At 43.9% G+C, this 247147-nt stretch overlaps 3 protein-coding genes across 12 annotated transcripts; 1 reads left to right on the forward strand and 2 right to left on the reverse strand.

The window, feature by feature from the left end:
- Nucleotides 1-22579: 22579 nt before the first annotated feature.
- Nucleotides 22580-34580, reverse strand: BNIP3L (BCL2 interacting protein 3 like). Of its 2 annotated transcripts, XM_069035341.1 has the most exons (7): nt 34405-34580; nt 29700-29886; nt 29127-29199; nt 27761-27864; nt 26818-26967; nt 25551-25640; nt 22580-22791 (listed from the first exon to the last, which is right to left on the reverse strand). In XM_069035341.1, the coding sequence occupies exons 1-6, from the start codon at nt 34490-34492 to the stop codon at nt 25592-25594; spliced, it is 651 nt and encodes a 216-aa protein (XP_068891442.1). In that variant the 5' UTR covers nt 34493-34580; the 3' UTR covers nt 22580-22791; nt 25551-25591. The 2 variants fall into 2 exon arrangements, with proteins under 2 accessions (XP_068891442.1, XP_068891441.1); XM_069035340.1 differs by lacking the exon at nt 22580-22791 and having other exon boundaries at nt 22834-25640.
- A 5264-nt stretch (nt 34581-39844) lies between these two features.
- Nucleotides 39845-81954, reverse strand: PPP2R2A (protein phosphatase 2 regulatory subunit Balpha). 4 transcript variants are annotated; one of them, XM_069035255.1, is made up of 11 exons: nt 81847-81950; nt 78076-78139; nt 73342-73416; nt 47822-47919; nt 44763-44928; nt 44177-44289; nt 43795-43972; nt 42999-43163; nt 42298-42467; nt 41698-41789; nt 39845-40836 (listed from the first exon to the last, which is right to left on the reverse strand). In XM_069035255.1, exons 1-11 carry the CDS (start codon nt 81874-81876, stop codon nt 40557-40559), a joined length of 1431 nt encoding a protein of 476 aa, XP_068891356.1. In that variant the 5' UTR covers nt 81877-81950; the 3' UTR covers nt 39845-40556. The 4 variants fall into 4 exon arrangements, with proteins under 4 accessions (XP_068891356.1, XP_068891357.1, XP_068891358.1 ...); XM_069035256.1 differs by lacking the exon at nt 78076-78139 and having other exon boundaries at nt 81847-81954; XM_069035257.1 differs by lacking the exons at nt 78076-78139; nt 81847-81950 and adding an exon at nt 75876-75951.
- An 11384-nt stretch (nt 81955-93338) lies between these two features.
- Nucleotides 93339-232066, forward strand: EBF2 (EBF transcription factor 2). Of its 6 annotated transcripts, XM_069035386.1 has the most exons (18): nt 93339-93518; nt 93614-93677; nt 107885-108330; nt 110591-110747; nt 111739-111802; nt 112063-112118; nt 112488-112561; nt 118451-118519; nt 199960-200041; nt 210608-210725; nt 212484-212614; nt 213492-213618; nt 218459-218547; nt 220641-220706; nt 220799-220976; nt 222327-222512; nt 223935-224102; nt 229954-232066. In XM_069035386.1, exons 3-18 carry the CDS (start codon nt 108200-108202, stop codon nt 229983-229985), a joined length of 1728 nt encoding a protein of 575 aa, XP_068891487.1. In that variant the 5' UTR covers nt 93339-93518; nt 93614-93677; nt 107885-108199; the 3' UTR covers nt 229986-232066. The 6 variants fall into 6 exon arrangements, with proteins under 6 accessions (XP_068891487.1, XP_068891485.1, XP_068891488.1 ...); XM_069035384.1 differs by lacking the exon at nt 93614-93677 and having other exon boundaries at nt 107843-108330; XM_069035387.1 differs by lacking the exon at nt 93614-93677.
- Nucleotides 232067-247147: the final 15081 nt, after the last annotated feature.

A 247147-nucleotide genomic window follows, 5' to 3' on the forward strand; every position in this document is an offset into this window, starting at 1 on the left:
CTTCTAAAATGTTGAGTCTCTCAGCTTGACAAACAAGGCCAAGAATGGAGGCAAAAAGCACTGAGAATACAGAAGTTGTAAAAAGGTATAACAGGGGTATAAAAGAAAAGGCAGAAATCTTCATGGCACCAATTCTGGGATTCTCTGATTCCACTTCTCATGAATGAAATGTCTAATGCTGCTTTATTCCATTTCATTCTCACAGTTACTTCCAAGGCTGAACAATCAAACTTGATTTGAATTAAAAACAAGGCAATATAAGCTCGATGTTGCTTTATTTGCCTTCCATCCTTAGGTGAGATAATTGCTGCAAATCCAGGATTTTCTTCATTATTTAACAATTAAAACCCAGACAGAAAGTACAGCAGTATATTCCACCATTAAATTGCCATTATTAAACTAAATGACAGCAACTACTTCCAAATCTGGGGCTCTTCCTATTGCAAATAATTGATTATTAATACTTCCAGAGGGTGCAAGATTTACCATGCAAGGCAGGATCCCAGTGAAATTTGGGTATTTGCAGAAGCAGAACTCCACTGAGTCAATTCTCCAGTGAAAATGAGCAAAGAAAGCCTGGCACAAGCCACTGTGCCAATTTAAGGGATGGCTTAGAGACATCCAGCCTGGATCTTTAAAGTCCTTTCCAACCCAAACCACTCTGATTCTCAAAGAGAGGCTGAACAAAGCTGGAATATAAATCAACAACATTTTAGGGATGCTGAGAGCAAGGATCTGTTTTAGGCTGTGCTGAACTCTGCAACCAGCACTGCTTACAAAAGCATGCAGCCCTTAAAAACATCAACTTGTTGCATGTGCCACTGCAACAATCTTAATTTCCCTGCCTGGCCAGAAGCTGGGAGAGCTGCCTTCCCTCTTTCTGGGTGTTGCCTTACCCATTGCTGCTCCCTGCATCCCACCCTGGCATTTGAATTTTCTAAGGCACAGGCACAGGATCAAGAGGTGGCACTGAATAACTGCTATTTCCAGAATATTCCTTGAGTATTAAGAATCCAACCAAATCCTAAAATGCTTCATTGGGTTGGAAATTGTTCTGGCAGAGCACAAAAACTGGAAGACCCAGTTGTCACAGAGAAATCATTAACCAACTTCCCTTTGGAGTATGATAATTGCTGGGGTGGCTGACAGCTTTTCTTGGCAGTGAGCACTCAAAGACGAGACACATAATTTCAGGAACATTAAAGACCAGCAGAAAGTATTTTGATAAATGAATAAAGTCAATTAAAATGCTGAGACAAAGATAATTTTTCTTCTATGTCCTTTTTATTTCTGTTTATCCTATGCCTCACTTTTCTTTCGGTTTTGTCCTCAGCGACCTCAGCTAACATAAAGTAGCCCTGGCAAATTTCTGCCACTCAGATTTTGTTGCCAGTGGGTTTTAGTCCATGCAAACACCCTGCCCACAGCCAATAGTACAAATATTGAGTCAATTACCAGAGGATTTTCCAAAGGCCCAAATGGAAATGAGGCCCACAATTCCCAGTGACTTCCAGAGGGAATGGACACCCTCACTGCAATCAAAATCTCTCCTCACTAATTCAGCGTGTGAAAGGCACCAGCCTGCCCTGAAATCAGATTTTTCTCAGCTATTCCCAGGATGATAATGGACAGAAGCAACAGGAATCTCTCCGAAGTGTTGAGTATTTAAGACAGAATTTCCAAAATTGTTGATTTCCTTGAGATCCATAAGTGTCCTGTGACATTTGGAAGCCTCACCACAGCTGAATTACAGCTGATGACTGAGATATGCTTCTTCCAGACAGTGTCATTAAGAGAACTCATCATCTAACCACAAAAAGGCAGCATTAAATATTAACATTTCCGCTGAACACCTCTCTCAGAATATGACAGCTCCTGGCTCACCACCACTGACATCCGTGTGGAGCTGAGACTGGGCAGGAAATAGCCCTTGATTTGAGGACAAGAAGTTATCTAAAATTTTGCCAGCCTTGCCCCAAAAGGACCCAAAATGAATAATGGCAACCTTTACTATTGGAACATGGCTTAAAATCTGACCTTCCAAGGCTGGGAGTGCTGGCCAAAAAGCAAAATGAGTGAATATCAGTTTATGTCCTGTCACTGGGATCTCCTGGCTGCTCCCCACCTCCCCAGATAAGATCTTCCCATTGCAGACATGCCAGAGCCATGATCCATGTGACTGCACACACCTTCCAAGGGCTACGTTAATAAATAATGATGACAAAAATAATAGCAAGGGTCATAAAGCAGAGCTCGGTCTGTGAGTGATTCACCCACTTGACTTTGAGTGCTGCAGCTCCCTGGGTCCCTCTGAGTCAGGGCACAACAGCACTAAAAATAAAAGTCGGCTGTAAATTCAACATGAGAAGGAGCCCAGGCTCATGAAAAACAATTTCTGCTTGGATTAACATACAGCAACTGCATCAAGGGTGAAGCCCAGCTTCACCTTCCCTTTCAGCTGCTCTAGAATTGCTCTCTCCTGTCCCTGCTCTTCCCTGGCAATTCTTACAGCACTTCCCATTCAGTGAAACTGCCTCCCCTTTTACTGGAATGGAAATACTTAAATACCATATAATGATATCCTGGGACATCACCTGCCAGGTGACACTAACAGTACAGGATGCTGGGCTCAGGGAAGGCTTCCTTGGGCACTGGAGCCAGTGTTGAGCACCCAGAGGCAGCGACAGAATCCACACTTGGATCAGAGCTGAGAATATCCATCACACATTCACACAGGCACATCCCCCCAGCACAGAAATCCTTCCCCTCTCCCTTGTCAAGAGATTCACTGTGGATATCTGAGCTCTGCAAGTTGAAAGAAAAGAGGGAGAGGGCCCATCCAGGCCCCAGGGAGGAAGGGATGCTGGATGAAAACGCCCAGGTGAGTTCAGAAGGTGTTGCTTGTGCTGATGGTTCTGTTTATCAGCTCCACTGGCTGGAATCTCTGCCAGTTCATAGCACAAAAGCATCTTACCCTTAAGCTGCATTAAGCAGCTTCACCTCATGTTTGGGGATGGCTTTAGAGCCTATTTTAAACACAGGGCACCTGTCTGCACAGGTAGGCTCTGAAAAACAGCTCTGAATGCAACTGCTGGTCATGTTTACATGCATACAATCACTGACCTCGTGAACCCAAGGAGAGGGAAAATGTCTTGAGTCCACTGATAGAGGTAAACAGACTATGCTGCTTTATTCTGCAATAAAAATGCCAACCAGAGACACTAATAGAGAAGACGTAACTGCTACCCTGGAAATCCAGTGGACACTATGGCTAAGCTGGGCCATAGTGTCAGGTTGGTACCATTTCCAACTGGAAAAAATGGGAAAATGGGAAATAACCACACAAAACAGATTTCCAAGCAGTGCAACACTTTCAAGTGAAACAGAAAGAACTAAAGCTTCATATATGCTTCACATTATTATTGCAGCAGGCCATGAGCTGTATAATACTATAAACATACACAGAGGCAGCAGCATTTTCCAAAGGTCTCAAGCAAGATTTTCTTGATGATCAGTGTTCCCAGGGAGCTGGGATTTGGTTCAATATCAGAAAGAAGAACAGGGAGGACAAACAATTAAACAAAAACTTCATGCGGAAAATTTCAAAGCAAAAATCAAACCAAGTCATTAAACTCCATGAAAGGAAAACTTCCCTTTTCTCTTTTGTTTTCATGAAGGTTCCTCTCCTCTCCTCTCCTCTCCTCTCCTCTCCTCTCCTCTCCTCTCCTCTCCTCTCCTCTCCTCTCCTCTCCTCTCCTCTCCTCTCCTCTCCTCTCCTCTCCTCTCCTCTCCTCTCCTCTCCTCTCCTCTCCTCTCCTCTCCTCTCCTCTCCTCTCCTCTCCTCTCCTCTCCTCTCCTCTCCTCTCCTCTCCTCTCCTCTCCTCTCCTCTCCTCTCCTCTCCTCTCCTCTCCTCTCCTCTCCTCTCCTCTCCTCTCCTCTCCTCTCCTCTCCTCTCCTCTCCTCTCCTCTGTGATTTCTGGGAGAGCCAGTGCTAACTGGAAGGACATGTGGTGTCAGTGAATTTTAATATAAAGCTAAGAAGAAGCTTCAAGCTTCAGTCTCAAGCAGCGATGTGCCCTGGGCTGTCTCTGCACTGCTCAGGTTCTTCATTTTGCTGACACAGCTTGAAAACCCAAGCAGGCCACGCTGCCCAGCAGGAGACCCCAGGCCCCTCTGAAGAGCCTTCAGCCCAGCACTCGCACATGGCCCTGAAAACCATTTGTCATTTCTGAAAATTTCATCTCATTACATTTTAAACAGTCCCACAGACAAAGACAGCATTATTGGCCTCACTGTACACATGGGAAATGAGGCATAGAAATTCAAATTCAACTCCAACCACAGCAACAGCCTGGGACAGGCAAGACACTTGGCCAGGCTCTTGTTGTGTGCAGCCAGCCCTGTTTGGGGATCCTCCTCTGCCACTGCTCTGCCCTCACAGTTTCCAGCCCCCCTTCCAGGCAGGAATAGCATCAGTAGTAAGAAAAGGGACTGAACAGAGTAACAGCCCTGAAGCCCCAGATCTCTTTGTGCTGCTCTGCAGAACCCAGTAAGTCTGGGGCATTGCAGTTGCTGCTGCCATGAACCAATGTCCTCATGTTGCACTTATTAAATAAATCTAATCTTATTAAACTGCATTACAAGCTTTTATTTCATAAATCTGTGTGCCTTACAGATCACCCAGAGAGTTAACTCCTGCCTGGGCTCTGCTTTTCCACTCCATAGCCTTGCAGAAGGCACTCCTGACCTCCCCATGATCCCATTGCTCGCAAGCTTGGAGCACTTGGAATGGGCCACAGGGAGGATGGGAGCACCCAGGATGCTGCTTTAGCATCCCATAAACTTGGTACCAGTGTTTCAAAAAGAGTACGAGTTATATTCCCTTCAATATTTGCTTTATACATGGAAGTATTTGTTTAAAATCACCCAAAAAACCCTGTTGGAAGGAAAGCACAGGGTATCACTAACTCTTGGAGGGGAGCAGTAGCAGGAGGTGCAGAATTTCTGTTACATTCTGTGCAAAACAAGCTTTCCTGCCCTGGTGTGCTGGGATTTTGTTTTAAAGATCTGAGATCAACATGAAACAATTTTTTAAATAAAATTGAGTGAATCAAAATGTAAAATTTCAGGTTTCCATCCCATAGGGAGCATCTCCTCTGGAGGCCAAGCAGGTTGAGTTGTATTTTTGTAGGATCAAAGGAAATGCTTGCAGAGAAAGTTCTGACTTCAAAATGAGGAGCTGCAGTTTAAGAATCACTTAATTACCTGTAAAGATAACTTTAACAATTTTTTTATAATTATTTGGATAACTTGAGTAAATGGATACTTCGATTTTTAAAATTCATTAATTCTTTAGTGGTTAGAAAATGAGATGTGGGGATTAAAGACAAAAAGACACAATAACAAAATGAAATTACTTAAGATGTCTACTGCATTAGGTACTAATTAATCAGCATCTCAAAAATCATGTTTGAGAAATATTAGTGTTAAGGCAAGGAGTTACTTGCTAATAAGGACATGTACACAACTCAGCACCAACGGAATTACCTGAAACATCATCAACATCAGAAAATTCATGAAAGTCCAGTCACTTTGGAGGAGTAGGATTTTAAAGCACATCATTTTCAGTGTACCTCTCTCTTTCCACTCAAGGCAGGACACATTCCCTGAGCCTAAAATATATTCCTACTCTCTAGCTTTAATAAACAGCAGCAGAAGCCAGCTAAAGGCAAATATTGAAGAATGTTTCACCAGCACCTGGGGGGAATAAATGATCAGGTCTGGTAGAAAAGATGCTCTGACTGAGGATAAAGTGCAGGGTGCTGGGAGGAAACAGTCACCACTATCTCCAGGAATAATTAAGTTGGGAAGCTGGGTTTGATTCCTTATGAGAACACTGGAATGTGGTCACTGTGGTCACTGGAAACCTGTCCCCTCCTTGGAGATGATTCAGTCTCTCTCACCTGTGACTTTGTCTCCCATCACAGTTCTTTTGGGAGTCCCTGTGTGTGTGCAGCCTTTAGCACTGGGCCATTTTCAAGCTTATTTGAGTCCTGTCCTAAACAAAGACCATTAATGTGACAGCAGCGGCAAATTCCTGAGCTCCTTCCCCACTTCTGGGGGAGTCTCTCCTCCTTTAACCTGAACAAGCCTCGTCCCTTCGGTGGGACGCTGTGTTAAATGGCACTGGTAACATCGGCCCTCTGCTCCCACCGGCTACAGGACACAGCCACCCCTGCTCTCGGATGTTTTCCATGGCAGCAGCAGCTCCCAGAGGGAGAGCAGTGCTGGCAGAAGGAAAAGAGCTGCATTGTGTCTGGAGAGGGGACGCCTGGACCGTGATAAAGGAGCACAAAGTCAGCCTTCAGAGCACCGGCAGCTGCTGAACCCACCGGCTCTCGTTCATCCTGCAAAAACACCACTGTAAGCTGCTACCTCCCCAGAATGCCCACCAGCATTCCCTCCTGAGAAAATCCAACTGTACAAAGCTTCCAAAATCCCCGTCTTTGTGTGCCATGGACATACGGCTCTTTGTGGAGCGCGCAGAGACAAAGGAAGAAAGCACAAGCTCACAAAGGAACCACCGGCTAAAAAGCGCCGTGCACTCAGGGGTTAAAAAGGAAAGCGAGCCGTGAGGATGTTTGGAACAGCAGGGCATCAGCTGGAGCCTGCACGGAGGCTTTCCCACTGCCATTCATAACAAAATCAGGAGGCAGAAAGTTACTATAGCAATGGCAGCAGAATGCAGCTCTCCAGAGGGCAGAGAGCTCCTGCAGACATCGGGGGTCCTCGCCCTGCAGGGCTCCCATCAGCTCCACTGCACCAACATCCCCTCCTCGCCGTGGAATTCTCGCTGGAGATCACTGAATTTTAGCTTAAACCACACTGAAACGAGGCCCAGCCGAAGACAAAGCACAACCATCCACCCCCTCACTCTCCAGGTGCTGAAGCAGCCAAAAAGTCACCCCTGGCTGCACAATAAAAAGATTGGGCTCACTTTATATGACAAAAAGCACTGGGCATTAAAACCATCTGTGGGCGCATACCCCTCCCCTAATGCCTTTTTCCAGGCAGTTTTTCAGCTGTGGATTTGTCCACTTGCAGCAGGTTAAAGCTGTGCTGGTGGTGGGCTGTGATCCCACTGGCCAGCAGTGTGGCAAGGGTGTGACAAGGGATTCTCAGGTGTCCAGGACCAGCTCCAAGCCTGGCCATGAGGTTCCTGCAGAGCTGGACTCAGTCCCTGACTCAGCTCCTGTGCCTGGGTTTGACACAACTTCAGCAGCACCTGGACGGGGCTGGTGTGAAATCGATTCGGTGCTGTTGGTTCGGCTCCAGGGGTCACAGTTTCCATATGTGCTGGGGCAGAACTGAGCCCATCTCCCAGCAGGTCCGATTGTCCCCACAGAAATACGGGAAAGCCCTGGGGAATGCTGGTCCGGAAGGACTGACTGGGACAGAGAGCAGCCCCCTGCAATTGTAAGGAACCTCAAAGCTAAGGTCTGGTTCAGATACATCCATACAAAGATCCTCTCCCGATCCCACAGATCATTCCCTAAAAGCCTAAAATCACAACTTCAGTATTGACCAGGAGAGATGCTGAAGGGATATCCAGTAAAAAGAAAGACATGATCAGCCAAAGAACATCACAGTGTGAATGTAAATTAAAGCAGCCACAATACCTGTTCACCCCCTGGGGCTTTTAACAGATGATGGGAGCACAAAAGTGGCCCAAAACACTCCCTGTGTCTCCCTCCCATTTATCCGCATGTCAAATTGAGCGATTAAAATCAGACCCAGAGGAATTTCCCCCTTCAGTGAAGGCTCTGGGCTACATTTCCCCCCATCTATGAATAAACAGTTGCTGTCTGAGTTCTACCACAGATTCACAGTGTAAAAACGGAGCAGACTTTTGCCAAAAAATCTTGCAATCTCTATTTTTGTTTCTGGATTAGCAGAACCAGCCTCTTTCACCACTTGAGAGGCAATGACCCCACCAGCAGTGACCATCCATCCCCACCTGCTCCTGCTTCCACACAGCACCACTGACCCCCTGCCTGATGCTTTTGTCTGCCTCGCATATCTCACCTTGTCTTCCCTAATTTTTAATGCTGACCATTCTGCACACGAAAGGGGGGGCTGCAGCAAGCACTGATTTCAAAAGGGACCTCGTTGCCTTGGTTACCCATTGCCAAGCCTCTCCTGAAATCTGCCTTTGCCTTGGATTTGTCCTGTTTTCCGTGTTACTGAGGGATTCCCTCTCTCAGATAGCTGGACTTAAATGAATCAATTAAATAAATAAAAAACCTAAGGGAAACGCCCTCGGATGTGCATAATTTGTGAATTCTTGTACAAATCCCAGTGAGAAACAACAAAACCAGTGGCAGAGGATGCACTGCTGTATTGGTTTGGCCACAAAGTAGGTTTCAGAGCACTCTAGGCTCAGCCTGTGTCCCAAGGAGCTGGAGCTGACACAACTCTGCTGTCCATTGGTGGTGAGACAGAACTGAAACTGGGGCATCACTGGTGCCGCCTGTGCCCAAAGCTCTCAGCTGCCCCTGCCCCAAAGCCCAAATCTCCACAGTCCAAAGAAGGCAAGGGAGGAAATAAATCCCTTTGTGCCCATTTTACAGAGGGGGAACAGCAGGATTTTCAGGATTGTCAGATTTGAGGGTTACAAGCAGGTCCCTGGCAAGGGTTGGGGGGTTTGGCACAGGGACTCACGCCAGGGTGGGTTCAGGGTGCTGAACACTCATCAACACAGCACAGACCAAAACTGTACACGGAGATTCACCAGGGGCTGCTTTGGATAAACTGGCACATTGAGAAAAACTTGGATGTGTCAGTGGGTAAATCCAAAGAAGAAAACAAAGCCAAACCCAACAAAAGCAGCGCTCACAGTTTTTGTTCACTATACTCCTGTTCCTAGAAATTAGCTATTTTCTGTAGCCATAGTTAAAAATAACACCTGATTAATATTTTCAGCACTGTCTGGGAGAACTGAATCAGAGCCCACTAAAATGTTAATACTTACTGAGAAAGGTCACTGCATTCTTCTGCATAGAGAGCAAGTTAGATTTGGTTAATCCCATTTTTGGAAAGTACAGGCAGCATTTTCAGCACTGTAAACCAAAGAGTTATTCCTATCTATGTTTATGATATTTCTAATTGTCACATCAAGTGAAAATTATTTAAGAATGTGAAATAAATAAGATATCCTGCAGTGCTCCTGCTCCACCTGTGTTGAGTTGCACAGGCCACCTCTAAGTCTTTCAGTGTTGAGTCTTAATTGGATCTTCCAGACAGAAACAATCCACTCCTCACATGGGAATGCCAGAAAGGAGAAAGAAAAAGGACAAGGAATTTTAATTGCACTGTAATCCTTCCTTCTTGCAAACACCACATTGCAGGGACCTAACAGACTAGAACCAAAAGCAAAATTCACTGGGAACCTCTAAAAAGAAAACACATTAAAATCCATCCATAGATGGATCTCCAGGCAGTTGGCCATGCTGTTGTTTAATGCAGGAAGTAATATAAATTAAATCATTTGTCACTCCTAACTGAAAGAAAGAAAGGGAACCAGCCAATTTGTCAGCAGATTTTGCCTTCATCATAATTGCTGTATCCATCTTTCCCACCTCTCCATGCCCCACCACAGGCCCTGCTCCAAGCTGTCAGCAGTTCTCACACTCAGCTTTGTCGCTGGGAAAATGTTTCATTCTATAGTTCATATATCTTGATGAGAGGCCTATAAATAGACACCATTTTCTACCCTTGTTTCTGGGCTGTATCCATCACCCTGAACAGCAAAATTACCTTTCAGCACTGCATTAAGTCAATGGTTCTCTACTGCAGAGCATGGATGTCGATGGGGGAAGAGCCCACTGAGCCACCCTGCACACTAAAATAACCTGCAGTCCATCAGTTCCATCAGGAGCAGTCCCAATCCCTACAAAAGGTTGACAACAGGCTGCCAACCCCAATTCCTGACAATCCAGACAAAGATTTGCCAAGAGGATTTGAGATCCAGCTCCCATTTGGTCTGTGCTGCACCAGGCAGGGCTCTGCTGGGCACTGAGTTGGGAGGATGGGGATTGGGGTGGCTTTCTGAGGGAGTTACTGGCCTCTGGCATTATCCACTGCCCAGACCCTGTCAGAACCTCCAGCCCAAATTCAGTTTGGCAGCACTTTATTCCTGGCCTGGGCTATGGACTTGTGTCCATTTGCATCATGGAATTACAGAATTTTTTGGGTTGGAAAGGACATTGAAAATCATCCAGTGCCCCTACAGAGACACCTCCCACTATCCCAGGTTGCTCCAAGCCCCTGGCCTTGGGCACTTCCAGGGATCCAAGAGCAGCCACAGCTCCTCTGGGAATTCCATCCCAGCCCTCCACCACCCTCACAGGGAAGAATTCCTTCCCAATATCCCAATATCTAACCCTTCCCTCTGGCAGTGGGAAGCCATTCCCCCTTGTCCTGTCACTCCAGGCCCTTGGAAAGTCTCTCTCCATCTTTCTTTTAGGTTCCTTCAAGTACTGGAGGGCCCCAATTAGTTCATCTCAAACCTTCTCTTCTCCAGGCTGGACAATCCCAGCTCTCCCAGCCTTTCCTCCCAGCAGAGCTGCTCCATCCCTCTGCTCATCCTGGAGCCTCCTCTGGACTCTCTCCAACACCTGCTCCTTCACGGGGCTGTGGGGAGGCCTCCCAACTCTTCCTGCAGCTTTAAAGCAAACTGTACAAGCATCTTTTATTTGTAACCACCACGATGTCAAAGCCCCAATAATTCCCGAGGCAGGGTCCTGACAGCCCTTCTGCAGGGCAGCCAGGCCTAGGTGGAGCAGTTTAGCTGTGCTGCCTCTCCAGGTTGCAGGATGGGATGCCTTGGGACTTCAAAGGGGTTTTGTGTGGACCTGAGGGTGTTTTGCAGCCCTTGTGAAAATCAAATTGCATGTGCTCCTTGTGCTTGTCCCTGAATGCCCCAGTTAATGAGTTTTTAGTGCACTGAACCCTACTTAATACATTGCCTAATAAAATGAGAGTAATTAATCAATTACCCAAAAGGGCCCAGCTTTTGATCGTTCTTACACACTTATCACAGCAGCCAGGGTCCTTCCCCCACCCTCCTCAGCGTCACAAACCTCCCCTTTTTGATGATGTCCTGGACACAATGAGGGGCCTCTCTGGTGGGGTAATGTGGCTGCTGGCCACGCTTTGCCCCTGCTGTGTGGACAAACACTCGTCCCTTGCCAAGCTGCTCTCAAGTCTCCAGCCAGGACCATGCTGGAGAATGCAGTCACTGCAGAATCACAGACTTGTTTGGGTGGGAAGGGACCTTAAAGCCATCCAGTGCCACCCCCTGCCAGGGGCAGGGACACCTTCCACTGTCCCAGGTTGTTCCAAGCCCCGTCCAGCCTGGCCTTGGACACTTCCAGGGATCCAGGGGCAGCAACAGCTTCTCTGGGCACCCTGTGCCAGGCACCCCCCCCCCCATCATTATTCATCTACACTGAGGACAGGTCTTCACCAAAACTGAGCCCTGCTGAGCTCTCTGTGCTACCACCAGTTTGATATTCACACTGTCATTGCAACTGTTTGTATTCTCCATGGGAAGTGCAAACCCACTGCAGTGGGGGTGACAGTCCCCAAGTCCCCACGGTCAGGCTGAGCCTGCTCCAAACACATCCCCTAAAACATCATTTGCTCCAATTCATGGAACTGCCATTGCTGACAGAGCTCCAGGAGTGTCTGCTGTTCCTGCTTGGCTCTTTCCTCAGACTGTCTCCTGCTGTTGTGCCGGCCTTGACAGATGCTAAGTCTCTCCTATTTTAGTCCAGTGAAGCTTCCAACCTTCTTTTATGTTCCCTCTTTAACTTAGGCTGCCCCTCTGTGATGGCAGCACAGCAGCAAAACCCTTGGAAGTCATCCCGAAAGAGGAACTACTGCAAACTGCCACACTTTGCTATTTACTCCTCACAGCTGAGGGAAAAAAGTGTGTTCCCTTATCTTAGAACTAAAAAAAGAACTAATGCTCCTGCAGGAGCCTATCTGTGAGGAAAAAAGGATTTCTTCCACCTTAGTGACAAATGTTGTTTCAGTTCTAGTGGGGAAAAAAAAGGAGGAATCCTAAGAAACCTCTGAAATCATCTTGCCAAGGCTTCTATACTCCTCACAACATTATTTCCAAAACGCTTTGGGGGTTGATGCTCTCTACTGAACTATGGCCCTGCAACCTTAAACCTTAGGAGGAAGGAAGGGAGTGAGCCTTGGATAAAGCAAAGGAATAGAAGGGACTTAAATATCAGACTTCCACTGAAAGAAACCTCACTGTAATTTAGGCAAAGATCATCACAGAACTCCAGACCATTCCATTTCATTCAGCTATGCCTGGATAAACCTGAATACATCAGGGTCAGGCCCTGCCAGAACAATTCATCCAGACTCTGAGTCATTCTGCAGTGCCCTCCTTCCCCTCGCTCACAGACACAGAGCAGAGGCTCTGAGCTGGACCAGTCCTGTCAACTCAGTCCCAGCAGGAGATGGGGAGGCTCTGAAACCTTCAGGTCTTGACAATTCCGTTGGATTCTGAACAAAATAATCCATCACCCCTGAATTAACACCTAAGCACAGATAAACCCAAGAGGAGCCCAGCCCCAGACGCAAGTCTGGTCAGGGAGCAGCGAGCCGGTGCAAACAGCTCCACATTCCAGACGGGGTGGATCCCCCTGACGTTTGGAAATACCGGGTCTGACAGCCCGGCTGCAGCGCTGCAGGGCTGCGCCTTCCTACCAGCCTGCTTGTTTTCCTTGGGATTTCTGGCCCAGCAAACCCAGGCAGCTGATCCTAGAAATAACAGCTGGGAGCAGCCCAACACTCACCACCACCACTGTCAGGAAGGGCTCTTCTGAAGATCCTGATGTTAAAGGGAGGGGGCACAATAGAAACCCACTGGCCAGATGCCCATGTTGACGGGAAAGACCCTGAAGTGTTTACAGCAAGGGTTTCAGAAGTGCTTAGCAATTAAGAATCCCAACTTGAGACGTCTTACAGAGGCCCAGACTCTTGGTGTGCCTGCCTCCAGCTGGCTGTGCATCCAACTTCCTGACATAGGGGAACAGAGAGATGTTCCATGGCAAGGAAATAGAGGTGTGATCCAGGGAAGGAAGAAAGTTTTGCTTTTGTATTTTTCTTTATTTCCTCATCCTCCTATTGGAGGCGTGGAGCAGCTCTGCTGTGAGGAAAGGTTGAGAGAATTGGGATTGTCCAGCCTGTAGAAGAGAAGCTTCAGGGTGACCTAATTGTGGCCTTCCAGTACCTGAAGGGGCTGACAGGAAAGATGGAGAGAGACAATTTACAAGGGATGGAGTGCCAGGACAAGGGGGAATGGCTTCAAACTGACAGAGGGCAGGGTTAGATGGGACACTGGGAAGGAATTCTTCCCTGTGAGGGTAGGGAGGCCCTGGCACTGGTTCCCCAGAGAAGCTGTGGCTGCCCCTGGATCCCTGGAAGTGCCCAAGGCCAGGTTGGACGGGGCTTGGAGCAGCCTGGGACAGTGGGAGGTGTCCCTGCCCATGGCAGGGGTGGCACTGGATGGGCTTTAAGGTCCCTTCCAACCCAAACCATTATATGATTTTTCAGACAGAGACCCTGAAAGAGGGAGGAAGAAGCCACTAAAGAGAGAGCTCAGCTGCAGGAGCTTTAAAGCCCTGAGAGACCCTCAGGTGGGGGGGAGAGCCTGGATTGCTCTGCTGAGACAGAAAGCAGAGAAGCACAAGTGCTAGCACTGCTCTGCTACACTCAAAGAGTTCACCTTCCTCTGCAAACCCAGGGGCATAACAGATTCTAATCTATCAGAATATATCTGCAATTTTCCCTACAAATTCCTGGAAAATTAGCTTTCTGAAGCAGAGCTATTTTAGCAGTCAGCCAGTGAAAGAACAGCCCACGGCAAGCTCAGGGCATTAATTGACTCTGAGGAGCTACGAGATGTTGCTGAGGCTGGAGCTGTGTGAAAGCACCTAGGAAAGCACAGGCACAAAAAGCTGCTCTTTGGTTAAATCCAGGGGACTCCACATCCCTCTTGGAACAAAGCTTGGAGTGGAAGAGGTGGGAGGATAAATACAGCCACAACCTAGAGAAGGCAACAGCGATTCCTTTGGCAAGACAAACACTTGGGGTGATTGAAAATCAAAGGGAGGCAGAGGCAACACAGGTCAGAATATTTAAGAATGTACCAGCACCCTGCAAGAGACTAAAGGTCAGCACAGACAGCTGGGACAAACTTGATATTCAATTTATGTATAAACTGCCTTATAAAAGTCTGTGTTATCCCACCATGCAGTGTTTATAGAGGAAAAATACAGCTAGAAAAAACCAAGACCTAATGAGTAACACACAAGGCTGTCCAGCTGCTGTGATTAAATGCTTTGCAGAAGCATCTTTAGGCCAAATCCTATTCCTTATTTCCCTGTCTGAGCCTAATGCTACAAATATGTATCACACCTTCTTCTTTGCTCCAATGACCATTCAAAGAGATACAGGTTTTACTCATTTTATGCTCCTTCATCTTGAGCCAAATCTCCTTGTTCTTATCCTCAAAGTGAAGCACAATATAGTCTATGCTTTGAGGGACATTTTCTTTTATCTCAAAGTATCCCCCATCTCAGGAGAAGTAAAAAGACACCACCACAATTGCAGACTTCCCTTGAAACATTCCAAATATGAACAGTAAAATATCTCCACAGCTGTGAAAAAATAGTGTCAGTTTTACCCCAGTTACAGGTCATTTTTTTAAAAAAAAAGCTTTTAAAAATGATAAATTGCCACTAGTCACAAGACAAATGTTGTCTTTTCTTCATGTTACCCAGAATCAACACACACATATGATGAAAAAATCAGTGTCCATTGACTAAATTTTTTTTAAAAATCAAGCCAGGATGAGACAAAAGTGTGGTTTTCCAGGGAAGTTTCTGCTTTATCAGGAAGGGCTGCAGCAGCCACTGGTTAATCAAGCTGCTGAAAGGTTAATTATCTGTCAGAACACACATGGGGTGGGGGAAAATCCCTGTGAGCAGTTGCTAGGGAGTGGAGGTTCCAGGAACAAAAGGCAAATGGGTGCTTGGGGTAGGGAATCTTCATCCCTGGATTAGGGCTGGCTGGGGATGCACGGCAGGGCCAGGCACCTGCAAGGCCACAATCCTGAGCATGTGCAGAGCCACGACTGCACTCGATGGTCCCTGTGGGTCCTTCCAGCTCAGGATATTCCATGGGTCTGTGATGATCTGCAGGCAGAGCTGGACTGAGAGCTCCCTGTGCCAGACCCACCAAATGCCGCTCCGGGCTGGGAGCGCGGAGCACAAACAAGACACAGGAGGAACAACAGCTGCCAGCTCAGCCTCCATGGCTCAGCCCCTCCCTGTGACTGCTCTGTCCCTCACCCCAGTGCCTGCACCGTTGGGAGTTCACCCTGGCCCTGCACCAGGCTTCGTGCCACGAACTCTGTGCATGGCCATGGCAACCCCAGAGGTCACTGGGGATGGAGCAGAGCTCAGTGCGTGCTTCAGCGGGCTCTGACTGAGGTCCAGAGAGCTGGCCCGGGCAGCCTCAGGTCCCACAAAGGACAGCCTGTGCACAGGGAACCTGAGCCATGTCCCTTATCAGTCCAGCTGCTGATATTTCACACACACCTCCTGCAGAAAGAAGCCTTTGCTTGGTGCTGCTGAAATTGCAACTCCCAGTGAAGGGTGAGGAGTAGCACAAACTGGGACTCTAATCCATCCTGTCCAGAAGCCTCAGCCTCTCTTCCTCATGCTTTAAACCAGTCCTCTTCTGACAGATGCTGGTGCTGGAAAGCATCCACTGCTGCTTCAGGACCCTTGGAGGAGCCTGGTGTGTGACCCAGCTCGAGGACATTGTCACAGGGAGCCCTCTGACAGCAGTGATGTCACAGCCTCCAGAGAGCAGCCAACACACGTGAAAGTTCAGCTCTCCTGCACGAGGCAACTCATTCCTCCAAAAGCTGGTGTGCCAGGCTGTAACAAATCCAGGCAGAGCTGGGAAAAGCAAATATATTTAGGCAGATTTTAACAGCTTGACTGAAAACCCATAGAAACTCTCTTCAGGAAAAGGGAAAAGCAGCTGCTGGTTGAATATAATGGAAGCTCTGAGGAAGAAAGCAGCCCAGTACATGTGAACATTAATCAAGCCCCATTTCTCTTCAAGTCAAAACACGAAGGTATTTACTGGTGTGTTGGAGAAAAGCCTTCAGGGGGTTTAAATTATCCTGTCCAACCCATATTCTAGTGGCTCTGCCTGACCTCCAGAGATCATCACTGGGTTTCTGGCTCACTGCCTTGCTGCATGTGATAAAAGCATTTGGGGCTTACCAGCGAGGTTTTCATCGCTCTCCATGGGAGGCCTGGGAAGGCCATGGGATTGTGCCTGGAGAACAATGTACATTTCCTTGCTGATAAGAATGTCGGGGGACAGATTTTATAACAGGCTCTGTGTGTGCACTGAGAGAGAAAGGATCAGAACACGGCAGCATCGCTCATCCCGCCTGCAATCATTCACACCCTGTGCACAGGGATGTCCAAGGCTCCAGCTCTCCTGAGCAGCAGAATTTGGCACAATCCCAGTTTGGTTCACACCAATAAGTTGATATCACGCACCCACTGCTCTCCAGTGAGGCTCCACAAGATCAACTCACTGCAGAAACAAGGCAATGGATTTTCAGATCCTGACCCTCATGGCACAGCTCATGCAGGATTCCTCCTGCCTGATCCCACTGAACAAACACAGCGTTGTACTAGAGACAAATGTGAACTATTCAAGCTGCATTTCATCAAAAACAGAGATTAAAAATATGCCCACTGACTCAGCATGCTGACACATCCAGTTCAGCAATTTAAGACTAAAGACCATCACCTCATTATCTCCCTAAGATATGGCCCAGAAAACCAGCCCATCAAAAATCACGGAGCTCCACACAAGTTTGAGTCTCATAGGAATATTCTTCTATAGGAATATAAATTCAGTAATTGCTTCATGGGTTATTAAATCTGGTTTTATAAGCTAAGACAGACATAGCATATAATCCAAAACTAATCACACGAGAACAGGTCAGGGAGCACACATTAGCATGCAATTGGCTGACACTAAAATTATCTACACTGGCTGAGAATTTGGAAAAAATATTCTTGGTATTTGGGATCATTACATGAAAGGATTATAGAAATCCTTTGCTTTTAACTGACGTCATTAACACCTTTCTACAGCACATTAACATTTCCCTTTTACAGAAGAGGACTGAGTCACAAAGACTTTCCTACAGCCAGTATTAAGTCAGTGGCATAAAGGCATCTGCTGCTTCAAGTACTAAGCCTGGAAAACAAATCCACAAGTCCTATTTCTAGCCCAATTAAAAAATAAAATCCCAAACACTTGGAGAAGCTCAAATTCTGTAGAAGGGGTGAAGAGCGAAATAAACTGGTAAGAAAAAGGTGCAAAGGGTGAAGTTGTGCAGCCTGTGTGATTCTGGCTGGCAGGGGCTGTGCCAGTCATACAAATTATGCAAATGCCATGCTCAGCTAGGCGTGTACAGCAGCAACAACATACAGGTGCTTTGGGGCAAAAGACACATGTTCCCATATTTGGAGCATTCAGCATTGCAAATCCAAGTCAGAGAGTTCTGAAAGACATGGGCTGGGAGGAGATATTTTCTGTTGTGCCTTTTCTCCTTCTTTTCTTACATTTATCCCATTATCTATTCCTAAATGCTCCCGACGGACTCAATCCTTCCCGTGCAGCTGCATCTCCCTCCCTCATGCATTCAGCAGCGTGAGGATTTCCGGCAGCTCTCCGCCTGCTCCTCACAAACCCCTAACTCTCGTGCACAAGCGCTGAAATGTATTTCTCCCCCCCTAATTTCACATTAACTTCGCTCCGACTGCACTGCTGGGAGGAGCACGGGGGATTTATCAGCGCCTCTCGCAGCAGGGGATGGAAGGCAGCACCTTCAGCATCATTCTTTTCTCTCTTTTACTCTCTCAGACGGTTCTGCCGGCAAAGAAAAGCCCCCAAAGAGAGCCTGGTGTGGAGGCTGCCAGGGTGACATCACGGATGGTGCCACCGCAGGAGCAGCCAATTGGGGAGAGCTCTCCCGCTGCCGTCCCTCTCACCTAGCACAGGAGCCTATAGGAGAATGCTCCACGCGGGGAAAACTCGCTCCTGGATTGTCGGTGCTTATCTTGCCACTCCTCCTCTCTCTCCCCTTCCCACTGCAGCGGCAGTGCACGTACACACACAGAGCACAGCCGAGGCAAAACAACCCTGCACAGCCAAAAGCCGCTGTCTGAGTATCAGACTTCTGGCAGGGATTCACATCAGAGCTTCCTGCTGCTGCTGGAGAGTCGGATTTTTGTTCAGGGATTTCAGTGGGAGGAAGAAGCTTCCTCCTCCTAGTCACTGATGGTTTTAACTAGTTGTTATGACAGTGCAGCCAACCGGCTTTGGGTTTCTATCCCAAATGCAGTGAAAGCAAATCAGCTCCAGGCAGAGACCCCAACCAGGCCTGCAACGCTGTGAAAAGGCAGCAGAGAATTTAAAGCTGGGGCTCAACAGCCTCGAGCTGCGCACGGGGAGGCTCAGGGTGGACATCAGCGGGAATTTCCTCCTGGAAAGGGTGGTCAGGCCTTGGAAGGGGCTGCCCAGGCAGGTTTGGAGTGCCCATCCCTGGAGGTGACCAAGGAAGGCTTGGACGTGGCACTCAGAGCTCAAGGGCACGGCTTGGACTTGATGCTCTTGGAGGGCTTTTCCAACCTCAGTGATTCTGGGATTCTGTGTTCTGCCTTTCCCTGGACACCCGTGAATTTAACTAGACAAGACCTAATTTTTAGCACACAGAAGCAAAGCCCAGCATCAGACTGGGGCAAACTGCAGAGCTTGCAAGTGCACCCTGTTTACACCAGAGATCCTCGCTGCAGCTGCTGTCTAGGAGGAAATGGACACACAAAGCTGTTTGCGAGCTGAAGCTATTAAAGTAATTTGTAGGAGCCCCAGAGATTTCTTCTACCTGTCAGACAGTGCTCTTAAAGCAGCAGCTGTAATTGCTGCTTCTCACTCTGAAATGAAATGACAATTGGCACATTAGGGGAGCAAGTCTGGGGCGTCTCCTGCTAGTGGTACACCCTTTTCATGTGAGAGGAGAGCAGCCAGGCTCTCTGGGAGAATCCTACAGGAGACTATTGTACTCTAGGCACACAGCTTTTAAACCCAACTAACTCACAGCACCTAAAATTCTTGTGAGTATAAAGAGATTTTTGTGTCCCATTCTTAGCAAAAAATATCTGAACACTGCTCCAGCTCTGGCCAGCCCTCACACACTACAAGGCTTTAATTCTGACTTTGCAAAGACGAAGCTGAAAAATCCACCTCTGTGTATCCATCTCTTACTGACTCTGACACGAACTTTGTTCCCATCTTATCAGTATTTATAAAAGTATCTGTATTTTTACAAAGAATCCTGTAACTGGAGCTGGCTCGGTAAGGCCAGGAGCAGGAACGCTCTGTGCTTGCCAGGTCTGGGCAGCACAGACAGACCCTGCTCAGCCCAGCAGGGCAGAGTCTGCAGCTCCTTCTGACCTCCCATCTGTAGGAAACTGAGCTGAGAGAGCAATTCTGTCTTATCCAGCACCGCTGGGAGTAAACACTGGTCACAAAGCATCCTCCAGGCCTTCAGGAGGAATTCTCAGACAGTAAAGTCCAGAATGGCTCCAAATTTGGAGCTGAATCCTGATTTAGTATGCACCAGCCTCTTACCTATGAACATGACAGACCACTTAACAGAATCCTGGAATGGTTTAGGTTGGAAGGGACCTTAAAGACCAGCCCATTCCACCCCCTGCCATGGACACCTTCCACTAGCCCAGGCTGCTCCAAGCCCCGTCCAGCCTGGCCTTGGACACTCACAGGGATGGGGCAGGCACAGCTTCTTTGGGCACCCTGTGCCAGGGCCTCCCCACCCTCACAGGGAACAATTTCCTCTGTACATCTCACATAAATTTCCCCTCTTTCAGTTTGGACCCATTGCTCCTTGTCCTGGCACTGCAGTTCCTGATGAAAATGTAAACTTCCTTTGCATGCTCCTTCCTTGGAAGTGAAAGCAAAGCAGTGGCCCTGAACACCCCTGTCCTGGGCCGTGCCAGCTCCAATTACACACGTCAAACACTAAGTAACAGTGTGCAAGACCTAGAGCTCTCCCAGCACCCACACTGCTACCTGAAGGAGCCAGGAAATACACACAAAACAGGGCAATATTTTGTCTCAGTCCCCAGAACTTGCCATGACAGAGCTGGGGACTCAAAGAGGCTCAAGGCGTTTCAGCAGAATGGAGAAGCAGTGTAAAAACACGAGGAAATGAAGGAGCACTTCCCAGAGCCTGGGAGAGCACAGGAATGCAGCAGAGCAGGATGAGAACTCAGGCATCCCAGCAATGAACTTCACGGTGAGTAATGGGAATAATGCAAAAGCAGAAGAGGATTTCAACCAGCAGTGAGGTGCAGAGGAGGCTCCCACAGAGGATGCTCCCAAAAAGCTCCTCCCAGCATCTGAGGGACGAGGACCCTGCCTGCTCCTGCCCACAGAATGAGCTGGAAGAACCAGGGGTGCAATTTGTGTCTGAAATTCCACCATGCACTGCTCACATCTTGTTTGGTCATAAGCTCATGCAGCACTGTTGAAGTAAATGAGGAATTATTATTTTTTATAAGGAAAAGAGGAGCAATGAGTATGTTTCACTCAAAACTTTGCACATAAAGTTTTTTTCTGTTGATAAATGACAGTCTCCCAGCCTGTATTTAGATGCAGGTTACATGGCAGAAGTAAAAGGTTGTGAGAAGATTGGTCTTACAACAGAGATTTTCATTAAAACACTTAATTAGAAGACATGGGAAAATGCACCTGAGAGTCAGAGGCTCCTTGATCTACCATAGAAAGGCATTCCAGGATCCAGGGGCTGAAACTGAAACTCTAAAATAAGGTGGAAGTTAAAGGCTGGAACAGTTCAAGGTGTAGGTCCAGCACAACTCCACACACTGACAGCTTTGCAAGGATGTGTCCTTTTGTGACCTAAATTATATACCTTAATCCACTGCAACAACTTCAACAGCTGTAGCACTTTTCTCTTTTTTTATAAATACCAGAATAAGGCATTTTCTGACCTTAAAATTCACTGATTTGTCTTCAGACAACAAACAGCAAGTTACACAAACTGCACCACCAAAATATATGTCTCTAAACAAACTTCCCAGTCTTATCAGAAAGTGTCAGGAAACAGTTTAAAATAGAAAAATGCCTGTTTCCATACTCTCAATTCTTTGGCAGCAGCTCAGAACATTAAGTCGTGTTTACTTTCCTTCCTGGAAAATCACCCCTCGATCTCCCCCTAATGTCAGCACGGCCTGGCTGAGTCAGCCCAGCTCACACACAAAGGGCACAAAGAGGGTCCTAACGAAGTGAAAATTAATTCAGCTTTCTCTTTTTCATGGGGATGCTGTATCCAGCACGAGGGTTTTCAGGAGTACCTCAAGATTTTTGCTTTGTTTTGAAAGTACTGGTTGAACTACAGGGCATAGCTCAGGAATCCTGGTGGTTTATTTTGCTTTTCAAGGCCCGAAACACAAAGGAGACTTCATAAATTGCCAAGCACAAGGCAAAGACCCTCCAAACACTCGCAGGGAATCAGGGCTTCACTTTCAGATGGAATTTTTACAGGTACGTACAGACACAAATGTGTAAATAATGTTTTTATAGCAAACTGTTCCATTAAACGATTCAAATTCTACGTTTTTCATATGTGTACAGTGAAGCCTGAAACGAGTGTGAGGAGGACTCAACATCCCACCAGTGAACTCAACCACGGAGCACCTGGAGATTCCCTCAAGTCAAGGCAGAATGGAACTTTCCCAGAATCTGAAATTCTTGGACAAGAATGAAAAGAAACTTGAAGACAGTCCTCAACTCCATCAAAATGTGATTTACACCAGAATAATCCCAGTGCAAAGAAAGTGCTGCCTTATGCAAGATGATCTTGCATTTATTCTTGCATTACAACTAAAAAAGTTTTGAAGCAATTCAAAAGTTCAGGCCCAAGTCTCACTGTGAGTCTCAGAGGGAGAAACTTTTTGAAAGTAGGATTTATAATTTTCTCTTATTCCTTTGGGAAAAAAAATATCCCATTTACACAAGGTTCTGGATTTACAGATTAAAAATATAGAAAACAATAACTAAAATGGGTGGTACCAGTAATCAGAATGGTGCCATTCCCACCTAGAATGAACAAGTCTCCTCATCATAAATAGAAATAATCCGTGCTCTTGAACCAAGAACATGGAGGCAGATTAACAATTAGGGTTTATGCCCCTTACTCTTTAATCTGCAAATTAAACAGAATTAGGAAACAGAAGAGAAATACAAGGAATACAATAGAGTTGACCAATTATACAAAATCTCAGCAATTCTACTTTACATTTCATATACCACCACATTATTTTGCTTTCAGACTTTTCCTGGACAAGGTGCTGGAGAGGGTACACAAGGCCAACTAGGGGAAATATTTTTATTAAGTACTTCAGGAAATGAAGCGGATGATCCCAGGTCACTAAAAACAAAAACAAAACAAAAAACAAACCCAAGCAATCTTTCAAAAAAATTACTCCAGTCTATAAACAGCAGCTTCAATGTTCATGTCACCCAGAACAAAACAGTTCCATAAAACATCTTAAAAAGCAGTCCTGTAAAAAAGAAGAAAGACAAAAGAAAGGCGCAGCATGAAGTCATTTCAGACAACCAGTTTTGTGAGAGCTTTAATGGCACAAAATGTTTATAAGCTACAACTTATACATGTAAACTGTATATAATGTTACAAAGTGCTAACTAATTTATGAAGAATGCATAATCACTTTGGCTCAGTTAACTCCAATAGTTCAACAAATGTCAATTAAAAAATTTGAATTTCTAACAATCTTCAGCTTTCACTTTTGAAAACAGTAAGTAAATATGCATTTGCTGCAGTTAGGTCAGCCTGCTGCATCTTTAATGTGCGAGTTTATGCATTTTTTTCTTGATCCTATTTACAAATAGGCTAGGCCAGTTTTCACTGAATGTAAGAAAAATGAAGCCTACTTTTTTTTTTTTTTTTTTCCAAAACTGTAAACAGGTATAAAGCTTTTTAAACAACATTTATCTTAACAAAACTCCAACTCTCAATAGTTGAAACCCCTTTTGGAATGATGCAACACTGTGTTCCTGTTCATTGTAAAACTGGAGGTTGCAGACTTTCCTCCAAAGCTTAGAGTAGGGTCTCAATAAATACTGCATTGTATCCCAGCCAGTGTTACAGTGACCACGGGGCATTCCTCAGCTCTGGGTTTCACAGGTTTTACTCCAAGTATCATTAGTGGTGTTGATACTCCAGCCACAAGCTTGCACTGTTATTTATCAGATACTCTGAAGAATTACCTTTTAATTTAGAAAGGGGTAATTTATTGGGTTTTTCTTGTTAAAAAGTACTCCCTACTTAGTAAAAATCTCTTTTTCCATTACTCCAATTTCATACAAAACAAGGTGCTGTGTTAGAAGTGAAAGTGGTCCAGCCTTTGTCCCGCTCCCTCGGATTTTAGGGCTGTAAAATGAAGTATTTGATGCTCTCTAAAACCCCCTCCACCACGTTCCTCTGCCCACCCCCACCTCTGGGTGAAACCCAATATCCACACCCAAAACAAACCCGCACTTGTGGCAGCTCAAGTGCCACTAAGTGTTCACAACTAAAAGAACAAAAAGCAGATTACTCAAGAGGATTTGTTGTTCGCCCTGAAAGCATTCTCTGACAGCATTCAGAAGTAGAGAATGAAAATAAATACAGTTTAGCAGTGGGTTCATACTTAACTTTTTCACTTCCTGGGAGCTAACTGAATTTTTTTAAACCCAAATCTCAGCTGGGATTTAGCTTCTATGCATCAACTGGTTCAAGCAATCACTGCTCTATCAAATAATTAACTTTATAAAGTCTGATGCAAGCAAACAATTATAGGTAGCTGTTCTCTCCAGATGGCTGACTAGATTTGCTTATTTTCTACAAGTCAGCCTACTAAAGTTTTTATTTAAATGAGATTTTTGCTAGTCTTAAAATTAGCATTGGTTCCCTAAATACTTAGTATTAAAGTCTATATCATATTTTTTTTAATATATTCATATATATATAAAAAAAGAGTATTCTATCCTTCAGAGTTCATGCTACATGTTCTGAAATCCAATAAAATCTATTTAAGGACACGACTGTCCTGATGCTTTGTAACAATTTGGTACTAAAGCTTCACATTTTGAAAAGAAGTGTCACTGAAGGAGGACAAGGTTTAATGCTCCCTAAGATAAAAGTTCAACATCAGTGAGGAATCTACCCTAACATGAGACATCACGAGTGACTTTCAGGTTCCAAGTATCCCCGAAAAGGAGATTGTACAGTAAACAATGAGAGAGAGGAATATTGAAAATTCATTTGCAGAAGACATTTCAGAGCTTTTACAACTTCTGAACCTTTCTGCACCTGCAAGATTGTCCCCCTTAAGGATGAGTCAAACGCTTTTCCTGCTGAAACTGCCGGATCCTCGGGGCTTTAAATGGTTCCACAACAAACAGAATAATTTCCTTTTACACAGAGCCTACCTACACCTACAGCTGTTGGGTTTTTCCTTAACTTAGAACTACTTTGAAAAGGAAAACTTCACACTGAAAATTTTCCCTTAAGAAAACAGGTAAGGAAAAGAAAAAAGCTTCTTCACATGCAAACAATGCAATTTTTCTAATATTTCCTAGGTATCAGACAGGTTTTCCTACAAGGAATAAGGAGCTGACTTCATAGAAAAGACAAGATTACAACAATTACCTAATATTAAAATATGCTGATGGATTAAGTTATCCTACTTTAAAATTTATGCAGTCTTTGCCTCCTGCAAATCAAATGGTGTTTGTTAGCCAATACAAGGGACTGAGTAAATTCCCCCCAAAAGCTGATTTAAACTGGGTCTTTATTGCCAGTGATTTCTTAGTTTATTCCACAACCAGCTTCTTTTTTACAAAAGAAAAACTCTTTTCCACTCCAATCACTGATTTCCTTCCAAAGAGACTGTTTTGTCACCACCATGCAGTCAACACTTAGACCATGCACAACTGCAATTGAAGTCAGGTTGCACTAAGGAGGCAACAGCATCACTGATAAAATTAAACTTGCTGGTGGCATTTTGCATTGAGAGAAGCCCTTGCAACATAGAGACAGTTGTAAACTCCATCCAGCAACTCTGACGTGTCTTGCAGGCCAAGAGGCAGGGGAATGGGAGAGAGGGAAAGAATGTGGATAGCCAAACAACCTCAACAGAGTTCCAACACAATACTGAATTCCAGAGTTAGCAAAAACCTGGATATGGAAGGAAAGGGTGAAGTCAGGGTCATGCTTAAAATGGTCTCAAGTCAAATGTACTAAATGAGACAGTAACACCTTCACAGGTCACGTGGGGTCCAGGTTTTGCACTCCATGGTTCAATAAGTGCTGGCTGAAGGTGTGGTCAGGCGCTTCCCAATGTAGATGCTGAAATAAAAAGTGTAAGGATATTGTATTGCACAAGAATACTCCCTGCTTTGCAAGAGTTCCCACACACCAAACTGCTCTAATCCCTCTCTCAAGCCTGAGATCCATCCACAGACTTCACTTCTCTTCTATAAAATTACTTCCAGGTAGGTTTTGAGTGAGCCTGGAAGGATCAGTGCTCTCAGTGCTCTCCCAGACTGGATTTTTTTCTCCAGTCCCAGGCTCATCTGAAAACCCCAATCCAAAAGCTTTTGTTTTTTGAGTACCTGACACAGCAACACTCCCAGATAACTGGGGTAAAACAAATCAAGTGCTGCCTATAAAGAGGGGGGTGAGCTTTTAAAACTCTGAGCATTGAGGATCTGTGCAAACACTGACCACAAGCAAGATTTAAATCACTGTAGAAATGCACAATTTTGCTGTAGTACAAATATCTCACAGTACATCCTCACATATTCTATCCTAATTTATTTGCTAGTGTACAGGAATTTAAAGAGACACTTGAACTACATCCCCAGAAACAAACACAAAGTTAAATAAAAACATGTTTTGAGTCCATGCCTTTGCCCCATCCCAGAAGAACATAAGATGGACAAACAGAATGTAAGGATTTAGGCAAAGTGAGAGATTATGTGGGATTATGCAGGCAATGAAAACACTGCTGAGCAGAGAAACAGCTGATCTTGCAGGACACATCCAGTATTTCATTTCTCTTTCTCTAAGTACTCAAACCTTGATTTTCAGTAACATCACAATGGAGCACTAAACTGGAAATTACAGAGTTTGTGCCACACACACAACCTCGACATCATTATTTGTACAGTGTGGTTTCATAATGGGCAGTAAAAGTCGTTTTTTACCTATTCTAATTTTCCCCTTTATAACCTGAAGCATTTAAATAGCAGGCACATAATCAAATTGCACATGTCACAATTGCAAAGGTTATTTGCAAACTCATCCATGCATTTTCAATATAACTTGATTTATTCTAGAAATAAAGCACATTAAAGGCTGCAAAGTTTTAATTGTGGCAAAGTTTTCCTGCTTTTGTAAAAGTGCACCAAGTTTGAGTGAGGGGCAAAAATTGTTATTCTAGAAAAAGCCCTTTTCAGCAGTTCCTGACATTCAAGCAAAGTGGAAAAGCAAAAGTTGAAGGGAGAATTAGGTTAATACTTACCCTAGTCCCAGAGCCAAAACATGAGATATGAACAGAGATGGAATGAAAACCTTAAGAAATTCTGCAGAGAAAATGCCACCTTTTTTCATTGCTCCACTTTTTCTCATACTTAGAGACACTGAACGCTTAGGATGTCTGAAATGGAATTCCCTGGAAGAAGAGGGGGAGGGGGGGGGAAAAATTCAACAAGACTTTTTTGTTTCTTTCCCTTTTTTTCTTTTTTTCTTTGCACACAAATGCACAGATCTCTGTAGAACATTTTTTTTTTTTTTTAAGTACAAAGAGCTAGAGATCAAAGCCCGAGATTCCTTACACAGAGTAAGGAATCAAAGAGAATAAGAGGAGGGATTGTGGAGAGACCACTTACACAGACAGTATAGACACAAAGGGAGCAGGAGCTGCAGAGAGAGGTAGGTCCGAGAGAGGGAATTTCAGGATGTGATTTGTTAGCAAGAGGCCTCATTTTTTGTTCCAAACACAGATACAGAAGTCTGCCAGATTTAGACAGCATCCTCTATTTTAATAAAAATGCTTTGCATTCAAGGATCTCAAGGTTTCCCCTTCTGTGGATGAACATTACATATTTTACATAGAAAGAAAAAAAGGGACAGAGAATTTAGGAGACTTGCTCAACACTCTTCCACTCAATAAGCCAAGACTAAATCCCATGGATCCCAGCTCCAAGTACCCAGCTCTCCCAATAACAATAATTTTGTCAACAAACCTTGCAATCAGCTTGCTGTGACTTTATATTACCTCCAAGTCATCCTGCTGCTATTTGGATTTTCATACTTCATTGTTTTGACCTTTTTTATCCTCCCCACAGAGAAATCAATCTCTTCCTAAGATGAACTTATTTCGATTGTGAGACTGCGACCATCCTTTCCTTCATCTATTCATTAAAATATATTAATATTCATTAAAAACCCAGAGTTGAACTCACTTGGGAGGAATGTTTTCAGGCCTACTTGACCAGTCTGACACCCAGTCTGCACTTCTCTTCAAAACTTCCAATTCTTTCTCTCCTTCTACTGCTTCTTCTTCGGACTGAAACACACAGGGGACAAGCCTTGTAACACTCAATTAGCTCCTCCTCAGGGTGTTAAATTCAGAGTGACAACCACAGTGGTGACATGATAAGCACCAAATGGTGGCACCTGATAAACAAGCAAGTGTTCTTGGACTGCTGATTATTTCAAAGAGATTTGATTTTTGCCAGCAGAAGTCAGGAAACCACTAATTCTATTACTATTTCCACATCATTGCAAGCTGTTTGGTTTTTTTTTAACTAACAAAAACAAAGGAATATTTTAATCCTAAATGTAATAAGCCAGAATTGTGCAAAAAATATTTACAAATGGAAAAAAACATTAGGTTGATGGCATTCCATTTAAAGCCCACAGAACGTGACTAAAAGCATGGGAAGTCAAATAAAAAGGTTTCAAAACCAGTATTTTGACTTTTTAAAGGTGTTATTAGTCATTTAAAATTTGTATTACTTGCAACTAGTAGCTTCTACTGGGTGAATCCCAGATGCAGGAGGCAAAGGCAAGCATTCACTCTAACTGTATATAAAGATTTAACTTTACATCAATAGATTCAAATGTTACCATATAGGAAATGAAATAAATTAGGAAGAGTAGAGAACACCACTGCCTTTAACTCCTACTTAGTCTTAAAACAATCTCCTGAGTGACTCTTAATAAAATAAGATAAACCACTTACAACATTAAGTGGGAACCACAGCAAATGAAATAGCACAGTCACAAGTGAGATGCAGAGCTCACCAACACCTTCATTCACACCCTTCTGGCTCTCAGGGCAGAACTGCAACAGTCCCAGGTCTTTGACAAAATTAAATGCAAGGTTTCATTCTTGCAGGAATGTTCCATTTATACTGCTGAAGACAGCAAATTCTATGAAATCATCAAACTAAGAGTTCAGCATTAGTCTCCCTCTCAGTTTGTGCTATGGAGATTACTCACTGTCATGTGAGTGAGTGTCTGCACAGCAATCACTGAACACCCTGAAATCTTGTGCAGAAATATCAACACTTCAAACCCAGCTTTGACACCCAGTGCCAGCAGGGTTACACAGTAACACGACTGCTAGGAAAGAGGCATTTCTCAGAGGTACAGATGGAGACTCCTTTTTCCCCTCACTCCAAAATTATTAATCTCTATGTTAAATTTCAATTAATACAGAATTTAAGTATTTTGACATCACAAAGAGTTTGTTCTACCCCTCAAGCCTAGATCAAATATCCACAACTTACAAGTGTATATTTTAAAAGTTAAGGAAGAAAGTACCTGAGAACTACTGTCTTTACTTGTGTGCATTTCCACATCAAAAGTTATCTGACCATCATCTTGAGGTGACGGGCTAAAGAAAAATTGATTTAGTTATGTCATTTTGTCAAGTAAAGAATCATCAGTGTAGATAAATCTCAGCTGAATCATTTCCTCATGCATTTCTGGGCATTATTCAGCTGAGTTACAGACTGCACCACCCTTCAGATCCCAAATACCAGCATTAGAAAGTCTTCCCAACCCCCCCATCTTTTCAACTTTTTTTCATTTATAATCCTACCCTTCTCGACAGGGCTGACAGTTGCTCCCTAAAGCAAAGAAAGCACTGCCCAAAAGTTCAGCTGCTACAGAAAAGATGCAATCCCTTTGTTCTTGCAGGGAACCCTGCCAGTATTGTGAATTACATGTGTTTTTGTATCATTACAAGTGGAAACATCACACAGTTACCACAAGCCAGCGACTATTCCAAACACTGGAGCACAAGAGACTTTTTTCCCTGAGAGAAAAAACTTTACCCATCCACAGGACAAAAAGGGCAATAAATTGCAGGCAGAGCAGCCAACACTCCTTTACCTGTCACAGTGGGAACTACCTCTTGAACTGCTCTGTCCTGACTCGTGCTGGGCATCCAGGAGGATTTTTTCCATGTCTCCATTGTGGATGGAGGAGGAGGATGGGACGTGCTCCAGGCCCCCGTTCTTGCCACTGCCGTTGTCGTTGCTGTTGCCGTTGCCGTTCATCTGCAGCTCCACCCAGGAACCTGTGGGGCAGCCACACGTCACCCCATGGACACCGAACACACCTTCAATTTATCAACTGCACCCAGAGGGAAACACCAGCATGCTGGCTTCAGATAACACACCCTGACCTGAGAGCGCTCATAAACACGGGACAGAGACAACAGTGACAGGGTTCTTCTTCTTTCATCAACACCAACACCCCTAAAAGCTGCGTTGTTGCTCCCTAACTCTGGATCTGGTCAATAAAATGTCCCTTTTCTCCCCAGCTATTAATACTCTCATCAGCCACGTCTCTCTCTGCAGTTTGGAGCTTCCATGAACTATGGATCACTCCATTACATGTCACCCTGTTCTACATTCCTTTCTCAAAGAGAACTTTCATCCCTGTGCCCCCTACTAAAAAACTCCCCCCTGTGCAGCTTTATATTCCCCTTTCCTCTACTTCCAAAGGCCTTGGATCAATCCCTGATTTTTCTATACATCAGGAAGGCTGCCATTCTCAGACCCCATTCAGCTTGCTTTGCCCTGGCACAAACATCTCCCATAAAGCTCAGATTTACTGGTTTTTCCCCCCATTTTTTGGTAGTTTTACCTATGGGACATTCATGTGTGCACTAAGATTCAACAGAGAGCAAGAGTGTACCATGGATGACAAGAGCAGCTGCTAAAAAAAGTTCACACACTCTGTAGTAAAGGTGAGAATTTTTATTTTTAAATGTATTTCACTTATATTTCATGTGCATATTAACTAAATGTGACAGTGTATGTACTGATACGTTCTTTAGTGATATGTTTCAATTGGAAACAAACAGGTTTTAGAAATACATGTCACCACTACTCCTGTGTAATTTAATTTATTCCACCTGAAGGCAGGAGCTTTCAGGGTTTTTTTTTGTATTTGGTTGACTAAAGTCTGAACATCTTCCCCAGTGAGGTAAAAATATCCAAGAAAGAAAAGCAAGCCTGAAGCTACAAATACAACATCTGAAACTACTTTTTGAGCATTATTTGTACAAGTTCTACACTTTAACACTGATTTTTGATTTCTGAAATGCACCTGGGAGTGCCTGCACTTATTTTTTGTAGCATGGTTTTGTCTCTGTGTCGCTCTATCAGTGACACAGGAAGGGATGTTTAATAAAGAGCCTGTTTCCAACTTGATTTGGTGAAGAATTCACCTTTAGTGTCGATTATTCACGATGCCAGTGATGCCCACGGAAGCATAATGCCCTGCTGGTTGCCAGCCTGGCTTCCCCAGGCTGGATTCACAAACAAAGGAATTTTGGGTATGCACAGGCACCAGCTCAGCACTGCACATTAGGCTTTTCAGATAACCAAGTGTTAACTGGGAAGAGGCAGCTTTGCTCAGTCAGCATCAGACAGAGGCTGTGTTATTCCAGATTGGTGATGACTGCTGGTGTCTGAATTCCTAAACAAAACAGCCAGACTCTATGAGCTTCGTCAGGAAGATTGTTCTGCCTTGTAGCAGCAAGAGGCCACACCTGCAGAAAAGCAGGTGGCAAATGCAGTTAGCAGGTGGTCAAAAGTTAGTTAGGTAAAAAAACTTTATATTCCCCAACAACCACTTTTGGCCATTGGAAAATCAGGATCTGCAAAGCCATTTATGATTAAAAAAACCAGCAGAGGGCAAAGGTGTGGGGTGATGTGTTCCTCTGACACCAGAACACCCAGAGGATGGTGATCAGATCTCCTTACTCTGACACATGGCTCTAAATCCACTGCCACAAATAAAATTTACCTTGGGCTGGCAAACTCTGTGTTTATCTTAAACACACCGTGGCTGTAGTAGGAAGAAACCCCAAATTCGACTGTGAGTAAAGAGTCCCTGTGAGCTGAGCAGGAGTTGACATGAGGAGCAGCACGTTCCCACTTGACCTCACCGAGAATGACTCAAAACACATTCAAGGCAGCACAATCTGCCATCAAGCTCCAACACGCTCCCTGCTCCCACTGGCACTCACAACCGGTTTTGGACAGAGAACATGACTGTGTTCAAAGACTGATTAGAGGGACAGAAATCTCTGTTTCTTTAAAGGGATGGACAGGAATGTATTGAAGAATAAAGTGCCCAAATAACAGAGAGTGGGGTTTGCCCCAAGCTTTTTTGAGAACTAAGGAAGTTACATGAATCACCTGCCTGAGAACTTGTAATTTTTGCCTTATTTCTACTTGACAGTAAAACAGAAAACGTGGCAGAATGAAGAGTGGTAGTAGAATTAAGAGTAATAGAATTAAGAAATGTGGCAGCATCTCCTCCCTTCACAAATCATGTAACACACACTCTTTGGAGAAAAAACAAACCAAACAACTGTCCATATAAACTGTATTTTTCTCCAAAATTGTTTGAATTTTGGCTTTGCTCTATGGATAATTATGTCACTATGAATTTATATACACTGACTTTAATTCTATGTTTTTCCATAACTTGGTGGACTGTTTAAACAACAGGAGCTAAACATGTTGGGGAAGACAGGTCTCATTTTTTTTATTCCCTCTGATTTCAGCTGGGTGCATGAAGTGGAGATATCAAAGGCAGTATATAAATCAAATACCTCTACACATTTCATAGATATAAAAATACTCCAAAGTAGTAGCTCACAAGTAGTCTGAGGCATGATCAACCTGAATAAACTAATAAATAAATCACTTTTACAATGAAGTACAACATTAACAAAACAAAAAGAAGAGGGAAAGGAAAAGAAAGCCAACCAGATTCCCACAATGGTAATTATTAAGCAGATTTTCCATGACAGAGCTAGATGGGTTCTTGCCTAAGGTGGGATTTCTTTTTGTCAATATGTAACAGAACTTTATAATAATTAAAATACAGGAATGTATATGTGTAGAATTCCCAAAGCAAGCCAGTTGGGTTTTTTATCTCTACGAACCCAACAGAGCACAAGTTACCAGTTTCACTCCCAGCTCTTCTGCCCTCCAAGTGCTAAAGGATCTTTGAATAAAAGGCCCTAAACATGCACAAATGACACACAGAACACCGTGAATATGTGTCTGAGCTCATTAGCCTGAAAAGTTCACTGAAAAGCTGAGAGAATGGCAGAAAATGCACCTCTCCCACCAAAGCATTGTGCAGGGACTGAACATCTGAAAGCAGCACTAAGCCTTGGTGGAGCTGATTGGGTGCATTTGTTTTGTTCCCAGAGCAGAGAGTGTCAAACATTTCCTCTACTGCCTTGTGCTCAGCTCCTCCAGCACTGAGCTGGGTGAGCCTCTACGTGCTGACCCAGCAGCAAGATCTCCGTGGGCAGATCCAGCCCCGGTTCACAGAGCTCTCAGCTCTTGTCGCTCCTATCTCCCAGCAGATTAATGAGTCCCACAGTTACCACACCACCAGAAACTAAAAATAAAATATACAGGCATCAAATATGGCCATTTCTAAAGTAAGCATCGAGTCAGGCACGGGGCATGTCGCAACTTTGACAGCCTAATTGTTATTTAAGTATAACAAGCCTGAATAATTTGCCAAAATTATTGACTCAGGTAACATTGTTTAAGGCACCACGGTTATCACACAATGTAGTGTTACCACAACACAATAGCAGCACTGTGAAATGGGCACAGTTTATTCTTCCTTTCATACAATTCCCATTGAGTTATGGAAAACCAACCAGCGAGTTGGTTTCGTGGTCATTTAAACTTCATCGTAAACCACGGAGGTTACAGTTAGTCATTAATGCAATTTATTCACCTCTTCTATCCTTAAAATTTAGAGATGAAAAGACACGCTGAAGGAACTGTTTATAACGAAGGGAAAGCATTTGCCAAGTAAGTACCAGAGCCTACATGATGTGCCTTACTAGTGTTATCCCAGGAACAAAAGGATGCAGCAAAGCAGCTGACAGAGATGCCGGATATAGAGGGAAATAGCTCACGTCAGTGCTATTGACTCAGCCACTGAATAAACTCATTCCCACAGCCACGCTCCTCCCCCTACCCCGCTGTATCCCCATCGTCGCTGTTCGGGTAAACTCCGTGTAACCACGCAACGAGCTTGGCCCGTTCCTCGGGGGACTCGATCGCCCCCAGCCCACTGCGAGGGACGGCGGCTCGGGTCCCGCCGGGCGCAGCACTCCCGCAGCACTCGGAGCCCGTTTTATCTACCCGGGCAGTGCCGCGCGGCCCCTCGGCTCTCCCGGCCGCGCTCCCGCTGCCCGGGGCCGTGGGATCTACCCGGGGCTGTGGGATCTACCCGAGGCTGTGGGATCCGCCCGGGGCCGTGGGATCCCCCCGGGGCCGCGGGATCCGCCCGGGGCTGTGGGATCCGCCCGGGGCCGCGGGATCGGCCCGGTGCGGGACAGCCGCGCCCAGGCCCCGCGCTGCCCCCGTGCCCCCTGCGGCGGCCGCCGGGCCATTTATACCCGCTCGGCCGCCGCCCATTGGCCCCCGGCGGCTCGCGCGGCGCGTCCTCCGCCAATGGCGGCCCGAGGGGGTCGCGGCCCTCACGGCCCCTCAGGGCCCCCCGCGCCATTCCCCGCCCGCGCCCCAGCGGCCGCACTCACTGTTGAGGCCGGGCTCGCCGTGCGTGCCGTCCGCCGGCGGGTTGTTGTTGTTGTTGTGGTGCTGCGGCGGCTCCTGAGGGCTGGACATGGCGGCGGCGGCACCGCGGCTGAGGCGACTGAGGAGCCGCTGGGGCAACAACAACAAACCCGGTCTCCGGTCCGGGCCCGGCCGCCCCGCCCCGTCCCCCCGCGCTGCGCAGGCGCGGCGCGCGCCGCTCCCGCCCTCCGCCTCCATGGCGCGACCCCCGCCCGCGCACGTCCCGCGCGTGCGCAGGGGGGGCGCTGAGGGAGCCGCTGAGGGAGCCGTGGCGGCGCGGGGGGGACGGGGGCGTGGGGACGGGAAATGAGAGCGTCAGCCCGGCTGGGAAAGCCCTGCGGGACCACCGAGGCCGACCGGTGACCGATGCCCACCTTGTCCCCAGCCCAGAGCTCTGAGGGCCACGTCCAGCCCTTCCTTGGGCAACTCCAGGTATGGGCACTCCAAACCTCCCTGGGCAATTCCAAGGCCTGGCCACCCTTTCCATGAGGAAATTCCTGCTGCTGTCCACCCTGAGCCTCCCCTGGCCCAGCCTGAGGCCGTTCCCTCTCCTCCTGTCCCTGTTCCCTGGGAGCAGAGCCCGACCCCCCCCGGCTGCCCCCTCCTGTCAGGGACTTGTGCAGAGCCACAAGGTCCCCCCTGAGCCCCTTTTCATCTTGTTAACTTCATTCTGTTTTGACATCACTTCAACTTTACGGTTTATTTGGAGGCCTAGACTCTTCTTGGTGGAATTTTGTAACTTCAGTCCCGTCTCTCTCAAACGTATATCTGTAAAGGAGTCTTTTACACCACAAAGTCCTCCCATCAACAGCCAGGAGAGTATAAATTGTAGCTTTTTCGTTACTGTACTCACTGTAGGAGTTCAGTAACAGCAACACCATCAGAGTGAAGCCACGCAGACACAACTCCAGTAGTGATCTTTGTTCTCTCCCCATTACAAATGCGAAGAAATCACTTTATTTCTGTGTCAGAACTGTTTTAAGCTAGAGAAAAAGCTTGTATGCACAAGTGTCACAATCATCCCATACTAGAATGCCTGTTTTAAATATTTTTTTGTCTTCGATTAATCTACACTAGTGTTGGGCGTTCTAAATCCACATTTTGTAACCCCAACACTTCCCAATTTGACTGCAGACCCTGCATGACTGCTCCAAATATATCATCCTGTGGAAAATCTGGATGTCTCTGGGAGAGTACTGGGAGAGAATTAGCTACATTAGTAGTAAAAAGAAAGCGGTATTTTAATTAATTTGATAAAACATCTGTTTACATGTGGAGGGGCCACAGAAACATTCGAGATTGGAGTCAGAACAATGAGCTACTTAGGATTTTGAATAGAAAGCCTGCTCGGGTAACCCAATCCCACTTTGCAACCCTCAAATCACAGGCTGACATGGGCATTTGTCACCACCCTCATTCAGGAAGCATTTGCCACAACACTTGTGGCATGAATATTTATCAGTCAAGTGGGACTATTAAAATTTCTGAGTCAGAAATAAATTGATCAAGATTATAGACTGAGTCAATGCAGAGCCAGAAATAGCATTCACAAGGCCTGACTTTGAGCCCTGTGCTTGAACCACTACTACAGGTTCCTTGAAGCATTTGAGTGATGTAGTTAATGTTTGTAATTTGAATCCTGGGATGGAAAATGCTGTGACAATGGCAGGGTTGGAGGGACACAAAACCACATGTTAATAGAAGAGAAAAAAATGGTCATAAATTTCTGGGAATTGTTTTTGTACTGGAGTGCAATACAAAGGTTTTTCTTCTAGGAAAAAGAAAAAAAACAAACCAAAAACCTTTAAGTCAATTGAAATCAAACAAGTAACAAGACCTGTGCCAAGACAATCCCACTGGTTTATCTCATGATTTCAAGGTGTTCTAAATGTTTGAAACAAGTAAAGAAGGAAAGCTGTGGGTGCCCCTGGATTCCTGGAAGTGTCCAAGGCCAGGCTGGATGCGGCTTGGAGCAGCCTGGGATTGTGGAAGGTGTCCCTGCCCATGGCAGGGGGTGGCACTGGATGGGATTTATGGTCCCTTCTAACCCAAAACATTTTGCGATTCTAAAGTCTAAAACATGCCATGATTACTTTTGTTTTCTTTGTTTAGTGTTTCTGTTCCCCAAAGCTGGAGAAGAGCCCTTTCCTGAGCTGGACACAGCCAGCATCCCCCCAGCACGAGGGCTCTTTGCCCTGCACACCTCGGCTGAACTCTTTGTACTGCAATCATCCACCCTGGAAACACTTTTATAGTGTTTCATATTTAGCAACAACTGATCACTGTTGATTCCGGAGGTGACTTCGAGGGACAGTGACCACACCTCGCCGTGACCCCTCGCGGTTCCGAAGCCTCCACCTCTTTCCAGTAATGTTTTGCCTCCTAGTGGAGAGCCCCGGCTCAGAAAAGCATTATTAAAACCAGCCAGGGCTGTTTTCCTGTTTGCAAAGGTTGAGGCTGTTAAAATTGGAGGGTAAAATTCACTGTGTAGAGAAATTGAATTCACAGGTTTTATTCTCTCAGCTGTGAAACAAACACTGGTTTTATTCCACCGCTCATCTTTAGAAGCCCAAACCATTCCAGGCCAGGTTAAATAGGATGTTTGCTGAGGGCAAACAAACAGCTCCAGACACCCACAGTCATTACACAGCAGCCTCACTCCCAGCACACCTCGATCCAAGACACCAGTCCTTCCCTTTGCAACAGCCAATTCCATGGGAAAGGGCAAAAGGAGACACCTTTTATTCAATAAAAGGAGTGTTTGACGTGAGCCAGGATGTTTTACACCTCTACAGCCCGAGGGGAAGAACAGAAGAGCAGCACACAGGAAATTGCTTCCCAGCTCTGCTGTGCCTAACAAGATGACAATAAAAATCTCTATTAAAATACTGGTATTCCATCATCCACAGCCCCTCTCCAGGAGGGGAAAAACCACAGGTTTCTGCTTGTCAGCACTACCTGAACTTTTCCCAATCAGGCTGATGATAAAAGGAGCTGTAGTTAAGCAATAAATGCTCCTGTCCTGCCTGAACAGAGCAGTAAGGGAGCAGGTGCTGCTGCATATCCAGCGTGCTTTCAGCCACATCCTAGCAGGGAAGTGACAAAGGACTTGAGGCACAGGGCTCTTGTGGACCTTGGCATTGTGTCAGCTGGACAAACAGCTCACCCTGAGCAGTAACTGGTGACAGGAGTGACACTGCAGTTGTCACATTGCAGATACAAACCACCTAAGTGGTGGCTGGTGGCATTTCAGTACCATCAGTGGCTTCAGGACAAGAGCGCAGGGAAGAGAATGCCTTTCCTGTGTTTAGTCTGGCATTCAGGGACTGGAAACTGCGGATTTGCACTGGTTTTACTGGGTACTGAGGAGGCTGCGGGACTGAGCAGCTGAAGGCAGGGAGCAGCACTGTCCTGCCTGGGACAGGATCGGGGACCCCGTCCCCCAGGCACAGGGAAGAGACCACTCATTCAAAAATACCTGCAAATGCAGAAAAGGGGAGGGGCAGGAAAGAGCATAAAAAGCATCCTGACAAAGTGTATTCTCTGCATACTTTTATTAATAAAATATACGATTTACAGCATGTATCAGTGGACAGTGTGCTTAGAGAATTCTGTAATGGATAGCGTGACAGCACAGGCAGGAGCTGGGTTTGGTGAGGACAAGTTAAACCTCAGATGACAGCTCAAGGATCACCATTACCAACAAACCCAAAGCCTTGCCCAAGGCAAGCTTTAACCCATCCCAGCAGGCCCAGCTGTGGTCCCAGAGGAAGCTGTACTGGAGTATTGCTCTAGGTGACTGCACCCCATCACTCTGTGCCGTCTTCACGTGCTCAGCACCTTCAGTGCATCCCTGGGGCTCGGGGTGGCACAGGAACAGCAGCCTCAATGCCAGGGCCCTCATCTTCCTAATCCAGGATCGTTAAACCTACACCTTCACAAAACATGATTTTACCAGCTCCACAGCAAAAGCATCTCATCACCTCTGTGCCCTCATGATAAGATAAAGAATAAACCTTGGCCCTGGAAACAGCTGTACACGTGATTAATGTTACTCAACGAGTTGTTTCCTGAACTGTGGGCAAGTCTGGTTGCTGGAGTAAAATTAGTCACATGCTACTAAGTAGGAGTAGGGCCCACTCGTTTATTCACCCACTGGAAAACAGCTGCTGTCCCTAGGGCAGTTCATTTGTTTTACAAGGCTAACAGGTGAAAAAAAAAAAAGGTAAAATCCTTACAAAGGCTCATGGTCAGGCATGCATGGTACAAGACAAATACTGTATTGAAGAGAACCAGATTAATAAATACTAGAATTTTTACATTTTCAAACCACTGCACAAGGACTTAAAAGAAATTAAAGAGTGATTGCAATAGTAGTCTTGTTAACAACCTCTAACCCAGCCAAAATTTTACAGCAAAAACAGTATCTCAGTTGATCGAATCATAACGTCATGTTAATAACTACCTCTAAGCCACAGAAATAATTAAATCTAGGTAACTCAAAAGTGAAAATTCTCCCAGTCAAGGTAAGTTCACTATGACTTCAAACTTCACTGAACATTTCCGTGAAGGAAGAGCAAAACCTAAATGCACATTTAGCTGAAGTATCTGGAAGTAAAAACTCATGAGCCTTATAAAGCATCAATATCTAGTTCATCTTTGGATAAGCCTTATGTGCTGAAGAGTTGAAATCTCTCACATCACTATGAACACTTATTTCATGCAGCTTCTGTACTCTACGTGTTTGGCCCCTTGCACCTGTGAACATTTCTGTCAGTGCAGGAACTCCGCAAAGCCAAAAGCCAGAAGAAAACACTTGCATGGTTAAAACCACATTTCCAGTTGTTAGCAATAAATACAGAAAATAGAGCAGCAGAATGCAGTGCAGTCATTAGCTATGGAACCATGGTGCTGCTACTACAGAACACCACACAAGAGCTCAGACAACTTCTCACAAAGCCACAGGGGACTTGGTGCTCTAAACAAGGCATTAAAGGTATTTTATCCTAAAACAAGGCATTGAAGAAACCAGAACAAAACTAAACATTAAGACATCAGTCCCATAAAATGGAATTTAAAACCTGAAGATTCTATTCCTGTTCTGATTAAAGCAACAGGTTAAAAAGAGGAGCATTCAAGGACATGGGAATGGGAAGTGACTGCTCAGATCAAAACCTGACAGCAGTTGTGGTGCCGAGATGGAAGTGGTCACACACTGGCTGGTGCTCAGGTTACTCAGGAGTGAATGCAGGTACCTGTGAAATCCCTCCCTCTCTTCATTCCCATGAAAAATAATTAATACTGGTTAAAATCATTACAAAAAACATCATTTTATTTTCATGCATCTAAGGTAAAACACAGAGTATTTGTATAAAGAGGTAGATTAAAAAAAAAGAAAACAGATTCTCCATTCTTTGTCACTTTTATTCAGTAGTTTGTTTTTTTCCTTATTTTCTCTTTTTTTTTGGTGCCAGACATGGCAAGGAGTGATTACAGTCAACTGTTTATTAAAACATTTGTTGCAACACAGACCCCCTTTACCACTGACCCCAAACGGACCCATTTTATGTGCTTTATTTTCTTTTTTTTTTTTTTTCCATACACCACCACCAAGGCAAGGTGGAGGGGGACGAGGGGGCAAGGGGGAGTCCAGGAGGCCAGAAGGAGGAGGAATGCTACAAGCCACAGCAAGAATGAGCTGTATTGAATAAAAAAAGGGGGCCACGAATGATACAGTAATGAGGTTACACAATTAAATCCCATAGCATGATTGAAGGCTTTCCCTGTGTCTGACGTCATCACAATGGAAGGCATAAAAAGTGGAGTAAACCGATGTTGAGACAGTCCAGTCTAGTCCATTAGGCAAGATGGTGCAAGTAGTCATTTAAATTAAAAAGTGCCCTATCCTCACCTAAATGGCTAGCAGGCATGGAGACAACAGAGCCACAGAGCCTTCTCCATGGAGCTATAAAAGTGTGTTGTCATATGGCACATTTTTAAACACTGGAAAGGGGTGCCATAATGGACCTCTCACTCGCTTTCGTTACAGGTACAAATGCTAGATTCAACTATTTCAACTATGCAGGAAGTGACTCTTCAGTTAGGAATGCCAACCCTAATTCATCTTGTCTTGAAATATATACAAGTTGTTTGTGGTAGCTACGGCGATGATGTTCTCCTTGGGGTGCCAGGCTGTGTGCAGGATCTTCTTGTTGAAGTCTAAGCTGTCAACACTGATCTCGTCCTTCTTCCTCTTGCCACTGGCACACACCTTGCGGGGCTTCAGCACCGTGCGGGGTTTGTTGTTCTCCCGGGATGCCTCCAAGGTGATGTCTCGCTTCGTGTTTCTGTCAAACATCCTGAAGAAGTTGTTGTAAGATCCTGTCATGACAATGCTGCACAGAGGGGGAAGGAAGAAAGAGGTCAGTTGGGAATTCCTTCTCCTCTTCACGAGGCGGAGGGTCCCGACTCGGATCACACAAATGGAAAGGAGGTGGCCTCACCCACACCTGCTACAGCTGAAGGGAAGCAGGGACTGCAATGTTTTATAGTTTTAAAACCCTCCAAAAATACCCTTTTTCCTTCCCTGGGTCCTTTGAGCTATTTTGTTATCCAAGAACCTTGAATGTCATTATTTAATTTGCTTTTCACACACACATACACACAGAAGAGATCCAACAAACCCCAAACACATTGGATTTTTAGCCATGTGATTTTAGTGACACACAAATGGTGTGAACTTAGGTACTGAGCAGCACATCTAGTTTGTGAAAATCCCTTAGAGCTCCTAGTTCTGCATCAGCTGTTCAGAATCTGCATCAGCAGTAAGAAAAATACATTTACAAGTTTCTCTGTCCTTCCATTGCCTCAAAAAATATTTGAGCAGACAGACGCCAAATTAAAAACAAAATAAAAAAAGCACCATGTCTGACAGTACTGACAGGGAACCAATGAGCTGCTTTAGATGCAGCAAATAAGCAGTTAATGACACGATTAGCACAGAAGCAAGAGCTGTCCTAAGTGGTGTTATTGGCAGGTCACTACCATGGCAAATCACTGTAAAAAGGAACATTCCTGGAAGGTTTTCCCATGGGTTCCCCAACAGGTCTGGTGCAGATTCTTACAGAGCTAACAATGTACATGGTAAAGTCTACTGAAGCACTACAGTGTTGTCCCAAACAAGATATATGAGGTCCACTGCCCATTTTAAGAATAATTTGGAAAGATCTGAAGTGCACAGGGAGAATTCCACTTGCCTGTCTGATCCATTCCAACAGCATTCGAACTTGTCAAAAATGCAATCGTTCTCATACAGCGAGCAGAGTTTACTTCTGAGGTATTCATGCACCTGGAAAAGAGGGATAGAGAAACTGAGTGAGCACTGGACTCCCACACCTGTATAACAGCCTTCCCAGGCTGTTCCAAAAGCAAGGAAGTACCTGAGACTGCTCAAAAGAGCTCTTTCTTATAAAGAAAACAGCAATTTTCAGTGGCAGCTAAAAACATTTTATGAAAAGGATATGTTTCACCTTCCATTTTCTTCAGGAAATAACAGAGAACATAAAAACAGCTGAAGACTTGTCATGACTCTCACGACTGGAGATCACCTCTCCACCTCCCACATTCCCACTGGATAAGAGGGAGGCTTTTTCAGCCCCAAACACAGATTTGGATTCTGCCACCACCCTGCAAATACCAAAATCCTTCAGCAGGAGTATGGAATCCCCAAACCTCAGGGATACTCTGCCTGAATCTACACACAAAACTGTAACTGCCACGTCAAGACCATCAGTAAGACTCAGCCTCTGTCCAGGTTTTGTAACTTCCAGCCCACATGATTCATTTTCACCCAATACCTGGTATGTTTCCACAGGTCTATTTTCCATATTTAAATCCCAGATCTTCACTGACAGATAATCTCTAGTCATCATATACCGACCACTATGGCTAAATTTGACATCAGATATGGAAGAGATGATTTCAGAGAAAAATGATCTGTTGCTAGGATCTTCTGGTTCTTCAAACACTGCAGGAAAATAAGACAGGCATTTCAAGAGGGAAGTTTGTGTCCCTTTGACACAAGATACAACTGAATTACTTTAACATTTTCTCAATAAACTTTCCAACTTTGGGCTACTCTATGTGTTATATAAAATAACTTTCAAGGAGAAACACTTGTAATATAGTTGCCATACTCTTATTGTTGTAGCAAGCCAAGGTCAGCTTCTTAATAAATGTATTATTTGCTAATATGTGAAGTCTTGATTCACACATGCAAGATTTCCAGCATCAAGTACAGACCAAATGGCCTTTAACCACCTGAAGTTTGCAGAAAGCCATTCCTGGTGTCTAAACAGAAGCTGCTACTCATTTTCTTCACTATTTTTACTTCAAGAAACCATAACTATAATTTTAAGATTCATTTAGATTTTAGGCTTTAGATCTGTTCAATATACTACAGGAATCCTACACAAATCCACACATACAATTCAGTGTTTGATACAATCGAACAGCAAATGTCCTCTGGCACAGGGAGGCACTGAAGTGCAGCACTCACACTTTGAGTGTCTGTCACAGAGGGCTGATGCCCTCATGTCACACAAGCGAATGGTGCCTTTACTGCTGCTGTAGACAAATGTGCTGCAGCTGTTGGGGTGGAACTCTGCAGCTGTGATCACCTCTGTCAGCTCCTCCATGTTGGCAGGCTTGATATCTACAATATCTGCAGCAGCTCGTTAAGGAACTGCCTCCAGTGAAACCCAGGGGATTTTTCAGTTCTAGGTGCTTTCAGAAATGCTGCTTCTGGCTTGTGGGACCAGGCACAACGCAGGTAAGAGTTAAAATCAAGCCACACAATTTGTCTACAATGCAAGGTGGTAACATCACGTTCCATATCGATTTCAAGATAATTCTTACAGCTGCAAAAACCTGCGTCAGATTTGCTCCACTCCAGCAGTAATTAATTCTATCCTACAAATGATCTCCCAAGTTTTTCACATAGAACTTTATTTTGCTTAAATTCTAATTATACTGCTACATTATAAAATGTTATTTTATATTAAAAATATAATTTTTAATTAGCTATGGCTGCTCCATCCCTGAAAGTGTCCAAGGCCAGGTTGGAGCAACCTGGGATAGTGGAAGATGTCCTGCCCACATGGATGAACTTTTATGTCCCTTCCAACCCAAACCATTCCTTCTCCAGAAGTAAAAGCTCTTACAATTACTAGGGAGGAATAATCAGGATTAACAGAGATAAATTCTCTGTATATATACTAAACACTTCCCCTGAAAGGAAATAAAATCCAACCGTTTTCCTTTTCCCATCCCACAGAACACTGGCAAAAGGATACTAAAACTTCTGTCTGTGATTTCTAGGTGCCACAGGTTGATCCGCAGGTCGTCTGCAGACAGGTACGTTTCGTAGTCACTATTGATGGAGATGGAATTGATGTGATACGTGTGGGCATTGGCAAATATCCTTCGTGGGCTGGCTTCCACCATGAGGTCCATGGGCCTGAACACTGGCACCTACACAGCACACACAGCAGGGTGAGAGCGAGATCCAAACCTAACTCAGACATCAGTACTTCAACATGCTGAGCTGGGTGAAGTATCTTCAAAGTCAGTACTTCTGCCAAGTGGCATCACAGAAGAGATAATGATGTGATGGGGCAGTTCCTCCCTGAGCCGTGGGCTGGGAGAGGAGAAATGAGCTGATTGTGAGCTACTCACCCGTAGTGTTGTAACTGTAGTAGGATCCCTATACCGTCCATCCTCCTCCTTTAAATTATAACCCTCAGGTCTTTTGTCCCTTTCACTGATTTTCCATAACTTTATTGTTTTATCTGCAACGAAAACAGCCCCAGTTTAAAATAAGAGCTGTGGAGAGACACCAGTCATCACTGCTGATGCCTTCAAACAAGACAAGGCCACCCACGTGCACCAAAAAAGACAAAAATGTTGCTTGGGGAAAACAAGACAAGATAAAAAGCATTAAAAAAACCTCCTCCACAGTTTGTTCTTTTTATAAGAGTTATAGCAAGTTTCAGTTAGGACAGGAATTGCTATGAATGATTGATGTAAGCTCTGACACAGGAACTCACACATGTGAAGGTCTCTGGGCTATACAGCAACTCAATCCCAAGTACACTACCCTGTGCTGGGGACACCTGTGCCCAGGGAAGCCACCAGAGGCACATCCCCAGATCCCTGCAGTTAAACCCTGCTTGATTCCAGCTTTTTGGAGAGGATTAGACCAAATCCTAATAGCAAACCTACATAATAACATGTTATGGGGCAAAATAAAGTCATAACTTACCATTTGTAGACAATAAAAACTGAGCAGCATTTTTCTGGGGTAACCACCTAATTTTGTTGATCTTCTCTTCAATTTCTAAACTTTTCAAGTAGTCAAACTCTGGTTCATGGCTTTGAAAGGTACTGTAAACATTGTATTCTCCCCTGCTGTGAGACTGGGTTTTGTTCTAAAAAGAGAATTAAATGATCAAGACATGTATACAATGTACACTGGGGTACAACCTGCTTGATTTTCATGAGCCTGTCAACCAAATGAGATGAGCATCATCTCTTTTGCAAGAAATTTATTGAAGTTTCTACTATTTTGGCTAAGAAAACATCAGAGAAGAAACAGTTTATGCAGCAGCTTAAGTTTGCAGAAACTCCCCTCAGAACGTGAATAACATCTCTAGCAAGTTTTCACATTAGTGCTGAGCAGCTGAACAAACTAGTATTTTGCCTAAATATTAAAAAAAAATAAAAAACATCTTCTTTCACCTTTAATTTTTCTACCTTTGCTGTTTAAAGGGAATATTCCTTCCCCTACTACACAGACACACATATGGCAAATCTATTCTGTGAGTACGTTCAGCTTTCCAGGCACACTATGGAAATCCCACATGGCACCTCTAAATTTATACCAGCAGCTCCACTATTCTGGTTTATAAACTCCAAGCTCCCTAAGAGCTTCTGAACTGCTTAAGCAGCTTTTTCTTCCTCATTCTAGAAGGGAAAAAAGCTCATCACCTCTGCTGAATACAGCTCTGGCATTAGAGTCATCCCTGCAGTTACCTGCCCAGGTGGAAATGTTTGCAAAACTGAAAAACTTGCACATTTCCTCCTTCCAAAAGCTGTGTCTTAGGCACCAAAATATTCCACTGCATGGACTGAACCTTGAATTTCATCCACTGGGTGAAGAAAGATGGATCCATTCCTGATGTAGTGCTCCCCACATTTACCTGAAGTGGTTTCAAGCTGAATTTTGTGATTTATTCCTGTCCCACCCACTCCAAAGATTGCACCATCAGATGCCTTTGCTGTGATATGCTCCTGGCTGGGGACTTTGCTCCTTCCTTCTCTGGTGTCTCATGTCCATGGGCTCATTTCACCCCTCAGTACCTCACCAAAACACACCTGATACAACCCTTGATGGCCCACATTTGTCACATTCCTTGCATCATTTTCTCGTGCTTCATACCCTGGGAGCTGGCAGGAATTCTTACACTTTAAAACAAGCTTGGCAGGGGGGGTGGAGGAAGGGAGAAAAATGTTTAGAAATCACATTTGGCACCAGAATTCTGTACCACACCTCTCCCTCACACCGCTTTTCCCACCCTGGAGAACGGAAGGGACTTTGTTCTAAGCCTCAGTCATAACTAACAAGTGAAGCTGGGTCACTGCATGGAACAGCTTGGAAGGGAAATCTATTGTGCTGTAGGAAATGCCTTCGGAAATTCAGGGAACTTTCCTTCAATCCCAGACTTACCATAATGACAGAGGCTTAAATATTCTGTGTGTATATTCTAGTAAAACTCTACAGGACCAGAATAATATATAAACCCAGTAATATGTGAAATCCATCCTTGGGATAAAATCAAAATTTAAACTCTCAGTCTCATGGTGCTCAAAGGAAAAAGAAAATTCCAAACAAGGAGAGGTGCTGGCCCAAGTGCCTAATGTTAAATTCCAATTTAGGTAACTGCACTGTGCCTACGCAAATTCCTCCTCAGTTTCTGGGAGCTGCAGAATTCACTTCCTGCCTGGCACTGAGCTGATGTCACTGGCTGCCACATTCCAGCCCGGAGGTGGCAGCAGTTTGGCAGTGGGTGAAGCCCCACAGGTTTACACAGCTCTTCACACAGCCCTTGTCAGCGTTTCTCTTCCTGCAGGCGTGGTCTGCAAAGCACTCCAGTGCAGTGTGGCAGAAGGAGGCACAGAAATCCAAATAAAACACTTGTATTTTATACACTTTCACATATAAAACCTGCTCTAGACAGTTGTTTGTTGGAACAACTAACTACCAGTGCATCAGGGAATTAAGCCCCTAAACACAAATCATTCCCTAAACACAGAGAAGCCAAAAAATGCCAAAAATTCTTTGGAATTTCATCTGACAACCCAGGTGGTTCTTCCTACCCCTGGATCCCAGCTCCTAAGGATGTGAGCTGTGGGTTATGCACCAAAAACCAAGGAGACATTTAAACACAGCTCACCTGAGAGCAGGCAAGGGACTGCTGCAGCTTTAAGCTACATTAGAGGATTCTTAAAAGGATCAAGTTACAACTCAAGAATTAAAAAATAATAAAGAAATAAAAAGAAAACAATAAAAAGCCACAAAATACCTCACGAGCTGGTGCCAGACAGCCCCACTAGATGTCCCCACTGACCAAGGGGAGCTGCTGGCACAGGGACGTGCCTCCCTCACAGACCAGCCCCCAGCTCTGGGAACCAGGAATTCCCGAGCTTTGGGAGTTTTACAATGGAAATGGAAGGAAAGACTAGAAAACTAAAAGTGACATTTCTAGGCAGTGAGGTGATATCTCCCTGAAATACATTCTAGCCACAGCCTCACTGTGAGCCTAACTGCAGCTCAGTTGCCCACGCTGACATAGGGGTAGGGTAGAGCCTAAAGACTGAAAAACAAGGAGAAAAGGAACCTCTGCTACAAGAATTCTGTGGTTTTACCTAATTGATACCAGAGTGGAAAAGGACATCTGAGGTCACAGTCACACACTTGCTTAAGGGCAACTTTTAATATCCCCAGCTACAGTGAAATCTGAAATCATCATCACAGCCAGGAAGAGTCACTGTAAAAGAACCAACTTCAGCTCCCTCAAGGGTCTTTCATGTCCCACCCCTTTTTGATTTTCACTTTCAACATTCTTTAGACCACAGCTAAAGAGAGTTTAAAATAATTTCTACTGGTGTCACAAAGTTCTCATTAAATTCAGTTTTGTAATCACTTATCACACACGCATGCACTTTGTGTAAAGGGTTCTATAAAAACATGCTCCTTGTCTTTTAAAGGGGAATGAATAGGAACAGAGAGAACATGTAATAGTGTAATTATGCAGCACTCACCTCCTGCTCCTGCTGAAAGATGACAACTCTCCCTCCCTTGTCTCCTGTTGCTAACAACTCTCCAGAATGGTTAAATTCTACTGTAGAAATTATATCCGCTGCAGAACAACAAAAATAAACCCCACAGATTAGTCATTCTTCTAAATACCGTGGCCAAGAAAGCCATGATAAACTCCTCCCCCCCCCAAAAAACCCACAAAAAAATCCCAAAACAAGAAAAAAAACCTCCAAAACAAAACAACCAAACAAAAAACCAAACATACTTTAGTTAAAGGACATCTGTAAAATGCAAGTAGAAGTTTCTTCCAAAAAATAACAGTAATTTTTTAAGCTATACATTTGAGAAGCAGTTATAGATCACCGTGCCAGAGCTACAAGCTCAGTGTTGTGCATTACTTTGTTCTTACAGGTTTAATATCATCAACTTCTTAGAACTGATTTTTCTACTCTGACTCTACTTTAGATAGTACAGATTGTACCTTCACAGAGAAACTGTGTACCTTTATTTTCTCAATTTTTCCTAATGGATGATTTAGACACAATCATTATCCATATGACCTTCTTTTTCTAAGGACTCAGGACATACTTGACAACTTAAAGGCAAAAGGTATCAGGGAGAAAAGTTCAGACATCAGTGTCTAAGGAATGCAAGGAATAAACAGCTGCAGAAAATTAGGCAAAAACCTCAACAGCCTCCAAAAAACCTGAGTATCTATTCAGGATGAGGAATGTTTACCTTATCACAAGTGTTTTTACAGGGAGTGCTAAAATTAAATTGACACACTGACAAGAATAGTAATCCCTAGTATCAAACTGAGCTGGTCATACAGCAGAAAGGACAAATTACAATTTAAGCTCAAGCCCACCCATTCACATTTCCAAAGGTACAAATGCTCCTTGGACTCCCAAATAGTTGAACATCAGAAGCCAAACCATTCCTGGAACACCAAACTGCAACACAACTCTATAAATCTAATTTTCTGCAGAAGAAACTACCTCAGAGTTTTACATCAAAAGTCTTGAAGCCATTTCACTTACATGCTGTAGATAAACAGTATTTTCTCTGGGATGGTTTCCTTATTCTCCATTGCATTCATAACATTTTAGAGTTAAGAAAAGATCAATACCTGCTTGATTTAGAGCTAAACACCAGCTCCACTGAGTTTTGTATTATACAGCACAAACTGCCCTAGAGATCCCCCCACCAGCCTCCCTGCCATGCTCACCCAGCACTGCTCAAACTGGCTGGAATGCCTCAAAACAGAGTTAAGGACAGAAATACAACCTCAGCCTGTACCTCACTGAACCAGGATCCAGATCCCACAGAGAAAAACTTTAATTCCAGTGCACATCATTGTTAACCCCCACAAGGCAGCAGTTACTTCAGCCAGTCATTCTTGTACTTGTGAACAAGATTAGGTGATTTATCTCACATCTGTAAGGCTTAAGAGGAAAACCACTGAGCTGCAGATATGGTATTTAATAGGTACCTCTCCCAGGTGAACGGGGCATAGAGATAACAAACAATTCATCAAAGTGCAGAAAGAGGGAAGCGCAAACCAAGCAGTCGAATTTTGACTTTTCCACACAATACAAAGCACATTGTCGTACTCCTCCAATAGGAAAACACCTTAAAAAGTCATCAATTAATTGAAGAAAAACACACTAACATCTCTCAGCAGTGAGAAGTACACAGAATACTTACTATTGTGAAAAACACAGACTTAACACTACAAGCTCTGATGGTCTTGAAACTGTAAGACAGTACAGTAAATGATCAGCAGATCCAATGTGTCCATATACGTGGAAAGAGAAGAGCAAAGAAAAAATTGCCTTAGAAATCTCAGACATTGATCTAAGAACAGATGGATAAATTCACCAAAGTACTTATTTGGTGAAAGTCACTGGAAATTTTACAACAGGCAGCAACGACAGCCAGAAAAACCTTTCATTAAGGATAAAAATCTCTATTTTCCTAGGTCTGGTGATGATATATGTTGTATTTACTAATAATACAAATCTCATATATAGCAGAAAGACAACCACTTTTTTGTGACATCCTTGCTTTCTGCATTTATTTTTATTTTCAGGAGAATCCAAGCTTTCCTCCAGCGATCTCCAAGCTGATACAGATCCTGCTTTATCACAGACTCAAGTGCACAAACAAACTTTCAGCACCCACATCCCACACCTCCAAGGAATCCAGCAGGCTCAGGCAGCAGTTACAAGGTACAGAAAACTCTCTAGTGCCTGACACCGTGCAGACCATTCCAAGTACTTGGATCAGTTTTAAATTAAAACCAAATAACCGCTGTGTTCATTAGCAGCAATTGCAACGGAAAGATACTAATTTGTTTTAAAAACTCAAGATACACCAATAAATCCAATGTGCCTTGCACAGTGTAGTCTTGGATTGTTCCCTTTCCACGGGCAAAACAAAATATGCTAAAAATGTGGCAGAAAAAAAGTGATTTTTGCTTAACTAATCCCAAACCAGGGCCGAGATGCAGATATTACAAAGAAATCTGTACTGGAGAGAAAGCAAGCAGTTGTACATTCAAACCCAGTAACTCCCTGTTTGGAATTCCCTATTCCCACACCTTGGTCAAAGGAAGAGCCAGACATCAGGGCACTGGTGCTGACCTGAGTGGATTTAAAGGTGTTGGAGAACTGACAGGGGAAGCAATTCATCCTCCCCAGTGCCCAGATTCGCTTGTGGATTCTCATCTGTGTTAACACCCTGAACATGCCAGAAACATGTATCCATCTTACCCTTCTTTATTCCAATAGTAACTGTAATTCCCTGATGATTTCAGCCCTTCAGCACAGCAGAGCACCCCCAGCCTGTGCTGTTTTCCCCCCTGTCCCTAGGTGAGAGCCTGCAAACACAGAGCTGCTCCCGCTGGCCACATGCTGGGAAATGATCGCTTCCCAGCACCAGGAGCACTCCAGGGTGATATTTAGAGGAGAAGCAGGTGTGTAGTGCCCTAGTGCCACCACACCCATGGCTGCTGGAAATAGGATGCATTTCAGTGCCCTCTTCTTCCTGCACAGTGTCAGAGAGAAATAACCACTGACCCCTTATCTGATACCCAAACCCCTCCTAGGCCATAGCGTTATCTGCTTTCACACAGTACCCTGGAGATCAGATTTGTGTTCTCCTCCCCTCAAGCACTTCAGGACATCTCTGGCACCAAGATATAGGGTGACATTGCCAGTGCTGAGGGTTTCAAACACTACAGGGCAGCATCAATCACATGAGATGAAGACATGATTATGACAAAGAAAAATCAGGACAGCAAGGTACACCTTCATTCCTGCAGGGCACCTGCAATACCTGTACCAAGTGAACCAGGTTTCTGCTTCTTGCATAACTTGGGACAAAGAATTCAGAGGTTATTACATCATTTACAAGTATATCTCTGCATAGATCCATACACCTGTCCTTTAGTTCCACAAAATATCCCTTCACAGACACTTATTGCTGTAGAAACACTTCTGAGACTGCTAAACGCTTTCAAATAATGGTTTTTAGTGACCTGAAAGCAAAGGGGTGGCAGGGTGGGAATCACCTACACAGCCTGAAATCCATTTGTGAGTGAAAATGTTCTGCAGCAGGTTGAGCAAAGCACTATGGAAACACAAAGCTGCTGCACAGTTGTATCCCTGCCTCAGAGAAATAAAACTCTACAGCCAAACCAAGCCACTGATCCCAAAAATCACAAACTAAAGAGAGGTTTTGGTCCCTGACCCATCAGCACATGGAGACACAGCAGAGTCTGCTTTCCCCAGAGCCATCCAAAGCTCCCTATAGCTCTCCCAGATCCAGCATCTACAATCTGGCCAAGCTTTCCTTTCCTTCTGCACATCATCTTTATTTTCACAACCCCCTTTGGGTTTTTTAAGCTTCAATGAGACATCTTCACTTTTCAAGTGCTCCAACAGAAATCAAATCCACCAGCAAGGTCTGGACACTTAACTGGATTCAAGCAGGACTCAATTCTTCCATTGTAGACATGGAGACAGGGACCTGAGGAGCCAAAGGAATCTAAACAAAGTGTCTGCCTTTGGCAGGGAATAGGAAAAGGGTAAAACACATCTCAGAGCTTCAGGTAAGGTTCTGAGGCCACTGGGTCAATGCACTGGAAAGAGAACCTGTTCAAATGAAAAAAGAGGAAGGAAGGAATCCCAACAGATCTCAAATGCCTTTCCCCTGTTAAAAGCAGTGTGTGGAACAAGAAAAACTCAGTGACAAATACTTAAAAACACTTTCACACTTTGGGGGCCTTTCACAGGTTGCAGTGAACGCAGAACCACATGTGCACTGTAAACATCAAGTTTTCTGCAGCTTTAGAGAAAGTATTGTGGTGGAGTTTTACCACTGTCCAAATGACTATGGAAAAAGGGAATAAACCAGCTTCATCAATCCAAACCAGCAAAAGTAAACTGTAGTACAATGACTTCATTCCAGAAGCCCCACTGCAAACCTGAAAAGCAATTCTGTATTAAATTTGTTTCCAATAATAGAAAAAAAGGGATGTTATTAGTAGAGAAGAGGCTATCTATTTTAATGTTCCATGAACTTTATATAAACTCTGATTAGAAAACATGCTTGGTAGGCAAAACATGTCACCTACTCTGCAGCAGCAAGTCAATCATGGCAGGAACAAAGGGAGTCTTTATTTCACCAGACCCAAAAGGTTTCTGTGCAAGTTTCTGGAATCACGTTGATCTGCTGCCTAAGCAGAGAGCAAGTAAATCAGAGTGTTTACACAAGTGGAGCAATCTCCTGATGCTTCCAAGGACTGAACAAAGAATTGTAGCATTTAAAAAGCATTATAAAATTATTTAGAAAGCACTGTTTATACGCTTTCCCAGTGGCTCAAAACACAGTTTCTGGAATTTTCCAAAGGAGCAACTCAAACAAATCTTGTCCATAAAGCAGAGCAAATTATTTACAGGTTGGCACTTCTGTCCTGGGGAGTGAAAACAGAATTCACTGACCTAATGTGGAGACCACTTCCTCAGTTTATCAGCCTGGAAAACCTATTTTCATCAAACTAAACATCAATCAGTCATTCCAAGGATACTTCAGAAACTGTCTTAAAAGGGAAACATTAAGAAACCAACTTTGAGGATTCGTATTAAAATCCAAGGAAGCTCAAACAGCCTCAAACTGAGGAAGCAGCAGAGGAATGGACATCATGAGAGATAAAGACAGTGAAATATTTGAATTTGATGCACAATTGCTGAGTGTACCTGAGCCATTCTTCCTAGAGAGAGAAAGAGTATCTGTCCAGGAGCACCTTCAGACCTTAAGTGTCTGGAAATCACGTGTGGGTTGCTTGGTCGTTTCCAATCCAGGGTGAGGCAAAACCTCCCTGCTTCAAACAACTGAACAGATGCAACTTCCAGAAACTCCACCTCAAGTCACAGCTAATGACAGAAAATTGTGGCTTTTGACAGGACTTTCTTGTTTCCAGTAATGGTTTTGTTTTGGAGTTATGTATCTCATTGTTGGGGAAAAAAAAACAAACAATGAAAGACACTGGATAGAAAACAAAAGCTCTTCCAAGGCTTCAAATACTTTAAGCAGCTCCACAATGCACTGAGACTGAGTCAGCCCACCAACACCCCATGGTCAGTGATTTGGATTTACTACATTTATCCAGAGTCCTGAAATATTGTGTATTTATCTCTGAAGGTAGACAGTGAGGTGTTAATCCCAAAGTGAACAGGAAGGCTGTTTAAGTAAAATTAAGGCAGGGTGACCACACATGTCTGTCTGAAGTGGAGAGCTCCCAACACGGGGTACCACAACTCCGCACCCCAGGACAAGAGTAAAAGAGCAAAATGCCATTCACTGTTTAGTGCTGGTGGTATAAAAGAAAACACCCTCTGCATTCCAGCCTCATCCCTAATTTATGTCTGTGGAGAGGGGGAAGGAAACACAAGGATTCTATGCTCCAAAGTTACCATGACCAGTTTTGCTATTGACTTCATTTCCCTCTTCTTCATTCACTTGCAGGAGTGATTCCCTGCATTCATTCTGTCTCCCTGAAGTGACTAGGCAACAAATCCAAAGGCAGCTGGGAGAAGGCATTCCTACTGTTCAATTTACTGCTTGAGACTCTTTCCAGAAGCCCTTTAAATAGATCTCTTCTCTACTAGAGAGGGCATTAAAAATATATTAATTCCTTAAAATATGAGGACGGGAAGAAATGCACGTAGAAATAAGAGAAACCAGAAAGGGGTTATTGCCCTTGTGGCAAAAATCCTCCCTCTGTGCTGTGCATCTCTGCCAGAGCCAGCTGGTTCCTTGTTCTCTCCCAAGTACCAGCCCTGGAATTCTGCAGCACACAAAGCTGCCCTCCTTCCCAGGGAGGGGAATTTGTCTCATGTCCAACTCGCTTCTCAGTGCCGCTGGCCCTGCCGGGGCAGACACAACACGGGAGCCCAGGATGCAGCTCCAGCAGACAGTAACTAGGCTGGGTCTGCTGGCTTGTGCAAACCTAGGAGCTGTACACAGAGGAAGAAGATTTACAGAGTGTTTCCTGGCCTGCATGTTCACTCCAAGTGAGTGAACTCACTTGAACAGCCCTGGGAGGCTGAAAATGAAGAACACGACCATGATGAAGTCATCATTTCCCTGCTGATGCTAAAAGCATTTAGTGCTTTTTGGGGGAGATGCACTTCAGGGCTGAGACTCTCCCAGTCCTATTTACATCCCTACCTATGTGTAACAAACACAAGACACCACTGTCCAAACAGGGAATACACATAGTACCTCACAGCATAAACTACTCACCTAAGTAAAACAATCAAATATAAGCCTCGTCAAGCAGGCCTAAACCACTGTAACTTCACTCTAATTTCCTAGATTCCTCTATATTCCCTTTTCTTTTATTCACCCTTTCTTCTCCCACTTTGCCAATCTTTGAGAAAAGATACACTAGGTAAGTTCTAGTTCAACAGTGAGTTCACCTTTGGATTACAAAGTCATTATTATTACTACTACACATTTAATTTTTAACTTTTTATTTAGCTCCCTAAAATTAAAGTTTGATACCCCTTGATTAAGCTTTTCCTGTCACTTCTAAGTCACATTAGCATGCCCCATGCCTGCCCTGCTCACTGCGGGCTCCTGGGTAAGCAGGGCTCTGCTCTTGCATGGCAAAGCACAGCTCAGAGTGTGCCACATCCTCCTGAGATCACTCTTTGTGCTGTCAAATCCATGTACCAGCAATGACAGCAAGAACACTCTGTTAATCACCAGTCTTCAGAAGCAGGAGTTGGAATTAAGTCACCTTTTTATAATGAAAGGAGGAACTGGAGGCAAGGGAAAGAACCAATACTCCAAGACTCCATAGGATTTACGTGCATTAGGATGGCTTAGAACTTACAGCTGCATTTGTAACACTTAGATAGCCCAGAGATAATGCAACGCAATACTCAAGTACAAAACAGTGTTATTTAGGTGATTTCATAAATTCATGCAAGTAAGTTTTGTTAAGCCTTGTGACTTCCTAGAAAACACAACAGCAAATTTCCAGCCCCTCCCACTGCAGGACCAGTGGCACCAGCCCTAATCTTGTTGCCATTAGTTTTATGTAAGGCCAGTAATGCTCCTAAATAGCTTTACTGGGCTCAGTGCTCACAGCAGAACAACCCCAAATCCATCTGTCCCACCCACCAGAAGCTGCTCCTCCCTGCAAAGCCAGAGTGAGAGCATGACATGGGAACTGCAGAGAACAGGATTATCACAGAAGTGACTCTCAAAAGCTTCTTTCTACAAGTTGGGATAGGAACAAAGACGTAGATTAAGTGTTTTACAGCTTTACAATAGTAAAGCAGGGAACAGAATCACCATCTGCTAATCTCTATCTGGAACAGCAGCTTCTTATGCATCCAGAAATCTTTATGTGATCTCAAATTAACCGTGGCATCAAAGTAACTTCCTCATTTAAACAGAATTCATAGAAAGCATAATCTATGGTCAACATTACAATCCAGGTTGGAGAGGCAGCAGCACACTGAACATTTTAACTCCTGTGTTTGGCAAACAACTCCTGTGCCTCACTGGGCAACTGCTTCAACATCTCCACTCAGGGCACGTTTCCAGCACCAAATTTACCATTATTTTCCCGCACAGTCCATTTTTGGACCAAGGCAAGAGACTGACAAAGAAATGTGCAAAACCAGCAACTCTCAGAAGTAGCAGAAACCACTACAGGGAACACTTATAATCATCTTCAACAGACACTGCCACCACCTCAAACGTCTGTGAACAATTGCAACACATTTCATTTCTCTTAAACAGTTCGTATTTTGCTAAGCTAACAAGAGTTCACTGAGACTGAGCTGAAGGCATCAGACGAGGAAATTTGCTGTGGGGGAAAGCAAGGAACACACTCAGGAGCAACCACATCTCCAGCTAGCCCAGCTGGATTTGCACAGGCCATCGAGCCCACACCCAAAATGCCATTTAACTGCATTTCTGTGTGCAGAGTCTCCACGAGCTTCCACTTACAACAAGGCCAGAATCTGGCTTTGCTGGACCAGAAAGGAAACTGATTTAATGTTCAGATCACTGGCTTCCTGTCTCCATTTATAGTAGGAAACTCAAGTCTCCAGTACACAGGACTCCAAGACACCTGTGATGGCAGGGAAAAACAGAGATGACAAACAGCAGCAAGTCAAAGCACTCTGAACACAGATGTGTCAGACACTGATGTGTCCCTGCTTCCTACCACTGAAAATGACATAAAATTGCTCTGAAATTTTACCTCTGTGGAAAGAAACCATTCACACTGAAAAGTAATACTGAGTTTTGGGAAGGAACTTCCCAAAACTGATTACACCTTAAATTGATTTAAAATTGTGATCCACTGTATCATGACCACTGTAACCATTGGGCTGTAGGTTTTATTTCTGCTCACTGAGTCTGGCACTGCACTCTGACACTCCTTTCATGCCAACTTCACTGCAAACCTACAGAAGAAAGAAACCCTAAAGGATTAGGATTTGTTAGCAGGAAACAGTCCTCAACTGGCCCCTTGAAACCATTTCATCTGATGAGAGAATTAAATAGTTCTGGGGTTTTTTAACCCCAAATAAGTTTTTAGTAGGAAGTATTTCAAAAATTACTGTGAAAAATCCTCTCCTGTTAAAGGCTGAACAACAGCAGATGTAAGAATGTTCTCTTTATACAAACAAATGCAAAGCTGTTTGGTTTCTGGATAGAAACCATTAACCCTCATCACCCTGATTAATTACTTCCTATTTTTAAACTTTAAGAGATGACTGCAGTTCCTTTCAGAACACACGAACAGGAGACCAAAAGGCAAACTCCCTCCTTCCACCAAGCAAAAGAGTATAAACTGAATCAATTTAGTTCAAAAGATGCTGCAAACCAGAGTTCCCAGTACTTGCCTTGCCCTTAAGCTGGACATGATCTAGTCAGGGGAACAGAGGAAGGCACAGGCACTCTGATAACATACAGAGAAGCAGGAAAATAAATACATTTACAACAGACCAGACAAATAAACACCCCAAAAAACTCTTGCTGACTGGGCTGCCCACACCCAGGCACCGCATATTTAATAGGTAAAGGTTAACTTGGCTCCAGCAGTAGTTGATGTGAAAAATGTAACACCCTGGAATCAGCAAAACAGGAGTTGTGGGCCTCTCTGCAGCTCCCAAGTCCTTTGGGAGCTGCCTCCATCTCTGAGGGTGCATCTTACATGTACACCCAAGGCAATCTACCCTACAGTCCATCCCATCCTGGAATTGAGGGGGTGTGAAGCTTCTTCCAGAGCTCCACAACTCTGGGAGATTGCTGCTGTCTCAGTAACTCCATGTGAACGCTACTGCAAAGTGGTGACCTTACCAGCTCAAGGCAGAGCCATTTTTCAGCTCAACACGAGCTACATCAGCCTGAAAATACTTCAAACTCCATAATAAGGGATTATTTAATACCTGACAAGAATTCCCTGGAGGCTCTAAAGACATCCTCTGCCTGGAAACCACAAACAGCAGTTACAGCACTCTGTGAAAGGCAGCTCAACCTCGAGGTGGGCTGAGGCACCACTCCATTATTTCAATTTGTCCTGATAGTTTCTAGTCTTTGCAAGAGGCCTCCATGCTTTCATCTGAGGAATAAATGTGATCAGGAAAGCAACAACTAAGTCAATTCCCCCTTTTAAATCTTCATTACACAGGTGTAGAGTTTTTCCCCCAAAGAATACCCTAAATAACGTATTCAAACGGGATTCCACCTTATATCATTAGCACTGCAAACATATTTAGGAAGATAACAGAGATACACACATAGGGAACAATTTGCTGGGGACAAAGAGCAAGTGATGAGCATTCAGTTCACATCTCTTAATAGACATGCTTCCCAAACTCAAGTATTCCTTCAAATACGACAGGAAGTGCCTATTTGCTTTTCCTATTCACACTAATTCAGGTCTATTGTTGGCTGAAACAAAGGTCTTTCAACCTGCATCAACTGTTCCCAGGACATTTGACACCAGTTTATTAATATCATAAACAGGAGAGGCCTGAGTGGCAGAAAGCCAGCCCCGCTCCTGGTGCCCAGATGAAGTCGCCTCAGAAAGGAGGGTGAGTGTCTCACAGGTTGTACAACTACAACATTTATCCAGAATCAGGAATGCACAGTTAAAGGTCACAGCTTCTCCTTGAGCCTCTTCTTTGCAGCTACCGCAGTATTACAGAATAATAACGAATTTTTTTCTTTTAAAAGGGCTCAATCTGTCCACAAGCTTTCCTCCTTCCAAGCAGAATTGTTCTGCTTTTAAACAAAAAAGTAATCAACAGTAAAGCCAGCATTTCAGCATTTTTAAATGCCAGGCACCTGTTTGATGGAAAAAGCTTCCATGGGGTTCAGTTTTGTAACATCACAAAATTCAGCTGCTGAGAGCTTCCAGCCCCTGAAGCTTAAATCTATTTTCAGGTGGGGAAGAGGAAAAGAAGAGTGGCCCTCCTACTGAGGATGTGTCACACTCAGTGTTGCATCAATCCCATTTCAATTACAGTAAAAACTCCTCTTCACTCACAGTTTAGGATTACCAAAAAAAGACGAGGAACAGTAGTTATCCAGAGGTTGGGTAACACCATGATTGGAGGCTATGCACCCTTAGCACTCCATGAGGAAGGATGAGTTTGATGTGAAATAGGAAAAAAAATAACAGAAACACAAAATATATAAAATATAAAACCTAAGCAACATTGTGTTAAAAACCTAAATACATTATAATTCTTAATCTACTTTGTTTCAATGCATCATCTGCCACAAAAATCCATCTGACATCCTGGGTACCTGGCCTAGGTTTGCTTGTGCCCTGCTGCCATCACAGGCCACATCAATTACACTTAGACTGGAGAAACTGTGTCCCTGTTTCGACACAAGGCAGCCCAGAATCTCAGGTTTCCATCAAGTGCCACAGAATTTTGGCAGCCAGCAAAGTTTTTAACAGCCCACAAGAGTCATAGAACCAATCCTTCCTTAAATGCACTGAAACAAATGAGCATACACATAATCTTTGGTGCTGCAGCAATAAAACTCTACCTAAAAGCAAATTTCATTTATCCCCAAGTGAAATCTTTGCTAAAAGATAAGAATCTGAAATCTATGGTTTGTTTGAAGGGGGACTGGCAGCATTAGGGTCCTCTGCTTCTACAGTTTCGAGTACAGGTAAAACATTAGGTATTACTACAACATAGAGATATTAGGCTAAATTACACACTAAGCTCTAAGAAAGAGCTTCCTTTCCTTGGAATTTTCCTGTTTCAACCACATATTGTCCTGTTAAAGCAGCTGCACTAAGTGCTACACACAATCCATACCAATTCTAGTTCTTTCAGAAACACTTTCAGCCACCAAAACCTACACTGATTTCTGAGACAAAGATGAGAGAATGGTTTTATATTTGTATTATGTAGAATTTAGTTTGGGAGTTACTCATCATTTCTGTCCTTTGTACAATTGCATACAGATCATACACATCTAATTATAAGGGAACAAAATTAACTCCAGCAGGAACCAACTTCATGCCCTTAATTGCTTCATCTGAGACCCCCTCAGGTGCCTGAACGTTCTGTCACTACCACTCACAAAACTGGGACTTCTTGAGCAATAGGAGGAGAATTGAAACAAAAAACCTTATAAATAACAGATTGGATTATTTCTCCTCTAACACAGCATTCTCCTGGTTTTAATACTCTGGCACATGACTTGTTCCAACATCTTTTCTGCCTGCACAGCTTTAATTTACAACCTATCATTAATAAAGCCACAGCAAAACTGCGTATCTAATTTCCAAGACGGTAACAACTCAATTTTAGTACTGCTGAAGACAAAAATTCATGTTTACTGATTTTCCAGAATAAACTTCATGCTGAAACAGAGAAATTAAATGTCTATTTCTGACATTTGTGAGCTGTAGAAAACATCCCTACTGACCTGGAGATAAAGCACATCCTATGAATCTATAAAGATTGAGGAGACCCCAGCTCCATCTCAAGCCACCACTCCCTGGAAAACCTGTATCCTCAGAGCTCAGTCACAGTTCATCCTCTCAAGGCTCCTCAGGGTTTATCCATAATGCTCACACAAGGGCTCCATAATTCTCCTAAGACATGCTTTGAAATATAAGTTACACAGAGTATAAGGATTCCCCAAAATGCATTAAAAGTATTTGACTGAGTTTTATTGAAGCTTTAAAGCTTTATTTCTTCTCCCTGTGATAAATATGTTGGCGATGTATCTGTTTTACAAACCCAGGCTAATTACCCCTTGGTAGCAGAAGTGCTTTGCTAGAGTGCAGAGCTGCTTTATTTATACTTCCATTTTCTTAGGGAGTTGCTCTCAATGTGCCTACAAGGAATGAAAAAGAATATTCATGAAATAAAAAAAATATGAACAAGCTCAGAAATACCATCTAGGCCTTCAAAAGAAAAGGGGGTCAGCAGTTAAGCTGTTCTTCCAAGCTACAAAGATGGAGAGGGACTATTTACAAGGGCCTTGGAGGGACAGGACAAGAGGGAATGGGTTCAAACTGAGAAAGAGTAGGTGGAGATGGGATATTGGGAAGAAATTCCTCCCTGTGAGGGTGGTGAGGGATTGAATTCCCAGAGAAGCTGTGTCTGTCCCAGTCCTGCAAGTGTCCAAGCACAGGTCAGACAGGGCTTGGAGCAGCCTGGCACAGTGGGAAGTGTCCCTGCCCACAGCAGGGGGTGGCACTGCAGGGGCTTTAAGGTCCCTTCCACCCCAAACCATTGCAGGATTCTGTGAGGCCAGGTTATCCCCAGTTATCAGTACAGAGTCTCAGAGCTCTGTCAGAGCTGATTTCCATTCCACCCCACACCCACAGTGCAGGTGCTCCTTCACCAGAGGTGACTTCAGACATACCCAGGGCTCTGGGTGGTGAAGCCCTCCGAGATCCTTCTGTGACTGCTCAGTGGCCACAGCTGAAGGTTTTTAATAAACATCCAAGAGGAGCAGTAGGTACAGCTGAGAGATTTGCATTGAGAGAACGTCCTAACAAGCTCCTGTGGGGCTGGTTCTCAGTGATCCCATCCTTGCTCTGTCTGACAGCTGATAAACACATCTGCCATCATAACCAGCGGCTGAGGACACTCCAGAGTCTCCACTCAAGAGCAGGGATTTCTCAAATGCCAAAGTTATTTTTGTGCTCTTTGATTGCTTTTAAAAGGGGACTACATCTTTTAAAAAAAAAAAAAAAAGTTTATGAGCAATAGGACCAGCAGAAAATCAGCCCTGTGACCCAGGCAAAACACAGAAGTATTTAGTCACCTCTTTTCTAATTCACAGAATGTTTACAAGTTTCTTCTCAAGACAACAAGTTACTCAAGACAGCTTAGACCAATTAGAACTGAATATTCTATAAAATATTACTGTGTTACTTATTCAAGAGGGTGTTTACTTACACAGCACTGAAAAATACAGCCCATTTCATAGTGCATGTAGTAATTCACATAACAAACATCCAATCAGTAAAAATTCTGGATTGCCTGTTCATGGAAAGAATAAATAATTTTAATTTCAAGTTGTATTTACTTGAACCATAACCTAGTCCTTACCTACTAGCTTTTCTTTAAAAAAAAGCAGAAAGAAAATCTACTTGCTTCTGCTTATATTTATTAATTTTTATTATCCTTTTTTCCTATGCTCAACACAGGTGATTCAAGAGTCCTTGGAACTAATTTGATTGGTAATTATTTATTTTTTAATTCTTGCTGACAGCCCGCACATAACCCTATAGAAAACTCCTCACATCCACCACAATATCTACCCTGAAGTACACACTAATAACAGGCTAAACAGTCCCTCAGCAGACCTTACTTCAGATCTTTTCAGGGTTTGTTTGTGTTCCCAAGTAGTACAGAGCTATTTATGGAAAAATCTCTGCTGGAATCACAGCCAGAATTTCAATAGGCTGCACGGCACAGTGCAGCCAGGGGTTGCTGTTCTGTTTGCAAATAACAATATATTTGGAAATAACATACTGGGCCATTGTTCTACACGTAGAGAAAAGAAGCCTTCAGGCAATGCCTTTCTTGTCACTGAGAAAGCTGCAGACAGAGCTCTGCAATAGCTTCATTTTCTCTTTTTGCTGAAGCCAATCCAAAACACACACTGCAGATTAAAATTTAGTAGTAGTATTATTACAGAAAAATGTAATACTTTGGCAATGCCTTTCAAAATTAGAACTCTGTGACTTGGTGTGCATTCCTGTTGTAGACATAAAAAAAAACAACTCCTCAAAACTATCCTGTGGTTTCAGACTCTTCTCACACATTCTTTGACCAAAGGATTTATTACAGGTGCAAAGCTCAGGCCAAACATTTGGAGGCTTTTAATCTTGATGTGTAGAATGTAGGAGGCTGTTGTGTTCAGACAATGCATGAAGTGCCTCCTTCTAAGCAAGCAAAATGGAATGAGAAATTCCTCTTGCCTACCAGAAAGGCAGGCAGGGAGGGCTGCTCTCCAGCTGGATTTCAGGCAGCCTGCCGGAGAGCACAGGGCCTGTGAAGGTCACAGGTACAACTGAAGTTTCCAGCAGAGATAAATACACAGCTCTATGAAGTGACTGGAGAATCAAAATTTCCAATTACTTCCCTCACTCTGGTCACTCACTCAGCTATCAGTTCCTTCTGACACCTAATGCATCTTTAGTGGCACTCTGAACCTTAAAGAACAGTCCTCCTTTGCTCAGTTGCCTTCCCCCCCCACCACTTGGCAAGTGTTTTCCTGTGTTTCTATTCTGGCCCAAGCATACATGCCTCAGCTTCTTTAAAAAAAATTATTAAACAGAAGCCAATGCTAATTTCTGGCCTGGACTTTGAGATTCCTAACACATGGAATCTTGACAACTCCAAGGCATATTTATAACACATCTTACAATTATATATATAGTCTACTAATCTGAGCAAAATACCAGTCTTTATTTTTAAGTGTTTGTTTTAAATATGTCTATTTATAGATCAGGACCTTTTCCCCAGGTTTTGGAAGAGTTGCATAACAGATACATATAATTTGTTTATGTACGTTGTACATACATTTTATATATAAAAAGGTAGGGAGTATTTTGGTAGTGTTACTGTCCTGCAAGGATATCAAATATCATTACAAAAAACTATCAAAGGCTTTGGAACTTCATTTTAGGAAACACCACCTAGGTCTCACAAGCAGGGAAAATAATGCAGGGAAGGGTTAAAATGACTCCAGAGAAAACAACTGCAGATGATTACTTTCAGTTATCTCCATTTCTTAGTCTTCCATCAGTCTCCCCACCATACCCTGGGATAATTACATTTAAGTTTAAACTTTTAAAGTTGGAAAAAAAGTTAAAGAGTAGTAAGAGCTCTGTAAGAAAATGGACCTCAGACCAAAGACCCTCGTTGGAACAAACATGAATTGGAAGGTGCCAAACAACTTCCAGTTGAATGCAACATAAAAACCCTGGAAAAATAATTTCAGTGTATACATAAACAAGTTTATAGGCACAAAGAGAAGCTTTTCTTGACAACTCCAGAAGGACAGTGAGCAGCAGGAAGGAAATGCAGCACACAACCCTGCCATGGCCTTTTTCTAACACAGACGTGCTCTTAACCAGAGCGGAGCACCTTGCACCAGCACTGCACCAGCACTGCACCAGCACAGAGGCGTGACCTGGTTGCACAGTTGTTGATGCCAATTCAGAAGCAGCAGAATGATGAACATCTTCCAGAAACAGGCAGATGTTTGGTATTCCCAGGCTTGGGATGAGCTTCCCCAGATCACACCAAGCAAAAGCACCCCCAAGCTCCAGGGAGCCAACAACCTCATGTGTAGAATATCCAAGTGATTTTGTTTTGTTTCAAATGCTCTTTGTCTTCCTCCTGCCCTTTCCTCTGAGGCATCTCAATACTGTGAGACACAAATGAGCTGGGTTAAGCACAGCATGTGTCCTGCTGCAGGAACACAACCCTGCTGCCAGCTCCTGCTGCTTTCCAGAGCAGGTTACCACTTCCAGAAGGGTCTGGAATAAGATAAAAGACCCTGGATACTTCTTTAACACACACAAAAAAAGGAGTGTAAGATTTAGCTTAAAACAAACAAACAAACAAAACTAAATCAAATCAGTGACATGAAGCTGTGAGAAGAACTGACCGAGAAAAGGAAGAAGGATTATACAGAAAGTTTTAAACTTTTGGGCAAAAAGCCATTCCTGCCAGTTCCACATTCCAGTACAACAGTTTATGAATGTTTCACTATTACCTCTATAAACAGCGACATTTTCTCACTGCTGGGCTATATAATGAACACTGTAGGCTTCAACTTCAACTGCTGTTTATTCATATTCATCTATGAGAAGAAGTGTCCTCAAATACAAATCTCAGTGCACTGAAAGTAGTTTTCATGTGAAAGGCAGACCATGAACACGCAGGTATCAACTGTAAACATGAAAATGCTGAGAAAGACTGAATTGTTCACAATTCCGTAGTTTCCCATGTTGCCTTAGAACCATTATCAACTCCCCAAGAAAAGCAATCCATCCTTTCACCTCTCATCCCATTCCTGTAGAACCACCACAAACTTTGCTAAGAGTTAGACAAATTAAATCTGGAGAAGCTGATGAGGAATAAAATTAATCCAAAATGAACCGAAGACATGTAATTTTCATTTGGGTCGGTTTCCCCAAGTGACTACCCTGGAGCTCAGCTCAAAGCAGTGACTGGCAGAGGCACCAGGAAGGACCATTTCTCTCAGGAGCAGCAACTACTTGAGTGACAATATAAGTACAAGCAGGCTGGGATGTAATTTGAATTCTAATTCCTCTTCCCACACCAAGGTCACACTTCAAAATAAGTGAAATTGGGTAATTATTAAAAAACAAACCAAGTTTTTCATTATTATCGCCAATATTCCTATATATTATTCCCTACAAAATGCACCAAGAGCAGCACCAGAAAAGTCAGGGGTTTGTTATGCAATGCTACTGGAAAATAGTCCAGGAATTCTCAAATAAGTGTCTTTGAGAGTCATTATATTTTTATGAAAGCCAAAGCTGAAGCTTTATTTCTGTATGTAGTTCTTGTCCACTGAACCAATTCACTTCTAAGTTATGTGAAAATAAAGCAAGACCTTCAGACTATATTTATAAGCACTATACACAAACATAGTTCATGACTTTTAAATCATCATTTAACAGCATAAAGGCCAGCTAAAATCACTGCTTTTAAGGATCAAAGAATGGTCACTGAAACACTTTTTACAGTCATCAGAAAAAAAAGGGAAAATACAGTTACTGGCATTAAACAAACAAGAATATACTAGAAATTACTCAGTATTTTAAATAAGCAACTACAATATGAAGTCTCAATTACCTTAACTGTTCCTGAATACATGCAATTATCTTTTCTCAGGTTCTCAAAACCAGAGAGCCAACTGTGTGTGTTTGGAGATCACATTATTCCCAGAGCATTAATTTAAGAACTGCAATTGAAAATGCAAAGGGAAACACTTCCACACAAAATGCATTCTATATACTTGGGAAAATCAATCTTTCTTACAATACAACTCCTTTAAACCCTCTTTTTCCTGACCCTAAAATTTTCTTCCAAAATTAGATGCAAGCAGAACTGCCTCAGGGGCTTCACATGTGACCTAAATATGCTGGCTCTCTTCATGGTGCTATCACTTGTGGATCGCTGAGAGGAAAATATATTTTGATAAAGAATGGCTGACCAAATTAATAGCTTCTCCTCCAGTGCCTAACAAAAGAGTGGTAAGTTAGAAGAGGGAAAGGAGAAGCTTCCAGCCATTTCTGTTTATCTCACTGAATTACAGTCGTGCAGAGAAGCCTCAAATAATTGTTTTCAGTAATATCAGCTCACAGTAGCAGAACCTGATGGTGGTACTTCATTTTAAAGGCAAATTAACAACCCAAAACCTTCCAGTCACTAAAGACCCAGACAAGAGCACCCTCACGGAACACTGCCTGCTGCCCAGAGCAGTGTCCCACAGCAGGCCTGAGCGGGAAGCCACAAAGTGAACACCACTATTTTCAATTAAGGAAATCCTGCTATATAAAATTATTAATAAGTGCACACACAGAAGGTATCAATACTTCACCTCTTAAGACTCCTTTTTATGCTTTCCCCATTTCCAAAGGCATAGAAGAAGGCAATGGCCTATCTATTTCCAGTTTACTGACACACTGACCCTACAAAAGCAGCATCTGGACCATACAAAAGCAGGTGTATGTTGCAAGAGCATAACTGAGCTGTGGCAATATAACAAAACTATAATTTCATGTGTTCCACTCAAGTTTAAAGCCTGGAAAACTGTCCTGGCATTCTTATTTTGACTGTAAGAACTACCACTGCTTCTTGAAAGATTACTCCAAAATGGTTTGGGATCAATAAATACCTCCTGTATTTATCTGTTTTCATTTTCATTGGAACAGGGTAACTGTTGCCTCTGTTCACATTAACAACCTAAACATCAACCTAAGCCAAGGCTTTTTACTCCTTTCAATCATTTCTCTGAAAGCGCAAACCTCAGTTTTATATGATTACTGAACACTAACTTGTTCAGCTAAACTTTTCACTCCATACTAAAAATACTGTAGACACAGTTATGGTGCTGCATACTACAGAGCATTGAAAACAAGGAAAAAGGCCTGAAAAATACCCTTAAGGAAGTTATTAAAACATCTTACATAATGCAATTATTGTGGGAGCACAGTGCTTCCTACAGATGAAAGGACAAACTGGAGCCTTAACTCGGTACCATCAGTAATTGATGTTTTTGCTGCAAGAGGCACACACAGAGCAGATTTAATTGCACACACACTTTAACAGCAGCTAAAACAAAGGTGGCCTAATTCTACAGCACTTAATGTGAGACAATACATCAGTTTAGGTGAAGAAAAACCCCGAAGAAGGGATCCATTTTTCAAATCATATTAAGACTGATAAGACATGATAAGAGAAGATTACCATTTGTCAGATTATCTTTTTAAAGTGCTTTATAGTAAAGCAATCAGTAATAATCCACCTCCCATTTAAGTGGTATTATTTCCTACAACAACTTCAAAGAAACTGAACTGCAGATATGAACAAGCTGGTTTTACTAACAGACCTCAGAACAACACTGAATAAATCTCATTTCCACAGACTGCTCGTGTGGACACAGCAGAAAACCCACTCCCATGGGTACCATAAAAAAAATCCATCACAAAATAATTCTGATACTGTAACAGGGATTTTATTGCAGGCCTGCAGATAGCACATGTTCAAAGTATGGATCTTGAACAGCAAAGGTTTAAAGTCCTTTTTAGCAGCTGATTTTACCCTTCATGGTAGCACAGCACTCAGATCAATCAGGGTCTTGTGTTGCCTGTACATAAAGTCCTACAAAGAAACCAATCCTCTTCCAGAGCTCCTGTTGTTCCTCTGAGCCACTCGATCACTCTCCACACTCTGCTGGCATAAGCACATGCAGAGCTCTGAGAATCACATCAAGGTTCAATTCAGCTGAAAAATAATCCAGTGAAAAAACACAATTTTACCAATTTTTCAGCTGGATCAGCTTCCCCAACGAGTTCACTGTGCACCTAGGTGAACACTCGTGCCAGCAGAATGGGAAGGAGTGCCTCTTTAAGCAGAAATGCTGCCAAACATGTAGCTGTGGCCTAAATAGGCAAGTCAGGGAGAACAGAAAGAAGGGGGAAAAGAAAAGCAGACAGTACAGCTTGGAACACCCAGCTCTTAACTCTTCCTTCAGCTCTGCATCCACTGGGAGTTTTAGTCTTCATTTTAAATCTTCCAAAATACATTCCGTGAAGCTACAGCTACCACAGAACCCCATTCCTAGGGTAGAAATAGCCAAACCAGATGCATTTAGGCAGCACCTTTAAAATTAAAAGCTAAAAAGTTTCACAAAGCTGATCCAGAGTTGTAACCCACCAGGATTGCTGCTGACAGCCCAACTTGTATTGGTGTGTGCTGTGGAGTCTGATGGCTTGATCACTCTAGCACTGCATTTCCAACACCAAAGCCTTTTTACAACTAATTTTTAATTTAAGACAGAGATTCCAAGAACAGCAAAGCCTCACAGAAGGGACAGAACAATCCCTGACCGACAAGCTGAAGTGCCCCAGCTTCCAAACCCATGCAAGAAAGAGGACTGAATTACTTCTGGGGAGCTGAACAGCCACTGCCTATTTATCTGTCTGCTAAATGCTCTTTGTTTTGGGGGACTGCACACTTTAAATGCACACTCTAGTCCATCCAGAGCAGCAGTTCCTAGAACACAGTAGCCTATTTCTCTAGACAGTCAGTCATTCTCTGAACAGCTGAAGAGCTCAAATACAGAAGCAGACTCAGGAATACAGAACAGGACTATAACCTTGGGTCTTTTTTTTCCCCATCTACAGCATATTTCAAACTACCTCTTAAAAACAAACCTATTACTAGGCCTTGTTCCTTGTAAATGACTTTACCTCATGAGCATAGAGAGCATAACCACAGCCCTCAAAAGCCCAAATTAGCTTCCCTCCCACAACTATACCCCAATCTTTCCTCAGCAATATTATTGCAACCTCACTGTCACTTTTTCTCTGAGAGATTTTCTCCCCTCCCATTCTATCAATCCTCATTAAAAAAAAAAAAGCCCAGATTGTAATAAACTGCTTTTTTATAGCCCTCCTTATTCCTGTCTTCACTTCTCTTTACTCAGAAATAACACTTTTCATGCATTCAAGACAAACTACCATTGCTGAAGCAACATCAGTCCTCATTGCTGCTCTGCAATTGTGAAATCTTTCAAAAATAAGTATCAAACTACACTTGACAGACATAACACACCTAGAACCAAACACAGAAAGCATTCCTGAACAAGGGAAACACCCAATTTTGTTCCGATCTTTTACCACACACAAGCTGGGGACAGAATTTTATCTGTTCATCATTTTCAACCTAAAACAGACACAGCCATGTTTGGCTCTAAGAGGAGACATGAAGCAAATCACAGATAATTCACAAAGCATCACAGAATGGTTAAGCATTAAAATGAAGTCAGTAATTAGCACCCACAGCTGATATTCAGGTGCTTTTTTGAGGTGCTTCTTTCAATTTGGGCATGAAACAGTTAAGCAACATGTCCAAGATGAGCAGTAATCACTCAGGGTTAAAGCTTAGGACTTAAGTTCCTGGCTCCCAGCCTTGGACCTGGACTATCAGACTTTTACATATCTTTCAATTACACCTGAAAGAACATTGAGATAGAGCAGCTTGACTATTCTCCTTCTGCTGAGCAATTAAAACAAATTTGACTTAATTTGTTCTGAAGTACAAATTCACTCCATTAAGCAAGTGTGTAGTTTTCAGAGGCAGTTTAAACTCACAATTCTTAGTTGCTCCCAACTGCAGTTGCTACTGTGCCACATTTTGAAGAACAGCAAAAGTAAAACCAACAAAACTGATGCTGAAAATCTTTGTAATCCTTTTCTATAATCATTCCCATAAAGGAAACTTCCACTAAGAAAACATTGGGGTATTTCTGGACAATTAAGTCTCACTTGCACTGAAACCATGATGGCACAGAAGAAAGAAATCTGTGCATTACAGACACTTTTGATAACCTGATCACCGAACTTATCACAAACAAGCACTCTCTGTTCTCCACCCCAGAAGTCCTGTCTAACCCTCCCTCTCCAGAGCACACAGAACAAGTTGAACACAGATATGTTGTAAGACTGGGCTCCAGCAAGACAAATATGAAACTAAGAAGGGAGGAAAACTATTTCAGAAACAGAGGAAGCACAAACTACAACAACCTTTGTCCTCATACAATGGGGACTGCTAAATCACTAGAAGGAAAGCTTCTACCATCAGTTAAAATTAAGGACCTGAGTTATAATGAAGCTGACACCGAGATTTCAATTCATAACCTGATTTCTGTGCTTAACTGTGATCTGACATGGCCAGGCCACAGTTTATAAGCAAGGATAAATTCCATACATACCAAGGGAAGAGAGGCTACTTCTGCTCCTCACATTCATATTCTTAGTAGAAAAGCTTGGCCACAGCAGTGACTCAGGCAAGCCCCAGATACAAGTTTAGTGCCATCTTTCCCCAAGCTTTAGTGACAACTTCCCGTGTCACATCCCTCCATTACACAGTGCTTGGAAAGCCAGAAAATCTGTGTATCAGAGTTCATCTTTCAGCCACCAAATATCAATTTTGTAACAACCAGCTAGCCTGGCCCAAGTATCTAAAGAACTATAGGTTACCATGTGATGGGAAGTCTGGAGGTCAGGTCTGACCTTAAATATACTGGAAGCTACATAATAGCATTCTTGACAGGCTTTTAAAAGTTGCTTCAACTGTTACTGTAATAAAAGTGTACTGTCCAAAATGTTATTCTCCACTGGCCTGTTTTATAGACAACACTGCAGGGAAACCACTGGGTTTGTATCCCACTGATTAATGCAATTAAATGATGTAATTTTCCTGGTTATCACTGCTTTAGCTTAGTTTAAGACAGCTTTCCAATGTAAATATTGCAACACTGGGTTACCAACAGGAAGAAATTAGAAAGTGAAACTCCCATTTTTTTCAGGTTTCTTTTCTTCATTTTTAGTGAAGTTTCAGCATTCCACAACAAACTGGTATTTAGAATTTGAGCTCTGCAGCCAGATCTCCACTGCCTTGTACTCCTGTACACAAATTGGTACTGTGCTCACCACAGGCATGACTGGAGTCCAGACCTGTTCTCTGGCAGACCACAGTGGTTAAAGAGTCATTGAAGCTTCAGACAGGAAGATTTCCTTGAGCTTTCACCATGGGCCTGCCCCAAGAAAGCATATGGAAAGGCAGGAAATAAAAAAAGTCCTCAGACTGCACTTGGACCCACTGTCAATTTGTTGTTGGGTATTCCAAAAGACCAGAAGCTGCTGCTCCAGTTGGTGCAAGAACCACACAAGGCTCCATGTCATTAAAGTGAACCTTCAAGCCAGAAATACTGCTAAGAAATGGAAAAATGCAACCACCTTGATACATAACCCTTCCAAGAGAGTCACAGCGAGACATTATGATGCATAACAAGAAATCAATATATACAACTGCTTTTACCAACTTCCAGTATGGATTGTGGGAGCCAAATACATGGGAAGAGAAGAGAATTTCAGCACAACAAACTAATTACAACCAAGTATAAATAATATCAGTAACACTTGGGACCTCTCTCTAGACACATCACAACATCTTGCAGTATATTACACTTTGTATCTCAAGACTCATCCTAAGTCAGGTATAGCTAACAAAGAAACAGAATTTCTCTTCACTCTTTGGGTCACAGAGGCTACATTGTCCATAAAACAAAAAATTGACATTCTTACAATGTTTTGGAAACCCACCTGCCTGGCTAGCTAAAATGGAAGCCAGTGAATTCCCTCAAAAGCTTCCCTGAACTCCACCCCAGGATTCCAGCAGTGCTTGATGCAGCTCCCAGCCTGGCAGGAGGCACAAGGCCAGCAAGGCACCTTTCGTAACACCAAGTGCAACACTTAAAACAGCTCAGTCTCTCCTTCCTTCCTATTTCCTCACTTCTGCATTTCCAGATCCCTGTAAAGGCTACTTTTCTATACCTATATAGAAGTTCATTGCTACTACAAGCATTATCAACATGTCTATTTTAATTAAGAATTATTTGCAACCACCACAACTTCACCACAACCACAACTTCTTCAATACTTTTACTTAATTAAGGATTTAGTTTAATAGTAAATAAAACAAAGGTTACAGAATTTTATATCTGTCAGGGAAAAAGTTATACCACATTTTACAGCACTTTAGAGTTGTTCAAGCTTTAAAACCTACTTCCTGAAGAATTTAAAATCAAACTCAAAATTGTTACAGCTTTCTCATTTCAAAAAAACATATTTCAACTTGCAAACAACAGAAGCCTTACACAGTGCATCGTCTGCCACATGCTGCAGCTAATAAATAAAAACAACTCAGTTATGTTTGTACTGATCTTTTCTTTTGGCCTTTGGAAGCTAATCTGAACCACATGTCAAGCAGGGAAATAATGGGAACTGTAGTTACTGCTTTTCTAAATATAACATTAATCTCACTTGTAAGTCAGAGCATTCAAGATATGCAAAAAAAGAAAAAACTCCAGGAATTACATAAGTGACACGGCCAACTGCTGGCAAAAGAAAACTTTTAACTCACGATCTTAAAGGGTGCTTTGTGCAAACAGGACTTTATGGCCAAAGAAATTCAGAAGTCAGGGGACTTTTCCTCAAGAACAATCATGGAAGAGATTCTGCTCTCCAGCACAGAGAAAAGCACCATTCCTCCAACAATCCCAAATCCAAGGAAAAAAAAAAACAGTACAGTTTTTGCAGTGACAGTCAGAGGCAGCCATCTTAGTGTAACATGACACTTGTCACTGTCAGCTTGGAAAAGTTTTAGACAATTTCCAGGATTATTTCAAACCCAAACCCACTCTTTACATACTAAGTGAGCATGCACAAATATTCAGATTTCTTCCTCCTCTTGTTAATAGGAGCTGGAAAGATTGGGACAACTACTTTATCTAGTACTTAAATCTTCAAAGAGTACAAATATTAATTAATTCTCACAACACCTCCTCGTGGAATGCAAGTATCACATTCCCCATTTTGCAGATTAAGAAAAAATAGAAATCAAAAGCCGAGTGGCAGAAAAATCTTAATCTTAGAAAACAATTCCAGCAAAAACAGTTAAAAAGCCTGAACTTTTTTATGAGAGTGCTGAATGGTACTTTCAAATCACAGTTTAAACCTGAAACTAGATATGGCAATGCACATGAGATGTCCATTTGCTTTGCTCAACTTGCACACAGCAGCACTGGGGTATTTCACTGATTGCATCCACATCTCCCTGCCTAAGGAATGGTTAAAAAGTCAGAAAACAGTAAAAAATACCACTCTTACCTTCTGCTACATCATCATCTACAGCGCCTTTCACCTGAGAAAAACACCACTGAATGTCATTTCCTCCACCAGCTCCTAAAAAAATGAAAACAATTCAGTAAAAACGAGCCCCCCCAGAGCAGCAGCGCAAGCACACAATGGTTCCAGATTGCACATTTCAGAGCCTGTGCACGCCCACTTCCTCAGCAGTGCTGAGGCACAATCACACACCACCCTCCCCACCTTTTTCCTTTGGATATTGTTTTTGTCGACCTTCAATGCAGCGTTTGTCAAAAACAGGGAAGCACAAGCAGTGTAAAAGCTTCTCTCACCCAAAACTCGCTGGACTAAGCACCATTAACTACGAATTTAAAATTCAAGTGCACAAGCGGCCGTGTTTCACATGAAGCTTTTTCCTACTTGAGCAGTCAGAACCCTCCCAACATACAAGCAACTTAAATATAAACTATCAGAGCTGTGCATTTTTAGAAAATTTCAATTTCCTATCCAACACAAACCAAGCACACAATTCATTTCCTCCTTTCACAAACCCACTGCGCCTTAGTCAAGGCTAAAGAAAAAGAGTTTTACCACAATTTTAGAGTCACTTCGCAGAAGTAATGAAAGCGATTATCAGCCTGAAAAGAAAAGCAGCAAATCCGAGCAGAAAAGCAAACAAGCAATCGGAGGGGAACAAGTTCTACTACCATAGAAAACGGATCGGAGAGAAAACTTCAGGAACATTACTGCCTCGGCGGAAGGCAGTGATTCATTTGAACCCTGCCACCAAAAAACACACCAAAAATCACCACCCATTTCTTTTGCATTTCATTCTGAGCAAATCACTGCAGCGCTGAGGACATACAGGAAGAGACAGAAATGGGCTTGCCTCGGTTGGTTGGGGTTTGTTTTTTTTTTCTTTCCTCTCTTTTTTTTCCAAAAGCCACTGTCAAAATGGAACTTTTCCTCCACACAACTCAAACCGACTGAGCAACAGATGGCATTTACACATTAATCCCAAGCCCTGGTAGGGCTTTGGGGATAACAAAGAATACAGAAGAGACTCTTCCCAAGTTAAGGAGGGGGGGGACGGGACTCAAAGAGAAGGAAATCAGAAGCCTGAAAATAATCTTTCCAGAAAAGACGAAGCACCTCAGAATGAGAAGTCCTGGAATACAGTACAGTTCGCATTTTTTTGCTTGCTTTAGATTCTTCCCTGAAGGATTACAGACATCCAAGCTGCAGAACCTGAGAAGGTGAAGGCAAGCAACAGCACCCATTTACGCAGAAGATGGCAAAATGCTTCACCCCCACCATTTCCCAAAAATCCTACAGCCCATTTTCTGTACTCTCTTCAACCTCTTCATTTGTCTTTCAGCAGCTAGCACCATGGAAGCACTTAAAGCAGACAACTTGGAGAGAATCACTGCTCCTGCTACTTCGAGCTAAAATCCTCTTTTTCATACAATTTACTTGAAACAAGTTGGCACTTTTTCCCCCCCACGACTAAAATGGCAAGAGGAGGGTGGAGCATGTGCATATGGTGTAGGGGGGAAAGGCAAAGCACAAGCCTCACAAAGCCTCCCATGCTTTGCTCCTCCACATGCAAAGCACTGAAAAGACAATTCATGTGCAGAGGAGGGGGGATGAATAAATTTCCAAATGAAGAAATCGCAAGGAAAAGTAAGAGGGAAGAGATCCCTTCTGCACACACACTCTCTCAGCCTACCAAGAGCACTTCGGGATGCGAAATGGGGAGCAAGCAGTGGAAGGAATGGGAAAGAAAACACAGCGAGACTTGTGCTGTCTAATTACACCCTGTGCCAAATTTTACTGGCATTTGCAGATGCTCAGAGGCTGCTCCCTACTGAAGGGTGCGACTGCACTCTGGACACCGCCTGCACCTGGAACCTCTCGCCAGGGCTCCTGAGAAATAACCACAACCACCGACCCCAAGGCCTCAACGGGGAAACTCTTCACCAGAGCGTGTAGTGACAGGACTAGGGGGAATGGCTTCGAACGGAAAGACTAGGTTGAGCTCGGATATTGGGAAGGAATTCTTCCCCGTGAGGGTGGGCAGGCCCTGGCACAGGGTGCCCAGAGAAGCTGTGGCTGCCCCTGGATCCCTGGAAGTGTCCAAGGCCAGGTCGGACAGGGCTTGGAGCAACCTGGGATAGCAGAAGGTGTCCCTGCCCATGGCAGGGAGTGGAGCTGGATAGGTTTTAAGGTCCCTTCCCACCCAAATCATTCCATGATTCTACGAAAAGGCAGCAGACCCACCCTGCCTGCAAGCTCCTCAACTCCAAAACACACCACTTCCCCCTCCACCTTGCTTCTTCCATGGCTTTTTTTTTTTTTTTTTCCCCCCCGAGAAGGGAGGGAAGGAGGGGTGGGTGGGAGCAAAGCACGAATTCCCACAAGGGAGGATAAAAAAAACCAGCCCACAACCGGCAAGGCGCAAGCGAGGCGGCATAGGAGAGGCGGCCGGGAGCCAGGGAGGCAGCGGGGAGAGCCCCCCGAGCCATGCCGGGGCAGGGGGGGCAGGCTGCCCTTACCTGCCATGTTGTGCTGGCGATAGCGGCCGCGGCGGGTCGGGCGGAACGGGCGGCGCGGGCGGGGCGGGCGGCGCGGGGCGGGCGGCGGCGGCGGGCGGCGATGGCGGCGGATGGAGGCGGCGGCGGCGGCGCGGCCGCGGCGGGGCTGGGGCGGCCCCGCTCCGGCCCCCCCGGCGGTGAGCGTCCAAAATGGCGCCGGCAGAGCTGGGGGTGACGTCAGCGCGGGGCGGGAGCGAGCCACCCTGAGGAGGGCGGGCGGGCGGCGCCGCCATGTCTCTGCTCGGCCGCTGCCCGCCCTCATGGCGGGGCTGCTGCCCCTCCGTCCGGCATCGATCGGCCGCCCTCGGCCCAGCCCTGCCCGCTCTCCTGGCGGGGCTGCTGCCCCTTAGCCCGGCATCGACCGTCCCCATGGCGGGACCTCGTCCCGCATGGCGGGGCTACCAAGCGTCACTCAGCTTGGCCCCTGCCCGCCCTTATGGCGGGGATGCCACCCCCTCAGCCCGGCATCGATCGGCCGCCCTCAGCCCAGCCCTGCCCGTCCTTATGGCGGGGATGCCGCCCCCTCAGCCCAGCCCTGCCCGTCCTTATGGCGGGGATGCCACCCCTTAGGCCGGCATCGATCGGCCGCCCTCAGCCCGGCCCTGCCCGTCCTTATGGCGGGGATGCCGCCCCCTCAGCCCGGCATCGATCGGCCGCCCTCAGCCCAGCCCTGCCCGCCCTTATGGCGGGGATGCCGCCCCCTCAGCCCAGCCCTGCCCGCCCTTATGGCGGGGCTGCCGCCCCTCAGCCCGGCATCGACCGCCCCCATGGCGGGGCCGCCGACCCTCACTCAGCTCGGCCCCTGCCCGCCGTCATGGAGGGGGTGCCTCCCTTCAGCCCGGCATCGATCGGCCGCCTTCGTGGAGGGGCTCCGTGCCTCATGGCGGGGCTGCCGCCCCTCAGCTGGGCTCCTGCCCGCTCTCAGCCCTTCCACGCTCCGCTGTCTGTTACCCGCTGCCCGCCGTGCTCCCCTGCAGGAAGAGCTTCCTTCATTGACCCCTCTCCCCGCAGGCTCGCCCTCCATGGAATTGAATATCCCGAGTTGGAAGGGACCCACCAGGATCCTCGATCCAGCTCCTGGCCCTACACAGACACCCCCAAAATCCCACCCTGGGCATCCCTGGCAGCGCTGTCCAAACGCTCCTGGAGCTCTGGCAGCCTTAGGGCCGTGCCCATTCCCTGGGGAGCCTGGGCAGTGCCCAGCACCCTTGGGGGAAGAACCTTTCCGTGATAATCCCTTCATGTCTCTCAGAACATCTCCCCCTCACTTGTCCTTTGGTTTTGGGGTTTTTTTCTACCCCGCTTCCCTTTGCTCCCTTCTGCCATTTCCCCGTGCAGCAGCCACACATAACCTGTTTGCTTGCGCATTTTCCACCCCCTTGGATGCTTTCCACAACGTCCAGGGCTCCGTCTCTGATTTCACTCCGTTCTCATTGCTATTCCCTGCATACACCAGCCATGCTCCTGAGCCATTTTTAGCCTCCATCCACCTTTCACACTGACAGCCAGCAAGATCCACAAAGAAAGGCTTCCAGCCGAGCCCAGCTTGGCTCAGCTCCCGCTGGCTCGGGGAGGATGGAGGCTCCTTTTTAGCTCGCTGGGTCCCAGTTACAGTCTCAGCTGTAGTTAACTACAGGACTGCGATAATTGATTCAGTACAATCTATTTAAGATCTTGTGAAAGTCATCAGTTTCCCTTCGCAGATGTTTGTGCAAACATTTTCTTCTCGGGCTGGGTAGATCTTGCTAATCCAGATTTCACTCTGAGATTCATGAGCTCATCCTGCAAACCCAGCACTGCCACAAACTTGAAATGTGACTTGGAACAAGTCTCCAAAACCATCCCATACACCGAGTTTTGCATTTCCAGCTCTAAACACCTAAGAGGCTGCTTTTAGAAACGAAAAGACCGTTGAATGCTGGTCAAGTCCAGCACAAAACAAAGCTGTGGGAACCGAACGCCACTAATGAACACAAACACACAGCCAGGCTCCCACCAGAAACCCACAACTGGCCCAAATTACAGGTTATTTTGAAATTCAGATTTATCTCTACATCCCTGATAAAAAATTGCGCAGGCAACTAAATCAGTCTTGGAAAGAACAATAACATTTGAAAGAGCACTCCACGTATATGGGATGTTCTAAAGAATTGCAACTCACCCAAGCCTGGAAATCTCTGGAACCAAGTGTTTTGTTTAGGCCGTTTTGAGAGCCACCCAAAAACCTAAAAACAAAAACCACTGCAAGTTTGGAGACAATCACAAGAAACTCCCCAATCCCAAACACCCCGGTCCACATTTCCCAGAGCTCAAGAGCAAATTTGCTCAGTTCTACAAATTTCTGGCCATGTTTACTTGATACCAAATTCAGCATGAAAGCTGGCATTCCTCTCTTTTCAGAATTCCTTAAACACACTTTTTTCAACCTAAGCAGAATTGTCCTGCAACTGTTTAGCAGGAAAATTTGCAAACCTAGTCCAATTAATCCATTGCCTTCTGTATAATTACTGCAGAATTTGTCCTCATAGTAGAATAAGCATTGGTTCAAGAACTTCTGTTGCTAAAAAAATTTACATAAGGCAAAGGGACCTACAATTAGCTCTGTAATACAAATTAATGAAACCTTAGTACATACCTTATAATTAAAATAAAATCCCTCTTAGAAAAGATTTAATATCGTGGTGCCAGGAAGATGGATAGTAACTCCAACATTTCAGGTTTTTCTTGTGAACTGAGCTACAGAAAATAGTGGAGCCTAATAAATAAATAACATTAAATCACAGCCAGGGTAATGTGAGACATCTTGGGAACCACAACCTTTGCCTGGGTGTTCACTTGTTTGATAATTCAGAGTGTTCACACTATGAATGGTTGGTACAAATTAGGCAGAGTGTGTTCCATAGCCCTGATTCAAAGTTTGTGAGCACATACTTGGATTTCACTGGAGCTTGAGCATTTGTTGAGTTGTTCTGGGGAGATTGTAACTGTATTATGTCAAATTTATACACAGCCACCAACAGCACAAAGCTTTAATGAGCATTTATCTACTCTGATCATGCTTTAATGACTAATTCTTACTCTACTCACAAACTCCTTCAGCTGAAACTGAAGAACACCTCTGGGAAGTGAGACTTACAGGAACAAGGACTCACAAAACAGCTTTTCAGGATCTATTTGCTGTGATATTTGTCAGAGAACTACATAAAGAGTGGTCAGTTCACAGCAACCTAGACCAGGGGCAGTGGAAGTTAGAACAACCTAAAAATCAAAGTGTAACACATGACCAGCAACAAAAAAAAATACATACATTAATGTCAAATGACTGATCAAACAACTGAGGCTCCAAAGAAGAGCACTATCAGCGACTCATTTTGTATCTCCTTTAGTTTCCCAGTAATTTGACCTGTTAGACAAGGCTATAATGAATTACAATAATTCAGTTTAGAAATAAAGGGAGCAATTATCAGCAGAATTATCACTGGAATTTAGTAATAGCTGAGCCATCTGAGGCCATGCACAGGTTAACATCAGGGCAGTGTAATTCCCTACTCTCTGTCCTTCATTCTGTTCAAGTGTCTCACTGAGAGGTTTCCATTGTGTTTTTGCAGAGCATTTCAGAGAGTAACAGCCTTAACTCGTAGAAAATGTTTGCTAATGTTCACCCCCTGTTTCCCCACTCTTCATTTCACATACACAGCCATTATCAAACCAGTGCTGAGTCACATATTGGTGCTGCTGCAGGAAAACTGAACAAAAGGTCAGGCAGACCCTGGTTCTGCAACGAGTCTTAGGGAAAATTACCTGCGGGACAAGTCCCAACCCATCCACCCTCTTCACCTCTTACACCAACCTCGCTCAGGCAGCTGGGTCCCTACTGCTGTTTCTGGTGCCAGCTGCCAGCCCAGGGCGTCTCCTATGGGCACACAGAATTTAATTTGCTTTTTCTGGCTTTACTTGACCCGAATTCACCTTAACCATGCTTTACCTACAAAGCTCAACTACCAGTGGCCAGAATTTTTCAGCTAAAACCAAGGTGTAAACAAAGGTTTAAGCATTTCCAGTTCCTGCCACACTGTGTCATAAGCCTAACCACTATGAAGATATTTATTATGCTCTATATTATTGAGGCACTTCCAAAGTCACTGGGTTTTATTTTTGGACAGGGAAATGTTGAAATTAAAGTTTCTTGCATGGCTGAGCATCTGTACTGTTGGGGAAATCATGGAATGTTTTGGGACAGAAGGGACCTCAAAGACCATCTACTTTCATCCTCTGGGCATAAAATATCTCTGATCAGTCACTGGGGAGTTTAGTTTATCAATGATAAAAAGCAAAAGAGGATAATATATATCTTTCAGTTCACTTTACAGCTGCCAGGAATTTTTTAGGGATCAAATTCCCAGAAAACCCAACCTAACAACCATCCAATGGTTCTGGAATTGAGTGCCCCAAACTACTACTCCTCATTAAGCAAACTTCTGCCACAGAAACTCACTAATTTTGGTAACAAGCAGTTAGTGTCATCCCAAAACTGTAAAGTTCATTGGATTAAAGCCCTGCTATTACAAGAGGAACCCTCAGCATTTTTTTTCCCCATAAATTATTAAGACTTTTATTCTTAACTTTAGCCTGATACAAGCAAACAGAGGAGCTAATTAGGCTTGGGAAAAAAACTCATATGCTCATTAAAGTAGTAGTTTGCAAGAGGTTTAAAATCAGTTTCAAATTTGATCTGTTTAGAGCAAGGCTAAGACACTGTTACTGAAACTACAATTTGCAAGACATTATTTTAATTGATTATTTAAGCACATTTTATAGAGGATTCGTGCACCTGAATTTTATTTTAAAGCAAGTTTAGGCTTATGACACAGTGTGGCAGGAACTGGAAATGCTTAAACCTTTCTTTATACCTTGGTTTTAGCTGAAAAATACAGGGAAATATAAAGGGAAAACAAAGCTTCTGGAAAAGAAGGGAAAAGATGTTAGAGGTAGTCAGAAAGCACCTGTCTGGAGGGAAAAAAGAAGCATTTTTCAACTTGGAGGGCTTGTTTGTGAGGGCAGGAGTGTCCCAGTATTTTGGGATTAAAAATTAAGACAAGAGGGGTAAATGGAGATTTATAGAAAAATTTCTTTCTTATTATTTATGTCTTTTACGATAGGTTTGGGGTTTTTTTGAAACAAACTGTAGTTAGTTCTATGGAAGGATGAGCCCAACCAAAAAATAAGAGAACTCTTATGGGATGTTAATAATCCTGTGAAACTAAGACTGGAGCCATAGGAGAAGATAAGAAGTTCACAAGGCAGAGGTTTAACCCTCCCTGAAAAGAAGTAGCTACAATTAAATGTTTGGTTCAGGATAACCTGGCACTTTTGAGTCTTCCAACTCAGGATAATTTGGACATAACTTGGAACTTGGAAAGCTACAAACAGTAGGAAAACAACAACAACAACGAAACAAAATGAGAACAGCCATCCCAAACTATGCACCATGAAGACAATGCAAGGCCCTCACAAAGTGGTTTTATTCTAACAAAATTGATTAAACACTGAACTACATTGCCAGAAAATACCTGCAGCACATCCACTATGAGGCACTTTTTAAGAGCAGATTCCCCTCCTGGGAACAGGCTAAGTACAGCTGCTCCCTGCCTAAGGGTAAGGGATGCTTTAGTCCTTTCCAGCCCCAATTTCACCACCCTCCAGAGAAACAGATTCTTCAGTTGGAAACACTGGTTCTTTGTACCAGTGACAAAATCAAGTTCCACCAAAACCACTAAATCCATATTCAGAGAATACTTTTAAAGCTGTTAAATTCTCCTTTTCCTATTCAGTCTTTAGGAAAGGGATAATTAACACTTCTTGACTCTTTGAGTACGTTTAGATCAATGAAAGGAACATAACAGAAACACCAACAATGAGAACAAGAAGTTACCTTGGGGGAAAACCCCACCCCTTGATGCATGATGCATCTCTCAGGTGCACAGGTAACTCCGAGGCGAGAGGAGACTCAGTCGTCCCCACCACCTTTAGGAGGCACTTTGCAGGAAGGGGAGGAGCCAGGATACACAACTCCAAAGGGCCTTGAGGAGTTTTCATTTGGGGTTGGGTTAGTTTTGCTTTTTAAGCCTTCTAACTCTCATGGCCTGTACACAGAAAGGTTTTTTTTATTGGGTGAAGGATTGCAGGGTTATTGAGGGAAAAGAAGTATTAGTTTTACCTTGCTAATAAACCTGCCTAGGTGATCTAAAGAAGTCAAAGAAAAGTCTCAGAGACTTTTATGAAACATTTTTGCTTAACAAAAGCAGAAAGCTGAAAAGCAAGCACATTAAAAACACTGCTGTCCATGGGATTTCCCTGTTATTTTTAACTGTGGGCTTTAACATCTTCTATTTTAGGTTCTAAGGCAAAGTGCTTTTATGCATTAATTAACAAACTGTTACTCCTCAGTAGGAGCTGGAAGAACTACACCTGTGCAGGTGTATTTCAAAAGGCAGATGTAAATACAAGTCTTAGCTTAGGCCCTGTAGTTATCTTGTGTGTATCACTGCAGCTGTTGTTACTAAAACACACCTAAAAAGCCAACTGATCTAAAAGGAGCAGGATCAGCTCCTTAGAATCATGTTTTTGCACTTTGAAGAAGCCTGTAATTTAAAGTGGCATCTTGCAGTAAAGAGTTAATTGGTAGCTCTGAGTGGTGCTAACAGGGAGTATGAACTTATCACATCAAGGATCCCACTTTGCCAGGAGAAAAGCTCCTTAAAAACTGTGGATTGTAGGGAGTGATGATCAAATACATAATTTGGACTAAAATGCCACTTTAGGCTTCGAGCTGAGGCATTCTTGCTCTTGATCCCAGGCTCTAGACAAGTTCAATCAGCTTGGTGTAACCAAATTCTCATGGTATTTAAAGGGTGTGAATGACTGATGTCCCAAGCCCTGGAATCATAGAAAGACATGAGAAATTTTCAGATTATATTTTTCCAAGAGCTTTTAGCTCTTGATTCCATGAAACATGAAAATGTAACTTCAAAAAAACCCAACCAAGCAACCAACCAACAGCAAAAAAATACACCAACAAACAAACAAATAATCCCAAGGCTATTATCTCTTTAAAACTCTGTTAATTGTTACTTATTCTGAGTAGTAACACTATCACTCTAGTGTTGCTCAAGTCATGTGTGCAAAAACTGACATGTGCATGATTAGTCATTCATTAACTTACTCCTCGGTTTAGAAGTTCATTTACCTTTTGGTTTCATATTTCATTAACAAGAGCACCATATTTTGAGGTTGTTTTAAAAGTGTTTCAAACTTAATTAAGCAAACAAGTATTTAAATCAAAATTCAAGTATTTGCGGCCAAAACATTTGTTCTGAAACATTTTTTGCTTGCTTTGCTTTGTCCCACAGTTTCTCTGGAACCAGGTTTGCAAGGACCTGAAGGTAATGCCAGGAATGGACTGAGAAGGGAAGGAAGGGAGGCTGAAATAGCAGAATGAATTGTTCCATTCACATGGCTTTTCTGCTTGGGAATAAGTTCACATTGTAAACAGGAGAGAGGTGTGGTTTGCAGATTGGACAGGAAATCCTTAGTTCTAATCCTTGCTGTGTTGTTGATTCCCTTGGAGACCTTGAGCAAATGCGTTCTGTCCCTGGATTTTTAATTGGAAATAAACTGGGAATGATAGACCTTAGCCAGCTCAGAGGAGCAGCCTTTCCCATAAACATTCATAACGTGGTTAAACAGGTCATGGCTCTCGGGCTTGAAATCAGCTCATCTCCTGCTCTGAGGGTAACTCCTCACCCTGCTCTGAGGACCAGGGACCTTTGGGGCACACACTGGGCTGTGTTCCTCTCACTCACTTGTTCCCAGTGCAAAGCAGATGCTTCACCAGGGATAGAAGGAAATGCGACCTCCTGTTGTCTGGTGTGATTTGCTCTGCCAGCCTTAGTGCACTCTGGGCCTGGTGTAACCACATTCCTTACTTTTTTTCCCCTTGGATTGCACACCTGTGAGTGAGGGTGTGTTAGGAGGAGACCCCACTGAGGAATGTACCTTTAGAGGAGGGCTCTGTGTCAGACCCTCCTTAGAAGCCTCGGCTCTGGCTGTTGAGCTGTGTGGCAGTGCCCTGTCCCCTGGGACCCCACACCCCAGAGGCAGCTGCCTGGCAAGAGTTCAGCATGTCTCACGGGAAGGGTCCTGGAACCAGCAGAGGATGGTACTGGGAATCCTGCAGGAGCCCAGAGCCTGAAGGCATGACAGCCCTGCAGGGAGTCAGGGCAGAGATTCTGAAATTTTTTAGTGTAGATTCTGTGTATTAAGGTAAATGATGGTGCAAGTGATGAATCAGACCTACAGGCTTGTCATCCTGCTTTAATCAGAGAGAACTGCAGTGACAGGGTGTGCTAACAGCAGCATGAAAAGGCTGAAGTCCAGGCTCCTGGAAATTGTGTCTGCACCTCAGTTCCTCACTTTTTTTTCTCTCTCACTGCTTACAGACACAGTTTCAGAGCTCCTCAGCACACCCAGCTTGTGCTAGTCCAGAGGAATGATGGAAATGTCTCTAGAACTGACTGACAGTTTTCTTCCATCACATAATTAGAGTTCCATCACTAAAGGCTTGTCTGTTACTTACCAAACCTTGTTGGCTTTTCACTTGACTGCAAACATTTTTAATTGTCAAAACTGCTGAGCTGTTGCAGAAATTAAGACAATTTTCTCAGTGTTTCTTTGTAGCAACTGGTATTTAAAAACCCACTTCATCCTTGCCCTGAAAAGCTTTGTAAACTAGGCTAAATCTGAAAGACAACTTTGAGAGCCTGAAGAAACTTGGTTTTGATTTGCGTATCATTTGTCTTGAGCCTGATATGATATCCTGAATTTAGCCATGAAGTTTTACATGTGTAGAACTCTATTCTCTTTTATTGCTGAGCTATAAGAATTGTAGAATCAGAGATTCATAGAATAGTCTGGGTTGGAAGGGATGTTAAAGATCATCCAGTGCCACCCCCTGCTATGGGCAGGGAAAACTTCCACTATTCCAAGTTGCTCCAAGCCATGTCCAACCTGGCCTTGGACACTTCCAGGACTGGGGCAGCTATAGCTGCTCTGGGCAACATTTGCCAGGTCCTCACCACCTTCACAGGAACAGTTTCTTCTCAGTATCCCACCTAACCCTGCCCTCTGGCAGTGGGAAGCCATTCCCCCTTCTCCTGTAACTCCAGGCCTTTGTAAATAGTCTCTCTCCATCTTTTCTGTTGGCTCCTTCAGGTACTGGAAGGTGCGATTAGATCACCCTGAAGCTTCTCTTCCCCAGGCTGGACAATCCCAGCTCTCCCAGCCTTTCCTCCCAGCAGAGCTGCTCCATCCCTCTGATCATCCTGGAGCCTCCTTTGGACTCTCTCCAACACCTCCACGTCCCTCCTGTGCTGGGACCCCAGGGCTGGGGCAGCTCTGCAGGTGGGGGGGTCTCATGAGAGCAGAGAATCCACCTGACGACAACATCTTCCAATGTTTGCAAGATCTGTTCTCCCCATGATTTTCCATTCCTTCTTATGTATTTTCCACACATTTCCCTACTTCACTTTCTCCCCTTCCCCTTCAAAATCCAAACCTTTGATCCTCAGAGAAGCAAAACCAGGACACAAGTTCCAGCAAGCCCAGACATTTTCTTTTCATTTTGGCTGCACTGTGCAAGTTCCTCTGCAGGGAAGGGCCAGTACATGCAGAGGGCCAAGTAATTCCCATGTAGTCTCCAAGATCAGAACTCTGATCACTGAATTATGTGCTCATGCTTCAGACAATGTCACTCTCAACTTGGCAAATGGGAAGCTAATATAAGACACCAATGAAAGACACAGTTATTTGTAATTAAGCCTGGCAATACATCACAATGTTACTGCCACAGCCAGTGCTGCCATGCAGGAGGAAAAGGTGTCCCTTTCTTCAGGGAGAACTGCAGTGCATCCATGATCTGCAGCAGATACTGCTCGAAGGAGCTGTGCGGGGAGGACTCCTGAGAAATAGGAAAAGGGCAAGCTGTTTAATGTGATACTTAACTGGCCAAACCTAGAGACTGTTTAAAAATCCCAGACAAGGGTAAGTCCTGAATTACTTTCCTTATTGACCTTCCCTCCTTTCCCTTTCTGTGCCTTTGTCTTTGCACTTCACTACCTGGAACAGAGTAAATTTGCCTTTGTGGTTCCCTGTACATATTGGCTTTGACATGCTCCTGCTTCTTGGTTTACCCATCAACAGAGAGACCTGGGTACTTCTAACCCAGGGGGAAAAGGAAAAAGCCATTTATATTTTAAACCAGAAGTTACTTCATAAAAGACTCCAAGAGGGATGGAGGAGTAGAAAAGTAAAAACTCCATTACTGATGCTTGACTATCAATTCATTCAAACTGTTCTTGGGCGAACACAAGTGTGCAGAATGCCAGAATTAGGTATCCAGGGATCTTTGAAAAGAGCCATCCCTATAAACCAGGGGGAATTTAGGGTGTGGTCACACAAGGACACAAGATCCAGCTGATAACATCTAACGAGCACTGCACTGAGCTGCAATAATTAGTCACAGAACGTCTGCCTAGCATGCCGCATGCAAAGAGAAATGAGTTCATCTGAGCCACTAGTGCAAGGTTTAATTATTAAAAAGTGGTTCAGGTTGACTCCTTTCACTTTGCTTAACAGCAGATGAGCATTTTCACGGAGCTCCAAATGTTATTCCCAGCCTTGAGCCAGACCACTGGGTAAAGCTACATTTCTGCAGTGTCATTGTTTTTATTTTATGGTTACTGAGATTAAAAGTAAACTTCTCCTATCCCCATTGCTTCAACCAACATGAGGCTTACATGGTCGTGCTCTCTATCTCTATAGATAAATTCCTATTTCTCTATTTCCACATAGGTTCTTTGACTCAATGATCAATTCCAATTAAGTTTTGTAGTAATGGATTATTGCAGTGGCTGGGCATACCCCACAATGGATGTTCCAAGAATATTCAGCTGCTCACAGCTTCAAGAAAATGCAATTGAATTTTTGCCTGCGCAGTGAGTTTGGGCCTGTTAAACTCCAGAGAATCCACACGGGAAAAGTGGTGTTAAAATTATTTATCTGTGGAAAACACCTCAATCAAAGTTGTCTTCCTTCTGGACAGCAGAGAATCCAGCTACAAGGAATATGTGTCTTAGGGACCAGACTTGCCAAGTCCTTCTGCTTCCCAAGATGCTCATTTCTGCTTTTTGTGGAGAGCCCTCTCCTCTTGGTGACATTGAATCCAAGGATGAAGAGCCCTGATGAACAAAACCACAAGGTTAGAATAAGTCAGTTTTCACATTCCATATTTCATCACAATTTCAAGAAGTGATAAGAAAGGGGGTGGCAAATGAGAGCTACTCTTTGAAAACACAGAGCTGTTCTCTAAAAATCTGAGCCATGAAAGAGTGCACATAAATATTCAGTGACAGAAAATTACCCTCTACCCATAAAGCAAAAGTATTTCTGGTTTGAGATAAACTTCATCTTTCCAAAGCTGGACCAAACTGGGAATATTTCCCAGAATCTGGAAGTTCCCTGGACTCTGCAGGGGCTCTGGAAACCAAAAAGTTGATCAGTTGTGTTCCTGGTGGTTACACAAGGGCTGCAGGAACAATGGATCAGTTACAAGCAAAATGTGAAAGTTTAGGGAGCTGCAGTGCTTCAAAGGGAACATTTGGGGCTCAGCAAAACAGTGTTTGGTTTCTCAGATTGTGTTTGAGCAGCTCTTGTCAATATTGTGAGCACAATAATAAGTTTAATCAAATACATTGACGGCAGTTATATTGTACCATACCTGGAGACAAAGCTAATCATTACATTTTATTTAAAGATAGGCTGTGATCTCCATGAAGTGGTCTAAGATAAGAAGGCAAGGTACAGTGTTTTAATCTGATTTTTTCTAGCAAGGGTTTCCCACACACAAGAGGGTCAATGTAAGTTCTTGTTCTGCTTGATTCTGCCCAAGTTCTTGAACTTAGTCTGTCACGCTGCAAACCAGTGCCCTAATTAAATTTGTTGCTGGCCATCATCAGCAAAAGCTGAGTCTCTTTCTCTGTGCTTTGCCAAGCAGCAACAAAAGGGTTTTGAAAGGCCTTAGTTTTCACTACACTGTAGAAAAAAAAGTACGCTTCAAAGCTTGGAAATCTTCCCTTGCCAGCATAAAAATAAAATGTAAAACTTACAAAATCCTCTCTGCCTGCTCTTACCCAACACTATGGAGACAGGCAGATTCTTTAGGGATCCTCAGCAGAATGATGAGACAACATAGTAGTTGTTGCAGTCAAAACTTTGGTTTACTTGAATCCTATAAAAATCAGGTAATTTTGAAAGCCAAGCATCTAAACCCCTCTTCATAGCAGGTTATTTGAAGACATCAATCCTAACTTCAGTTTAAAGTACACGTAAAAACTTCTGTCTTCAGGAAGCAGCCACCACTGAGGGACCATAGCCATGACACCTTGTCTCTGCTCTCCTGCTCAAAAAGAGCCATTTATCCCTTAAGTCGTATACATATCCACTTTCATTTTCCTGTTTTCTCATTTTTTGGCCCTGTTTTTGCTCAGAGCTCCTTGCATCAGCTGGGACATTGCATAAGGAGGGGATTGTTTGCTCCAAGTACTGTATCTCTGCTGTCCTCTCAGAACAGTGAGGAGGCAACTGGACTTTGGCTCTGGGACGAGAAACCAGAGCAGCCAGCACAGAGAGTGAAGCTGCAGTGTTCATTTTGCAACAGCCTGAAATAGATCCTTCCTCTGCCTGCTGCTCTTCCTGGTTTCCCTGTGCAGTGCCAGCATCAGCAGAGCTGTTGCAAACAGCCTGGGTGTAGCACCGATTTCATCCAGCGCTGCCAAATGTGCAGCTCCCAGAGCCTGCCCACTCCTTCCCTCCTGAGCTGGTGGCATGTTTGCCATCCTCACAGCTTCTGCAGAGTGCTCCAGATCAAATGGGGCTCCTCTGGAATGAGCACTTTGCTTTTGCTGTCCTGGGGATGGGTGGTTGATTTACCAGGAGAGCCCTGTGAAATCTGAAATGTGTTAAAGTGTGGATTCATTGCCTCATTCCTCCAGAACTGATGGGGCATTCCCTTGGGGAGGAGGCTGGGAAAGCAATAAACAGGGGATTGGAAAGCACCATCCACAGGGCCCAACCTGACATCCCTAACTCTGCATGAACCCGGAGGATGTTTATCCAGTGCTACTCCCTGCATTTGGAAATGTGGTTTTGGCCATGAGACAACTCAAACTAAGAGCTCATTGAGGAGCATTCCAACCCACCTAGGACTTCTGTTGACAGCAGTCATAAACCATCAAAACCTTTGTTTTCCCAGTCTCTGATGTTTCCAGGACTCCTAAAGAGGGTACAGCTACATGTGCTGTTAAATATTGTTGTTCCCCATTTTGTTCTGATCCACATCAACAGAATAATCCAGGCTAGTGTTTTCACTTGCATCATGTCAAAGATCACTCCAGAGTTGAATGTGAAGGTAAAAAAAAGGTTTACTGGTCTTACTGGAAACAAGCTTTATTCCCTAGAAATCTGCAATCCCAATGATTCTATCATGGTTTTAAGCTGAAACTGTCCTTTCTGCTTTACAAATTTTAGTTGTATCCATTGTAGGATCTGCTTCATGTAGCACTGAAATGCAGCCACTTCTGGGCTAGGTTTTGAAATCTGTTTGGTGGAAAAGATCACAGCATGGATCAAAAGGAGACTGATCCTATAGTTTTGCTTTACAAAAATGAAGGGTAAGTTCTTCATTAGAAGATTGACAAGGAACTTAAGTGATCTGGATTTTGTTCTCTATTCTGTTCCACGTTTGTTGTGTCAGCTAAGCAAATAATCTCATTTCTTCCTTCCTTTTTTTTTTTTCTAAAAGAAAGAACAATAATGGCTTCTTTAGCCAGATCCATGCATTTGGACATCTTCCTGCACCTAGGGTTCAGGAGCCTGACTTCTTATTGCTACGTGAATGACTGGAATTGCTATTTACTGAGAAAGACCTGAAAGTCTTTTGGATCTGTGTGTAAAACAAATTCTGCATAAGATTTTATGTGATCTCAGAAAAAATACAAAAGAAAACAGGATGAAAACATGACAAGATGAAGGAAGTCAGGTTTAGATGAAATATTAGGATGAAATTATTGCCTGTGAGGGTGGGGAGGGGCTGGGATGGAATTCCCAGAGAAGCTGTGGTTCCCCCAGCCCTGGAAGTGTCCAAGGCCAGGTTGGACGGGGCTTTGAGCAACCTGGGATAGTGAAAGATGTCCCTGTCCCTGGATGGGCTTTAAGTGCCCTTCCAACCCAAACTCCTCCATGATTCCATGACTCTCTGTAAAACCGGGAAACTGAAGGCAGGGAGCAATGACCCTTGGTGGAATTCAGCTAAGAACAAAGAAAAGAACTCCCTGAAAAAATACAGAGCTATAAAAAATCCCTTTAAAAATACGAAACACGTGGAGGAAAACAAAGTCATCGTCCCTTTAAATGCATATATACAAGGCTCTTGTTTTTTCTTTCCCGTCTGGGAAGGTGTCGAGTTTCCAGGGCCGTGCCAAGCACGAGGCCGTGCTGCTGGATGGCCCCGGGCTGAGGGGACACTTGCTGGGTTATTTTTGGCCACATGAGTACTTCACTCAATGCTGCCACTGTTTGCAGCTGTGACAAAGAGAGGCCTCTGTGTCGTGGTGCAGATAAAACTCGAGTGGATGCGTGGAGGAGGGGAGGAGAAAACGAGGAAGGCATGACCCAGACCACGTTTTGCTAACAGCATTAATTCCTTGTTTAATTAAATAGTTAATTAAGTTCAGTCTGCAGAGTAGACAGGACAATTAATTGCAGGCTCGTTGCATTTTTCAATTTGTTTTAAGAAAACAAAAATCAATTCATCGTCATCGTTCCCCTGGATTTTGCTTACCTCCCAGACACTGATCTGATCGATGTGACAGTAACTGCCCTTTCCAGTAATCGTGGGTCATGGCAGAAGAGATTCCCATGCTTTAGGGAGATTACTCAGAAAAGTCTGGGAAAATGTACTAAAATAGGAATGGCAGCTTGCTTTGGGTCAGTTTTTCATAGAGGGAATTTCAGTGTAATAGCTGAAGAGGGGAGGAGACTATGGAGAAGAGCTTCACTGGAGAAAGATGTTGGAGAGTCATGAAAACAAACAAAAAATCAGATTTTACTTAAGATTTATGAATATCTAAAGAACAAATGCAAACTTTCCCTATTTTTAATGGGAATGGGTGCTGTTTGTTAAAGTGCTGTAAGGAGGAGGGAAACCTAGAGAAAATACAACTTATTTTCAGACCTTTATAGTAAAACTATTGTCAAAATGAGAATTTATGTGAGATTTTCAGTTAAATTTTTGTTGTGGATTTGCTTTTTTTTTTGGTAGATAGGAGCCTCAAAATGCTTCAAACGAAAATTGAAATTGGAACACCTCCCTCCCCCCCCCCCCCAGTTTGTTTTGGATGTCTTCAAAAAGAAACCCTGGACAGGCTTGGTTGGGTCCCTCCCATTCGTGTGTTCACAGAGGTTATGTGGAATTTTAGTGTCCTCCAGGAACACTTCCAAGTTCTTCAGAGCAACTCAGGCTACTTGTCCTTGAAGGTTAACATTTGGAGTGGGTACTGTGTCGGCTGTGGCAGGAGGTTTGAGGTGGGATTTCACAAATCCTGGATAGTTTCTGTTCCAAGTTTCCCTTCTCAGCATGGTTTGAAAACAGGGAATGTCTTCAGCCTCCTCTGAAAGGATTGGTTTATACTTTTTGCCTTTTCCTCCTTATTTTTGGGGATGAAATCAGCCAGGAGAGGGAAGGAAAAGCATAAGTGGGTGAGGCAGCTGTGGCACAGCACCGGGGAGATAACAGGCAGCTTCCTCCGGGACATTTCTGTACCAGTGTCCTAAAAAAGAGATGAGAAAGGGGAAGCAGGAATTCTGAATCACATGCACATAATGAAGCTGATTAAGCAGCTGAGGAAAATCAGCTTCTGGAGGCTTCTGCTCCTCCTGTGTATCTGGTGGTGGGACTCTGGAAATTACCTTTTAAATGAGCCTCTGTTTTGGGGTAACCCCCCTAATTCTGCCTCTGAAAGTAAAAGTCAAGTTTATTGTTAATTACAGGCCTATTAATAGCTACAAATTATCAGTCCAGCTCATTATTAAGCCTTGTTTGGATGGAATTCCAGCCTTCCTACTGGATTTTTAAATTCATCCTCTAGGTTTGTATGGCAGCCTGGTCTGGGTCGCAGCACTGCAGAAATAAAGTAATTATTTCCTAGAAGGTTTTTCCCATAAGGGATCTCCTGTCGATGCTGGAGCATCATCCTGCCCGTCTAGATTTCTCCCTAAAATCCTGCAGTAATGCTGCCACCTATGGAAGATTCCCCAGCCTCGGCCTTTGGAATCTGCCCCATTCATGCGTTTACAGCTGTGAAAACAGGATCTGAGCGCGCTCCTCTGATCTGCTGATAAAACTCCCTGTTTTTTACTGGGTATTTGTTAATCCTGACATGAAGAGGCTCAAATTCGCTTCCTCCCAAATAAATTAGTTTTGAAATTGAAATTGCTTCCGGAAATTGGCCCTTAAGATAATATTTTTGCTTGACAGTGGCAGCTCAAAAGTCCCAATGTAAAATATCATTTTAAGTGCTGTAAAAACACCACAAAGAGCCGGGCAGCACTTCCAGCTCCTTTTTATTTTTTTTTTTTTATACTGACACTGCTGCAGAAGGTTTCAGGAAAAGTTCCTTCTTCAGGGATATACTTTAACTTGCTGTGTGTATATATTTTCTTTAATGTACATGATGGGGAAGTTCACGTGATATTGGGGCCTTTTACCTTAAATTTGTGTCATTTTGTGTGTCAAAATAGAAACCTGACAGGAAATTTGCACGTTAGGTCTGGGAAGAGGCCACATTTTTGGAGTGAGGGGAAAGAAGAATGTGCTTGACCACTGCTGCAGCTTCTACAGTCAAAAACAGTCTCTTGGTATTAGTGCCTGTTCTCCACCCTGGGACTCCCAAGGCAAAAGTCAAGATGCTTAAAATGTTCAAGAAATGTTAAAATAAATGTTTACAAAATGCTGAAAGTGTGGTTTCTCTGCTTAGGGGGTGCTGTGGAAACCAACCCCAAAGGCTTGAAGTAAAGTTCTGCTTGCAAATGCCTTTTCCTCAGAGGAAAGCACAGCTTTGACACCCCTTCACCCCCCCCAAGCCTTGCACATGGCCCTGGAACAGCAAACCTTCATTAAAAAGTGATTAAAAGATCCATATTTCTCTTCTTGTGCAGAAAAAGGGAAAGATTAGGAAAAAGGGAGGGGGGAAATCAGCTTTAAAGTCTGTGGGGGGAAGATGAGAAAAGTTACAGCAGGTGTGAACTGTGCCAGGTGTTTCGACTGAAGTGCTGAAGGCTGAGAGGGTTCTGAGGGGCTGCAGAACCTTTCAGAATTGGGTGGGGTAGCTTTGGCTCCTGAGCTGATGAGTCCTCTTCCCCCAGACCACAATTCTGCCTGTTGTGGGGGGGTTTCCTCTGCTGAGAAAACAACTGTTTGAGGATGTTCTCCAGGTAGGAGATGATGTAATTTGCTGCAGCAGGGTGGTGGGATGGGGTTATGCCCTGTCTGTGGTGCTTGAAGTGGTTTTTTTCCCCTCTGGTTGTAGCTGGTTTGGAGCTTGCTGTGATTCTGCCCAGATGGTGCCGTTTGCTTTTTGAGCTTCTGGAAAGGTTTGGGAAGGGCAGGGCTGCCCCTTCTTTTTTGTAAAATAGCTCTTTGGCCTTTTTGTGGTGTTCTTGGGTTTGCAGTTTGGTGGGGTTTACTTAGTTGGTACAATGAAATGAAACAATGACGAGTGGAACTTCTCCAGAATGTTATTAGGGGGGTGCCTTGAGGTGAAGCACCAAGGCCTGCAGAAAGAGGAGTTAATGAATATTCACAAGTGTTCTTGTTCTCTGGTTTTGTTCTACCTTTTCTCCATAAATATAATAAATGGGAGATGGTTTTACTGTGGGCTGAAATGTGGGGAGGAATGCTGGGTAAAAGAGGGTATTACTGAGGCAGGGAGGGACAAATTTTCAAATACTCAGGTGCTGCTTGTAAGACAAAGTTCAACACACCCGCACAGCTTTTGTGTCATAATCTGACACTCAGTTGCTCCAGATAAGACTGGAGACTTCCCTGTGTTTATTATCACCTCCAACTCCCCAAGATGTGATATTCTATTCCCCCCAAGCGTTTTGAATGCACAATGAAATACTAAAAATACAAGTATTTAGCAAAATTCAGACATGCTCTTATCTGTGTTGCATTTGATAAAGCACTTCCTGCTGACTCCTTGTTCTTCCTGCTATTTACAATGCCTGTAAATTAAATTCAAGCCCTAGACCATAAGGTTACTTTTTTTCCCAATAAATGTTTTTTATGCTAATAGCTGTGTAAATGCCTGTTGGTGATGAGGATCCTGTTGTGCAAAGTGCACTAGGAATGCTGTAAAGAGGCTATCGAGTTTGTAATTTAGATTAAGAGGTTTAAATATAGCATGTGAATGTAGCAAATGCCAGTGGGATTTAGGGGGAAGACTTTATGGGCTAAAAGTTTCAAAAGGAGCCCAAGGGAATAAGGTGCTCAAATGCCTATAGAAATTGGACCCTAGAGCTTGTCTGAGCAAGGAAAATGATGGGAATGACTCCATAACTGTTCTTAATCACTCCCAAAGCAGATGTTTCTAGTCCAGAGATCCAGGTTTGTCTTGATCGGCTTTGGAGAAAATGAGAGTGGTTGTAAATGGCTGATTCTGTAATAAATCATTCCAGCCACCCTTCCCCGTGAAGTGTGGCCTCTGTTGTTTCACTGACAGAGCTCTGAAGCTGCTCCACTGAGATGTGAAAGAAGCAGCAAGGTAAAGGAAGAGGAAAGGTAGTAGCTTTCAATGTTTTTGGAATGAGTTTGACTATGCTGTAAAACTCTCTGAGGTCCATGACTATTTGGCAAGTGTAAATTGGAGTAATGGAACTGCAAAATTAACTGGTAAAAGGAGTATAAAGCTGACAAGGTGGTGGTTTCATCCAAGAGTTGCAGTACAAACAGAAGATATAATTCTGCCTCTGAGGAAGATGCTGGAGGCAGGCAATGTCCTGTTCCTGGAAGGTGTTCTTGCCTCTGATGTTACCCTGAATCAATTCTGTGTCGGTCATGGCAGGAAAAATTGTTGCCAGTGTTTTTGTGCACTGGAAAGCAGCCTGGGCTTACATCATACAGGATGTCTTGATTGTATCAGTAGAAGATATCCAAAGTATTTTTATATCTTTATGGTAGCTTCAGATAGGCTTTTTCTACTTAGAGTGGAACTGGATTTTGTAATAAGTACTCATGTGGCCAAACATGAGAACTTTGATATCCCCTTTTTTTTTGCCTGTCACCTGAGGATCTTTAGTCACGCTGCAAAGGCACAAGTCCTTGGCAAAACCTGGGATTATTAATCCTCCATTTGATCTGTGTAGGCACTGAAAGCTGGGTCTAATCCAGAAGGAAATTTGCCTTTATGCAGAACTGCTCTGGGGTGGCAGGGACAGCTCTTTCCCTTCCTTCTGTACTGAGCATCTTTTCAAGCCTATGCTGCCATTTGTGCTTGGGGGAACAAAAACCTGGTGTGGAGGAAAGCTTGTTATGTACCAGGCTCTGTGGAACCTGGTTTAGATTGAGGCCATCATGTCTCAACAAACTTCTCTGAGTAGGGCTGTGAAACTGGGCTCCTGCTCCAGTGACCTGCAGGGTGAGTTAGTGTCCTGGAGAAACTGCCTGCTGGAGATAATCTTGTGCTTGAAACAGGCAGTATGTCCAAACCAGCCAAAATATGTGCTTCAAATTCATCAGAGGGGCTGCCACTAACTCCCAGGACAGACTGTAATTTGTGTGTGTGCTGTTGGGGTTGTTTGTTGGGTTTTGGGGGTTTTTCCAAGGCCAGCAGCTATCCAAGTGCTCCCTTATCTTTCCAGGTGATGTCTGACTTGCAGAACCAGTGTTCTGTGACAGGGAGAAATCAGGCTTGAGGTTAAGATATTTCCAGTTTGGTGAGGATTGACTTTTGTGGTGCTGCTTATCTGACTCTGCTGCCACTGCTGAAGTACTTCCACAGTTATGGAGTTGTTCTCCTGTGTGTGCCTGGGCCACGTGGCAGGAAATGTTCCATCCTCTTGGAAAGCAGATACCTCTGATCATCAGTAAGTCCAGGCTGTAATATAGCAGCAAATACTGTGTTTCTGCTCCAAACATAAAGTATGAGCAAACATTTCTATGAATTGTCACTTGGGAAGCAAAATGTGCATTTACACTGCTCGAAGTGGGGAGTGGCAAGACCTTATGGGAATCAGTTTGACCTCAAGGTGCTGTAAGGAAAAAGAAAAGTTTGGGTGGGAAAGCCCGTTGGAATAAAATATGGTTCAGAAGAGAGAAAAGAAATCTCTGCTGGAATAACAGTACAAGAAAGGCCTTTTTTCAGGGTTACATGAATAGGACGTGCTGTGCTCACTGAGTGGGCGTAACTTTGCGTTGAGAACAGGTATTAATTTGTACTAACAACGGCTAAACAATCATATATCTTTAAATTCCATCAGTGCCTCCTGCTAGGGCTGTTCAGCAGTGGAGTCTGAGCAAAGCTCCCTCAAAAAAGAACAGCAAACGCTTTAGGTTCAGTTCCTGCTGAAGGCATTGGGATTGGAGCAGAGAGTGGCTCTGCAGACCACAAGGTGGTGGCATTGCCCAGGTAAATGGTGCATGAAATACCATGATTTCAGTATTTCTGCATGTTTGAACTGCAGGTTTGTCTTTTGCACCAGCATTATTTTCAGAAAGGAAATCCTGTTTTAAATATTTGACTCTGTTGCATAATTAATCAGGAGTGTAAAATACTTTTCTTGATGGTAGGGACTCTTATTTTCTCTTTTAGAACATTTTCCTCTCCTGCTTCCCGCAACACTAAGCAATTTGAATAACATTTAGCTGTGCTACAAAAGGACTGAGGGCACTTGTGATCTGGAAGACAGCTCTGCAAAGTGGGAGAGTAGGACTGAGCTCTTTCTTCCTGTATTATTTCAGGCAAGTGGCTTAAATTTCAAGGACCCCTGGTTCTGATCAGTAAATTGGGAATGTACCTCTCCTCCTCCTGTTCTTCATGGCATGTACAGGTGCTGCCTCACCCTAACACCCTCTCTTGAGTATTTAAAGTGTAATCCTTGCAGAATCAAGAGGTACAGCAACAAAATATCTGTCACTTGCATGTTGTTGGTAAATTTGCACAAATGAGTTGAGTGTTGGGGGCTCAGCACCAGAGGCAGCTCATGCTGAGCCCAATTCCTGGATCTGTGCACTTGAAACGTGAATAAGTCTCAATACTCCCACCTTAATGATATTTTAAAGATTTGAGTTTTGGCTTTCTACCTGAATTTCCAGGCTTGGGCTCTAGGATAGGGATGTCCTGCTGTTGTGGCTGTGCTGGCAGTGCTCCCCACGTTTATTGTACTATGAAGGGGGATCAATTTAAGTTGTTGGTTCAGCTACACTTCTTCCTTCTGCTATTCCCTTATCCATCCTTTTCCAAGATCTTTCCATGGCCTCTTTAAGGGCCTTCCCCCAGCACTATCAGAGCTGCTGCCTTATCAGCCTGTTTCCCATCACCTTTCAGCTCTCCCCTTCCTCCTGCAGCATCTCTCAGTGCCTGAGGAGAAAGTTGCCTGACAAACTCTTCGGACTTTGCAAAGTTTCAAACAAGATTGTTGATCTTCTCCCTTTCATTTTCTAGGAATTCTCTAGATCTGAGGGTGAGTTTTGTAGTAGGATATGGGGGAAATGCAGATCAGAATTCATCTGCTTTGTTCTGAAGAGCTGTAAACTGTATTACAGGGATTAAATCACAGAACTGTGATTTTAGATTTATGTTTGGCTTTTGTCAATTGAATGGACTTCTGCTTTTATACTAACTGCTCTTTTACACTCAACCTACAGACATATCCTCTTTATTTCCTCTAACCTGTATTTCCTCACTTGCACACAGATTCTGAACTCCTGGATATTTGGGCTTTCTGGGCCACACTGCACAGCACAAGAGAAATTTGGTCTGGTGCTTGGGGTTTTCCTGTGACAAAGGACAAGGCTGGGGTGTATTGTAAAGTCAGGGATCCAAGTGCAGCTTTGCTGAAACTGAGGGTGAAACTTCACCAGCCCATCAGCTCCCTGATTCTCCCCTGTTGTACTCATGAACAACAAATGTGCCCAAGATCCTGGGGACAGGAAGTCAGTGCAGGTGTTAAAACACCTCAGATGACCAAATATTTAGTTCCTATCTTACCAAATAATTAGGCCAGGTGTAAAACAGGACTTCTGCAAACTAATAAGGCTTGTAAATCATATTTCCTGTTTTACGAACAGTGTGGAAGTGGAAGCCTTCCAACCATCGAGAGCTGAAGTTTTACCTCTAGTGGCAAGCTCAACTTTTGAATTTTATATTATAAATGTACATATGTTAAATATGCATACCATGAACATATGTAAGAGTGTGTAAGTGCAGTAAATTCAAAAACAATCAAGTTTTTAGATGATGCCATCGATCCAAGTGAATGTCCTTGGCTCATTTAACCCATCCAGAGGCAGAGGCTGTTGTGTTCCCAGCCCACAAGGATGTTCCCTAAAACAGATGTTTGTGTTTTGGCTGTCAATGGTACTTCTTCAGTGTTGTTATTTTGCAGGGTATGTGGCAAATGTGCCAATAATTGAGCCCTGGGGGCATCTTTGAACGTGTCCATGGATGGAATTGTCCCAGGATTCAGGAGCTCCTGAGATCCAAACCCATCTCTGCTGCTGACCTGCTGCAACTTTGCCTTCCCTGTGCTCCCACTTTTTACAGGACAGGAATGATACAGCAGATGCTGAGCACCAGGGCTTGGTGTTCACTGAAATGGGGTTTGTCAGCTTGGGTCAGAATAAGGAAGAAACAACCCATTTGACTCTTACTGGATTATATCATTTTATTGAAACTCCAGTGGTCAACAAAACCAGGGAATAGCAATCAAGAAATTAAAACCTAAGGGGAAACAGGAAGAATTTAACTGGGTCAGTTCTCTCAAAAGCACTCTCCCAAACTGGACTAGTCACTGAAGAAAACTTTGTTCTTTTATAGTTTGGAGACGTGAAATGAGAAGTGTTTCTAAGTATGACTTATTAGTTAACACAAAGTATTTTGCCTGATTGCTAATGCTGATTATCCTGGCTGACCAAAAAAAAAAGCAGTGGAAATGGTATAATGTGATTTTTTTGCTTTGAAATGCGGGTCCTTACCACTTGGCCATAGCTGAGTGCTATGCAGAACTAATAATGCCCAGAAAAATTCTGCTTTCTTACTTTTTTCATCCTGTAGTCTTATTTCTTCCCACACTCGAGTTCTCTTTGGAGCTCTTTACAAATTCCTATGAATAACTTAGCACTGGGGAGCTCTGGATTCTTGGTTTGAGCCTTCACATGCTGTTTGGACAAGGGATGACAATAGAGATTTTTTCATTGACTTCCCAACCTATGTTTTTGTTTGGAGCCTTGGCAGCTGAATATGTGAATAATAACAATTTCCTTATCCATTAGAAATATATATTAAAAATGGGGGCAGGTGTGTGTGAAACACAGATTTCTTCCTTTCTGGTTTTGGGGGGATTTTTTTTTTTTAATCAAAATATAATACATTTTCTCTCTGTTTTCTCACTGGAAACCAGTAAGGCCATGTAATTCCTTAATGGTCACTGGTCCTAGGCTGGAGTAGGAAGTGCTGGCTGGCTGTGGCCCCTGGAAGGGAGCCAAAGCAAAGTTTGGAGCTGTTTGATACCTGCCAAGGCCTTTTATTGCCTGTAGGCTCTGTCACCATTAACATTATTCATATTCTGCGGCAGGAAAAATCAGATGCCATAAAGCATCCTGTGGGATGGCTCTCCCCTCCAGAGGCTGCACGTGCTGTGCTGTTCTCCAGCCTGGCCTTCCCTGGGTGTGTCCCACTGCCTGGTCACCTCGAGGTCAGCAGAGCAAATCTGGGGTCTGGAGGTGCCTGTGCACAGCTCAGGGCAAAATCCAGTGCTGGGCGCTTTTATCTTGGAGTACAGCATGGGAGCCTCTCAAACTTTGTAGCTCAAATATCAAATCTTGGGGCTCCAGCCCCTCTAGCATCAGGTGCTTTCTAGACTTGAGGCCGTGCCCATACCCAGGGCTGTCACTTCTGTAGGCTGATGTCCTCTGTCCTGTGAGTCTTTGGACACTGCTCTGACCCAATAGGACTGCAGTGAAGGGGAAAGTCAGTGAACAGCAAGTCCTATAGCTGTTTACTAATGATACTGTGTCGTCCTAGAGTGTTCTGAGGTTGTGTTTTCTCCTCCTGGCTTCCTTCTCCGTGCCTCTGCTCCATTCCATTCCCCTCATTGTTTCTTCTAAAGTCTGGATTGTGAGTGGTGCAGTGGAGGAGCTTTATCTCATCTGGATTAGACCTTGGGTACTAGGATGGTATAAAAGCACAAAGTCAATTGAAAGCACCATAATTTGGTGTTTTGGTCTCTACAGTGAGGTACCAGTGGAGGCAGAGAGCAGATAGAAAATGTTAAAGGTGTGTGATATGTCTTAAAGATGTGTGACGTGCATTTGACCAAGCCAGTTGCTCAGTCCATCCATAGCAGTGGTCACTGAACACTTCTCTGATAGTCCCATGCCTCGAGATGATGCTGAAGACAAAAAATAACCTTGGCTGATTCCGAGTCTGCAGGAACAGATGAGTGAGTTCAGAGGGTTTCAGAGCACCCTGAGCAGACACAGCTTCGTGGTCCACATGCATTCTTTGGCTTCAGGGAAGGAAAACACCCTCTGCTGTTTTCAAGAGCATGTGTTCAGAGCATATGAAGGCTGGAATATGTTGAAGCATATGGCATATAATTTCCTTTCTTCCATTCACAGTCTGCAGCAAGATCAGGCCTGGTAAGAACAAGCTCCAGCTTTCACTTGAAAATATTCCTGTAGCCATTTCTGTCTAGCAAGCAGAGCTTTCTCTTGAAAGACATTAATAGTATCAGATTATTTAGTAAAATATATTTTTACTCACCTAACTGATGAAAATGTGATGCTCTACAACCAGGCTGAACAAATGCTTTTAAGTATCAGAACCATTTAGGTGTGAGAAACTTTCAAAGCATTGCTGTTTAGCCTGCCTCTAAATATTTAAAATCAGTGATGAAAGAAACAGTTCAAATGGTAAACTGTAATTAAATAGTGCAGAAAGCCTAAAACTTGGGGAAGATTTCTTACCTCCCAGAAGATAATGTTTAGACTAACCTAGATCCTGATGGCTTAAATGTTGAGCTTTTATTTTTGGCATTTTTACTGGTTATGGGAAGTAACCATGGAAAGATCTGATGAGAGGAGCTGGTGGCACATAAAATCAGCTTCCCTGCTTCTGATACAGGTGCAAATCTTCTCAGGATCCGAATCTGTCTGTGTAATTTGGCAGCTTTTGAAGTGCAATGTACTGAGGTAGAAATCCTATTGACTTTCTGAAGTGTTAATAGTTCTGTTTCACCAAATAACCCAAAGTTTCTTTGTTTAATGTTCTTCAGAGAAGAGCTGAGCTGTCTCTCCAAGGTTGTAAATCTCTAATTGTAGAATATTGGGCTTTTTACTGCCTCTTTCTTGCCTTATGGAAAGAATGTAGGAATAGTCAGATTAGATTAGATTTTTTTGTGTATTTTATTTTAGCTTCTATTACCAGATGCTTTAAAAGAAGGCCCAGGAAGCTTTACAAGAGGCAGGTGTTATGATTATTGATGGTCCAAGTGATTTTCGTAATCCTAATGTGCCCCCCCCCTTTTCTATCAATCAAGGCAAAACTGGTGAATTTGGAATGAAACACAATTTGCATATTCCTGCTACAATACCAGTTCGTATCAAAGTAGTTTTATATCCCTGGCACTCGAGAGTATTCCAGTTTAAATGTTAGGTTCTGCTTCATGGAAGAACTACAGAAACTTGCAATTCTTCTATTTTTAAACACTTTTTAAAAGAAGGGTTTTTGTTCAGAGAGTTGCTTAAGGTTTGCTGACTTTTGAGCTGGCAAAGTGTCCCTGTGGCATGACTTGAGTGTGACTATTGATGTAATTAAAGTGAGACACCTGTAATTAAAGTGAGACACCTGTTTAAGGCAGAGCTGCATTCAGTTGAGCCAAGTAATAAAAATTAGGCCCTGACAGTGCACGTGTTTGAACGTGAGGTTAGGCTGTATTGTCAAGTAATTCTTGTAAGACCACTTGAGTGACTAGTGTAGGTTAAGTGCCAGTATAACAGTGTTTGCTGTTCTGGGGACCACTTTTATTTGGTCCATACGTTAATGAATTAATTGAATTCTGATCTCCAGCGTGTCTGCGTTTGTCCAGTTGCTTGTGGAGACTCTGTTTGACAGCTGGGGTTGGATCCTAAGCACACATGTGGCACTAGAAAGACTGTGATAATCTAAACTCTTTCCTGGTGAATATTTCAAATAGTTTATATACAAAGACATATTGAAAAGTTGACTTTGATTGCTTTCCATAAAGTGCAAAATGAGGGAGAGGATCCCAGCACAAATATACACCCGCCTCAAGTATTTTTCCTGAGTGTGGTTGTTGCTTCAAACCTCCATGTGGTTACAAAAACAAACTTCAGCGCTACGACTCCTCAAATCTGCATTATAAAATAAAATGGAACACACACTCCCCATGGTAAAATATTATTTGCTAACGTGTTCCAAAAACTATGCTAGGCAAAAGGCAGTAAAAGTATTTTTTAAAGGAAAAAAAGTTGGATATAAAACCTAGCAGATGTGTTTTTCTGTTCTAGTGAAAAGAGAAACACCTACTTATTGGAATGAACAGGAGACTCAGAAGTGGATCTGATGGATACAATGTTTTCTCTCTTTTGGGAAAGATGAGGTGGAGAAGAAGTTATTAAATGTTTACTTATGCATTTGTAAGTTTGAAAGCATTCCTTTGTTCACTGCTTATGAGTGTGATGGGTGGAATCTCTGCAACGGGCAGTTTGTGAGGGCTGATGAGTGTGGAGAGAGCTGCCTCCAGTAAATATAGTAAAATAGTGCCTTTATGGTGCCAGAGGGAAGGGGGAGAGAAAGAGGCAGAGACCAGGTAGGGCTCACAGTTTTACAGCTATCAACCCACGTTGCTGCTTATTTACTGATGGCATGGGGGGCTGTGATGAGGATCTGTTGTTTTATACTTGGGTGTTCAACTTTTTCCAGCAATGAGATGGGGAGCTCTCTTCTGAGAGATGTGTTGATTGTATAAAACCAGGTTTACAGTAAATATAACTGAAAGCACTGCTCACTTCAGACCTTGCTTTGCAGTTTTCTCAGTTAAGAACTCAAGTTGCTTTCAGGATTTAGTTGCACCCACCTGAACTGCTTTAAACCTCCCCTGTTAAAAATGTATTACGAGGCTTTTTTCCTTACGTATGTTTTTATTTTAGTTAAATCAAGAGCCTTGTAAATCCAGAGCGGTGTTGCATCAGTTGGAGCAATTTTCTAGTCCAGTTCTGTACACAGTGCTCTGACTGCCCTCCTCACACTCCTCATTCCACAGCTCAGGGCTCAGCCTGCTCCTGTTTTTTGTAGCCACATTTCTATCACAGGCTACCCCGTGCAAGTGAATATTTTGTTTATGCTGATGTTCGGCTCTTGAAAGTTATTTTGGGGACTTCTTTGTTTGTTGAACACCGTTATTATATTGCCAAAAGTGCAGTTGATGTGTGCTTGAACAGTCATGACTCAGAACCTGAAGCTGTTAGCAGCTTAAGGAAACATTTCTAAAAGGCATACTTATTTTTCTGGTACAGGTATACCGGAAAAATGAACCTTCCAGTGAGATTAGTGGATGAAGAGGGAAATATTAGTTGTCTTTCTCAATTCTGACACTGGTAATTTTAACCTTCAATTCGTTCCCTTGAGACACCTGAAGGTTGGTGAATCCTCACAAATGAATAGGAACAAGAGTTAAACGTTTCCTTCGAAGTGTCATCTTTAGGCTTAATTTAGCTTTTTTGGTTGGTTTTTTTTTTTTTTTTTTTTTTCTGTCATTCTCCCCTTAAATGTGAGAAGAAACACTAGTAGTTTAAGGTTTTGCTTTTAAATGGGTTAAATAGTATCTTCTATCCATCTTTCTTCCTGCTGGGAGTTGCTGAGATGTGCCGGGGAGTGAAAGTTAACTCCGGTGTATGAAACGCCGCTGTTAAAAACCTGCTAACAAAGACAAGCATCTCTCTTTACCACGTCAGATCTGCCTCACCTGTCATTTTGACCCCGGCATGTGGAAACGAGTGCGGCAGTCTGGAGGGGAATCGCTCTTCCTCCAGGAGGAAATGATCAGCACTCACCGAACCAGTTGCTTTTCCAATCCCCCCCCCCCTCCCCCCCGCCTTTTCTTTTTCAGTCCGAGGAAGAAAATCGCTCGAAGCGATTCGCAGAATGAAACCCGCGGGGCGGAAAGTTGTGGGGATTCGGAGGCTGCCGAGAGGGACCCCCGAGCCCGGGGGATGCGAGGGTTGCCCGGCCCGACGCCTTTCCCCTTCCTTCGCCCGGAGAACCGCGGAGTCAGAGCCGCTCCCGGCGCCTCTTGGCTCCGGAGCCCCTTCCCAATCCTTCAGCTCCCGTTTGTGTCTGTAATTGTATTTACGGCACGGCGGATGCGCTGCTGGAGGCTCCCCTCGCTTTACCGGGCTCTGAAAGGTTGTTTTGGGGGCTCTTTACCCCCCATCCGTCCCGGAGTTCTGCGGTGCCGTTTGCCTGCCGCTGGATCCGACTCCCCGAGCCGAACCGCGGTAACCTCTTAAGTGCAAATCCAGATTTATCGGCGGTCGCACCGGTGTAAACGCTGCTTTTTTTCTGAGTGAATTTGCATCAGAAGAGTCTGGGAGATGGGCTTTTCGCTCTGTTTAAATACAATTTGGGCTTGAAATGGGGAATCTAGAGCAGGAGTCTATCATTTCAGAAGTATTCAAAGACTCGTGTCCTTTTGCAGCGTATCTTAAAGGTGAGAAACTTGGCTGGGGGAGCAAATTCTACCCCGAAAGCGCTTCCCCTGCCTGGAGCAGCTCCCCCGCCGCTCCCCAGGCCCCCCGCGATGGTGGGGAGGGGGCACCCCACGGCCACAGCCCCCGCGGGGACAGGAGGGGACGATGCTCCCTGCATCTGTGCCTCGAGTGCCAAATTCTGGTGGCAGCTGTTTGGGGCGAAGGGAGCGCATCCCCCCTGACCTGCGGCGCTGCCCTCTGACCCGCCACGAATCCCTAAAAGCGGGAGTCCCCCGGGGCCACGGCACACGAGTCCCCTTTGTTCCCGGCGCTGGCGGGGCTGGAGCCACCGGGCTGGGGCTGAGAGAGTGGCTGGGTTGGACCCGACCTTGCGGGGATAGGCTCGGCTTTATCTCCAGGAGAGATGGGCTCGGGTTTGTTAGGGAGCGTTCTCTCCTTGCGAACGCATCGGCCAAGGTTGCAGCGAGAGGGAATTCCTCCCCCTCCCCTTCCGCCCCTGCCCCGGGTTTAGGAATAAACGTAGGAACGGTCAGAGTGGCATAGCCAGAAATGATCTCAGTACAAAGAAGAGGCTTTTGTTCGAGAAAATGTACCCACGTCTTTTGTAAAAGGTGAAAAACCCCACCATAATACGCCTGACCATCGCCTGTATATTTATCTTACATGCTCTGGTTTCTCACTTTTTATTATTATCATTATTATTATTATTTATTAATATCTTACCCGCTTTGGTTGGTTTGGGCTTTCTAATACAGAGAAATTGCATCTCAGAGATGCTAAGATCATATCTTGAAAGACTGGCCTCCACCCTATAGCTCCATCAAACTGCTGTTGCTTTTCTCTAACGTTTAAATAACGCCAGCCTCGCCTTTTGCTAACCTGGCAAAATCACTTCCTGCATATTTATCAATTTGGGGAGGTGGGTTAGCATGGCAAATTTCCTTGAACAAAGATTGGGTGAGATGTATTAGTTCATCCAATACCATGTCTGTCACTTATGTAGACAGAATAAATCTGAGTCCCGGCTTTGCCCTCAATCGTGCCTGAATTAAGGATATATTTTTATGAAACTTTTATGGGAAGATTTTAATTTGAGATTCTTTTTGGAGAGAACTGTATGAAACTCCGCGAAAATAATCTAGTATTTAATGGGTGGCTTTTTGAATCGCGGCTGAACGTGGATGGAAGGAGTTCGGATTTATTCTGAAATGGAAATTATAGTTCTATCCCGTTAAAAAAAAAAACAACAACAACAAAAAACCCCCCAAAAAACAACAGATAAAGCAGGTTAAAGAGAAGAGCTGCACATAATGAGTCAAGGAAATCCTTGCGCTGTCCCTTTAACTACCGAACATCTGATTCCCTCATCTGGCAGATGGTCTCTGAGCACAGATTTGCATTCATTGTCTTGAAATCTGTTTTCGCGTTGGTGTTATATAGATTTCAGAGGCAGATCTATACACGGATCAGAATACAAAAGGGCCAGGAGGAAAATATCACCAAGGCAGAGCAGTTTAAAAAAATAAACTAAAATAAATGCAGACGTAGTATGGTCCGGGTCACCACGGGCCGGGCTGGGAAGAGCTCCGATTTCCTTTAATGGGAAATGTTGCCTACATGGGATGTTACAAAAAGTTTTAAGGTGAGACCTGACAGCTCTCAGGGTGTAACTTTGGGCTCTGCTGGGTGCCTGCAAGTCTCCGGCTGGCTCTTGCCCTGCAGGCAGCCTCTGCCTAAACCCTCCCCCAGACCCATTTCTTCTCCCTCGGAGCAGTTTTTCATTTTAAATCCCGCGCCTGAGAGCGAAGCGGCCACTACCCGTGCGGCGGCTTTGGCAAGGCGGCGAGGTCAGGCGGACAGAGATCGCTGCTCCTAGCACAGTTTGGGTGTTCTGCGGCAGGACAGGTCGGGCTGAGGCTGCGGGGACATCACGATGAGCCCGCGGGGGCCGTGCCCGACTCCGCTGTCCCGGGACGGGCGCGCTCCTCCCGCTCCGGCCCCGCGGTTTCGGCGCACTCTGTGCGGTCTGGAGCAGCACCGCTCCGGGTGAGGCTGCCGGGCCCTGGCTATAAGCCATCGCGATAAACCATCGCGATAAACCATCGCGATAAGCCATCACGATAAGCCCGCTGTTCCCCTGCCCGGGCTTCGGCAGCCACGAGGCGGGCGTCGGGCGCGCTCCTTCCAGCCCAGTCCCGCAGCTTTAGCACAGTTTATACGTTCTGGGGCAGCACCGTTCGGTGTGGGGCTGCCGGGCTATGACGATAAACCCATCACGACAAACTCGCAGTTCCCCTGCCCGTGGTCCGGCTGTCCCAGGGTGGGCGGCAGGACCCCGGTCCCGCCGCTTTCGCACAGTTTGTGCGGTTTGAGGCAGCACCTCTCCATGTGGGGCTGCCGGGCCATGCCCACAACCCCTCTCCATCCACCCGATCGCGACATCCCCATATCGCGACAGCCCCGCGCTTCCCCTGCCCGGCCGCGCTGGGGTGGGGGGGGGGAAGGGGGCGGAGCGCGGCCGCGCGTCTCAACCAATCGCGGCGCGAGATGCAAATGAGATCTCCTTATATGGCGCGGGGCCCCGCCCCCCGCGCGCCGCCCGCTCCCACCGTGTAACCCATTCATGCCGCCGCGCGGGAAGGGCCGGCGCTGCCCGCGCGCGGGGTGGGACCGGCCGCTCCTCAGCTCCATTTCTGCCTTTCCTTCCCAATTCACCCCACGTCTGCCGTCGGGTTTTTGTTGTTTGGTTTGTTGGTTTTTTGTTTTTTTTTTTTTTTCTCTCCTTCCTCTCTTCTTCCTGGATTAGGCAGCAATCGATCCTTCTCGCCGTTGTCTGTTTGAGGAACAGGTGATCCTCGTTAGCGGCGATCGGTTTCTGGATGCGGCTCGCTCGCCTGCGTGTGAAAGATGATGATACCAGGCAAGACTGAATCAGCGTAACTTTTACTTGGCAAGAGGAAAAACTTTCTTCCCCTTTTGAAGGCGTTGAAAACACGTAGCGTTAAAAAGCAGAAGAAGTTGGTTTTAAAGCTGAACTTCACTTTCCTGGGATTTGCGTGTGTCAGATTCAAAGGCTGCGTCGTTTTGGTTTTCTCTTTTTTTTTTTTTCCTTCTCCCTTATCTTCCAGAAGGAAACTGTTGCTAGTTGGAATAGACTTTTTAAATGTTTGGGATTCAAGACACTTTAGGAAGAGGACCAATTCTGAAAGATAAATCTCTAGGTTCTGAGATGGATTCCGTCAGGTCCTGGGTCAGAAACGTTGGGGTTGTGGATGCAAACGTAGCAGCACAAAGGTAACCGTGACTATTTCTCTCCCAATTTCCCCCTGCTCGTTATTTTTCTTTTTAAGAAAACCGTTTATTTACTCCCTGTTGTTTGCATTTGATATTAAATTTATTTATTTCCTCTCTGTCCCTCTCCTGGTCTCCTCCAGTCAGCGAAAAGCAGTGGGAGCTAGAGTTAGGCAGCAGCGCTCTAAAACCGGAAAGCATCAGGAGTCCTAAAACCCAGTGCGGGGCTCAGATGACAGCGAGATGGGATCATCCTTTCATTTTCTGCCCCAGGAAGATGTGTGGGGCGCTGGCTTGGTTGTTCCCAGCGACCCAGGGTACTCCTCCCTGCTTGCTGGTCCAGACAGCCGAACAGAAGGCGACCAAGTTAGAATGAACTTAAATGTAGATGTCAAACCCCAGCCCCCCGGCCCGTCTTGTTTCGCTTAATTCACGGTGGGCATTGCCGAAATCTTTGCCCGTGGGTTCAGGGCAGGCAGAGCAGGGTCCGAGGGAGCAGGGGAGGGCACGGGCACCGCGGGGCACCGCGGGCATTCCGCGCCCGCCCGCCTGGAGCACCTGCCCGAGCGTCCGAGAGGTCTCTGCTGAGCTGAAATGCCGCTGAACAGCCCGAAATTGGGGCTTGGCTGTTTGTTTCCCACTTGTTTGGGCGGGTTATCTCCCTTTACGCCCCCCTTTTATTTTCTCTTCCCAGCCAAGTCGGCACAGGACAGCTATCCCAGTCTCTTCCCAGTAGGGGTAAGACGATGAAAATTCTTTTAGGTATTTTTTTTTTCTCCTTGCCTTCTGGATAGCTTAAAAAAAAAACCTATAAAAAAACTAAAAAAAAAAAAGTGGTAGCGTCGGGGAAGGCTAAATTGGGAACCCCGGGAACAAGCTGGGTTTTATTTAGTATTAGAGACAAGGTGAAGGGCATGAAACAGCAGAGGGGACTTCAGATGAAACAGGGACATTTTAGAAATAGTACATCCATGCCCCCACCCCCGGCCTGATCTGGCAGCAAGGTTTTCCAAGCGCCATGGGAGGAGTTATCAGAGTTTTATGAATGTCGATAGAGCGTTTTATAAATACGGTTGAGGGGGAAGAGGTTTATCCTCGAGGAAACCGAAAGTAAAAGGAAACCGGCTCCTGCCAAGACTCCACGGGAGCGGTGGAGGTGCAGCCGCGTTGTGCTGCCCGCTGGCATCGCCAGGTTTTTCTCCCAGATATCCCTAACAAACCAATAAATCCCAATTTTTCCTCGCAGAATGAGAGGAAGCCCCGAGCTAGGTGCAGTTGTGGCGGATGTGGTGAGATCACACCGTACCTCTTTGGCAAGGAAAACACAGGGAAACATCTGTAGTTCTCCGAAAGAGTGAAATACTTCTGCCGGTGCTGTGGAGCTATTCTGGGGACTAAAACCCAAAGCTGTCCAACTTCTAACTAGTCTGGCACATCAACTGAATCTGTCTATTAAGTAATTGGGAGGTGCTCATGTGCACCTATTTTCTCCGCAGTAGGTAGAAATTTGCCTTAGAGCGAGGGAACAACAACAAATTTCACAAAGAAAGAAAGCTGCAGTCAGGGATATTGTGGGTAAACAGAAGCATTTGAATCTTTCCAAGCCAGGAAACGCGTGGGAAACATCACAACGTTTTCTGCAGTCAGGGACAAGATTTTCGCAAGGGCTGGTTAACCCGAGTCTAAATTCTTTCACTTTAAATCAGAGTTTCAATGTGCAGGAATCGTTTCAAATAATTCAGTGACTAAAGACAAACTTCGCTGCCGAGGGAAGTGGCTGCTCTGCCCGAAAGTCATCTCTGCCCACAACAGAGGTGTCCCCCGGCTGACAGCCTGCCCGTAGGAAAGATTTTTAGGGTCGCTTGTTTTCTCCTACAGGAAAAGGGAGCGGGACCGGGATGTGCAGAGAGCACTTCCAGACCCTCTGACACGTTACAGCCACTTCCCACCCTGCTGCATTCCGGCAAGGAGCGTGACAGGCAGGGAAACGAGCGGAGGAAGGCAAATACACGCTGCCTTTAGCATTAGCCCCTCTCTGTAAATTAGCGTTGTCCCCGGGGCGTGCAGGGAGCGGGGCCACGCCGAAATTGGGGTTCCAGTGCCAGCCCCGAGCCCGCATCGCCCCGTCCCGCCCGGCGGCAGCCCGGCGGTGACAAGGGACAGTCCCAAAGTGTTTTCTCTTGTTGTTTTGCCGTTACTGCTGCACAACCTGGTAATGTCTTTGTCTCTCCCCCTCACCCCATCCCGTGTGTTTCCTCCACAGCGGAGTAGCTTTGTCCAGAGCCCACTTTGAAAAGCAGCCACCCTCCAACTTGAGGAAATCCAATTTCTTTCACTTTGTTCTGGCTCTCTACGACAGACAGGGGCAGCCTGTGGAAATAGAGAGGACAGCTTTTGTGGACTTTGTAGAAAATGATAAAGTAAGGCTCGTTACCTTTCTTCTTCCTCTTTTCCTCTCCAATTTTTAATCTTCTCCCCCCACTGAGCTGCCGACTTCTAATACCTGTTGTCCCTAATAAAATACAACCAGGGTTTGGTCAAGGTTCAGGTGCTGGGGTAGATCTGTAGCCCTGTGAGTACTACTGTAGTAAAAAAAGGGTTAGAAGCCTCTGCTCTGTATCAGGAATTTCATTCACCCACTAAAAATAAAATAAATAAAATACATGGGGGATAAATGCGCTTATTTTTTTTTGTACCTACCACATCTGCCCGATTTTATCAGTACCCGAACAGAAGTGGAATCTGACCTGTAATATGTCAGATTATCTGTTGAGCATGGTTATGTGTCCTTCCTAAAGCTCCAAAGTCAATGGCAGGACTTGAAAAGCATTTGCTTTTGGATTTTAATTCCATGTCTTGACCACTTTGCATTTTTTCAATTACTTTCTTAGCCATGAACAAGATTTTTTTAAATTGTGAATCATTAATAACTATCTTACAGGAAATTACATTTTTTTAAAAACGTGTAAGAAATATCCCTGTAACACAACCTTCAGGAAACAAATATCAATATTGACTCAAAATAACACTATTGCAAAGCAATGGTCACAGTAAAATCAAAAGCCACTGCGTTTACCCCCCCGTCAATCTGCTTTATATTAACTGATTTGAAATGCACAAATTCTTCTCAATGTATTGCCTTGAAAAAGTTGAGAGCATAATGGCAAATAAGAGAGGGAAAGAAGTTCTTGAACTCCTACAGGAAAAGATGTCAGCAGTATTTTGTAGTTTGTCCTGGGTCACTCAGAAGGTTAATATATCCCAATCAGTGGATTCACCTCTTAGAATTTTAATGAACTTTGTTGTCACTTCCATCATGATTATGAGCTCTTGCATTTTAAATGTGCCAAGTGTAAGTTCTGGAAGGATTTTTTTTTTTTTCCCCCCCTCTTTTCTAAAATTCCCTTTCAGGAGCAAGGCAACGAGAAGACGAACAACGGCACACACTACAAACTCCAGCTGCTCTACAGCAACGGTGAGTGCCCTTTCCAGGCACCTTCTGGGGGCTGTGCAGCGAGGCAGGGTCTGGCTGTAGGTGCTGTGATTTCCAAAATACACTGAAATTCCCTTTCATGAGGCCCCTTCAGTGCAGGGGTGGGCCCTAGAGTTTACCTGGGCTTGGGAAACACCCGGGATGCTGAGGGTGTCTAATAAGGCACTAAAAGGGTTTGTTCTGATGCTTTCAGGGCAAGATGCCTGTAGAACATTATTTCTCCCTGTTCTTCCTTGCTCTAGGTGTCAGGACTGAACAGGATCTCTATGTGAGGCTCATCGATTCCGTTACCAAGCAGGTGAGCAGGGCTGATCTGGGCCATGCTGTCCTGTCCCACCTCATCCTTCCTGTTTGCTCAACATTTCCCTGCGTGTTTTTCCTTCTCTGGTTCACTTTGGCCTCTCGCTCGGCTGTATTGCAGACCTGCTTTGGAGGGCAATTGAAAATTGTGCTCTGAAGTCTCTTTTTTTCCCTCTGTGGACTGTAGGCTTTTATCCACTTTGTAGCAATATTTATGTAAAGCTGTTTTCCCTGCACATAAAGGGGAAGGTGTTTATTTGCAGGCGATGGTGAGCAGTGGTAAAAACCCTTCCCCTCACATCTGAATATTCTAAGGAATAAATAACCCCTGATGCCCTTGGCTTACCTCTTCTCTTAATTTTTGTAGCCTATAACTTACGAAGGCCAGAACAAGAATCCTGAGATGTGCAGAGTGCTGCTCACCCACGAAGTCATGTGCAGGTAAGATGACTCTATTAACACATCATTTGTGAGCTTTGCTTCCCTAGATGCTGGAAGAGCCTTTCCGAGGAAGTTTTAGGTAGGAGGGGTTTGATTTTGTTGTTTGTTTATTTTGTTGTTGACTCAGAGAGGGTCTTTGTGTAGGAAGACTTTCTTTTTTCATGTGGGTAATGCTTGCTTGGGTTCAAAAGAGATATTTTGAGGAGGGGTGTTCCTATTTTTTTGCCATTTGTTTTTCCTGCAGGAGATTCAGCAACCACAGCTGCACTATTTTTGTTTAAAGTAGGCCTTTGCATGTGTTGTTTAAATCAAGACTTTTATATGCTTATTGCTCATAGAATTTCTGCTCACCTTATGAGAATGAGCAGTTCAACTTACATATTTTTACCTGGAAACTGCAAGATGTTCTTTATGTAATTTGCTTTGGTGACATATTTTAATTTTCTTAATTAAAGTGGCCTCATTAATGTTCTTTAATTTTGGGCAGTTCTCCCCCAAAAGAGAAACCCCTCAAACCCCTTCCTTTCTACACATGTGAACAATATTTAGGGGCCATCTACTTTTTAATTAAAACAAAAAGCCCCCCACTATTTTTAGCACTTAAATGTATAAATTAGAGGGTGAAATGACTTGAGGATGTTTCTAATAACTTTTGTATAAGCCTGAACTTACATGTACCTTATGTGTGTACGTCGTGCTTCCGTGGTAACTTATTACTTTTCCTGTTCTCGGGTAAATAAACCTTTTTTTCAATGCATATAATAATGCAAACAGCCAACGTTCTTCTATTAAAATGTGCTAAAATGTGCATAGAATGTTCCTTCATAAAGCAAGAGGCAAAACCCACTCGTGACCTTTATTAAACACAGTTTGTGATTTATTGTATCAGTGGGAGAGGGTTAAGCTGTTGGACTCAACGTTTCTGCTTTTAATGGTGCAGTTTGCTACTTGATTGTTGTTTTGTTTTTTTATTAAAGTAGCCTTTTAAGTTAATGTAGCAGTGAGGGAAGCTTATTTGGACAGAATTTTTATCAAGGGGAAGTCTTGGTTTCAGTACTTAATTATGTCAACAATTCCATTACTTTTTAATATAATATGAATCAGGTATTCAGTATGAAACAAGTATATTTTTTTCTCTGTTGTGCTTAGCTCTCATTAATTTAGTAAATGAGCTTTTGACCAATATTTCCATATTTATGCCCAAACACCATGTATATCACATATGAAGGGTGCATCGGGTGGGCTTTACAAGGACCTGGTGACGTGTTGGCAACGATCAAAGGTGTATAAGTGACTTTCTGGCACGTCTAGAACTTGTTTATATAAATAAATATAAATATATATGTATGTATATATGCATCCATGTTGTCGAAAGGTTTCACTATAACCAGGTGAAAATTAGAGAAGAAAAATCTGATTTCTTGTGCAGCTGGGTCGTGGTTTGTGATAACAGAACAGCGGTGAGCCCATTTCTCACCTCCACTCTCCCTGCACAGAGCGCAGCGCTGGCTTGGAAGTTCGAGTATTTCAGCACCTCCTCATCCAAATGGACTTGTTTGATTTAAAATTAATTTGGCTTTCCCCCTGCTTCCTCTCCCTGCCTTTATGGTATCAAATGCTCTGCTCAGCTTTGATATTCCTGAGCTCCAGTGATGCCTGCAAACCTTCTCCGTGCTTGATTTAAGGTAGCGTTGTACAAATCTAAGCCATTATTCTGATTATTCTCAGCTCTGCTGCTTGATAGATTAACCAAGGAAGAATTACAACTCAGGGACATCCTTCCCATGTAAAACACAGATTAGTGGAGAGAATCAAAAGCGCTCTGTAACCTAATGAAGACATTTGATTTTAAATGTCGTGTTTTCCTGAAGTATCTCCAAGCAGGATGCTGTGTATTCTGAAGAGGCATTACACACATCACTTTGAATAATGCCAGGGGAATGGCTCCAACTCTAGTTAAACTTGACATTTTATTTTATTTCTTTTAAGTACAATAATCAAATCTTCCTCATTGTGTGCTGCTTAAGTGGCAGCATCAATTTTTAAAGCCCCTAGTTTAGTTTGCATTAGGAACAGTATATAAAATTTTAATGCACTGTGCCCACTCTGCTGTCGAAATTGATGCCTACTGCTTTTGAAAAGGAAAACAAGAAGGGTCTGTCTGTCTTTCTGCTCCTCTTCCAATCCTCCCTAGTTGAAGGAAGGGCTTTTTGGGGGGGATTTTTCTGTACATAACCACACATGGAGATATTTTTTGCTGTGTGGAGACGAGCGCCTCCGAAAGTGCCCGTCTCTCCGTCAGACAGTGACAGATGCCTGCTTAGCAGGAAAGTTGTCTAAATATTGATACGGCTGCACCAATCTGTCATAGCCATTGAAAGTTCAGCTCTCGATAATTAGTGCTTTCAGCGCTTCCAGTGTGAGGCTCCATTTATTCATTTCCAATCTGAATTTTTTTTTTTTTTCATTTGGCTTCTTATGGCCTAATAGGAGCAGCTCCTATTGGGTGGGTTTCTGTGGAATAACACTATCCTGACGGTTGGAAATCAAGGTAAAACACCCTCATCTCCTGGAATAACTTTTTCCCCCCCCCCCCCCCCATCCTCTTCCTTTTCTTCCAATTATCGACTGAGAGGAAACTCGTTGTTATGCTGCTGCCAGCAACCCCCTACGCCCTCAATGCTCAGAGGGTTAAAAGGTATTATAATTCGAACAGAAGTAGTCTCAGGGTCTACAGCTGGCTAATAACAGAGTTGTATTGAGTGCAGCGAGCCCCACAGCTGTGACTTTCGCCACAAGGCTCAGACTAGACGGGAGCTCTAATCAGCTGGGCCAGGCGGCCACTGGGGCCCGTGTCTTTATCGGCCAGATGGTGTGAATTTAGACACTTTTGTTATGCAATTGCAGGGAGGAGTTGGGCAGAAGAAAACAAAACAAAGGCCACCATGCTGTGAGCTTATTTGAGTTTGAAATTAGAGACAGATTTTTTTTTTTTTTTAATTTTTTTTTTTTTTTTTAATTTTGGTGTCGGGGTGAGGGGAGGGAAGTTGAGGGATGAATTTTAAAACCATTTTAGTCAAGTGTGAGGAGGGGAAAGGGTGAAAGTTTGGCTTTGGCGTGAGGCTTCTGGGGTGCTCAGTTTGGAGGACTGGGGTTGTCTCTGGGAGCTTTCTGGGTTTGGTTTTAGGTTTTTCTGGACTGTTCTTAACATAAACCATCATTTTCCCCAAGTAGATCTAATCAGAGGGGAAAGTTTAACAACAAAAGATGTAGAAAATCATTTAAAGCCTTGATATTCTTGTCTTAGGCAAATGAGCATCTCTAAAGGTGTGTTTCCAGCCCAGTGTTGTAGCAGAAATGTAAATATTGGTGAAGTCATGCCAATAGTTTGCTTAAAGAGGATATTGAAGGCCTGATCCTGGACCACCAGAGTTTGGGGGCTTTGGCTGAAATTGGAACCAGTCAATTCTGCTGCAGGCAGCACCTGTGGAACCAACCCAGTGGGAACGTTTCTGCTTGGATATGGGGTGAAATACTTGGAAATGGGGATTTAAAGATTTAAGAGCTATTTTTCCTTAAATGTTGGGCTGAAGCATCCTCAGTCCCACTCTGATTTATGTGCAAACGAGTCCTTCACTGGAAGCAGCTCTTCTCCCTCATCAAGATTTTTTTTTTCATAGGCTTGGGCTCAGAAAGTACCATGGTCAAAGGGGGAAAAGTTTCTCACTACCAAAGATCTGCTCCCCAAGAATGGTAGGATTGTAGATATCAGTAAAACATTTGGAGAACTTTAGCTGCAAGCCACAGTTTTAGAGGCAAAATATTTGAATATTGCAAATATAATTAAGTTCAGAACTGCAAAAATTGTGGAAATAGAAATAAAACAAGATGCACTTGTTTCTGAACCCAGCCACGTTGTGCTCAATCTCACAGAATTCATCCTAAAACACTCTGCCAACAAGTGGAACCATCCCTGGAATCACTGCAGAAATATTTTTAAAACTGGGTTCCTTTGTTTGCTTTATTATAGTGGCCTGGAAAGCAGCAAAGATTTTATTCCCAGTGTTATTTTCTGTGTGTTGCTATATTGGACACGACAAAGTACATCCCAAATTTATGTTCCTTTGAGAGGATTTTCTGCTTTTTTGGGGGGTTTATTATAATTTTCTCCTTTAGAAAGCATCTCCCATCTTGGCTCCTGGTATAAAAACCCTCCATTCTTTCTAAACACTGATTAGGCAGTGAAATCCATAAAAGATGCACTTAAAATAAAGTTGGGAGAAGGAGGGAGGGTAATGTTCTGCACTGGTGTGAATTACCAGAGCTGCACTGAAGTCGATGGAGCCATGACAATTTACAGCAGCTACAGGGGCTGCCCCAGGGATTTTTAAATATTTAGTGTATCCTTTTATTTTAAAAGGAGTAGCATCGATGAATAAGTGCAGGTTTGAGGCAAGGGGAATGTAGGAATGTTGAAACAGTTGGAGCTGCTATTTGAATAGATCTGATCCTTCCAGCTCATGTGGCTGGGCAATTCCAGCCCCAGAGCAGGAACTTCCTGGAAACTGGAGGAAATGTTGGGATTTTTCATAGCTGAAAGAGGGATTTTGGTCTAAATGCTCATTTTAGGCATTTTGTAATTTAATATTAGGCATATCAAGAAAAAAAATCCCCACTTCAGTATTTTATACTGCCTTCAGTGAATTCAGGTATTTTATTTATTTCTTCTTTTAATAATTAATTAATTAATTCTGCTTAGAATTGCTCCCCAGTTGGAAAACTCTGAGATTCAGAATGCTTGAGAATTTTGCAAATGTATTCAACACCCCTGTACAAAAACCCACCAAAATTTCTCCACCCCATGTGTGTAGATTTGAACAGAAACCTCTGCAGAACGTGGAAAACATCTTCTGGAAAGGCATTTGTGTGATCAGAACCTGATCTGGTGACTTTTGATGGATGTGGGACTTCTGATAGAGATTTTTAAAAGTTTTGGGTGCCTCCATCCTCCCCATCCCGTGTTGGCTTTGATTGGAAGAAAAAACCTGAGCAAGAAAACAGCTTGAATCTTCTCTCTTGCTCCAGATTATTGAAAGTGAGGATTTCAGAGCTAGGACTGCTTTTAAAGTCTATTAATCTGGTACTCAGCTGCTGTGTGTGCAAGGCACATTGCCCATGTCAGCAATTGTACCAGTGGAAATAAATTAATGAACTGTCTCTTGATTTTTAGATTATTATTATTATTATTATTTATTATTATTAATATCATCATTGAATATGTATAAATTAATACTTAATCTTAAGGGTTTATCACTGAAACAATTTCAAAGGATTGCAAAAGCCAACCTGAAAAACATCTCTTCAGATGCTTTGCAGGATCTAAGTGTGTTCTGGCTTTTCATGAAGTGCTGAAGTTTTCTGTCACCATGTGAAACTTAGATATTTAATAATAAAAAAATACAGTGATATAAACAAACATATATTGGAATACACCAAACAATTAGGTTGCTTATAGTCAGTTCTAACACCTTTTGATGGACTTTTAACCCCTCATAACCCATTTGGTCCTGCCTGTAATGACATTATGACATCTGTTAATCACTTATTAGACCTTTATAAATATCACCTCAGTCTCAAGTGTGACCATATTGCTGTTCATTTTTGGCTGGGTAATTCAGAATGGATTACAGGGAGCCAGGTGCCAAACTCCAGCTGGAACCAGCCAGGATTTGGGCACCCAATTCCCTTAATTTTCCCTTCTGGAAAGCAGAATTTTTACCCTTCCAGGCATATGTGGAGCACTGAAGCTTTTCTGACAGACTTGGAGCTGGTTCTTTGCTCTCAACTGTCCCAGTGGTTCTTTAAATTTGGTTTTCTTTCCCTCTCCAGTCGGTGCTGTGAGAAGAAAAGTTGTGGCAACAGAAATGAGACTCCATCTGACCCTGTGATCATTGACAGGTAGGAGATGAATCCTCATTTTCCTGCAAAAGCATCCCAAAATTATTGTTTTTCACTTTGAATCATCTGAGGGTGTTTCTTGCTGGTTATTTCTTGGTGTCTGCCATTTGGGGACCTTGACAAAACTGATGTTTATTTTTTAAATGAAGTTCTGTTTTCATTGTGACCAAATATCCCATGTGTGCATCTGGAACACTCTCTCCTCACCAGGGATAGGATCCAACTGGATTTCTGAGACAGATAAAGCTTTGAGCAACCTGGCAGCTTCAGCAACGTTCTTTAACAAAAGAACAATATTTTTGTATAAATGTGGGGAGAAAGGGAGGGGTAAAAAGGCAAAAATGCAACATTAAATCTGACATTTTGGGGATTGTGAGCAATTTTATGTAGAACAGCTTCACGTATTACTCAGTTCCAGCTCCAGGTTTAGGTTCTTCTGCCAGCTTTTAGGTCAATAACAAATGGGGAGAGCAGCAGTTTGTTAAACCATGAAGTGGCACTGTAAAAATTGCGTGTATTTGGGGGAGCTTAGAGAACCTCCTTGTGGAAGCCACTGACATGGAAGGGTTTGAAATCTGGAGTTCAGCAAGGCTCAGACAGGGAAAATAAGAGCAGGCAGAGCTGCTTCAGAAAGGAGCACACATCTAAGGGCTCCAGAAGGGGAACAGTGAATAAGGCAAAGCCAGGAAGAAAATGTTTTCCCCCAGATTATCCTGTAGTAACTGTGAAAGGGCTCCTTTTCCCTGCAGCAGCTGCCACAGAGAGCTGATGCTGGAGTGGATTGATTTTAGAGTCAGGTTTTATGTCTGTCTGAGTCTGGCCTGTTCTATCTCCTTTCTAAGAAGCTTTACTTGTCACAGTATTACTCGTGGACTTGTTTTGGCACTCAGAACAGTAAAGCTGGTTTGAATAATGGTCTGCAATAATTTCCTTCATTTTTTTTTTTTTCTAGCACAGAGTTAATCTAAATTTTGGAACTCTGATGGATGTGATGGGTTCTCCCTCTCCCTTTACCCCATGGTTTTCCCTCTTAATTCTGTGCTCACAAGTTGTGGTTGGGGCCAGAGCTGAAAGTTGCAGTGAAATGGGCTCTTTGGGGAGCAGAAGTCCTGGATGTGCCATCTTGACCTTTCCAATGCAATTTTGAGCTTATTTTTGGCTGTGTCAGTGATTGGTATGAATCTGCATTTGGGAACTTTCCAGCCTGAAGTCTGAATTTTCTGGGAAGCAGCTCAGGATGGATTTGCCCCTGGATTGAAACTTTGACAGGGGCAGTTTCTACCACAGCTGAATTTGTAATCCTGAGCCAGCTGCCTATCCTCGTGCAAAGTGAAAATTCTGATGCTTCCTGGGGGGCTTTGGGATCTGCTGATGTAAAATGAAATGGAAACTATGAGAAAGAAAAACCTTGTTCTTTCTAACAACTGTGTTTAACTGTGCACCACGAGTCACCTGTTGTGCTCAGTGAGTCCCAAGCTTTGCTAATTTGCTCTAAGACCTCTCCTAACTTCACCTAGACCTCTCCTAATTTGCTCTCAGCCCAGAACTTTTTTCCTGCCTGCCCTGCTAACAGCAATAGGCATTCCCTTGGCATGCAAACATCCTGCAGGCTCAGGCTGGCAGTTCCTTTCTGTGTGTTGGTTCTTCCCTTTCTGTGTGAGCGTGTCTCCAGTCCAGGCTGAACTCTCGAGTTCAGTGAGGGTAGATGAGGGAAATAAATAAGGGGTGCAGCCTGATAAAGCCACTCCATTCGGTGTTAAAGGCAGTCACTAAATCAGATTTAGGCCCCAGAGAGAAGAATTTATCCCAGCTCTGCCCTGCTGTCTGGAGGAGGCTTGGCTTAGTCAGCAGTGTGCTGAATAGAAGCAAAACTCAAAGCTAAATTTTTTTTTTTTCCTGCCACTAACCTGTGGTGCAGCATCAAGAGCTGGCAGAGTTATTTCTGCACAGTTATTTCTGTTCCACCTCTTTACCCAGCGAAACAGGGCCTGAGCAGTGAGGGATAATCCTCTGCTACATCTCCATCAACACATGTGAAGCAAATAAAATAACAGAGTTGTGCTGTGCCTGCCTGTGCACAGAGGAATCCTTGGCTTGTCTGTCGTCCTCACACACCTCCCCAGCACCAAAGTACAACTGCTCAGGAGTTCAGCTGGACACTCCACTCTCCCAAAATACACCCTGTGGGGTAATTTTTTATTGTCTTTCAAACAAGGAAAGTCCTGTGTGCTCTGGACTAGCTAGGCAGCAGTGCTTTGATTTATTTAGGGGGTCTCTCTATGGCTTCTTTAAAGGAAAACAGCTCTGCTTAGGAACCTGGCAGCAAGTGGAATTTAATTTCTGAAGTGCACCTTGCAACCATGTGGGTCAATAAATATGGTGATATTTTCAGCTCAGTGATGCCTTCATGGTGGGTTGCTGTTAATTTAAAATGAACTACAGGTTTTCTTTAAATAGAGATTGAAATGAAGGTGTTTTTCCCTGGTGTGAAATGATAGGTAAATGTAAAATCTGCCATGTACCAGCGCAGCTGTAACATTCTCTCGTGTCTCTGGAGAAGGGAAGAAAGAAAAACGGAGAGAGAAGAATTGCAAAAACACCTCTGTGTTATGCAGAGTTGTGTCTAAGCAGTGTGGGCAAAGTGAAATAGAATTTCCATGGAATAAAATTCCAGAATCTTTGAGGTTGGGAAGGCCCCCAAGGTCGTTGAGTTCAACTGTAAGTCCATCATCAGTGCAGTGATTTCCCCTTTATTTGTTTCTCTCCCCACTTTTTTACCTGCTGGGTGCTGGAGGGAGACACGATTCACTGGTGTTCCTCAAATCCTGGGGGCTTGTATGCCTGTTAAAAAAGGAAGAAATAGTTCAGTGGGAAAAAAATGTCAGCCCTGTTGTTGTTGTTGGGCTTTTTCTTCTCCTTGAAAGAATTCCAAAAGTTCTGATGCTGAATAAAACATTTCTGCAGTGACCTTTGCTCTGGGGACTGGATTTAGATCCGAAGGCCCTTGCAGTTATTTTTCCACTCCCTCTTGGAAATGGGAACGTTTTCATATGAAAGGGAACTTCTCCACTGAAACTTAGTGTGTGCCCTCTCCTGATGGCAGAGCTCTGCAGGATACATCGGAATATTTCGTTTCCTGTGATGTTCTGAGCCAGAATTTGAGTGTAACTCTGGTCAGAATCTGATTGCAGAGTGATGCCTCTGATTTAACAGGGATGGCACAGCTCAGATCCTGCAGTGCTGCTATTACAGGTGTCCAAAATCAGGAATTCCACTGGAGCACGGGGCTGGAAGGACCTGGGATTACATTTTTAATCCAGAAGCGCTTGCACTCCAAGGGTTTGGACAACGCAAGCCATAATCAGTTCTCAAAATGTCACAGCAAGCTTTAACTTTGTGTGCACAACCAGAATTAGTCAGAGCTAAATTGGTTCTGGTGCATTCCCATGGTGGATCCCAGCTCTGGTGGGTTCATCCTGGATTTCTGCTTGCCTTTTGAAGTCGGTATCTGCGGAATTGGTTGGTTTAAGAGGCATCAAAAATGTAAATGTTAGTTTTTCCCCCCCTCTCTCATGGCTGAAGTGGTGGTTCTTGATGTTCCTGGTAGTTCCTTGAAACTGGAGAGTGAACTTTGGGTTTCCTTCATGGAAATCATGGACAGGAATATGAGGTGGAGGGGCTGGGGGGGCTTTTGGATGGAAGGGTAGAAGCTCATTCCTTTGAAGATGGCACTTCCAACTGAAAACTGTGTTTTGTCACATCTGTGTTAGAATTACTCAGTTTGTTGCCTTTCCCACCCTGCTTTATGCAAATAAAAAGAAACTTGGTGTTAGGATTATGAGGTCATGAAAGATGCAAATTAATTCAATTAATCACTTTACTGCAGATTTTCTCTCTCATTTTAGGTGAGTTGTGTCTTTTTGGATGTAAATTCATCAAATGGCAACAATCTTTTGATTTTTTAAGTTTCTTTGTGTTCCTTGAAGATTCAAGCTCTTTAGAGGAGGTTATTTTGAGTGACTGTTACTCTTAATGCTTTACTGAGTTTACTGAAGCTGTGATTTAATTGAAGCCTCTGGGGTGCAGGGGAGAATTGGTGTGACTTTTTCAGTTGAAAAATTTGCTTTTTTGTTTTCTTACCTTTTTCCCCCCCCTTTTCAGATAAACAGAAGAAATTTACATGTGATTAAAATGAAACCTCTGAAACAGTCACAAGAAATCCCTGTGTCATTCAAACAAAACATCTTAATTCAATTAAAAATGCACCGTCACTGGGGTGGGGCAGAATTTTTTGTTCCTACAAGGGAAATTCCTCGGAACAGCACAAAAACCTGGGAGCACAAACCCTGTGCTGTTTGGAGCTGCTGCCTCCGTGGTCCTCTGCTCTCTTTGGGCTCATGGAACGAGACCTTTTAGCTGAGGTTCTCTCAGAATCCAAGCCATTGGGTCCAATTCCTTCTACTTTTACCCTAAACTCTTCCTAGTTGTCCCGGGAAGAGTCTGGCGTGTGTTGCTACCACGTGTTATTAATTTATTTCTTGTGCTTGCTGCTGGGGAGGGAATGGAGGGGATTGGAGCGGGTTGTTGGGCTGGAGACCAGTGCCCAGTGCCTCCAGCTGGGTCAGCAGGCAGTGGCACCAGCTGAGCCCTGGGCACGCTGCTCTGGGGGGTGGAGAAGGGCAGTGTCCATCAGCTGCCACGTGCTGCAAAGGCCAAACTGAGGCTTCTGTAGTTGTGACTTAACAAAAAACCACATCACCCCCAAAGCCTGAGCACAGCTGGCATCTTGCCAGCCTCTCTGGGAAGGAGCAGAAGAGCCTGGATTACGTCCCTGTGCCGTGGGGGTCCATCCCTTCACGTGGAATTGGGGTGCAGGGATGGAGGTTTCTGTCCCTGCTGGTCCCCTGCCCTCCCTGCTGCAGGGACAGAGGGCTGAGCTGTCCCTGGTTGCCTGGCATGTCCTACAGGCACTAAAACTCACTTCAGGATTAATAGGGCTGGACTTTACATCTTCTCTGTGCGTGTGTCCCTCCCTCCCCACTTCCCTCTCCCTAAAAAATGTAAAAGAACACGAAGATGTATTTTCCTTTTGAAGGATCTAACTTCAAATAAGTGCAGGCTTCTGGCTATTTCTTTTCCTTTTTCTCTTTCTTTTTCCTTTTTCTTCCTTTCCTCTTAATCTCAGCCATCTGAAAAGGACTTAATCCCTTCCACCTCCCTTTTGGGGTGATCCCAAAACCCACTGGGTAACACAAGGATATTTCCTCATGCTCAAAGGCAGAACAGCAAGACTGGAGAGACCTGGATTAAATTCCCACTGACACCGGGTTGCCCTGTCGCCTTAAGTGATGTGAGTCCGTGCCTCAGTTTCCCCCTTAATACAAAGCATTAGCAACTACCTGGCTGTGGAAAGCGGTTTCAGATCCCTGAACAGGAGTTTTTGGGGTTTATTTTTCACATTCCTGCTGCCAGGAGGATTTAATCTGCATGGCAGAGTTTGGTTGTTCCTGTTCTGCCCCGTTCTCTGTGGCCCTTGTGAGTCTGCCAAGGCAAAATGAATGTCTGGGATCTGTTGCTGCTGTGGGGTGAAACCAGGAGCTCTTCCCAGCTCCCTGTGTGCCCCAGTCTCCCCTTCCAAGCCCCCAAAACTTACAATGATCTCTCCCCTTGTCCTAGGGAGTCAAAGTCCTTTGTTCACTGCTAAACCCTGCTCTCCTGCAAAGAGCTGCTGTTGTGCCATCTGTCTCTTTATGAATTTTTTAGTAGACTGGATGTTTGTGGGGAGTCAGTAACTTAAAGTGCACTATCCCAGCCATTTGACAAGTGGTTCTCTTAGTGCCTAATTTGTTTGTTTCTTTTTATTTCCCCCTCTCTTTTAGACAAAAAGAAAATACTAGTTTGCTGTCCAAAACATCTTGAAATCTTTGGTGTGTGCAAGCACTTAAAGGTTGTAAATGGGCTAAACTAGAGAGTAGTTTGTGTTGCTTAATCTTTTTCATTTAATGTCGACAGACAACAAGTTTTCCAGCAAGCTGGTGAGTCAGAAGAAGCTTAAACATCTTTTTGAGTGTGCTGGAAAAATGAAGAATGGACTGGCTGGGTCTGTGGAAGTCCTGGGTTCTGTTCCTTTCTCCCCCTCACAGTCCATGTATTTTTGTAGCCATTCACAGCATTTGTGTTTAACTATAAACCAAGTATGTGATTTTCTGGCTTTCCTTGATAACACAAAGACTGAGAACTGATGTGTGGAAACACTGTGGGGATGTGGAAGAGCGTTGCTGTCACAGCGAGAAGCTTTTGGAGCAATTTATAAAGTTCCTCTTCCCCAGGACTGCTGGGTGCTGCTGCCTGGGCTGGAGGTGCTGCTGCTTCTGGAATGGAGCAAGAAGTGAGATGGGTTTAAATCACTGCTGGCTTCAAGCACAGATCACTGGGGAGTTTAACAGAGCTGGCACCTTATTTCCACCCGTGTTTTGTGCAGGTTTCCTTCTGGCCATGTGCTGTCACTGTGGGCATCTCTGCCCTCCAAACAGAGAGATGCCTTTTAGGATGTGTTAGAGGCAACACAGGTATGGGGGTGCCAACCAATATTGATCACTCCAGTTCCATTGAATCTATAACTGGGAATAGCTAGCTCATGTCCTGACCTGAGAACTGCGAAGGGAACGTGGCTGAGCCTAAGCAAGGGCACATTATATAATTTAAAGAAATAAAATTTGACTATTGCTCCTACTGCCTGGAAGCCTTAAGAAAATAAGTCCAATGAAGACGAGACCCAAAGGATTTTAGCAGTTCTGCATAAATCAGATAAGCTTCCCTGATGCTTTAGAGCAGCTTGGACACAAGCATGGATGGGTTCCAATCTTGTTAGATTAGTTGAGATAAAGACACTGATGATGCTCAGGCTAAATCCTGCCTGAGCAATGCAAAGTTGGGAGCAAAGTTTACACATGGTGTAGGAGAATCCTTGTCCCTTTTTAAACTGAGACTTTTTCCTGGAAATAGGGAGAATTTGGTCCAGTTTGTGCTCGTGAACAGCGAGTGAGGAGGTTAAGGGGATACTGACCTCAGAAGGACAGAGAGCAGAGTAAGGAGCCATTGGAATCAATGAGGTTGGTAGTAGTGGAAAGGGGAATGGAAAACAAGTTTCCCATGGACTAAAGCACCTCTGGGAATAGAAGCTGAGGATAAATTCACTGTGCAAACAGCACAGAAGAAATTCTGGGCATGTAGAGCAGCAGCATGTGACACGGGATCTCCACAGCTCCACTCTTTGGGTCTGCATTTGCCTGCCTCCATCTGCACTCATCAATAAAACTGCCAATATTTCAGAGTATTTGCATCCTAATGAAAGCATCCTCTGTGTATTTATGACCTGAAATACTCTTCCTTCTCACTTTTGCACTCCGCTCGGCCTCTGTCTAGACCCGGTTTTATGGACTTGTCACTTCATCTGCCCTAAGCTTTTCAGTTACTGCCTCTTGTTTTCCTTTTGAACCTTTTGTTTCCCTTCATCCCTTCCCTGTGTGTTCCTTTCACCATCTGTTTCTGGTGGGCTCTCCCATATTTTCTGCCCTGTAAACATCCCAGGGTTTCAGCCTCTCTGCACTGATTGCTTCACCTCTGAAAAAGTTCTCCCAATTAACGTGTTCCTGCTTTCAGATGGGGTATGAAACAATTTGTCCTGCTTGGAACATCACCCAAAATCCTTGTGAAGTGAAGGCAAGATTGAGACTGAAAGTACATAATGTGCATCTGAAGCTTAAATCAGTTGGAGATGTAAATTTAAAGCTTTTAGGAGCTTATAGGAGTTGCCCAGGATGATGTAGGAGACAGCTTGTAGGACATACTTCACATGAAGGAGTGGAATCCAAGCCTTGTATTCCAGGCTGGGTCATGTAAGCATGTCCTGGAACAACATTTCCCCTCTGCAGCTGTGATTCACATTCTCATCTTTCTCCCTCCTTTGGATCTTTAATATGCTGCTGTCATCCAACCCATCCTTCTTTTCCCTCCTTATTATTTTGCCTTTTTCTCTCCATCCCCTCTGCTACTTTTCCTCTCAAATAAATGCTAATTTCTCCATGGGCATCCCACTTACAGCTCCACATTTGGTGGCTTTTCCTCCAAGTGGAGTCCATTGAGCTTGTAAATCGTATTGGATCAGTGAGCCCATAATGAGGCTTCTAAGTCCAAACAGTGCAAGTCTGCTGGGATTTTATTGTTCATAAAGCTCCTTCCCTGGGGAGTGATAGAGCCATTAGGTGTGTGCTGTGTTTAATATTTGGTCATGACAGGAAGCAATAATTTTCTATCTTTTACTGTGGCTCTCGAGTTGTTTTTAAGCAGTCAGCTTATTTAGTCTCAGTGGCTGTGAACCCATTAGGCAAACAGCTCTTCCCTCTGTGAGTTTGTGTCTTCCTACAAAGGCTCTTTCAAGAAAATAAAATAAAACAAAACCAGGTGGCAACTGCTTGCCCTGTGGTGGTTTTTAATCCCTTGCCCTTCTCAGTGGCTGTCACTGACAGGAGTTGGCATAAGGCTGGTTTCACCAGAAAATGGCATTTCTCACACTGAATGAGATCTTTAAAAATTTATTCCAGCAGAGAACCACCAAAGTTCCTGTTTGCACGGGGTGTTATGGGTTTGGGTATTTATCTTGTGCAAATCCATTATTTGATTTCAGTGGAAGCAGCAGCAAGGTTGTACTCAAGAATTTGGGAAGAGGTTTTTATATCAATATAAACAGAAAAAAAATGAAAATAATAGTTTTGTGTGTAGCCTGTAGGAAGCTGCCCCTCTGACAGCCCTTTCCTTGCATTCCCAGTGCTTCCCTCAAAGAACCAGGCAACTTTCTCTGTGGGATGTGCCAGGAGTTCTGCACATTCTGTGTTCTGGTGGTACCACCAGGCTGCTTTTCAGCCGGGTTATTGCAGGTTCCCTTGCTCTCTGCTTGGGTCCCTTCCTTTGCTCCAGGGGAAACATTTTCCACTGCCTCATTTCCCTGCTGGGTCCTTGTCTCGGGTCTCTGCAGCTCAGTGGGAGAGGTTTGTATCAGAAAGGGAAAGAATAATTGGCTGGCTCTGTATCCCAGAGCTGTTGTGAGGGCACAGAGATACCAGGTGGGTTTGCATTAACCAGGAACACACAGGTTCTTTTCCCAAACCAAACCTGAGAGGAAGATCCTGGGGTGTTTGGGAAGAGGGAGGGCAGTTCCAGAGGTGCTTCAAGCACTTGAAAGCCAGGACACAACAAACACATGAAACCAGCTCATGGCAGAAAGAAATTAAAGCTGAGCGCTGATATCTTACAAATCGTATTTAATTAATTTTTAAGAGATGTACTTAGGTTTTCTTATGATAAAAAGTTATTTATTTTGGTTCATCAAAGCAGTTAACACTTTGTATTGTTTAGCATCATCATCAAGAAGGGTGTATGTAAATAGTTTAAAAGAAAAGTGAAACAGCAAAGATTGGTGTTTGGGCTCCTGCTTCCTCTCACAGTCACAAAGTTTCTGTAAGAAAATTCAGGTCTTGAAGTTGCCTTTTTTTGAAAAGATGAGATTTGAGCTTCTCATGTTCACATGACTTTAAACCACAAAGAGCAGTTTTGGGTGACTGATCAAGCTGAGAGTTCTGCCTCCTTCTACACCCATTTACCTTCAGTTTTTATTGTGGAAATGATCTTGGAATTTATGGCTGCTAGAAAAGTTCCCTGGGTCTTTAAACTTGCGTGTGCTAGATCGTAATCAGGATTAGGAGAGCTTGAATATAAATTGTAGTTCGGATTAGGAGTGCTTGAATTTGGTTTTTCAAATCCCTGTTCTCTTTGGGAATGTGGGTGCTCAGGGCCTTGAAGAAAACAACCACAACTTCTCCAGCTGAATCCCTGCCAGTGTAAATCTTTCCCCTTGACAAAGTATCTGCTCAGTCAAAATTCCTCTGCTAAAGAGGAGAGAAAAAGCTGTACAGTGTTGTGTCAGTGTCACTTGTTGACATAGAACCTCAGAAAAACCCCATCCTCTGGGAGGTTTTGGTTAAAGGTGGGGTTTTTTTTCCCCCCTTTCCTCTTTATCTCAAACATTTCCCAGCATTCCTTCAGGGATATCTGGTTCTCTCATTTTCCAGCTTTCCTTGGTGCCTTTGAAAAATGTCCCTGTCAGTTCTTTCTCTTCAGCCAAACAGCACAGGCAGGACACTGGTCCTGCCCAGTAATTTGCCTAAAATGTAGTTGCCCTTCAGAAGCAGAGACTGCAACCATTTCTGGGATGGGGAATGTGACTGTGTTCCCCTTTGGTTTTTTTTTTTTTACAGGGAAATAGATATTTTTATATATACATACAATACAATGTATTTTAAATAATATACATGATGTGTTGTTATTATTATTGTATATTATTAGATATTATATTTTTTACAGGCAAATATAACATCTTTTATACATGAAGATATGTGAAGTTCAGTCTTTTTCTGCACTCATAAATTGATGGTTCTTTACAATAATAAAAATATCATAATAGAGTTAAGGATTGTACTGGATATGTCAAAAAGGATTTTATTTAGAGTTACTTCTTTCATCTTAATTCTAGCATTCTGTAACCCCTGAATGAGTTTTTATGAGGAATATTCCTGTACTTCAGATCTTTGGTGTGTGAAAGATTTCCCTTTAACATCGCTGCAGCTGCAGAAGGCTGTGAGGTTTGATCTTCCTGCAAGCTTTAATAAGAACAATAATAATAATAACAAAATAATAATAACAAAATAATAATAACAAAATAATAATAACAACAACAAAATAACAATAATAACAAAACAATAATAATAATAATAATAATAATAATAATATAATAATAATAATAATTCTTCCCTGTATCTTTCATGTACTTTACTTTTCTCTCTCTAAAAAAACCTAGACCTGTTCCAGAGCTGTTTTGGGGCAGTGCCAGTGGTGGCAGAGCAGCACAGGGTGCTTTTTAACACCCCAGTTCCACATCCCAGTATAAGATCCTGCAGCACAGCCGAGCTCATTCCAGGTACCAAACCTCCAGGATTGCACCAAACTCCCAGGGTTTCGCTCAGCTCATGAACTGAGCCTCTTGGCGACCATCACCTCCTCCCCCTGACACAATATTTCGTGTCCATCGTGCCCCTGAACAGTGAAGTTAAACCAAGACATGACTGGATTTGAGTTTCAGCCCCTTCCCCTCTGAGACACGGAGCTGAACTTGGAAAATTCCCTGAGCCAGCTCCTCCCTGCAGCTGCTTCCAGCCCCCACTGAAGCACTGGAGTCTGCAGCAGGGAGGAGATTGGCAGCTCCCTGCTGGAGCAGGCTCCAGGAGCGAGGGATGGCTGTGGATAACGGATTGCTGTGGCCATCCCAGGGGACTGGGAATGGGATGTGGCACCCACTCCTTTCTCCTGTCACCTGTGGTATGTCAAATCCCCCGGATAGAAAGGGAAGACAGCTCTCAGTGACATAAATCTTCAGTTTTCAGTCTTAAGGATTCATCACCTTTTGTCCCCAAAGGTCTGTGTGAGAGATTTCATCCGTGCCATGGTCCCTGCCCCTTTGACAGGGGTGGTGGCAGCACATCCTTTACCTGTGTGCAGACCCACCTTGGGGCAGCACGTTGTCCCTTTCTTGCATTTCCTAGAGTGGAAATGTCCCTTTCTGAAGGCTTGGCACTGTGGCAGATGTTTTTTATTGAGATTTTTGTGTTTGGGTGGGGAAAAGGGCTCTGCACTCTCATGCCCTGTGTCTCTGTGTCACTGACTCAGGCTGTCACCTTGTGCAGGTTGGTTTTTCCTCTGGAGGAATTGTCAGGAGCACAAAGGGTCGTATTCCCACCTCTGCCAGAGCCCCATCCAGTGCCTGGTGTCAGGGAAATACTGGAAATCATGTTCTACTGTCTGGACGAACTCTGCTTTGTGCTGTCTCCTGCAAAAAGGGGTCTGACATGTAAAACTTTATATAATGGAGAGTTAGTCTGGAGACAACTGCAGAGCACTGTGCTGCCAGGAGTATTTTGGAATACAGTGTTCAAAAGGAAAGTGCAGTTTGTTAGTGTCTGACAAGAAAAGTCAAGATCCAGCTTTTATGCTGTGGGTCCTCTGCGCTTCATTGACTGCATTAAAAGCCTCAAGTTGGGCTCTTGCTTATATTAATTTAAATACCTCTTTCAGGCTCCTGATATTTTAGGGCTGTCCAGGACAACTGTCCCATTTTTCTTGTGTTTCAGCTATTCCTTCTCTATCCCTTCTCTCTGGGAAGCTCTGGAATGCAGGGGGTTTGTCCTGTGCCTAAAGACTTGGGGTCCTGCTCTAGGCTGAGTCTGCTGCTCCTAAAATAATGCAATAATTTCAACTTGCCCCTAATAGTGATTGCTGCTATACATGGAAATGTGTTTGTTTATTAAATGGACTCAGTGAAATGTTTATTTTCTCCCTACACCACAGTTGTTTGAACCATTGTGTGTAAAGTAATTCATGAAACTGAATAACCATTTATATATTTTCAGTAGTTTCTTAATAATTGTCTTCTAGAATTCTTCATAATTTTTTGCATAATTGGCAAAACATTTAAGCAGGTTTTGTTACTTGTTGAAACCTTTTGAAAATAAGAAGTTTTTCTTTATAAAACCTGGTTCTACACCCGGCATGCTCATGCAGCCTTCTAATTGTTTCACCGAGAAAAAGTAATCTCAGATTAAAATTAGGGATAAAATCCTTCATGAAAATTGTTCTACTCTTATGTCCCAAATAATCCCTGCTAACGATGGGGTCTCTTGTTTCCAGACTGCTGGTTCTAATTGATGTCATTTGATCTGATCTGTGTGCTGGGCACTGAGTGGCAACTGAAACATGAGATGGCTTTTGAAGGGTCTGTGTGAAAAAAAATTACTGCCATGGTGGTGTCACTGCAGAACTCCTGGCTGTGGAGGGAATTCCTGTTGTGGGCAGATACAAAAACTGTCTTTTAGTCCATTTCTGCTTGGCCCAGCTCTCCTATCCCCAAATATTTGCTGTAAATGGCAGTAGCCTCATTGCAGAGGGACCAGGTGGGACACCTGAGTGTTCTCCTGCACTCAGGGATTCTTTGGGATCACTAATTCCGTATCACCCCAATAATCCACATGGAAAACTTCCCCTTGTCACCCAATAGTTCACCCATAAAAAATCCTCCTTCCTCATCCCACTGAAAATTTCCCCTGTTCCATAGTCCCACCTCTGTCTCCTAAGCCATGTTTTCTCCTGGAGTTCACCATTGTTTTGCCAGCCCACCCCTCACAAAGCAGAGGTCACATCAACATGACCTCTTTGCTGGTATGAGGAGGCTGCTAAATAATTCACGTGGCCAACTTGATTTCAGGGTCCACATTTGTTTTTTCCACTCTCCTAATCAAGATGCTCATTTAATTCTATTCCAGCACCTGTTCAGCAATTAACACCCTACAATTTGCATCTTACCCTGACATTTGCTATCTTTCCAATTAGTTTTTATATCAGTATAATTAGGTAGGGTTATTACAGTGCATCAAGCAGGGTCGAGGATATTCCCAAGCCTTTAAGCTCTTTCCCAGATTTGTTTAGGGAAGCCACTAAGGGTAAACGGTTGATTAGGATCACTGTTTTTCTTCTTCATTCAGATCAGGAGAAAACTGTTTCCCCATGTGGCCCATGAAAGATCAGGGAAATATGTCAGTCTGTAAGAACTAATATTATGTAGTTCGTGACTTTTTGGGTGAATTTACAGGGGATTAGGAGTAAGGGTCAGGCTGTGCAGCCCCTTGCAGCAGCACTCACCAGTAGCCTTCATTATGCTCTTGCTTTATGTTAAGCTGAGCAAATTGCAACAATGGTTTTAATTTTTAAAATCAATTTTTTTTTGGAGTTGACACGTGGGTGGGTGAAAAATCCGAATTAGAGGGCAAACTGACCATATTGAACATTCAGCTTAATTGGTAAAGGCTCTGGGAGTGAAATGACTACTTCTAACACCTTTTAATTTAAATTTCACAGAAGGAGGGTCTTGCTGTTCAGCTGTGATTGGTTTGGGTTGTGGGCTCCTTGAGTCAAAAATGGTCCTGCAGCCAAAGTGGCAGCACAGTGGACCTTCCTAAAACTGCTGAACTCCAGCTGATCCCCCCTCAATACCCAGTGCTGACAGAAGGGAGACTGATGTGTGTGTGGGGAAGTGGGACATGAGGAGGGGAGATCTATACTATGGATCAGAGGGGAGAGGATTTTTTCTCATCTCACACCACCCAGCTCTCCATGTTCTCCTTTTCTTTAACGTTTAGTTTAAATCATCCCCCTGCAATCCCCAAATTCCCCTGCATGTCTCTTCCTTCTGGAGGTGCACACAAAGGCTGGTATTATCAAGAAGCAACATTGCCCTTGGCAAGATTGCAGTGGAGGGTGGAGTTGGAGGAAGATTCACATCGTGCTGGAGACAGTGAAGAGGTGGATAAAACCCCCCCAAACCACCACACCTCATGTCTGGATCTGGACGTTATTCTGAGCTTTTTGGCAATGCACCTTAATGATGCTCTCCAGGCCTGGGTAGGGACCTGCTGGGACCCCAAATGAGGGATCAACACAAATTCCCCAGCCTGGAAAAGCTGGAGAGAAGCAGAGCTCTCCTGTGCTGTGTTGGAACAAGCAGTTCTAATGTTTGCAAGTACACAATAGATTCATACTTGCTCAAGTTAATATCATTTACTGTAATGAACTTAATCTCTCCCCATTCTGTTGGGGTTTTTTTAATCTCCTGTTGCTTTATACTGGTATCTGAACAGGCTTAGAAAAATAAGGGGTTGAAATGGGGAATTGGGGCAGCAAGGAAGAAGTGAGAGGTTGTTTTGTGGAGTGGGCTGAAGGGGTTGGATGTAAAGAGGCAAAGCAGGACACAGAGATAATGGAATTCACTCCTCTTCCAGTGCACAGAACCAGCCCTGCTCATCTCCCTCCTCAGTCTGTGAGAGCAGAACCTGACCTAAAACCCCAAAGTATTCCCATTTATTGCTCTGAACTTTGGATTGAGCTATACTGGTAGAAGTTATCACCTCAAATTACTAGAGTTAAAAATGAGAGCAATAAAAAAAAAAAAAAAAGGGAAAGTTTTTGTGAGGGTCAAAACTCCACTTGGGGAGAGCAGAATCAACAGAAGCCCTTTGGTGGATGCTGTGCCCAGGAGATTTCAGAGCCTCTGCTGTGAGCAGGCAAAGCAGCTGCTCACCTGTGCTGGCAGGAGCTGTGGGGTGTCCTTTCTCCAAGGCTTTGTCTCAGCCAGGAGCCTTGTTCTTGGGCTGAGCTGTCTGGATGAGAGAGGCCTCTTTATACATTAAATTCCACACATGAATGGCCGTAAATGTGCTCTGAGAAATGGCGAGGGACAATTTGTATAAATCTGATTTCAAAGGAGGAAGAGTCTATATTGAGGGGATCCTTAAAGAGATTTTTCAAGCTCTTCTGCTTAGCTGGATGCTCATCTAAGCTAAACCCTGAGCAGCAGAAGTTTTCCCTGATGTTCACCCCTGTATTTCCTGTTAAAATCTGGAGCCTCTGGTACTGGGTAGTTGGGTGGAGGAGAAAGTCACCAAACAATTCTGTTTAACATAACCATGCCCTGTGTTGTGCAGGGTGATGTCATTATCTGATCAACTTGTTTGCACTGAAATCTCACACTTCATCCTTTCCCCTTGACAGGTTTCCCCTTGGAATGCAAATACACTTTGTCACTGATGGGTAAACTGGGTAACACAGAGCCTGGTTACTGGGGGCCAGCAAGGCTTTATAACCATCCATCGTTTAAGAGTTCTAAAAGAGTTCTAGAAACTTCTAATGGAATGGCAGGAGACCTTCTCATAGTGATGTCAGGACAGGTTTTGGTGAGAGCACTGAAGGGCTGAGTTTTTCCATTGCTGGGGGTAGACTGTTCCTTAAGCAGCAGTTGGAAACCTTCTCTGAAGGTCACCTGCTTATTCACCAAGGTCTTGGACTTCAAAAATGGAATCTTTAGCTCCCCCATCACTATTTAGACTGAGATCTGCTCTACTGCCTAGGAGTTCATAACAGTAATTATAACCCAAATCTAATGGTCGGCTTGGAAAAATCAGCCTGAAGGCAGCAGTTGATGTTTTAGAAATTGCTGGCTCTTAAGAACTTTTGAAAATGAAGTCACTTCCAGCCTGATGCTTTTGAATTTAAGGATTCTGTTCTAGATCACTGTATCTAATGCACATGAGTGACCTTGTTTCAGGAGAGAGAATGAACTCAGTTTGTTGGACCTTTTATCAGTCTCCAAAGAGAAAATTTAACCTGCAGTGTCCAGAATGTGCTTGTGGTGTCTTTCTCTGGGAATCCTTCAGTTTTGGGCTACTTTGTGAGTGGAATCAGTTATAAAAGTTGGGTCTTTTCCATCTGGATTAGCTCAGCCTGTACTCTCCCTGGCGTGGCCCTGCTCAAGAATTTCTCATTGTATTTTATTAATTAATTCCCCGCTGTAACTTGGAGAGTTGCTTCCCTGAGGGCAGGTGTCCAAGGCTGATGGGAGTTCCATCCACTGGCATAGGGACATGTCAGACCCTTGGTGTGCTGACCCCAGGAATGGGAGAAGAAAGAGCTCAATGAAGTAAATGAATAATCACATTAATGATGTTTGCTAAGTCTCTCATCCAGTGCACCAGCCAGAGTAATTGCTTCAGAGCTTTGTGTGAAAGCCAGCAGGCTGATGGAGAAACATAAACAAAATTATTCCCTTCCCTTTACCCCAAACAAGAAGATAACCATTAATAAGGGCTCTTTGTTTCCTCAAAATCTAAAAATAGGATCATGATGTGTGAGCAGGCAAGGTTTGTGTGTGTAATCAGTGCTGGCTGCACTGCCAACTGTGTTGAATTTCCTCTATTTTGGGGGGATCTTCCAGGGCTTTTGCAGTTGTGTTCATAGAAATAAAGTTTCTCTGTATGAACACCTGAATATTTGCGTGTGAGAACCAGCAGTGATCAGTTTTGAGCTGTTTTTCCAACCGCAGATTTATCAACACATTATTAAACCGGAACGATGCAAAACTCTGCAAACCCCCTTTTTAATCTTTAAAAGCAAATTTGGGGGAAATAATAATAATAATAATAATAATAATAATAATTATAACAATAACAACAACAACAGCAATAATAATAATAATAATAATAATAATAATAATAATAATAATAATAATAAAGGTTTACACGTTCAAAGTTGAAAGCAAAGTTTAAAATAAGACAGGAATCCCGCAGGTTAGGTACCGCCAGCAGGGTGTTTGACTTCTCAGTTTTCCTCCCGTGAATCTCCTTGGCTGAGCTCAGGGCTTGTAAGCTGTCAGGTACAGAAGGAGCTGGCTGCTGTTTGGAAATAAATAAATTTGTAGGATGAAAGGTCACGCCAAATATTTGGGAGTTCTGCAGCTGGCACCGGGAGCAGCTGCCTGGATTCCCTCCTCAAGGTGCTGCTGTGTTGTTCTGGGGGATGTTTCGGGGGGAAAGGGACGGGGGAACCTGGTGAGTGTTTTGCAGCCGGGAGCAGGTGACCAAATTGATGAGTTGCTCCTGTGTTCTGTGCTAGGAGGGGTCAGGGAGGAAAAAAAAAAATAAAACCATGTGCGGGGAGGGCTCTGCATTTTAACACCTTCCCTGCTAAGCAGGAGGCCGGCTCGGGGTGCTAAATTCCTGTCTGTGAAACAAATCCGTGCGCTGTGCAGTCCCGAGCTGTCAGCAGCGCTTTGCAGTGATGGGCTTTGGAGAGGTTTCCTCCGGCTCCCGGAGCAGCCGCAGCCACTAGGGAGCTGTCTTTAGCTCGGATTTCAGAGTTAGCTCATTAGACCAATAACAGCAGACACTCACTGGCTTTTTCTTCAAGAATTTGTCAAGGCGGGATGTATTTATAGAGTTGTGGCTCAACAATAATAATATTACACCTCCCTTTACCTGTTGCAATGGTTTTCTCGCAGAAATCAGCTTTCCCATTATTCCTGTGCGCTTCTCCCTGCGCTGATCTCTTGTCTTAAAAGGAGTTTGAGATTGTTGAATTCTTTGGCTCTTCTCAGATTTGGGGCTTGGCCTTCTATTTTGAGCAATAATCCTAAGGATCAAAATGGGAAAATTTTACACCATCACTCCAGCCATTAAGAAAATCCATCCTGTAGGATCTGAAGAGATGAGATAGCCCTGGTAAGGCCAATGCAGGAAAAGATACAGAATTCCCAGAAAAGCAGGAGCCAGGGACTCCAGTTTTGATTAATATCTGATACACTTTCCCTTAACCAAGTAATCTGATATCTTAGCTTCAATTTTAGTAGTCAGATCTGACTGGTTTGGTTGGGTTGGGTTGAGTTAGATTCCATAAATAAGAGGGAGAAAACTGTGACAGAAAAATAATAAATAAGTTAATGTTTTTCAGTTTCAGCTCTGATATGGGAAAACTGTGACTTTCAGCTTTTCAGCCTGGTCTAGGTCATCACAAACATCAGCCTGGCTTGTTACCAATGACATTTGGGATTGTTAAACCAGAGCTGTGGTACCACGGCTCAAAGTGGGAGTAAAGAAAGTCTGGAAATGTGCTGTGTGATCCTGTCTGGGACTTGCAGAGTGCTTGGAGCAGGTGGGAATGCTGTGGCAGGGGAGGCAGGATGTGATCTGAGGAGGAAGGATGTGAATGCACTGTGACCTCCCAGTGTAAAATGTCATTACCCAGTGCTTGGCTGTGACTGGGAAGCCGAGGATGGATATCAGGGATGTGTCTGCTCTCTCTTCCAAAGTAAAACTGACTCAATCTGCCCCTTGTTCCCAGACACCTGATGGCTTTGGGACTGGAATAGAGAGAGGAAAGCTGGAAGCTAAGGGGAACTAGAGGTAAATACCTGTTTAGATAGCAGGTGGCAGCGCTGGAAATTCAGTGGTGCCTTTCACGCCTTTTAAACAAGGAAGGAAAACCCCTGAACTGAGCAAATACAAGTCTTATTTCTGCTCCATCAAAATACTCTCCCAGCTTTGGATCTCAGCCTAAAATTTGTGCAGCTGGTATATCTCTGTATGGGAAATAGTCCAAATATGACTGACAGGCAACTGATGTCCAAATTTCTTTTTACCAGAGTAACATAACCATAAATAAGTTTAAAAAAAGTAATGCAATGTCAAGTTGCTTAGGAGAACATGATAGTGGTGGCTTTTCCTTATCAAACAGAAGATACAGCTTCCCTTGCTCTCCCCCTGGCTCCTAAATTGCACTTGTTTTCCTGAGGGGAGGTGGGTTTGTATCTGGTTCTGTAGCTGGAGCCGACACCAGAAATGATTCATTTGTCACAGCAGCTCCTAAATTCAGTGCTTTGCTCTGGAAAAGCTGTGAGTTGCTCTGTGCTGCACTGGAGGCACCAGTGGCCAGTTGGCATTTGGGCTCATTCCCTGCAGGAGCCGTGGGATGAACAAGTCCAGCACAGCCATATCTGGCAAAAAGCACTGGCAAACCGAGTATTAATTAAACAGCTGATAAAGTTTCATTTGGTTCATTTTCCCTGCAATAAAGCACTAATTATGTCAGAATGGGAATGTTTTCTGAGCACTGCAGCAGGATGGGGTTGAAATGGCCGTGATGGCTGTGAATGCAAAGCCACCCACACTCTGCTGCAGGGACGGGAAGAGCACAACAATTCCAGAGCCAAGGGATGAAGTCGAGGAGGAAGTGGTGGGTTCTGACGGTCAAATCTTTCACTGAATCTCTCTGGTTTCAGCACACAGCTCAGCATCCCTCTGCCTCATCTGACAGGAGGAAACTTCCACTGAGATGGGTGATAATTAAAATGGGTTGGAAGCTGGTGGGACTTTGTGCTTGCATAATAACTCTAAAACTTAATAGTGACAAAGTTTCCCTCTCTTAGCAAGAAGCTCTTGGAAGCTGTTAAGTGTATTTTCAATTATTGCAGGGAAAAATATTTTTTTTCAACCAATAAATGCCCTATAAAGGTGATGAAGAGTTGCACTGCAATACTTCTTGAGTCCTGAAAGGAGCATAGCAATAATGGAGGTAATTTATTATGACTGTTTAAGATTATTTTTGGTAGAGAATTTGGTTTTTCATCCAGAGCCCCAAACCCTTTTCAAAGATAAAATGGCAGGACATGGAATAGGATTGATTAGCAGTATTTCTGAATGAATTAAATTGCTATCTTCTGTACTAATAAAAATATTTTTCAGTTAATTTTTCCATTACCGACTTCCCATTTTGGTGATTGTGTGCTAATTTCAGGACAATTTTCTTAATAAGAACCACCTTCTTTGCAACTTTCAAATTGGGTTAATGGGTTTTGCTTTTGAAAGCATAAAATAGCCAGCTCCAAGTGCCCAAATTAATCTGTGACTGGGACTTTGTTCTGTGTTTGGAATACGAGTATGTGGAATATGAGACTCGATGATAAGGCTGACGTTTAGGGAAAGGTCAGTAATCCCATCTTAAAAGGGTTACAAAATTTTTGTGATAGGAAGTTTGGATAATGTTGTTGTTGTCTGAGCCCAGGCCTGGAGGCAGAAGAACAAACTGATGTCCCTTCAAGGTCTCTCTCAGTGTTATTTTTTAAAGATTGAGGGTGGTGTAGCCTAATTTCCTTCAAAAAAACCACAACTCCGAGTGTTCCTGCCCTGGTAAGGGCATTCCTGGAAATGAAGCTTTTTGGGATCCATCTGACAGCCTGTGTTCCAGGCAAGGTCCTCGCAGATGTTCCCAGATGTGGGGTAGTTTCATGCATGATTTTGTGTAAGGCAAACCATGTTTTAGGCTGTGTCTCATCCTCTCTCCTCCCCCATCCTCATGTGGTTGTTTCTCCTCTGAGGTTAGAGACAGTCGGAGAGAATAAAATAACGAATGCAATGAGGAAAAGAAGCTGGGGTTTCTTTTTAGCATTTCAATTTTTTTTTTCTTTCAAATGACACTTGAGGAGCTGGAGCCTGTTAATGCTCTCTCCAAGGAGCAAGGTTTCTTTTGAGAGGAGAACCACGGGGAAATGCAGCAGCAACAACAAAAGTGCACCAGAATCCCTCAGACCTGGGCATTCTCCACAGAGCTCTGGCTGTCATAATTTACACACCTTGCCTAATTCAGAGCACATGTCTCAGCTACAAGAGGCATTCAGTAGACACGCTGCTGTCTTCCTCTCAGTGGGCCTGCTGTGAGTTTGTCAGCAGTGCTGTTAACAATGACAAAGTAGTTCATCAATATATTTTTTTTTTTAACACCAATATCCCAGAAGCAGCAAAAATCTCCTGTGTTGTTCCTGTGCTGTAGCCTTAGGGGGAAACTCAGCAGTAATAGAGCTGCTGCTGCTGGGTGCTGAAAGCCTGTTCTTTAATCAAGGAATTGGCAGTTTGTCCTTTAATATCCCTGTCTGTGGGTCGTTCTCGTATCCAGGTGGGATTCCCTGGGCTGTTGGTTGTGTTGGCACAGAGCTCAGAAATGCTGCTGGGCCAAGGGCTGTGCTGAGCTGGGAGCGTTGAGTGCATTCCAGGCAGAGCCACTCGTGCTCCTCGTTATTTTCCAGCTCTGCTGGGTTTGGAAGGGCTTGGAAGGGTCCAGCCTTTGGGATTGAGCCTGCTCCGTGTCTTCTGTGTGGAGCACAACCAAGTTAGCAAACCCTCATGGATCCAGAAAAGCTTGGAAATGGGATGTGGAGAGATGTCTGAGCTGGCTCTGCAGGAAATCCAGCTGGATGGTTCCATTTCCTGGTGATTTTCATGCCACTGCAATACCCAATGTCAGCTGAAGGGCACTTTATAATCCAAAAATCACCACTTGCACTTAGTCATGGACCTTTAATCTGCTCAAAAATTACCACTTCTATATGGACCTTTAAGCTGCCCTCGGTGGGTCTGATGGGAACGGAATAGAAACTTATTGAAATTAAAGACTGATAACCCAAAACCAAAATCACATGGAACCGGTGGAAGTTTCTGGAAGCTTCTGGAAGTCCTTTCAGGAGCAGATTCTGGAAACAAATGCAATGGGAGAGAGTAGATAAAGAGTAGATGGGAGTGGATAAGCCAGTCCAGAGCTGGGAGCCTTGGATTTCATTTTGTTTCAGGCTCCACTGAACAGGAGACCCCAGGTACTGACCCTGAGGACTTGGGCATCCACTAGAAATTTTCTGGCCAGTAAAAGAATGAACTCCATCATTTCCATGCTGATTTCATGAATTTCTTAGTGGTCCTCAGTCTTCAGCTGCCTGGTGGGATTTTTGAGGGGGGTGTATGTGCTGGGGTGTGGAATGGGCAGACTGGGAACTGACCCCACTTATCTGATAAAGGAACCTTCCCCTCTCCCCCTCCCCACTGCTCAAGGAGCTTGGTCTGACTCATGTCTGGCCTCTACAACATGTGGTAAGAGTTAAGAGAACAGAAAAAAGGCAAAAAAAAAAAAAAAAGTGGGGGAAGGGTAGGATGGGAAGGTTCCACTGAATTTAGTAAGATTCCTCAGAATATATGCTAAAATCCTGCAGGGAAAGTGCACACACAAACACAATGTTTCTGCAAGTTTAGAGCCAAGAAATATAAAATTTGGGTGGAGGTGTTCAAAAAAGACACAGGGCTTGCAGGTAGAAAAAAATTAAGAAAGAGGTGTTAAAACGAACACGAAGTTAGACCCTGGGCTTGGTGGAAATTGTCCTAAAGCTGTTGAATTCCCATTCCATTGGATACCAGCTGGGGGTCTGTTCTTCTCCCAGAGAATGTTTGGGAAGAACTGATGGAACTTGCCCTTGGCTGCAGCGTGGGGTGAGTGCTGAAGGAAATCAAATGGATGCTGTTCAAGCCAAAGCTGCAGAATCCATGTTCCCTTAATCCCATCCGTATCTTTTTCTTCCCCATGGAAGGCGGTTTGGAATAATTTCTGAGTGAAAAGATTTGCTCAAGAAAAGATTTGTAGAGCTCAGCTGCAGGAGTCTCAGGCCTGGGTTTGCTTCGTGCCCAGCCTTCCCACTGCCTTGATCCCAAATTGTGGGAATTGCTCTCGAGTCGGGTCTTATTGCAGATCCTACAGGGAGAGTTTGTGTTTCCCTGGAATATCTTAAGGCCACATTTGTTGTGTTGCCTCTGTGTGGGCTTTTTGGCTGCCCATGCATTAATTTGTTGACATAAGAATAGAACCATATTTCCAAGCAGCATCTGCTTGTCTTTCTTCCATGAATTCTGCATATTTTCTGCTGTTTTTCCAAAAGCTGCTGGGCCTACATCCAGTAACCTCTCCCCAGCTCTTCCAAAAATTGTTTCCGGCAATTGACCAATGGCCTGAATGAGAAAAAAAAGGGTTATCTGCATATGAGAATGATTGATTGATTGATTGATTGATTGATTGTAAGAGTGCAGTAAAATTGGTAAAACTTAGCCTGCCCTCCCCAGGCAAATGTGTGATCCACAGAGTCCACAGCCATGGAATTTTAAAAGTGAGGCCTTGGGGTGTAGTTTGAGCAGTGCCATAAAACCAGTTTGAAATCTGCTCACTTAGGGCTTTGATTTGTGTTTATTTACAGTACATTAGCTCAGACGGTGCCTCTTCTCCACTGCAGAGCTGGTGGAGTGAATTGCAGAATCCCAAAATGGCTTGGGTTGGGAGGGACCTTAAATCCCATCCAGTGCCACCCCTCCCAGGGGCAGGGACACTTTCCACAATCCCAGGTTGCTCCAAGCCCCATCCAACCTGGCCTTGGACACTTCCAGGGATCCAGGTCCAGCCACAGCCAACAAATGTGCCTGAATTTTACTCTCAGTATGGACAAAGATACAGCTCAAACTGTGGCTTGAGCTGGGTTTAAGCCACGCTTAGTTCCTTTTACAGACAGGTAAATGCTGTTTGTTTCACTCTGCTACTCTGCTCTGAGAGAAGTAACCCTCAAAAATCAGAATTATGAACTGCTGAGGGCAGAAACTTCTTTCAACCCTCCCAGGTGGGTGTGTGAGGACATCTCTCAGCTGTTCCTGGTGCAAGCCTAGTGATGAAAACCAACTGAACAACACATGAAGTCTGTAGAGGATGAACTTGTGTGCCACCCTTGTGCTCCACAGGTTGTGAACGTGCATCATCAGCTCCTCTGGAAACGAGATCAGTCTTGTCATGCAGTGCCAGCCACAGCTCGTAATTGTCCTGTCGTAATGCACTATTCCTTTGCTAATAGTTTGAGTTATTTCTTTGTTAACCTTTACACAGCCAATAACAAATTAAACATCATTATCTGAGTTTAAAATAGGCTGTAAATCTTGAAGCTCTGCTCGGTTCTCAGGTACTTACAACGAGGGAGCAATAAAAGGGCATTTAATGACACTCCCAAACGCAACGTGGGAAGTGTTATAAGCAAAAGGGAGGAAAACAGGGCAATTCTGAATTGTCCATGGGAAGATTGGTTTGCATAAATGACTGATCTGAAAACGTGGCGCTGATCAAAGCGGGGAGCTTTTCAAGTTGCAGGCAGGTAACGTGGTTCCAATGCCTTGAATGGCTTTGACTCAGCAAAATTAAAGGCCTGTAGGAACATTTGCCACAAAATCGCTTAAATAACTGCTTGCCTTATCCCTGCAAGTGTCCAAGGCCAGGCTGGACAGGGCTTGGAGGAACCTGGCATAGTGGAAGGTGTCCCTACCCATGGCAAAGGGTGGAAGTAGATGAGTTTTAAGGTCCCTGCCAACCCAAACCATTCTGGGATTCTGTGAAAAGTTGGATGTGAGCTAAATATTCCAGTGCTTCCAGACTGGGAGGTGGCAGGAGAAGGGTGGTGATGAGTTTGGAAGGTGTTTTCCCTCTTGTGTAGAGAGCCCAGAGCACTGAGTGCCACATCCAGGCCTTCCTTGGACACCTCCAGGGGTGGGGACTCCACAAGACTCCCCTTCTCCTCTCCCTTGCAAACAGGACCTGTAAGACACCCCAGCAATGACCTGTAAACCATTAACTGACGTGCAGAAATGCAGTGGCAGAGAGCCTTGGTGTGACTCTGCGTTTGTCTGGCTGTGGCCTCTCCTGTACCCAGTAATTCAGAGCAAACAAGGACCAGCCACCATCTGATTTCTCTCAGCATTTCATCCACTCACTAAATCTGGGAGCAGGAGGGTTAACAGAGGTTTGGCTGCATCCTGGGGTTGCAGAGCAAGTGTCTGCATGATTGTGACCAGCTACATGTTTTTGACTTGCTTGGAGCACAATCCCTTACAATTTTTGGCTGGTCAGCAAAACCTTTTGGTCTTGTCTTTGTTGTGCCTCAGGGGTGGGACCTGGAGCACGGCCTTCTCTGTGCTGGGAGGCTCCCAGCTCCCATCATGTCTAACCCTGCTTATCCACAGGAACCTGCTTTCCCCTGAGATGGTGGATAAGTGGGATTTATCCTTTTATATGAGATTGCCTGGCAGAGAGTTTTCAACGGGATATAATGAGAGAATCTGTCCAAGTTGGGGAGGGAGGGCTGTGTGAGGAAAAACTCTTTCTAGCCGAGTGTGCTTCTTGGCGTTTTAAATATTTTTTAAATGATTACTATTACTAATTTCAATTTGTCCTTCTTGGGGAGTCAAGTCTGTCCTCCTGTCACCCAACATAACCCAATGGAAAGGTGAATTTCCTTCCTGCAGCACGGAATTACTTTGGTTTCAGACACAGGAATTTTCTCACCTAAGGGACAAACCCACTCACAGGAGAAGAGCTGGGCTGGGGAAGATGTGACAGAAAAGCAAGCACAGATATTTATTAATTTAACAAAATATCTTCACATATATTTATTACCCCTATGAGTGTCCAAGGCCAGGTTGGATGGGGCTTGGAGCAACCTGGGGTAGTGGAAGGTGTCCCTGCCTGTGGCAGGGGGTAGAATTAGATGATTTTAAGGTCCATTCCCACCTAAACCATTCCATGATGATATAATTTATATATGATGACAACAAAATGCTGTTGCTTGTTGCTGTGATTACTCACGTGACACTGGCACTGACACAGCCAGCTGTGACTGGGATCAGGATTTTGAGGATCTGAGCTGTGGGTTTGATTCCCTTGGCCAGGCTGGGACTCTGTGGCTGAGCTGGGAATGGAACCTGGCGTTTCTGAGTTGTAACATTTTCCTTCAGCCATCTCGCTGTGGCATCTTCTCCCTTGTACTTCACCCTCGTGGTAGCAGCTGGAAATTAGAGCCCATGCTGTCTAAGCCTGTTTTTCCTGCTGTAGAACTCTTTTGCTGCTGAGCTGCAGCCACATTGTGAGTGGTGTCTGCACAGAGCCCTAGAAACTGAATCTCGAAAATTTTCTTCAGCAAATTCCAGGATCAGACATCAGGAACCATCCTGCCCAGGACATTTCCAGGCTGTGCATGTCCCACATTTGTACTGCAAAGGGAAATCCCAGCAGCTCCCACCCCAGCTCCTGATGGGGTGGAGTCAGCTGACTTGGTGGAGGACAGATTTCAAGCAGATTGGATCTTTTCCTTACCTTCCCTGAGGACCACAGTGTGTTAAACCCTGTTTTATTTCTATTTTATGATGAAAATACATTGTGGCATTGCAGTACCGTGATGGTTTGTTTTGGAAGGGGAATTACAGCCCTGATGTCCTCGGGGCAGATCCCAGTTTAGGCACTGGGTCATCCCATTTTCTACCTGTGGTTCCTGATGAGGTTCTTCACTAACATTTGCCCTCCATGCTGTGACCTACACAAGGCCATAATTCCGCTGGCACTACTTGGATGTATTCCTTCCATCATCATTTCTTTATCACCTGTGATGATGAAATAAAAAGCAGTGATAGATGGTGGTATGTGCTGCCTTGGCTTGGGATGAGAATCTGTTTCTCTTTCTGTTTTCTGCTCTTGGTGGCTTTGGCTTCCACCAGCCTAAGCCAAAGATGAGAAAAATGTGGGGAGAGGCCAGACCTGGAGCTGCTCCTTGCTGAGCTCTGGGCAGCTCCTCTGACCTCCTGCAGCTCAGTAGCAAACATTTTCTGAGTTGTGCCTGCATACAGGACTTTCATTGATTTAATTTTTTATTTATTTCTTTGTAAAGGTGCTTGTTCAGCTTTTAACTGTTTAACACCTGTTACCTCTCGTTGCGGCTTGAACTGGAAATGCTTTTAGAAGATAAAAAAAATATCAGGTGTTTGTTTTTGAGCTTTGTGCTGTCTAATAATATGGAGTTTGCTTTTTACCTGGAACAAAACCTACACAGAGGTTTCTGTGGTTTGGAGATGAGTGAAGAGACCCGAACATCTGAGCCCTGATTCCCTTTGGGGGGCCAGGAGCAGCTTTTGGAGAGGCTCCTCAGTGCTGCCCTATTTATTTTTGCACTTGAAGAGACTTTGGAAAGTTTGTGGTGCTCAGGGGGAGCAGCAGGACCTGGAGGAGGAGGACCCGGGGCATCATTAGGGGTGTCAGAGGTCGTGATCCCAGAATTGACACACTTGACCCATTTCCCTGCCCCGCTGGAGCTGGGGCTGGGAGGGAATTCCCAAGGGGACAGCACAGGGGGCTTGGAGCTGGATCTGCAGCCCTGCCCTCCCCTGAGGTGGATAATTCGGTATTTATAGCCCTTCTCTCCAACAAGGTCTATGGCACCTCGGGGACCCATTGGGGAAAGAATGCTGATTCCCTTTATGAATTTTTGATAGGGGAGGAGGAGCAAGGGAGGCCACAGGGGGAACTTGTGAAATGTTAATATTTTTTTCTTTTTTAGTGGTGCTGTGAACATCCCCTCTGATTGTGTTTGCTAGGATAAACTTCCCCGAATTTCCCTTCTCTTCAATTCCCCCATTCCTGCCTGCAAAAGAAGAAAAAATAGCCAGGAACTCCCATTTCCACTCCACAATTTCAGTAATCACAGAATTTTCAGCTGCTGTCCTCCTCCAGAAAATCAAGATGCTCAGTAAACAGGATATTTTCCTTGAATATGCTCTAAATGAGCCTGCTTTGTTCAGCTTTATTTTGGTGGTCCATGGGGGTGGCACTCCTGGGACTGGGAGTGTCTGACTGTGCTTCGGTGCCGAGGAGGAAATGAAGGGTTTGCTTTTATTAGAGTGTATGAATGCACATTACTCAGCTGTAATTTTTCTTCTTCCCATCATCAACACAAACAAATGTTGACCCCTGCCTTCTTTTTTGCAGGTGAAATGTTCCCCCAGTGTGACCTGAACCACAGCTTTAATCACAGAGGGGGTTTTGTGGGTTTTTTCATGGGGTGGTTTTTTGGTGTGTTTCCTTTTTTCTTAGTTGTAATTTAAACAAAGCTTTGCAGAAGTAAATCTGATTTGGTGCCTTTCTCTGCTGATTTCGGTTTTCTATTTAATTATAACTTTCTCTGCCTTAGGGTGATGCAAGGTCCATATTGCAACAAAGAGGAACCAGTGATGCTTAATTTTTGTAAGGGACCATCAGACAAGGGTCAAACAGGGCAAATGGGTCCAAAGTTTCATTGATGAGAAAAGACAGAGTCAGATGTGGTGAAAGAAGGGAAATGGTGACACAGGTGTTCAGATGGTGATTTTGGGGGGAAGAATATCTTTGATTTTTAGATGAAAATGTGTGCATCAGAAAGGAGGTTTGACATGATTTTCCATAGGTGCCATATCCTTGTATGGGGATGAAAGAGGGGATGAAATAAAGGCTGCATCCCCGACTCTGTGCCCCGCTGCCTGTCTGAGCAGCCAGGACACATTTCCCCCTTTCATCTTTGTCTCCCCTCTCAGGGTTTCAGGGGGTGTGTGGTGAAGTGCCCTGGCTCTGGCTGGGACCTGCTGCTGCTGCTGCACCCTCAGCACTCCCAGAGCCACGGAGGTCTGTGCTCAGCTGTGTTGGGGAAGATGAAACAGGAAAGCCTTATAAATATGATTGCCTGACAAAAGATTTTGGGAATATGAAAACTGTGAGCGACATCGAAATGAAGGCCATCTTTGAGATATAAAGTCTTAGTTACTGAACAACTGGAAAACAATGGTATGGCCGACTGAAGGTAATCCCCTCTTGATTGAACAATACCCTCTGCTTGCAGACAGGTCCAAGGGTCAGAGCAGACCCTACTGGCTCAGCAGAAGGGGTCCAAGGAGTAGTTTGTAGGAGTTAAAATGTGACACTCTATGGTAATGCAATAACTCTTATAGGCTGTATGTAAATGCTATAGGATTTGTACCTTGTACTAGATTGGCTAGTGAGAATTAGAATATTCAGTACAGAAGAGGATTTATTGTATTATAACAAGGACCTCGCTCTCTTAGCTCTCTTGCTCTTGCTCCTGCTCTTGCTCTTAGCTCTTGCTCTTAGCTCTTAACTCTCTTGCTCTCTCTCTCTCTCTCTCCTACACCTTGGGCCTGCTTGGAGCTGCAGCTGGCAGCTCTAAGCAGTGCCCCTGTACCCACACCCTTTGCAATAAACAGCGTGCCCCAAGATCTGCTTATAGAGATCTCTCGTCTCCGGCCGTCCCGTCCGAGCCTCCCCGCTGAGTTTCTACAAGCTGCAGTCAGGGGGATTTTGGGCTACGGGCTTCAGGCCAAATATTGATGCACTCCTTTCACTCCTGTGAAAACAAGGACCTGTGGTAGACGGCACTGCAAGATGCAGGGCCAGGACCAAGTTTTAGGAACAGGCACAGCAGCACCTCCTCTGCTCCTGTGAGGCTGCAGGGTCACTGGACATGCTCTGCCTCTGTCGCCTCTCCTGCAGTCCCTTCACCTGGGTTGGCTCCACACTCAGTCTGAGGGCAGTTTGGGCTCTGTAAGTTGTGTTTCCCCCTCTCCTTTCCTGTTCTGAGGGGAAGGTGTCAGACAAGGCAGTTTGTGTGATGCTTTTTGGATGCAGCAGGCCGGCAGCAGAGCTGGTTTCTACCAGCACTGTTCACCTGGGGAACTCCTGGCTGTGTGATTCCACTGGGGCCTGAGCACTTTGGATTACACAAAACTCTTCATGGTAGAATTCAAATGTTATATCAAATAAAAAGGAAAAAGAAACCCTCTCCTCCCCATTTGGAGCTGGCTGCTCATTCTGGTTTAAGTTGTGTTCTGGTTTCACTCACATTCTGTCTCTTCCCACCTTGAATTAGGGTTTTGTGCATGCTTGAGAGCCCTAGCTGTCCCCAGAACCTTTATCCACTTTCTTCTTCCTTTAATGAGAATCAGACCTGCACTCCATGAGCTGTGAAGCCTCTGAGATGATCTAAAATGATGTTACAGAGCTCTCTGTCAAAAGCTTTGCATGGTGTGGTGAGTTGAGCCTCCTTCCCCGTGCAAGGTGGTGCAAACACTGCTCTGATCAGTCAGGAAAGTCCAAATTCCAGTAGGACATTGAGATTTTGAGATTATTATTGAGATTTTGATATTATTATGGGCTTTTTACTTTGGATGGGACAGGTGGTAAACGCAATATCTGCTATGTTTTGCTTTTCCTATTGATTGACTCCCAAAACAATGCGAAAGCAGAGGCAATTCCCAACGTAGCCTCGGTGCTGGAGACACTGAAAACTCGTGTTCAGCTTTGCTCTGGTGAGCAGACCTGGGGAATAAGCCAGAGCCTGGGCTTTGGGGGTCTTGGTCTGTTAGATCAGGAAAGTGGGAATCAGAGATGTCGGTGTCCTGCCCTGCTCTGAGGGGTGGGGATTGTCTGGGGCTGGGATGAAGAGAAGGGCATCAGGGAATTCAGAAGGTCTGCTCTGTTTGTGACTTCAGAGGAGTCAAAAAAAAAAAGGGAAAAAAAAGAGAGAGAGAAAATAAAAGAGGTCTGGATCTTTGCCTTGGATTTCCCCATCTGTTCAATAAGGATTAAGATACTTTCTCTGCCTCCCATCAGGGTGTAAAACTTAATGGATTAGCTTGGCTGCTTTTTGATGGCACCTGTTAGGTGCTGTGTTTTCAAGCCTGGTGGATGCTGTGTTCCCTTCTGTGAAATCTTTATCCTCGTTGCTTTCTGCAAAGTCAGGAGAACTTTATTTTTGAGTTTGTTTTCTCTTCTCAGACTGGTCCTCCACTATTAGACTTTGTTTCAATGTTTTCTTTGTCTAAACCAATCCTCAGATATTTTTCCTTTGTCGTGTTTCTCGTGCTCCCTGTTTCCCTTCCTGGCCAATAATTTGCAGCAGCCTTGCAAGGTAAATTTGACTTTTATTCTGATAATGATGTCAGATTCTTTTCCAAGAAGCTTTAGTGCTCCATTACCTTCAAGAATCACAGCCTCAAGGTGAATTTTAATTCCATCATTCCGTTTTGCTGCCCCAGGACCCATTTCTGTCCTCTTTCCTGTTGTTGTCCATTCCAGACCTCTTTATAAGGGGTTTTTTTATCCTGTTCCCAACTTTTAAAAATCTTTGGGAACTTAGAAAAGATCTCCCAGACTCTTCTATAAAATAGCCTTTAACACTAACTTCTGTGATGATCCACTTTGCCATCTTGGTTGACTTTGCCTTCCTTCTTTCTTCTGGAGCGTGTTGGATTTTGTGGAGGAAACCCAATGGACCGGCAGTGTTTGTGCAAGACAAACTTGCTGAAACTTCTGCCAGTGCTTTGCAAATATTTGTTGCTTTATGTGGAAGTCTTGTTGGGAACAGCTCGATGGATGTGGAAAGCTTTTAGTATCGGGAGGGACAAGGACAACAACTCTCTTACCTCGTTAAAGCAGCAGAATATAAAAAGCCTTCACACAAATGTGTTAAAAGGAGGCTGTTAGGACCTCTTAAATAAAGCCTCCAATATAATCAGAGTGAAGGAGGCTGTTAAAAACATTCATTCCCATCATGATGAAAGTGGGTTAATGCAAACATTGGTACAACCCCCACTGTCACACGAGCAGAGAGTCCTACAGACCCCTGTAGGAACCTGCCCATCCCCACAGACGTGCAGCAGAGCCAGCGTTTCACAGGAGCCTTGCTCACCACAATAAAAGCAAATTGCCAGGCAAATACCACAGGCATCTGTCAGTAGAATCCCTCATCTATTTTGAGTAACTTGGAGCATCTTGGTTCCCAACAGCCATCTTGACATGTGGCTGCACTGTAAATTGCTTGGGGAAAAAGCCAGGCATTTAGCAGTCGTAAAAGAAAAGACTTCCTGCTGCTGCTGGGAAGGGTTTGCTGCTCCCCACGCTCCATTTCTGTGCTCCTGAAGCAGCTCTGCCTCTAGCTGAGCTGCAGGTAAATCTGTCTCAGCTTTGCTGGCACGTCTGTCTGTCTGCCTGCCTGTCTGTCAGTGTTCCTTTCAAGGAGTGCAGCTCTTCACTCTGGTTTCCACGGCGTGACGAGATTTCTGTGACAGACACTCGTGATGTCACCAGCCTGTGGCAAAGGGCTTTGCTGCTGGGTGGGGTTTGTGGTGTTTCATCTGCTCCTTCTAAAGTGACAAGGGACAATTTTCTGAAGTGACCAGGAGAAGGGCAGGTCAATGGGGATGAGAGGAGAGAGGCAGATTCACTCCTGGTTCTTCTCTCCTGGTTGTTTTCTGGTGGCTTCCTCCTTAACCCATCGCTCGTGGAAACAAAGTGCCTCAAATGTTGGGACCTTGGCAGCTCCCAAATGGATTTGACATTCAGTTTCCAAAGCAAGAACTAAAATCCCCCATTTCTATCCCAGCACTGAGGAAGCTCTTCATGATCTTAGCAAAGCTGGAAGCAAAGTACCTACCCAATTGAGGAGCAAGACAATTCTTCTTCATGTTTTGATCAGCTCTGATCCTGCGGGTACAGCTCCTTTGTTTGGTCTGCTGGCAGTGGGGCACTGAGCACAGCCAGACACCTGCCCTGCTTCCCCAGCCCCTCACAAAGGGTTTGTGTTCCCTTCTACACTCTGCTCCTGTTCCAACCTTTCAGCAATTACAGATTTTTATATCTGCATAAGTTAATGGGCTCCTTATTGCTAAAATTCTGGTGGGTGACAGGAAAGCGCTGCCTGTGTTGTTACACCAGTCCCTGTGTGTTGTATTAATTGACTGTAGAAAAACATTAATCATTCCAGTGGTTATCAGAGGTCTGTACTTGTTCTAGCAGGACCCTTAATTTTACCTGGTGTGGAGGAGGAAAAGAGGAGTGAAGTTAAAACCTAATGCTTTAAAGTGACCTGCTTTCAACCGTGAACTTTGCCACGAGCTTCCTCGGTGACTTGGGGTTACTCAGTTCCACAAAACCTTGGTTTTCCTGTCCAGGAAATGGTTATTGTAGCATTTTCCTCCAGCTCCTCCTTGTCTGAGGTTCTGGGGTTCAGTCCTCACAGTGTTTCATGTACCAGGAAGATCCTAACCAGCCTGAAAGTTGATAGTTTAGTGCAAATATTTCCCACAGCTTGCTTTGAAGATGATTCCATGGCTGGAACGCTGCTCCTGCTCTGTTGGGCAATTATTTCGGAGGAGCTGTTGCTGTTTAGGATCTCATCTCTTTCCATTTTAACTTCTTGTTAGTAAACAGAGAGTACCAGCTGCTGCTGGTGGTTTATCAGTGAGTTACTGCTCTGGGTTGTTTTGTTCAGCTCCAGCTTTGGAAATGCCTCTTTTCTCTATTCCCTAATTGGATATCAGTCAGAAAACAACCCAGCCCTGGGAACATGAGATTTTAATGTGCAGTGAAAAAGTACCTTGAGACTGAAGCCTGTCACTAGAACTCATCTGGAATTGCTTACCACGGAGTAAATTTACTAGAAGCTGTGCTTAATACTGGAGTTTAAAAGGTGGCACCTAAAGAAATCCTCTTAATGTCTCAACAAGCTGATGTTGACAAGTTCTTTGCATTAAGGACTTATGGCAAAGTCCAAATCCTTCCTCGGTGCGTTAGACAAATAATTACAGGGAATTTTTGTCTGGATACTTTGCTCTGAGGTATCCATTCATAAAATATTTACAGTAACTGCAGAGAAAGCAGCAATCAGTTTGGGTGGTTTTTTTCTTCCTTTCTTTTTCTTCTCTCTTCTCAGAAGTGTGGGAATGGAACCCAAGCTTTAAATTTTTAGCAGAGACATTTCCTAGGAGAAACTGATTTTTTTTTTTTTTTCCCGTAAACTTTAATAAATACAAGAAAATATGAGGAATTATACCCAAATAATCACCGTGCTCAGAGGGTATTTTTTGCAGCTCACTCCCACTTTGTGTCATTTTCCAAAGTCTCATGCCCAGAATGTTATGAGAGCTCCTAAAGATGTCAAGTGACCACTCAGCACCCACCGGGGCCCACAAACCTTTATGGAAGTCAGCAAGTTCAGCACTTGGCTGGACTTTAAGAGCAGCCTGTGATGGGAGATTGCCAAATTGGCCAAATTATCCTGATTTTGAGTCCGAAGTGGGGAAATAACATGGAAAAAGCGCCTGCGGTTTGGAGGAGCTCTGTTCAATAATGATTTTACCATTTTAACCACATCCTATTAAAAAAAAATTAATTTCTTTTTATGAAGCGCATGATGCAATGTTTCATCTCCTGAAAATCTCCCTCAGTATCAGAAATGACTCATAATTTGTATTATTTATCTATGTGTGCACGGTTGTCTATTTTTTAATTGGATATTGGCTTAAACATTATTTAAGAATCTTGTAAAGATTTAAGCCAGTAGCATCAATTCATTTTCCGGCTTTAAATTTTTACTTTTCATTGGTAGCTACATAAACTCTGACAACCATTCCTGAGAAACCATGATTATTTAAATACAGCTCCATGGCTTGCTGGTGTTTTCAAATACACATTAATTTTGTATGGTGCTGAATTCTTTGTTTTGAAAAATAACATTGATGTAAAGCAGTTGGATGCTTGGGGTGCTTTTTAATTATTTTGGATATTATTTTTGGACAAAAGTAGCAACATATTTTGAAAACTACTATTTAGATAAATATAACAACATGCACTGGGTGCCTCTTCTCAGTTATTTTGCATTGGAAGTTTAAAGTGCAGTCAGAGATGGAATATTTAAACCACATGATTTAATTAGTGAACATATTGAATGAACACACAAATACATGTGTTAGAGAATGGAAACACTGGATCTGATCTGGATTCTTAGCTGAGGTATGCAAACAATTCCTTGTGAAAAAAAGGAGGAAAATTCGCTCTTGTACCTATTTGATTAACTTTTTTTTTTCCCCCAGCAAATTATTTTGCTGCCTAATTTATCAAGCAAAAAGTGTTAGTTTATAGCCAGGAATGAGGGAGTCAACATTAATAATAATAATAATAATAATAATAATAATAATAATAATAATAATAATAATAACAACAACAACTATAATAACTATAATAATAATAATAGTAATAATATCAACAATAATGATGATGATGATGATGATGATGTTGGGCTTGGTGGTTTGGATTTTTCACAGAACCAGAGGTTAATTTAGCTACTACTGGATTTCCCAAACATAAGTGTCTTTGTTCCGGGTGTTTTCAGAATGGTCCAGAGAAAAGGCTCTTCCTGTCTTAGGGCACTTCCAAGAGTTCCTAATTTTACACAATACAAACCCAAAATACAAATAATACACAAATACAAAATGCAGAAATTCCCCCCTTGCTCATCTCTCAGAGGCGCCGCTTTGGGCTGGAGTTACTTTGAGCTGGATGTAAACTTTTATTTGTATTTTTTTGGGGGGGTAGATGTCGGGTTATGACTTAAAAGAATGAAAGCACTGAGGGAAGGGGCCATCCCCAATTAATCTTGTGCCTCTGGGTTTCCCAGTGCTCGTGGCAGTGGCCATTCCTCTCCCCCAGTGGCAGCCCGGTAACGAGGGGGGAGGCACAGCCAGGAGCTCGATTGTTCTGGATGAACTCTCAGCCATCCACTGGGAATTCTGGTACCTTGACCTCCCTGACCCTCAAAGTGCTGAGTGTGGAAAATGGGAAGTCTCCACGGACCTCAATATGCACAAGATGTCAGAAAAATGCAGTTCTTGGAAAACTGTACCTTCTTTTTTTTTTTTTTTTTAAGGTTGCATCATTGTGCTAACATTACAAGTTTTCCTCCTTTTTGTTTGGTTTTGTCCCCAAATGCATGTTTGTGGGGATTTTTTTGTATCTTTTCAGTAACGTTTACATTTTTATTGCATTTTCGGGTGTTTGCAGCTGTCCCAAGAGAAGAAAAATTGTGAGAGAGGATTTTTAAACACAGTTACATGGCAAAATTGTGTTGTGCTGCTTCTCCTGCCTCCACCACGGAGCTGGGATCTCTTTTAATAATCTCTTCCCCACATTCAGCCAAAAATCTCTGCTGAACTTGAGTAAACTTCCTACAGCTCCTTTCGGGCTCGTTAAGGGCTGAGCTATATTTCAATTTTGATATTTGGGTGTTTCCTTGGCAACAGTTTTTTTTTTCATTTGGACACAGGGCAGGTTATGGATCCTACACTTGCTGCTCTGAATTCCCAGGGATTTTTTGGGATGGGGGAGCCCAGGCTGGGGCTGGACAAGGACAGGGCTGATCACAGAGGGGTTGCTCAGCATCGATGTTGCAATTTCTGGGTTCATAAGCCCTTCCAGACCTTTTCTGCCAATACCCAGAGATGTGTATGGTGAGCAGACAACTTGCAGAAAGTTTAGTCAACAGTTTAAGATTTCAGTTCCTGAGCCAAGGTTTAATTTCTTTTTTCCCCTCCCCCTCCCCTTTAGAGGACAGAGGATGTATTTGATTTACAGCTTCTATAGTGCATCTCTTTGGGGCTTGGGTTTGTGTTTTTCTTGGTTTTTTTTTTTTTTAATCTAACCATATTTTTTTTTAATGAACACACCTGCCCTCCCTCTTAGTTCACTGCAAGTATATTCTCCCTTTTTCCCAACGTGATACATAATGCTGGGAATGGATTTAGGAGTTGAGAGTAACAGTGCAGCTTAGGTTGGCTTGAATAAATTAACTTCTCACTGCCTGTGCTTTGGTTTCTGTATCTTGAAGGAAAACCCCCAGAAGTTTAGGAGGAACCAAGACTGGATTTTGCAGGAGTTTAAACGATTTGCTGTTGCAAATGAACCCCTTATCTCAGCACAGATGCTGAGGCAGCAGCACAGGCCAGGCATTGTTCTGGATTTGCTAAATTATTATCAGCATTCCCTGGTTCTTGATGGGGTTTCATTAGTGGGTCTTGGAGCATCTGAACAGAGGAGGTGCACTGGTTTTTTAATTTGAATGCTCTTGACATGGATGATGGGGTTTGGTTTTTCTAAGATGCTGTTCTTGATGAGGTGTAGGCATGCCAAAAAAAAATCCTTAATTAACAGACAAAATCAACAGACATAACTAATATGGTTAAAAATATATGTGCTGTATATACAACATTCTGATCTTTTACTCTTGAAACAGGAATAATTCTTACTGTGTCTGGTCTGCTACTTGAAAATAAAAATACAGAAGAATGCTGGAAGACCTTTTTAAGGGACACAGGAAAGCAAAGGGGCTTCTTCCTTTACCATGGTCACTTTAGACCTTTGTGGAAGTTTAAATCAAAACTGCCTCTGTTTTCCAGCCACTTCAGCCTTGTCAAAGCAACAAGGCCCTAACAGAGAAAGATCAGGTTCATTTTGCTCCACTAGAAAAATAACAAAATACATTCAGTATTTTATCAAATGAGCCTGAAAAAAAAAAAAAAAAAGATTTGAATTCTTAATTCCTGCAGACTAAATCCTTATTTACCTGAGAGACCAAACATCTCCAGTGGTGGTTTTCTGGTCTTCAAGGTAAATAATGAACCCTTTACAGAAGTGCTTACTTAACATCCTTACCCAGCTCCCCGGCGTAAATTATGTGTTTTATGAAGCTGGTAAGAATTTAACACACAAACCAACATTTAAATAACACTGGGAGGGGTATGAGGGTGTCCTTGCACTCCCATCTGTGCACAAGAGGGCCTGAGCCTAAAGATGAAAAGTTCTGGCAGGAATTATTTATAGCTCAGATCATTTTGTCTTTGCCTTTTCTTTTCCATATGAGCCAGAATTTGTTACTATCAGCCTTAACTTTCAATTTCCTGGGCTTTGTCAGCTTAAGCCAGACACTTAACCTCATTCAAAAAGTTTTTTGTTTATTTAACTTTTTTCAGATTTTATTGAGGCAGAAATATTATGAAAAATTGAAAAAAAGGACTTGGCTCAAGCAATATTGAAGAGGAAAGTGATTTTTCACTTTCTTGAAACAAAGGAAAGGTGAAAAACGCTGATTTTTTTACCTCTACTCCCCCAGAGAAAAAGGGGAGGTTGAGGCAGGAAAATAGCCTGGCTGTGTTTGACTTTGCAAACACAATTCCAAAATCCAGATGTATAATTAAAGTCAGTGAGTCAGAAAACTGTAAATATTGCAGCAGACTTCAGCAGCATGGAGGGTGTTGATCTGGGGGCTCAGAGGCAGCAGCAAAGGGAAGATGAGAGGTTTTTTTTTGGTTCAGGAACCTTCAGCAAGTGTGACACACACACAGACTTATCAATTTTAGTGAGAGATTTAAAATGCCAACCACTATTTGCCTGCAATAATTTTTCTTGCAAACTGCTCCTTCTGGACTTTGCTACAATATCATTGAGGGTTCATAAATCAACACCCAGAGCCACCAGTGGTGTTTGCATCCTGCCCTGGGATGTTCCTGGGGGTTTTCTCTCAGGAACCCTTTTTTTGGTGGGGTGAGGTTTCCACCTCCCAGCTCTTCCTGCATTACAAACACCTCAAGAGGCTGCAACCAGTAAGTTATGGAATCATGGAATAATTTGAGTTGGAAAAGACCTTCAAGTCCATCTTTTTCCACCCCTTGCCATGGGCAGGGACACCTTCCACTAGCCCAGGTTGCTCCATCCAAACCACCATGGGTACAGTTGAGCTGAAGTATTTTAGGAGGCTTCCTATCAGCTTTCCATAAATCTTGGTAAATCTGGAAAAATGGCAAACTAAATCAGTTGTGGGCATGGAGCAGTTTTTACAACACTGGAACATGCTCATGCTAGTGAGAGAGAATGTCTGTGGTGAAAAAAATCCTGATTGTACATGGACTGTAACTGCCAGGAGTTCTTGGAATAAAGGATGGGAAGAGCAGCCATGGGGACAACACAAAATTGGAGACAGCTCTGGGTTCAGGGGCATCTTGCAGGTTATTTTTGTGGCTCTGAAAATCTGAGGTATCTAAGGATGTGTGTGGAGTCCAGAAAGATTTTTTTTGTAAAAATAACTAAATAAGATGGGTTAGAAGAGCCTTGTGCACCTCTGTTCCCCACGTATGGATCCCACCGCCTTGGAATGGAGAAATGCAAATATTCCTGCAGATACTGAGGAGAACTGCAAATACTCCTACAGATTCTGAGGAGAAAGGGACAAACAATGATTGTTTTTTAGAGGATTAATGGTGCTCTTCCCACTGCAGCACTCCCCACGCTCCGTTCTGGCCGGAAGGGTTGTGGCAGTGGGGATTGTGCTTCCTCTGGATTTCGCAGGATTCAGGGATTCACAGCAGGATCCTGCCCTCTGATGAGGGATTTTCCAAGCCACAAACTCACATGGGGCAAAACCAATTCCCTCAAACCTTTGCTGAGAATGGAAGTGCTCCAAAAGCGTTCCCAGCCTGTGCTTTCCGTGGAGGTGTGAAAGCGTGGGAGAAGTGACCCACGGGCTGCTCTGTTTGTTGTGGGCTCTTTTACTGGGGAGGGAAAGCAACTCTCCCAGTTTGCAAGTCTGAGGAGAGCTTAATTAAATGGATTTTGTGTTACTGAAATACCCCTCCACCTGCTTCTGTGGGGCTCAGAGAGGCTCCTGCTCCCAGAAGGCCGGGGCAGATGGGGGGAACTGGGAGAAGAGAGTCAGATTGCAATTTGTGTTTTATTCATCCAGGCTCCTGAGTCTTGGGCTGCTTTGTTTGGATTTCAATATACAGAAATGAAAGTGGAATTTAGGTGACTTTCATGGAGAAAATTCCCAAATAATAGGAAATTCTGTATATCTTTAAAAAACGTATTCAATTATACTTTGGATTTTTTAAAATGCTGTGTTTGTCATTTAGTTACTCACAGCTTTTAGAAAGAGTGGTTATACAGTTATTTTTTGTTTCTGTATTTTCTATTCTGGAATTTTTATCTAGAAAATTGAGGTTGGAGAAGAAGACAACAAAAGGAATAAAATTTAATAAAATACTGTCTTTCTCACTCTTACCCAACCATGGGAAAAATCTGGGAGAGAGGGCACCCTCAATGACAAGTTTTGTTCATTTAATTTTAAAAAACACTGTATTTCACCAGCTCTGATTTTAGAAGAAATTATTCTTTGTGCAGCCCAATCTTCTGAAGGAATTTCAGTGTCTTGATGCGGCACGATAAGCGTTATAAAAAAGCATCGTATAATATTTATTTCTTATAAAGGGCATAATAATAACCCAGCGGGTGTCTGGCACAGGTGATTGAAGCCACCTGGTGCGATGCTGAGGAACTGCACCGGTGTGATCCCGACCCTCAGCATCCCGGTGACCCCCAGGAAATCAGGGAATTCTGCTGGAGAGCTCGAGCAAAGGGCTGGCCTTGGTCTGCTCTTCCCATTCCCACCTGGGGGGAGGAGGAAGGAAGTTCTGGGGTCACTCCCCAGAGTCTGGGCTGACACCAGGAAGGAAAGGATTTCCCAGAGGCTGCCAGGACAAGGATTTCCCAGAGGATCTGTGAGTGAGGAGACGCTGTTTTGGGACCTTTGGAAACTGGTCCAACCCTTCTGGCACAATCCCTGAGGATTTACAGGGCTGCTCACCAGCCAAACCAGCGCCCAGGGCGAGCTGCCCTGGCTTTGATGGAGCCCCGTTATCTGCAGCATGACCACGCCCTGCAATAAACTGTTAATTACTCTAAAAGCTCATTAACGTGAGTAGTTCCATGTAAAGCTGGCGGGGACACCCCAAATGAAAAATGTTTGCAAGGCAATGTCCTGATATCAGATGGTCTCGCAGATTCCTGTCCTGTCTCTTTAAGGCAAATGTTTCTCTTGCTTGGGGGATGTGTGAAAATTTGGGGTGATTTCTTTCTCTTTTTTTTAAAAGTTCCTTTCCTGTAGTGCTGTGGCCTCTTTGTCTTCTCATCAGTCCAGCCTCTGCAGCAGATTCCCAGGCTCCTCTTTTCCCCTCTGTTCTCAGCAGTGATTTAATAAATACATTTCAAAATCACTTTTTCCTTTCTCCTCCACCCAGCTGCCAACTCCCACCCCCAGAATGTGCGTCTGAATGTGAACCGAATTCCCATCCACAGGCACTGATAGCTCTGATTTCACCAGAACTTAAGACAATCTGGACTTTTTAATTTTAAACTAGCTCCTTTTAAATTCCTTTTTTTTTTTTTTCCCTTCTCCCACTGCCTGTGTATTTTGGACCTGGGGTAAAAGTCCATCTCGCAGCTAGAATGTGAATTAAACATCAGACTGTGGAGAAAAGGAAAATCAGGGTGACCAGGTCACAGTTACCACCAGATACTGTGCTGATTCCTTTGCCAAAACCTGCTGGCACTAAGTAGAATTCCCTAAATTCCCTAACCAAATTTGCTCAGTGGTACAGTAAATATTTTAGTTCTTGTTGCTTAACATTTAGCAGCAGGATGCTCGAATGCAGTGGGACTGCCTGATGTGTGTGTGCAGCTCTGCTTTCAGTGCTTGGATATTGATGGGAATTTTCTGCTTCTGAGACCTCAAATTCAATTTCCATTGGCACTGATCTATGGCAATTCCCATGGATTTCGGTGGCACTTACAGCACAGAACCTCTGAATATTTCAGTGGAGCACTGGAGGACAGGGATTTCTGCTTTCCTTCCACTATCCCAGGTTACTCCAACCTGGCTTTGGACATTGCCAGGGATGGGGCAGGCACAGCTTCTCTGGGAAATCCATCCCAGCCCCTCACAGGGAGGAATTCCTTCCCAGTATCTAATCACGCTGCACCACAAGGTTGCAATCCTCAAATATTCCTCTCCCTGGACTGCTTTATCTGGTGTTATCTTATCTTTACTTTAAACTTCCTTTTGCTTCTTGTATGCAATAAATTTAGATCCAATTAATGCATAACAAGGAATTAAATAGCAAAGTTCCTGTCTTCTGTTCATTCATCCCCGTGGCTGTAATGAGTGCAATAAAATTCATGCAGAGGAAGGAGTGGTTTGCTCTGAATAAACTCAGGACAGAACACAGTCCCGAGATTCCTGCATTTCATGTACTTTTAAAACCTGCATTTCTAAGCTGGTCCTGCTGCCCCGTTGGTGAAGACCAAAAGCATTGAAGACCTGAATATAAGTGAAGTAATGCAAGACAAGATCTGTCAGCACAGGCTTTAATGTTGCTTAACAAAATGTTACAGTAAATCTTTATAGACTGTATAAGTACGTCGAGTTCCAACAAAGTAAACCAAAGTAAACATTTCTCTTATGGGAAATTAAATTCCATGTGGTTACTGCAGAGCCATGATTAATTCAGAGGCAATGAGAATATAGTAAAGTTATTGACTGTGTCTGAGAAACAATTTAATGTCAGGGAGAAAAGGGGGGGGGGGAGGGAAATAAAAAGTTTAAACACCAGATAGTAGGAGGGGAAAAATAGAAGTGGAGTTTCTGATCTTTAATTATAAATGAAAGCATTGATGCTGTAGGTATTAAAGGGGCATCAATTATTGATAATGAGCTCGCTGCAGTATTGGGGAGGAGTTCTTTGAGCTGAAGATCCCACTCTGAGGGGATGTGTGTGTGAGCACACGAGTGAATTCCCTCTCTGCCTTCCCCAGGAACAGCGAGACTCCGAGGGCTCTTGGACAGCAGCCTCAGCCCCAGTGCTCGGCTTCACGATGTTCGTTTCAACTTTAAATGATTTTTAATATTCCACATATGGTTTCATGGTTTTAAGCCTCCTCACTGGGAATGAACAAGGCTGTGGTATTATGATGAATAGTGGATCAAGTCCAGGAACACCCACTTGCTTCCCTACATATCAAACATGTGGCGCTCCCATTAAATATGGGAATCTCCCTGGGGATTAGGGTTGTCCTATCTAATCCAGTCCTGTTTTGTTCCCCCGACCCGAATTGAGTAGGATGCATTGTTCCCATACATTCTTCTTTTAATTAAATGCAGTAGATATGTCATGTCAATGAAATATTCCAGGTCTGTTTTTACATCTGTAGCCATTTTCTCCTCCTGTACTTCCATTTGCCTTCTTGGAAAGAACCTCTCCAATAAATACAGCCTTGGATTAGTTGATTGGCTGTGTGTGTGTGCTGCCAGGACAGTTCAAATAAAAACCTTAATGTTGTTTTTTGGGTTTTTTTTTTGGTTGTGGGTTTTTTTTTGCCTATGTAAAACTAGACCATAATGTCACAGACACACTGCTCCTCTGAGAAGTTGGAGAAAACTCAGCCTCCAAATTACCTGTGTTTGTTTTGCTAAGTGGATGGGGTTTGCAGCAATCACATCGAGCCTTTCCCTCCTTGTTCCTGCTCTAATCCCTGCAGGAATTAGCACGGCAGACACTGAACTGGGCTTGTTTTGTAGATTTGCTGGAGTAATTTGGTAACTGATCCAGTGGATACAAAGATGCACCATTATTTAAAATAAAAAACCTATCTGAGTATATGCCAGGCATATTACCCAGGTTTGGAAACTGATCTCCTTTTAAAAACCCAGTGTTCAATTATTATTTTTAAAATGCTGGATTACAGCTATGAATTCTCTGGAGGTTAAACTGGAGCTTTATTATAAGGGGAACTACAAGTAAACATTATTAATTGTAAAAAAAAAAAAAAATTGCTTAAATTAGGTTTTTTTCACACCTGCTTCTTTCTTAATTAGCTCGTAGTCCACATATTTCAGTCAGTTGAACTCTTTAGTATTTATTCAAGCATACTTGACATTAACATACTGTTTGATGTTTGATATCCTGAGTTTTTAATTTAACCACATGACAACAAATGGTACTTATGAAATATCAGTGAGCTGGAAAAATATCCTGTGTTGCAGTCGTGTGCTGGAGTGAGCTGAAAGCTGCTTCCTCTTGGAGGCTTAAGAAGGGCTTAAATGCACAGGGGGAATTCGTGCCTCATGCTGATACCCCTGGTTTTTATCCTCAGCGAGATTTCCAGGCTTCTGGGGGTGCAGAGCTACCAAGAGGGAAGCAGACTTGCTCTGGGAGCAGGGAAGAACCACCAAAATACTTTCAAAATGATGTCATAACTTAGAGGTTTCTTACAAAATGGGAATTTGTTCTGACACACGAGTCAGCAGCAAAATATGTGACATCTATTTGTCTGGGTTTATTCATGTTGTTACATTGATTTGGATTGTGCCTTCCCCGCCTTCTGATAATTTCCAGTGATGTTTGCAGTTATTTGCATCCCAATTTACCAGTCTGTGTCCCAGCAGTGCTGGGAGCTGGCTGGGCCCTGCTGGGTGCTGCTCACCACAGTCCCTGCCAGAGAGAGAACTCGCTTTTAATCCGGATTGTACAAACACCGAGCCCAGAAACCACAGCAGCCTGTGGAACAACTTCCTGAGGGTTTCACAGCGGGGCAGGGGCAGCACCGGGATTCGAGCACATTCCCTGAATCCCCGGCTGGTATGGCAGCATTTTACCATGAGGTTTTTTATTTATTTATTTTCTAAGTGGGCAAACTGAGGCATGGAGTGCCCAGCTGGACTTTTTTTGTGCTCTTGGGGACAAGCCCCAGTCCCTCAGCTGGTCCTGGGGTGCAGCGTTGGCTTGGGGCTGGCTCAGCCCCTCTGTCTCTGAGTGAATAATCTCACATTTGTAATTCCTGAGCTCGCGGCCAACGATGACGGTGCCGAGCGTTGGCCAGCATTAAACTTGCAAAAATTATTGCCAAAATCTTGATACCTGCTGTGCTGGGCTTCGTGTGTCATCTCTGCAAGGTTACAGGGGCTGGCCAGGCCGGGGGTGAGGGTTTCAGGGAAGGGTGGGGGAGATGTGAGTAATTTGCTAAATCTGCTGCAGATCCTCTTGTGCAAGTCTTGTCCTCCTCAAACTCTTTCCTCTCTGACAGCAAAGCTTTCTCATTTTGCTGAAGGGTCCTTGCATTAAGCAGACCTTGGTGCTTTCAACAGAGCTGTGCTGTTTTCTTAGTTTGTTCTCTAAAATATTTCAGAGATCCCAAATGAAAAGTTTTGAAATACTAAAAATAGGAAATTTTGAGCTGATTTCGGATTAGAAGTTTCCATGATTTTGAGTCTAGAAACTGAATTCTGTCTTAAACTCAACCCCCTTATTTTAAAAGGTGATAATAAAATATTTTTGTACTCTTAATGCCTTTGCTCCCTGTGAAAAATGTAACAAATTGTAAATCTCCTTTTGCTTTTTGCATTGCGCACTGAAATTTGAGGCGTGATTCTGTATTTGTAAAAATACTGTTAATCACGATGATGACACTTCCAGGGTTTTTTTTCTAAGCCATGTGGTTAGAAGATTAAGAGTGCAAAATTTTTGAGGCTAAATATGTATCACTTTTGTGATCCTAACTTCCAGGTCAGCTGGAATGACCAGAATTCCAGCAGGAATATCCTTCTAATGAGGAAAAAGCTGGTATAACACCCTAGATTCAAGCTAATACTAGTTTTTTTTAAAAAAGATAGCTGGATAACGGGTTGTTTTAGCAGACACACGTTTACAGATGATGCTGATCACCAGTAAATCACCTTACCTTCAGCCACATGGCTGTGTGAACACACCTGTGTTATCCCTGCCTGGCTGCTGCTCCAGTTTGATGGCAGGGACTGGCTCTTCCTGTGCCACTTAAGTGCTGGTAATCAATAAAAGGAGGCAATAAAAGAATATTAGTGCTTGCACCCCATATCTCAATGCCTCCCACCAGGAGATGCTGCTGGGGTGGGGCTGGGCTGGGCTCAGGCCGTGCTGTGTGACAAATGAAGCGTGTAAAGAAATATTAAACACGGGGGTTAGAGAAAATCCCTCACGTTAGAGGAATGTTCTAAACTGAGGACAATATCTTCATAAAAATAAATGGGAGACAGATGCATGGATTGCAAGGGGCAGGGTAAATGCAGTGGAGAGGAAGCTCGGGTTTAATGCTCGCACTTGTTAGCAGGTCAAGGAACCAGGAGAGGGGATGAAGCTTTATTTAGAGTCACTGGGGCTCATTCATACAAAACTGCTTTGCCTTTGCTGGGATCTTCGCTCTGTGTCTTGATTAACACGGGATAAGGATGCACTTAGCTGGAACTGTGACTTCTGAACAGAAAGCTGATGTCAGTGGAAGCCTTTCACTGACCTTGGCTGACTTGGTCTGGAACGTGGTGTTGGGAGCTCTGTCAGAGTGCCTTTGACACACCAATGTGGATGAAAAACTCTGGGTTAGGGATTTAGAAATAGAATATTTGCTCTGATGAGTTTCCAGCCCAAACAGAGAGGAGAACAAGTATTGACCTTGAGGAAGAGGTGGCAGCACCGCAGGAGAGATGAACAGCAGAGCTCAAACCTGGAGTGTTGCTGTGATTCCTGAAACCCACACTGCCCCTCACACCCTGTTTGACTGTCTGGTTCAGAGACACACGGAGAAAACAGTTTTTCCAAGGCTTACCCCTATCCCTGGCCTGCCAGGCTGTGTCACTCCCTGTCTGGAAGCAGAAACCTCACTTCATTCTCCTCATAATTACAACTTGTCTCTGGCAGGTGGACTTGGCCACACGACTGTTGCCTTTGGGCAGAGCTCGTGGAAGGGCTGTGAGAGGCAGTGTCAGCCCCCAGCACTGCTGGAAAATGTGGAAACAGGACCAGAACTGTGAAAAGCTGCGTTGCTTTTAAAATTTTCTATGGATAACTTCGAATAGAGCAAACAAACAAACAAATAAATAAATAAAAGGCAATGTAGCAAAGTTTGCAATCCATCTGCTCCATAAAAGCTTCCAAAGAGGCAAAACTGCCTTTGAAAGGCTGAGCTTTAACACCAGTGCTGCTCCAGCCAGGGACAGGGAATGTGTTGGAGCACAGTGCACACTCTGGGCCTGAAATTTTTATCCTGGGTGTATTTTGAACCTAAGTGTTGCTTGAGTTCTCTCTCTGTCACGGGGAGGTCAGTGAGAAGCTTAAGGGAGAGAGTGGGATTCTGCCAGCTGCAAAACCAGCAGCTCCCACCACAGTGAAATACATGGAGATGGCCCTCAGAATTAGGTTCTCTCCTATCTGAGAAAGAAGAAATACTTGAATAATGGTCGTTCACTGTCCCAAGTTCAGATCTACAGCAGTTAGGGTAAAAGGAAAGGCCCAAATCTAAGAAGGGATGAAGGTCTTGGAAGCTGCAGGTTGAAATTCTGAATTACACCAGAGGGGAAAGAACAGGAGGACCTAATTCTGCTGTTACTCCTTAGGTGCAGGAGTTATTTTGGAGAGGGGATAAGGCACGGGTGCTGCAAATAGTGATGCCAGGAATATTTATTTAAGTTTAAAAGGCCCTGAATAAAAGTGCTTATGGAGTGGTCAGCTCCCATAACAGTGGAAAAGACTTAGGGAGAGGTGGAGAGGTTTGTGAGGATGCTTTGAAGTGGGAGTCCAAGAAAATGTGTTGGGATTTCTGGAACAAGCTGACCAGGAGGAAGGAGGTGTTAAGGAGAAGCTGATCTAGAAGAAGACTTGATGATTGTGGAAGAAAGGCACCAAACCCAGCAGTCATGAAGGGGAGATCCAGCCCTTTCCATCTGCAGCTTAAGGGAAACATTTTCCCTGTAACCCTGGTTTGTTTAGGGCTACTTTTGCCTCGTTTCTGGTCCTTTCCCTGATCCTCTGTGGGCTGGTGGTGCCCGACACCTGCTCAGGGTGACAGCACTGGGACTCTGCTTCCCATTTATTAACAGCACTTCCTTTATGAGTGAAAAGGGGAGAGACTTTCTGCAACCTCCCCAGATCAGTTCTGTGTAATTTAGAACCTGGAAAGTTCTTTTACTCTGGACAGTTTTAGTGAGGACTTCAGTTCTGCTGCAGCTCAGCTTTTGGGCTCCACCTGCATGAAACACACCCTTAAATGAGCCACTGAGAGGATGATTTTTCTTTAAAGACCACAATCGTAAAGCCAGATTATTCCACATGTCCAGAGCCAGATCAACAGACCTGTGTAAACAAGACACCACAGACTCTCTACTTGATTTTTTTTTTTTTTTAATTTTCAACCATTTAAAAATATATATATATAAAGAGGCTACTTCAGATTCTGCAGAAGTAATAATAAAACCAGACCTAATGGGTCACCATATGTGGAGAGGAGTTCTCTTGGGTCTTAGGATATACACTTAGAGAGTGAAGTAAAGAAAAGGAAAAAAGCAGTAATATTGGCAACTGTTGTTAGGTAGTATAAACAATAGCCAGCCATTGGCTTGGAGCAGAGGATCAAGTTCCAATAGCACTCAATAGGGAGCCTTCCTTAAAAAATTAGAAGAAGCTGGGTTGGAGCTGGTCCATGCTGGGAATGGCAGAAGAAGCAAAAACAAGAGTAAATGAATGGAAATTAAGCAGCAGGAAATGGGGATTTGGCACAAGGCTGGAATTTGAAACTGCAGAGAGGTGTCAGTGATAAAGGTTGGATAGAGTTTCTGGCCAAAAACAGAAAGAAAGAATGCAGATGTGTTCATTGAATAAAGTACAGATGTAGAAACAGGGAGAGGGGGGCTGATGGGGAGGGAGGAATAAAGAAAAGGGGAAAAAAAAGAAAAAACTGAGGAGAAATAATGCTGAAAGTAGGTGCATTCATGTTTAATGTTTTTTTGGAACAATTTTTCTCTGTGAGTCCACAGAGAACGACAGGTCTGGGCTCAGCTCGATCGTTGCGTTCTGCAGGGAGCAGATTTTTGCATTTAACTTATTCTTGCCCCTTGTGTGTTTTGGCCCCACATTCCTTTGGATTGTGCACTGTTCCACATCGAGGTGTGAGGTGGGATTGGGGATCTGCTCATTTATCATCTGACAGAATCTCTTCAGGAAGAGGAGCTGATGTCATTGCTGGGACTACACGGTTTACATTCTGGACCTCTCATAAAGAGCCTGGCATGTAAAGTCTTCTGTGCAGGTTTTTATTGGCGTTATTTTCTCGATTGTTTTTGTTCCTTCCTACCTCTCTCCAGTGGAGTATTTATGCCTAACTCCAGGCATATGGCAGCACAATCAAAATTTATCATGTATCATTTAAATAAGCCCACATTGTAGCAATTGACAGTGGGTGTGTTCTTGCTAATTACAAAGTAGGCTGATTTGCTTAAACTGTTGTGAATATGAGCCCATTTTCCCCTGCAGTTGGGCAGGCTAATGACAGTTTTGTTTCCCTTTCTGCACTTCATCTGATGAGTGATGCTGTTGTGTTCTTTCCCAAAGTCCTTTTATGGCCCCCACTGCAGTTGCTTCTGGTTTCTTGTGTGGAGATCTGGCTTCCCACTGCCCTGGTGATGAGGGGAAGTCCTGTCACTCCTGCTGAACACCCAGTAAACCCAAAGCTGGGAGCTTTGGAGGCACTCAGCCATTTGTCTCCTATTGATCTGAGCCCATAAAATAAGAAATAAGGCCTCAGCAATTTGCCAAATAATCCCATAGCCTGGAGCAGAGCTCAGGGTAGGATCTGGTCTTTCTAAACTTAGGCTGGGCTTCAGCTATTGAACCAATTCCTTCAGTGCTCTGCTCCCAGAGCTGGAGGTCAGGGAATAACCAGTCCAGGGATCAGGCAGTGTCCTCTTTGCAGTGGAGCTGCCTCACCCTGGAGATCCCACAAACACAATGACTTTTAATTGATGCCTCGTGCCTTGAACCCACAAGTTTAAATCTGCATAGATATAAAATCTGTTACAAATGTCGTGGTGTCTTTCTGAAGGGGCAGATTCCCTGCTGACCTCTGTCCCGTGTGCCATTTGCCGAGTGGCAAAGCTGGCATTTTCTGTCTGCTCCACAGTTAATGGTAATAAATGACCTGCAGGGCTGCGTGGGGCCAGAGCTCCCTGCAAACAACAGCCAAAATGAATGGCAGCCTTTGAGTAATGCTGGACCAAATCATTCTGTGGTTTATGGATTCGTGGTCTTAGAACCTCATCTTGTAACTCAGTCTGTGCCGGGCCCTGTTGACTTTTTTAAGAGCCTGTCCAGGAAAATTGTTCCCCTACCCAAGGCAGCTGCAAAAAACCAGCTACTGATGTTTTAGGCCTTCCCACGTGTAAAGGTGGGTAAGCCCCTACAAAGGACTGGTTATTTGACTTTTAAATTCAGTGTAAAGTTCACAAAGAGGACTTCGTGTATTCTTGTGGCACAACACAGGTGAGGGAAAAATGATACAGAGAAGTTGAGTAAAAAACAAGACATGGAGAGGTTAAACAACTGCTTTGACAAAGACAACAGGGAGTTTAACAGGGATTTAATAAGAGAGCTACTTATATGGATTAAAATCTGTTCTCTCCCCCTAACCCTTCTACCAACGCAATTCATCGAAGTTGTATTGATTAATAAAAGGAAAGCTGTGAAGAGACATTAAAACTCCCTTTCTGGGGCTAAAGGGAACTTCTTCATGGCTTTATGATGAACTTTGGGCTGACTTTCTTCTGAAATGGTGCCTGGTCAGAGGCCAAGTTTGAGGTTAAAGGGCCCAGTGCTACTACTGCAGTGGACACTGTAGGATTTGATGTGATGTGCCAATCCTTGCATTTCCTGGTTATCTGTGGTTTTGTGTCACCACTGGACAATTTTCTGATTAAACCCCCTGGTATCTTGCTTGTGCCCAGTGAAACCAGGCCAACCTTCCTGGATTTTTTTGGACTGATCATTGAATATCTTTGGCTGGATTGTCCTAATGAAAACTGTGGCGGGTGCTGTCAGCCTCAAAGGCTTGGATCAGGGAAGAGAGGGCAAAATATGGACAACTGGATTGTCTCTGAGCTCTTTCCTAGACCTTTATGCTTTGTGATACCCATTTCTGCAAAATATTCCAATAAATATTGTTATCTGAGACTTCATGAGAGCTTGGATCCCATGATCATGCCAATTAACAAGCCTGGTTTTAAAGAAAGGAAGACCTAAACCAACAATAATAAATAAAAACTTCCACATTGCTTAAAAGAAATTAAATTTATCTATTAATAAACTCCTTGCAGGTTGTTTGCTATTTTACTTCTAACTTTTGCAGTTTAGGATTTGGCCACCTGACCCTGGATTTTTTTTTCATTAAGACAGAAAATAAACGGTATTTTGGCATCTAAGCATCATTTGATATTTAGCTCAAGTATAAAATGTCTCCACTCTAGAAAGTCTTTATTGTCTTTTGAGCTCTAGAAGGAATTTGTAGCTTTTTCACAGCTGTTGTTTTGCTCTTAACTATGAGTAGTGGTTGCACAACATTTCCTTTATGTTTCAGGGTATTGTCGAAAAAAATAAACCTGCAAAATGAAATGTGTTTTTAAGGGACACAAAATTTAAAGGAGTGTTATCCCAGGTTTTTAAGCAGCATCTGGCCACCTTCTTTATTCTATTTCTCCTTTCTGCTTCATATCTCATCCCCTCTCCCCCCACCCTTCCCTTTATGGAATCTTTTAAGTGTAGATGCTACTTACATGCCTAAACAGCTGTAAAACTACCAGTGCAAACCCCCTGGAAATGCTGAACAGATGTGCAGGGGTGGGATACACATCTGGGCAGCACTGTCACCACATGGGAGCCTGGACCCTTCACCTTCTCCCCTCACTGGGAAGGCAGAGTGGAAAAGGGCTCTGCTCCAAGCTTTAGCTCCTTTGCTGAAGCTTTTTGCTGGGTGGACTGGGAAGGGAATGTGTCCTCATGGAATCATGGAATGGTTGGGATTGGAAGGGACCTCAAAGCCCACCCAGTGCCACCCCTGCCATGGGCAGGGACACCTCCCGCTGTCCCAGGGTGTTCCAAACCCTGTCCAACCCAGCCTTGGGCACTTCAGGATTCTGTGATAGGGTTTGATCCTGGTCCTGGATTAAAATTTGGACCAGATGAAAGTAATACAGGAGAAATCCTAGAGGATTATGAATGGCAAAACCCTGTGTGAACACAAGGCAGAGATGCCAGAAGATGTAAAATTAATGCTTAACCGCCCTCAAACCCTGAGACTGGGGCTGATGAGATGATCTTGAAGTATAGAAACATCATGGGGAAAAGCTCAACAAAGCAAGACACAAAGAGGTGAGAAATAAGAGAGGTGTAGAGGGTTGGTGTTTAGTGGCTGTCTGTCAAATGCTTTGAAAAACTGCATCTGAAGGCACATTCCCGCTGCTAAGGACATGTAACCACACTAAGAATAACCTATAGATTATAGTATTTGGCACGTGTCACCCCACAAGTGTTTTCCAGGAGAGCCACAGGCCCACTGAAGTGCAGCCAGCCCGAGGGTGGGGGCAGCAATCAGGCAGGCAAGAGCTGCCACGTGAGGGCAAAAATAATTCCTCAGGAGAGCACCAAACCCTTCCCAGCTCCACCAAAAATTCACCCTGTGAATACCAAAGTTAATGCTGGGCAGACAGGAAGCTGCCTTTCCATCTCTTTCCATCCACACGGAATGTGGTGGGATTGTTGGGGGTGTCCTGGGCAGGACTTTGATGATCCTTCCAACTCAGGATATTCGATGATTCCATGGTTCCACCCAGCCTTTCCACCCCTGTGTGCTGTGTCCACACCCTGCACGGAGCACAGGAGAGCAGGTCAAAGGAAGGGGATGGAGAGTGAAGAGAAGCAGCAATTTACTGAAAGGAAAAATAAAAAGGGAAGGGGAATAATCTTTGAAGATAGAATAGGCTTGGAAAAATTCACCTTCTGATTCATGCTGGCAGGGAACTGGTGTGGGATGGGGCTGCTCTTGGACATGGTTGGTGCTGCCATCTCTTCTGGGAATCCCCTCCTCAGTGCCCACGGGTCTGCTGTGTCTCTCTGTGCCCACTGTGATGAGGCTGGGTTCCGTTCCCCAGCCCTGCTCCACTGAATTCCTGACTCATTCCCTTTCCACAGACTGTATCCCACACCAAAGATGAGTCAGACGCCTCTTCCTCATCACCCACCTTACAATAAAAAGCCCCTCTGCTGCCAAGCAGTGGTTTGTCAAAATCAGTCTGTTAATTTGTCAGGGAATGCCGGGTGGGATCTACATCAGTGACTGAAAGGTTTTATCATCCACCGGAATCAGAAATGTTTCCACAGCTCAGATCTTGCTCTGTTATCCAGGACATGTGCAACTCTGACTGACAAAATTGATCTCAGTTTTAAAACTCCAGATCTTTGCAATGTGTTTAAAATGATCCCATTGTTGTCGGTCTGAGCTGCCTTTGAGTGTGACGGGATTCCCATTTAACCCCGAATCACTCACTGGTTTGGTGGGTGCCCAGTTTCTGGGAACATCCCACTTTCCTGATTTAAATCTATCTGTGAGATTGTTGCCCACAGGATAAATGGGACACGGAGGGACTCACCTCTAATTAAGGTTCTGGGCAGTTTTGTTTTATTTTATTAACAATGAAGGGAGGTGAAAATTGCCAACCCCTGCTCTAAGGTACATGTAAAATTCTTCAAATCCTATATTTTTTGTAAGATGGGAGGCTGACAGGATGATGACTGGAGAAGGAAGATGGTGCATTTCCACACTCAAAAATAGGACCAGATTTGTAAATAAGGTTGAGAGGACTTCCTGACCTGCGGGGGTGGTTAATGGGGCTGTTTTTGTGTCGAAACTATGTGAAAATTGCAGCTGTGAATAAGGATGTGTCTGAGCCACAAGTTTTGGATTCACTTCCAGATTCACAGGCATGGGCGTTGGGATGTGAGATTGCAGTCTGAGCTACTCCTTGGGTTGCATCCAGCTTAGATCCTTGTGTTTTTCTTTTTGAGCTTGTTTTGTTCCCTTCAATTCGCAGCCTGAGCTGGTGGAAGTTTGCAGCCCTTGAATTCCCAGTGTGGTGTCAGGGGGGGCAGAATTGTGCTGGAGTGAAGGAATTGGGAATGTCCTTCCGAGGAGGGCTCGGGGTCCAGCAGAAACACGAAGATCTCACGTGCCTGATGAAATATTTGTAGATTGGATGTTAAAGCAGCAATGCTTGACTGGGCATGGGGCTTGCACTAAAACTGGAATAATTGCTCTGTGCCTTGTCTCTGCGTGACCCTTGCACATTTCCCAAATTTTGGATTGCGGCGTGCAAATTGCAATTCCTGCTGCAGGGAAGCTCTGAGGCCGAAGTTCTGTGCAAACCATTACTGCCCCAAAGAGATGCCTGGAAATGAGCCTGCCTGCAGCAGGAAAGTGGGATTTGGTTCTTCCCCCAAACTGCAGCTCCATCACATCCCCCTGATTTCAGCAGTTTGGCCAAATGTTTAATTACTGCAATTACAAAAGGGCATCGTGCTGCATGTCAATCATCCTGCATGGCAAATGTTTGCACATAACCAAGATTGAGAAGAAAACAAATACACAGGATGTGCATATGTTCTAATTTCAATGTGAAATACTCATCTTGGAGCCTGTTAATGTGCAGCAAGGTTGGAGCAACACTTGCAGAGAATCCCTCTGAACTGGCTGAGAGCTCCGAGCTGGGATGAGCATCCTTTTGTTAGGAACGTTAAATATGAGTTCCGCCAGTTTTTTGAAGAAAAAGCTCCTTTCTCCAAGTATTTTGGCACTTCTGTGACTGTATCTCTAAATTTTGCATCAATGTGATTTAATTCACCAGAGTAGTAGCTGGAAAAAATATTTATTTCTTCCCTCTTGGAATTCTACTGAGTAAATATCCATAGGATCCTACATGCTAAATTATGATAGAACCATATGGTTTATTCCCAACTGAATATAGGACTTCTGAAATGGAGGATGGTGGCATAAATTTTTTTTCAGTACAACCATCATTGTCTATTTACATCAGTTTCACAAGTATATACTAGGGAAATGAAGCTGTTAAAATATTCTATTTTCTGGGGGTTTTTTGAAGGGCCACTGTGGGATGGTGGGAGCCCATTTTGATTTTAAAAGAGATGTTTCTGACAGTCGAGCTTGTGAGCAAACACGGAAGAAAAATCTAGAAATGTGTGACTTTTTAAAATTTTTTTGGCTGATATTTGTTTTTCTGTCGTACCTAATTTTTTTAATCAAGAGACTTTTTTCTGTGCAACTGCTGAAAAATCATCTCTGGACAGTGACACAGTTGCACTCCCACTCCTGTGGCTTTTTCCTCTATTAAAAACCCGATGATGTCATTAGGGCTTCCTTCCTAATTTTCATTTCTTTCAGGTATTTATTTGGTTCTTTTTCACTAAAACTCACCAAGATCCATCTGTATCTTTAAAATCCTGCACAAGGTTAAGGTATGAGGCATCTCAGTGTGTTTTAAGCCAGGCAGATTTTTTAGCAGCCGTGTAGCTAAACTGATTTTTTTTTTTTTCTTTCTCCTTGATTTCTTTTGACTCTTGGGGGGGCAGGGGAATAAGCAGAGAGGAAAGCGAAAAAAAATAACATTAACACAAAGGAGCACTTCTTATTAAGAGTAGGTGGGTAAAGGCATTGGAAAAATAATACCTCAAGATGCATTGAAACATTTTAGGGAATTAGGGAATTCTGATCTCCTGCAAAAGAAAAAAAAGGAGGGGAGGGGGGGGAGAAAATTAATATTAAAGACAAGCTGTGAGTTTCCATCTGGCCTTGCCGCTTTCGACTAACGCTTCCATGACGGAATTCATCTGTCCATCAACTGTCAAAAATTCTCCTGTCAGTAAATCCCTGGGTACTCTCTCTCCAGCCCACCCCACTCAAAAATATTCCAAGCCACAGAGCCCTCCGAATTCCGAACGGCCCCCCCGGCCCCCCTCCCTTCCCAGCTCTGCTCGCGCTGCTCCCAAAGTTCCAGGGCCCGGGTATTTTTATTTATTTATTTATTTATTTATTTATTTATCTATCTATCTATCTATTCATTTATTTACTTCCATCCTCCTCCTTTGGAAGCGGGGTTCTGGGGAGAGAATGGGGGAGCCCTCAATCATCTGGAGGTTAAATTCCCACCAAGATCCTCCTCAGGCTCCCTCTCGCAGGCTGACAGCAGACAGCCCACATCTGTTTTAAAGCACTGAGTGGTTGTGAAGTGTGAACTCCCCACTGTTTAATGTAACTACATGACTATTTAATGTACACAGTGGTAGAGCAGCCCCGAATGCCAAACTGTTGTGACATGCCTGAAGGACATATATAAACATAATATACAGTGGTTTATTGTGACAAAGTGCATCTACACCGCAACCAGAGAGGGATGGCTTTGCTCCTGAGTGGAGTCAAATGGGAGCAGAATACGATTTACCACGGGGCTTTTGGGTTTGTTTTTTTTTTTGTTTCATTGCAGGCATAAGACAAATACACATGAAACTTATGTTCCTTAAAATTGCACGGAGTCTATTGAAATTCTCCAAATGGAATTTTTTTTTTTTTTTTTTTTTTTTTTTTAGCCAAGGATTCATCCAAATTTGCGTGTTCTATGGTATTATTGAGGGTGGGAATAGGAGGGAAGGAAGCAGGTAGGGAATTTAGGCAGCTCCTGTCAGGCTCCATCACTTTACATGGCCCAAAAATCCCATTTCATAGTCATGATTAAAGGGGTTACACCCTCCAAAATTTGTGGCTACTCATTAAGATTACTTAACTGGAGTATTGATTTTTTTTTTTTATTATATTCTATTTTTCTGACTGAAAACTCAACTGCCTCTGAAACAGCTGCCTGTTCTAGGGTGGGAAGAGAAGTGGGAGAAACATAAAATCTTTAAAACTACATTTTCTTTCAGTGTTTTCCCTTCAAAAAAGTGTTGGTTACTTGTGGCTTTTGACACCTCATTAATCAAGTGATCAGAATTCAGTATTTTACAGCAGCAAGCCCAATTAACCTTTGCTAGCTACATAGCAGCCAAAAATAATTTCTAATTGTCAAAAGGGGAAAAAAACCCCACCCTAAAGACTGAACCTCTGAAGCATTTAAAGATTTTTAAGAGTGAGACTTCTCTTTTATTTTGCAAGCATTTAATCAGAGGAAAATTCTCAACTCTGTGTGCGTGGGTTTCTTTTTCGAACTTCTGAAAATAATGAAGAAATTTGGAGCGGGGAAAGTTCAAAGGTTTGACTCTGCCCGTTGCAGAGGGCCAGCCTGGAAGGTCCCTAAATCCCTTCGGATGAGGGCTCAGGCTCCCCTTCCCGGTCACTCGAGATGCTGTTTGCTAAAATCCCTCCCTTTTCACAGCGAGGATGTTGGTGGGAGACAAAAGATGACGGGGAAGTCTCAGCCCAGACCGTTTTATTCCGGTGAAAATTTCATTTTAGCCAGTCCAACGCTCTCTGCGGTGCTGCTCCCTCTTGCAAGGAGTTCCTCATCCTGCAGAATTCCCGTCTGGAGCATCAGTGGCACATCCTCGTGGCACTCAAGGAGGGGATTCTGCCAGCTGGGAAGCTCTGAGTGCAGCTCCCGAGCTGAGGGTTTCCTGTTCAACCCAAATTCACCACTCACTTTTCACGCCTGCACTCCTTAAAATCAGTCAGGGTTTAGTTATGGGCGGTATTTAGAGTTTGTGGGGAAATGGCTGTTTGAGAGGCAATCAGAACTGAGCCTTCTTTGGGGCAGCTTTAGATTTTGAGTGGAGATTATCTTAAAATGTCTTTTAAATATTAATTGAGGGGAAGGATACTACGGTAAGTTCTTTGTAAAGGGGAAAAGTTATCCAAATTATTTTATTGTTATTATTTCTCAAGAGTGAGGCTAAAGAGTTTGTCAAAATTCCATTATGGATCTTCAAATATACCCAATTAACCAGTTTTGAGGGAAGGGCCCCCAGTATGCAACACAGCCATCTCCTGCTTTCTTGTTTCTTTCTCCTTATTTCTCTATTATTTTTATGCTCTTATATTATTATTTAGTTCCCTATTTTTTTATCATTTAAGCCATCGGGAGATCTGATTCAAAGCCATGCTGAGGTTTGAATCCTGTATAAGCTTATTAATAAGAGTATTATTGCAAGCTTTTAGTTAATGTTGTGATGAGATTTACAGTCAAAATAGAGCTCAGCTTGTAAATATTGTCATTTATTCCTGACACTTAGTACGATTTTTTTTTTTTTTTGAGAATGGTAACTTACATTTTTTTAGTACATTCATTACAACCCAAAATTTGATTCAGGCATTTGAATCAAATTTTCAAGCGTGTGGACTTACCTTTAAGAAGTATTTCCCATTCTAGGTATTTTTCCTGTGAGTTAAATTTCACCAACCACGCTTTCAATTACAAGCAGGGCATCTCCACCCTCACTTTGGCCACAGAGCGCATCACGGGCTTGAGCACAAAGTGCACCCCCAAATGGGACACAAAGTGCACCCCCAAATCGGACACACCGGGCATCCCCAAATCGGACACAAAGCGCATCCCCAAATCGGACACAAAGTGCACCCCCAGATCGGACACACCGTGCATCCCCCAAATCGGACACAAAGTGCACCCCCAAATTGGACACAAAGTGCACCCCCAAATTGGACACAAAGTGCACCCCCAAGTCGGACACAAAGTGCATCCCCAAATTGGACACAAAGCACATCCCCAAATGGGACACAAAGTGCACCCCCAAATCGGACACAAAGTGCACCCCAAATGGGACACAAAGTGCATCCCCAAATTGGACACAAAGTGCACCCCCAAACTGGACACAAAGTGCACCCCCAAGTCGGACACAAAGTGCATCCCCAAATTGGACACAAAGCACATCCCCAAATGGGACACAAAGTGCACCCCCAAATCGGACACAAAGTGCACCCCAAATGGGACACAAAGTGCATCCCCAAATCGGACACAAAGTGCACCCCAAATCGGACACAAAGTGCATCCCCAAATCGGACACAAAGTGCACCCCCAAATCGGACACAAAGCGCATCCCCAAGTCGGACACAAAGCACATCCCCAAATCGGACACAAAGCACATCCCCAAATCGGACACACCGTGCACCCCCAAATCGGACACAAAGTGCACCCCCAAATCGGACACAAAATGCACCCCCAAATCGGACACAAAGCACATCCCCAAATCGGACACAAAGTGCACCCCCAAATCGGACACACCGGGCATCCCCCAAATCGGACACAAAGCGCATCCCCCAAATCGGACACAAAGTGCACCCCCAAATCGGACACAAAGTGCATCCCCAAATCGGACACAAAGTCTACCCCCAAATCGGACACAAAGTGTACCCCCAAATCGGACACAAAGTGCGTCCCCAAATGGGACACAAAGTGCATCTCCCAAATCGGACACACTGTGCACCCCCAAATCGGACACAAAGCACATCCCCAAATGGGACACAAAGTGCACCCCCAAATCGGACACAAAGTGCACCCCCAAATCGGACACAAAGCACATCCCCAAATCGGACACAAAGCGCATCCCCAAGTCGGACACAAAGCGCATCCCCAAGTCGGACACAAAGCACATCCCCAAATCGGACACAAAGCACATCCCCAAATCGGACACACCGTGCACCCCCAAATCGGACACAAAGTGCACCCCCAAATCGGACACAAAATGCACCCCCAAATCGGACACAAAGCACATCCCCAAATCGGACACAAAGTGCACCCCCAAATCGGACACACCGGGCATCCCCCAAATCGGACACAAAGTGCACCCCCAAATCGGACACAAAGTGCATCCCCAAATCGGACACAAAGTCTACCCCCAAATCGGACACAAAGTGTACCCCCAAATCGGACACAAAGTGCGTCCCCAAATGGGACACAAAGTGCATCTCCCAAATCGGACACACTGTGCACCCCCAAATCGGACACAAAGCACATCCCCAAATCGGACACAAAGCACATCCCCAAATGGGACACAAAGCGCATCCCCAAATCGGATACACCGGCCATCCCCAAATGGGACACAAAGTGCACCCCAAATGGGACACAAAGTGCACCCCAAATGGGACACACCGTGCATCCCCAAATTGTGTCTCGGGGAGGACCTGTGAGGTTGGGGCTGGCTTTCTTTGATTGTGTTTTATTTATTCCCCCCCCTCCTCTCCAGGTTCCCCCTTCTGCCCCTGCCAGGGTTGCTCAATCCCTTGCAAGCAGAGGAGGTCGCAAACACTGGCGCATATGCAGGAGCCAAACAAATCGCCTTTCTGCCGGGTTGGGTGACATGTGTCACCCCCTGTCACGGCGGAACAAGGGAGGCAAAGTGCCCAGACAAAGGCGGGGGTGGGCTGGCCCCGCCCTGGCAGAGCCTGACCCACACGCGGGGCTTTGTGCGGCAGCTGCCGCCTCTCATTGTTCCCCGAGCCGCTCCCCGCCACCCCTGACAACAGCCACTGCCGCTGGCATCCCACCCCGACATCTGTTCAGCTTTATTGATGCTCTCCTGGAGGAATTCCCAGTGTAAACAGGGAATTCTCCACGGGAACCCCGTGTTGTAAAAGGGATGAGCTGCATAATGCAAAGATTTAACCACTATTTAAAGGTGTGACACTTGATTGAGAGTGACTTGATTTTTTTTTTTTTTTTTTTTTTTTTCTCTCTCCCCTCTCCCCAGCCACCTTTAACTGGATTTGGCACAAAATGTCTGGACTGACTTTTTTTTTTTTTTTGTAATTTTTTAAAAAAACTTTTTAATTTGGGGTAGGATTTCTCCTCTTCCTTTCTCCCCCTCCTCCCTTCTTTTGTTTCATTGTCAGGATGAATGAAAACTCGAAAAGGGAGAACACCAAAAATGGAAAACAAAGCAAAAACATTGCAAAGGTGGGAGAGAAAAACCTGGTTTGAGTGGAGAGGAGTCTGGTTACTCCTCTAAAAGCTGTCAAAGCCCACCTACTCCTAGGACTGACAACAAATGGCTTGGAGATCTTTGTGTCTCTCTACTGAGAATTCCTTCTGAGGGGGCTGGAAACTGGGACAGAACGTTCAACATCCACAGTAATAGGAAGGAAAATCAGGTACTGAGCCATAAAACCTCTTAATTCCCGCCCTTTCTCCCGGTATTTTTTAAAGGGAATCCTCTGTTCTTCCACTGTGCCTTGGTTTTCCCTGCGAGCAGCAGCAGCAGCTCTGCTCCTGTGGAAAATATTCCAGCGGATTTTGGCACCCAAAGACCTGACCCAAAATCCATAAGAGCTGATGAGGATCAGCCCATTGATTGGAATTGGCTCTGGGGCAGGACGTGGGATGCTGAGGTGGCCAGAACAGCACGAGGGGCTGGGAGTTGCTGCGTGTTCTCCTCACCCAGGGAGCACCACGAGGACACCAGGGCTGGTGCTCTGCTCTGCCTGGTTTGTTTAAATAAATATGTGAAAATAAATGGGAACGCTTGAAATGCAAACAGGAGGTTGTCTGCTGATCAGATCAAGCAAAAATGTACCGAAAAAAAATCATGCTCCAAAAGTCCTGCAGAATTTGAACAGGATATAAACTGATATTATTCTGTTGGATTTGCTCTATAAACTGTCGTGTCTCAGGCTGGAATTCCAGCTGGGGTTCCCCAAGCCCAAACACATGGTTATTTAAATTAACTCTGGATCTGGCCTATAAATCCTCATTCTTTGTTCAATTCTGGCTGTATTTTATTGTTTTAATTTGTGTGTTAGGTATAAATATTTCTGCTATTGGATGACACACAGGTAGAAGAACAACCCCCAAACAGTGAAGTGCAATAAGAGACACCAAACCTACACTAAAAATTACACAGGAGGAAATAAAATGTTATAAATGCTTAAGGAACAGGAAGAAGGGCTACATTAAAGGCAAATCTCTGAAGTCTGAAAATGTTATACTTAAAATCAATTCAAGGTTAGACTGTGTTAGGCACAGAGAATACTCTGTAGTTATTTTGGTTCTTCCTGGGATATAATCTTCCAGGCTGGAGTTTTTATTAGGTTTATAGCATCACTGGGATGAATAAAGTAATCTCAAACTCGTAGCAGAAATGCATAGTCTGCATTGGTTTGGATTAATAAAAATTTCTGAGGTGGTTGTTACGAGGAAAGGTCTTATTGAAACGATAACGTGAAGTTTTATTGGATTGTCTATAGGATTTCACAGTCTGTTGTGTTTTTATTCCATAATTCCACTGGATTGCTTAAAAAATATTGCAAATCTACTGATAGCATCTCATTTTAAAATTAAAATTAAATTTAAATTGGAAGGGTTTTAGAGGAATTTCTTTTTAGGAATCTCTGGCTAAGTTATATTAGTGCCTTCTGAAATTCTTTCCAACAAGGGGGGTAAATGCCTGAGCTTGTTTAAAAGGAAAAAAATCCAGAAACATCCTCCCTCCCTCAAAACCAAGTGGCCAATTGAACATTTGTGGAGCTGATAGGAAATGTGGGTTGCAAAAGATGATCTTTAAGGTCCTTCCAACCCAAACCAGTCTGGAGTTCTGTGAAATGCGGGGTCTGAGTGACCAGAGGGATCCTCCAGGGCCAGCACAAGTCCTTAGCAAGGAGAGGCAGAGCTCCCAAAAAAGTCAAAGCAGGATCAGGCCCTGGAGATTATTTTGAGACTAAAACCAGGATTTGTAGGGAAAGAAACAGGAGGCCCCTAATGAAGTTACAGAGAGGTGGGTTTGAAGGTATTTATAGGAGTGTCTCTAATTAGAATGTCTCATTTTCCCCCTCACTTCTGCTTTCCCCTTGCTCCTGGTAGTGGAAAATCAGGAATACAAACACCAGGGGCGTTGATGGATGGCCAAAGTCGTGGCCAAATCCCACTTTGAGCTTCCTGTACAGCTCAAACTCAAACACAAAGAGAAGTTGCTACTGGAATTCTCCCCAGCAGTCAATCAAGACCACATTTACAATGGAAAATTCAGCTTCCCCTCAGAACAAACCACTTAAAGATTTAAGGATGTAAACAATTCCCTTGTAAGATTTGTTTGGAGCATGAAGTGATCACGGTTTCATTAGAACATGCCTCTTGCTGGTGTCCTGAAATTCAGCTTTTCTCCCCTACTAGGTGTAAATATTTGAGGAAAATAGATATTTTCCAAAAAAAATAGCAAACATTCTGTGTATTTGTCTTAGTGTGAGAAGAGTGACAAGACTTATGTGTTTATACACTTAATAAATGTGTGTATAGTACCTATAAGTGTACGAATGCATATTTGCACAAATCTATTTGCATCCAGGTCAAATAACAGCTGTTATTATTAAGTTCAGCTTTTATCAATTTGTTGGTAGATTCAGGCACTATTTAAAACCAAAAACCCTCCAAACCAGAAATCCACATCTGAGCTTTTTCCTAATCAGTTCCCTCATTTTGCTAATATTCTAACGACTGTCAATTTACTTCAGTGGTGCCATTTGCAGAATTTTCCAATTAGCAGGAAACCTGTTCCACCTTCTCCCATAATTACAGGGGACTCGCTTCAGATCAGCTGTGGCCAGACAGCATCTGATGCACTTGCCAAAATCTGTGCACAGTGGGGTTTTTTTGTGTATGTGTGTGTGTGTAATTTTTTTTAACCTTTGCATGAGCTGGCACAGACTTTACATCTCTGTTGTAGGCAGGGAGCTCCCTCAGTAGTGGCATGTGTCAAAATATCCCAATAATTCCTGATAAACACACTGCAGTGAGAACACAAATACCAGCCTAGCCATGCTTTGATGGGGCATGATGGATGCTCAGTGCCTTGCACTGACACAGATATCTGTGTACAGCTGTGAAAATCAGGTAAATATTCAGTCTCTGTTGTGTTCTGCTCACACCAGATGATTTTATTCAAGAAACATCTATTTGGTCACTTTTTATCACCTCTATCCGCCGGTGTCTGTGTCACACAATGTCCTGACACTCTCTGATGTTACCCCAGCTGATCAAAAAGCAATCAACCCCTTTTTTTTCAGAGCTGCTTAACCAGCTGATATCACAGCCCTAACAATGGAGCAGCAATAACTATTATTGTTACATGAAAAGAAAATATATTTAATAATAAGCTCATTGATTTTTAACAGCATCTCTGTGTTGCCTAATTGATGGGAAGTTGTATGTTTGTGTAGCCAACGGGGGTTATGAATTAAATATGGTCGTCATTCCTTGAGGGATGCATGTCAATGCAAGAAGGATGGAGGATCTACATCTCCCCCAAGCTAAACAATCCCCTTGTAAAAGACATAGGGAAGCCCAGAATGGGAGGAAGGAGGGGGAAAGGGAATAAAAAGCATCCATCACTGTTTATTAAGTGCTGCTACTTGAAGGTAAAAGGGGTATTGAACTGTTTTCAAATTGGAAGGAATGTAGCTAGACAAAACATTGATGGTGATATTAGGCTGGTGACAAATTTTATTCATTTGTCCACATTTATTACAGCAGCAGTTTGGAATGATTTATGCCTCTCGCCCCTCTGAGCCTCTCTGCATATGCACACACACTGAAATTCAGTGTCTTTGAGTAAGAGAGGAAAACTCTTTTGGTGACAGCCACAAAAATATGGGGTAAAAGCATCTGGAAATGTTGGATTTTAAATTTAAGACACAGAAGAGGCTGGTGAGCAGTCCTTGGTAAAAAATAGGCTCATCAGAAGGTGCCTCAAAGTGGGCATTGATAGAGAATCTCTGGGCACTTGTGCAGACCTGGGCCGGACTGTGCTTAGCTCAGAGGGACATGGGCAATGTTGGGGGATGCCAAGGACTGCAGTAGTTTATTTTTTGGAGATTTTAAAGATGCAGAGCTCTCTGGAAGCCCAACCTTCCCAGGCCTTGAGCCTGAGCTGTAAATTAGAGGGAAGCTCTGAGCTCGTTGCACTCCTGATGAGCAGTGGCAAGCAGAGCATGGGTCAGTGCTTGTATGAGCCATCTCCAGTGTCTCACTCACATGTGTACAGTCTGTCCTAGGACCTAAGAGCCCCCAAAATGCCCTCCCATGCATTTATTGGTGTGCTTTATTCTGCAGACTGGCACATTTCTCCCCTGATGTGGCAGTTCTTGGTCTGTAGTGAACACAACGGTTGTTACCTGTCATTTTCAAGTTCCTTTTGCCCAAGTTTTATCTCATTCTTCCCCCATTTTAGGATCATTTTGTGTCTGCTCAGCAGTTCATCTTGGCCAAAGAAGGCAAGGTTGGTGGGTATCAGTGGGCAGCAACTATTTGACCACAAAATGCAGATGGAAGGGTAATAACAGCACAAACTTTGCTGTCCCCAGGGAAGTTCTGAGGGCTGCTGGACCATCCAAGTCTGGGTAGGGCTTTGTCAAAAAGTTGTCCAAAAATTCCTGTTACAGGGTGTCTGAATCATAAATGCCATTCTGTTTTCTTCTGTCTGCTGCAGTTCCATGGTCAGATCTCTGACTGTGCTGCCATTAATGGGGATAATGTAATGCAGAGCAAAGTTTGGGGTGATCATATGTGTGCAGGGCACTGAGTTTGCAGATACAGCTCTGGCTGCAGTAGAATATTGAGTCTTAATCATCAAAGAATTCCTGCTAACTTTTAGTACGAAACAGAGCTGGAGTGGTGGTGTTTGTCAGAGCAGGATTTGTTCTTGTAAACAGCTACGATGAAAACAAAACCAAAACCACTGGAGGAGGTAATTAAGTGAGTAGATTCACACCAAGGCTGTGACAGGCAGAGTTTGAAACATTAAGCCCAAAGTTTATCCCAAGCAGGGAGTTCCCCACAGGATGCTGCAGGAAAATGAAAATCACCCTCCCACCCAGAAAAGGAACAAAATGCTCACGGTGGGAGGGTTGGTTCTGAGAAAGCAGCAGGGTTTTTTAACCAGGAGAGTCGTGGTTTTGAATCATTTCTTACTGTCAGCTTCACCTCCCACTTCTGATTCCAGCTTCAGACGCTCCGAGGTGGGAGCAGTCATTGGTAAAACAAAACTTCTGCTGGATCCCAGCAAGGCTTTGGAGCCGATTTCCCCTCATTGTTGGATCCTTAGAGGCTCCGGAAAGGGACTGCTCTGTCTCCTGCTCTTTTTTATAACTGCTGGGACAGCGAGGCCCTGATCCCTCTTTAAGGGTTTTGGGGAGTCTTTCAGTAAAAATAACTCCTGTCAGTGAGAGGGAAAGATGTTCACAGGTCCCCAAGCATGGCCAGCCCAGGCAGTCACAGCCACGGGGAGCCAAACCAAACCCTGGCAGGGAATGGGAGAGGAAAAGCCCTTTAGAAAAACAATTTCACCTTTTCCCAGAGTTTTGTCCTTTTCTAAGCTCCAGCACAAACAGTGCCAAGCATAATAACTGCCCTATTATTTTTGCTCAGGTGCTCAGGAATACGAGCTCACTCAACAAGGAAAGAAAATGAGCAGGTTTTTATTTTATTAGAAAGAAACGCTCTGCTGTGTGTAAAAGACACTTCTCCCCTAATATTTTACTTGCTAATGGATAAGTACAGAGTAATTATGTAGGACAGATTAAATGGTTTCTAATGCCTCATTTCAAGAGTTATAGTGAATGTTTTCCTAAGCTGTCCTCCAAATTGGTAGTCTAATTAAGCAACAAAAAATTATGCTGGCATTCACTGCATTATTACAAAACCAGAATTTAGACTGAAACTGTTCAGTAATTTTTTTTTGGTGGAAGGTAGAGAGGAAAAAGAGGAATGGAGAAGGGAGTGATTTGGGATCTATTATTAGAAGAACGGATTAATTGTCTAAAAATTTTTAAGGGTCCTGGCAAAGATCAGAGTTTCTCCCTTTACATTTCATGGTCTGATGATTCCTTGTGAGTGTGATCAGTATATTTAAACCCCAAAAGCTTCAGAGCTGTGGCACGTCCTCGTAGGACACACTGAGATGTGCAAGTCTTTTAGTTCATCTGAACTAAATCCTCATCTTCTAGAAAGGGATGTCAGGTTTTGGTTCTGGGTCCCCAAGAAAACCCATTTTGCCAAAATTAATGTCTGTAAAGTCACTTAACCTTAAATCTCTGTACTGAACTGAATTTTTGGCTGTAAGGTCTCACAAGGCAAACGTTGCTGTCATGATCCTGCTAAAAATGATGCACAGTTTCCTACAGAGACACTTTGGAAGCATCTCCCAGCACTCCCAGTGCAAACCCAGCTCAGGCTGGGGCTCTGGGGGTGTTTGAGCTCACAGCTTTTGCCAGAGCTGGAATTGCACACTTCGGCATGAAGAAACTTTGCAGAGTTAATTTTCTTGGTAGCAAAAAACACCTTTGAAAATCTTCTGGTCTTTTATGGAGCATTTTCCCCTCTCCTGTTGGTTCCTTTTATGATGGATTTTGGGCCCAGTGGGCCATAAGTCCTGTAAAATTGCTGTTCCACAGATATTCCAGGAGATACTTCCTAACAGCTCCAAAGGAGCCTTTACAAGGGATTACATAATGATGTGGAGTCATTGAAATCTTTCTGCCTATTGGGGGAAAACTCAGTTGTGCAATGGAGTGGGGAGGGAATAGACAGGAGCTGATTTCATGGGAAAAAGTCTTTACCTGCTCCAAATCATTTTAACTTAACAGTTTCTGTGTGACTTTACATAGCTGAGAGTATTTGAGAAAACCAGGGAAAAACCCTGTAGGAAATAGTAGAAAGTTCAGCCATCACAAGGCTGTCACCATCCTCAGTTACAGCAGTGGAATTTAAGAAGTGATTTTTAAAAATCAATTTATCAAAGCTACTGCAGACCTGCACATTGTGTTAGTTCCTCTTAAGGTGACTTGGCTTCAGTGAGGTTAAGGTTGGTTTTTAGGAGGTTTAAATTAAAACAAAGTGAGAGTTTAACAATGGAGGCAAAAATTAGGATAGCAAATTTCCAGTGTTTTGAGTAGAGCCCACGTTCCCTCAGACCGAAAATTTCACTGTCAGTCCTGAAGCCTTAAATCAAAGCAACCCTACTTAGGCTTTAATCAAGCAACAACTGCAGCATTTCATTTGGGAGCCTCAGAAACCACCCTTGCTGTTAGATGAGCTTGGTGAGAGGGTCTAAAAGTGGAGAAATGGAAATAATGCCTTTTAATTTTTTTTTTTGTTTGTTTTAAAAATCAAACCATATGAAGAAACAGAATTTTACAATGGCAAAGCTCAGGATCTATTTCTCCTTACAAGTCCTGTGCAGTTTGTGCCACAGCTTGCTCAGCATCTCTCTGAGTGTCAGGGATTGCACTGATTTAATGTTTTCCAACAAGCTGCACTCCTTCCTTGCCCTAACCCATCCTGACACTGCAGGGACTGAGTCCTTATCCAGTGTCTCATCCTACAAGTTCTCCCTAACGGCAGCACGACTCCCATTAGCCTTCCTTGATGTCTATTTACCATAGCAGCTTCTCAATTATTTAAAATGTAAACATCTGGATTAAATAAATGAAGAAAACATCCAGCAAATGTTGCAGGCACTCGAAAACTTTTCTCCAGGAATGATGGCTGCAGTAGAACTTGGGAAGGGAAAAGCAAATCCAAAATTCACTGCACACATCAGGCTCTCGGTGCACCAGGGACATGGGCAGGAAGTCCTAAAGCTGGGAACTGCCAAGAGACCTTTTTTCAGTGGAGAGCACGTTGTGATGATGAATCTGGAATGGTACCTTGTTATTCAAGGCATCCAAACAGGAGGATTTTCCAATCAAGAAGCCAACTGTCAGCTGGCAATCTGTGCTCTCATGGATGTGTGTGTGCCTGCACATAAAACATGGAGTACGTGTGCACAGAAATATGTTGGACATCTCCAAGAGATAAAGTGGCTTGGATTTTCTCCCTGAGAAGTTTTTCAAGCTCATTTAAGTGTGGGTCTGTGTCCAGCTTTGTCACTGCCAGGCTCTTGACAGAGCCTCATCACTGGCTTTTGCAACCCCTCCTTCAGCACCAGCCTCGGTCCCTGGGATCTCCACAAACTGGGGAGGAATATCAGGATTTGAAGTGAGTGAAGAATGTGTTTGGAAACATCTGGAGCCCTCTCACGAGCTCATTAGTCTGGTCATAAAGCAGAGCCTTGCAGAAGTCTTCCCTTAATGGAATTAAAACCAACCCCGAACAACGCTGTGTGGGAATGACCAGCTCTGGGTGGGCTCCTGGTTACTTTGGGAGGCTGCTGGGGACTTGGGCTCTTTGTCCATCACTGGATGGAGTTGTGTGATCAGAAACTGGGTGGGGATAGAAAGTTTGGTCACTCAGCTTGTCCCAAACTGCCCGCAGTGTTCAGCCTCCTGCAATTCCCCTTGCGGAGATGTAGAATCATGGAATGTCCTGAGCTGGAAGGGACCCACAGGGATCCTGGATCCAGCTCCTGGCCCTGCACAGACACCCCAAAATCCCACCCTGGGCATCCCTGGCAGCGCTGTCCAAACTTTCCTGGAGCTCTGGCAGCCTCGGGGCCGTGCCCATTCCCTGGGGAGCCTGGGCAGTGCCCAGCACCCTTGGGGGAAGAGCCTTTCCCTGAGATCCAACCTGACCCTCCCTGGCCCAGCTCCAGCCCTTCCCTGGGTCTTGTCCCTGCTCACAGAGAGCAGAGAGAAGCTGCAGACCCCACTGAGTCTCTCCTCAGCCTTCTCCAGCTGAACAGTCCAAGTGCCCTCAGCTGCTCCTCCTGTGCCCCCTTCAGACCCTTCCCCATCCTTGTGGCCCCCTTTCGACATTTTGAGTCCAAAGCCAGGTCTGTAACCCCCATGGAAAGAGGCCCAGGAACAGGATATTTTTGCATTTGGTGCAAAAAAAAGTGCATCTGCACTTTCAGTGGGTGGAAGGTCAGGAGCTGAAATTTCCAAGTGTTAACTTAGAATCTCTCCCAGCAGCCCTGGGAATGCTCTTGGCTCTGGCCGGAGGGAAAGGCTCTGTAGCTGAACGCAAAAACTTCATGAGTACACACACAGACGTGCTGGGGTGGTCAGGGGGGAAATCAAAGCTGTGACCTTCCCCACAAAGCCTGTGCTGAAGGAGCAGTTCCCTCTCCAGAATTCCGTGTCCTGGAGGAGGATTCCTGCTCAACCCAGCTCTGAGCACATGAACTCTGTTAGCTCAGGTGAGCGGCAGGCTCTGCATTGTCTGCAGCGGTGTGGGAATAGGTGTTACACATACACACCGAAATGAAAGCAATCTCATGCTTCAGGGTGTAAATTGATCACTGGAAAGGTCAGGAAGCAATTTTCCTCTGCTGTTAACATCACTGCACAACCTGGGGTGCGTGAGGGTGTGTGCACACGTGAGGGAGAGGGATGGAGTGAAGGGAAGCAATTTCTCCTGTAGCATAAAGTATTGGCCAGGGGCAAAACAACTTCCTGCAGCCACGAGTTTCTAGCAAAGGGACTGCCCAAGTGCTTGGATTTTACCTTGCTGGGATTGCTGGGTGCCCAATTTAAAGCACTTTTAAGGAGTGGGGTTTTATGATGTATTTCAAGAATATTTGGGCTGTTTTGGAGCTAAGACTTGGCACTTGTAGTTGATCTTGTTACATGAAACCTACTCTTGGAGCTGGTTCTGGTCCTTCCCACAACCTCCTGCCCTTTCCTACAGCCCCACAATAAGACCATGAAGAAACCACATCAGCTCTCTTCACTGGTATCTCACCTCTTTGCCAATTAACAGAGTTCATACCCCAAAATCCTGCTGCTTTTTTGGTCTCTGTATGTGCTACATCAGAGGGTACTGAAAAGGTTAATTAAACTTGGAGGCCAGTACCCAGGGATGAATGAATGAAATGGCTGCAGTACGAGGTGGGATCACTTGAAAGGTATTAATTTTTTTGCAGCACGTAAGGAATTTTCTTGTTCCTCATAAACACAAGATGGTGCATATGTGTCTAAAATATTAAGTCTCTGGAAAATGAGTTGATTTCTGAGGATATATGTTAAAATATAGGAAAGCGTGGGGTTCAGAGTTCAGAATTTTTCTCTTTAAAGCAAAATTGCCTCACCATACACAGGCAGATGTGCACACACACAATCTTTATCAGGAGTTGAAACAGCAAAAAAGTGAAAAATCATTTCAGCTGAGGCAGATTCCATGGCCAAAGAACTGGGGAATGGTGGGAAGCCCTGAGCACCAGAAATCTGAAAGATGTGGGTGTTGATATTTGGTGTTGGCCTCATGCTGTGGCTGCAAAATCTCTTCTTCTGACAAAACTGGAATCGCTTTAAAGAATTTCAGGGGCTTGCTCGTGTACCAGCACCGTGGCTCTGGAGATACAGATTCTATTTCTGCCTCAGCCATGTGACCTATATATCTTTGGGCCAATTCATCCATGGTTTAAAAAAAATATAAGTGCAGGCAGAAACGTGGAGGGGAAAATACAGACCTAATCCTGATGGGTTTTTTTTTTTCTTAACTCATTACATCTTTTCTGTCTGCTGAGTTGGGATATTGGAAGGTAAGAAATGGAGATGAATGAGGCAGAGAGATGTTTCCTTTGTTCCTCTTTAACTTCCTCTGTCACCTGGTGATGTGTGCAGTGGCTATTAGGAAAACAACATCTATTGGGGCTGTCTGTAAATTGATAACACAGAATTGTTAGAGCTGTTCCATGTTCAGTCCTTCAGTCCGTGGTGGTCTCATGATATGGCTGTGCTTTGGGAGTGGACAGGATTCCAAGAGTGCAATTTTCCTGTATTTTTAATTTCAAGACAATATTTCTTCCCCCAAAGAGAGGCCTTTGTTCAACATGTGCCATTCACAAGGACCTCTCTGCTCTGAGGAGGTTCTGATGAGTTCAAGCACAGCAGAGTAATTTCCTGTCTTCCTTGGGCCAGAAGGTTGTTGGGTTTGATTTTTATTTTAAAAAAAGAGTGATTTCCTATGGAAATCCAGTAGGAAATACTAGAAAGAGGCTTGGTTGGCACACGGTGCCAAGCACTTGTCCTGTTTAAGCTTTTATGTTTTCTGTTTATGCACAACCCAGGTCAATTTAAAGGATGTATTTATCTAAAGAAGAGCATTTGTCAAATTAATAGAAAAATAACTGAAACCTGAGGCAGAAGTGTCTGATGAGGGTTGTGTGCATTGTTTGGAGCAGACGAGCCACACTTCCCTCTGATAGGAATTAATTTTTTTCTTGCTTCCTTTGTTGGGAATCAGGTCTTGTCACAGATTTTGCTTACTCACAGTTGAGGCAAACACAGGGTGATGGTGGTGCTGAATTTGAGGAGGATTGAGGGGCAGCCAAAGCCAGGAGCAGTAGAGCTGAAATGCTACATCCCAAAGTAGGTAAATAAATACAGGGAGTGAGGCTCCAGACAATGTCTGTAAATATAATATTCATCTTATCGTGGGCATCCTTGTTTGCAAAATATCCCGCGATGTTTTGGATCCCTCTCCTTCCCTGCATGATTATTTTAGAGAGAGATATTTTAGATCTTAAGACTGGGCTGTTTTAAGCACACGGGTTCTCTGTGCATCAGTTTGTGGCCTCCAACCCAGCCCATTTAAACCTGCTCTGGCACGTGCCCTTCTCTGCAGCCCAGCTCTCCAACATGAAAGCAGAACCCTTCATTTTAATCATTAGAGAATGAATCCAGTGCTAATAGCACTTAATTGTTTCTCTAGAATGCTCTCAGTTGGTTTTGGCAGCCGGCATGAAAACAATTCCAAATCCCATCAAAGGAGCTGATCCACACCCAGCATGTCCAGGGTGAGGGGTTGAGACAGCGCTGGGGTGGCATCAGAGCATCCCCTGATCCTACACGAGGTTCTGTTATCCTGCCCTGCCTCACTCCGTGATCTTGGAAGGTCCGAGGTGTAAAAGCAAAAAAAAAAAAAAAAAGGAATAAAACAGACACAGAAAATCTTGGTCCATGCCCCTGAAAATAATGTGCTGACGGTCTCCTCAAGCACACACCTCTATTAATCTTGACTTTCTTGAAGCCTGCCCGCTAGTTTGAATTTGTATGCGACATCAAACATACCTTTTCACATATGTTCTTTGCAGATTTTTTTTAACAGTTACTTAGCAGTTTATAGAAGGAAGTGAATGATCTCATCAAGCTGCTTAGAAATTAAAAAAAAATCTGTGCTTATTAATTATGCAGGATTAGTCTAATTATAATTCAGCAAATTAATTAGCGACAGAAGGTGTTCTGAAACATTGGAGTACATTTGCATGTTAAATGGAGAGGCTAGTCTGTAATATATGTAAATTTATGCATGGCTTCATAGTTTAATTTAAAAATTTGCAGCTGCATATGGTATGGGAGCAGGTGAAAAGTCAGTTTTAGTTTAATGATGCTAACAAACATTGGATGCTGTCCTGTCTTAGGGAAGGAATGCGCTGAATGCACCCCTATCTGCCAATCCATAAATCTGTCATAGGAATATAATGTTACACCAATGCTCGGATTCAAGGTCATCTGTGCCTAGACCCAGAAGTACAATAGGTGCAGATCTACCCTCTGAATAGCCCTGGAGAAGGGCGGAGGCAGAACGTGCCTGGACCCTGAGCTGCTGGGATGTAAATCTGCCTCTTTAGCAAATGAATGCGCGTTTATTCCACACAAACCCAGTTTGGGGACAGATCCCTTCACAACTGACTGAGAGCTCTGAGCTGAGCGATATCTGCTCTGGCAGGTGTAAAATGGGAGCCTAACCTTGGTTCCATCCCTAACGCTCACATCAGTGCAGCTCTGTGATCTCCTGGAGTGGCTGGGAAGTTATTTCCAAGTTCTGCGTTGACTGCGGGGTCGGGAGTTTTTCTGTGCCGGGCTCTGCCATCTGGCAGCGACAGTAAAAACCAGCAGAGCCAGCAGAGAGAGGCCGCTGGTGTAATTGGTGCTCACTGTTCAGCCTAGCATGGCTCAACATACTGAGGTTTTGGAGGGAGATGGGCTGGGAGGATGGAAGAGTCACAGGAGAAAGGAACTGTAGGTTTCTCTCGGTATGGAAAAAAAAAAAATGAGTGGGGATTGAGGTCTGTGCTCGTTTAACACCTCTGTCAGCCTTTCTGGGATCTGCAGCGTTTGCAAAGGAGATCCTGAGATAAATTTGCACCTGTGTAGAGCTCGGAGGATGAAGGGATACCGAAAATGACTGGATTTAAGCAGGACTGAAGATCAGCCTCGAGCATGTGTTCGGTGGCACAGCCCAGCTCCAAATCTTGCATGTGCTGCTGAGGCTGACACGAGTGTAAAGAGCAAGACCTTGGCCATGTTTTCCAAACCCTGCTGGGTGTTATGAGTGGAGGCAATGAGCTCTGTGAAATTTGGGTCACAATTCAAAAGAACCAGTAAAACCCCGAGCGTGGACTTGCAGGAATGGGATGTGGTTGCTGCCTGGAAAAGCAACTGGCGACGGGGCAAGGCACTGAATTTTCTGTGCCTCGACTCCCCTGTCCCTGAGATGCACAAAGCCTTTCCTCCCTGCTGTCCTTTGTGCCTCCCTTCCCCAATAACAATTTCACAACGTGGCTGGGCCGTGCCCAGCACAGTTGGAGCCCACAGACAGGGTAATAAACCAGGGAATATTATCTGAAGGTCCCTTTCAACAGCCCGTCAGCCCAATCCTCTCCTCTATTACCTCCCTGCCTATTGACTTTTGATTATGCTCTGGCATTTGGGCCCGTGCCAAATGGCATGAATAATATGGATCTTACAGGATAAATAAGCTTTTAGCCATTGTCTTGGAAGTTACTGGAAAGTTTTGGTGTGGGAGGAAAGGGGAAAGCCCAAAGGATAAAGGGGAAACTGCTCAAATTGCAAAGAGTCCTCCAAAGACTTTTTGGAGAACAATTGCAATTACAAACACGCTGTTAGTGTTGTGTTTCATTTTCAATTCGAGCCCATAGAGTTCAATTATTATTTTCATTAATGGTGTCAGGTTTTCATCAGAGTGCACAAACAAGGAGGTTTTCCTTGGAGATCCTGGATTTTTTCCCCCTAACAAATGTGGCCATGGCAAATAAGTACATTGAGCACCGAGAAATGACTGCCTGGGTACCTGGCAGGGCACTCTGCCCCAGCCCCTGTTTCTTGAAAATGGGATTATTTTGTAACAGAAGAAGCATTTATTTACCCCAAAGAGTGTGAATTGCAGCTGTGGGGGGGTGTCCCCACTCAGAACGAGGGGGACACAGTCTGCTTCAGGGATGAAAACTGCAAAATGTACAGAAAATCCACAGAAAATAAATATCAACTTTCCTGACGTGTTTGGAGGTTGGGGGACACACTGCAGGTTTCTATTTGGTTATTATTGGTTTGAAACGAAGCTATTTTTTTTTAAAAACCAAAACCACCAGATAAAGGGTGGAGAGAAATATGATGTTCCAGGCTGCAGAGAGAGGGGATATTTGACTAGGAATTGTTCTGTGGCTGGGAGTTGGACATGGATTAAGTTCAACCGTTGCTGTGGACTTGTGTGCAATGTTCTCTCTTGATCCATCTGAAACACAGGATATTTTCACCCCATGTCTTCTTTAATCCATTGTAACAGGGTGTTATCTACCTGAGTGTGAGCAGGACCTCTTGGCATGGCAAAAAAAAATATAATTAGAGGCAGTTTTAGGATGGGTTCTGCCAGGCTGTAATTTTAAGGTTGATTTTTAAGTTGGTTGGATCTCTTGGGCTCCCTTAGCTGATTTCCTAACCCTGTTTTTGTTGCTTTTTCACATCTATCTCCAACATTGGCTTTTTTGAACTCAGGGCCAGAGGAAACCAGTCACTTCTGCCTTCCCCCAGGTGGCATTTCAGGGATTAGGCCCTAAATAATGTTCCCACACCAAAACTTAAACTTTAAACCTAAAATCGAAATTGGAATGAGTGAGAAATTACTTGGAATTAAGGCAAGAGGATGGAGAAGTATTTGCCCCATCAGGAAATGAGGATTTGGTTGGGGGTGGGAATAACAGGCACAATGTTAATCTGCTTTTTGGTTGGTTTGTTTGTGTTTGGTTGGTTTGGGCTTTTTGTGTGTGTGTTTTTAGTTGGTTTTTAGTTGGTTTTTGGTTGGTTGGTTGTTTTTTTGTGCAACTGGAGTCTTTTCTATTGAAAAAGCCCCGAGTGACAAATGAGCAGCCAACTCCTGCTCTCCTGGCCTGGGCTTGGGATCTCAGCATCTGACTCCTGCTCCCTTCTCTCCCAGCGAATCTCTGACAGACTCAGGAAAGTCTCCTGACCTACATATGTTGGTTTTCACGTTTGTTAAACTGGGTTCACACTTTATGCACAGGAGTTTTGCGAAGATTAATTAGCTGCTGTTTGTGGAGTATCATATAAATACTCAGGCTCCCTGCAATAACCCCGCTCATTTCTCACGCAGTGGAAGGTGTGTGCTCATTTAACGTGCCTCTGTGCACTGCCTGATCCCACACTGACTGGAACTGCTGCAGAAAAATGGGAAATTCTCTCATCGGCTCCCTAATAATACACCCTGACATAATAGATCGAAATTACTCCAGAGATAAATATTCAGATTATAAAGAAGCCTTCTTCTGTGATATTCATTAAAATCGGGATGGTGATATCAAATAAATGCAATTAATTGGTTTGAAACAGCGACCTTCAAGTCTGGCCCTTTGAAAGGAAGGAATCTTGAAGTGGGGCACTGGGTAGGGTTCCTTGTCACACTTATCTCAGAGCTGGCCATGCCAAGACACACACGGGTGACCTGAGGGGAGGATGGGACACCCTGATCCAGAATTCCCTTGCTCTGACAGAGTTGGAGTCAGGCCCTCACTGCAATAATAACACTTTTGCAGTTCACAGTATATTTAAATTTAATATTGTTTAACTGATGCTCATAATAACAACTTCTGGTTTTTTCCTTTGTTCCCTTTGTGACTTTTTGGAAGCACTGAATTGTTTAAGCAGAATTGCACTGTGTCTTTATATTTTCATTAGATTTTGGCATCGCAGGATTTGCTGGTAAGCATAATCACAATTATCCTAGATGGTAGGCGTGTTCTCATGCCAAAATTGACTGAGGCCACAACTCCAAATTCCACAGCAACTCAAAAAAGCCGGAATGATCTCAGTATTTGCTTTACAAAGGATAATTTTTAGGTGTATCCAGAATTTTTAGGTGTATCCAGAGGCTGTTCCCAACACACAGCCAATGTTGGACCTCTTGATCTGGTACCTTTAAAGAAGCACAAAAGGTGGATGTGGTTTAAAAAATTATTCATGGGTTTGTTTATTTATTTCTTTTAAACTACACCTCCTGCTGCACGTGGGACTGAGCTTTAGAGCTTCTGCCTAGTCCTGCCAAAGTCACCAGGAACATTTTTCTGACTCCAAGAGGATTTGATTAAGGTCAGTTTGATTCTTCTCACTCATCTGAGGTGGATAAACATCCTCAGAGGTTTGGAACACAGGTTCCAGTTCTAGCCAGGTACAGAACCTGATAATTTGGGCATAGACCAGCAAGATGGGAGTGTGGGTCAAAAACTGCTTTGGAAACAGTTAAACTGATGCAAGACCTGGCTTAATTTGCCCTCACCCTTTCTCCACGTCCATGGGAGCTCTCTGCATCCCTCAGCTGAGTCAGGAGTTCTCCTGGTGTTTCCCCACCAAGGATTGCTCAAGGTATTGCTAAAAAATAGTTGAGATCTCAACACAGCTGACTTTGGACTGAAGTGGAAAAGGGGCACTTCAATGATTCATCAGCTGAACTCCTGGGCTTGGTGGGAACTCCCAGCAGGAGGAGAAGTCACTTCTAAAATAGCTCTAAAAAGAGGGGGACAGATTCAAGGTGGTGTTTTGGAGACCTCTCAAGTGCATCCACCTGCACCCAGTGAGGTCAGCGATGGAGAGAGGCAACAGGAACAGGAGTCTATACTTATAATCAATTTTGTGTCTGTGCATTAAGTCAAGCAGTTTTTCTTCAGCAAGGCCAGAATTCTCAGGGGTATTTACTGAAAGGTGTTTAGGTTTTCCCCCAGCACCCCGAAATATTGAGAGGATAGGCCAAGGTCCCTCTGCTTGGCTGGAGCCAGAGTCACCTGCTAAACTCCCACCTAATTCTGCCCTTAGCAAGGCCAAAGATGGGCCAAGAAGCACCAAAATCAGCTAATTTTATATAATTCTGTTTTGTTAAAATTATTATTATTTTCGATGTATATATAGGTTAAGGCCAAAAACTGGATAAAGTGTCTTTTTTAAAGGAATTAATAAAATCTTTCTGCAATTCTCCTGTTACCCCTAAATCAGCTTCATTTAGTGCTAAACCTTCCCTCCTCTTTGCTCCCCCCAAGTCATTTTTATTCTAATGCTGCAATAAATATTAATGCCTTTCTCAGATACAACCACTTAAATATATATATATATACACACACATCTATATATACACATATATATGTATGTATATATATATAACAACCTACCCAATACTTCCTGCAGGTGCCCAGTTGCAGCTCAAATTTGACTGGAGGAACTCTGAAAAGGAGAAAAAGAGAGATGTGGTTCAACTGGAGAAAAAAAGATAAAAAATCCCTGTGTGGGCAGCTAAATGAAATTAAATTGAAATTTTGGGGTGATAGGAGGGGAATTGTCCTAGTGCAGCATATCCAGCCATCTCCAACAAACATCTTGGCAAAACAAGTAGGAATTCTGCCACAATGTTTAAGTCCTAAAACCAAACCCAGCACTTTCAGAAGTGAGCGAGGCAATTTTGTGGTACCTTAAAGCAGCAAAATTCTCAGCATTTTGAGCAGCTCAGCACTTCCAGAAAGCCAAGGCACCTCTAAGACACCTCAGTGGGATCCCCCAAACTGCTGGGGTTAAATATCCAGGCTGGGGCACCCCAGGCTCGGTGGGTCTGGGTGTGTTTGGTGCAGAGCAGCTGGGGAGGACTGGGAATGTTCAGCTCTGCAGCAGCTCAGGGAGAGGGGGAGTTTTGTTTTCTGTGGCTTTTTAATGGGCATTGCACCCCTTGGCACGATTCAGGCTGGATTTAATTGGAATCCAGCTTCCATTGTCACGTGTGCTGTTGGTTTGTGTTTGCTGGGGCTCTGAACCCTGATTTTCTGCAGGCATTTAGCAGGAAAAGGGGATTTTAGTTCCTTGCCACGCAGAGTTGCAGAGTTTGCTCGTGGATGCTGTTACGTGGACATTTGGAATTTCTGCCTCTCTGTATCTGCCTTTTGGGGTTGTGTCACCCACAGTCCCCCAGGATCTGTGCTCTTCCCAAAATCAGCCCAGCTGACACAGCAAGTTCTCTCCCAGCCGCCTTTCCCGCTCATTTTCCTCATTCTTTAGTTCATATTGATCATTTTTCTCATCTCAATCAAAAGGGATGCAAGCATTAAAAAAATTAAAACAGAAGCTGGTCATTTTCCTGCTTAATTTGTTTTATTTTTCCTTAGAAGTAACAAGTTGTGGATTTTTTTTCTTTGCAGTTTTCCTGCAGAATAATCAGGCAGCCGCTCATTGATTTTCATGTAAAAGTTCCTTGCCTTGGTTCATTTGATAGTTTGGTTCCATTCTGGAGTTTTCCTTTGCACAGGCACATCTCTTGTAAGCTGTTTATATATCTGCAAATACTCTTTTTTATATCTGTAAGAAGAGGGAAAGATAAAAAGGAGTGTTTGTGAGTAGCATTTGTGCCTCAAATTCTCCTGTGAATCTCCGAAGGTGCCGGCGTGCAGGGGATGTTTCCTTCTGAAAACATTTTTAGGGATAAAAATCTCACCAAATCATTCGTATAAAAGTGGTCACAGGTTTTAGCATGGACTCGACAGGACTTATTTAATAAAATATATTCAGTGCTGCTCCCAAGGCATGAAATTGTGTAGGATTTTTAGGGGTGCCCAGGGCTCTGCTGGCAGAAGTTGCTCGCTGAGAGCTGAGCACTGACACCTCTTTCCTGCTGAACCTCAGTGTCCTGGTGAAGTGAGATCTGAAATGAGAAGGAAAAAGGGAGAAAATAACACTCTCACCCTGAGAAAATAAATATTTTAAAAATATCTAATGCATTTGTGAGAGATTTAAGGAAATATTAATTAAAAAATAGGACATTTTAATTACAAAAGAGTCCCTGGCAGGGAGGATTTTAGTGGTTTTATATGGCACAATCTGGGTCTTTTTTGTGGGTGAGGGTTTCAGAGGGGTTTTGTTTTTTCGAGCAACACACGAAAGGATCCAACCCGTGGCTTTTTCTTTGTATTTTGGGGCAGATGGAGGAGAAATCTCGTGGTGGGAGTGGTGCAGAGAAAGTGGCACTAACAAGGGAGAGCGGATTTCTGTGTTATTGTCTTGTGCTGGGGCTGGTTTGGAGGGTGTTGTTGGTAAACCCAGGAAATATCCATCTTTCTCCTTTAAAGTTCTAATTCAAGGCATGAATGTGTGAGTTCTGAAGGGACTTAGGGACTGCGGTAAAAAATCGTTGTCATAGTAACAGAAAGGGAAATAGGCCTGGCTCACCTGGGACTTTAACTTACTGCAAAAGCAGATTTTTTTTTTTTTTTTTTTTTAAGGAAAGCACTCAGCAAGAGAAATAAATAAATAACTTGTTCTTTGTATTCGAAATCAATTCTTCAACTATTTATTTTTTTCTTGTATCCAGCTCTCTTTCCTTCTAAATCTATCTCGAGGTCTTTGATTTATTTTTTTAATTATAATTGTTGCGGTTAAACCCATCTTGTCTGACAAACAGGAACGGAAAGAATCACAGAGAATATTTTCACTTGCAACAGAGGATGCCAAAAAATGTCTTGCTTATGCCTTAATTTTGAAGACTTGCTTGTTTTGCTTTTAAGCCAGCAACTGTGGCTTTTCACACAGTTTCTTTACCTCTGAAATTCCCAGATTTAATCAGAAAACAAAGGGGTGAATCCTCTCCTCCGTGGATGCGAGACAAAATTTGGTGGGAAAGCTTAGAGAAAAATTCCTGCTTAATATTTCTAAACTCTAAAATCTCCGTGCAGTGTTGGGTGAGTCACCCCAACAGGCTGGAGATTCCACTTGGGTGCATGACAAGCTAAACTCTACAGAATAATAAGCCATATGAAGATGGGTGTATGTGACAGGGCAAAAATAATTGGCACGAGAACTTTGTGGGATGTTAATGGGTTTATCTGCTCGGACAGCGTGAGCTGTCATGTTTCACTTCAGCTCGTGTTTTCCTTATCCTCCCTCAAAATCTAGGTAGGAATAATCTGGGCTCTTGGCAGTTCTGCTCCTCTGCTTTAGTGACTGGAATCTTCATCAGGAAAAACATCATCAGGATGAAACCTCATCAGATTCTTCTCCGAGCTCTGTTTGCTCCTGGGTTTTTAATACATTCCGAGTCATTCCGAGGCTTATCTGCCTCGGAGTTGCCCTGTTGGTTTTGTGGTTTCCACAATACCATTATCCTCCTATATTGTTTCATGGAAAATCCCTCCAGACAGCCAAAGAAAGACCTTGAATGTGAGGGAGAGATAAAGGAAGAGACTAAAATTGTGTGGTCAAACCTGCAGAGGGAGTGGGTGCAGATCAGAGGAGTTATGTTCACTTACACCACGGTGGATTTCAGTCACACTGGTTATACTTTACCTGTTGGTTTTTGTAAATTCTCTTTATCAGAGTTTGGTTTGTTTGTGTTTTGATAAGTTCTTGCAGTCCTGTAAGATCTGCCATCATGCAAATCACTTCATGAAGATTTTAAACAAGAATATAACAACACCTTTTGCTGTGCTTAATAGAAGTGACGTGGCTCTTTATCTTTCCAGATTCTTCCTCAAATTTTTTCTCAAGTGCAATCAGAATTGCTTGAAAACAGCAGGAAACCCAAGAGATATGAGACGGTTCCAGGTAGGTCTTAAGGCTCAGCATTGACCTGTCTGCCTCTGTTCTTCTTTCCTTTCCCCTCTCCTCTCTCCTATGCTGCTCCTAATAAACATGATAACAGTCTATGATAAGCTATATCAGACAGTGTTCAACTTTTTCCCCATTTGTTGTGTTTAAACCTTTTTTTCCCCCCTTTTTTTTTTTTTTTTTTTTCCTTCCCTTCCTTCTTTTTCCACCCTGAATCCCCAGGGGGAAGTGCTGTACTGTACCAACCAGCAGTGGATATTTGATTTGACACCCTCGGGCAAAGCACTCGCACATACAGCTGCCCACAGCAGGGATCGTGCTTGTGATATTTAGATGCCTCAGAATTTTTCAAAGTAGCTCTGTACGTGCTACACAAGCAACCTCCTCATTTCCTACCCCTTTCCCTGGTTTTGTTTGGTTTTTTTTTTTTTTTTTTTGCTTCCTAACACTCTCCCACCCTCCCTTCACCTTCTTTAAAAAAACCCCAACAAACCAAGAAGCCAAAATAGTGATGGTCACTTTAAGATCTCCCAGCATAAAGCAACAAGCCCCGTGGGACCATGACCCAGCTGCTTTGCAGTGAAATCTGCCACTGGTTCCATCAGCCACGAGGCTGATGGATTGTGAATTCCAGCTCTCAGAAGCACCGGAGGAGGTGGAGTGTGGCCGTGGGGAGAGGAGAGGAGAGGACAGGCAGGCACGGCTCTCGTGCCCTCACTTTCAGGCAGCTCTGTTTAATAAATAAGAGGGTTTCACCTGTAGCTCAGCCCCCGTGCAAGTGCCAAGGGAATGGCCCAGCTCTGCCAGCCTGGATGTGCTGTCAGCTCGCCTGGGAAGGGTGAGGAAAGTGGGGCTGGAACTGATCCTGGGACGAGGTTGAGGCACAGGGATAAAATCAGGTGGTCGGGCTGTACCCCACAGCCTCTGCGTGACCTTTGATCAGCTGTTTTCCCCCTCGTTTCGTCTCTCATTCCAAATGGGGTTGCTCACCTTGGTGAAATTCTGTGAGGAATTCCAAGGAGAGCCTTGGAGCAAGTCCATGAATCCTTTGCCAGCCAGAGCCTCCAAAATTCACGGATGGAACCCAGTCCCACCCTTGTTCTCGTTATTATTTTGCCTTCACTGTCTCACATCCCCGACAAAAATCGGATTTTACCTCACTGAAGGATGTGTGGTTTTCCTGTAGATCTTTGGCATGGGAAGGTGACATCCTTAGGTTTGGCACTTGATGCTTCATTGCTTCATTGCTTCATGTTCACTTGCATCAGTTTCCTCATTTATAAATGGAGTTAAAACTCCACAGGAGTTTACAGAGTTGCTTAAGACTTTCCATCAAAACGTGTTCTCATAGAAAAAGTGATTTTTATTTTTCATCTGCTTCTGCTAGCAATGAAAAATTTAATAATTAAAAAAAAAAAAGGTTTCAACTTTTACGAGAAATCCTGCAAAACAAAAGCATCTGAAAGCTCAGAAAAAATTAAAGAGATGCAGGCAAAAAATAATAAAAAAAAAGATTTATTGCTTTTTGTTTGGAGCACAAAGAAATTTAAAGAAAAATTCCTGACCAACCTAATTTTTTTCACCAGTAGTTTAAAGAGACTGCAGTGACTTCTTCACTCTGTGTTTTTTAGAGATGATAAGACATGAGGAAAAAAAGTGGTGCTCATTGTTAGGAAATTTATACTGAGGGTTTTTTTCAAGTGGCAATTTCCATACAGAAAAAACAGCAATTAGTTATCATCTGCCAAGAATACTAAAAAATCTGGAAAGCAAAAGAAAACCTCTTTTACAGCATGTAAACAGATCTTGTTGGCTCTTGGAGCCAGCAAGAGGAGCTGATTGTGGAATGTCAGGAAACATAAATAGTCTTTTTTTTTGGGTTTTTTTGGGGGTTTTTTTTGGGTTTTGTTCTGAGTTTGTAAAAAATCGTGCCCAGGGCTCTCCTGATTAACACCTGGGGACCTGAGGCACTGCCATAATACACAGAATATTGGTTGCAGCTGCCAAAAGAGAAATTCTGGACCCAAACACACCAGAATACTGAAGAAATTCAGCTCTGATTTCAAACCCATGCTGGCTACTCCCCAAAAATCCTCAAATCCTTGATTTCCCTCAGCTGCTGAGCTGCAGGAGGAGTTTGGCTCTAATTTTCCAGGGGGGGCAGAAATCTCTCAGTGGTCTCAGCCTTATTCTTGGTGTCACCTCACCCAAATGGGGATGTGACAGAGCTCAACAGCCTCAGATGTGCAGGGAAACCTTAAACAGGGAAACTGAACCAAATCCTGCAGAACCACGTGGATGGGGATGGGATTCCTTCACTCCTCGGCCCATCATCCTGGCAGCTCTCCTGTTCAGGAGACAGCCTGGCCTTGCTTTTGATCTCTGTACCAAACCCAGCACTTGATTGAGGAGAATGAGCTGGGATGGACTCCTCAGCTGGGGTTTCTGCCTCAGAACATGCCAAGCTGGGAAAACAGAGCCAAGTGAAACTCCAGGGTTCTGTTTCTCAGGGATAACTTCAACTCCTCCTGCTCTTTCAGTCCACGGGAGTTCGTCCCCTTTGAGTCTTGGTGTGAGAATTCAGTTCAAGCCCCAAAATTAAGCAAGATCAGGCTTTAAAGCCACTAAGTTTAGTTTACTTTTTATCTATTTTTTTTGACCAAAAATCTCAACCTTTACTCAGAGTTACAGAACTGAAACCTTTGAGACAAATTGCAGAATTCTTGAGGCTTTGAGTGAGAGCAGGATCTTCATTCAGGCTCCTTCAAAGCTGGACACGTGGGTTGCTGAGCTTTGCTCTGGGCTGCAGAGGTCAGTGTGGATAAAAAAAGATACAAAAAGCGGCTCAAATTGCTAAAATTTGACACTTTGGGAATAACAAAGCTCTGTGTTCCAAAGCAAATTAGCCATGATGAGCAGTAAGGACAATAGGCAAAGACAGCTTGTTTTCTGTCTGCCTGCTGGTTTCTGAGGATAGCATCATTACTGAACATAACCAAAGTCAGGAGTGCTCTTGAACATTCCAGTGGCTTCTGGACCCTTCTTTTATTTTTGGTTGATTTTTTTTGTGTGTGTGTTTGTTGAGTTTTCTGTTTTAAAATTTTGATGAATTCCTTTTGCCTGCTGCTTGTTGGACATGGTCTGTCAGCAACTCTGAAAGTCAAAAGTGGGGAAAAAATTACTTTAAAATATAAGTGGTCTGTTTGCACACTGTGGAAGTGTTAATTTTCATTTTAATTGTTAAGATATTTGCCAGGCACAGTGCTGACTGTGCAGAGTTGTTTGTTAGGTTTGAAGGGACAGTTGTGCATCCTGCCAGTGCAGGAACCTGTGAGCAGAGTAAAAGCAGGGTCAAAAACCACAGTGTAGCAGGGTGGTTTATTCATTTCATGATTTAATTCGTTATGTTCCAGTCTTGGGCCATATCTAAAACCTCTGCTGTTTTTTCCCCAATAAATTATTTGTACAGCTGTTGTTATTAAGTCCCTCCTTTTCCAGACATTTCCAAGCACTTCACTTTCCCTGTGCAAACAGAATTCTGCAGCAATGCTCATCCAAGTGTGTTTGAATTCCTACTTGTGTTCCTCTGCAGAACCAAATATTTTCATTTTCAATGGAGTAGTGCTTGTCAAACCTCCAGGAGACATCAAGATACTCCTTTTCTTCTGTGGTTATTAAACAAAACAGCAGAGAGAATCCTTCTATCAAAGTTCTCATTTAAATCACTACTGAAACCTGGGCCTGAAAGGGTCTCCTCAAACACAATTTTTGCTCTTTAACGGAGCCTGAATGAAGGCCCAGACCTGAGGCTTTGTTGTTGGGACACAAATACAAATAAGAGATGTGGAAATAGTGCCCTATAATGCATCCTGTTGAGTCTTCCAGCTCGGAGGGGTGGTTACTCATGGCTGGAAAAGTGTCAAGTTAATGCTTCTGATTAGAGATGGGTGTGAAGCTGCACAGTTTGGGCTTGGTTTGGCTCAGCCCCGAAGTTCCAAGGCACTGGGATCCAGAGTCCAAGCCCGGCCTCAGCCTCGCTTCCAGACCCACTACAAGATTTAGATATTTGATACAATACTGGTAATATATTAAGCTAAATTAAATGTTAGGTTTCACTTGTATCATTAAAAAAAGGGGGGGTGGGGAGAGAAAAGGGAGGAAAGGTTACATTAACACTGCATTGTAAATTTAATGCAGCTCCAGATGCCTGAAGAGTTGTGGTTTTTTATTATAATTCTTCTGTTTGGAGAGCAACACCAGCTGCTTTGTGATCACGTTGACTATTTGAAATTTCCTTTGATATTAAGTAGAGCTTCAAAAATACAATGAAAATCTCTTGCCTATTTTTTTAACCAAATGCAGTGATTTTGTGCTGTTGAAAACCATGTTTTACCTCAAGTTAAGGAATGTGTGATCATTATTTTAGTGGGGATTTTTCCCCTGTAGTAACATGATTTTATTGTGAATCATGTCTTCAGTGTCTGTCAGTGGCTAAAGCAGGGAAAGAGAATCTTTCTAGAACTAAAGGAAAGGGAATATTTCTAGGATGAAGGGAAAATGTCATGGTTACTTGGTGGCTGCCCAAAAGCCACAGAGATAGAGTAATATGTCCTTGTGAATTTAACTGAAGCAAATATTGTTTATTTATCAATTAAAGTGTTTTCAAATAAAGCTGATGGGTGGAAAACTGGGACAAAAAGCATCCTAGAACTGCCTATTCAAACACAGGGTTTGAGTTCAGCTCCTGTGCACGTTGAGTTTACAGAGGTATTGTTAGGCAGGGCTGTGTTCTCAGTGAGGGGTTCTCCCAGGAGTGGAACTTAAAATAAAAAAAATAAAATAAAACCGATGCCCTTCATTTAATGAGGAATTCTCCTGCAGAACTTGATTGAAGCCCAATGATACTTTAATGGTAACGACCGGTGTGTAAAGGGGGACAATAATTCTGTGGAATTAAGATGAGGCTCTTCAGCTGAAATGCTTCAGCTGAGACCTGGTGCTCACACATTAGGCTCCTGCTGATTGGGAATTCTGCTTCCTCCAGGAGCACAGTGATTAAACAGGTCCTGCAGTGGCAGGGAGGGGTATGAGGCAGCAGAAATTGGTACTAACAGTGGTCAGCTTTGAACCAATGTCCTTTTTTAGGAGCAAAAAGAGAAAGGTCAGTAATTGCCCTCTGTTTTCAGCAGAAAACATGACATGGAATGTTTCCTGGCAGGTACCCCCCCTCTTCTAGATGCTCTAGGGAGGAAGAGAAAGGAAAAATAACAAGGTGCATCCCTGGGGAGGTTTCCTTCCTGACCTCGGAGTGGTTGGATCAGTTCATCATCAGGCACGTGAGCAAAGCTGGCTGGGGCTGGGAATTCACCCAGCTCGCTCTAATCCAGAGCTCTGAGGGGTCTGTGTCACTCAGGGAAATGGAAAATGATTAAGAGGGGTGGGATGATATTGGGAGTTAGGAATGTAGGCTGTAAGAAGCAAAAAGGATAGCAAGGATAAAACACAACTGCTCTAAATCGAAATCCTGCTCAGGCTGATGGGGAAGGAATGTACCAGAGACCCCCGTGGTCAGGCTGGGATATGGATAGGGATCACTGAACTGCTGTTAGAGGTGAATACTACATGGAATAATCATTATGGGGGACTAATTTCCCAGGTATGGATTGCAAAACAAATGCAGCTGGTGTCAGCAGAGCCCGGGCCTGTTAGTAGGGGGGCAGATTTCTTCATCAGGTACTGACTGACCCAACAAAAGGTGATGTTATTTTAGATTCTGTGTGAGTAAGGGAAGGACTGACTCAATTGCAAGAGAAAAAGTACTCAAGGAGCTTAATGTGCTCAGATCTGAAGGCCAAAAATCCGTGGGGAAAGAGAGTTCCCAGAGTGATGTCTCATCCATTAAAAACAAACCACAGATGAGATCCACTCTGCCTCACACTGTCAGCAGAAAGGAGGGGGATTTGTGCACTGTGCCCCTCTGATTTCTTGTTTGGGTACAACACACTGGATTAACTAAAGTCAAAAGGGACCAAAATGACACTGGAACAGGTGCAGGAATGGGCCATTAAGGGGACACGGGCTAGACAAGAGCTTGGCTCAAATACTTGCCCTGAGGAGGGATGGAACTGCTCCCTGGAATTACCCTCAGGTAGGTCAGGAAGGCAAATAATAATAATTTTAAAGCTAATGTTAAGTATAAACTGACTAGGAATGAATTTAGGCTGTAAGCCACACATTCCCTCACCATCAGCCTTTAAAACAAGATGAGTGTCAAAGGCAGAAGGTGGAAATGGTTGAAAATGATTTTGTGAAAGCAGCTGCATGGTTTGGCTGTGGATAATAGCAGGAGACAAGGTGCCAGTGACCCAGGAGTGGTGTCCAAGCCCCGTGTCCCAAGAACCTTCCGAGACCCTGGAGTGAAGGCCAAGCACCCAGTTTGCTCTGTCAGCCCCTGGTTTGCAGGCTCAGGGTCTCAGGGAGGATTTCCCAAAGAATTCCATGGAAGTTTTGAGCAGAGTCAGGCTGCTGACATTTTTCACATTATTTATTTTATTCCTAATCCAACTCTGAAGCAAACCCATCATATCCAGGCTCTCCTCCTGTGTTACTCCCTCAACCAAAATTCCTGTTGACATCAATGGGAGCCCTGTCCAAGTTCAGGCAGCAGGATGAGGCCTGACATCTTTCCTTCCACTCAGCTGGAAAATAATAATAGTAATAATAACAATAATAACAATAATAATAACAACAATAACAACAACAACAATAATAATAGTAATAATGATAATTTTTTTAAATCCTCATAGTAGTTTGTTGGTTTTTTTTTTTGAAAAGTTGAAATAACATGGTGCTGTGACTAGAGAGTTATAAGGGAAAGTGCATCAGGAATGCAATATTGTTTCCAGATGTACAATGTCATAAAGAATTTTTTCCACACTTGGAATGGTAACAGGAATTTTTTGAGAGAGATCATTTACACAGTGATGAGATATGTTACATGTAAGTAAATGCCTGTATGCCTGGAATGTTTGTACCATATGTCTAAATAGGTGTCTGTGACTGATACAGATTTTATATCTGGGGATGTGAATGGATTTGCATATCTGTGATTTGAAGAGCAGCACACTTTAGAATATAAAAATACTGATATAACAGAGGAGGGGGAGGGAAATTTGTAGTACCCAGGTGAAGGTTTATAAAGAAACACAACCCCCTGAGCTGTGCAGGGAGGTGAAGGAGGGGCAGTGCAGCTCAGAGAAGCCAAGTTTAATGTGCTAAAGACACTTTGTCTGGATGTCACGGGAGGTGAACCCTCCCCGTGGGTTCTGAGCGGGGATTGCATTACAGAAATCCACCTGGGAAACAAAAATAATGTGGAGATACAGCTCCAGCACTTCTCCAGGACTGCTGGGGAATCACTGGTTTATGGCTGTGGCCTCTCAGCTGATAACAAGACCTTTGCAGATTGGCAGGGAGAACCTCAAGGACTGTGAAAACACAGCTTAGAATCCTGTAATTCCCTCAGTGTTCTGAGGGAGATGAGATCTGTGTTTGGAAGGATGAAGGAATAACACATTGCCCTCTCTCTTTCTTTCTTGCTGTCCTCTGAAACCCCAGCAGAGGTGACAGTTTGGTCCAGCTGTTGGGTGGCACAAAATCTTCAGGTTTTATGCTGTCTGTGCCCAAATTTGGCCCTCAATTACCAGAATCCATGACCTACCTGACCTATTTTGTTCTCAGATCATTCCCTTTGGATTAAACTTTGCATTAACAAATGGTTTTAGGTAAAAGATCATCCATTGAGAATAGGCAAAGAAGCCAAATCATCATACACAAGAAGTGGTGCCATCAGGCCAGGAAAAGAAAAACTCACCAGAGCCATTTGCCAGTGCTGTGGGCAAAAGTGAGAATTTAAATCTCCAGGGAAGTTTGCACATCACCTTTCATCAGCACTAAATACAGGGGTATTTTAAAAAGGGCTTGGACTGGTTTACGACGTTGGGAGAACAAGTGTTGTTGATAAATACGTATTCAGGAGGGTATTGGCAAAAATGCATAGAAATGGTTAACAAGGTAATGGTAAGAAACGTTGACCTTGATTTGTTTAGCTAAGATGTAAAGATTTTTGAAGGTCAAAGGTGTTCTTGTGTAGTGTTTTGGAGTCTAACTGTGTCTGACCCTCTAACATTAAGCTGCTGTGGCCTGCAGTTTTGAAGAGTGAAGCAAACCAGGGGGAAAGAGGGAAGGGGGAGAGAACAGGAAATGGAGTGAGGTGTTTCAGGAAGTTGTCAGGAGTTGACTGATTGATTCCAGATGGAAAGGGTCACCCTTCGTGACCCAGGAAATACTCACTGGGGGAAAGCAGTTGGCTTGTGAAAGGGAAGGGCCTGGGAGTTAGAGACCATGGTGGAATGCACATTCCTCCTCCTTTTATCCATAAAACATTGGTTTTTAATCTCCAGTATAAAACAATTGTATTGTGATCTCCATCAGGCAAGAGGGAATGGCTGGGGCAAAGGAAGGAAGTTCAGTCATTTTGATGCCATGATCTCACGTGTCCTTTCTCCACGCTGCAGATGAGGAGTTGGGTGGTGGTGGTGTAGCAATGACAAAGGTCTCTGCTGAATTTCAGGTTACAGCAAAAAAGGTCCCAAATTTTGAGAAGGTTCCGCTCCAGATCTGAACTTTGCATCTCATCCTGTCCCCGAGAATTCTGTGTTTATTCAGCCTGGGTCCCAGCCAGTGACAGGCCAAGTGGCTCTGGTCCTCCTGCCATGGATGGGAGAGTTGGATAAAAACAGAACCACATGTGGAGAGAGGTCTAGAAGTGCATCTTCCATTCCTGCTGGCTCGGGGAGCAGAGGATGCTCAGCACGTGTCTTCTGGGCTGGTTCCTGCCATTACTCTGCTGTTGCTGTGGGGCTCTCTACATCCCCTACCAAAGAGTGGCTCTTGTGTTGTGCACAACTCAAACGGTGATTCCAACACTGATCTCTGCTCTGGCACCAGGGACAGGACCCAGGGAACAGCTGGAGCTGTGCCAGGGAGGGTTAGGCTGGATATCAGGGAAAAGTTGGATATCAGGAAAGGTTCTTCCCCCACAGGGTGCTGGGCACTGACTGGGCTCCCCAGGGAATGGGCACGGCCCTAAGGCTGCCAGAGCTCCAGGAGCGTTGGGACAGCGCTGCCAGGGATGCCCAGGGTGGGGTTTTGAGGTTTCTATGGAGGGCCAGGAGCTGGGCTGGATGATCCCAGTGGGTCCCTTTCCACTCAGGATCTTCCATGATTCTGTTCTATGTGAGAACACTTGAAGCCTGCCTCTCTTCTCTCTTCCAGGGAGCACGTGGGTGTGTATTTATCCCACTCGTGTAAGTGAGCTCAGAGATGTCTCTATTCCATAGTGTAACTGTATATACAAGACACTTTTTATTTACATTTGGTTGCAATTTAAACACTTGTCGTAAATATTTCAGACACTGGAATAATTCAGGCCTATTCCCCTGTTGCCACAGTGTGCTCTGGGCTGGCCAGTGAGAGATTAAAATTTATTTCCATTGTTTAAGGGAAAATAATGAAGTGCATCTGAGTGGGCTCAGCTATGTCATGTGGGAAACGTTCCCTTTGGATGGAGTCGCACCCCACCCTAATGGGAATGAGGAAATCAGTTGGCACACAAAAGCAACACATTCTGTGACAAGAATGCTTGAGAAGTATAAGAGTACAGGATGACAAGAGCCTTTTGGAATGAATTAGAGTTGTCTCAAGAAAGAAAGTATTCTTTAAGCTTGCCTAAGCCTGGGGAAGGCAAGGTCTCTCCTGCTCTGTGCTGGATAGAGTTTTATCAACAATTAGAGCTTGACATTCTCTTACCTCGGCTGTGACAGCTGAGGCTGTGAAAATCCATGAACACATCCAGGGCTTGACTCTCCACGGCTGTGCATTACTGTAGGTGGGGCAGTGGGATGGAATTAAGCTCATTTACACCAATATTGTCAGAACCACTCAATCAGAGGGCATCTTCTTTCAGAAGTTAAAACACTGTTTGTTTTTCCCAGCAGTTTGTGGTTTGAAGTCACACATATTTCTGGATTGATGGGATTTAGAGCTTTGGATATTGTAAAAACTGAAGTGGGATTAATTAACATATACAGTTGCTTCCTCTAAGAATTCAAATTGGAGCCCAGTCATGGAGGTTGAGGTTTAAAACCTGCTGCTTACTTTGGGGTGCTCAGGCTCAGATGATTTTCAGGAGGCGCTGTGCACTCGCACATCAAAACCAGACATGCTACTGGGTCCTGTTTTCATGGAGTTTCCATCCTGCAGGAGCTGGGTCATTACACCGTGAGGCCTCTGTACAGCCCAGAGGATGCTGTGTTAAATGCAATTAATGCACTGAATGAAGGCTGAAAATACTTTCTCTCCTTCCTGTAAACCCCTGCAGGGTGTGCTGCCATTTTACAAAACAAGGGTTTAGCCAAACTGAATAATTAATCCCTAACAAGTGGAATTTCCAATGAATTTTTTACCTGGCTGTTTTTTTTCCTTCTCTTTCTAAATATTCAGGTGGTGCTATCAACAACAGTGAACGTGGATGGGCACGTGCTGGCAGTGTCTGACAACATGTTCGTGCACAACAACTCCAAGCATGGGCGGAGAGCGAGGAGACTCGACCCCTCGGAAGGTGGGAGTTTTGTCTGGAGAGCAGAGCAGAAATTACCCATTCTTCCATTTCTGTTTGTTTTCAGGAGGGAAGGAGAGCTAAGGGGGAGCTGCAGAGCCTCAGGGGGTTTGGGGAAGGCAGAGGCAGGAAAACAGTGTCTACTGCATGCAAAATATGATCTCCTCACATCTGAGGGACTGGCTCCCCCTCCCCCTGCAATTTATTAATTAGTATGTACTGCGAAGATGAAAAACACAGAAACACCAAGTATTATCTAAATTTCAGCCCTCTCATTCAGCTGGGATAGATTTGATTTCAGGCAAATTAGGCGAGATGACATCTTAGTTAAACAGAGCCATTCCAGCACAAGATGTGTATGAAAAAGTGTCACTGGTTCCCTTAAACAAACTGTGCACGGAGCCTAACGATGCGCAGAGGGAGCTGACACTAATTGATGTGAGTTTGTTTGGCTTAGCCAGACTCATGGCCAGCTCCAGGATGGGTTGGGGACTGTATTCAAGCAATTATAAATTCTGGTATCTGTTAAGTTTCAAAACGTTCGGCCCCTCCTCTCCCTCTTCGTTCCCAAAACATTCCACCTCCCTCATGCAGACAGTGCTCGAAAATGACTGGAAAATGCTGGAAAATGCTGGAAAATGCTGGAAAATGCTATCAGTGCCTGCTTTTCCCTCCCCTGCAGCCACTGAAAGTGAGAAGAGCTGGTGATGTTAGTAGAAAAGACAAGCAAGGATATTATTTCATTATAATGTTTTGCTGCCCCACTTCTTAACTGTGCCCTGTATCAACCTAAAAGAAGAATTAATGAACTGGAAGAAAATGATTGAATCAGTAAAGAATTCAGAGTGGTGTTAATTCTCCCCCAGCGGGCAGTGAAATGGTAGAAGGAAAATCCCAGGATTCCTAGCCTAGGAAGCCATCCAGTTTTTCCTTGACTGATTGGATGTGATTGACTGGCTGTTCAAAGGAGTCTCATGTTTTTGGAGCACTGCCAAAGTTCCCCTCCACCTCTGACCCTGTCAACATTGGGAATGGAGTGATGGATTGACTTTGGTTATGGCCTGGAAACCATATTGGGTTCCTGATGGGATGCATAGTCCAGAGGCCTTGAACATATGGAAGAGAGGAATAAAAAAAAAATCGGCTCTATAAAATCAAGAAAATTATTAGAAATTGTCTCCTGATAAGAATTGGAGGAGACATTTGATATTCCCATATCTTCCTTCACCCATTGATAAACTTAATGAATGTGACTCTACCTTTTTTGCCACAGGGTTTGTGTTTGTGGGATCATATGCTAATGAGTGGGTGTTATTTTGGTTTTTTAAACAGCCTCTGCACGATCATTTAAGCGTTTCATTTTTACACCCACTACAGTTGGCCTATTAGGCTTTAATGACACGATGTTAAGTGCCAGTAATGAATAGGCAAGTAATTAACACTTGCAAGGCAGAAAACACTCCTTTATTTATTTATTTATCAGCATGCTGGGGTTTGTGGAGTGATGAGCAGCCTTCATGGGTGAATGGCTGGAGGGGACTTGTCCTAGGCCTCTGCCAGCAGTGGGAATTCAGGAATTCCCAGGTGTGGATGGGTGGAGCTGCTCTCAGCTCCAGTTTTGCATCACTTGGGATGTCTGACGCTCACAGGAATTGTTCCAGGGATTTTACACCCAGGCCTGCAAACAGCCTCAAAGCTGTTGGGGGGGATAAAAAACGACACCTTAAAGTGATGCTTCGATGTTGCTTTTGTTCTGTGCAGCCACGCCCTGCATCAAAGCCATCAGCCCAAGCGAGGGGTGGACCACGGGGGGAGCCATGGTGATCATCATCGGGGACAACTTCTTCGACGGGCTGCAGGTGGTGTTTGGGACCATGCTGGTGTGGAGTGAGGTGGGTACAGCTGCCCCCTCGCCCCGGGGCTGGGGAAACTTCCCTTTTCTGAGGAGGAGTGGGGTTAATTCCCGTTCCTGTTCCGTGTGTGAGGTGGGGCATGCAAACCTGTAGGAAGGGAATTCATGGAATGTGTTTTCCTTGCTGGGTGATATTATTGAGTGACACCCAGCATGGAACTGAACAATTCTAGGCATCTATAAAATCAAAGAAATGGTTAGAAATTGTCTCCTGATATGAGCTGAAGGAGACATTTGATATTCCCACATCTTTTTTTATCCACTGATGAACTTAATGGGTGTTACTCTACCTATTTTTCCATAGGGTTTATTATTTACACAGGTTTATTTACACAAGCAAAGGTAGAGAAATAAAGAAAGGGTTTGAGTTTGGGAAGGAGAAAAAAATCCATCTGGGCCTAGGAAAAAGCCATCAATTAACCAGTGGGCTTAACAGTACAAGTTTCTTGATGACAATTTATCCTAAAACATGTGATCCTCTCCTGGAGGCCAGGAACTAACCCAGGTGTATCCCTCTGCTGATCTCTAGAGATAATAAAGAGCTTCTAGTGAGGCCTGTAATGGCAGGACAAGGGGGAATGGTTTTAAACTGAACAAGGGTAGAGTTGGAGATGAGGATGACATTTTTTATCGTGGGGCCTGGCACAGGTTGCCCAGAGAAGCTGTGGCTGCCCCATCCCTGGAAGTGCCCAAGGTTGGATAGGACTTGAAACAACCTGGGATAGAGGAAGGTGTCCACTGGGGGTGGGACTGGATGATCTTTAAGGTCCTTCCAACCCAAACTCTTCTGTTATTTACTCATGAAGTGAAAGAATAGAGCAGACACCTGACAGTGCCTCTCCTGTTGCCATTCCCAGCTGATCACACCTCACGCCATCCGTGTCCAGACGCCTCCCCGGCACATCCCTGGCGTGGTGGAGGTGACATTATCCTACAAATCCAAACAGTTCTGCAAAGGAGCACCAGGCAGGTTCATTTACACAGGTAAGTGCCTGGGATTTGGGCTGCAGGAGCTGTGGCGGTGATTGGTATTGACAACCCTTGGTTTGATTGATTGATTGATTGATTGATTGATTGATTTACCCTCTTGCTCTTCCAAGGCCACTCTGAGAGTGGTGACATTTGGGTGTGTGAGGAGGTGGTTTCATAAAGCATTTTTACTGCACGTTAATATTTTCCATTTTTCCCAACTGCTGTCACAACATGGGTCTGCCTACAGAATATACAACCAAATATTTATGTTCGACCTGATTATATTTGAGCTTTTCTTTCCTTCTTTTTTTTTTTTTTTTTTGAAAGAGTCACACTAAGACAGATTGTTTGAAGAAGAAAACGACAAACTGTTGGAAAGATGAATATAAAAATTAGCTATACATTTCAAGGGTAAATCTAACAGCACCGAGAGGCTGTTGTGGGAGCTCATCTGCATCCTGTAACGTGCTTTTATATCAGCACGTTGTGCTGGCACTGCTGCACTTCCAGGGCTCTCAGCATTTCCACTCCAAAGTGGTCTCACTCAGGGTGCTGCAGCCTGGTCATCAATGTCCTCTCGTCGCCAAAATGGGACGTGTGGACTTTTCCATAAGGTTCCCACATGGAAAACTCCCTGGAAGAGTGAAGCCAGCAGGGTTCTGTAGACATGCAACGACGTGCTGGAGAGTACAGCAAAAACCCAGAGAAATGGCTCATTGGAGGGGAATGGCAGCTGCTGAACCAACTTTAGCAGTTGAAGTGAGAGATAAAACACTAAAAATGAGAGATAAAAGCCGTTCTTTAAATCACCACAACCAAACATTTAGTCCCCGTGTGTGCCTTCATGTGGTGAGGATACAGGTTGCACACACATCCCTGTTCTGAACTGCTTTCCTTTCATCAGCTGCTCCAGGAATAAGACATTTGTTCTCTGCTGCTAATCTTGCTGCAGCCTCATATTCTGCTTTTAATACGACACAAATTCAAATCCTCTGCTGCTGTAAGTGGTTCCATTATAGTTCCCTTGGCTTTAATAACACACCAGTTTATGCCAGCTGAGGGCACATCTTGTAGGCTTTCCTAGCTCAGCTTTGATCACAGCTCTGCATTTACTTTGTCACAGAGATGCTAACCTGGAAATGTGTATATCAGGGAGATTTGGAACATAATTTTCCTTGCTGAGCAGAAATCCTCCAGGGGTTATCTTGTCAGAGCAAAGCAATATAAAATCATCTGTGGGAAAGGTTGGGCTCTGGGCTATGCTGTACCTGCCTCTGTGCCAGGATCCAGGGAGGGGAAGGTGCTGGTTTGCTAAATCTTGTAAGGAGATTGGAGGTCTTGTTGTCTGCTTGTGAGAAACAACACTTACAAGAGCTCTCTAAATTGGAAGAGTGAGTTCCCTTGGACAGAAAAAGCTGAGGTGACAAAGCATTTCCTGCTGTCACTGCTTTAGCCTGTGAGAGACACAGGGAAAAAGAGACTTCCAGGATCTGAAGAGGCTGACAGGAAAACCAGAGAGGGACCCTTCATCAGGAACTGTAGTGACAGGACAAGGAGTAATGGGCTCCAACTGCAAGAGGGGAAATTGAGGTGAGATTTAGAGAAGAAATTCCTCCCAGTGGGGATGGCAAGGCCCTGGCACAGGGTGCCCAGAGAAGCTGTGGCTGCCCCATGCATGTGAGTTTCCAAGGCCAGGTTGGACAGGGCTTGGAGCATCCAGGACTAGTGGAAAGTGTCCCTGCCCATGGCAGCAGAGTAGAACAAGATCGTTTTTAAGGTCCCTTCCAACCTAAACCATTCCATGATTCAAACTTCAAGGCCATGGGTGCCTTTTCTCTGTTAACACCTTAGAGGTTGGGTGTCCCACTGCAAACACTGTTCCCCCTCTGCCTCAGTTTTATGGGTTCAGGATAATTCTAGAGTAGTCCAGACTTTGATTCTCCTGTTTTCCCTGTGCTCTGCTTTCTGGGGCAAATCCAAGGTGAGCTGCAGAGCTGTGCTGAGGTCCTGGGACGTGGGGCCCTTTCCCACATCTCCCAGGGCGATATCAGCACGAGCTGCTGCCACTCGGGGTAAGTCGTGCAGATCCTCACAACATCCTCCTCCTGCAGCAGTCTGATGTGCTTTGATGTGTGGTGTGATAATTAATACTTTCAATGTCAGCACTGTGCTGGGTGGGTGCCACAGCCGGGCCCTGCAGAGAGGGGCTGAGCTGCCGCTGCAGCTCTGGCAGATGCAGCCAAGTGTCGTGGCAAAACTTGCTCAGCTGTGAGAATTCTTCTTCCCCTCCTACTCCAGTGAGTCAGAAGAGCTGTGTTTAAGATGAAAACACAGGTTTTGAGGGGTAAAGAACATCAAAGAGAAAGCACTGTCCACACTCTCAGCCTCACATAAATGAAGTCAGGTAGTTGGTGACACATTTGGATCTTTCCCTACTTTCATACAACAAATCTGTTAAAGCAGTCATGCCAGGGAGAGGTTTACAGGCTCACTGATCGTTTAGTTTGCTCCCTAGGTGGCTTTCTTTTTTTCTGCATACATTATATTGTGCCATGCCCAATTTTTTAAACTATGTTTTGGCAAGTTCAAGAGACCCCTTGAGCCTGAGACTCTGGATTTGAGGGTTGCCAAAGAGATTTTGTATCTGAGTCCATTTTCTGAGGGCTTTCATTTCAGGTATCTGATTTCTAGGAAGTAATGACCAGCCTGCTTGTGTGTCAGACCCCTTTATGGTCTCTGAATCCATGAACCCCAAAGCACTTGGATATAATTCTGCCATATTTCTGTGTAACACACCCATAAATCACTCCTGACCCAGCAGCTCTTTCCTCAGTGGAAGTGGGATTGTGGGGCAGCTGCTTGAACTTGCTGGTGGATTCTCCATCCTTGGCCTCCAGTTGGGAAGGTGTCATTTACTCCTCCAAATACTCGATGTTGCTCTTTAGCAGGATTTCATGACAGATATATTTTTGTTCCATTAATGAGTAAAACCAATAGTGGGCAATTTTTGTTGCAGGCTGCACAGAAAACCTTTGTGCTGAAAGACATAATGTACACATTGATTCAGGATGGCTGAGTCCTGTGAACAATTCAGCATTGTCGGGAAATGATTTGCTGCTGTTGATCTATCAGGATGAAAATGTCCACGTCAATCCATTGGAAAAATGTTTGTTGAATAATATCCAGCTTCTTCTTCCTGAATTAGCATTTAGCATATTCCCATTGGCTATTTTTAGTAACTTTATATATATATATACATATATATATATACATATATATATATATATGTCTGAATTCCTATATATTTCACATTTCTTCAGCTTAAGATACATAAATTAATAGATTTGCAATCAAGAAGAGAAATGACACATAATAATGATGTTTAGGCTCTTGAGAGAATTGGCCTCTAATTCTCCAGATTATTGGCAAAATAACCCACTCCCCAAAAAACCCCTCTTCCCAAACAGGGTGTAGATTCTGTGGCAGTTGAAATGTGTATTATTAAACTCCTTAAGCAAACCAGAATGGTTCCCAGTGGAGAGCAAAGACATTCTAAGTATAGCCAAGACTAAATTCTCAGGTCTGGGTTTTCTCTGCTCAATTCCCACTCGATTATCTCCTGCAATATTTAAACTTCATGCCATGCCATAATTATTTAATAAAAAGTAAATATAAAATGTATCTCAGAGGGGAATGTGACCTTTTACCTTCATGTTGTTATACCAAAGGTAGACAGGGACAAACAGGGAACCTGGATCAGTGTAAAAGTCTGTCTCACTTGATGGGTTCATTCTCCTGGTGCAGGAGGTCATTCTCCCGTGAGGTGCCAGGATATTTTGGATGGTTCAATAAGAGCCATCAGCATCTCTTGCAATGAGGGATTTTCAGCTGTGCCAGTGCCACCAGTTCTTTTAAAAAAAATAAGGATCTTTTTTTTCCCCAAAACCTACCACAAACGGTACGAGAGGGTCTAAGCCAGCACTGAGCGAGGGTAGTGCTACAGGACTTACATATGTTACTTATTAAATGTGTCATGAAATTCTTCGCAGGATCCTCAGCATGAATGTGTCGTTTGTGTTAAAATGTGCATTCTGAAGAATAAGGGAACTCAAACAAAAACATCCCTGTTGGTGCACAGTGGCACTGCTGAGGTGTTGGAGGCAGGCAGAGCCCGAGCACACAGAAGGCTGCAAGCTGACTTTTGGGTTCTGCACCAATTTAAATTGGAGTTTGAATAATCAGGAATTCGGTCATTATTGCTGCGATTTCCTAGCAGAGACTCTGAAAGTGTCTGAAGTTTTCTGAAATCATCAGCGATGCCAGTAGGGCTCTGCCAGCTCTTGCTAACTGAGGATCTGGGTCAAAATATCCTGGTTTATCCACCAGAGATTAAGATCATTACAGGGAAGTGGCGGCGTATGCAGAACACACAACTGGGGAAGGGAATGTGTCTAATGAAGAGCTGTGCCCTACTTTGGGACTGCAAAACGTTGGGGGCGTGTGTGGAATGTGTTTATTAGAGGAGCAAACACAGCTCTCTGATTTCTGGCTGTGTAACCAGCAGGAGAAGACCTGCTCTGGAGTGTATTTGTCTCATAATTTGCTTTATTACTGTCATGGTTTTGTCCAGAGTGAAACGTTCACCCTTAAAGGAGTATTTTGTGACGGTGCTGCTGCATCTTCCAAATTATTCATTTGGCCTTTGATAGAGGATGAGAGGCCAGACAGGGAAACTGGAGCAGTTTTAAGTGCAGAAGTCGTGATTTCTTTGTTCCCCTATTGAGACAGAGCCATATAAAAATACATGTTTAGATACACTCATGTAATATGGGGTCTGATGCTTTCCTTCCAGCTTTAAATGAACCTACCATAGATTACGGCTTCCAAAGACTGCAGAAGGTCATCCCAAGACATCCTGGGGACCCTGAAAGATTAGCTAAGGTAAAATAATTTTAAGCATTTCACTCAGCCCACAAATGTGTTCTTTCACTTCTAATTCATAAAAGAGACACAATTATATCTTAAATGACAATCACGTCTGAGTTCACCAAGTCCAGCAAGAATGGGATTGTGTAGAACCCACATTGATTTTTATGTGTTAGAGCTCAAACAGTCTCTGTGTAATTTTGCTGTTAAAATGAGCCCAGGGAACGTTCCCAGTTCATTGTCCTTGTCCCCTGCATTTATCCGCGGTGACAAATCCCCGAGCCCAAATGCTGTGTCCATGCCAAGGAACAGACTGAATCCTACACACGTGCGTGTGTCCCGGCAAAAGCAAACACTGAAATCTCCTGGGGAACGGGGACATCTGGGATTTGTCTCCGTTTTTGGTGCTGCTGAGGTGGAGCAGGTTCAGGACTCTGGAGAGCTCCGGGTCACGGAGGAGCCCCGGGCGCGGCACGGCCGAGCCAGGGATCACCCCGCGCTGGCTCCAGAGGGACTCGTGGTTTGGGGGGCTGCTCTGACCCACTGTGAGGGCTTCAATTCCTCGGGTACCTGGCAAATAACACCTGCTGAAGGTACTCAGGCTTCAGAGTGACCACACACAAACAGCGGAGTCACCTGACAGAATACTAGCTCATGGTTCTACTTTATTTATTTAATTACTCCTATTCTATTCTATTCTATTCTATTCTATTCTATTCTATTCTATTCTATTCTATTCTATTCTATTCTATTCTATTCTATTCTATTCTATTCTATTCTAATTTCCCTTCCCTTCCCTTCCCTTCCCTTCCCTTCCCTTCCCTTCCCTTCCCTTCCCTTCCCTTCCCTTCCCTTCCCTTCCCTTCCCTTCCCTTCCCTTCCCTTCCCTTCCCTTCCCTTCCCTTCCCTTCCCTTCCCTTCCCTTCCCTTCCCTTCCCTTCCCTTCCCTTCCCTTCCCTTCCCTTCCCTTCCCTTCCCTTCCCTTCCCTTCCCTTCCCTTCCCTTCCCTTCCCTTCCCTTCCCTTCCCTTCCCTTCCCTTCCCTTCCCTTCTCTTTTTGTTGTATTTATTTATTTTAGACTAGTCTAGTCTATTCTACCTTATTATATTAATGATTCAATTTTATTTATTTTTTTCTCCTGTTCTACTTTATTTTGTTGTATTTATTGTACCTCTTTATTTATTTGTATTTTATTTATTACATATTTACTTAAATTTTTTAAGTATTTCACTTAATTTACTGTAATTCTTATATTTATTTTGATTTAGCATATACTTACTTTTGTTACTTTGTTCCAATCCTATTTTACTTATTACGTATTTGAGCATCGCCATTTATTTATTTATTTTTCTTTCTTTAACTTTGTTCCAATCCTATTTTATTTATTACATTTTTAAGCATCGCCATTTATTCATTTATTTTTCTTTCTTTAACTTTGTTCCAATCCTATTTTATTTATTACATTTTTAAGTATCGCCATTTATTTATTTATTTTTCTTTCTTTAACTTTGTTCCAATCCTATTTTACTTATTACGTATTTGAGTATCGCCATTTATTTATTTATTTATTTATTTATTTATTTATTTAACTTTGTTCCAATCCTATTTTATTTATTACATATTTGAGTATCGCCATTTATTTATTTATTTATTTATTTAACATTGTTCCAATCCTATTTTACTTATTACATATTTAAGCATCGCCATTTATTCATTTATTTTTCTTTCTTTAACTTTGTTCCAATCCTATTTTACTTATTACGTATTTGAGCATCGCCATTTATTTATTTATTTTTCTTTCTTTAGCTTTGTTCCAATCCTATTTTATTTATTACATATTTGAGTATCGCCATTTATTTATTTATTTTCCTTTCTTTAACTTTGTTCCAATCCTATTTTATTTATTACATATTTAAGCATCGCCATTTATTTATTTATTTTTCTTTCTTTAACTTTGTTCCAATCCTATTTTATTTATTACATTTTTAAGCATCGCCATTTATTTATTTATTTTCCTTTCTTTACTCTACATTTCTTTCACTTCGCTTCCTTTAACAGAGCTACTTTTTGCCGTTAAAAACACCCCTTTCCCTCTGCCCCCCACGCAGGAAATGCTGCTGAAGAGAGCCGCTGACCTGGTCGAGGCGCTCTATGGGACCCCCCACAACAACCAGGTCAGGCTGCCGGGGGTGGGACGGCGCAGCCCCAGCCCCTGGGGAGGTTCCCCCGTTGGCGGCGCTGAGCCGTGCCCTGTCCCGTTCCGCAGGACCTGATCCTGAAGCGCGCGGCCGACATCGCCGAGGCGCTCTACAGCGTCCCCCGGAACCCCGCGCAGATCCCGGCGCTGTCCAGCTCCCCTGCCCACGGCTCCATGATGGGCATCAACTCCTACGGCAGCCAGCTGGGCGTCAGCATCTCCGACTCGGCGCAGGGCAACAACCAGGGTGAGCCCTGAAGCGTTCCCTGAGCTCTGGGAACCCAATCCGGTCGCATTCCCAGTGGTTTTTCCCTGGATCTGTTCTCCAGCCTCTCCATGTGCCCAGTGATGGCTTTAACTCCATCAAGGGTGGGGCTGCCCCCATGTCTTATGTGAAATCATTTTAGATTACTTTCTGATCCCAACTTGCCCCTGAATTCTCTCCCTGTCCCCCTCAAAATATCAATTTTCTTGGATTATATCTCTGGTTTCACAAACAGCAATGGCAGCAGCTGGGAAAAACCTGACACAGAGGTTTTCAAGCCTTTGTTTTTAAGGCTGCTGCTTCAGTGTTAATTTTACCAATATTCATGTATTGTATGTATTACATTTACTGCAGATACACTATTGATTGTGAGGAAAGCAACCCATAACACAATGTATTAACATTGGAAGAATTACCAACTTTTCTGTCTCCTGAATATTTTGATTTTCAGCCCACATTGTCTGCGGCTGACTGCAATAATCAGCTGTGTTTGACACTCTACGGCAGCAAACCCAGGTCCTATAAAGTTAATTTTCTATCTGCCAAGTTAAAACTCATCATGAAGATAATTTGGCTCATTTTTTTGAGGTCTTAAAAGCCCTGAATTAGAACCTCATAGTATAAATGAGCAGAACTTACTTGACTGGATATACTTAAATATTATATCTAAACAGTGACTACTCTTAATGTAATTTTCGTATCAATCTCTCCAATGAAAGCTTTTCCATGGAAAAACCCTTTTGCAGCTGGAATAATTATTTTGTCCTTTTATGCTGGTAGCTAAAGTGTTCAGGCCTCTTTTTGGAGTAAAAAAAGGCTACATTTTGGCTCTCAAATATTTGTTTGCATTTTCTAATACAACAAAAATCGGTTTTACTTATCCAGTTTATTCTTTCTCCCAAGTAGAGTAAATTAAAAGTTAAACTACAAACTTTATATGGGTTATGATTTCCCCTTAGTAATGTACTTGCTTTATCTGTAATTTATCTGTAATTAAACAATTCAACAATAATTTGAAGACTAAAACCTCCCCCATTCAATGGTAGAAAATCCCATATATTATAAATTCTACCCCGGGTAAACACACAATATAGTCCAGGTCTTGGAGTGAATTAAAAATTTTAATAAATCAAATTTTATCGGAAAAATATCCATCAGATCACTTCAAAAAGTTGGTTTAGACCTTAAATTGCAGGAAAAAAACCACGGAATTTATTGGTATTACCTAACCATCCCGAACAATCTGGATTTACATGACATTTATTTGAGCAGGCAACGCACGGGAGGAAGATTCAAGCCACAGAGGTGTTGTGAAATGTGCTTTATTTCCAGGGTACATCCGTAACACCAGCAGCATCTCCCCCCGAGGGTACTCGTCCAGTTCCACCCCCCAGCAGTCCAACTACAGCACCTCCAGCAACAGCATGAACGGCTACAGCAACGTGCCCATGTCCAACCTGGGCGTGCCAGGCTCCCCTGGCTTCATCAACGGCTCCCCCACGGGATCCCCCTATGGATGTACGGCCCCACCCTCATTTCTACCCGTTCCGCCTCCTCCTGCCTCAAAAGCCCAGCAAAAATGGCTTTAGTGCAGGTTTTGCCGAAGGTTCTGCTTGTGTTCGGGCGTGTTGGGGTACAAACTAGGAAGTGGTCCCATTTTTTGGGTGGTGTTCTTTATTTTCCTCCATTTTTCGTATCCTCACGCAGATTCCTGAGTGGCGAAGCCACAGTGGGGAATGAGGTGCAATTTGCAGCTCTGGGAAGGAAGTGGCCACTGCTTTTAGCACAGAGACTTTTGCAAATCCTGGGGAAAAGCCTCTCTGAAATAGTTTTTGTGAGTTTGAAGGCATTATCAATAACTGAGAGCTGAATTGGGGATTCATTTCCACCATATTAACTTCATAACCAGAAACATAACATATAATGGAATTAAGCTCTCAATTTCTGCTTGTTTCACCATGAACAGTCACTCTTCCTTCCACACCTTCATTTCCCTCTGGCTAGGGAATGTGTGAAAAACAAAAAAAATATGTAGACACCACCAGCTATGGTGTAAGTGAATCATTAAATATATGTTATATGTGTGTATATTAAAAAAGGATGAAAAGTTAAACAGGTTATTTTTATTTTCTTTTTTATTATTATTATTTTATTTTATTTTATTTTATTTTATTTTATTTTATTTTATTTTATTTTATTTTACTTTATTTTATTTTATTTTATTTCATTCTGTTCTATTCTATTCTATTCTATTCTATTCTATTCTATTCTATTCTATTCTATTCTATTTTTAATTATTATTATTGTTCTTATTATCATCATCATCCCCTCTTCTGGAGCTTTCCATAAGGAAAGGACCGGGTCTCCAGCATCTTGTTACTGTGATTTCAAACTAATACTTCCAAGAGACCTGGGAATTCACATGAAATATTGTTATTTGTTCCTCCTTTTGCTGAGGAACAGCTGATATTGTTCTGGAAGCTCAGCAAACAGTTCCTTAACAAGTTATTGGACATAGAAAGGGGCTTATTTCTTGCAAGACACTTCTTTTAAAAGTAGCCAATTTAGAGTAAAATCTAAGCAGCAGCTTGAAACCAAGGAAATTGAATTTTTAAAAAACTGTGGAAGACACAGGATTTGCCAACCTTCCCAAATTCCAAGGACACTGAGTGGACAGGCCATTACTGTTCCTATTGACTCTGTTTTTCCCTTGATGACTTTCAATTTTCTGGCATCCTCACCCTTAATTTGGAAAGAATTAAGCACTGTTTCTTCTGAACTATTCAGTTTAATTCCCTCTCTACTTCAGACTTACTCTAAGTATACTCACTGAGAGAATGAGACCTCCTTTGAGAGGTAAAACCAGGGATCAGGCAGTGGATTCTTGAAGCAGTTTTACCAAATTGCTGATGAGAAATCCCTTTTTTTTCCTTTTGGCAGTGATGTCTTCAAGTCCAACAGTCGGCTCCTCCAGCACTTCTTCCATCCTCCCGTTCTCCTCCTCCGTGTTCCCCGCCGTCAAACAGAAGAGTGCCTTTGCTCCTGTCATCAGACCCCAAGGGTCCCCCTCTCCAGCCTGCTCCAGTGGCAACGGGAATGGGTTCAGAGGTGAGCCACGTGTTCCTATTCACTCACACGAGAACTTTCATTTGGGTGAACCTGCGTGCCACCAAGCACCAGCTGCGTGCCACCAAGCACCAGCCGAGTGCCACCACACGGATACTGCAGGGCTCAGGAGTGAAAACCTGCCCCAGCCCAGCTGGATTAAAGGACTAATCCAAGCCTTTGGCTTTAAAGAAGGGGCCAGGCACTGATTTCCACCAGGAAGGGTGGTTTTCAACCTCACAGGGGTTAGGGTTGGGAAACCAACGCTGCTTTTCAACCTCACAGGGGTTTGGGTTGGGAAAGGACGTTAAAGATCCAGTTCCAGCCCCCACCACAGGCAGGGACGTATTTCCTTGGAATATAGTGGAATACCAGCTCTTTTGTGGGGAATGACTTCTCCTCGGGCTTGGGGGACTTGTTAAACAGAGCAGAGTTAATCCTCAGCTCTGTCCAGAACACAAACCTGCTGCAAGGTTTAGGCTCAGCCCGGGAATTGAGCCCCACAGCCCATTTACAGCCCTTTTAAAGGTGATCTGTGAAACAAATGTGAGCAGTGAGATAAGAATGGAAACCTGTACCAAATTCTTGCTTTTAACAGGCTGGGGGGGTGTGTGCAGCACATAAATATGCTCCAAGTCTCCATAAAAAATGCCTTTATAGGGCCTGGGAAGTCATCTGGCTCCTTCAGCCTTCACTAGAGATAGCCTAGGAAACACAACTCTGGGAACTGAGCCGTGCCAAGAGCCAGTGGTAATTCCAAATGAGCCCCACAAACAGCACCTGTTGGGCTGGGTGTGATATAAACCCTTAGCTGGGCCACAGGGACTTGCAGAAAGTGTGATTATTTTATGTAATAAGGAAATTCTAAGTGTGCTGAGCAAAACCAGTTACGTTTTTAAAAGCTAACTCAGAGAATTCTGAAACAGCTTCTTCCCCTGCCCCAATTACATGAAAATCCACACTTTTCTAAGATCATTTTCTCCCCATGAATGGGTAGATCCATTGATCTCACCATGTGAATGCACAGATTTAAGTCTGTTTTAAAGTTAAACTTGTCTAACTGTTGTGTAGAGAAGGCCTAAATATTAAGCCTAAATATTAAGGAGTTTCCTGCGGTGGTGCTAAACACAAATCAGAGAGAAAACCACTCAGGCTGTTTCTGGGAGACAGAAAAAGGACAAATCAAAAAAGTATTTAAATGAATCATTTTCCTTAAGGTAACACTCAAGGCTCTGCTTAGAAAGGGTTTATCTCCCTTTCAACCCATGAAGAAATAAAGTACTAGAAACCAGGTGGTGCCACTTTTGCCATTTGGTGTTCACATTGTATTTTATCCAGTCTATAGATCAGTAATCAATGAGAGATTCTAAAAATGGAGCTTTAGTATTAAACATTACAAAATCTCAAAGCTAAAACCTGACATCCAGCCATTTTCACTGATCAAAGCCCACTCCTGAGCTGGTCAGGATTCATCTAGGAGTTAAGGTTGTGAATAATTGCAGAATTAGCAAAAGCAGAGCTAAATGGATACAGAGTTTATTAACCACGTCCCTTTCTTTGTGGGATTTCCCCCTGTACATCAACACAGACATAAGTATATTAATATTCTACAGCTGTTAAATTTAAGTTCCCAGCAAAACAGGACTGGTCAGTGACACAACAAGAAGAAACAAGGTTTGTTAGGCCAGGTCTTGGTAACTATTGAACTCTTCCAGCCATGGATGCAAATTCCAGCTGAAATATTTAAATTGATGCAAGCTGGGGAGCACATGCTCTGGAAAGGATCCAGGTACACACAGCCTGATATCCAAATTAACGTTCCCACAGTGCTGACAGACAGATGTGGCCAAAAAGTCAACGGGAGGTTCCCAAAGAGGCTTCTTGCCTGGACTGAGGCAGTGGGAGATGGATCATCCCCTCTGCCAGGCCATCCCCTGGGGCTGGAAACCAGGGATAGGTGTGCTGGGCATGGAATTTAGGATTTATTTACTTATTTATCAAATTTAGGCATCAGTAAATGCTGCTGGAGAGAGAATAGCAGAAGCACAGGGCAAGCAGTGAATATGTGCAGACCCCTTCCCAAAGGCCATTAACTCTGAATTTCCCCACCTATAATATGTGCAAAACATCTCCTCAATATAGGACAATAATTATATATAATATAGACCTATATATTTACATTTAAAGGATGATAATATTCATTATTATTATCATCATCATAATTATTTACCAGCCCCTCAGAGCATGCCACTCTCCTTGCAGGCAGCAATGAAAATCTAGATTATAGCTTCGATATATGTCAACCACAGCAGTGTTTAAGCCTGGCTTAAACCAGCCTAAACAGGAGCAGCTGTGCAATCTTCATCCTCAGATTTCAATTCCCATTATTCCAGCAGTTTACAGGGAGGGTTTTTTTTCCCAAAAATGTATTTTAGGAGGATTTGCTCCCTGTGAGAGTGGGGAGGAGCTGGGATGGAATTCCCAGAGAAGCTGTGGCTGCTCCAGCCCTGGAAGTGCCCAAGGCCAGACTGGACAGGGCTTGGAGCAGCCTGGGAGGGTGGGAGGTGTCCCTGCCTTGGCAGGGGGTGGGATGGGATGAGCTTTAATGTCCCTTCTACCCCAAACCATTCCATGATCCTGGAATTCAGCGTGAATCCCCTTCCCAGTTCTCACGCTGGAATTGCAGTGAGTCCTTTTCCACTCCAAGACAGTTTTCCAAAGGCCACTTGTACTCTCCAGGCTTATGATGATTATTAATTACACCCATTAAAGGTGCCTATCACCAGATCATCTGGGTGCTACCCATCTTTGATTATTTATTTATAAAAAAATTCTCCAACCTTGTGACAATTTTAATCAAGTGTTTCAGTTGATAATTGCAAGCTGTCAAGGTTAATACAATAAGGCTCATCTCTAATTCTTTTTCCATTTCCCTGCAAGAGGAAAAAAAAAGACCCTCTGGGATAATGACTGGTGGTTGCTATATTCCCAACTCATCAGGGAGTGTCCTGCATTGAACCACCTTTATTGAAAAGTTACATCGATTCAATATATAGTAATACAGGCAAAAATAATTACAGCTTTGCTAGCAGTGTAAGACCTTAATCCAAACCTCCCAAACATTCAATAAAAAGCGATCCGGGCTGGGAATAGGCTTTTGACAGTGCAGCCCCAACGGGCAGTGGAGGTGGGGTGGAAATGGGCAGAGCAGGGTGTGTGAAAAGAGAGAGAAGCCTCGAGATGAGCTGGGGAAAACCAGGTGAGAATTCCAGCCAATATTCCTCGACTGACTCGTTCTTTGTTGCAGGAGGAGAGGCTGGGAATGAAATGCCAGTGACACAAATCGGGCTTTGCTTGGATTTTCTGTGTTCTAGAACTTGTTAATCATATCATGGAATCACAGAATCCCGGGATTGTTTGGGTTGGGAGCGATGCTAAAACCCATCCAGTGCCATCCCCTGCCAGGGGCAGGGACACCTCCCACCATGCCAGGGTGCTCCAAGCCCCGTCCAACCTGGCCTTGGGCACTTCCAGGGATGGAGCAGCCACAGCTTCTCTGGGAAACCTGTTCCATTCCAATACATATATTATTTTATTATTAATATTTCTAATCCTACAGTAAAAAACAGACTTTCATTTCAAGCTAAGAAACTTCCCAAAATGATGCATCTACAAGTATTCTCAAAATATTTTTGAAGAGACATGGCAGAACCTCAGGTTTAAACTTCACTTTGCTTTGCTGGAAGTTTTCCTTAATTAAAAAAAGTGAAAATACTGTAAAAATAGTGTCACAAAAAAGCATTTATGCCATTATGGACTGACTCTTGGGAACAGAGCTCAAACTACACTGGCACCAGCCCCTGAATGGCTGAAACTAAGCCATGCTAAGCTGTTCCAGGGGTGCAGCCCCTGTGCCCAGACATCCAACAGCCAGGAAAGGTCACCCCAGATGGGGACAAGCCAGGCACCGTCTGTGCAGGTGCTCCTTTACTGGCTTCAGGCAAAAGACCCAGCCAGGACACCTCAGACAAACACTTTAAACTCCTGCAGCCAGCCTGGATGATTTTGCCTGGAGCAGAGCAGGAGGATCTGCTCCCCTGGGATACCTGTGGGATGGAGCCAGCACGGAGGGCACGTGCTCACCTCTTCCTCCAGCCCAGCAGAGCCTGGAGCGGGGCAGAAATCCAAGACTAAATCAAGTTTTCCTTTCTAAGGACAGAAAGGCAGGCGTGGGGTCAATGCCCAGCTCTCCATTTGGGTTATTTTGGGGTTTGGGGGTGAGGAGAAGGAATGGAGCAGCATCCTTGGTGTCATCAGAAATCCTCTCTTCTAATGCACTCACACATATCCCAGAAACAGGCATGAGAGTGTTTACCTGCTTTATTTAGGGTTGAAAATACGAGGAACAACAGCAAATTCCAAAGCAATTACAAAAAGTATCTATTTGACTTCAGGCTGTCAGGTTTCACTTTCTCTTTCAGCTATCTGCTAAAATTGGCAGGGACTTCAGCCCCAGTCAGTAAGAAAATATGAAAATATTTATTTTCCTATTGTACTAAATCACAGACCGTATCCACAATTGTTTAAAAACACAGTGCCAGGCTCTTGTTAGATCATGAACTTGCCCAAAGCACTTCTGTAAACCCTCTCAACAAAAGGGTGAAAAGAATTCTCAGGGGGGACGGGGCTTTAAGCACACCAATAATCCCACAAATTCCAGTGAACGTAAATCTTTGCAGGATTAGGACCTCGCACTGCACCGAGGCCCCTTTGAAAACGTGACTCACTCATTTGTTGTATAAATACATCTAAACTCAACTCACCCCTCAAAACCTTGGGGAGCAGCACCGGTTCCAGGCAGCTCCAAATGTTGCTGCTGTCGGTTACGAGGAGTGGAGCTGCAATTAAAGGCAGGAGAGTGACTAATAAATAATTTACATAAGCGCAGAGTTCTGGGAGTGTGCCAGGTAAGGCTGCAGTGCCTCAGACATGTGGGGCAAACCCAGCGAGGAAGGGAGGCTGCTCCATTGTTTCCACTGGAATCAGACTGGCAAAACCCAGCCCTGGGCCTTGGCCCGTGCTTCAGGGCTTGGAATTCCCTGGCTCGGTCCTGCCAGCAGCACAGGGGGGAATTCCCTTGGCTTCCAGACCTTTCCTTGCTCCCAGCCCTTCCAAGCAGATGAGCAGGGTGGGTAGGAGCAGAGACGCTGCTCGGTTTTGGGTTTTGAGGATGGTTTTGAGTGTCCAGCTTGAGAAGTCAGAATTTTGGGGACAGTTCTGAGCAATGTCCGTCTCCAAGGGCTTCTGTCCAGAGATAAGCACCCAAAAATGGGAAGGTTTTTCTGCAAATGCATGTGCATTGAATTAATCCTCTCTCTCTTTCATCCTTTTAATTACCCTGGTGGGCCTTGGCTTTTCACAGAATCAGAAAATCATGGAGTGGTTTGGGAAGGGACCTTAAATCCCCTCCAGTGCCACCCCTGTCATGGGCAGGGACACCTCCCACTGTCCCAGGGTGCTCCAGGCTCCATCCAGCCTGGCCTTGGGCACTGCCAGGGATCCAGGGGCAGCCACAGCTGCTCTGGGAATTCCATCCCAGCCCCTGCCCACCCTCACAGGAAGAAATTTCTTCCCTTTTCCCCTGGAATAGCCCTTTGCCCATTGCCTGTGTCACGGGCAGTTCTCACAGTTCTCACTACAGCACCCAAACATTTAAAGACACCAAAACTCTAATTTAACCTCAGATCAGGCCCTTCTGTGATTCCTGACTGCTCACAGGAGGGTGAAGGGCTCGAATATATTTTGTTCCATTACATTTTGCCACAATTTCATCTTTTTCGCTTTTCTTTTTCAGCCATGACTGGTCTTGTCGTTCCCCCGATGTAAGGAAGGGGCAGCTTTGCTACTCTCCCTCTTCCCTTTTTTCCTCTTTTTTTTTTTTTTTCATTTTTCTTTTACAGCACAAAACTACTTATTGTGATGGACCACTAAAAGGAAAAAAATAGCACTACAAGCTCTTTTTTGGGGGAAAGCCAGGCCCAGGGAAAAAAAAAAAAGGAACATTTTTTATGGATTGGACAAGATAGAAGTCTGCATCTTTTACCTGTTTCATATTTCTGACACAACCACATCAACTCCTCAAACATTGGGAATGAAGAATCAGCAAGAGCCAGGACGAACAAGAGTTGGCAGGATGGAATCAGAAATGCAAAGTCTTTCCTGGAAGACACGAAAACCTTCCTAAGATTTGTAACATATTCGAAGGAAAAAAAAGAAATTGGCAAAATGATTCAAGCTTGATATTTTGGATACAATTTGTTTTACTTTGTAGGGGTAAAAAAGTTGAAGTTTCTATTTTCTATGGAGCCTTTCAGATATCGATTTAGTTTATGCAGAAAAAACAATTCAACAAAACAGGGTACCAGCATGAAAGAATTTCTAGGACAAACAGACATGAATGATGGAACTTTGGTGTATGTGTGTATTTGCTTATAGTTTAACCTCTTTAAAAAAATGTAAGATGTTTTACAATTATTTAAATAAATAAACTTGTAACTTATTGTATGTAGAGGTAGAAATTAAACCCTTTTTTGGATTTTTTCCTCCAGTTGTACAATGAAGAAAAATGATGCAAAAATGTAGTGATAAGTTTGAGATATATTATTACTGCTGCAATTGCTCCTCACTGTTTTCCCCCTCTTACTGAATTCATGTGCAAGGATGTATAGGATTCTTTCTGATTAACAAAACCCTCAGAAACTTTTACCTACATTGTGCTAAACAGGTCATGTAGGAATTTTTCACCCTCCTCATCTTTCCCCCCTTTCCATTTTTTGCTTCAATTAAACTATTCAGGTACTAAGATTAACTGCTAAGTCTCAAAGACCCAGCTGACGAGTGAGTGGCACTTAGGGATTTGAGTGAATCGGATTTTTCATGAGGTACTGAGTTTATTTTATAGGTTCAATGTATGAATTAGGAGGGGAAGGGTTCTCTGGGGTTTTCCATGTAGTTAGAACACCTTAAATTCAGTTATGCTTCATATTAAGGGTGCATTTATAAAGGGTGAATATGTATTTGAATGATTTATGCACTTTTATCCTGAGTCATCAAAAATGGTAAGTATTTGCCAGTTATATAATGAAGTTCATAGAGGTAATCAACTGCTTTGAATTTTTCTGCATTTTAGCCTAAAAAAAGAGTTTAGTTCTCCTTTGCATCTCCTCTCCTGAAATTGGAAGGTGAGGACAAGTCTGATAAAATCAGTTACGAGTTATCCAACTAAACCAGAGAGCACTCAAAAGAATTTGGTTGTTGGAAAGCCATTTTTAGTGGGGAGAAAAATAAAAATCAGCTACACTACGGAGACCCCTCTAAAATTCACACAACTCATGGCTGCATGGAGAGTTGTTCCCATGGAAACACCTTGATGTTAATCAATAAACCCTAAATAAGGCCCCTGGATCTGAACTTGTCCATTTGCCCAGTAGTTTCATGGATGGGTAAGGAAAATCGTGTTCTTGGTGATCTTTAGGGATGGTCTAAGTTGTGATGGGCTCGGGATGGCCAAACTGGGACAACTTCCATGGCTGAGCTCATTTGGAGCTGTTGTGGAGCTGATTGGGATTAGGAAGAGCCAAAAATCCTCTCTGCAGATCCACAGCTCGATGATGGTGGGAGGCTGAGGGGGGATGACCTGATGGAGCCTCACGTGAAGGACAGGGTTTGGGCACAGGGCTGCCTGTGCAGGAGAGTAGGGCAGGGAATCAGAAAACCCTGAAATGATTGGGTTGGGAGGGACCTTAAAGCCCCTCCAGTGCCAGCCCTGCCATGCCCAGGGACACCTCCCACTGTCCCAGGGTGCTCCAAGCCCTGTCCAGCCTGGCCTTGGGCACTTCCAGGGATGGGACAAGGTCCCCTCCAGGTTCCCTTTCCTGGTGTAGTGCACAGGTCAGTTTATGGGATAAATCCATTCACTGCACGTGGAGTTTTCAAGGAGGGGCTGGAGACACCAACTGGGCTGCTCTGGCCATTCCTGAAGATGTCCCACTTGTTGGGAAGGGGCTTTGCTTTCCTGACTGTGCTCTGAGGTTTGGCATTTTCATTCGGTGCCTTCTCAATGCCATTGAGTCCCATTTCGAAAAGGGCTGGGGGGGTTAATCTCTTCTACAACTCAAGGCCCAACTTTTATCAGCAAATCGACAATTTAAAGAGAGATTTGGTGAGAATAATGCAGGTTTAAGAAACATGGATAGAGTTAGGCTTTCACAGCCAGGCTACTGAAACTGAGTTCCAGAAAAAATGAAATAAAATAAATCCCTGTTAATTGCGACTGCAGGCTGATTGTCTCTACAGGTGCTCTGTGTGCCCCTTTGTGCCACCAAGGATGTGGCAGTCACTGGAGGTCAACCAGCAGCCCTGAAACCAAGGGAGCTCTGAAATATCAAGGAATCACAGATGTTTAAAAGTCTGGAGTTGTCACTGTACCTCTAATAACACAACGGGGCACAGGGTCTGACCTGGACCTTCCAAACAGCAAAACAGCAACAAAACCCCCCAAGTATTTCGTATATTCATAGGTGCTGATATCCCAGCAGGGCTAAGTGGGAGGTCCAAATTCATGTTTGGAATTATGCATTTATCCAGGGATAAAAACGGATTAAGGACTGGGAGAGCTGGGATTAAAACTTCCATAAATTTCAGCGAAAACACATTGAGTTCTAATTCCAAAAATTATCTCCATGAACCAGGCTCATTCTGTCAAATCCCTTCCTCCATTCCCACCTACTAAAATCCCCAAGCAGCTCCAAAGTATGAAGATGGTGAATATTCCCCTTGTCCTTCTCTGTACAGGCTACTTCTAAAATTGATTATCAAATAGGCTCAACATTCTATGTCTGGCAAGTATTCCAGATCAATAGGAATTTCCAGACCACCTGCTGGAGAGTAGCAGCTTGTTACTTTAAATCCTCTCCCTTTTTTTAACAAATCAGATTTTCATTACAAAATCTCAGTCAGGAAGGTTTCCAATTAAAAAAAAAAAAAATATTGTGGTATTTCATGGAAAAAGCTGGGTTTTGTCCATCCTCCTGTTTTGTTCTTTCATAGTCAGCACAGGCACGTGAGAAAGGTCCACACCATCACTGAAATCCTGGGAAGATTCAGGGGGAAAATGACAGTCTGGCAATAAAAAATAAAAAAATAAAAGGAAAGTTTCTGGAACACTGAACATTCCTTTCACCCTTCAGTTGTTTTTATCAGCTCTGTCCAGTTGCCCAAGTGGGAGAGCCATGAATCCAAGTGAAAAAGAGAAACCTCCCTAAAAAGCTGCTCCAAGCACTTGCAGGAGAGGAACCGCCTGTGTTGATGCAAATATGAAAAATCTGGTTTGCTTTGAGCCAAAAGAAATGAAAACAAAAAAAAAAAAAAACCCAGGAATTATTTAGAGCCTGGATTTTGCTCATGCAGGGAAATCATGGTACTGGAGATGAGTGTAGAATTCACTGAGCTTTACAGAGAAAAACACCTGTAAATAAACACAGTCAGAAAAGGAAATGGAAAAGGACTTTGGCAGTGGCAAAACACTCAACACAAAGGGAAAAAAATGATGTAAAAACTGATGTGTGAGGATTTCTTCAGCGTAACAAGCAAACCTGCCCTCTTTGAGTGGTTGCTGTTGACAATTCCCTGAGAGTTTTCCTCTCTGCCACTGGGAAGACGGAAGTGTCGCAATAGGGAACGACAAATTTCAGCAGAACTTTGGAAGAGTTGGTTTGATCTCCCAATTTATCTCAGTAGAGCACCTCCCTCTCCCTCTTTCTTTGCACACTTCCAATATGCATGGTTTCTCCAAACTGTTTCCTCTCTCCTGTAAATTAAGGCCTCATTTCTCCCTCCTGTATAGTTTTGGGGTTTGTTTGGGATTGGCTGGTTGTTTTTTTGGTTTTTTTTTTTTGCTTTGTCAGTTATATACAGTATGAAGTTGCTATGCACAGAGCTTTTGTAAAGATAGCTTTTTTGGGTTTTGGTTTTTTTGTTTACTGTTTTTAATGGTCCTACTTATGGAAGAATATCTTGTTTGTAAAATGAATATGTCTACTTCAGTTTTAAACTTTAAATTATCCTAACAAAAAAAAAATAAAATTTTTGTACTGTAAATGAGGGGGGGAATTATCTTAATTTCCGAGTGTTCAATCTGCTTCTTTATCATTTTTATGGGTCACTCAGGGTAACAACACCACTTTAAAAATGGTATAAAATGTTATGTGAGAGTTTTTACATCAAGATTTGAAGATTTACCTGTAAAACACCCAACCACAACTGGGGAGAGACAGGCTGAGGTTAGGCTGGGCATGGAATAAGAGGATCATTAATGGTCTTTTTGACCATTCTTTTATTGATTTCTATCACCTTTGTGAGAGTTCAGTCCTTTTGGGGGAGGAAAGGACTTGAAGGCTTAGGACAGGGGGATGTCCTTTTTGGACACCCCCCTTTTTGTTATGAGCATACAGTTGGTCAAAGCCCAAAATCAAAATTCAAAATTGGGACTGACTTATCCTGGCCTTCCCTGGACTAAATCTGGGGTTGGTCCTGTTTTAGGCACCGTCTTTGTGCAAAACTCTGGGCAAACAATGAGTTGATGCTGCAGAGGTGAGTCCCATTGGCTCCCCAAAATAATCTGGATATATTTACTCTCTCTTGTGCAGAGTGCACGTTTCAGCCACAGGGGTGGACAAACCTGGTGCTGAAAACTTCTTGGAAAATGGTAATTGTCCATTTGAACCAGGAATATTCCATTTTCTTCGATGAAAATTACTGGAAAGGTTCAAACAAATGAAAATTTTAATGATGAAGGTCACTTTTACTGACATTTTTGACAGAATGTGAGTCAGTGTTTAAACTACTGCCAGATGTCAGTGCAAGCATCTGAAAACATGAGGCACTATCAGCCCAAAACTGAGGAGAAAACGGGTTTTTGGTAACCTGCACCAATTCCTCCTTTCAGGAGAACGTGCAATCAGCAGATGAGCTTCATCCCAGCCCTGAAACCCAAGTTTTCCACTGTCCTGCTGAAATATCCTTCATCTCCTCTTGAACAGAGGCCCATTCTCCTGAAAATCTGATTCAGCTCTTTTTTTCCCCCGCTGAGAAATCCCAGCAGTGTTTTAAGTGATGATTTTGGTGATAAAACTCCCAGTTCCTGTGAAAGAGATCCTCAGTCTTTAACAGGGCCCTACTGTTGTGCTCCAGGGAGGAAGTTTGTTGGGCAGATGAAAGCTGGAGATCTGCTGCTCCACTCCTGCTTTTCTTACATCTCTTAAGGACTTGATGATGGACAGATACAACCACGAGCCTGGGATGTGGCACCCTCAGAGCTGGAGCCTGAGCAACTTCCAAACAAAATGCTCCAGGAGGGAAGGAGATGTATGAGAGTTTCAGACTAAAAAATCAAGTTCTTAACTCAAAAAAGCAAAGAAACAACTCCCTCCAAACCCAAGTAGCTCAGCCTGTCAAGGATTATCTGCATAGAAATGTCTTTAGAAACAAAAAATCTCTAGGATGATTGTCATGAACCTATTGCATTATCAGTCTTACTCCATGCTTAAAAAACAGTGTGAAAAGAGGGGTTTTGGTCAATGTTAAGAGCAATAAAGGCTTGAAACCTCCCCCCTTATTAAATCCTTGGCTCACCAGGTTTTACAGGAAGATCAGATGTTCGACCTTCCCTCCAAGGTTGCTGCCACGCTCTGGGAAGAATTGAATGACTTTGGTCACATCAGACACAGAAAGGGGCCCTTTTCCAAGGGCAAAGTGTCTGCGTGGCTGTGAGTTTGTAGAGTGTCAGGAAGAGCAAAGGAATATTCCTCCTAAGAGCAGTGATAATGGGAATTCTGGGAGTGGTCAGTGACCGTGCAGGTTGTCCTTCCCTAGGGAGGGGACAGTCACATCTGGGCATGGCCACGTTGCTCTGCCTTGGTTCAGAAAGGCCTTCTAGAACAGCACATCCTCTCCCACCCTATTTTTTTGTTCCTTTCCAGGTATTTTCTAGATGGAAAAAAAATCCGAATTTCGCTTCTATAATTGGTGAAACAAAAGCCATTCCTTCAGCCACTTGTGCGGGCCGGGCAGGGAATTGCCAGCCCAGTTAAAATATTTATCTCTGTGACAACACACAGCTGCTGAGGTGCAGAGATCTGAAGCTTTAGTGGCACCAGGTTATTTAGGCAGGAATGTCTCATTAACTCCGTGTGCAGGACTGGATTAACCAGCAGCTGGGGATAGAGCTGAGGGTGCCGACAGAGCAGGAGAACAAACACCAGTGGAGATAAGGGGAAGGGGAAACCCAACACTCCTCCATCCTCAGAGGGAAGGCACCAAAAAATGTCCCATGGAGGCAACAGAAGAACTTTGGGGGAAGCACAGCGGGGAGGGCGGGGAAGGGAAATGGGATCTGCTGTCCTGGGTCGGGTCTGGGCAAAGTTACAGCACGAGAAAACACAGACCCATCCCTTGGCACATCCTCTTCCACAGGGGGACGGGGATGGAAACCTCCACCTTCTGGAGGCACAGGAACTGGAGCTTCTCCAGTCACTTTCTGGCCTGTTCATCAGCTGAGGAAGATCCTTGGACGTGCAGTGCAGCTTTTCAGAGAGGCGTTTTACACCGTTTTTACAATGGTGCTTGTTTCTAATTTAAGTCGCGATTTTTAAGATATGACTCAGTTATTTCTAAGAGTAATAGAGAAAGAAATATTTCCAACAGCAAGCAACCTTTTCAGAATGCTTTGGAGCAATTTTAAGAGTGTAACTAACCTGGATGAGAAATTCAAGCACCCCTCCTTTTCTCAAGACTCCCTGGTTTAAGTGGCAGCAGCACCACACCACAGCAGAGCGGGGTTTGTGTGGGCTTGAGACGGAGAAGGACTTTTCCCAACACATCCCTGCCATTGCAGGGACTTGATTGGAATTTACCAGCAGGGTCCCTCTGACACTGCAATTGCTGCAGTCATTTCTTTGTCTTTAAAATGCCATATAATTGCTAATGTAATTAGTGATGTATACAGAGGGGGCTCGTGCAATTACCAAGTCCTAAGATCAAGTAATTAATGTTCTGTCAACAAAACAGCAACTGTTTCATTAACAACTGTCTGGGTTTGAAAACAGATCAACTCAGAACGTACCCACTTGGCTGAGTTTGGCAAGAGCAGAGAATTCCAGCCCAGAATACCCCAGCCCGGATCAGCTGGGTGTGGAAAAGGGGACTGTGCCATTCCCACCTCCAGCTCCCAGTTACTCCTCCCCCAGTAAGATGAGGGATCACCAACACTGCCCATAGGGACAGGGCTCACAGCTCTGAGGTCCCAGTTTTACCGATATTCTCAGGTTTTTAAAAATTTGCAGAGGGTTTCTAGGACCTGCAAAGGTTGATTGGGTTGCAGGACTTGGAATTTGGTGAGCTGAGGCCAATCATTTTGCTGACCTCTGAATTTACTTCGTATTCCCAAGGTTTTCTCTATTACCACGACCCCAAGCACCTCCCTCCAAGTGACAGGAGCGGGGTGCCCACCCCCATCTGATTTTTCACTCCTTCCTTTACAAATCTGAGTTTTACAAAGAGGTTTTTAACCTTGTCCTTTTCCTCACAGCTCTTTTTGGAGAGCTCACACCCCTCCAAGTGTTACCCAGCCCCCCTTGGGTGTCTCTTGCCTCTCTCCTGGTCTCAATGCTTCAATGCAGAGCCCATTTTCAAGGGTGGGACCCTGGCAGGTGATGCCTGGGAAGAGCTGTGCTGCTCCTACCCAACTCCAGCTTCTGCTCTGTCCCCCTCAGCACCATCCACTGCTCCTGGATCTCTCAGCTTGCTGTTTAGGGAGGGATTCCAGGTCCAGCTCTCCCAGGACACAGCACAGACTTGGAGTCCAGGGTGGGAATGGTCCCTGTCCCCTCAACACCACATCTGCTGAGCCTTCAATCCAGGATAAGCTCAGTGCTCCACCTCACTCCCCCAGAGGATGGAATTCCCAGTCTTCCAGATGTTCTCCCCACCCACTTTTCCCCTGCCTCAGCCTGCACAGGACACAGTTAACACAGCACGGGAGCTGTGGCAGGGTGGAATTAAGCAGCAGGAGCAAGAGGGATCAGCGAGGATTTCCGGGGAGATTTGAAACACAAACAAGCAAGAGGAACTCTAAAAGTACACAATTTTTCCTCCCGCTCTGCGCGTGTCGTTTTATTACAGGGTAATTAAAGAACACTTTAAAATTGTGATTAATGGGCTTTTTAGCTTCAGAGAAATCACATCTTTGATGTCAGTCGCTTAAACATTCCATTTACTTTGCCATTGAGGAATGGAAATAAATAAAGAATGCCGAGGATGCTTTTTTCCCCTCCTGCTTTCTACAGGGCAGGTTTGTGAGAGGCACATGGATAAAAATGGGATTCATGCAAGAAAAAAATGCCCTCCCAGACTGAGTGACTGAAGGACCAGCTCTGGGCACACTCAGTGTCACAGCGTGGCTCCAGCAGCAGTTGCTGTTTACACAGAATTCGGAGGTTCCCTTTTCTGGGAAGCTCCACACAGCAGCAATAATTCAGATTATTGGATTTTAAAGGGGGTGGGGGAAGCAATTGTGTTGATCCAGATCCCAAACCAACACCAGGTACTTTCACAGCCCATTCCCTGGGGAAAAGACACTTCCCTGGGTGGAGGGAACGAGCTGTTCCCCGTCTCTTTAGCAACACCAGCAAATCTCAGGTGCCCAAAGCCTGGTTTGCTGCTTAGCTTGAGGCACTGATTGGAGTAATGCCTCTCCAGGGTGCTTGGTTTTATTTCATAGGACTATTTTTAACCATGGGTGAATTTGCACGGGGTGGAGAGCTAAGGAAGAGATCAGTTCTAATTGTCCTTATTTTTCCTTGCATTTGAGAGCTGGGCTCCACCACCACCCACAAACCCTTGATAACCTGAACCCCACATCTTCCATCATAAACACTAGGGAGGTGTTTAGTCCTATTACAGTATTTCCAGCCCCCTGGCAGCCTACATAGCCAATATTTTTTTAAATGACTAATTTTCACCTTTTTTCCACCATTTCTCCTTTCTCAGTCTTTCCCCCTACATCCATAATTATAGAAAAAGTAAAAAGGCAGGTTTTGGAGTTTGAGGGGATAAATTAATCAGGTAGCCTCTATTTAAGCACCAGTTTTAAAAATATTTTTGAAGCTTTATTGCAGTTCCTTAAAATATTTTTGAAGCTTTATTATAAGTGGGGTTTTTTGCATAAATCCTGACACACTCACACACACTCTCTCTCTTCCTTCCAAATATTTGCACCTCATCACACCTCTATGCAGATTAAAATTATGGATGCTTTTCATTCAGCTGCTTTTGGAAGAAAAAGGGAGAAAAGGAAAGAGGGGAGGGGGGAAGAGGCAACTTTAATACTCTACAGTAGCATAACCCTCCTGGGCATAAAGCAGTGTTCAGGTAGACACATCTGGTGAAATGCATCACATCAAATTAGTATCAAGGGTATTGAGATTCTGAGACGCCTGGCAGACAATTCCCCTTCTAATGTACTGCTTTGGAGCTTGTTGAGGAAACTTGAATCCCAAATCTCCAGTGAAATGAGTGATACTAAACATGCCTGCTCAAATACTGAAAGTGAAGATCAAAGCTACAGTGTCCAAATTGGCTTTGCAAACAAAGCAAGCCCGGGGATCCCCAGGAGGATGTGGTGCTAATTTTATCAGATCTCCTTGACTCCTTCCTCCCAACAGTTTGTCATTTAAGAAAAAAAAAAATAATAATAATGAGAATGCATTTCTCTCTGGCTGGCAGGAACCTGGTTGTGAGACAAACAAGTTCAGTGCCTTTTAAGGGTGTGCTTTGCAAGGCACCTTAATCCAGTTAAAGTGAGAAATGAGAATATTTCCCTCTGAAATCTGCCCACGCCTCGGTCCCCAAACCACACATAGACAAACACACAGGGCCATGAATATTTCAGTACAACTCAGCCCTTCAGATCAATACAGGCAACTCTCAAGTCCTATTGATTTTTCAGAGGTTTGGCTCACAGGGGTGATAAAATATTTCTCAAGTTATGAAACCTGAGCTCGGGAGCTTTTGCTGACGCCTCAGCATTTACCAGACACATCCCTCTCCCTTCCATGTGGATTTATGACTAAGCAATAAGCCCTGGAAAGGTGGGCACTGCCATCCCATAGGGCCCACTTAAGGTCAAAAAGAGAAATCAGGGCAGTCCTTCAGGTCCCCAAACTTCTATTTTCTGAGGTAATCACTTATTCCTTCCCCTCCAAGTCCTTATTCCAAGATTCATTAGGCAGCGAGTGAAATTCCCTTTCAGCGTCCCCTGTAAGCTGTCAGAGAGAAAGGGACACCAAAGCAGACACCAAATAAAGCAACTCCCTGCTGAGGCAAGGGAGTTAATCCTCTCCATATGGAAAGGAAATACACTTAATTATGTATTTATGCATGTCATTGCAGGCTTATATCTTGTTTCACTTTCATCCGCAATGATCCAAACCTATTTCAATATAATGAGTAAACATTTCTGGGTTTACAATAACAGAAGCACACGGTCACTTGCCATTTCCCAACCATTTCCTTGCAGTTCAGGGCAGTTTTTATTTGTCCTGAAGCAGCACCCAGGGAAGGCTGTGCTGGACTGTGACTGTAAGGCATTTATAATCACAAAACCCAGAGGAGCTGGCCCCAAAGAGCTTAAATCTGAGCTGAAAAAGCATTTTGAGAGAGAAGAGGGACTCTGTGGAAGTTGCTTGCAATATTCCTGTTATTCCCTCCCAAAATGGGTATCTCTGCCTAACAACAAATCCCATTTTTAATCCAGTGGGTGCCCCACAGTCCAACACAGTCAGTCAGGGCCTGAGGTCATTTGAGACCTGGTGTATGTGAATTATGGATTTCAGTTGCTTTTTGGTAGTTCAGGAGGAGAATCCTCTCTGTTTCTTTGTTTAAAGTTGGTTTAATTATTATTAATATTTGGGGTTTTTTACCCAGAAGTACCAAGGAGCTCTAAGGGCCAGGGACCCCTGTGCTCCCTGCTGTCCCTCAGGTAGCAGGAGAATGTCCCAGACATCCCCTGCCAGTTACAGAGGTTTGAGAGGGGATAAATATCAGAGAAAAGAGACCTGGTCAAATCCACAGGCCGAGGCAACGGGGGACCTGCAGAGACATTCCCAGAGCTGCAGTCTGCAATTAAAAAAGGCAGCAGAAAGCACATTTCCAACTGATTCACGGAAAAAAGAGGATTTGTGTGCATGGGCAAAGGCCCAGTTCACTGCCCTGGTCTGTGCATGACCTCAAGAGAGCACCTGAATTGCACTGAGACACCCAGAAAAGCTCATTTAGAGACCCTTCCCCAGGTGTGAGAGCCTGGCATGGGACTTCATTTCATTTCTTCAAACCAAATCTGGCTTTCACGCCCCTGCCTGGCAAAGAGGATCCATCATCCCCCTCATTTGAACACATTCCAGTGGGTTCTGCAGCCCAGCCCGGTGAAACTCCACCGCTGCATCCCAGTTTGGCACTTCAAAAATGCAAGTTCACATCATCCCATCCCCATCCAGCCCTCCCCTGGCAGCAATACCTGGGAAGAATCCTCAGGCAGTTAAAACCCACCTCAGACCCCCACATTGGCCATCTCTAATCAAATTACACTTCTCAAGCTGTTCGCTCCCCAAACCCCCTCAAATGCTTTCTAATATTTTTCCCACAACTGGTGTTAAGCTGTAATTGCTCGCTGCATCTTTTTGCCCCTCTTGAATAATTGGTGTTAGATTTGCCACTTTATAGTCCTTGGGAATGTGACCTGTCATTATAAAGCTTCTAAAAAATCTCCGTTAACGCTTCACAATTTTCTCTCCTTTATTTCCTCCTGCAGCAGTGGATGTGCCCTCGCTGGACCAGATACCTGATCTGCCTTTGGAGCATAAAAAACCTTTCAGCAATAATTTCTGCAGTCATTTACACAGTAACACCTCTAACATGCCTGGGAATAGAGAGTCAGGTCTTTAACGGATGTAAACTGGCAGAGCTCCACTGATTTTAATGGTTACCTTGGTTTGCACCACTCGGAGGGTTCACTGAGAATTTTTGCACATTTACAAGCTCAGACAAGCTCATTTCTCATTATTTAAAAGGCTCAGCTTGAATACTGCATAGAAAATCAAACTCAAGTGATAAGAGCAGCTGTTACTAAATAAGAGATTTCCAGACTAAGTGGAGACTGTATTTCAGGGCATGCCTAATGGGAGGTCTATTGAATCCATCAATATCCTCAATTATCTCCTTGAACTGGACCCTCAGTTCATAAGTTCAGTGCCTCATCTTCCAACGTGCCAAAACCCCACATTTCCAGCAGTGGATTTGTGGGCTGGGACGTGCAGAAGGTGGGATTTTGACAGCCAGAGCCAGGAGGATCCTCATTTGGATAAGTTATACACAGAGTTCCCTTTGGAGAAGAGGGATTTGAATACAGAAAATGTTCTGGAAGGCTGATATTTCCTACTGCAATCACAAACTTCTGTAGCCTTCTCCTTTAGCAGGTTCTTGGGGAGTTTCAGCAGTGGCTGGTGCTGATTCCCATCTCTCAGATCCCTGGATCTCAGCTGGTATTTATGGTGCTCTAACACACACACAACGCTGTTGCTCTGGCTGCCAGGACCTTGGCACGCTCACTCTCCAAGCCCCAGTGTCCAAGAATACTTAAATATAAAATATTTTAAGCACATTTCTCGACCAAGGATTGCCCAAACTCTTTACAAAATGGATGGAATTCCTCAGCAATCCTGGGCTTGTCCATTCCTCCTTCCCTGAGCATTCCAGCCCAGCCTCACCTCCCGATTTCCCAGCTCTGGGAAGGGTGAAAGCAGCTGGACCCAGCATTGTTGCTCCAGCCCCACAGTAGGCTGACCCCCTGGCCTTTTCCAGCAATCCCTAATTCCCGGCGTTACATGATTCCTAATGGCACTTTTTTGGCGCTGGACAGGGCAGAGGTCAAGGTCTGGAATGTCACCAGAGCCGCTACTTAGCGGGGACAGACAATTAGGGGATTGTCTGGGCGAGGGAGCTCCGGGCTGGCTGTGATAAGCTGCAGTCAGCCCTGGGAGGTGATAAGAACAAGCTGCCGAGCCACTGGGCTTCCCTTTCCAGCCTCCTCCTTCCTTTTCTGGGATCTCTGGAGTTCTCCCTGCCCTGTGCTGCTCCTTCCCTGCATCTGCTGCTCCCCAGGCCAGCTGTGGGCATCCAGCTGCACACAAAACCCTTCAGCCCCCCCCAGCCAAAGGACGGGGGCTGGGCCCTTTGCAGACATTATTTACACTTATAATGACATTATTTATGCAAAGCATAGAATGCCTAATCCTAAACCAACACCCATTCCCTGAGAGACACACACCCCACAACTGTGGGTTCAACCACTTGCAGAAAGGAGCTGAAACTGCATTTCCAGAGCCCAGAAAAGCACATTAAACCACTGAGTTATTGCATTTTAAATAACAAAACTAACCCAAAATAACCAGGAGAACCACTATTCCCGAGCATCTCAGGCTATTTGTCACATCCAAATTATACGTTTGAGATGACCAAACCCCATTTATTCTTGGTTGGAGGTAGGGAATAAATATCACCATGGTTTGTTTTACTGCAAACCTGATAATGATGACGACATTGCAGTTGTCTAACACCTCTAATTCCAACGATCTCCAAGTATTTTATTGTGGCAGTAGTTCACCAAAAAAATGTAATCACAGAATTAAAATCCCATTTACTCCAGCAGAATGTACTCAAGTGCTTTGCTGAACTGGGGGACTAAACTATTAAAATCTACATGCCCACAAGGCAGGAATTATCTATCCTGCTTCACAGAGGAGAGGAAAATGAGGCTTGCAGAGAAACTCCCTCAGACCTACACTCGGTGATTCAAGGTATGTCCAAGTCAAACACAGGGATGCACAAGGATCCAAAAACAACAGACTGGAGGCAGACCCTGCTTTAAAGAGTTCAATGTGCTCATCCCCGAGCCACAGAGACCAGAGTTGAGTGGAGAAGAAACAAGACCATAGGGGAGGGATGAGTCCATGGGCACTGAGCAGGAATAGTCTGGAGAAATTAGATTAATTGCTCCTTTCCCTGGAACGGGCACCCAGTTCTTGCTTTAGACCTGGCAAAACAGCACTAACTCAACATCTGAAATCCAAATCTTGCCTCTGGGTTCACAGAAGGATTTATGGAAATCTGAGCCTTTTCAAGCTCTAGAGCTGGCAGGAAAAGCCTTGTGGATGTGTGTCTTACCCAGAGCTGCTTTTCAGGACCTTCTCAAGCAGCACACAATGTCCTGGGAATCCTTCCCCAGTTTCTGAGTGGGACTTCGGAAGAAATGTGTCTCCTGAGGATCCTCCTCGTGTTTTACACTGAACCCACCCACACGTGGAGGGAGGGACTTCTCAGCCCCCTGTGCTGTGTGGGGACAACCCATAAACCTCACAGTTCCCTCCCTCCCCATCCCTTCTGCCTGCCTTGCTTTAAAGAGCTCCCAATAACCTGGGACAGAGCAGCAAACTCTGCACAAAGTGAACATTAAGCAAGGGCAAGTTCCCTCTTACATCAGCCAAAGTTAAGAGAGTATCCAGGACGTGCTTTATTTACATTCCTCAAATAAGGCACTTGGGGCTTTGGGGGTTTTGTGGGTTTGGGTTTGGTGGGGTTTTTTTTTTGTTTCAAACCAACTTTTGTCAGATGAGTTTGTCTGAAAATTTCTTGTAAAGCCCTGAACAAGTTGTGCTGAGCAAATCCAGGCCTGCATTTACTATTCTCAAGCTTCCAAGGCACCTTCCTCCACTATAAATGCACCGTCATGGAGCAGTGAGGGGAAAAAAAGGAGGGAAATGAGTCAGGGCTGGTCATATCCAAACTATTAAATGTAAAACTTCTGTTTGTGAGCCTCAGAGGCTTCTTAAAGTGTGGGGAACGTCATCAGTCCGACCATGCTGGGGGCTGTGGGTTGTTTAAAGCTCGGTGTACACAGTTTCTTTAAGGCTCAGACCCACTTAAGCCCTGCCTCACGTGAAGTGAGAGGTTCTATTAAAACTGGGAAAGAATGGCTCACTTGGAAAACATCTGTTCAAGTGTTCTTTGTTGTCTAGACCAGTGACAGATCCAGGGGAGTCCAACCAGTATTAATGAGAGGGTGGCTAAGGGCTGAGGGAATGGAGATGTGCAAGTTGATATCCACCAGCTACAGCTCTGTCTGGCCCACATTCTGGAAGAATTTCTTCACAAAAAGGGTTGTTAAACATTGAAAGGGCTGCCCAGAGAGGTTTGGAGTCCCCATCCCTGGAGGTGTCCAAGGAAGGCCAGGATGTGGCACTCAGAGCTCTGGGCTGGGGACAAGGTGGGGATGGGGCACAGCTCGATGACCTTGGAGGGCTTTTCCAGCCTCAGGTTTTCCTTGATTCTCTGAATGACCCTGGGAGTCAAAAGACCAAGTCAGAGTCTGCCTTTCCTCACCTAAATGCCTGATGCAACAGGAACCTACCCCATGATAATTTCCATTGCATTATGAACAGTAAAAGATGAGTGTTTGTACAGCCTGGGCAGAATTTAGAGCTACACTGGGTACAAACCTTCAGCTTCTCTTGCTGCTGCTGTGCTGGGTGTTAAATCAGCTGCCACTGGTACAATTCTCCTGCAGAAAGAGGCCCTTCCTCCTCCCTTCATATAATTTGACCCCCGGGGCATCAGAGCTTTCTCCTCTGCAGCTCTTGCCCATCAGTGCATCTCCTTTGCATCTCTTTTCCCCTTCAACTCATTCACACTCTCTTCTAAACTCAGCTGGAAGCATCTCTTTTCCCCCTTGCCCATGACTCTTAATTTCTCTCTCCCTTGGCAGTTATTTAACTCATTAACTGAATTAATTTTAACCCTAAAGCACTTTGGGTGAATAGATTTTATGAAAGATCTGATGCGAAATGAAGTCTTGGGGGCCTTTTTTTGGCACTGGAGGTGCACAAAGGCGCCTCAGTGTGCCTGAGAAGCAGACCCTTATTTCCCAATTTCTACGTGCAGTTGAATCTCAGTGCGACTCCCAGATTCCATTTAATGACAAAGTGGCTCTTTGATTGATAAAAGTCCCATGCCTCAGATTCAGACTAAATAGCCAAGCATCCTGAACAGTGGAAAAATTATTCTTGGATCTGTATGAAATGAGGCTCTCCATCATTTTCCCCCACTTGCTCCTTAGAAAAATTCCTTTTCCTTTTAAAATGCTGTTTTATTAGGAAATATTAAGAGCAGAGGAGACTCCAACACGGTGGTTTTGCCTTTTGCTCTGAGAGGTGGCTGTTTGGCAGGGAAAAAAACCCAGAAAGTCAACAGAGAAATAACATGGAAGTTGCCCTACAGATTGTTTATTTTGCTTAGGTGCACTGGTGGCTTTGAAAAGCAGTTTAGTTTTTCTTCCAGGTCAATAACACTTTTGTTCACCAAAATTGCACTGGAGACAAGAGTCTACCAACAGCAGGTATTGATTGGAGGCTGCCAGCACCCAAAAAGGGGCATTTTCAGATGGCTGGGTATGAGTGGTTTCTGAGGCTACAATTTTCCACATAAATTCTGGGATGAGGAGGAAGGGAGCCTGCAGGAGAGTGGTGGGAAGGAAAGGGAATTACGGCTGTTCAGCACAATTTCCACAGACACTCCACATATTCCATTGACAGGAACCAAGCTCCTGACTGGCACCTTCATGGGATTCAGATCACCTAAACTCAGATATATCCACAAATTTATACATTTCTAGATCATTGCCTATGTTCTAAAATGATGGTTACTGCCCACCCCGCTCTTTGGAAGTGAGAAACTCATTACAGCCACGCCATCCTTTCCAGAAGCAGCCGATTTTCCCTGCAATTTTCACTGTTCAGGTCTAGCACAAATCTCAACTTTAAAGGGCATTTCTTCACCAATAAAACAATTAGAGAACAACAGAACTAAGAGTGGCCCATAAAATC

This window comes from Aphelocoma coerulescens, chromosome 22, assembly GCF_041296385.1.
Source record: "Aphelocoma coerulescens isolate FSJ_1873_10779 chromosome 22, UR_Acoe_1.0, whole genome shotgun sequence".
Taxonomy (NCBI): domain Eukaryota; kingdom Metazoa; phylum Chordata; class Aves; order Passeriformes; family Corvidae; genus Aphelocoma; species Aphelocoma coerulescens.

Bases quoted from the DNA above. Each gene is read 5' to 3' on its own strand.
- BNIP3L (XM_069035341.1), bottom strand. From the start codon at position 34,492: ATGTCCAGCCCTCAGGAGCCGCCGCAGCACCACAACAACAACAACAAC. The intron at 29,200-29,699 runs GTAAAGGAGTGT...ATTTTTCTTTAG, and splicing joins GGTAGTTCCCACTGTGACAG to CCCGTCACCTCAAGATGATG. The intron at 25,641-26,817 runs GTAAGTATTAAC...TTTTTATTTCAG, and splicing joins GTTTTGGCTCTGGGACTAGG to CATCTACATTGGGAAGCGCC.
- EBF2 (XM_069035386.1), top strand. From the start codon at position 108,200: ATGTTTGGGATTCAAGACACTTTAGGAAGAGGACCAATTCTGAAAGAT. The intron at 118,520-199,959 runs GTAGGAGATGAA...TTATCTTTCCAG, and splicing joins GACCCTGTGATCATTGACAG to ATTCTTCCTCAAATTTTTTC. The intron at 210,726-212,483 runs GTGGGAGTTTTG...TGTTCTGTGCAG, and splicing joins GAGACTCGACCCCTCGGAAG to CCACGCCCTGCATCAAAGCC.
- PPP2R2A (XM_069035255.1), bottom strand. From the start codon at position 81,876: ATGCATCAAGGGGTGGGGTTTTCCCCCAAG. The intron at 73,417-78,075 runs GTGAGTTGCAAT...TCATTTTTTTAG, and splicing joins CCAGAGATTTCCAGGCTTGG to GAGCTGGTGGAGGAAATGAC. The intron at 43,164-43,794 runs GTATCCTTTTGC...GAGCTGCTGCAG, and splicing joins AATCACAGACAGAAGTTTTA to ATATTGTAGATATCAAGCCT.